At 42.5% G+C, this 214,249-nt stretch overlaps 2 protein-coding genes across 8 annotated transcripts; one reads left to right on the forward strand and one right to left on the reverse strand.

Annotated features, from left to right (window-relative positions):
* Nucleotides 1-7,501: 7,501 nt before the first annotated feature.
* Nucleotides 7,502-161,948, forward strand: cadm1b (cell adhesion molecule 1b). Of its 5 annotated transcripts, XM_031790890.1 has the most exons (11): nucleotides 7,502-7,614; nucleotides 110,546-110,566; nucleotides 115,511-115,657; nucleotides 120,396-120,548; nucleotides 126,168-126,305; nucleotides 129,073-129,231; nucleotides 130,495-130,591; nucleotides 130,928-131,100; nucleotides 139,228-139,281; nucleotides 156,659-156,787; nucleotides 156,962-161,948. In XM_031790890.1, the coding sequence occupies exons 1-11, from the start codon at nucleotides 7,539-7,541 to the stop codon at nucleotides 157,078-157,080; spliced, it is 1,266 nt and encodes a 421-aa protein (XP_031646750.1). In that variant the 5' UTR covers nucleotides 7,502-7,538; the 3' UTR covers nucleotides 157,081-161,948. The 5 variants fall into 5 exon arrangements, with proteins under 5 accessions (XP_031646750.1, XP_031646752.1, XP_020358905.2 ...); XM_031790892.1 differs by lacking the exon at nucleotides 139,228-139,281; XM_020503316.2 differs by lacking the exon at nucleotides 110,546-110,566.
* Nucleotides 161,949-182,807: 20,859 nt separating this feature from the next.
* On the reverse strand, nucleotides 182,808-211,764 carry arhgap32a (Rho GTPase activating protein 32a). 3 transcript variants are annotated; one of them, XM_020503282.2, is made up of 22 exons: nucleotides 211,493-211,764; nucleotides 203,588-203,701; nucleotides 202,421-202,520; nucleotides 202,083-202,180; nucleotides 201,678-201,762; nucleotides 193,915-194,001; nucleotides 193,405-193,548; nucleotides 193,058-193,150; nucleotides 192,792-192,914; nucleotides 192,533-192,610; nucleotides 192,265-192,346; nucleotides 190,729-190,878; nucleotides 190,496-190,598; nucleotides 190,192-190,336; nucleotides 189,819-189,901; nucleotides 189,475-189,582; nucleotides 189,213-189,358; nucleotides 188,912-189,125; nucleotides 187,532-187,680; nucleotides 187,246-187,320; nucleotides 186,365-187,081; nucleotides 182,808-186,159 (listed from the first exon to the last, which is right to left on the reverse strand). In XM_020503282.2, the coding sequence occupies exons 2-22, from the start codon at nucleotides 203,677-203,679 to the stop codon at nucleotides 183,872-183,874; spliced, it is 5,160 nt and encodes a 1,719-aa protein (XP_020358871.1). In that variant the 5' UTR covers nucleotides 203,680-203,701; nucleotides 211,493-211,764; the 3' UTR covers nucleotides 182,808-183,871. The 3 variants fall into 3 exon arrangements, with proteins under 3 accessions (XP_020358871.1, XP_031646754.1, XP_031646755.1); XM_031790894.1 differs by having other exon boundaries at nucleotides 190,729-190,902; XM_031790895.1 differs by having other exon boundaries at nucleotides 182,814-186,212; nucleotides 190,729-190,902.
* Nucleotides 211,765-214,249: the final 2,485 nt, after the last annotated feature.

Below are 214,249 nucleotides of genomic sequence, written 5' to 3' on the forward strand. Positions count from 1 at the left end.
TTGAAGTAAATCCTAATATGAATCATTGTTTACTGTCAGCGCGATGGAGAGGTTCCAACCAACTCAATGCACCATAGTACACATGTCAATCAGGAGCTCTGCTTGGGAAGTCCAGCAGTTGTCTTATATACGGCTATACACAGACAAGTAATGTTTGCATGATTTAGTTAAATCAGTTACTTGCATGAATACAGAAATTGGTTATTAGAACAACACATGAATAGAACACAGAAATGAATTATAAGAAAAGCGCATTTTCATCACAGGTTTTTTATGTTGTTGAAATGTTGAACTTGAAATGGTGCTGGAAGAGTGGAGGCAGCTCCTGTTTTCTTTGCGACTTGCAGTAAATCTATGTCGTTTTTAATCAAGAGTTATTTAGTCGTCCCAAAATGTCAGAAACAACTTGCTTGACTATGCTGTAACTGCGGTAACTGTTTGTTAAACGCAATATGCTTTGTGGACTTCACTGGACAAAGAGGTTGCTTTCCAGTTCCGTTGAATATATTCTGACACTGTCTCTTCTTATTGTCTCTGCTTTAGGCATATTTATCACGGTCGCAAGACATATGAACTAACAGGTTATAGAGCAATTATCACACATAGGTTGTAATATGGCTTTCTTTTTCAGGATTGGCTTCCCCAGCGATTTTACCCACACACCACTACTGGTTCTTGTATTTGTTTTATAAGTGTCTGTTTTAATAAACCCTGTGTGATTGATATGTATCAAGTCTGGTAAGACTTTTGCCATTCTATTGCTTATGAGCTTTGTTATTATTTTAATAGAACAATTTATTCAATTTCTGGGTCTATAATCAATCAGGGGACTCTAAGAGTCTAAGCCTCTACTAAGCTAACATGAAACTGTTTTAAAACGGTCATAGCATGGATCATTTAGCTATTTGATTTAGAATTTTACGACCCCTGTAGGTATCACCCAAAAAATATTTAGAAATTATTTGATGCAACATTGAATTTGCTTGGCCTTACTGTTATTAGCCCATAGCAACATATTGAATAACACATTCATACATGGCAAAACAGACGGTTAAAAATAAATCAAAAGGAAGTATGGCTTGAGGTGTCTAAAATGCATCTAAGAGATATTGGAAAGCTATAGGAAAAAGTATCAGGAACTTCAGATGAGACTTTTGTAACTCAAACCATTCGGAATTGACAGATCTTTTTGTGAGAAGACTGATTTTTTGGGGATGTCTCCTTGTCTGACAAACAAAGCTGTAGCACAGAGTTTGGAAACTCAGAGGCGCGACATCGCGAAACTTCCTGGAACGCTTGTGAAACAGACCGAGAAGACCAGGCCGAGGTTTGAGGTTTGAGAAGTCAATGAGAGTTGTGTCAAAATCTTCTTTAGTTGTTCATTTTCTCGATATCTAAAGGCACAACCTAGATTCGAGCCAATGTCGTAAGTAGTTGAACATGTTATTACTCCAACCTCGTGAAAGTGAAAAACTGACGGGTTTTAATTTTTGTCTTAAACAACTTTATATCGGAGGGGTGCCTTTGATTTGACTGCCTGCACATAAGCATAGCTAGCCAACATTGACATGACACCGCTTAGAAGTGTGATCAGAAATTTCTATTGGAGAAGCATTTTTGGTCCATCATCATAGTTCCAGTCGTTATTAGATTAGAATGTTGAGGCCCTGCCCGCCTGTGGCGAAAACCACCTGTTGTTACCTAGGTTACCCCATTGGCTCACAGCAAAAAACGTAACCTTTTTCAAACACAATTTTCTTATTGTCTGTTTATTTTAGTCAACTCCAAAACTACATTTAACAAAAGTACATGTCTAAAGATGACTTTTCCACATTACCTGGGGCCGGATTCACAAAATATTACTTAAGAAAAAAATTAAGAAGCCGCTTAAGACAAAAAATGAGAAGTTCATAAGATAGTTCGTAAATGCCATTCCTCAAAATGTTCTTAGGAATTCGTAGTTATCTTAGGAACTTTGTAAATATCTTTCTTAAGAACTTTGTAAATATCTTCTTATGTGGCATTGACATTAGTGACGTGCTTGAAACTAATAAATAAGCCTATGTGACAGGATGATAGGATTTGGCCCACTATAATAAAGTGTTGATATTCACATTTTATTACATTTATTTTTTTGCTTTATGTCTAGAGGATAAACATGTTTTAGTTGGCTCCCTCCACAGGAGTCGCTAGTGCGCACTGCAATTTTACTGGATGTTGTCAAATCAATCCCGTTAACAGGATCCGAGCGGAAATGGTGGTGAAGGGATCCCTAAGAGGTGTTTAAACGAGAAATTTCAAGAAGGTTTTGTGAATCCGGCCCCAAGTCCCCACATTTCCCACTCTCCCACGCTGAATAGCCTGAAGCCAAAGGGTTCTTCTCGCAGGCTCTATTTCCCTACGTGGGAGCATTGCGAACTGTAGGTCAGAATTTTTTACCTGGTCACACGTACCTTGAACAATACAGCAGCTTTTCGGCATGTTTTGTTATTTCTATATAACATAAAATCTACGATGAAGTTGGCTCTTTTACCCTGGGGCTCAGTGGGAAAGAATGTTTGTTTTCCCCAATTTGTGGACGTGGTTGAGGGGAATTCCTTATTATTCCGTGAATATCGACTCGGAAGGCCGACATCGGTAGATGAGGTGGATTGAGACGTAGCCCAAGCGGAAGTCTCTAGTTTAAATTTGTCGCCAAACCCACTGGCTCCAGGTCATCTATAAGTCTTTGCTATGTATAGCTCTGCCTTATCTCAGCTCACTGGTCTCCATAGCAACACCCACCCGTTGCACACGCTCCAGCAGGTTTATTTCACTGGTCATCCCCAAAGCCAACACCTCCTTTGGCTGCCTTCCCGTCCAGTTCTCTGCTGCCATTGACTGGAACGAATTGCAAAAATCACTGAAGATGGAGACTTTATATCTCCCTCACTAACTTTAAGTGTTAGCTGTCATAGCAGCTTATCGATTGCTACAGCTGTACAAAGCCCATCTGTAAATAGCGCATCCAACCAACTACCTACCTCATCCCCATATTTGTTTTAGTTTTTCTGCTCTTTTGCACACCATTATTTCTACTTGCACATCCTCATCTGCACATATATCACGCCAGTGTAAATTGCTAAATTGTAATTACTTTGCAACTATTTGCCTATTTATTGCCTTACCTCCTTACTTCCTTTGCACACACTGTATACAGATGTTTCTATTGTGTTATTGACTATACGTTTGTTTATTCCATGTGTAACTCTGTGTTGTTGTTTTTGTCGCACTGCTTTGCTTTATCTTGGCCAGGTCGCAGTTGTAAATGAGTACTTGTTGTCAACTGTCCTACCTGGTTAAATAAAGGCGGAAAAAAAAAAAAAAAAAAAAGAGAAGTAAAAAACAGAGAGATTTTGATGGTGATGTTTGATTATGCTAATTCGATTTCAGTGTACATGCAGACATCTACTCTAGGAGAAACATTGCTTTTTGCCTTGAAATTCCGTTACAAAAATCTATTTTCTCTCCCTCATGTGGAGGGAGGATAATGAAAGTAAACAAAAGTAACAATAAAGGGAGACCTGTTAATTAGCTATAGTGTTTTTACTGATATCAATTTTGTTTATGAATTATTGAGTGATTAAAACTCTAAATTCCGTTACCAATCCGTAAAAGAATTTCTGAAAAATCTGTAACGGAGTTTCTGCAACTGGTCATAAAACCAGACTATGGAAAAGTCTGAAGGGATTTCCTCTCCTATCCTAACTTTATAGAATGATTTCATCAATTAGTATGTGAAAATGTGGCAGTGAATATGACAGAACACTAAAGTAATTATAGTTTATGATACTTCATTATACATAGAGCTAATGTTCTTATGCAAATTAAACAAATGAATAAATGCCCGGGAGTTGTTTGACCTTTCTATCAATCATACTTTTATATAAAAAATGTATGCAGAGTTTTCAGGAATAATCAGCTACATTTGGGGGAAACAGTAGTGGAAAATGTGGGAGATTATTTATATGTGTTCAGGCTTTGAGCTAATCTAACATGATTGACAACTGTCAAGTAGAAGGGTAACCTAAGGTAGGTAATCAAATCCAGCTGAATGTTGTTGTATAGCAGTTGGTCAACTAGAATTGATTTAACTATTTATTTATTAAATTATATTTAATGAATGTATTAGGTCAGAGATAGGATGCTACATGTCACTCTCTCTCTCTTTTACTCTCTCTCCCTCCCCTTTTCTCTCTCTCTCTCTCTCTCTCTCTCTCTCTCTCTCTCTCTCTCTCTCTCTCTCTCTCTCTCTCTCTCTCTCTCTCTCTCTCTCTCACACATACACACACACACACACACACACACACACACACACACACACACACACACACACACACACACACACACACACACACACACACACACACACACACACACACACATACACACAGATTCCTTTTTCAGGTACAATTGTTATATTCCCACAAGACAAACTCAATATGTCTTTCACAACAAAGGGAACTAACAAAGAAAATTACTTTGACAACCAAAACAAAACAGAAAGATGTTTGAAAGGGGTTCTGAAAGGCACCCATGTGGGTGTCCACTGAAAGTTGTCAAAGCCACTAGTAAGGGGTTCTAAAGGACACCCAACACCAAGACACTAAACCCACTAGGTTTGCAACTAAAAGGAAAACTCACAACACTGGAATATGGTGCAAAACAAACAAGGGAAACAACAAAAAATCCGGCGTCTTTCAAACTTAAATAGGTTGAGCTCGAAATCGCATCTCCGCTGACGTGAAGTGTAGCTCCCCCAACATTTCTCAAGCTCTCAAGCACTGGGCCAGACACTAAATATCACCTGGGCTAGCACAGGTGAAACACCTTCTGACTAATGAAATGGACAAGCCAGCACAGGTGTAACACATATTTACTAAAGCGGTGACATCAATCGTTGCAAATTGAATTTATCATATGCACCTCCAACCTACTTACATGGTTTAAGCAAGATAAAATGTGCATTTCATTTCTATAAGCCCTGTTCTCTCTCATGCTATTGGGGTTGTCTTAAAGGTCTGATTGAATCATTTTTTCAGAAGTAACTTGTTTTCATGGTAAAACTGTTTGACTAGCTAAAAAGATTACCAACTCAAATAATTCAAGTCATGTTTGCTGATTGATTTCAAGAAAAACAACAGAAAATTTTTATTTTAAAATGCATTGCATTTCTTATCAAATGTTTATTGGAGGGGTGGGTCAGATTAATTTTTAACTAGAATGTTTTCAATCAACTATTTTAGCTCCTATCCAAATGAACATGGCACTTACTGCACTGCATAGATAACATTGATAGAGATTATCTGATAAATAAAACCTTTACAATAATGTCTAGCCATAGACACAAGGTATTTGTGAATCAAAAAACAAACTCTGAACCAATTCTGTTGGTATGCATTGTTGGTCCTTTTCTCTCCAGAGAACCCAATGACACCATGGGCACCTTCTACCACACACACACACACACACACACACACACACACACACACACACACACACACACACACACACACACACACACACACACACACACACACACACACACACACACACACACACACACACACACACACACACACACACACACACACACACACACACACACACACACACACACAGAGTAGACTGAGGCTGGTCATTACTACAGAGGACCCACATGAAGAGAGTCAGTCATCTGATCCAGTCCCATCCATTATTCATCTTGCTGGGGGAAAGATGGTCGGTCGGCACCTCAGAGAGACCCAGGAACCTCATCTATCCTCATGAGCGCAGGAAAGACACACACAAGTGGCAGGAGCCTGCAAAACTGCAAAAGAGAGAAGCCGGTACAACATACGTTTGGATGTATGTGTGAGTTTTGGGAGTGCAATAACAAATAAATAGTTCTGTCCAAAACTTGCCTTTTGTTGTAAAATATTTTATCTAGGACTCTGCAAGGTTATATATGAAAGATCATTTAAAATCATGTTGGATTCTCATCAGAAGTAGGCAACAGACTCTGACATACATTAAACCCTATGGTTTGTTTTAGGGCATATAACAAAGTCCCTTGTTTATGTCCAAGCTCACAAAACTGTCTCAGAATAACTCTACCAGAAATATTCTAATAAATCCAATAATGTAAATGCAGGGTTATTACAGAATAATGTGTGCAATACAATCCCTGACAGCTGCCTATCATCTCATTTCCTAGTAAACAAAGTAGCAGCAGGAAAATACCTTGTGTATATATCTGAGTGACAGGCAGGGCTGGCAAACTGCCAGGAATAATGACATCAGAAATGAATTTTATGGGAGGGAATTCAATCTGTAGCGATAGAAACGGCTCAGACATTAGAGTGAAGTTCTAAAATGGTATCTGCTCATCCCCTGAAATGAGGACTGACACAAACTCTCAGAGAATAGATTAGCTGTCCTGGCTTCTTTTTGACACCATAAAAGATAAATGATATTCAACATTATCATGCAGACTCCTTCATGCACACTTCCTTGTGACACTATTTCACCCAGGTCTATTTGTTGAAGATAAGACTGATAAGTGTAGTTATTGCAGAGAGAGAAGAGAGAGAGCAAGGAAGCGAGAGCGAGAGTGAGAGAGAGTGAGAGAGCGCGAGAGAGAGAGAGAGAGATGCAAAGGCACTGTGTAGAATATTCTATCAGCTATTTTTAGAGAGCAAACTGGTGAACTAGATTGTTTATTGCCTAGCTATTAGCAAAACTATTGTTTGAGATTAACCCTCTAGATAGACATGTGCTTGAAATACATTAATTACCTGTTTTGTACTGAACAAGGTTTCCTGGTGATGCTCTTACACATTTAAAACTGAATCCCATATAGTGTAGCCTATAGGGATACTGCCTACTACAAACTGCTTCGCTCAGGGTATAGCGTAGGGGGCGCTCTTTGAGTAACGAAGGTTAAAGTCAAACTGTGAAGGTAGCCTACTACCCGATAAAACAAACTGTAACTGCACGATGTTTTCTGAATCGTGATCTATGATCGTGATAGACATTCTGACAGCTAATGAAACAGCTCAATTAAACACTGTTATTGACACATTACTGCTCGTATCATAGGGAAACAAGTAATAAACTCATTTGAATAAGGGGTTTAGCATAGACAGCAAATTCAATCAGTATTAGGTATAAAGACATAACAGAAAATAACAGCGTACTATATAATACGTATTTTTAATAACCGATTAAATGTTAATTGAACTACGAATAATTCACAACATAGATCATTCATGCATATAGGCTATACAGTTTATAAGCATGTTTTAATATGTATTTTAGCCTAAACTTGACATTTGCCACAAATCACACATCCCAAATACTGAACTATGGGTGGAATTATGCAAAACATAATGTAAGTAACTCTAAAAATCACGCAGTGTTATTTGATAGATGAGTCCCTATTTGCGCCCTCCCTCCTCTCGCATCCGATGGCTGTCTCTAGGTGATTTAGTGCCGCCAGTCTCGAGCAGCTGTCCAACATGGCGATCACGGGAAACGGATCTCTCACTATTTCTCTCTCTGTTTTCGTGATTTCAGCAGCGTTTCTTCTAAAAGGTAGGATTACTTACTCATGATGCATGTGTATCAAAAATGTTTGAGCTCATGGAGTGAAAGAACATACCTAAAACTTGAAATGGTTGGTGCGCGATGCGCGATGAGCTTCTCCTAAATCTCAGCATCTTCACTTAGCTTCTTTTGATCTTACTTCAACTTGCACCGTTTTCTATGTAGTCTCTGCTGTAACCCGTGTCCCTATATACAAAACAACATGCCATTGTTTTTGGGGGACCTTTGGATAGCATGTCAGTCCTTTTTATATTCTGAAAGTAGCCTGTTATGTAGGCTATGTTGCACCTCAAAGTGGTAAAATTAGTAAATGAGATTATCAACAAATAGCCTACTATTTTCATTCATAAAAAATAACATAGGCTACAGTGTAACGTCAAGCTACCACTGTAACTTCTATGTTCCACATAATTGCCAGTGGAAGTTTCCTCGGTGTAACATAAACAGAGTGGTCAGGGTAAATGTATTGCAAATGCTCACAGTGGCTAATATTTATGTTCAATAACTCGAATGCCTATTATACTCTAGTACTTTAGTGCGCTGAAAAACACGCAATGCAGCTACATACAGTAAACTACACTCATGTCACCGCTGCGGTGAATAGGTTTCGGCGCATTGGCTCCTACCCACAACATACCTCCTTACTATTATCCTATTATACAGGTTCACAGTTAGAGCTTGTCTACGTATTATTTCCGGCGAATAGGACACTGATGGACCCAGAAATCTCTTGAGTTGTTGGATTGCAAGGAATGTATGACCTGCCTGACTGTTCCTGTTAGTTGTAGGCTACATAGACTGATATGCTGATACGGTGCATGCACTAGTCTACAAGGTAAATGACGTCCAGAACCACGCCAGTATAATTTCATATAATCAGCCTCAGACACTGTAGCCAAAGATATTTTCATAATCATTTAATTTACGCTAGTGTTGTAGTGTGGACAGTAGCCTAAAATGTAGTTTTTTCGCCTCATGGTTTGTCGCTAATAAGCAGTCAATTTGTAAGATACATAATTTTTTAAATGATGAGCATAACATTCTTTACAGGTCTGTTATGTTGCTCATAGGTAGCCTTTAAATCTCGCAATGCAAAATCAACAGGTCTCTCTGTGTGTGTGTGTGTGTGTGTGTGTGTGTGTCTGTCTGTGTGTGTGTGTGTGTGTGTGTGTGTGTGTGTGTGTGTGTGTGTGTGTGTGTGTGTGTGTGTGTGTGTGTGTGTGTGTGTGTGTGTGTGTGTGTGTGTGGATGGATGTTTGTGGGGTGGGGGGGTCTATACAGGATTACACCGTTTGTTGCTCAGAAGCCTATCAAAAATAAAGCGAAATGTCTAAAGCAATACAGTGCCTACAGAAATGATTCATACTTATTCCACATTTTGTTGTGGTACAGCCTGTGTTCTCACCCATCTACACACAATACCTCATAATGACAAAGCGAAAACATGTTTTTGACATTTTTGGCAAATGTATTGAAAATTACATACAGAAATATCTAATTTACAGAGGTATTCACACCCCTGAGTCAACACTTTGTGGAAACAGCTTTAGCAGCGATTACAGCTGTGTTTCTGGGTACGTCTCTAAGAGCTTTCCACACCTGAATTGTGCAACATTTGCACAATTATAGGGTATTGTGTTTAGGCCAGTGAAAACAAATCTAAATGTAATACATTTTAAATTCAGGCTATAACACAACAAAATGTGGAAAAAGTCAAGGAGTGTGAGTACTTTCTGAAGGTACTGTACATGTGTACTGAGGTAACATGGTAAACTACAGGTTTTCAATGGAGGACTGTTGAATGGAGTGTAGTCTGCATTGAGTAGTGGTTGATCACCATTCACCGTATTTTAGAGCTTCACTCTCTTGTCACCGTTAATTGAATTAATCTCTCTCTGGGTTAAATGCCAGAATGCATGCAGAATACCCAATAGCTTCCAATTTATATTTTTGTATTTTACCTTTATTTAACTAGGCAAGTCAGTTAAGAAAAAAATATTATTTTCAATGACAGCCTAGGAACAGTGGGTAACTGCCTGTTCAGGGGCAGAATGACAGATTTGTACCTTGTCAGCTCGGGGATTTGAACTTGCAACCTTTCGGTTACCACTTGGCTACCCTGCCAATACAATATCCTAAGTGGTGCAAGATTAGAAGATTATAGCATTTTTTGTGGGGAAGAAAAATTCCAAGCCAAGAAAGACCTATGGATGCAGATCTTTCATTTATTTGATTTTTGTTGCATAAATAAATGCAGGGAGAGGAGAACAAGAGATTTGCTGACCTAGAAACACTGTACAGCTGTAACAACTCCCACATATTGTTAGGAACAAAGTTGACCAGGCTTGGTAGGATACCATTTAGATACAGTGCCTTAGGAAAGTGTTCAGACCCCTTGACCACATTTTGTTGCCACATTTTGTACGTTACAGCATTATTCTAAAATTGATAGAAAAAAACCTCAGCAATCTACACAACATACCCCATAATGACAAATCAAAAACAGTTTTTTTGAAATTGTTGCTAATTTATTAAAAAAAGTATTCATACCGTTTACTCAGTGCTTTGGTGAAGCACCTTTGGCAGCGACTACAGTATAAAATCTTCTTGGGTATGACGCTACAAGCTTGGCACACCTGTGTTTGGAGAGTTTCTTCTCTGGAGATCATCTCAAACTCTGTCAGGTTGGATGGGAGCGTTGCTGCACAGCTATTTTCAGGTCTCTCCAGAGATGTTTGATCGAGTTCAAGTCCGGGCTCTGGCTGGGTCACTCAAGGACATTCAGAGACTTGTCCTGAAATCACCCCTGCATTGTTTTGCCTATATGCTTAGGGTCGTTGTCCTGTTGGAAGGTGAACCTTCACCCGAGTCTGAGATCCTGAGCGCTCTGGGGCAGGTTTTCATCAAGGATCTCTCTGTACTTTGCTCCGCTCATCTTTGCCTCGATTCAGACTAGTCTCCCAGTCCTTGCTTCTGAACGACATCCCCACAGCATGATGCTGCCACCACCATGCTTCACTGTAGGGATGGTGCCAAGTTTCCTCCAGACGTGATGCTTGGAATTCAGGCCAAAGAGTTCAATCTTGGTTTCATCAGACCAGAGAATCTTGTTTCTTGTGTTCTGAGAGTCTTTGTGTGCCTTTGGCAAACTCCAGAGGGCTGTCATATGCCTTTTACTGAGGAGTGGCTTCTGTCTGGACACTCTCCCTGTCCAAGGCCCTTCTCCTCCGATTGGTCAGTTTGGCCGAGGCTGTTGTATTCCTGGGGACCTTCAATGCTGCAGAATTTCTTTGGTACCCTTCCTCAGATCTGTGCCTCGACACAATCCTGTCTCGGAGCTCTTTGGACAATTCCTTGGACCTCATGGCTTGGGTTTTGCTCTGACATGCACTGTAAACTGTGGGACCTTTTATAGACAGGGGTGTGCCTTTCCAAATCATGTCCAATCAATTGAATTTACCACAGGTGGACTCCAATCAAGTTTTAGAAACATTTCAAGGATGATCAAATTTGAGTCTCATACCAAAGGGTCTGAATACTTATGTAAATAAGGTATTTCTGTTTTTATTTGTCATACATTTTCAAAAATTGTTAAACCTGTTTTTGCTTTGTCTTTATGGGGCATTGTGTGTAGATTGCTGAGAAAAAAACGATATTTAATCCACTTTAGAATGAAGCTGTAACATAACAAAATGTGGGAAAAGTCAAGGGGTCTGAATACTTTTTGAAGGAACTGTATGCCTTTATAGTGAGAGTAGAGCACCAAAGAGAAGGGCGAAGTGTAAGGTCGTCTGTGTGTAGCTGGTGAGATGAGTCAGGCGCAGGACAGCAGATATGAGTAATAGCAACACTTTTACTAAAAAATCAAAGTATATACACGTAATATACACGGCCACACAATACGGATCACAATACAACAAACAATCACTCACAAAAACCATGTGGGGAACAGAGGGTTAAATAATGAACAGGTGTGTGAAACAAAGACAAAACAAATGGAAAATGAAAAGTGGATCGGTGGTAGCAAGAAAGCCGGTGACGTCGAACGCCGCCCGAACAAGGAGAGGGACCGACTTCGGCGGAAGTCGTGACACAAAGTCTAACAAGATCTTGCTTAGCTGGACTAGGCTTGGCAGGCATTTATTTGACATCAAGCCTGGTTGGTTAATATCTGAAAGGAAAGATTTTTATAAAAAAAAAAAAATAGATATTTCACCTTTATTTAATTAACCAGGTAGGTCAGTTGAGAACAAGTTCTCATTTACAACTGCGACCTGACCTAGATAAAGCCAAGCAATGTGACAAACAACAACACAGAGTTACGCATGGGATAAACAAAAGTGCAGTCAATAACACAATAGAAAAATATATATACAGTGTGTGCAAATGGAGTAAGGAGGTAAGGAAATAAATAGGCCATGGTAGCGAAGTAATTACAATTTAGCAAATTAACACTGGAGTGATAGATGTGCAGATGATGATGTCCAAGTAGAAATACTGGTGTGCAAAAGAGCTACTTCACCCCCAAAAAACAATATGGGGATGAGGTAGGTAGTTGGATGGGCTATTTACAGATGGGCTGTGTACAGCTGCAGCGATTGGTAAGCTGCTCAGATAGCTGATATGGAGCGATACAAAAATAAAGATTTAAAATCATTTTGAAAGCATCTTGTAAATAGTGTATCTCTCCAGGGGGTTCCTTTATCTCTCTCCAGGGAGTTCCTCTGTCTCTCCAGGGTGTCCCTCTATCTCTCCAGGATGTTCCTCTGTCTCTCCAGGGAGTTCCTCTGTCTCTCCAGGGGGTTCCTTTATCTCTCTCCAGGGAGTTCATCTGTCTCTCCAGGGGGTTCCTCTGTCTCTCCAGGGTGTCCCTCTATCTCTCCAGGGAGTTCCTCTATCTCTCCATGGGGTTCCTCTATCTCTCCAGGGTGTCCCTCTATCTCTCCAGGGTGTCCCTCTATCTCTCCAGGGAGTTCCTCTATCTCTCCAGGATGTTCCTCTATCTCTCCAGGGGTTCCTCTGTCTCTCAAGGGGTACCTCTATCTCTCCAGGGGTTTCCTATATCTCTCCAGGGGGTTCCTCTATCACTCCAGGGGGTCCCTCTGTCTCTCCAGGAGTTTCATATTTCTCTCCAGGGGGTTCCTCTGTCTCTCCAGGGGGTTCCTCTATCTCTCCAGGGGATACCTCTATCTCCAGGGGGACCCTCTATCTCCAGGGGGTTCCTTTATCTCTCTCCAGGGAGTTCCTCTGTCTCTCCAGGGGGTTCCTCTGTCTCTCCAGGGTGTCCCTCTATCTCTCCAGGGTGTCCCTCTATCTCTCCAGGGGGTTCCTTTATCTCTCTCCAGGGAGTTCCTCTGTCTCTCCAGGGTGTCCCTCTATCTCTCCAGGGAGTTCCTCTATCTCTCCAGGGAGTTCCTCTGTCTCTCCATGGGGTTCCTCTATCTCTCCAGGGTGTCCCTCTATCTCTCCAGGGAGTTCCTCTATCTCTCCAGGGAGTTCCTCTGTCTCTCCATGGGGTTCCTCTATCTCTCCAGGGTGTCCCTCTATCTCTCCAGGGAGTTCCTCTATCTCTCCAGGGAGTTCCTCTGTCTCTCCATGGGGTTCCTCTATCTCTCCTGGATGTCCCTCTATCTCTCCAGGGTGTCCCTCTATCTCTCCAGGGAGTTCCTCTGTCTCTCCATGGGGTTCCTCTATCTCTCCAGGGTGTCCCTCTATCTCTCCAGGGAGTTCCTCTGTCTCTCCAGGGAGTTCCTCTGTCTCTCCAGGGTGTCACTCTATCTCTCCAGGGTGTCCCTCTATCTCTCCAGGGGTCATTTATCTCCATGGGGTTCCTCTATCTCAAGGGTTCCTCTATCTCTCCAGGGGTTTCCTATATCTCTCCATGGTTTTCCTCTATCTCTCCAGGAGTTTCCTGTGTCTCTCCAGGGTGTTCCTCTATCTCTCCATGGGATCCTCTATCTCCAGGGGTTCTGCTGTCTATCCAGGGGGTCCCTCTATCTCCCCAGGAGTTTCCTGTGTCTCTCCAGGGGGTACCTCTGTCTCTCCAGGGGGTTCCTCTATCTCTCCATGGGGTCCTCTATCTCCAGGGGTCCTCTATCTCCAAGGGGTCCCTCTATCTCTCCAGGAGGTTCTTCTATTATAATACATATCAGCTGTGATCTGATCATGGTATTTCAGACGGTTGCATAATGCTTCTTTATTGTCAGCTCCACCTCATTCATCAGTGCTGAATGATGGTGAAATGGATCAATAGAAGCGGTCATGGAGCCTTAAGTAGGCCTGTACTGCTTTTGGTGTGTTTCTCTGATAAACAAAGTAAACGTATGCTTGTTATTGTGCTTATGTTTGTCATACAGTTTTCTATGTGTGAAATGGATGGTGATTGAAGATGCTGTTGAAGGGTTTGGCTTTGAAACAGAGTATTCTGTCTCTGTACGGAGTCATCACACTCATCCTTCACAGGCCTTGGTAACTGAACTGGCATCTACTAGAATATCTTGTCCTGTGTTATTCACGTATACTGTATACAACGCTTTAACAGTGTTGTTGACTGTAGGGCCAGGATACTGATCCTGTCCACTTCACTTGTTCTGTATGCTCATAGCAGATTTGAATGATAAGTAGTAAATACAGGACCATTGATATCATGTGGGCACTGTGGTTGGAAAATTGCACAGTTCTCACAACCTGCGGTGAAATGCAGTTATCCTGTTTCAAGTTACATTTGACACCGAAGGTAATGGCCCATTGATATGTGCCAGCTCGTGAAATATTTCACTGCCTGTACATTTGGCTCACTACATCATTTGTAACAATAATATACTCGTCTATTTAAAGAAATTGAATTTATAGCTCATTAAATTTACATTAGATTCTGCTTAATAAACCTCCCCCTAATTGCTAGATAATGCAGGGCATTACTTTATGTGGTGGCAGCAACTGATGTTACTCTTAGTTAGGGAAGGGAAGGCTGAGACGTTGTAGTTCTTCTCAGTACAACTTTAGAAAGAGAGAAGATCCGGTAGCCACTGTTGACATCCATAAGAAAATCAGCTACTGCAGTTTTGCTAGTCACTACTGTCTGATGTAAGACAGTACATTTCAAGCTGTGTGGGTAGCTCTTCAGACAGAGCTACCCAGTGTCCACACACATGTTTTTCAGTGAGCTCTTTCTGACTGCTCCTCTGTACATGGTGGCAGGTAGCCTAGTGGTTAAGAGCCCAAAGCTCTTAACCGAAAGGTTGCTGGTTTGATATCCCGGGCCGACTAGGTGAAAAATCTGTTGATGTGCCCTTAAGCAAGGCACTTAACATTAGTTGCTCTGGATAAACCCGTCTGTTAAAATGTGAAGGGAAGCAGGGAATCTAGCTGCAGTGTAATTAGCAGTCTCGTTGAGGTTCCACTGTTGTATTGGTCTTGAAGTCATACTGGGTGAAGGCATGCAGCTATAGAGGGGTGAGAGATCATTTGGTCAGAAGGGATGGCCATTGGCTACGCCTGGTGGTGCCTACAGAATGTCTCTCCATCACTGACCTTGCATAGCCTTTCAAGGCTCCTAGGATGCATCCCAAATGGCACCCTATTCCCTTTATATTGCACTACTTTTCAAAAGTAGTGCGCTGTATAGTGAATAGGGGGCCAAAAGTAATGCACAATATAGAGAATAGTGTTCCATTTGGGAGGCATCCTAGGAGTCATTTCAGACTAATACATAGTCCATCCTTCAAGCCTTCGGCAGGGGAACACAATACAACTATTTTCTGTCTCTGTAAAATAGCTTTTTGCTAAATAAACGTGTAATGCCAAGGTCAAAGGGCAGGGAGAGGGGAATTGTTGACATCCTATTCACTTTAGAGTTATTTTTGGATGGAATACAAATCAGACATCCCACCTTTTTGTCAACGGAATTTTCACTATAAAGTACAGTGAATTGTCAGTGAATGAATGCTGAAAATAGTATTGAAACAACAACATTGGCTGTTGAACTAAAGTGTAATAAACAGTCAAATAGCAGTAAAGGACTGGTGGCGGGCCCTTTGATGAGTGAGTGGACAAAGTGCTTCATTTATGCCAGTGCTGTGATAATGAGGAGGAGGAGTGGTTTCTGCTGGTATGAATATGACATTGTTCTCTCTGGGCCCTGGATCTGAGGGTCCTCACTGCATTGTCTACATTGCCTGGCTGTGGCTGTGCGAATCATTTCCGCAATGAGAAAATTAAGAAGCAATGTTGTTGTTTTGGAGGGCATAGAGTGCACATTAGTATGCCTCATGGAGCAGTCACAGCATGCCATTAAGAGAGACTGTGGACCAGTCACTGGCTCACAGCACAGCACCTCGTAAATGGAAACATGGGACAGTTTTACTGCAGAACAGAACATACTCTATCAACAGACATCGCACAGACGTACAGTCCCTAGCATATACAGAACTAGGACCCCAATTATTCGACTAGTCGATTGTTTGGTCGATAGGCTGTTGGTCGACCAAGATTTCCTTTGTCAAGCAGTAGCAAAAATATATATAGTACGAGTGAAAAGTTTGGACACCTACTCATTCCAGGGCTTTCATTTTTTTGTACTATTTTCTACATTGTAGAATAATAGTGAAGACATCAAAACTATGAAATAACACATGGAATCATGTAGTAACCAAAAAGTGTTATATAATATATTTTATATGGGAGATTCTTCAAAGTAGCCACGCTTTGCCTTGATGACAGCTTTGCACACTCTTGGCATTCTCTCAACCAGCTTCATGTGCCTTTTGGCTGGTACTGTACAGTATATATACAGCTGAAGTAAGAAGTTTACATGCACCTCAGCAAAATACATTTAAACTCAGTTTTTCACAATTCCTGACATTTAATCCAAGGAAAAATTCCCTGTTTTAGGTCAGTTAGGATCACCACTTTATTTTAAGAATGTGAAATGTCAGAATAATAGTTGGGATAATTATTTATTTAAGCTTTTATTTCTTTCATCACATTCCCAGTGGGTCAGAAGTTTACATACACTCAATTAGTATTTGGTACCATTGCCTTTAAATTGTTTATCTCGGGTCAAACGTTTCAGATAGCCTTCCACAAGCTTCCCACAATAAGTTGGGTAAATTTTGGCCCATTTCTTCTGACAGAGCTGGTGTAACTGAGTCAGGTTTGTAGGCCTCCTTGCTCGCACACTTTCAGTTCTGCCCACAAACTTTCTATTGGATTGAGGTCAGGGCTTTGTGATGGCCACTCCAATACCATGACTTTGTTGTACTTAAGACATTTTGCCACAACTTTGGAAGTATGCTTGGGATCATTGTCCATTTGGAAGACCCATTTGCGACTAAGCTTTAACTTCCTGACGGATGTCTTGAGATGTTGCTTCAATGTATCCACATAATTTTCCTCCCTCATGATGCCATCTATTTTGTGAAGTGCACCAGTCCCACCTGCAGCAAAGCACCCCCACAACATGATGCTGCCACCCCCGTGCTTCATGGTTGGGATGGTGTTCTTCGGCTTGCAACCTCCCCCTTTTTCCTCCAAACATAACGATAGTCATTATGGCCAAACAGTTCTATTTTTGTTTCATCAGACCAGAGGACATTTCTCCAAAAAGTACGATCTTTGTCCCCATGTGCAGTTGCAAACCGTAGTCTGGCTTTTTATTGGCGGTTTTGGAGCAGTGGCTTCTTCCTTGCTGAGCGGCCTTTCAGGTTATGTCAATATAGGACTCGTTTAACTGTGGATATAGATACTGTTGTACCTGTTTCCTCCAGTATCTTCACAAGATCCTTTTCTGTTGTTCTGGGATTGATTTGCACTTTTCACACCAAAGTACGTTCATCTGTGGGAGACAGAACGCGTCTCCTTCCTCAGTGGTATGACGGCTGTGCGGTCCCATGGGGTTTATACTTGCGTACTATTGTTTGTACAGATGAACGTGGTACCTTCAGGCGTTTGGAAATAGCTCCCAAGGATGAACCAGACTTGTGGAGGTCTACAATTATTTTCTGAAGTCTTTGCTGGTTTATTTCGATTTTCCCATGATTTCAAGCAAAGAGGCACTGAGTTTGAAGGTAGGCCTTGAAATACATCCACAGGACCACCTCCAATTGACTCAAATGGTGTCAATTAGCCTATCAGAAGTCTGGTGGTTAATTTTACATAGCAGACAGCAACTGCTGTGTCAACAGTTTTCATTGTAAAGACCAGTGTCTGGTCCTCCTACTCCAAACTGGAACCGTTTCACCCTGGTACGGTGTAGCACAAAAACATTACCTCATGTTATCTGGAATACTCTTTAGGTTTTATCACCCAAAGACATCGTAAATCTCCTCTGTCAGTGCTATCTCATAGAGGCCCTCCTCAGTAGAACACACAAGCAATAGTTAACTGAATATTCTATTCTGTCGAATAAAACAAACATTATAATGCAATACAAGCATTATAACATAAAGCACAAAGTGGATGTCCTAACCGACTTGCCAAAACTATAGTTTGTTAATAAGAAATGTGTGGAGTGGTTGAAAAACAAGTTTTAATGATTCCAACCTAAGTGTATGTAAACTTCCGACTTCAACTGTATATATTTTTTATGGCACACAAGACACCTGTGTTATTCACGTTCCATCTAAGTGAACTAATCCATTGTGGAGGCCGAGACTAATCCATTGCGGAGGCCGCTGGGATGGCACAGTCCAAGCAGAATGGGAGTGTGGCTAAGATGTACAATGCACATCTCTCTCCAAAATGTGCTCTCTCCCCCTAATTTGTGCACAATCATTGTTTCATAACTTCATTGTGTGAATTGTTTGCATTTGATTGTTAGTCTCTATCAATTCCCCATTACATATATCACCAGTAGTATATTTACTGTTAATTCTTATATTTTAGAATCTACAATGTTTGTTTGGTTACGGTAATGTCTATTAATGCATTCAATATATTATTATTCCAGTCTTTTACCGTTCTCAATGTTGGAGTGGACACGTTGTTTGGAGAGCGCACAAGCTATGCTACAATTGTGGGAAACAAGTTTGTTTTATTTCATTCCATTTATGAGTTTTGTCAATTTAGTCATTGGATTTTGTTTGGAGCGCTCCTGTCAATATTGAGTAAGGACGCATACCTGATTACGTATGGAAGTAGAACTATATACTACCTGGCCTGCGTGTAAATGTAGCCTTATAAATGTGCCCATTTGAGGATCTGATAATATTTCTGATTGGCTTAATGCACCACCACTAATGAGCTGGAGCTTCTCAAAGTAATGTTTTCTTCACCTCAAACAGCAAACGAACAAAGTCTGTTTTTACGTCCATTGAGAAGGACAATAATTCCTCAATGTATTTTAAAAATCTTTCTAGCTCTCTCCCTTTCGATAACCACTCACCGTGAAAGGAAGAAATGTCATGCTCTGATCCAGTGGAAACAACATAAAATAGGCGTACCTGATTACTTCTTATCCCTTGCTCAAATAGCCTACAGCTGTGTCTGTCCCGAGCTCACTGGCAGGGCCCAAAATATTTTCTACAATGTTGCAAGGAGCTTCAGGCTAGACCCAAGTTAATAGTTGATACAATGTTTCAACTTCATTGTAGACAGGCCATGCGTAGCCAATGTGATTTATAGGATATTTATTTTTATTAGGATATTTTCTACCTGCAGGCTGTAATGTTTTTATTTGTTGCCTTTAAAGGCTATTTTTACATAGTTGGTAATGGCAATAGAAGTTAGGTTTATGTTTGTATAATTTTCATTTAGATTTGGATAGAATTTTGATTAACCACATGATTTTGAGATATGAAGACGTTATTCTAATTGAAATGAAACTGTTCCACGTAAATGTGCATATGAAAACCATAACTGGCACGCAGATTGGTAGAAATTGTAAGATAAATTGACATTCCACATGAGAAAGTTTGCCGACTCCTCATGTAGCCTATTACTGGCAACTTCAGGAGAGTAACGGCAGAATCTACGAAAGCCAGTAGGAGTGGGAAGAGGATGGAGAGGACAGGTTAAGGTTTTTTTCTTCTGGTTATCTTGATGTCTGGTTCCCTCTTGAGTTATTTGTGTCTTATTTCATCAAACATTGAGCGTAAAGCCTCAAACAAGCTCAATGCATATATAGTTGATTTTATTAAAACACATAGGGAGAGTTTTCAGACCCCTTGACTTTTTCCACATTTTGTTACGTTACAACCTTATTTCAGTCGACCAAGATTTTTTTTTGTCGGGGACAGCCCTATATAGAACAGAGCTTATCAAGAGACATGTATCTGCCCACCATCCACTGTCCACGTATCACCAGTGTCCTTTGGATTTTTTGTCTTAGAGGGATGTAGTCATTCAGAAGTTAACAGAGTCATGTCCAGAGTTTCCGAAAAGGTAAATAGTAGCTAGTTGCAGGCGTAAATGTTTATATTTTAACAAGAACAAATGTTCTTGGAAACTTCACAGCTTGCATGCAGTTTATTTAACTAGCCTCACAGAGAGTAGGTGGAACTATTCAGAAACCATGACAACAACTGAGAAGCATCCTCAGCTCTAAGACTAGATAACTGTTGATCAATGTGGAGGACAGAAGGCCCTCAGCTTTCTGTGAGGGAGAGAATTACTAATCGATAATCTGTACAGATCCAGCTTTCTGAACGAGAGACTCAGCCGATCAATAGATGTACAGATGCTGCCAGAGGAGAGGAGAGTAGGGCTGGCTGGGTAAGTGGGAATACCGTATTCAACTGATCTGATAAATACTCAAGAATGCCAGGTCGTCAGATTGGCTCATAACTTATCTCATTGGAGCAAGTAAATGGCTGAGACTCTGTTTGCTCTGCCCTCCATGCATCAACAGTCATGCTGCAGTCACTCCCCATCAGCCATGGTTAAGTGATGTGGTTCCATGGTTAAGTGATGTGGTTCCATGGTTAAGTGATGTGGTTCCATGGTTAAGTGATGTGGTCCATGGTTAAGTGATGTGGTTCCATGGTTAAGTGATGTGGTTCCATGGTTAAGTGATGTGGTTCCATGGTTAAGTGATGTGGTTCCATGGTTAAGTTATGTGGTTTGCTTTGCAGATACTTTCATCCAGATTGAGTCAAATGGCAGCCACATAATCCACTTTCACAGCTGGATGTGACTGGACTTTTTGGAGGGCAACGGTGGGATGTCCCACCTGCCATCAGAATCAGTTGTCCTCTGAAACCCTGCCCAGTTCACTAAACTAGTCTACTGGAGGAGTCAGTGAGACAAAGGGGTTTAGTAATGACTGCTTGTTGCCTACTGACTTCATCATCCAACATCTGCATGTTGTAATGGTGTTACTTCACCTTATAGACAGTCATTTAGCAACTGTCTGTTAGCAACTTAGTCAGTCAAACACCCGATTCTCTGGTCCATGACCTACTACTCACCGTTTTACTCAGACATTTATAACATCCTTTATGTTCTAGCATGATCAGTGAGCAATGAATTGGTCAATGAAAATGAAAAAAAAGAAGTTATGTCGAAGAATATAAAAAGCCTCTCACGAAAGCCTTTTCAGGTAAATGGTATCTGAAGTAGCATTGCCACCGGTCTAAAGAATACTTTGAAGAATGTTGTCAATAAAATGTCACAAGCAGTTATTGTCCCTCTTGTTATTAGAATATATTATATAAAGTATTTGAACACATTATGTGCTGTCAATAGTAAACGTTTACTTGCTGTAGGCCTATGCCAGAACACTATTCCTTTTAATTGTTTTCCAGTGGTAAAGGGCTTAAACACTAGCTAGTCCACTAGCTAGTCCAAGAAAAAACATTTATTTGGAATATTATGTATTTCAAATGCATTTCGTAGAATTGCCCTCAAGAGTTGTCACTCACAACAGCATGGGGCCTTGTATGACGTCAATGCAGCAATCATGATGTGCCTGTATGAAATCTTATTAAGATAGGGTCATATAGGACCACGTCAACAGTGTACGCAACTAGAAGTTGTTATCATTTCTCAAGGTTGTTTACTGTGTGGTATAAGATCATATTTCTGATGTTTACATGAGAAAGGGTTTGCAGTCTGACAGTAGTGTGCTGCAAGCCTGAGGCGTCAGCCTCTTTGAGTTATCAGCCTGACTTAAGAACCATCTTAATTACTCTCCCTCACACACCTCTAATCCGTCATTGTCAGTTGAATCAGGACTGTGCAACCCAAGCAATAATATTAATTCACCCAAACCAGCAGCCCATTGATTACTTCTCATTCTTGGTCCAGTGCTCTGTCTGTCGAGGGACGGCGAGACAGGAAGGCAATATAGTTAATGGAAGGCGAAAACTCAAAGTCACATTGCTACCCTTTAAGATGACAGGTATTAGAGAGGAAATATGGGCTTCATCCATGGGCTGCCAAATGGCAGACTGTTTGTACTTAACATGGAAAGCGAGCCCACTGCAAACTATCTAGTCTGTTCAGTGGTACAGGTGTCATATTCCTACCGCTTTATTGACACTCCATACCACAACCTTACTAGTCCTCTTATAATTCATTATTCTCCCATCCTCCTTGGTGGTTTTCCTACTGCAGCTCAGTCTACCACCTTATTCTCACTCATTGCAATTTTCGATTGGCTAACAAACTCATTTGGCCACAGTATAGGCTATCTAAAAGACATGGTTAGTCTTTATTTGAAGGTTGCATCATGCTGAGTGTTTATAGCAACTTATAATATAGACCCGCCACTTGCACTGTCAGTAAATAAAATTGTTTCTGTACATTTTATTCTGTCACATTGAACCACATTTGAATGTAATTAAAAGGTATTGATACATTTTTTTTAAATTACAATTTAATCACAGGATATATTTTTGCTGTACAGGAGCAATTAGCTTTGTCTGCAGTGGGGGTTTAATTGTATACATCAAAACAATCATACTGTAGAAGTTGCTGCAATCTCTCCCTGCTCATATCACCATTCCTTTTGATGTTTGTCCCTCTGTAACTATTGTCCCAGGTAATAAGCACTCTCCATCCTCCTTTCCTCCTCCTCTCCTCCATCTTCCTCTCCTCTATCCTCCTCTTATCCAGACTTGACTTGTCCTTTATTCATCCTGAACACTGAGGCCTCTCCACAATGTTAATTTAATTTCACCAAGTCATGCCCATTGATTTCTCTTCACATAGGCCTAAAACAGAATGAATGGGAAATAGTTTTCACCAACAGGGCTATTTGGAGTCATTTGTTGTCTCATTGATGACAGTGACTGTCATTTGACATTTAGGACATTTTGGAATGGTAGGCAGTCCAAGGCCAGTGTGGGACATCTCTGGGATCTGAAAACACACCTTACATACTATGTGTTAACTAAAAACACCTTACAAAAAGTCGCAAGTGATGTACAGTAAGGTCAGAGAGTTTGTGTTTGTGTAATATTTACATGATGCATTATGTTTGTTTACGCTCAGTGGTCCGACAAGGACACATCCCAACGTGTCTATGTCTGCTCCTTGTGCAGTCAGTCTACACTTCAAATGAGAATTTACTCTCCTTCACCTCAAAAGCCTGATCCTCTGATTCATGTGTATACAGCATGCCTCAGAGGAAGGCTAACTCTGCTGGTGTTTAAATAGATATCAATAAAGGAAAATAGGACAGGCTTTTGGGATGGTGTTGAAAAGAATAGCATGTCTAGACCTAATAACATCACAACACAGTTTTATTAGAAAGCAGCATGAGTTATGACCTGTGAGCACTAAAATGACATCCATCAATTTAGAAGTTTTATTGGAAAATGTAGATAAGCTGTGCTGCTGCAGTGGGAGATGTAAATGGTTATTTAGCATAAAGTAGTTGAGCAGGCAGGAGAGGGGAGGAGGATAGTTGAGATAGGAAGGGAAAGGATGGGCCTGTTTGAAAAAGGCTCTGTTGGAGGAGCTATGGCTAATTTCCCCAGCTTGAGAGCAGGCCTGTCTTAACTCTGGTAATTGGGTTGGTATTGGGAAAGTTGGATTATCTTGTTCACATCTTATTAGTTCTCAGGTGGACAAGCAGACAGTCACAAGTTATGTTACAAGAGTTCAGTTGAAAGAGGACGGAGTCTATTGAGTTGAGAGAGGAATGTTTTTTCCTGTGGACTTGTTTGGTCATATTGTTGAAGTTTGATGTGAATTGTTATTACTTTGAAACTGTGAGTGATTTGTGGTGCCTTGTGGTCATGAATCGATTAGCTTGACTAAACTTTTTAAGTAGCATTTAAATTCAAGGGGGGTATTTAAAAATATATTTTCTTTTTCTACATGTTTTAATTGGCTGCCCTCTAGGCCAAATAATTTGAGCCACTTCACATTTAGGCTTTTATTTTTTGTTCTGAGTTTTCTTCTCCAATAAATGTTTGGTGATATGGTGACAAACAAACATGATTGTACGTCTTATCACAGCGTCACATATTCCCTTAAAAACAACAACAGGATCTGAACATTCCCATTAGTATTTAAGTAGATGGTTTCATATTTTTCCACATATGCTATAACTTTCTAATTGGACTTTTTTTCTGAGTGATTTTCAACAAACTTTTGAAAGCTTTGCATAACCTAAATAGGCTGAAGTAGTGTGGAAGGAATGGTTCAGAAACCATATCATGGATCCAAGCAAATCACTCTGTTCCTTCAAGCCTGACTCTTAAATGGTCAAATATATCGTAGTCCCTAGTACATTTCACATTAAACAATATAAAAGCGACAAAACACCTGGAAAACCTTTGAAATACATTTGAAGCAGATCAGTTTCTGAAGTTTCACCAAGCCACTATTTGTTTTACTCCAAAGTTGGGAAATACTGATCATTTGAATGTAGTTGTGAATCACTTTGGCAGACACATTGGTGTCATCTTAAATCCCACATCTGCATTTATTTAAATGTATTCAGTGCTGTGAGGGTTGTCACTGTATAATACATCAGGATGTGCAGGTTTCATGTATTAGACTACTCTTACTGTCTGCTGCCTCCCTCCCTCTCTGTTTGCAAAAAGGCTCTTCCAGTTTTTAGCGGGTGCAGCCAAAATGCCTGGCAAACTTCCCAATCTGGCCTCATCAAATATATAGTATCTAGGCCACCTTATCACCCAGCAGTTAAATCAACTCAGAAAATTCTTTGTTCCAAATTGACCTTCGTCCTCTTTCTTTCCCACGCTATCTCAGCACAGCAGAAAGGAAACCAAGATTTCAACAGTTGATTTTATTCATGAAGTTTAAAAAAAGATGCTCCAACACAAAGGATCTTTGAAAGGACAAAGTTGCTTTGGTTGTAAAACGAATAATCTTTTTTATTTCATTTCATGTCTGCCGTCTGGTTGATAAAAATGATAATTTAAAAATTATCTGTAATGCCATTTTGTTTGATATTTTTTGTTGAGAGACCTGAGAGACCGTCATTTAGCCTTTAATGTGCTACATATGTGCCACGTTCCAGCTCCCTACCAATGTGCATTGTCTGATAATGAGGGCTTAAGACACAGAGTCATCCCCAGACTTGTAATTAAATAATTTCATTACACATAACAGGCTGTGGGCTAGAATGGCTGGCTCGCCATACAGAGGTGATGACTTGTGAGAGAGGACAAGGCTATAGTGTTGTGGGTTCTGGTGTCAGATAATGTCCCTGACTCTGACACGTACCAGAGAGACAGGCTCCATTTATCCGCTCCGACATCAATCAACATGTCTTGTTGTTTTCATTGATTCTTCAATTATTTCACTGACATCACATGCTAGATTAGATATGTGCCTTTCTGTCACTTAAACCAGATGAAAGCAGTTAACTATGCTGCCTGGTTTTGTATGTCCTTTCAGAGCATTCCATGTCACTTCTAACTCGAGTAGTTCTAGGTTTGTCCAGAACCTACCACTGTGGAGATTGAGGTCTGCTATCACCAGAGTAGTCGACTCCCAAAGATACTGGTAACTAACCCAAGATAGTTCACCTGCATCATATACAATGGGAGCAAATAAGCACAGTGGGCAGAACAAGCAAGGAGGTGGGCAGAGCCAAGCACGAGCTCGCAAGGTCTAATTGGCTTGTTTAGCATGTATTTGCATAGTTCCATTAGGGAATGGCTACTCTGTGAGGTGCGCGTGTGCAATAACTCTATTCGCCCTTACACTGCTTCTAAACAATGCCATTTTTTTGCAACTTTGGCAAAGGGCCAACTTTACAAAATTTTGTGCACTCTGTTTGTGACAGATTCTATTTTATTCTATCTATTAACTATCTGGTTTTCCCCTTTTATCTGTGCTAGTACTTTCATAACTTATTGTGACAGATTTGATTTAAAAACAAAAATGATGGTTTAAGGCTTCAGTACTAGGTTTAAGGCAGATCTTCAGCTCCAGGTGGGCTTAATTAGGCAGAGACTATATTATGTTCACTTCACTATTTCACTCACAGCCCTTTATGGTTGAACATCTGCAGGTGGAACATTTCTGTTACAGTTCTGAGGAAAACATGTGACTTGAAGAGGGATTCATTGAACACACCCACTACACCCCAGTCGGTTAGGATCCATGGTTATGATCAGCTACAGGGAGAAAAGTCCTAGCTAAGGTAACTGGTAGAATGAATGGTTGACTGGCTGTCATTTGCAGAGACTTAAGCCTGTCATAGAACTTCTCTATGGCATATGAAGGGCTTTGTGTCACGTACTGTAGACCAGGTTTGGAGACATTTCTTGAATTCACTCATGAAGTGAAGAATTTACATTGAATTCAATTTTAATTTCAACAATCTTTAAGTTATGGTATTGGAATTTAATTGGAATTGTAAAAACATTTAATCTGTGTAATTTAATTTAATTGGAATTCAATAGTTTTACATTTCTCAGTTAATGGAATTAATGCAGTCAGTACAGAAATTGACTGCGGGATTAGTTTTAAATCATTTCAATTTATATTTCTATATTTCCAGTATATAGTCTGTCTGAATAGTGACATTATCAACCTGAAAGATTAATGGAATTGAATTGGGATTGGAATTTTTGGGGGATAATATTGAATTTGGAATGTAATTATTAGAATTGACCTAACTTTGGAATTGAGAGGGATTTAAATATCTCTGAATTCAAAGATTGACCTGGAATTGGAATAGAATTAGAATTGAATTTGTGGAATTAACCCCAACCCTGCTGTAGACTTGGTTGCTTGTTAAATTAAGTTAAATGGAGCTGTAATAATGCCCAAAAGAATGGCTGACTGCCTGTTGATGACTGACTGCCTGTTTAATGACACCCTGCATCTCCGGGGAAGCCACCCTCTGCCCGTCAGTCAGTCAGTCAGTCCATCCATCTCTATCTATCTAACTGACATAATTATGCAAACACTCTAACCTTGATCGTATGTACAGTCGTGGCCAAAAGCTTTGAGAATAACACAAATATTAATTTCCACAAAGTTTACTGCTTCAGTGTCTTTAGATATTTTTGTCAAATGTTACTATGGAATACTGAAGTATAATTACAAGCATTTCATAATTGTCAAAGGCATTTATTGACAATTACATGAAGATGATGCAAAGAGTCAATATTTGCAGTGTTGACCCTCTTTTTCAAGACCTCTGCAATCCGGCCTGGCATGCTGTCAATTAACTTCTGGGCCACATCCTGACTGATGGCAGCCCATTCTTGCATAATTAATATTTGGAGTTTGTCAGAATTTGTGGGTTTTTGTTTGTCCACCCGCCTCTTGAGGATTGACCACTAGTTCTCAATGGGATTAAGGTCTGGGGAGTTTCCTGGCCATGGACCCATTATATCGATGTTTTGTTCCCCGAGCCACTTAGTTATCACTTTTCCCTTATGGCAAGGTGCTCCATCATGCTGGAAAAGGCATTGTTTGTCACCAAACTGTTCCTGGATGGTTGGGAGAAGTTGCTCCCGGAGGATGTGTTGGTACCATTCTTTATTCATGGCTGTGTTCTTAGGCAAAATTGTGAGTGAGCCCACTCCCTTGGCTGAGAAGCAACCCCACACATGAATGGTCTCAAGATGCTTTACTGTTGGCATGACACAGGACTACTGATGGTAGCGCTCACCTTGTCTTCTCCGGACAAGCTTTTTTACGGCTGCCCCAAACAATCGGAAAGGGGATTCATCAGAGAAATGACTTTACCCCAGTCCTCAGCAGTCCAATCCCTGTACCTTTTGCAGAATATCAGTCTGTCCCAGATGTTGCTTCTTTGCTGCTGCTATGCCAGATTAAGTGATATGACATGCTATTCTATAAAATAATTTCTCCGTAATTAATATTACCTGATTGAGCTAATCATGTAAATGTAAATAACTAGATAGTCAGGCACCACGAAATAATATTTATAGAGCTGTTATCTTCCGAATAAACTCTTAAAGATCTTGTAATATTTGACATCAATAGCAGTCAATATTAATCGTCATCTTAATTCAGTCTCATCTGAAAGTTGTACATTCTTGGTTATCTGCACGAACCCTGGCTCACAAGTTGAATCAGCAATACAAAATTGGGTTTAATTATTTATTTACTAAATACCTAACTAATCACACAGAATTACACATACACGTAATTAGATCATAACTTGATTACAAATGACGTCATAAAGGAAAACGTCCCTAGCGGGCAGAACAGATATGACAGCTTGTTACACAAAAGAAAAGGGTCTGGGTTTGAGTGAAAGAGCGGGAAAACTGAGGAACAAAGGGAAGAAGCTTTGCTATCGTCAATACAGTATCTTATACATTCGAAATTAGTGCCCATTTGGAAAAGGAAAATGCAACAAATATTTACTCTGAGCTGCGCTTCGGTAGGTTGGTGGTAGATGGAAGGCCGTGTTGCCCAACCGAGTCCTTTGAAGAATGTCTCTGGTGGTCAATTGGATACGTTGTAGTAACGTCGTTGAGTGATAGACGGGATACTCTGTCTGCTCCTTCCTAACCCTCGTTTGCATCTGCTGTTGCTAACTCAACGGCTAGGAGGTATCACTTCTGTAGTGAATAAGAGTTCAAAGTTCATACCATTCGCAACCAAAGCTCACGCTGATGTTGGCTTCGTTCTGTAGTTATTTTCTGAACCATTCTGACATAGGACTGTCGTCCTCACGTCCTCGGAACAGGAGGTTATATTGTCATCAAGGGCTTATATAGGAAGGGAGAGGAGGGCGTGTTTGAAAAGTGTTATACCCCATGTACCTTCACAGGGGCGGGCCACTGATTGAGCAGAGCCCTATCTTATGAAAACCCAAATCTCACATTTTAGAAGCTAAATTCACATTTCATCCCATCATGAATAATTTCATATTCAAACATTTAAATTGAACAACAATTCCATGTGCATCCGATAACTCTGATGTGTAGACTTTCCACTGTAGAGTTTATGTCATCTTATCATTGATGAGAATGTCTCAGATGACAACCGAACTGACGGTTGTCATCTGAACTGACGGTCATATTCATTAAGTACCACCGCATATGTTCCATTGGTCGGATTACCAGAATATAGTTCATCCCCCCCCCCCCACCCACCTTCTGATGTTCCCAGAATCTCTATGTTAACCAAGGGTTTTGCAAATGTATCCTCAGTAGGGTAGAGAGAGGAAAAAGGGGGGAAGAGGTATTTAGGACTGTCATAAACCTACCTCCCCAGGCCAACGTCATGACACTGCCCTTCTTGAAGCCAGGCCATCCTCCAAAAGTCTTCGCCTCAATGTGCATACAGATGCACTCACACCTGCCTGCTGCCATTCCTGAGCAAACTCTGTACTGGTGGTGCCCCGATCCTGCAGCTGTATCAACTTTAGGAGACGGTCCTGGCGCTTGCTGGACTTTCTTTGGTGCCCTGAAGCCTTCTTCACAACAATTGAACCGCTGTCCTTGAAGTTCTTGATGATCCGATAAATGGTTGATTTAGGTGCAATCTTACTGGCAGCAATATCCTTGCCTATGAAGCCCCTTTTGTGCAAAACATTGATGACGGTACGTGTTTCCTTGCAGGTAACCATGGTTGACAGAGGAAGAACAATTCCAAGCACCAACCTCCTTTTGAAGCTTCCAGTCTGTTATTCGAACTCAATCAGCATGACAGAGTGATCTCCAGCCTTGTCCTCGTCGACACTCACACCTAACAAGAGAATCACTGACATGATGTCAGCTGGTCCTTTTGTGGCAGGGCTGAAATGCAGTGTAAATGTTTTTTGGGGGATTCAGTTCATTTGCATGGCAAAGAGGGACTCTGTAATTAATTGCAATTCATCTGATCACTCTTCATAACATTCTGGAGTATATTGTATATTGCAAATTGGCATCATACAAACTGAGGCAGCTGACTTTGTGAAAATTAATATTTGTGTCATTCTCCAAAATATTTTGGCCACGACTGTACATTAGGATAGTTGAGTTAGGAAGGGAAAGGCTCTGTTGGAGGAGCTATGGCTAATTTCCCCAGTTTGAGAGCAGGCCTGTCTTAACTCTGGTAATTGGGTTGGTATTAGGAAAGTTGGATCTTCTTCACATCTTATTAGTTCTCAGGTGGACAAGTAGACAGTCACATGTTATGTTATAAGAGTTCAGTTGAAAGAGGACGGAGTCTATTGAGTTGAGAGAGGATTTTTTTTTCTATGGACTTGTTTGGTCATATTGTTGAAATTTGATGTAAATAGTTATTACTTTGAAACTGTGAGTGATTTGTGTTGCCCAGCTGTCATGAATCAATTAGCTAATCAATAACTTTTAAGTAGCATTCAAATTCAAGGGTGGGTTTTAAAAAATATTTTCTTTCTCTACATGTTTTAATTGGCTGCCCTCTAGGCCAAATAATTTGAACCACTTCACATTTAGGCTTTTCTTTCTCCAATAAATGTTTGGTGATATGGTGACAAACAAACATGACTAAAGGTCTTATCACAGCATCACATATTCCATTAAAAACAAAATACTGGGTTATTTTACACTATGTATGTACAGATTCAAATGAGGAATTATGTATAAACACACTATTAGTGTGATGGATGGCATGGATGGTATTCCTTGTCCAGCCATTATGCATAATTATGTCTAATGATTCCCCAGATTGGGGCAGACACCAGACACAGACAAAATGCATGTTTGTTTTTTGTCTCCTGCCATCGTTCTTTGTGTGGGTAAGTCACCTCTGAATATTCATCACTTCTCATGTCATCAACACCGACTCTGCAATCTGCAGCAATACATCTCAGACGGTCATCCTCTTCAGACGCTACACATTACAGTACATTCTCAGCCCCAGGCCAGCCCAGCTATCAGACATTTACAATGTCATAATTATGGAGCATTAAGCCATCATTCTGACATATCAGCCAGACACGATATGCATAACGGCTGCGAAGGCCTGGTTCATTTACTCTGTCTTCAGATTGTCAGAATGGCCTTTAAGAGAAGGTTGTGTTTCTCTTTGGATGTAATTAGAATCTGTATTTATGGAACCAATCAAGCTTTCAGTCAGAAGAAGAGGGGCCCATTTGAAGGTGACACCAGGAAACATCAGGCCCATATTGCAGACATTTAGTGTCAGCAGCCTTTTAGATGGGCCATCTCCTTCTCTCACAGCCTTTTAAATCATCATCAATCCAGCCAATTGCCTGTTAGTTCATATGACATGTAGCCTTTATGGATCCCACTAATACAGCAGCACTCACAGGCCCCTAGAGTGACATTGACTCTGCCAGGGTGTCGGTGGTTTCTTCTACACCCAGAGCAGAGCAGTGACGTTCATGTCTGTGGTGCTGCTTGTTATATTGACTTGTACTCTTGAGTGTTAGCTTGGTCGTGATGCTGCCTATTGCTTACTGTGTTACATTTTGGGATGTTTCCTGTTCAACCTGTCAGAGGTACTCTCTGTTACCTGCTAGTTGATTGGTCTTTGAGTCTTTGTCAGCCTGTCTGAGTGGCTGCTTGTTAGCCTCTGTTTTCCGCTGCTCTCTGGCTGCTCCCCTTCTCATTGTGATTGTTCACTCCTCTTGAATCTCTCTGTCAGTGGAGTGTATTCATGGATGCCAATGGAAGCCAGGCTTCCCAAAAAAATGGACAGAGAAAAAAACATAAAATAATTCATATGTCTGTGTTTTATCATTTTTCTTCAATTCGCAAGAGGCTGAATGTATTTCACCGGAGAAAGCATCTGAGCAAGCAAAACAGCACCCCCCCGTCTCTCTACTTGTAGGCCATCTATCTAATGCTGTCTGGTCCAAAAGAGTGTAACATTGTTGCCTTCCATAGCATTGAATGCAAGGGAAGCCAGTGAGCATTTGGTCTCCCTTGATAAAAAGTATAAAATAATAGCCAAATAACTAAACTGAGTGAGCTTAACTGTGAGTGGTCCGGGCGCAAGAAGAAAAGTGTCAAGGGAAGCCAGTTTGGATTTGGCTTCACTCCTATCACATTGCATCAAGAGAAATACCAAATTGACAGACACAACTTGAATTATTGCATCTCATTGTGTTGTTGTCCTTCAGTGGCTAGCTAGCTAGCTAAAATGGTCCCTTTCATAAATTAGCCATGGATGGAGATAGAGATTTGGACTTGGTGGTTTTACTTAATTCTCTGTACTGGCCAATGATTATAACGGTGATTCTGATCCAACCATTAATTCATACATTTGTCCCTGGATTGAGAGGATTGAGGTTCAATATGTAGCTAGATGTAGAAGGCTAATGTTAACCAGCTAATGTTGCCCATGACAGGAACTTAGGCTAGCAAGCAAGCGTTTTAGCCAGGTAGCCTAGGACAACAAAAAATAAAAGAGTGTACTGTATGACAGAGTCATAGACCGTTTTGTCAACATGAAAGAGAGGAGGATGGCATTGACATTTCTCTACAAGTAGGGTGAGTCAACAAGTTTCTATCTACTTGCACAAATGCACAAATGCACGCACACACACACACACACACACACACGCACAAATACACAAATCTGAACCATGGACAGCCACATCATGTTTAGCTTACGTTGAATGGACTAAATCGTTTTGGGTATCTTTTAGTTGTCACTGTATTAGACTAAGCAGAGGTGATTTGATGATGTTGAAGTGTTGAAGTTGAAATGATGCTGGAATAGTGGAGGCAGCATCTGTTTTCTTTGCCGCAGGCGATAACTCTGTTGTTCTGAATCAATAGTGGTTTAGAAGTCTGAAAATGACAGAAACATTAAATTAACTTGCTTTGTTACACGCAATATGCTATGTGGACTTCACCAGACAGAGGTTGCTCTCCGGTTTTGTGATGAAATGAAGGTGTGGTTTCATTTATTCTGCCACTGTGTCTTCTTATTGTCTCGACCTTAAGCCTATATATCATGGTCACAAGGCATATGATCTAACAGGTTATAAAGCAAACAACTCAATTATCACAACACATAGGTTGTAATATGGCTTTTGTTTCTGGCTTCCCCAGTGATTTTACCCATGCACCGCTACTGCTCTATGGGTGGTGCCCTGCCATGCCACAGGGAACAGAGAGGGTGACTGGTCTACTATAACCTCTAATTATACACTCTTCTAATTCACTGGAAATGGATGAACAGAAACCCTCTTATCCCCTTCTCTCTCCTTCACTCCACTTCCTGGTGTTGCTTGGCCAGGGCCAATGTGGCTCCTATGGGGCAGATGTGGGTCTGGTCCCAGTAGGTCTTATATCATGCCTGGGCTGGATTGTCCTGGATTGTCCTGAATTGCCCCCCCCCCCCCCTCCGCCAAAAGCACAGACCAACCCCATGTATCATTCACAGGCTATTCTTAAAGCCCATCTCTTTCTAATGATTAATCCACTTCAGTTTGATTTAGAAATGATCAAAGGCAAGGCATCAAAGCACTTTATGAAGGTAATTACTCACTCATTAGCCATATGTTTGACAAGTAAACCCTCCCTGGCATTGGATAGCACTCTATTAATCAGAAAGAGATCTGACAAAAGGAGAGGGGAGCTATGATGAAATATACATCCTGTCCTTTCTGCCTGTCAGAGAATCTGTGAAATTATATAACTGATGAATTATTGAGCGAGCTGTCATAAAATAGCATGATTTTCACTTGATGTATGATGTACTTGGACTATGTTTTGGGTCAACTTCAGACTGGTTAAAATCTTTGTCACCATATTTCATCCATAGCCTCTGTTCTGTGTTGGGGTCTTCAGAATCAATCTAGGACATGCTAAGGGGAATATTTTTCCCGGTGAAAGTCCCCTGGTGTCAACATCTACAGCTTGTTATCACCAAATAACAACCTAAATAGATGATGTTAGCCGGCATCTAAACATGAACATGATATCCTCCGTGTTATGAAGACAGCCAGTCCCCCTCTCCGACACCACCACCCCATATTGCAGGCAGATCTCCCCAGGCAGTGAGGACAAGACAGGACAGAGGAGGATAAATTACACCCACAAAGCCCAGCCTCTCTCCCATGCCTTCATTTTCACCAGCAATTAATCAGCCATCACTAGAGAGATCCTATGTCAGGCCCAGGATTGTATTAGGGATGTCCTTTATGGGCCTTAATGAGACTTATGTCTTCCTTGAGTATTTCATTTGCAGCACACTGGCTGGCTGCTGTAACCTTGAGGTGAAGAGCTTTTCCACTAAAGTAAAGCAGCTCAGCCTTCTCCTTCAGGATATTCCTTTCAAGATGTTCTGACTGCATGGCTGGTTGGGTGTTTTAATTAGATAAAGTCTTGTGTCTCTGAGGTGGCTAATTATAGCTGCAATTAATCAGACCCTCATTTCATTTAGTTTATTTCCACATTCGTCCACATTTCAATTAAATCTAAGATTTAAACTTTGCCCCGTAATTATTTTGTACGCTTAGAAAATCTCAGAAATAAACTGTCATGTACAGTATGTTTAATGCTAATTGAGTATGTGGAGGGGTGGAATCAGTCAGAGATGACAGCTGTGCTGCTCGCCTGTCAAATCTTGAGGTTTCTGAACTAAACTGCTCAAGGCCCCATACAGAACAGACTTAAAACCTTGTATGAAAGCTGAATAACAGATGAGCAGGTATCATATCGCTGCTCACAGCTCATTTCTCTCTGTAGAACAGATCTGCTAGCTCTCTTTAATTACTTCTAGCTCCTAGCGTCTCCTATTAACTCACAGACAGACCAGACCGGACACCAGACAATTTTTTAAGAAAACCCTCATAGAGGAAATTAAAATATTTTTTCCCTCGCTGGCTATTTTCTTCTTATTTTATGAACTTCTGTTTATTACCGTTTGTATATTATTACACGATTCCTAAAACCTGTATAGTCTATTTTTTTTCTCTGGCCCCTGAGCAGTACCAATTACAATGGCAGTAAAGATACTTTGTGAAGGAGGGGTCTCTAACCCGTTACCACAGGGCTCTCTAGGGAGAGGGGAAAGGGCTGGGAGGCCATCTGTTTGCATTTTTAAATTATGGTGCAGCACTTTGCCCATATGTGCAACAGACAGGGTCATATGATGGTCAAAACAAGGACGGTATAGGCAGTTCTATAGGGAATACTGTAGATGTAGAGAATAGATGACCAGGTTGCATTGATTCAAGGTCATATTGTTTGCTAACAAAGTCAGTAACGAGGTCAGTCGAAAGGCATTCTGTGGCCGATAGGTGAGGAACACCCACAATAGTTTACCATACCATGCCATACCATTCATTTACCATACCATGCCATACCATTCATTTACCATACCATGCCATACCATTCATTTACCATACCATGCCATACCATTCATTTACCATACCATGCCATTCATTTACCATACCATTCCATACCATTCATTTACCATACCATGCCATACCATTCATTTACCATACCATGCCATACCATTCATTTACCATACCATGCCATTCATTTACCATACCATTCCATACTATTAATTTACCATACCATGCCATACCATTCATTTACCATACCATGCCATACCATTAATTTACCATGCCATGCCATTAATTTACCATGCCATACCATGTATTTACCATCCATGCCATACCATTCATTTACCATACCATTCATTTACCATACCATACCATACCATTCATTTACCATACCATGCCATACCATTAATTTACCAGACCATGCCATTCATTTACCATACCATGCCATACCATTCATTTACCATACCATGCCATACCATTCATTTACCATGCCATGCCATTAATTTACCATACCATGCCATACCATTTATTTACCATCCATGCCATACCATTCATTTACCATACCATGCCATACCATTCATTTACCATGCCATGCCATTAATTACCATGCCATACCATTTATTTACCATCCATGCCATACCATTCATTTACATTTACCATACCATTAATTTACCATACCATGTCATACCATTAATTTATCATACCATGCCATACCATTCATTTTACCATACCATTCACCATGAAATGCCATTAATTGACCATACCATGCCATACCATTCATTTGCCATACCATACCATTCATTTACCATACCATGCCATGCCATTAATTTACCATACCATGCTATACCAATCATTTACCATGCCATACCATTTATTTACCATACCATGCCATACCATTCATTTACCATACCATGCCATACCATTCATTTACCATACCATTCATTTACCATACCATTATTTTGGTGATGTATGTAGTAGAGTTTCAGTTATGTCATAGGTGAAATTGTAACAAGACATAAAATGCTTGAAATACAGACATTTTTATAAGCACCTGCTAATACACTGGATCAGTCTTCAATTTCAGAAGTAAAACCATTTCTGATCATACGCTGGCTTTCTCTTCAATTTACAAAGTATAACACTTTCTTAGAATTATTGTAAACCATTAAACCACCCTACGGTACCTCTTCAAGCCACACTAATGTTTGAAAAATGGTCACTCTTTTTTTCTCCCACTTAATTCTTCTCACTCTAGACTTGAGTCTCCCCTGATCATTAAACACAAGTCTCACTGTAGACATGTTACTGACTTTATTCTGGGCAGCTAGTGAGTGTTTTGCTTCAACAATTAACACAACACTCTCTGGAATCCTATGGTCTACAGACTGTTGTTCATTCACAACTTAACGTTTGAGTTTCAAAGTCAACACTTAAAACCTTTAAAGCCATTTACAACTTATATAACACAGGCAACCTTAAAACTGAAACATACAATGTGTTGCAAGATTCGGGGAGAACAAGTATGTTTGCAGCAGAGCAGCCCACCAGCTGCCCGAGTAGAAATAGCAGGCTATCATTATGGTTGTGCTAAGGGGAACCACCCTGTGTTTTAGTTCACAGTGGAGGTCATGTGGTGATCAGTGGGTGTGGTGATCAGTGGGTGTGGTGATCAGTGGGTGTGTCTTTATGGCTTTTCGTTAGAAAAACAGACTAAATTAGGCCTTTATGATACAACCATACAAACCCTTCTGAAATCTGCTACTTCATACAAGAAAATCTTAATGTTTTTTTGCTTTTTAAAATCTGTCTCAGAGAAAATCTCGTTTTTTGACACTGTTAATTGCATTGACATAACATGATGACATTCACAGGCAAATACATTTGCTTTGTACATTGTTCATGTGTTTCTAGTTAATTTTGGGGACAAGATCTGTTAAAAGAGGTGATAGTAGTTAACAAGATCAATGGAGCTGAAACCTTTGTTGTCTCTCAGCTTTATGCTCAGATGTAGGTTTGTCTGGAACGGGTTCCACAGCAGATGATTCAGTAGTGTCCTTACATGATGCAATGCTCTGCAATTCAATATTCCTTTGAACTTGGCCTTTTATGTCAGTCTACCAAATGCTCCTTTTTTTGTTATTGTTGTAATACAGCTCTTTGGTTCATTACTAGTGATGGTCGTCATCAAAGCTATTGACGGGCAGTTCAGAGGAAGAGGAAAATAGGTCATTTTTTCACTTTTGTTTCAAATCCATCATTATATTTAGCCAATAACACAAGTTATGGTGAAAGCTTTCAGTATAATTGCCTCATGTTCCACAAGCTGAATGGTCTCCGAATGGTCAAAAATTATGATTTGTTTTGCTGCCTGTCAAAAACCATCCGTTATATCATATGGCTTCTCGTATGATTTACTCTCCCTTCTATAAAACCTGATCCCAATCGCCAATACATCATCCAGTGAATCATCCCCAGAGTTTGGTCTCTGCTTTAACAGTGCGAGCGTGATCCTCATCCCCACAGAGGGAAACTTGGCTGCCATATTCTCTGATAGAGTGCTGATGAATTTCTGGAATGAGTTCCACAAGTGCCTCGTTTCCCAATGTGGGAGCAATAGTGAAATTTTTATAGCTGTGATAAATGAAAACCCTTATCAGAGGAAATGATGAAATCTCTGTGAAGGAGTTCCTTGTGCTTTTGGGTCTGTTAGGGTTACTGGAATGAGCCCTGACCCCCTCTAACCTATCTTGTCTCATGTCTGTTAACGGCCTGCTCTTCATTCATGTGTTGTATCAGTGCTATAGAGGGGAAGCTCCCAGAGGATAACCCACATTGAGATGGGGTGATATCATCTCCTGCTTCCTTAGGGCTGTCTATGTGTTAGACATTGGCCGTGTTTATCTATGGACTTGTTGATGAGCCTCCATAGAGCTCTTGAGTGTTCATCTGTAAGAGTCCTTAGAGGTCTGGTTGGACTAGACTAGCCAACAGTGTGGCTCCCTTAACCCCAGTCAGTCAGTCTGGGTCCAGCCAGGTTATTTACTTCCTCATTCTTCTCCCCTGGTTGTATCCAGCCATCCCCTTTAACAGCCCTGGCCCTTTAATAGCCTATAGGGCCCCACAAGGCCTTACATCTGACTGCTGTCCACTACAGCTTCATATCGACCCCACTGGACCTGGAATGAGCATGTTCTTAGTATGTGCTTTATCACCACTGGCTTTATGTTTAAACCAATTCGCTTCTTGAGTCCTGTCTCATGGTGGGCATTCTATTTACCACATGTTAGGAGGTTATCACTGGGCTAATGTGACAAGGACTAGTTTCAGTTATGATGATGATTCTCATTTGAAGAATGGGCTGCATTTCTTCAGAGATGCTGTCTGATTAGCAGAACCTTTGGAGGGGAGAGGGGGTGGAGATGGTAAATGATTAGGCTAGTGCTGTGAAGCGAGATTTGAAAAACACCAGACATTTTTATTAAAGCTGCCATCGGTAGTCTCCTGTCTGCTTTCCTCCCCATTGGTGGCTTTAGTTGAATTGCATACAAAACCGCGCCTGATACAGCACGAGCATACAAAATCTAACAACTGTCGTGTGATCACTGTAATGCCAAAAATGCTGAGGGCCTGTCTTCTTTTTGTTCATTTTGCACTTGTAAATCCTGCTTCCATCATAAAGAATTCCTCTAAATTGCTTTTGCAAACACTTACATTTTGATGCTAAAACATTTTCAGTTCACACTTTTACTCGAGGCAGAGTTCACACATCCACTGCTTTTATAATTTCTTTATAAATGTACACTCTGAACAGAACACACGTCTCAATTCCCACTCCTTTCACACCTCCTTGGATATGTCTTGTATTATAGCACAGGATGCCCATAGCTTTGTAAAGTATTCCCTTACGCTCCACACCTCCTTGGATATGTCTTGTATTATAGCACAGGATGCCCATAGCTTTGTAAAGTATTCCCTTACGCTCCACACCTCCTTGGATATGTCTTGTATTATAGCACAGGATGCCCATAGCTTTGTAAAGTTTTCCCTTACGCTCCACTCCTTCTGAATCATCTCATGTCATATTCAGCCTGCGCCTTCCTTTGGATTCTAAATAAAAGAATCACATCGTTTGCACAATGAAATTTCTACCTCACTTCTCACTGCCAATGATTATCTTGTTTAAGGTATATCATCTGGAAAATATACTGCCCTATTTGAATAGTAATGATTCCACCAAATATGTTTTGCAGCGACAGAATTTTATATTATTTTATAGTTTTTTTATCTTTTGAAATACACTCCCGTATTAGATTGTATTAAATGAACCCTCCACCTGTGAATATGACCTTTATTATGAATATAAATTGTGACTGTGTGTATGTACATGTCACATCATTGTCCTCTGATGTTCATGTGTATTTCAATGTGTGTGTGTGTGTGTGTGTGTGTGTGTGTGTGTGTGTGTGTGTGTGTGTGTGTGTGTGTGTGTGTGTGTGTGTGTGGGTGTGGGTGTGTGTGTGTGTGTGTGTGAGAGAGAGAGAGAGAGAGAGAGAGAGAGAGAGAGAGAGAGAGAGAGAGAGAGAGAGAGAGAGAGAGAGACAGAGAGACAGAGAGAGAGAGAGAGAGAGAGAATAGAATGGCTCTGCGGGTTAGCCCTCTCCTGCAACTATAATGGCCTGTAGCTCCTGTTACTCTCTCCCAGGCTGTGATGAAGATGGCCAAGTGGAGGTCAGTCACCCCTCTCTTCTGTTACCACAAAAAGCTTTCCACAGCCATTGTGTTCCTCTAGGGCTCTTAGTAAAGCACAACCTGATGTGTGTGTCGTCCCTTTTGCAAAGTGAAATGAAATGTACTTCTTAGTGAGTTTTAAAGCCTCCAACTCTGGCCTCCCCTGCTAATGCTTGCCTAACTATGATGCTGGTTCAGTCTTGGACCACAGACAAAGTTAACCAGGATTTTTATATAACTCAAATCACTGCATATCAGTGCAAGAGACATCAGTGCAATCCCTGGTTTGAATCTAGGGTAGGCCGTCATTGTAAATAACAATTTGTTCTTAACTGACTTGCCTGGTTAAATATATATCTATATTTATAATACACCCATTATGGGAGAGTGGTTAAAGTAGTCACGAACAGAAATGCACTACCACCAACACTGTGTTGACTGATCTCCACTGACAGGCTAATTAGGTGATATTAATATGCAATTAAGATTATTTTGCCGTGCATGCCGCCTTACTGCTCCAAAGATAAGTGGTACCGCCGCCATCCTCCTCAGTGATGTGTCAAAATAAATAATATATTCCCTCCCCGCTCTCTGTATCTTTTTCTGCTGGCTCGAATTGCCTGAGCGCGTCAGACAGATGGTTATCGCTCGGTTTCAAAGTCGGGGAGTAAAACTAGCTATTGCTGCCGCCAACTCCAGTCTTTTGTCCCACTGAGTCGTGCTGTTTCGAAAGCAGTCCCATGTTAATTGCCTTAATGAAAGAGTACAACAAAAGGGATGTGCTTACTGCTTACTGCTCAGCGCATCAGGCTGCCTCAGCGCTGCTCCTCTCCATATCCTCTCCGGCCCCAGCCTTCTGCACTCCACTGCTGCTGCCTGCAGGCTGCTAGAGACCAGAGTCCTAAGAGGTAGAGGGATGAATAAGGCCTTTATGGAGATGAAGAAGTGTAATGGCACACTCTCCTCTGGAACAGTAGCTCTCTCTTAGTCTTTTATCAGAGACATGAAAGGCAGACAATAAGCCTCTCTGCTATCAACAATATGGTGCCATTTGAAGCAGATTATCCCTCTGTTTAAAGTGGAGAAAACAAAAGACAAAAAGACAAAGGATGCGGCTGAGAGTTGAGAGCCAAGGTTTCTACTCCCCTGAGGAAATCCTCCCATGCTGTTTTATCTTATTTCCTGACTCTCATCTGCCAAAGTGCCCGCTCATATTTATCTGAGGGTACATTTAGCGCTCATCCTCATCCCAATTATAGCTATTTCAAGGCCTTCTAACGAGTACCTTAATGCGCACTCCTAATGTAGTTACCCTACCTAAATGTCCACTAATGGTTACCTTAATGTACTCCAAAAGTTATCATAATGCCCACTGATACGGATCTGAGGTCCCACTCAAAGTACTCTCAGTAAAGAGGCCTCTCCTGTTGCTCAACTGCTGGTGGAATTGAATGTATGTTGTCAGAGACAGAGAGTCAGTGGCATGGTGCCATGCTGATGTTACAGTGGGACAAAAAAGTATTTAGTCAGCCACCAATTGTGTAAGTTCTCCCACTTAAAAAGATGAGAGAGGCCTGTCATTTTCATTATAGGTACACTTCAACTGTGACAGACAAAATGAGAAAAAAAATCCAGAAAATCACATTGTAAGATTTTTTATGAATTTATTTGCAAATTATGGTGGAAAATAAGTATTTGGTCAATAACAAAAGTTTATCTCAATACTTTGTTATATACCCTTTGTTGGCAATGACAGAGGTCAAACGTTTTCTGTAAGTCTTCACAAGGTTTTCACACACTGTTGCTGGTATTTTGGCCCATTCCTCCATGCAGATCTCCTCTAGAGCAGTGATGTTTTGGGGCTGTTGCTGGGCAACACGGACTTTCAACTCCCTCCAAAGATTTTCTATGGGGTTGAGATCTGGAGACTGGCTAGGCCACTCCAGGACCTTGAAATGCTTCTTACGAAGCCACTCCTTTGTTGCCCAGGCGGTGTGTTTTGGATCATTGTCATGCTGAAAGACCCAGCCACATTTCATCTTCAATCCCCTTGCTGATGGAAGGAGGTTTTCACTCAAAATCTCACGATACATGGCCCCATTCATTCTTTCCTTTACACGGATCAGTCGTCCTGGTCCCTTTGCAGAAAAACAGCCCCAAAGCATGATCTTTCCACCCCCATGCTTCACAGTAGGTATGGTGTTCTTTGGATGCAACTCAGCATTCTTTGTCCTCCAAACACGACGAGTTGAGTTTTTACCAAAAAGTTATATTTTGGTTTCATCTGACCATATGACATTCTCCCAATCTTCTTCTGGATCATCCTAATGCTCTCTAGCAAACTTCAGACGGGCCTGGACATGTACTGGCTTAAGCAGGGGGACACGTCTGGCACTGCAGGATTTGTGTCCCTGGCGGCATAGTGTGTTACTGATGGTAGGCTTTGTTACTTTGGTCCCAGCTCTCTGCAGGTCATTCACTAGGTCCCCCCGTGTGGTTCTGGGATTTTTCCTCACCGTTCTTGTGATCATTTTGACCCCACGGGGTGAGATCTTGCGTGGAGCCCCAGATCGAGTAAGATTATCAGTGGTCTTGAAAGGTCTTCCATTTCCTAATAATTGCTCCCACAGTTGATTTCTTCAAACCAAGCTGCTTACCTATTGCAGATTCAGTCTTCCCAGCCTGGTGCAGGTCTACAATTTTGTTTCTGGTGTCCTTTGACAGCTCTTTGGTCTTGGCCATAGTGGAGTTTGGAGTGTGACTGTTTGAGGTTGTGGACAGGTGTCTTTTATACTGATAACAAGTTCAAACAGGTGCCATTAATACAGGTAACGAGTGGAGGACAGAGGAGCCTCTTAAGAAGTTACAGGTCTATGAGAGCCAGAAATCTTGCTTGTTTGTAGGTGACCAAATACTTATTTTCCATCATAATTTGCTAATAAATTCATTACAAATCCTACAATGTGATTTTCTGGATGTTTTTTTCTCATTTTGTCTGTCATAGTTGAAGTGTACTTATGGTGAAAATTACAGGCCTCTCTCATCTTTTTAAGTAGGAGAACTTGCACAATTGGTGGCTGACTAAATACTTTTTTGCCCCACTGTATATAGAAGCTTAGTGTGTAGCAGATAGGGCTTATGCTAGAGAACATGGAGAGTAGTGCCAGGGTGTTCTATGGTACAGACAAAATGGGGGAAACAACAGAGGACAATAGAGAGAACATACTGTACACACACACACAGAAAGAGAACAGTCAAATTATGTGGTGATGTGGCATGAGAAGTGGAGGGATGATGATGATTATTATGATGATGATGATGATGATGATGATGTTAGTAATATGACATAACATCATTTGTTTGTCAATGAATCATGTGTTCAGTTGGCATGATTGAGCACTGTTGCATGACAGAGAGGGAGAGAGAAAGAGGGGATATAGCCAGACACAAAATACTGGGCTACAGCCAGACACAAACTACTGGGATACAGTCAGACACAAACTACTGGGATACAGCCAGACACAAACTACTGGGATACAGCCAGACACAAACTACTGGGATACAGCCAGACACAAACTACTGGGATACAGCCAGACACAAACTACTGGGATACAGCCAGACACAAACTACTGGGATACAGTCAGACACAAACTACTGGGATACAGCCAGACACAAACTACTGGGATACAGCCAGACACAAACTACTGGGATACAGCCAGACACAAACTACTGGGATACAGTCAGACACAAACTACTGGGAAACAGCCAGACACATACTACTGGGATACAGCCAGACACAAACTACTGGGATACAGCCAGACACAAACTACTGGGATACAGCCAGACACAAACTACTGGGAAACAGCCAGACACAAACTACTGGGCTACAGCCAGACACAAACTACTGGGCTACAGCCAGACACAAACTACTGGGACCCAGTTCAGGTCTCCATAGTAACAACCTACACTTCTTCTCTATTTTTCTACAATTTCTTTATTTCTTTATTTGGTTGTCAACAGTTGCAGAATAAGTTCATTAAAGCTGTGACAGGCTAACATGCTGTGTGAGATGACAGGAGGCCTGAGATGATTTGTGATGGATTGCTGCACTTTCTCTTCTCTTTAGTTACTCTGTCAAAAGGCACTAGAGCTTGATGTAATGCCTAAATGAATGTGCACTAATCAGTGCTTTTGCATTTTGTCATAATGACTTAACAACAGTGCTTTTGTATATTGTCATAATGACTTAACAACAGTGCTTTTGTATATTGTCATAATGACTTAACAACAGTGCTTTTGTATATTGTCATAATGACTTAACAACAGTGCTTTTGTATATTGTCATAATGACTTAACAACAGTGCTTTTGTATATTGTCATAATGACTTAACAACAGTGCTTTTGTATATTGTCATAATGACTTAACAACAGTGCTTTTGTATATTGTCATAATGACTTAACAACAGTGCTTTTGTATATTGTCATAATGACTTAACAACAGTGCTTTTGTATATTGTCATAATGACTTAACAACAGTGCTTTTGTATATTGTCATAATGACTTAACAACAGTGCTTTTGTATATTGTCATAATGACTTAACAACAGTGCTTTTGTATATTGTCATAATGACTTAACAACAGTGCTTTTGTATATTGTCATAATGACTTAACAACAGTGCTTTTGTATATTGTCATAATGACTTAACAACAGTGCTTTTGTATATTGTCATAATGACTTAACAACAGTGCTTTTGTATATTGTCATAATGACTTAACAACAGTGCTTTTGTATATTGTCATAATGACTTAACAACAGTGTATCTGAATTTATTTTGAATAGGGCTTATTTTTTAATGAATATAAATGCAACATTTTTGTTTTGAACCCGGCTTCAATGTGCTCTCTCACCGGGCAGGAGTGGTCTGAGCAACAGTGTGTACCTGTTAAAGGCTTACTGCAGCGTGCCACTGACAAACAACACATAATGGGGACATTATGGAGGGTGTGAAAAACACATCAGTTACAGATGAATCCATCTAACCCAAAATGTGTTCATCTGTTTACTCTCAAACTAACACACATGTTGTGTTTAAGGTCATTGATGTGTGGTATAACAGAATACATACACATGTTAAGTACATGGTTATTCCATCCATCGATAACACTGTGGTATATCTGACCTGTAGTCGTCCAGACCCATCTGTTTAGGAGCACCCAAGCATCTCATACTAGGCTATGTGTTTTAGCTCTTCCTCAGGGGAGCAGAAGGGGCTGGTGATTGTTCTGTCTTCAGGTCAGTAATGAACCACTCAGTAGAGAGTCATCCTGTGTGAGTGGGCATTTAGTCCAGAGCTGGAGCTCTATGCAGCCCTTATCTCCAAGCCTAGGACTATCTCAGGCCATGTGGACTACTGAATGGTTAACAGGAGTGGACCTTTGTTCCAAACATTGGCTTTTCTTTGGGAATGTAGTATACAGAGCTGCCAGGTAGCCAGCTCCTCAGTAAAGCACTTTGGACAGTGTAGCTAGCGGTAGCTACAGCTAGGTAGGCAGGGCTTGGGCTATGTGGTTTTCTCTCTCTCTCTCCTAATGGACTGTCCTCAGGCAGGGGTGCTATCCATCACATGTACTACCTGAGGTCTGGATCCTCCATAAAGATTAGGACTGTTAAGACAAGACGGATGGCCCTTGTCATTGCTAAGCATCATCCCCAAATGCCTAAATTAATTCTAGGAATCCTCGCAGGGGGTTTAAATTACCACATTAATAACAGCAGCTAACAGCAACGCGGCAGGGCCGACACTCTGTTCAAGGATGGTTAGTATGGCGTATCCTCAAGTATTTATGAAAATGGTAAACATAGAAGCTGTTTTAGTGGTATTTTAGATGGACAAGGAGAGGCACTTAGTGGTGTGAGAGTGATTTTCCTTGCTAAACTCTTAATGGTTACTTTGTGGTGTGTGGAGTTAATTTTGATAAGGATCCCAAAGCATTGGAGACTGGGCTAACACTAGCAGTACTGACTATCCCCTACTCCCCTTGTCCCCTCCCCTGACCTCTGGGAATTAGTAAGAGAGGAAAGCAATCGTTAAAGGAGTCCATATTTGATTGACCTTTGTTTCTCAGGTTTACACTCCTTCTGGTCTTTTAAAAGGTCCTATTTCACAGTGGCCTTTTAAAGGCAGTGGTAATGGATCTGTTTCCCCTCATTGACACGGGTGGACTCCGGTCACAGCTTTTACTCCCAGTTGGAAACCATTCATAAAATATGTGTTTCTATTGTGTTTTTCTGAACCACTGCATTTCCATCAGAAAGTGCTGTGAGAAATGACCACCACACACTCTGTTTGGTTTGTTTACTGTGCAATGATGAGTCATCTTGGTTTGAAATGTCATTGATGTACCTCCTGTTATTGATAGCTATGAATATACATTACAGCTTACCTCAGTAAACAACAGCACTGGTGGAAGTACTGTACAGTCATTAACACCTATGCTATCACTGCCAAGTTTGTAGTACCCAAAGATTTCAATATCTTCACAGACAAAACCCTCAGATCCAAACCTATCCACATCATCTAGATCTCAACATGGGATAGCCTTAACGGTATATTGGGCTGTCACGGATCTTTTTAAAAATAGGATCAAGACTTAGGTCATGGAGTCCTCCGCTCATGTTTTTGACATAATGCTAGGGTTGTTAGGTCTCACTCTGTCACTCACGCTGTAAAATACTTAAGTTTTCCCTCCTTCGGTTGACCCCAGGGGAGACTGGCTGTCAATCAGCTATATTAAGTTGGAAATACTCTGCACTGCCAGGCAGCAAGACTCCCTCTCCTCAGTAACTTATACACCACTCATATCTAGCATCAAGGATGCCCCACTGTTTTCGCATCAGGCAGTAAGTGCCTTTGCTCTAATGTCAATGTATCATGCATGGTTTTATAGTTTTATCTGGGCTAGCTGTTAGACCCTTGTGTGTCATATGTCTGAGCGCTGCGAGGAAGAAAAGAGGAGCTCTCAGTCTCCTTCTCTCATCTTATCTGGCTCTTTTGTAACTGAAACACATTACCACATTGAAAGGCCTAGGATGTCACGTTCGTTTGTATAGACGGACCAAGGCACAGCGTATGTTGAAGTCCACATCATATTTAATAGTGAAACTTAGCAAAAACAAACAATAAACAAACAAACGAAACAAACTGTGACCAAAGTGGTGCTACATACACTTACTCAAAACAATATCCCAAAACACACAAGTGGAATTATGCTACTTATAGCCAGCTGCCTCTAATTGGGAGTCACACCAAGACCCCAACATAGAAAAAACAAACTAGAACCCCACATAGAAAATATAAACTAGACTAAATCGCTAGTCACGCCCTGACCTACTCTACCATAGAAAATAAAGGTTTCCTATGGTGAGGACGTGAAAGTACCCCCCCCCCCCCCAAAGGTGCGGACTTCACCGCAAAACCTGAAACAAAAAGGGAGGGTTAGGGGGGGTGTCTAGTGTCGGTGGCGGCTCTGGCATGGGGCGAAGTACCCTCTCATCCGCCCGCATCGGGGGCGGCTCTGGTGCGGGACGAAGAACCCGCTCAGCTCTCGGATCCACCATCTTTGGTGGTGGCTCTGGTGCGGGCCGAAGAACCCACTCATCCCGCGGATCCAGCCATGGACCCAGACTGAACACTGTACCTGGATTGGACTTCGGTGCAGAAGAAGGCTCCTGTCTTGGAGCTGGATTGGATGCCGTGCTCGGACTGGGCATCGGTGCAGGGGAAGGCGCTGGCCATGGAGCTGGACTGGACGGCGTGTTCGACTGGACATCGGCACAGGGGAAGGCTCCTGCCATGGAGCGGGACTGGACGCCGTGCCTGGACTGGGCACCTGCGCAGAGAAACACTCCGGCCTTGGAGTTGGAGGTTCTGGACCGTTGACCGTCTCATGAGGTTCCGGACCGTGGACCGTCTCAGGAGGTTCCGGACCCATGGACCATCTCAGGAGGTTCCGGACCCATGGACCATCTCAGGAGGTTCCGGACCGTGGACCATCTCAGGAGGTTCCGGACCGTGGACCGTCTCAGGAGGTTCCGGACCGTGGACCGTCTCAGGAGGTTCCGGACTGTGGACCGTCTCAGGAAGTTCCAGACTGTGGACCGTCTCACGAGATTCTGGACTGGTGACATGCACTTCAGGGCGAGTGCGGGGAGCAGGCACAGGACGTACCGGACTGAGAAGGCGCACTTGAGGGAGAGTGCGAGGAGCAGGCACAGGACGTACCTGACTGGGGCACCTGGTGCGTATAGCCGGCATCACTTGTACCGGAACACACTTCTCAGGATGATTACGGAGAGCTGACTCAGGTGGCTTTAAATCGATAACACGCTCCTTAGGGCAAATGTTGTGCATCCTCCAACAATTCAATAACTCTCTCATTTCTCTCTCCTCCACATTCTCCCTCAACTAACTGAAAGTCTCTGATTCACTCCTCGGCTCGGCCGACCACCCCGTGTGCCCCCTCCCCCCAAAAACATTTTTGGTCTGTCTTTTGGGCTTACTCTGTGGCCGCGAACCCCGGCGTCGTCACTGTTCTCCCTTCTCTCCTTGCGTCTGCTGTGACTCCTGCCACGGAAGGATCTCCTGTCCCTCCATTATTTCCTCCCAGTTCCAACTTATTTTCTCCCTGATCTTCTCCAAAGACCAGGATTCCAATTCCTCCTGGGCATGCTGCTTGGTCCTGGTGTGATGGGATATTCTGTCCCGTTCGTTTATATAAACGGACCAAGGCGCAGCGTATGTTGAGTTCCACATCATATTTAATAGTGAAACTTAGGAAAAACAAACAATAAACAAACTAACAAAACAACAAACCGTGACAACAGAGGTGCTACATACACTTACTCAAAACAATATCCCATAACACACAGGTGGAAAAATGCTACTTAAGTATGATCCCCAATTAGAGACAACAATGGCCAGCTGCTTCTAATTGGGAATCACACCAAAACATAGAAAAAACAAACTAGAACCCCACATAGAAAATATAAACTAGACTAGGCTTCCTATGGTCGGGACGTGACATAGGGAGAGGTACTGAACCTTAAAGCATCCTACCCTTCTTGCCTCTGCCTTAGTGAGAGGTGGCCCTAGCCACTGCAGGTGTCTGCTATTAGCTGTGTTGGCTAGCTGTATGCTAAAGCAGAAATATTATATCTGCTCATTAGAATTCCTGTTTGGCCTTTTTTTTTACCTAGCTAGTTAGATCCTGATGAATGTTGTTAGTCCCATTAACAGGAGGCCTGGACACATTGTGTGTTAATCCCATATCTGTCAGTGGTTATTTAGATATCTGAGACTCAAATGCGTAAACCAAGCCCTTTCAGTGTTTATACTGGACAGCCTAGCAGGCTGGTATGTGGGCATTGATGCCTGAGCTAACAAATAAAGCTAGCTGCGGTAATGCCAGCTTAGGTGGGCATGCAGTGCCAATTGGGGGTAGCAGGCCAAGACGTGTCACAGCGGCAGACTGTTATTATCTCAGATGAAAATCTGTGCTAACCTGACGGCTACAATTAGTGTCAGCTGGTTATTGAGTCTTTAAAGAGGACTCCTGGCCTTTTGGCTCCCAGCCTGTCTGGCTATAGAAGTCTCTAATGAGTCATTAGCCGCATGGCCTCTCCTCTCAGGAGTCCACCCCATAATGGCACACCTTTCATCTATTTTACAGAGAGGCTGTCCTTGGTTATTAGCAGTGCTCTGAAGTCCTATTACATTTACGTCTCTGATAAATGGATGAAATACGGTTGCCAAGTGCACTGTCCCTCCCTTTCTATCTTCTGGTCAGTCTCTCCAATCTCGTTTTTCATTGGCATTTCTCTCCTATCTTTGAGCATAATTGGTCATTTATGTACCTTTACTTCAATATTTGATCTGTTTCATAATTTGTAGTTATTGAAGTTTATGATTGATAGCATTTATGACAATATATTGATGGCCTTTCCATATCATCTTGCGGGTACTTAAACCGTGTCTTTAGAAACTGAACACTTGACCACTATTTGAACAAGGCAACAGATCTCTGTGTTTTTGCTATTTGTTATCAAGCTACAGTAAGTAAGTTATCAAGGTACAGAGTTTGTATGTGGTGATGAAGATAGCAATCATTATGATTATACAATAAGCATCACCCTGAGCTGAATGGCCAGGTTTGAGTGCTATTGAAGCAAATTACTAATAGTTGCAGAGTTAAATAAAACAGAAGTTTCCCACAGTGACTTCAAGAAATCACAGCTCTTAAAGTTGATTTATTTTATTTTATTTCACCTTTATTTAACCAGGTAGGTCAGTTGAAAACAAGTTCTTATTTACAACTGCGACCTGGCCAAGATAAAGCAAAGCAGTGCGACACAAACAACACAGAGTTGCACATGGAACAAACGTACAGTCAATAACACAATATAATAATCTATATACAGTGTGTGCAAATGGAGTAAGATTAGGGAGGTAAGGCAATAAATAGGCCATAGTGGCAAAATAATTACAATTCAACATTAACATTAGAGTGATAGATGTGCAGACGATGATGTGCAAGTAGAGATACTGGGGTGCAAAGGAGCAAAAGAATGAATATCAATATGGGGATGAGGTAGTTGGGTGGGCTTTTTACAAATGGGCTGTGTACAGGTGCAATGATCGGTAAGCTGCTCTGACAGATGATGCTTAAAGTTAGAGAGGGAGATATAAGACTCCAGCTTCAGTGATTTTTGCAATTCGTTCCAGTCATTGGCAGCAGAGAACTGGAATGAGAGGTAAGCTAGTATCGTGTAGAATCATTGCACCATCTAAACCGCTGTGAAATATATTTTCCATAACCAAAATGATTGATGTTTCAGCTGTTTGAAGCTGGAGTACAAAACCGAAAGTAAAAGACTCAAAAACAAAACTTAAGAATGGGAAGCAGATAGAACAGATCTACCGCTTCTTACGTTTTCTTTCAAGTAGAATGATAGATCTATAACTCAAATGTCTATGTGAATTTGGTTGGGTTGCCCAAAAGTTACATATTACCACGGTAAAGAGAAACCTCTAAGAAGTTTCTGAGTGGTTTGAAATGTCACATTTTCTAGTCCAAATTTAGAATTTAATTTAACTTTTCTTTAAGCTGTGCCTCCCACCTTTGTTGCTTTGCTGAAATTATTCAATATCTTCTAGCTGTCCCCTCTCTGTCTCTTTGTATGTGTCACAGGTATCTCTGTTACAGTATGCAGGGGAGCGACATCCCTTGGCAAGGAAAGAGCCTCTTGTTGAAAGCGGAGGGCAGATGCGATAGAGGGGGTTCAAAGGCATGCTTTGCATATTGTAGGGGGATACATCTAAACAAGCTTTCTTGAACCAGACTGGAGTCTGTCTGAACTCAGCCCTCTGTGTCCCCTGGTCTCTTCCATTTGGCTCGTTTGTGTTATTTCACAAGATATCAGCATACAGAACAGGAATTGGAATAAGAGTAGGCGCATGTATTGGCTAAGCAGTTAATAAACAATTATCAGAGGAAATATGTATTTTTAAGAATCTGGCCAAGCTTAACTGTACAGTAACTTCTCTGTCTGTATTATGTTTAAAGACTATTGACAACACCCCAGCTCACTCCCTGTAGCTCCCTATTGTATAACCCCCATATAATGCACTACAACCTTCCATAATGCTTACTCTTTGACAATCTCGATCTCTCACTGAAGCAGAGATTTGTTCCACAGAGGCACAGCGCCCAACCTCTCTCTCCCTCTCCCCCACCTTCCTCCCTCCCTCTCCCACACTCTCTTCATCTCCCCCACATCTCTCTGTCCCTCTCCTGCTTCTCTCTCCTCACCTCTCTCTCTTTCTCTGTCTCTCCCCACCTCTCTCTCTTTCTCTGTCTCTCCCCACCTCTCTCTCTTTCTCTGTCTCTCCCCACCTCTCTCTCTTTCTCTGTCTCTCCCCACCTCTCTCTCTTTCTCTGTCTCTCCCCACCTCTCTCTCTTTCTCTGTCTCTCCTCACCTCTCTCTCTTTCTCTGTCTCTCCCCCTTTCTCTTTTTCTTCCCTCTCTTAGTCCTCCCCTCTCATCTCCCCTCTCATACACACTTTCTCCCTCCCTCCCTCCCTCCCTCCCTCCCTCCCTCCCTCCCTCCCTCCCTCCCTCCCTCCCTCCCTCCCTCCCTCCCTCCCTCCCTCCCTCCCTCCCTCTCTGTGGAAGTCTTTGTGTGGGCTGGTCTGTTTGGGTTTTCTCCCCTGACTGTCACAGCTCAGCTCATTTTTGATTAAACGGCCTGCAGCACTACTGGGGTTCATTCATTCTAATGAGAGGAGGAGTGGAGGCCTGTCCAATGATGAACCTGTATCACTGGACTGTGAGACGCCACAGGATATTCTTCTTCTTCTGGACCCTGTTCTTACTTACACCCTAGCTTACAGCTATGTTTTACTCATTTACTTTGATTGTCTATGCTCCTGGAATAGTATGCCCCTGCCCTTTGCTTATTATGATTATGGTGGATTCTCTTCATCTTCCTCCCTGTGTAGTAGGGCTATGTTGATGGCTCATTGTTTCACCCTTGAATTCAGTAATTTATTCGCTTCGGCACCCCAGTGTCAACGTCATGAATAATTTGTGAAATCAGATGCGTAAATCTTGTTCCACATCCTCTGTTGTCTGGTAAGCGCACTAGAAACTCATAGATTAGACTTAACATAGTAAATGTAAATCCGGGACACTCAAATTAGTATGATATGTTACGTTTGGTATGGTTACATAAAACAGATGGTTACTTAAGACAAAAAAATGAAAGTAGGGTGGTTATTCGGGGTGGATGGGTAGGCGTATAATGCGAACGTCTAGCAATCCAAATGTTGCAAGTTCGAATCTCATTACGGACAATTTTTGCATTTTCAAATACTTAGTACTTTTTAGCTACTTTGCAACTACTTAGCATGTCAGCTAACCCTTCCCCTAACCCTAACCTTATCCCTTTAACCTAACTCCTAAACTTAAACTTAACCCTAACTCCTAACCACTAACCTTAACTCCTAACTCTAAAGCCTAGATAGAATTCATAACATATTATACGTTTTGCAAATTCGTAACATATAGTACATTTAGCATATTTGTAACACTATACGAAATGGGTGATGGACATCCACAAATTAATACATACCATACGAAACGTAACATATCATACTAAATCGAGTGTCTCGGATTTACGTACAGAATAACACGAAGTGCACTGAGACCAGGTTGAGAAACTGGATACTTTTTTTCTGCCTTTGTCAGTGTCTGAAGTTTTCTATGTATTTTATACTGAATAAAAATATAAACGCAATATGCAACAATTTCTAAGACTTTACTGAGTTATGTATATGGAAATCAGTCAATTGAAATAAATTCATTAGGCCCTAATCTATGGATTTCACATGCCTGGGAATACAGATATGCATCTGTTGGTCACAGATATATTTTTTTAAAGGTAGGGGCGTGGATCAGAAAACCAGTCAGCATCTTGTGTGACCAACATTTCTGTCATGCAGCGCAACACATCTCCTTCGCATAGTTCATCAGGCTGTTGATTGTGGCCTGTGGAATGTTGTCCCACTCAATGGCTGTGCGAAGTTGCTGGATATTGGCGGGAACTGTACACGTCGATCCAGGGTATTCCAAACATGCTTAATGGTCTGGTGAGTATGCAGGCCATGGAAGAACTGGGACATTTTCAGTTTCCAGTAATTGTGAACAGATGCTTGCGACATTATTAATGCTGAAACATGGCAGCGGATGAATGGCACAACAATGGACCTCAGGATCTCGTCACGGTATCTATTCATTAAAATTGTCATTGACAAAATGTCATTGTCATTAGCTAATGCACCCCACCGCCACCATGGGGCACTCTGTTCCCCACGTTGACATCAGCAAACCGCTCACCTACACAACGCCATATGGTCTGTGGTTGTGAGGCCGGTTGTACATACTACCAAATTCTCTAAAACAACATTGGAGGTGGCTTATGGTAGAGAAATTACCATAGAATGATCTGGCAACAGCTCTGGTGGACATTCCTGCAGTCAGTGGGCCAATTGAACGCTCCCTCAAAACTTGAGACATCTGTGGCATTGTGTTGTGTGACAAAACTGCACATTTTAGAGTGGCCTTTTATTGTCCCCAGCACAAAGTGCACCTGTGTAATGATCATGCTGTTTAATTAGCTTCTGAATCCATCAGGTGGATGGATTATCTTGGCTATGGAGAAATGCTCACTAACAGGGAAGTAAACTAATTTGTGCACAAAATGTGAGAGAAATAAGTTGTTTGTGCATATGGAATATTTCTAGGATCCTTGATTTCAGCTCATGAAACATGGGACCAACACTTTACATATTGCATTTATATTTTTGTTCAGTGTAGTATGACAAAAGATGGTATTTTTTTACTGGCTAGGTAACTAAATACTTCATACATGCATGGGTGTATTCATACGTTCTCAGGTTGTGGCAGGGTATTCTTTCTTTTCCACATTGACCTAGTTTTTGTGTCTGCCTTCATGGCCTCTTGGTTTGAGCCTGAAAGGCTCTTGGGGCATTGAGAAAGTAGAGAATGGCCTCAGAAATGACAGATAGAGAGAGGTAGTCAGAACCAAGCTGTGTTGAGGTAATGGCCTGGCTGGAAGACGTCCTTGTTTTTTGATGGAACCACTCTCATTGAGCCGAGCGCAAAACACACTTCACACATAGCTTGAGTCTGAATGCAGTGTAGTCTCTCACTCTGCAGGGTAGCTTTCAGGCAAGGCTGAAGGACAGAGCCCACCTCTCAGCCAGTTCAACCCTGTTGTCCTCTTCCCGCCAGTTAGGTTGTTGGGCGGACTAACACTATCTAGTCTATTCTGAAGAGCGAGACAACTGAAGTATGAGAATAATTTTGCCAACGTATTCCTAAAAAAGGAAGCTTTACCTCGCACTGCAGTAGACTATGTTCTCCCTCCAGAGAACATGTGCCGAATACAACAGGTAAACCTTACAGTGAGATGCTTACTTACAAGCCCTTAACCAAGAAAGCAGTTTTTTAGTAAGTAAGAAAATATGTCAATTTTCTTTTAAACATATACAGTTGAAGTCGGACGTTTACATACACCTTAGCCAAATACATTTAAACTCAGTTTTTCACACTTCCTGACATTTAATCCTAGTAAAAAACCCTGTCTTAGGTAAGTTAGGATCACCACTTTATTTCAAGAATGTGAAATGTCAGAATAATAGTAGAAAGAATAATTTATTTCAGCTTTTATTTCTTTCATCACATTCCCAGTGGGTCAGAAGTTTACATACACTCAATTGGTATTTGGTAACATTGCCTTTAAATTGTTTAAATTGGGTCAAACGTTTTGGGTAGCCTTCCACAAGCTTCCCACAATAAGTTGGGTGAATTTTGGCCCATTCCTCCTGGCAGAGCTGGTGTAACTGAGTCAGATACGTAGGTCTCCTTGCTCGCACACACTTTTTCTGTTCTGCCCACAAATTTTCTACAGGATTGAGGTCAGTGCTTTGTGATGGCCACTCCAATACCTTGACTTTGTTGTCCTTAAGCCATTTTGCCACAACTTTGGAAGTATTCTTGAGGGTCATGTGTCTTTGGAAATGGGTCTTCCAAAGACACATGACCCTCAAGAATACTTCCAAAGTTGCGACCAAGCTTTAACCTGACTGATGTCTTGAGATGTTGCCTCAAAATATCCACATGATTTTTTTTCCTCATGATGACATCTATTTTGTGAAGTGCACTAGTCCCTCCTGCAGCAAAGCACCCCCACACATGATGCTGCCACCCCTGTGCCTCACGGTTGGGATGGTGTTCTTCGGCTTGCAAACCTCACCCTTTTTCCTCCAAACATAACGGTGGTCATTATGGCCAAACAGTTCTATTTTTGTTTCATCAGACCAGAGGACATTTCTCCAAAAAGTACGATCTTTGTCCCCATGTGCAGTTGCAAACCGTAGTCTGGCTTTTTTTTGGCGGTTTTGGAGCAGTGGCTTCTTCCTTGCTGAGCGACCTTTCAGGTTATGTCGATATGGGACTCGTTTTACTGTGGATATAGATACTTTTGTAGCTGTTCCTCCAGCTGTTGTTCTGGGATTGATTTGCATTTCTCACACCAAAGTACGTTCATCTTTAGGAGAGGGAACACTTTTCTGAGCGGTATGACGGCTGCGTGGTCCCATGGTGTTTATACAGTGCCTTGCGAAAGTATTCGGCCCCCTTGAACTTTGCAACCTTTTGCCACATTTCAGGCTTCAAACATAAAGATATAAAACTGTATTTTTTTGTGAAGAATCAACAACAAGTGGGACACAATCATGAAGTGGAACGACATTTATTGGATATTTCAAACTTTTTTAACAAATCAAAAACTGAAAAATTGGGCGTGCAAAATTATTCAGCCCCTTTACTTTCAGTGCAGCAAACTCTCTCCAGAAGTTCAGTGAGGATCTCTGAATGATCCAATGTTGACCTAAATGACTAATGATGAGAAATACAATCCACCTTTGTGTAATCAAGTCTCCGTATAAATGCACCTGCACTGTGATAGTCTCAGAGGTCCGTTAAAAGCGCAGAGAGCATCATGAAGAACAAGGAACACACCAGGCAGGTCCGAGATACTGTTGTGAAGAAGTTTAAAGCCGGATTTGGATACAAAAAGATTTCCCAAGCTTTAAACATCCCAAGGAGCACTGTGCAAGCGATAATATTGAAATGGAAGGAGTATCAGACCACTGCAAATCTACCAAGACCTGGCCGTCCCTCTAAACTTTCAGCTCATACAAGGAGAAGACTGATCAGAGATGCAGCCAAGAGGCCCATGATCACTCTGGATGAACTGCAGAGATCTACAGCTGAGGTGAGAGACTCTGTCCATAGGACAACAATCAGTCGTATATTGCACAAATCTGGCCTTTATGGAAGAGTGGCAAGAAGAAAGCCATTTCTTAAAGATATCCATAAAAAGTGTTGTTTAAAGTTTGCCACAAGCCACCTGGGAGACACAACAAACATGTGGAAGAAGGTGCTCTGGTCAGATGAAACCAAAATTGAACTTTCTGGCAACAATGCAAAACGTTATGTTTGGCGTAAAAGCAACACAGCTCATCACTCTGAACACACCATCCCCACTGTCAAACATGGTGGTGGCAGCATCATGGTTTGGGCCTACTTTTCTTCAGCAGGGACAGGGAGATGGTTAAAATTGATGGGAAGATGGATGGAGCCAAATACAGGACCATTCTGGAAGAAAACCTGATGGAGTCTGAGACTGGGACAGAGATTTGTCTTCCAACAAGACAATGATCCAAAACATAAAGCAAACTCTACAATGGAATGGTTCAAAAATAAACATATCCAGGTGTTAGAATGGCCAAGTCAAAGTCCAGACCTGAATCCAATCGAGAATCTGTGGAAAGAACTGAAAACTGCTGTTCACAAATGCTCTCCATCCAACCTCACTGAGCTCGAGCTGTTTTGCAAGGAGGAATGGGAAAAAATGTCAGTCTCTCGATGTGCAAAACTGATAGAGACATACCCCAAGCGACTTACAGCTGTAATCGCAGCAAAAGGTGGCGCTACAAAGTATTAACTTAAGGGGGCTGAATAATTTTGCACGCCCAATTTTTCAGTTTTTGATTTGTTAAAAAAGTTTGAAATATCCAATAAATGTCGTTCCACTTCATGATTGTGTCCCACTTGTTGTTGATTCTTCACAAAAAAATACAGTTTTATATCTTTATGTTTGAAGCCTGAAATGTGGCAAAAGGTCGCAAAGTTCAAGGGGGCCGAATACTTTCGCAAGGCACTGTACTTGTGTACTATTGTTTGTACAGATGAATGTGGTACCTTCAGGCGTTTGGAAATTGCTCCCAAACAAAATTGCTCACCTGAACCAGACTTGTGCAGGTCTACAATTTTTGGCTGATTTATTTTGATTTTCCCATGATGTCAAGCAATGAGGCACTGAATTTGAAGGTAGGCCTTGAAATACATCCACACCTCCAATTGACCCAAATTATGTCAATTAGCCTATCAGAAGCTTCTAAAGCCAAGGACATTATTTTCTGGAAATTTACAAGCTGTTTAAAGGCACAGTCAATTTAGTGTATGTAAACTTCTGGCCCACTGGAATTGTGATACAGTGAATAATATGTGAAATAATATGTCTGTAAACAATGTTGGAAAAATTACTTGTGTCATGCACAAAGTAGATGTCCTAACCAACTTACCAAAACTATAGTTTGTTAACAAGAAATATGTTGAGTGGTTGAAAAACAAGTTTTAATGACTCCAATCTAAGTGTGTGTAAACTTCCGACTTTAACTGTACAATAAAAAATAAAATGTAAATTAACACAGTAAAATAACAATAACAAGGCTATTTCACGGGCTTGACTGGTACCAAGTCAATGTGTGGGGATACAGGTTAGTAATTGAGGTAATATGTACATGTAGGTAGGGGCCAACTGACTTTGCATAGATAATAAACAGCGAGTAGCAGCAGCGTAAAACAGGGGGTCAATGCAAATAGTCCGGGTAGCCATTTGATTAATTGTTCAGCAGTCTTATGGCTTGGGGGTAGAAGCTGTTAAGGAGCCTTTTGGACCAACACCATAACTGTATTATCCGGTACTGCTTGACATGCCGTAGCAGAGAGAGCAGCCTATGACTTGGGTGGCTGAAGTCTTGATCATTTTTAGGGCCTTCCTCTTACACCGCCTGGTATAGAGGTCCTGGATGTCAGGAAGCTTGGCCCTGGTGATGTACTGTGCCGTACGCACTACCCTTTGTAGCGCCTTGCGGTCGGAAGCCGCGCATTTGCCATACCAAGTGGTGATGCAACAAGTCAGGATGCTCTCCATGGTGTGGCTATAGAAGCTTTTGAGAATCTGAGGACCCATTACAAATCTTTTCAGTCTCCTGAGAGGCAATAGGCGTTGTCGTGCCCTCTTCATGACTGTCTTGGTGTGTTTGGACCATGATAGTTTGTTCGTGATTTGGACACCAAGGAACATGAAGCTCTCGACCTGCTCCACTACAGCTCCGTCGATGTTAATGGGGTCGTGCTCGGCCCTCCTTTTCCTGTAGTCCACGATCAGTTACTTTGTCTTGCTCACGTGGTGGGAGAGGTTCTTGTCCTGGCACCGCACGGCCATGTCTCTGACCTCCTCCCTAAAGGCTGTCTCATCGTTGATCATGATGAGGCCTAAAACCATTGTGTTGTTTGCAAACTTAATGATGTTGTTGGAGTTGTGCGTGGCCACGCTGTCGTGGGTGAACAGGGAGTATAGGAGGGGACTAAGCACACATCTCTGAGGGGCCCCGGTGTTGAGGGTCCTTAGCTTAGTGATGAGCTTTGAGGGCACTATGGGGGCACTATGGTGTTGCACGCTGAGCTGTAGTTAACAAAATATGTTATTGTGGTTCACAGAAGTCTGTGAAAGGATTTTTTTGTGTAACAGAGTATCCCATACAATACTTTGTCATTAGGCTCTCAATTCACTCTGTTACTGTGAGATGCTCTGTTGCGCATTAACTTTGCACATTTTCTGTAGTTAGTCACATTAGAAAATGCTGAGCACCGGAATGTATGGGATAATCTACTCTCTCTCCATTTCAATTCAAGCAGTATGCTGTGTTGAAGAGAGATTGGCTAATCTGTGAAAACGAGTCTGGCGCTCACTGGAATATTATGCTCACTGATTTAATGCCCTCTCTGTATTTTTCTCTTAGGTAAGCACTTTCTGGCCTCACTGTCGAGGATGGGGGTATGTGCACTAGTGGGGATCACTCCCTATGAGGGGTTGGACGACTGATTGAGGTGATGTACTGCAGCATGGCTCTGCCCATTCACAGCAGATGGGCTTGTAGCCCTGCTGTTTCAATACACAGACAAGCATAGAGTCACTGCAGCAATGGCACACTGTTACTATAGAAATTTAATATTCTAGTACTGCTGTGTACAGAAAAAGGCCTATGTATTATTGCAACCATGCCATATTGATATATAGGAATACCCTAGTCTTGCAGCATTAATACTTAAATAGGCCTTCAGTATTAATGCATAGCAGATAGTAATATAACCATGCCATATGATTACATACCTGTAGCCTTGCAGTATTAATACTAAGATCAACCTACAGTAATACTATTAATGCTTATAGGAGTATTACTGCTCAGCTGATAGTCAGGTAGCTGTAACTCCTGCTGACTCTGTCTTCATTATGCATGAGTCCTGACAACCCATCACCAGTTGTCACAGAGCTGACCACTGAATGACATCTGACCAGCCATCATCAGCTGTCACAGAGCTGACCACTGAATGGCATCTGACCACCCATCACCAGCTGTCACAGAGCTGACCACTGAATGACATCTGACCACCCATCATCAGCTGTCACAGAGCTGACCAATGAATGACATCTGACCACCCATCACCAGCTGTCACAGAGCTGACCACTGAATCATGTCTCTATTGTTTAATTTTTTTATTTAACCTTTATTTAACCAGGTAGGCTAGTTGAGAACAAGTTCTCATTTACAACTGCGACCTGGCCAAGATAAAGCAAAGCAGTTCGACACAAACAACAACACAGAGTTACACATGGAATAAACAAACATACAGTCAATAAAACAGTAGAAAAAGTCTAAATACAGTGTGTGCAAATGAGGTAAGATAAGGCAGGTAAGACAATAAATAGGCCATGGTGGCAAAGTAATTACAATATAGCAATTAAACACTGGAATGGTAGATGTGCAGAAGATGAATGTGCATGTAGAGATACTGGTGCAAAGGAGCAAGATAAATAAATACAGTATGGGGATGAGGTAGTTGGATGGGCTATTTACAGATGGGCTATGTACAGGTGCAGTGATCTGTGAGCTGCTCTGACAGCTGGTGCTTAAAGCTAGTGAGGGAGATATGTGTCTCCAGCTTCAGTGATTTTTGCAGTTCGTTCCAGTCATTGCAGAAGAGAACTGGAAGGAAAGTCGGCCAAAGCAGGAATTGGCTTTGGGGGTGACCAGTGAGATATATCTGCTAGAACGCGTGCTACGAGTGGGTGCTGCTATGGTGAGCTGAGATAAGGCGGGGCTTTACCTAGCAAAGACTTGTAGATGACCTGGGGCCAGTGGGTCTGGCGACGAATATGAGGCGAGGGCCAGCCAACGAGAGTGTACAGGTCGCAGTGGTGGGTTGTATATGGGGCTTTGATGACAAAGCGGATGGCACTGTGATAGACTGCATCCAATTTGTTGAGTAGAGTGTTGGAGGCTATTTTATAAATGACATCGCCGAAGTCGAGGATAGATAGGATGGTCAGTTTTACGAGGGTATGTTTGGCAGCATGAGTGAAGGATGCTTTGTTGTGAAATATGAAGCCAATTCTAGATTTAATTTTGGATTGGAGATGTTTAATATGAGTCTGGAAGGAGAGTTTAGAGTCTAGCCCAACACCTAGGTATTTGTAGTTGTCCACATACTCTAAGTCAGAAAACTAGAATGATCCAAACACACCAAGAAATTCATGAAGAGGGCACGACAAAGCCTATTCCCCCTCAGGAAACTAAAAAGATTTGGCATGGTTCCTCAGATCCTCAAAAAGTTCTTAATTTAATTTTGCATTAGAGATGCTTAATGTGAGTCTGGAAGGTGAGTTTACAGTCTTACCAGACACCTAGGTATTTGTAGTTGTCCACAAGTCAGAACCATCCAAAGTAGTGATGCTGGACGGCCGGGCAGGTGCGGGCAGCGATCGGTTGAATTTTAGTTTTAGTTGCAGTTTGAGGCCATGGAAGGAGAGTTGTATGGCATTGAAGCTCGTCTGGAGGTTAGTTAACACAGTGTCCAAAGAAGGACCAGGAGTATACAGAATGGTGTCGTCTGCGTAGAGGTGGATCAGAGAATCACCAGCAGCAAGAGCGACATCATTGATGTATACAGAGAAGAGAGTCGGCCCGAGAGTTGAACCCTGTGGCACCCCCATAGAGACTGCCAGAGGTCCGATCAACAGGCCCTCCGATTTGACACACTGAATTCTATCAGAGAAGTAGTTGGTGAACCAGGCGTGGCAATCATTTGAGAAACCAAGTCTGTTGAGTCTGCCGATAAGAATGTGGTGATTGACAGAGTCGAAAGCCTTGGCCAAGTCGATGAATACGGCTGCACAGTATTGTCTCTTATCGATAGCGGTTATGATATCGTTTAGGACCTTGAGTGTGGCTGAGGTGCACCCATGACCAGCTCTGAAACCAGATTGCATAGCGGAGAAGGTACGGTGGGATTCGAAATGGTCGGTAATCTGTTTGTTAACTGACCGCCCAGGGAGAGGAGGAGAGGGGAGTGGGAGAACAGGAGAGGAGAGGTGAGGAGAGGGGAGGGGGGGGGGAAGAGAGGAGAGGAGAGGAGAAGAGGACAAGAAAGTAGAGGAGAAGAATAAAGGAGGACAGAGGAGTGTAGAGAAGTAGAGAGGAGGGGAGGGGATAGGAGGGTGGAGAAGGGGAGTGGAGTGGAGGGGATAGGAGGGGGGAATGAGGAGGGTAGAGAAGGGGAGGGGATGGGAGGGTATAGGAGGGGGAATGAGTAGGGTAGAGAAGGGGAGGGGATGGGATGGGAGGGTATAGGAGGGGAGAGAAGGGGAGAGGACAGGACGGTAGAGGAGAGAGGAAGGAGATGAGGAGAGGATAGGATAGGAGAAGAGGGGATATGAAAAGAGAAGAGAGGCGAGCATTCCATCAGGGTGGCTTTAAGATGAGCCCACTGACATAGAAACATTCTCCTCAACTTTACTTCTGGCTGCTTCCTTTCCTGTGCCTCCATGGTCCAAAGGGATCAGTCATCTCAGTCACAGGCACACCTTGATATTACCTTCAATTACACGTCTTGAAATGGAACCTATGCTATCGTTTGGGGAAATCAAAGTTTGTACCAATGTGCATACATTGCATTCACAGTAATAATTAGTCTGAAATGATAGAGATGAGTGATTGATCTGTTATAATAATACACTGTTTAAATGTACCTTCAAGGGGTTCATCCCCTCTCTCTCTCTCTCTCTCTCTCTCTCTCTCTCTCTCTCTCTCTCTCTCTCTCTCTCTCTCTCTCTCTTTCTCGCTCTCTCTCTCTCTCTCTCTCTCTCTCTCTCTCTCTCTCTCTCTCTCTCTCTCTCTTTCTCGCTCTCTCTCTCTCTGCATTGATGATGCAATGGAGCTGATAGTCACAAAGTGTATCTACATTACTGTCTATTCAGCATGTCTAAAAGCAGCCCTCTGGAGCAGATGGTACTGGAGGCATGAGACTCAACCCTCATCTCACCCCAATCTGGAGAGCAGGCCTCAATAGACAGTCACTGCCTGAATGGGATGTGAAAGAGTTGACTCAGAGCAAACTAAAGGCAAACTAAAGGCTGGCTAGCATACTGGTACAAGAAATTTAACGTAATATTATGATAGTGAGAAAAAGCTCCCATGCGTTCATATACACAAAGCCCTCTGCAGTAAGGTTGAATGGTGGGAACCGGATTACCGAGATTCACTGCCAAAACCCACTCCCTTTTCCCGGGATAAATAACTGCAAGAAACCGGTAAATTATAGTAAATTATATCTATGAACAGCATGACATGAAATAAAACTGTCAAATGATATGCGATGTCTAAATCTGTCTTCTCTACCGTCTTCTCTCTGTTATTTGCATGATCAATCATCAACGCTCAGGCTGGGGACAAACAGTGCATCCCAGTAGGCTATGGAGCGCAGTTCACAATGCATGTACAGTATCATCTTATCATGACTTTTTTTCTTGTGACAGTACATTGGTTGCAGCATAGCCTATGCTACAGTAGGGTAATATAAGGACTGAATGAGTCCATACTTTTTAATGGTCATTTATTAAACATTTTTGCAGCTGAGTTTTAAAACATCTATCACTCGAATATCATTACTTTAAATCAGAGCGCACCTCAGCACTCTCTGTCCTTTTCTCTCTCCATCAATTCCATTCAAATGGAATCAAAAATAGATGATCCTGTTCAAGATGGACATACAGTACCAGTCAGAAGTTTGGACACACACTCATTCCAGCGTTTTACTACATTGTAGAATAATAGTGAAGACATCAACACTATGAAATAAAACATATGGAATCATGTAATAACCCTAAAAGTATTAAACAAATCTAAATATATTTTATATTTCAGATTATTCAATGTAGCCACCCTTTGCCTTGACAAATCAAACCAAATCAAAAAAGTTGATTTGTCACGTGCACCGAATACAACAGGTTATACATACAACAGAATACAACAGAATACAACAGGCTCTAACCAATAGTGCAAAAAATGTATTAGTTGAACAATAGGTAAGTAAAGAAATAAAACAACAGTAAAAAGACAGGCTATATACAGTAGCGAGCCTATAAAAGTAGCGAGGCTACATGCAGACACCGGTTAGTCAGGCTGATTGAGGTGGTATGTACATGTAGATATGGTTAAAGTGACTATGCATATATGATGAACAGAGAGTAGCAGTAGCGTAAAAGAGGGGTTGGCGGGTGGTGGGTGGGACACAATGCAGATAGCCCGGGTAGCCAATGGGTGGGAGCACTGGTTGGTTGGCCCAATTGAGGTAGTATGTACATGAATGTATAGTTAAAGTGACTATGCATAAAGTCTATGACTGGGGTGGCTGGGGTCTTTGACAATTTGTAGGGCCTTCCTCTGACACCGCCTGGCGTAGAGGTCATGGATGGCAGGCAGCTTAACCCCAGTGATGTACTGGGCCATACGCACTCCCCTCTGTAGTGCCTTGCGGTCAGAGGTCGAGCAATTACCATACCAGGCAGTGATGCAACCAGTCAGGATGTTCTCGATGTTGCAGCTGTAGAACCTTTTGAGGATCTCAGGACCCATGCCAAATCGTTTTAGTTTCCTGAGGGGGAATAGGCTTTGTCATGCCCTCTTCACGACTGTCTTGATGTGCTTTGACCATTCTAGTTTGATGTTGATGTGGACACCAAGAAACTCTCAACCTGCTCCACTACAGCCCCGTCGATGAGAATGGGGGTGGGCTCGGTCCTCCTTTTCCTGTAGTCCACAACCATGTCCTTAGTCTTGGTTACGTTGCGGGATAGGTTGTTCATCTGGCACCATCCGGCCAGGTCTCTAACCTCCTCCCTATAGGCTGTCTCGTTGTTGTCTGTGATCAGGCCTACCACTGTTGTGTGGTCTGCAAACAGCTTTGCACACTCTTGGAATTCAATTAACAGTAGTGCCTTGTTAAAAGGGAATTTGTAGAATTTCTTTCCTTCTTAATGCATTTGAGCCAATCAGTTGTGTTGTGACAAGGTAGGGGGGGTTTACAGAAGATAACCCTATTTGGTAAAATACCAAGTCCATATTATGGCAAAGAAAAATTACAGTCTTTCAATACTTTAAGACATGAAGGTCAGTCAATCCAGAACATTTCAAGAACTTTGAAAGTTTCTTTAAGTGCAGTCGCAATAACCATCAAGCGCTATGATGAAACTGGCTCTCATGAGGACCGCCACAGGATAGGCAGCCCAAATAAATGCTTCACAGAGTTCAAGTAACACACACATCTCAACATCAACTGTTCAGAGGAGACTGCGTGAATCAGGCCTTCATGGTCGAATTGCTGCAAAGAAACCCCTACTAAAGGACACCAATAAGAAGAAGAGAATTGCATGGGCCAAGAAACAAGATCAATGGACATTAGACCGGTGGAAATCTGTCCTTTGTTCTGATGACTCCAAATGTCAGATTTTTGGTTCCAACCGCTGTGTCTTTGTGAGACGCAGAATAGGTGAACGGATGATCTCTGCATGTGTGGTTCCCACCGTGAAGCATGGAGGAGGAGGTGTACTTTGCTCGTGACACTGTCAGTGATTTATTTAGAATTCAAGGCACACTTTATCAGCATGGCTACAAAAGCATTCTGCAGCGATACACCATCACATCTGGTTTGCACTTTAGTGGGACTCTCATATGGGTTTTTTCTATCTTTATTTAATCAGGGAGTCTCTGTAGGCTAAGTATTGGATGACAACACAATCATTTGGGCTTCTTTGGGCTTGGGCTAATAAAATGTATTTAATGTAGTGTGGTTCATCAAGCTCAGGTAGCATCAGGCTTGAATTTTCATTCCAATCAATGCTCACAACGCTCAAATCAAATCCAGACATATTTATATGCTTTATATGATTTAGAATGACACGTTTTGGTGGTAAATTCCAGGTTACCTGGGAGAAAAGGGATTTATTCTCAGGATGGAACATTTGTACCTGGAAAATATTCAATCCTAGTCTGCAGGAACTGTTTTCACTGCGATAACTGTAATGTCATAAGGCTTTAGTCCTGGCGTTCCCAAACTGTTTTGGCCCACAACCCTATTTTGATATCTGAAAATTCTTGTGACCCCAACTATGTGAAAATAATTATGTAATTAACAGCCAATATTAGCTTTTTCATTTTGGGCTATGGCAGTCAACTGAAAAACATTCTAACAGTATTCCTTATTGTCTTCTCAACTCCCCATCACAGACTTTTAATGTGGGGCTATGACAGTTAATTGCAAATTATTCTGACATAATGTCTCTTATCTCACCACCAGTTATGACATGGGTGCGCTTGATGGTGAGTTGAGAGATGTGTGTGCTCAGAGCTTCTCAAACTCAGGTGGCGTGGTCGACAGTACAACCGCCGTGTCTTTGTGAGATGCAGAGTAGGTGAGCGATATTTGTTTTAATGCAGACGAGCGCACTGAATCCAGCTTCACACAGATATGAGCTGGCGAAGGGTACCGTGAGTTTTAATGCTCAGAGGGAGGGTATTCACTTTGAGTCAGGAACCAAAACTCCTCTGTGGTGACCCGTGAATGCTTTGTCTACAGCATTTGGTCACATAATAGCTCGATCAGCTGTTCAATTTAATTTCCCAGCATGTCATCTGAGCCAGGATCACATTTAAACGGATTGGGAATTAGGTCCCAAAGTGCTCTTCCAAGCATTGGAGGTGAGCAGTCATCAGTCGTTTGGGACACATACTGATGCTGTTTTCTGTTAGAAACATGCACAGCTGAGGGAAGGAGGCATAGCTTGCTTTTGAAAGACTCTCTCTCTTAATAAGAGTTCTTTCCTCTAAATGCATCTGTAGAATGTTTTTGTATTTCCCCTCCATACTTGTGTTCAGTTCGTTCAGTTTCCCAAATTCATTGCATTTGGATAGTATTCAGACCCCTTGACTTTTTCCACATTTTGTTACGTTACAGCCTTATTCTAAAATGTATCATTTTTCACCCTCATCAATTTACACACAATATTCCACAATGACAAAGCAAAGCAAATTTTTTTTGCAGACGTATAAAAAAACAACAACTGAAATATCACATTTACGTAAGTATTCAGACCCTTTACTCAGTACTTTGTTTAAACTGTCGGGTTGGATGTGTCACTGCACACATATTTGCATGTCTCTCCAGAAATGTTTGATCGGGTTCAAGTCCGGGCTCTCAAGGACATTCAGAGACTTGTCCGAAGCCACTCCTGCGTTGTCTTGGCTGTGTGCTCAGGGTCGTCGTCCTGTTGGAAGGTGAACCAGTCTGAGCTTCCTGAGCAGGACCTCTGTGTACTTTGATCCGTTCGATCCTGACTAGTCCCCCAGTCCCTGCTGGTGAAAAACATCCCCACAGCATGATGCTGCCACCACCATGCTTCACTGTAGGGATGGTGCCAGGTTTCCTCCAGACTTGAAGCTTGGCAGTCAAGCCAAAGAGTTCAATCTTAGTTTAATCAGACCAGAGAATCTTGTTTCTCATGGTCTGAGAGTCCTTTGGGTGCCTTTTGGCAAACTCCAAGCGGGCTGTCATGTGCCTTTTACTGTGGAGTGGCTTCCATCTGGCTGCAGAGATGGTTGTCCTTCTGGAAGGTTCTCCCATCTCCACAGATAAACTCTGGAGCTCAGTCAGAGTGACCATTGGGTTCTTGGTCACCTCCCTGACCAAGTTTGGCCGGGTGGCCAGCTCTAGGAAGTCTTAGTGGTTCCAAACTTCTTCCATTTAAGAATGATGGAGGACACTGTGTTCTTGGGGACCTTCAATGCTGCAGACCTTTTTTGTTACCCTTCCCCAGATTTGTGCGTCGACACAATCGTCACAATCGTCACAGTCTCGGAGCTCTACGGACAATTCCTCTGACCTCTGACAAGCACTGTCAACTATGGGACCTTATATTTACCACATGTGGACTCCAATTAAGTTGGAGAAACATCTCAAGGATGATCAATGGAAACAGGATGCACCTGAGTTCAATTTCGAGTCTCATAGTAAAGGGTCTGAATTCTTATTTAAATAAGTTATTTCTGTTTTTATTTTTTATCCATTTGCAAAAATTTCCCCAAAACTGTTTTCGCTTTGTCACTATGGGGTATTGTGTGTAGATTGAAGAGGGAAAAATATATTTTATCCATTTTAGAATCAGGCTGTAACTGAAAAAGTCAAGGTCTGAATAAATCAAATCAAATGTTATTAGTCACATGAGTCTAATACAACAGGTGTAGGTAGACCTTTCAGTGAAAGGCTTACTTAGGAGCTCTTAACAGACAGTGCAGTTTCATAAAATACTTTCTGAATCCACTGTATGTCTGTTACATAAGCAAGGATATAAATGTTCTTTTCATTACACAGAAAGTCAACTAAGTCTGTATTTTTCTTTTACATCCATTGTTTATGTCAACAGTTCCTCTCTCAATGCGAAAAATCTTTTCAACACTCCACCTTGATAACCACCAAGCCTCGGTGTGAAATAGGCCATTGTCATGCTCAGATCCCATGTCTCAACATAGTTTTGCGCACAGTTGTGCACGCAGTGGATGTGGTTTGATGTATTTACGATCAGTTACCTGCTGGAGTATATCTCAGAGTTCTGTGCTCAGCTCTTTTACCGCCAGTTGCTCTCTGTGTATCATATAATGCGTTCATATGGCAGAGGGAGACACAGTCATAACTAGAGTGCAGAGGCCTGCCATCCCGTCATAGATGGAGCCCCATCTGTGCAAAAGGCCACCATTCAATCTCATGGAATCTGTTTTTTTGTCAATATAGCCACGCAGCACACTGAACATCCCCCCCTTTCATGCTCGGGAGTTGTGAGGCAGAACAATATGTCCTTGTGAATAGCATCCCCGGATAGCATCCCCGCATCCCCGTATAGTGAACAAAAGTCAATGCATGGCCATCTCAGCCCTCAAAGCTAACTTCCATTTGGAGAGCATAAGCTGGGGAATTTTTGAGTCGTTCAGTCAGAGGTTCCTTTTGATTACTAGCAATAGCATAAATTATTTGTTTAACAGTGTTATCTGACAAATGTATTGATATGAGTTTCATTGTCTCTGCCTCCCCACACATTGTTTACACCATATCAATTGGGCCAGTAATATCAAAGTCTCTGCAATAGTGTGTGGTTTCATAGCGTAGCGAGCCTAGCCATTCACTGTGAAAATGATTTAAGTGCATTCAATGCTCAAGTGCGGCCTTTTCCCATGATCTAACGGCGCTCTCTGGTTGAATTTAATCTTTTAGATTTTAATCATTTTGATTTAGATGTTTTATTTTAACCAAATTACAATGATTTTGAGATACAAAGACGATATTATAATATACAGTATATATATATTTTTTCTTCAGGATTTTGGAAATTCTCCCGCATCCCCATTTTCATATCAGGCAATCACACAAGTGGTTGCGACCCCTAGTTTGGGAACCGCTGCTTTAGGCTGTGGGCCTGGTTATCCAGAAAACAGGTTATTTTAGAATGAATTGAATTACTCTCAGGGTTGTGGTTGTACTGTGCAATATGTTTCAAGTCATGGGCCTATTTGATGTGTATTTAGACTACACTGCAGGCAGGGAGTATTATTGTCATTAATAGGTTAGGATGGTATGACACTCTTGCATGGCTTAATTATACCAATACCATTACCACTGAGTGAGATGCAGGGTTGCCTGATACGATTACTATACCAGTAATATTGCCATGGGCCTTATTTTGTGTGTGTGTTCACGTGTGTGTGAGCTTGCATGTGTGTGCATGTAGCTAGCATTTGTATCCTCGCTACACGGAGGGAATAGTCTTGTGAATGTATTACACTGTGGACAGTATCTGTTAGAGAGACATGATTGACAGTACACTGTCTGTCGAGTGTGTGTAAATTCAGGTGAGTGATTGTGTTTTTAGGTAAGGAACAGAGTTAAGTGTGCGTGTTCATGTGAGAGAAAGTGTGTATTGTATGGAACAGAGCTATGGAGTCAGAGTGATGATGTGTGTAACAGAGTTATCCCTTATCTCAGGCCTACATAACATAGAACTCGCACACTACTAACGTCCTGTCATCTCCCATTGTCTTATTGAGGATAGCTCTTATCAGTGGCTGGGAGTTCCACTGTCTGATAAAGGAAATTGAAGGCATTTTTATCAGTGTTCATTTGTATCGCTGAGCTCTCTTCAGCTAATTGGATATGTGACACATTTTCCTCATGGCCAGAGTCTATGTTGCATTTCATTTTAGGTTATTGACACACACAAAAAATATTTTTTGAGTTCTTGTGGAATCCTTTCAGGTTGTAAAGGCCAGGGTCAATGTCCAGTTAATGTTTTCAATGTCATTCTACTACAATTCAGAATTGGAATTTAACCAGAGAAATTACCATTATGCATGAATAAACTAGAAAAATATCTGTCTCACATCATCAAAGCAGTCAAATCCTTGTGCTGACAGCATTATCAACCCAATACAATGTTTGACTAGCGTTGTTACATTCACTGACATGTTTGTATTTTACAACACTAAACCAGTCTCTTCAATGAATCTACACCGACATTGCTGTAGGTCCCTGTCAAATGAGCAAATGTGTTTCATGCCTGACAGCTATTGAATTCCAAACTCATTCAAAATGTTGTTTTTTATGTTAAAGGTCACATTAGCATTTGTGTTGATAAGTAATTTGTATTCTGGCCCAATTGCAGGCAGGGCTATGGTGCTGTTGTTGCTGCTGGGTGGGAGAGGAAAGGAGGTGCTCTAGAGTGGTTGTATTCTCAGGAAATTATACACAATTACAATACAATTATGAATCATAAGAATTGCCAAATGTTTTGTTATATGGGTGGATGCTTCCATAGATCCTTAATCCAGATAGCAGATGTTCTGAAAGAGCTGTAATACCTGGACCTGTACAAATCAGCTGGGCTAGACAATCTGGACCTTCTCTTTCTAAAATTATCCGCCGCCATTGTTGCAACCGCTATTACCAGTCTGTTCAAACTCTCTTTTGTATTGTCCGAGATCCCTAAAGATTGAAAAGCTTCCGCGGTCATCCCCCTCTTCAAAGGGGGTGACACTCGAGACCCAAACTGTTATAGACCTATATCCATCCTGCCCTGTCTTTCTAAAGTCTGCGAAAGCCAAGTTAATAAACAGATCACTGATCATTTGAAATCCCACCGTACCTTCTCCACTGTTCAATCCGGTTTTCGAGCTGGTCACGGGTGCACCTCAGCCACGCTCAAGGTACTAAATGATATCATAACCGCCATCGATAAAAGACAGTACTGTGCAGCCATCTTCATTGACCTGGCCAAGGCTTTCGACTCTGTCAATCACCACATTCTTGTGTTTCTGTGTCTGTGTGCCTGTGTGTGTGTATACATTGCATATGTGTGCATAATTTCAGTGTTTTCTCCACCAACCGATCAGTTGTCAACAGCGCTAACACCACTGTCAGCAGCCGTTGATGGAGCTCCACTCTGCTGTGGGCCTCTCTCTCTCTGATCTATCAGCTGTGACGTAATGCTCTCCTCAATCAACAGCACTGCCTTGGCTGGAGAACACTAAATCACAGCTAGCCTAGCAAGGGCTGCCTGCTACTCTGCATGTTACACCGCTCCCTTCCCCTCCCTGTTCCCCTCCCCGGGCCACTCTGCTCTCCCTGCGCTTCTTCCACTCAGCTCATCTACAGTCCAAACACTCAGAGAGCACAGGGATGATAGCTGGAGATTGTAATCATTGCTAATGACCTCACTAATCAATACCACATTAAAAACACTTACAGTCAAGCCCTGCTAAAACAGAACTGATGCTTTGAGAGAGGTTTGTGTGGAAGATGTTCTTAGATTTGTCTCTTATCCGTCCTAGTTTTTTAATGTTTCACATATCTCTGATCCTATATGAGATTCTTCTTTTATAATTCAGAAGACAGTGGACACCACAGCTCAAATATACAGGCAAGTAAAGCTAAGACATACTGTATATCATTAAAAAAACAAGCCAAAGTTTGGACCTCACTACTATGGTCTGTTATGTCTAGATGAATCCATCATAGAAGGTACCATACTATTACAGAATAGAACTATCCAGCAAAGCTGCAAAAAAAGACATTTCATCATCAATCGTTGCCATCTAACGTTACCATAATTGTCCTGTCAGGTCCAAACCTGTATTTTACTTCTATATCAACACAACATTTCCTCAAGGCCAACAGGTCAAGTCTATTCCTTCTTCACAACTCAAAGGACTGGATCAATTTGCCACACACCACATAGTTCTGGGCAAAACCCTCTGTCATCCACATAAACACCGGTTTTCAGCCTAAAACACAGGGTGCTGGAAGCATGTCTGGAACTTGTCACAACAGAAAGGCCCCTAAGCAAAGAGATGCTTTGACATGATCAATAGAGGCAGAGAGGAAAACTAGCTGAGATCCTCATGCTTAAAATAGCAGAGAAAATGTATGTTTGTAGAGTCATATTTGCATGTGTGTATTTAAATTAGTTTATAAAGGTTAACATAATTATTTTGATATCATATGCATTTGTGACTATTCTTAATGATATCCATGTGCTTCTAGGTAGTGAAATGCTGTTTATAAGAGATATGTTTGCATTCACCGGATGGTTTGACTTCTACATACACTTCCACATCAAAGAACAACTTAAAAGGGGGGATATTATATAGCTTCATTTTCTCACAGTGGTTCTAAAAGGATATTGGCAGGTGAATACTCCCCATGTGTCTGCATCCATTTGAGTTGTTATTACAACAAGTGTCTCTGACTGATAAAATGTGGAGTCCGAAAAAGGATTTCAGGTGAAGGATAGGCATTTCTTATCTCAGAAAACCACTTTACTCCTGTCATAACTCTCTCCCTCTGAGTTGAGCAGTGTGTATGTGTGTGTGCGTGTGTGTGTACTGTATCCGTTGATGTGTGTGTGTTTACTGTATATGTTCATACTAAATAATCTGGCCATGTTCGAGACATACTCTTCAGAACTTTAATCGTTGAGCATAAGGGAAACTATTATGCCTCACAGTAGGACCCTCCCTTGGGACCTGGTGTTTTAAAGTTTAAATCTTATGACATTACTCATTACAAATACGTAGCTATCCATTTGGTCTGGAATGAAGAAGTACACACAATACTACCTTATGTGTTTCTTGTGTGTTGCTTTTGAATGTACATTTAAAGCATTTATCAGGGTCATGGATATATTTTGGGAGCTGAGATTGATAATCATTTTTATCATGTACTGTAAATTAAACTGTTAGGATAGTTTTAATCCTTAGGCATCCCAAACCCTCTTTGCCCTCCTAACCAGTGACCGTCCTAACCAGTAGCCCTCCTAACCAGTAGCCCTCCTAACCAGTAGCCCTCCTAGCCAGTAAACCATCCTAACCAGTAGCCCTCCTAACCAGTAAACCTCCTAACCAGTAGCCCTCCAGCCATGCTAAGGTCCTCTAGTTAAGCAGTAGCAGAGATGAAATTACCTTTCAGCCAGGCAGTTAGAACAGCATTGTTCTACAGGCTGTAGCCATCATCGGTCTGTTGGTGCTCCTTATTTGCAGAGTTTTGGCAGCTCTCCCCTTCTGTTTATTAGGCTGGCAGGCTGGGAACAGGGGGTGGGGACTATGGAGAGCTCTGATATTTGGCCAAGTAAACAGTGCTTACTGGAAGACTCTTCATCATGGTCACAGTCCCTGTCAGATACCTGAGCCACTGCCAGCTTTTCCATTTCTCCTCGCCTCCCATGTAATTTGCCAAGCGGAGAAATTGCAATCGTATTGCAATCTATGTGTAATATTATTTTTTTAACACGGTCGAAGGAGTGACCTGAATGAGACTGAAGGACACCTGGGCCGGGAGGAATCACAAATGAATTGAGACGCTATCACACAGGGCTGCTCTGGGGAAAAAATGGCCATGTCTCATTTAAGAGGTCACCAGATGGCAGGAAAGTCACCAGTCTTTTTACATGCCAAATGAAACCCTCTTTAGCCTGAGCTGGTGTTAGTTTTGTACATTATATTAGCAGGTCTAACCATGCAGCTAGTAACCAGATACCATTCTGTTACCTGTGTCTGTGTCATATTGTGTCAATAATATGTCAGTTTGGAGGCTCTGTAGCTACAGTAACTGGAGCTAATTTTGAACATTACTACATCTATAAATTATATATATAACATGACTTGTATATCAAGACATTCTCCTTTAATAGAAATATGTTTATTTTCTCCATATTCCATCCATTTTTGTGGCCGCTTACTTGGTCATTCCCAGTTTGTTAGCTCCATGCCACCGCGGGCCGGCCTCATCCTCAGATGGCATTGTGTCAGGATGAGTGCAGTTCTCTTGGAGCATGTCAAAAGGCAGCTTTGGGCTAATGGATTTCCTGTGTAACCATTGGGATGTGTCACTGTTGATAGGAGAGTGGCAGAAGTCCTGCCTGCCATTTACAGACTGGGGAATAGATAACACAGGGACAGACAGACAGACAGACAGACAGACAGACAGACAGACAGACAGACAGACAGACAGACAGACAGACAGACAGACAGACAGACAGACAGACAGACAGACAGACAGACAGACAGACAGACAGACAGACAGACAGACAGACAGACAGACAGACAGACAGACAGACAGACAGACAGACAGACAGACAGACAGACAGACAGACAGACAGACAGACAGACAGACAGATTAAACAGCAACACACCTCAACTGTCTCTCAGAAGCGCCACTTCCCAACACAGCCTGTTGATTTAGCCGATTGGAGACGGGCCCACTTAAACAAAACACACACAGAGTACAGGAACCCTTGTGGAGTGTGTGGCCAGACAGGAGGTGTTAGTGGCAGTGTTATTGTTAGTGTAACAGGACTCTGTTGGCTTCAGCATGGCAGACGTGACCTTTTGAGAACCATTGGAATAACCGTTGGGATAAGTGCAGTAGGTGGGCTGGGAGATGAGTGGAAACAAGCTGACATTACTGACCATCTGCTTCAGTGGGCAGAGAGGGTCATGGCAATGCCCACTGCCTGTATAGCATCAGGCAGCCTCAACAGTGCGCTAGTCCGGTTGACCTGGGGACCCATCATACAGTAGCAATGCCATAGACCAACCTGGCATGATATTCACCAGACCACGCTGCAGCAGTTGATCCATAGCAAACACAAGGTTGTTGTGTTGACCTCTAAGCAAAGGACATCTTTGAAGCTGCTTCGGATTTCCTTTGAGTTCCCTTGAAATGTCACTGCACAATTAAACTGTTGGCCTATAGCAAGTTCAGGTATTGCATTAAATCTGTCCTTGGGAGATGTCAATGTTCAGCCACCTATTTGCAGTGTATGCATAGAGAGCACATTGTGTTTGTATCCTTCATGGTTGTGTTGTGATTAGTAATGGCTGTGCTTTAACCTGGTGCTAGGCTACAATACTGTATCAGCATGGCCCTGTTCCAGCATGTCATTTGGCCAGAGACCCTGAACCATCCAGCAGCAGAATGAATGACTGCATATCCCATTTCCTCCAGTGCTGGGGTTAGCATTTTGTCCTCTCACAGCAAGGAAAGATGGAGGGCTGCTGTAGTCTCAAGACTCTAGCTAACTGCTTTATTGGACAGGATAAGCAAACAATACAAGAGCTTGTTGTGTACTGTATGTTGCCATCCTCAGATAAGAATGAAGCTTCATAAAAAGACTGGTAAGTGCCTGTCTGTTCCACAGTAACAGGGATAAGAAGCTAACGGTATGTTTTGATGCTGAGTTGTCCAGCCAGCGCTGACCAGCAGAGTGTTAGCAGCGTGACCTCAGCTGAGTGTTGCTAAGTCTCAGCTCTACTCCATCTGCTGGTTTCAGTGCCCTTGGCAACCCAATGCTGGTCGCTGATGTTGGTGAGTTAATGAGGACTCTGGAAAGGTTAAGTAAACAGGAAGAGTCTGGCTAACGGGAAAATTATCCCATCATTATCTTGGCTGAGAAGAGAAGTGCTACGGCTGCTTCTCTTATCCTTATGACAGTTCTAAGCAATTCCTGTAATGACACATGGGTAATACAGAAAACCAAGAAGCAATCATGGGGCCATGTCTGGGTAGAAGTTTAACATCAGTCCTTCTCCTTTTTCGAAGCACTGGGAAACTACAACCGAAGACATAATAGATCATTTTCTTTCATAAAACTTTTTTTCTGGATGTGAAGCTGAAGCAGGACATATTATTGCCTAATGCAAGATATCCAAAAGCCTGCATCAATCCATTTTCTTTCGTAGATAACTTTATCCAACTGAGCATTAGAGGGGAAAAACACATTAAGACATGAGGCCATGTGCCGTTTTTTTATTTCTACCCACTTTGGCACTGTGTTTCCTCTGGATTTTATACTGGTTGTTCTCCTTCCATCCATCTCTTCCTCTGTCTCTCTCTCTCCCTCCCTCTCTTCATCTCTGATGGCCTCTGCCTTTCCTTTCATCAGCCCTCTGACTGAACACCTCCTCGCCATGACCTCACGAGTCGATTGTTTCTTTTGAAACCCTCCCACTATTTGAGGTGGTGTGGCAGAGAGACGCCATTTTGAATCTTCCCACTCTTTGTGGTGGTGAGCTAGCCTCCTCCTCCTCCTCCTCCTCCTCGAACCTTCTCCCCAGGGCAACTCCATGATGGATGGTGGAATTGTTATTCAGCATTCCTGCGCTCCGCTCTGCTGCCAAACTCCTGTCTTGTCCGATGGCCATTGTTCTCCGGACGACTGAAAGAGTCACCTTTAGCCGATTGAAATAAATGAGAGATAACCAAACTGAGACATTAATTACAAAGTTTATCTCCCGGCTGAAGTACACCAATAAAGGACTCTAATAAGGCATCCGTCATAGCACCCATTCTGTATGTGGCTAAGGGCAGCGGCCAGGGGTCAGGCCATGTGATGAATGAAAGTCAGTGCAGAAACCAGAGAAAGTTAGAGAGGGTTAGCAGAGATGCTGCTGTATACAAGCCTCCCAAGGCCACTCTCTGCCTCCAAGGGCCACTTTCTGTTACAGCCTCCAAATTTTAAGAGTACAATTTGGAGGCTGTGACAGCAGAATAAAATGTATTTTGTTGTTGTATCTCTGGGGCTGATAATCTGTTTCCCCTGGAGCAGTGCAGAGTATATCGGCTTTACCTCATTTCTACCAGCATGTCACGTGTGCAACCAGAGGAAAAAAAACTCTAGACCACCTTTACTCCACACACAGAGATGTAAACAAAGCTCTCCCCCGCCCTCCATTTGGCAAATCTGACCATAATTCTATCCTCCTGATTCTTGCTTACAAGCAAAAACTAAAGTAGGAAGTACCAGTGGCTCTATCAATACGGAAGTGGTCAGATGACGCAGATGCTACGCTACAGGACTGTTTTGCTAGCACAGATATGTTCCGGGATTCTTCCAATGGCATTGAGGAGTATACCACCTCAGTCATCGGCTTCATCAATAAGTGCAACGACTACGTTGTCTTCACAGTGACCGTACGTACATATCCCAACCAGAAGCCATGGATTACAGACAACATCCGAATCGAGCTAAAGGCTAGAGCTGCTGCTTTCAAGGAGCAGGACACTAATCCAGACTATGCCCTCAGACGAACCATCAAACAAGCAAAGCGTCAATACAGGATTAAGATTGAATCCTACTACATGGGCTCTGACGCTTGTCGGATGTGGCAGGACTGAAAACTATTACAGAGTAAAAAGGGAAACCCAGACGCGGGCTGCCCAGTGACGCGAGCCAACCAGACTAGCTAAATACCTTTTATGCTCGCTTCGAGGCAAACAAAACTGAAGCATGCGCGAGAGCTCCAGCTGCTCTGGACCAGCTGCTCTGGACCACTGTGTGATTTTTCCATGGGCGCCGAAGACGTGGATGTCGATTATGGCAGCCCCCGCACCTCTCTGATTCAGAGGGGTTGGGTTAAATGCAGAAGACACACTTCAGTTGAATGCATTCAGTTGTACAACTGACTAGGTATCCTCCTTTCCCTTTCCCTGATAACGCTCTCGGTAGCCTTTAAACAGGTCAACATTCACAAAGCCGCTGGGCCAGCCGGATTACCAGGACGTGTACTTAAAGCATGCGCGAACCAACTGGCAAGTGTCTTCACTGACATTTTCAACCTCTCCCTGACCAAGTCTGTCATACCTACATGTTTCAAGCAGACCACCATAGTCCCTGTGCCCAAGGAAGTGAAGGTAACCTGCCTAAATGATTACCATCCCGTAGCACTCACATCAGTAGCCATGAAGTGCTTTGAAAGGCTGGATCACATCAACAGCATCCTCCCAGATAACCTAGACCCACTCCAATTCACATACCGCCCCAACAGATCCACAGATGATGCAATCTCAATTGCACTCCACACTGCCCTTTCCCACCTGGACAATAGGAACACCTATGTGAGAATGCTGTTCACTGACTACAACTCAGCGTTCAACACCATAGTACCCACGAAGCTCATCACTAAACTAAGGACCCTGGGACTAAACACCTCCAACTGGATCCTGGACTTCCTGACGGGGCGCCCCCAGGTGGTAAGGGTAGGCAACAACACGTCTGCCACTCTTATCCACAACACTGGGGCCACTCAGGGGAGTGTTCGTTGGTCCACATCACCAACAAACTATCATGGTCCAAACACACAAAGACAGTCGTGAAGAGAACTTGACAACACCTTTTCACTCTCAGGAGACTGAAAAGATTTGGCATTGGTCCCCAGATCCTCAAACGGTTCTACAGCTGCACCATCGAGAGCATCCTGACCGGTTGCATCACTGCCTGGTATGGCAACTGCTCGGCATCTGACCTTAAAGCGCTACAGAGGGTAGTGCGTATGGGGCCAAGCTTCTGCAATTCAGGACCTATATAATAGGCAGTGTCAGAAGAAAGCACAAGAAATTGTCAGAGACTCCAGTCACCCAAGTCATAGACTGTTTTCTCTGCTACCACACGGCAAGCTGTACCAGCGCCAAGTCTAGGACCAAAAGGCTCCTTAACAGCTTCTACCCCCAAGCCATAAGACTGCTGAACAATTCATCAAATGGCCACCGGACTATTTGCATTGACCCCCCTCCATTTGTTTTGTACACTGCTGCTACTCACTGTGTATTATCTATGCATAGTCACTTCACCCCTACCTACAAGAAAAAATTACCTCGACTAACCTGTACCCCCACACATTGACTCGGTAGTGGCTATATACCCCTGTATATAGCCTCGTTATTGTTATTTTATTGTGTTATTTCAATTCAAATCAAACTTTATTTGTCACATGCACCGAATACAACTAGTGTAGACCTTGCCGTGGAAAGCTTACCTACAAGCCCTTAACCAACAGTGCAGTTCAAGAAGAGTTAAGGAAATATTTACCAAATAAACTAAAGTGAAAAATAATAAAAAAGTAACACAATAAAATAATAATACACTTGTTGTATTCATGTGACAGATAAAGTTTGATTTGATTTGTCTTACAATCGCTATCGCTTGAAAAATAGAACACCCCTGGTTGTCATTTGCAAATTGTGAGTCATTGTGCCATGTACATACTTGCATGTACTGTGCTGTCAGGTGTGTATTAGGTTAGTTTTCATTCAGAAGTTGTGTGAAGCATGTGACCTGTGTTAGCGTTCTAGAATGCATCTAGTTCTATAATTTTCATATTCTGATCAGGTGTTAAGACCCAGTGGTTCATGTCTCTCTCCATGCCTGGTTGGCTCAGCTAAACTGAGCTCAGGAGTATCCAGGTCCGACAAGTTCAGTAAAGCTCAATAAAATCCTCTATGCTCCTAAAATGTCTCCATAAAGTCAGAAAGGAGCTCACTTCACCCAAATAAATGTTGGTTCCGAAGATGCTGCAATTAGCTAATAGTCCGTGTTTTATTTAGTTTCTTTATTGGTTTGAGCTACTGACACATTTTCAGTTGTTTTCGTATTGGCTCACTGGTAGTACAAGCACTTCTCTTTGAAAGTCTAAGAAGGAAGGTGATTACTGTACATGTATTGAACTCTGCTTTGTAGTTGTCCTGAAGGACAAGCCTGAAGACCCAACTGTGTCTCTGTTCGGTGATGTTTTCTTTTGACAGAATAGCAGAATAGCCAGTGTAATGCCAGTGATCTTTTAGTGACCATATTGTAGCTTTTGGCAGCGACTCAGAATGACTGTCTGATATATCCTCTGCTGCACCAGTAAGATTGCACCAGCTGTCTCCCATTTGCTTTCTAATGTCTTCTTTCTTTGTTAACATTTTATCATCTGTCTGATTGCAGCGTAACCTGAGGCCATGCTCTGAGCTCTGAGTCCAGCCGTGGAGGCACTATTGGCCTATGCTGCCAGCCACAGAGAGATTTGGGAGTACTTTAACATTACGGGAATCATTTTTGGATGTTGCCAGATGATAAATGCAGTAACTTTATTTATGAGAAATGAATACCATAGGAAGAATATAGAAGTACTCTGCTTTATTAGACTCTTGCTAAGAGTGTATTAAGTGGAACTTATTGAGTGTTGTTTGAGCTGAGGAGTTTAAGAGGATAGCTAGAGTAGCTCATCTTTTCTTCAGGCTCTCCAACACTCAATAACCTGCTGAATACCATGGTTTTATTTGTGAAATATGAGAGCTTTGTTTTGATTGTAATTCTATCTGAAAATAAAACGTATATATTGTGATCACTCTCTGGTTGGGGGCTGATTAAATGGATGAGGAAGGAATCTGTGCCATACAGAGCTGCTGAAGTTAAAGGGATACTTTGGGATTTTGGCAATGAGGCCCTTTATCTACTTTCCCAGAGATAGATTTGTTTGTGGTCTCTGCAGTTTAAAGGAAGTTTCTAACTAGCGCTAGTACAATTGCTAACTGGCATTAGCAGAATGACTGGAAGTCTATGGGTATCTGCTAGCATGGTAGCAGCGCCCTTAAACTTCCAGTCATTGTGCTAATGCTAGTTAGCATTGGCTCGCAAAACTACCTTCAACTTCCTTCATACTGGACACAGAGACATAAAAATGGTATCCACAAATTCATCTGACTCTGGGGAAGTAGATAAAGGGCACTGTTGCCAAAATCCCAAAGTATCCCTTTAAGTCAAGGCTATGGGCCGTGGAGAAGAATAAAAGGCAATCCCATTAGAGCTGATTAAAGCAAATGTTTCTGGTATAAAACTGCTCCTTTTAATCACAGACGGGTGTGTTCTCATCCACGTTGTGTATCACACAAGCATGAAAACACATTTATCAGTTAATAAAATGACCACCACACTCAGAGGAATCACTTGCATTATGCAAAACAGCAGCCTTCCCCCCTCATATGCAAAACAGGCTTTTTACTCATAAAGAGCCATTATTCACTTGCTTGCCTGCATATCCAATTACAAAATTCCCTTCCCTCATTCGAACAATCATAGGCCCAAATGAAAAATCTCATAGGTAGAAATTAGTAACAGCAGAGGGTAACTTAACTTATCTTTTCATGTTAATTTCATGTTTGTCATTGTTGACTTTCTGTGTAGTAGACCGCGTCTGATAACTTCCTGTGGTCTGAGATACATGTGGTGATCACTTCCTGTATTGTGCTCTGCCAACTGACTCCGTACTGCGATTTATCTGGGATCAGCTGCTACCTGTCCCTGGGCCTGGCGCCAAGGGCATCATGTATCTACACACCGAGATGTCAGCGATAACTTTCTGGGGAGTGAGCTATGTCTGTGACTACTTCCTGTGGAGTGAGATATGTCTGTGACAACTTCCTGTAGTGTGACTACGTCTGTGAATGTGATACAGTAACAGATGCCAGCGTTGGTCTTCCCTGGCTCTCACCTTTATATGGCTCTTTTCGGAGCACTGGCAAAAAAGAAAGATACATTTGTAATGTTAATCAAATCAAATCAAATCAAATTTATTTATATAGCCCTTCGTACATCAGCTGATATCTCAAAGTGCTGTACAGAAACCCAGCCTAAAACCCCAAACAGCAAGCAATGCAGGTGTAGAAGCACGGTGGCTAGGAAAAACTCCCTAGAAAGGCCAATACCTAGGAAGAAACCTAGAGAGGAACCAGGCTATGTGGGGTGGCCAGTCCTCTTCTGGCTGTGCCGGGTGGAGATTATAACAGAACATGGCCAAGATGTTCAAATGTTCATAAATGACCAGCATGGTCGAATAATAATAAGGCAGAACAGTTGAAACTGGAGCAGCAGCACAGTCAGGTGGAAGTTGAAACTGGAGCAGCAGCATGGCCAGGTGGACTGGGGACAGCAAGGAGTCATCATGTCAGGTAGTCCTGGGGCATGGTCCTAGGGCTCAGGTCAGTTGAAACTGGAACAGCAGCATGGCCAGGTGGACTGGGGACAGCAAGGAGTCATCATGTCAGGTAGTCCTGGGGCATGGTCCTAGGGCTCAGGTCCTCCGAGAGAGAGAAAGAAAGAGAGAAGGAGAGAATTAGAGAACGCACACTTAGATTCACACAGGACACCGAATAGGACAGGAGAAGTACTCCAGATATAACAAACTGACCCCAGCCCCCCGACACATAAACTACTGCAGCATAAATACTGGAGGCTGAGACAGGAGGGGTCAGGAGACACTGTGGCCCCATCCGAGGACACCCCCGGACAGGGCCAAACAGGAAGGATATAACCCCACCCACTTTGCCAAAGCACAGCCCCCACACCACTAGAGGGATATCTTCAACCACCAACTTACCATCCGGAGACAAGGCTGAGTATAGCCCACAAAGATCTCCGCCACGGCACAACCCAAAGGGGGGGCGCCAACCCAGACAGGATGACCACAACAGTGAATCAACCCACTCAGGTGACGCACCCCCTCCAGGGACGGCATGAGAGAGCCCCAGCAAGCCAGTGACTCAGCCCCTGTAATAGGGTTAGAGGCAGAGAATCCCAGTGTAAAGAGGGGAACAGGCCAGGCAGGATAACATGAGCTTAGAGTGGAGCTTTCTGACTTGACTACACTATCAGAAGAGCTCAAATCTCTTCAGCAATGCACACTGCTAAGGTTCCATACTACCCTTCCATGTATTAATGTTTGCATTGATGGAAACTTGAATAGTGGTAGGCCCTACATGTTAGGATGTAAATCAAAGTCGGCCGTCCTTCCCTCCCGGTGCAGTGGTACTGTATGTAACACTGTGGCCGAGCCTAGACTCTGTGTCTGTCTGCCCAGGGCAAGCTGTCATGTTGTAGCCTTAGCTGAGGAAACTTCCCCAGCTCATCAGTCATGGAGCAGAGTTAAAGCTAAAGCTCTGAATTTTTGCCGGAAGATTTTGAGAACGCTCAGGTGAAAGGGCATACGTTGAGTCAGAAAGCCTGTGGGGAAAATCTCTTTGGATTTTGATTTAAACTCAGAGTAAGACTGAGTGTGTTCCTTTGGAAACAGTGCCTGAAGCATTGGTTTCCTGCCAGTTTGAACCTGGCATTACATGTGCTCTCAGTGTGCAGTTAATTTCCAGGGTAGCAGATTTAAATATCCACCTCAAGTTCACACTTCACTCAGCTGTGATGGCTTTCTTTTATGGGGATTAGAAGTTACAATTTGGCTGTGCATTTCATTTGGTTTAATGTTTCATACATTTCTTTGGGATGATGCCAAAAAATGAATGCAGAATTTACTGCTCTGGTATTTTCCAAAGTAATGGACTGTGTACACTTTTGCATGTGTATGTGATTTTCCGTTTGTTGAATGATGCATATTGGAATGACTGTGAGACATGAAAAATTGCATTCAGTTAAAATTCTAAACAGGATTGCAATCATGAGGAAGTATTTGATGGTGGAGATGTTGACAAGACAAATGTTTGTTCATTGGGTTGTAATAATCTGTAATCAGAGCACAGTAAATGTGTTTTCCATCAGTCTGTTTTCTAGCGCAGATAGATTTGAAAAATTGCTCCAGGACTCCGATCAAACACCAGACTCAATTGTATTAGCACAGTTTGTAAACAGTGTTTACCTGTGTAATCACAATCCTTTTCAGACACAATAAAAGCAAAACATGTTATTCTGTTTGCATTTGGGGGTAATGTGGCTTGTAGCTTTGAGCCACATCACAGCTACACCTGCAGGTTTATATGTACTATACTGTATGTCCACTCACATCCAGTGGTGGAATTGTGTTACAAGGACAGCTCAGGAGTTCACGCTGCTTGCTGTTGTCCTTTAATGGTCTTAGAAAAAGGGTCGACCTGAGGGACACGTTGTCATGTTGTAGATGAAATGCTGGGTTGCGTCCCAAATGCTACTCTATTCTCTAGTGGACAACGTGGTGCACATAGTAGACACAGACCAAAGGTAGTGCACTATATAGGGAACAGGGTCCCATTTGGGATGCAGCCCTGCTCTAGGCCCTGAAGAGTCTTAACTCGTAGTATCCACTCAAACAATATAGGTCATCTTTGGCAGTGTAGAGGGTAATAGAGCCAATTCAAGCCAACATGCCTAAAACAGAAAGTCACAGTCTACAATCCAGCTCTCATATTCAGGGAACAAATTAGAACATGAAGTCAGTTTGCTACTGTTTCAATCCTACTGTATAGCCTATCTACTACAGAGTACAGACATGTATCAGACATCAATGGAAGTATCAATTAATAAGGTACTTTATGTGTACACCTACACATTCCATTCAAGCTCTTGTACTGCAGTGTAATAATGCTCTACAAAATCCGTAGAGCACGACCCTACCTCACACAGTAAGTGGCGCAGGTCCTAATCCAGGCACTTGTCTGCAACTCGCTGTTGGCTGGGCTCCCCCCCTGCAACTTATCCAGAAGGCTGCAGTCCCCCTGTTGTTCAACCTACCCAAGTTCTCCCATGTCACCCCGCTCCTCTGCACACTCCACTGACTTCCAGGCGAAGCTTGCATCCACTACAAGACCATGGTACTTGCCAACTAAGCACCAAGAGGAACTACCCCTTCCCACCTTCAGGCTCAAACCCTACACCCCAACCTGTGTACTTCATTCTTCGTTCTGTCACCTCTGGTCTCATGGCCCTTCCAACCCTACAGGAGGGCAGCTCCCACTCAGCCTAGTCAAGGCTCTTCTCTGTCCTGGCACCTCAATGGCAGAACCAGCTTCCTCCTGAAGCTAGGACAGCAGAGTCCCTGCCCATCTTCTGAAAACATCTAAAACCTAAATCTTCATAGAGTATTTTAAATAAGTATTTCGTGAACTAACACTCTCACTCAACTTTGCTGATATTGAGGAAAAATGTGCTTACTTTATGACTGAGATATGTGGTTGTCTCACCTATCTTAAGATAAATGCACTAACTATAAGTCGCTCTGGATTAATGTCTGCTAAATTACTAAAATGTAAATGTAAACCTTTGGTTAGGAAGTAGAGAGGGCTGTTGTATCTGGCGGGATGAGAGTTCACTCTCTGTCTAATCAGAGGATTATAGAAGACTTCACTCTGGACCAGCACATCAGTTGTAAACCCAGAGCTATGTCTGTGTCCCGAATGGTACCCTATTCCCTTTATAGTGCACTACTTTTGACCAGGGAGCTGGTCAAAGTAATGCAATTTATAGGGAATAGGGTGCCATTTGGGACACAGAGATGTTCTTCTCACTCACAGATAGTCCTGAAGAGAATATTAATACTGAGGCAGGACTTTTCTCTGTGGGTTTCTGGTGCATGGGGGCTATTACAGTTAGACAAGGCTAGATGAGTAGAATTGTTTTAATTGGGCACTGTACTAATACTGTAAGAACTATCAGACACGTTTACATATGTGTCTGTGGAATGTGGAATGACAACTTCCAATTGAATTAAATGCCAAAGATCTGCAAATGTTTCATATTAGAGTCATTGCTAATGCATTGTAAGAGCCATTTGTTGTGGCGAACCAGTGCACTTGAACTTTCCATGGAGAGTGTTTTATTTACACAGAAGCGTGATGGCCTCTCTGCAAGCACACCAGCTCTACTGAGAGGAGAGAGTACATTACATTAATCTGACTAATGAGCTATCACATCGAATAAGTAAATCTACAAGAACAATAATGTATTTTAATAAGAAATGCTAAATGCCATGGAATGAAAAATTACCTCTCAGAAGCCCTACACAATAAAATCAATCTGAAGTTGATTTTAATAATTGATCAGTGAGAAAGTGCTAGGAGAGAAGAGAGCTTTGCTGATATGCAGAAGAATAGGTTTTTAGGGTTTGAATTGCAAAATCCTATTGATCGTCTTTGAATAACGCTTAGTGGAAGAGTCTCAGACTTAGGGATTGTTTATGGATCGCTGTTGACCTTAGAATTTCCCTTGGAGATTGTGTTTAAGACTGAAATTGGCTGCCAAATCTGCACATGATAAATCCAAAGTGACAACAATATATAGAGTATAGAGATTTAGCTGCTCTCAGCTTTATTTTTTGCCAACAAACACATACATCATCATCAGGAACAAGTAGTGTACCACTAGGCAGCTTCACCCTCACTCACACCTCCTCATGTTCTCATTCATCAATGTTGATTGAACATGAATGCTTCAAATCACATGAGAGAGAAAATGAAAGTGAGAATTCAGCTGAAAGATTTGGTGAATGGAGTGTGTGTCAACAAATAACGTATCTATTTTAGAAATAATGTTTTAGATGGTATTTGACCCCCCTATGAGGTCTGGAATGCTCAGACTCAATCTCCTTGCCATTATGCTCTCATATGTTGATGCAGAAGAGATCTGCCAGCAAAATTATAAAGGATTGGATTTAAAAAAATGAAAGCCTACCAATTACTGAACAGCTGTGGCTCTTGAACACAGCACATGGAATAATCAATGCCCTCCCCTCCCCATTAACCCCCAGGGAGAACTTCTGTTATGGTACAGACATCATCAAGCAGTCATCTCTCCTTTAGTTACTATGCTGCTTTCTGTTTATTTGCTGAGGACAGGAGACATTTCCAGACAGCCAGAATGCTTTATGAAGTGGACTCTTTTCACTCCCATGCCAAACTGACATACAACAGTTTGAGAGGCCAATCAAACAGAAATTGAAATTTGAATCCCCCCCCCCCAAGAGCTTGTTAGTGCTCTGCCAAATTAGTGTTTCTAATTTCCATTGCAACTGCGACATGGGTATACTATCATACGATTAGTGTCACTGCAATATAGTGTCACTGAGTAGTTTCACTCCAACAATATATACTTTAAAATTGTTAAAACTGTCTGTTTTAACAATTTAACATAGATGCTGACACAAGTGACTCATCACAATAAGTTCCATCTTGCATTTTGAAAGCAATTTGCCTCTATTTATTGATGTGTTTCCATCCTCAGACACGTTGCTTTTCTTTCTACTGCACCTGGAAGACTAATGGAGATTTTACCTCCACTGCAGTCAATAGTTTTTGATGCAGCAGTTTATTTATGGGTAAAACAGTCACTGTCAGATAGATGCACCTTTCAGCACCCGCTGTGAGAAGATATTCAAAGAGTTTGAAAGCAAAGACAAAGAAGGGAAGTGATAAAAGAGTGAGACATTCAGTGGAACAGCTAAAAACAACAACAAGGTAGACAACATGGTAGATATCAGTTTACAGAACAGTTGTCACTTTAAAACGGCTTCTGCCGATGCTTAATGACAATAATATATTCATGAGCAGTATTCATGAGTTCTTCCTTCCTCCTCTTGGTTTAGGCTATATTAACACATAGCTGCGCTCTATACACAGTACATATCAGTATTTAATCAGTGTGCAGTACACACATGTTCAGTGTGACTAAAACGTTATGCAGTCAGTGTATAGGTGAACAATGTGTCCCCAAGTACTCACCAGTTCTTGGGTGAGTGTGCATGCATTTTAATGTGTGATTTAAGGGACCTAGAATGAACAGTGGATTACAGGTGATTAGGAGGCTTGTGTGAATCTCTTCCCTGTGTCCCTCTTTGGGTCTGCAGCACACACACTGCCTTTGAAGTGGTGTCACTTTCAAATGATCTCAGTTCTCATGTTTAACTATGGCGTTTAGAGTCGTTCCGGGACTTGGGAAACATGTTACGAGATGAAAGCTAACACAATGTCAGCACCCCTTTGGAAAGAGTCTTCCAAATAATGAACCATGACTTGTAAAATAAGAGATGAACAGCGGTTCTAAACTGTAAGGACTGATCTCAGTTCAGTCTCTGTATGAGGTAAAGAACTGAATGAGAGGCAGAGCAAGATAGATCCTGCTCTCTCTTTACTGTATAGTACCACAGTGCTCGCTAAATCAAATCAAATCAAATTTATTTATATAGCCCTTCGTACATCAGCTGATATCTCAAAGTGCTGTACAGAAACCCAGCCTAAAACCCCAAACAGCAAGCAATGCAGGTGTAGGAGCACGGTGGCTAGGAAAAACTCCCTAGAAAGGCCAAAACCTAGGAAGAAACCTAGGATGGAACCAGGCTATGTGGGGTGGCCAGTCCTCTTCTGGCTGTGCCGGGTGGAGATTATAACAGAACATGGCCAAGATGTTCAAATGTTCATAAATGACCAGCATGGTTGAATAATAATAAGGCAGAACAGTTGAAACTGGAGCAGCAGCACGGCCAGGTGGACTGGAGACAGCAAGGAGTCATCATGTCAGGTAGTCCTGGGGCATGGTCCTAGGGCTCAGGTCCTCAGAGAGAGAGAAAAAAAGAGAGAAAGAGAGAATTAGAGAAAGCACATGTGGGGTGGCCAGTCCTCTTCTGGCTGTGCCGGGTGGAGATTATAACAGAACATGGCCAAGATGTTAAAATGTTCATAAATGACCAGCATGGTCTAATAATAATAAGGCAGAACAGTTGAAACTGGAGCAGCAGCACGGCCAGGTGGACTGGGGACAGCAAGGAGTCATCATGTCAGGTAGTCCTGGGGCATGGTCCTAGGGCTCAGGTCCTCCGAGAGAGAGAAAGAAAGAGAGAAAGAGAGAATTAGAGAAAGCATACTTAAATTCACACAGGACACCGAATAGGACAGGAGAAGTACTCCAGATATATCAAACTGACCCTAGCCCCCCGACACATAAACTACTGCAGCATAAATACTGGAGGCTGAGACAGGTGGGGTCAGGAGACACTGTGGCCCCATCCGAGGACACCCCCTGACAGGGCCAAACAGGAAGGATATAACCCCACCCACTTTGCCAAAGCACAGCCCCCACACCACTAGAGGGATATCTTCAACCACCAACTTACCATCCTGAGACAAGGCTGAGTATAGCCCACAAAGATCTCCGTCACGGCACAACCCAAGGGGGGGGGCGCCAACCCAGACAGGATGACCACATCAGTGAATCAACCCACTCAGGTGACGCACCCCTTCCAGGGACGCCATGAGAGAGCCCCAGTAAAAGCGAGTGACTCAGCCCCTGTAATAGGGTTAGAGACAGAGAATCCCAGTGGAAAGACGGGAACCGGCCAGGCAGAGACAGCAAGGGCGGTTCGTTGCTCCAGAGCCTTTCCGTTCACCTTCCCACTCCTGGGCCAGACTACACTCAATCATATGACCCACTGAAGAGATGAGTCTTCAGTAAAGACGTAAAGGTTGAGACTGAGTCTGCGTCTCTCACATGGGTAGGCAGACCGTTCCATAAAAATTGAGCTCTAAAGGAGAAAGCCCTGCCTCCAGCTGTTTGCTTAGAAATTCTAGGGACAATTAGGAGGCCTGCGTCTTGTGACCGTAGCGTACGTGTAGGTATGTACGGCAGGACCAAATCAGAGAGATAGGTAGGGGCAAGCCCATGTAATGCTTTGTAGGTTAGCAGTAAAACCTTGAAATCAGCCCTTGCTTTGACAGGAAGCCAGTGTAGGGAGGCTAGCACTGGAGTAATATGATACATTTTTGGGGTTCTAGTCAAGATTCTAGCAGCCGTATTTAGCACTAACTGAAGTTTATTTAGTGCTTTATCCGGGTAGCCGGAAAGTAGAGCATTGCAGTAGTCTAACCTAGAAGTGACAAAAGCATGGATTAACTTTTCTGCATCATTTTTGGACAGAAAGTTTCTGATTTTTCCAATGTTACGTAGATGGAAAAAAGCTGTCCTTGAAATGGTCTTGATATGTTCTTCAAAAGAGAGATCAGGGTCCAGAGTAACGCCGAGGTCCTTCACAGTTTTATTTGAGACGACTGTACAACCATTAAGATTAATTGTCAGATTCAACAGAAGATCTCTTGGTTTCTTGGGATCTAGAACAAGCATCTCTGTTTTGTCCGAATTTAAAAGTAGAAAGTTTACAATCTCTCCAAAAGAATGTGGTGATCGATGGTATCAAATGCAGCACTAAGGTCTAGGAGCGTAGGAGCCTCGGTCCGATGCCATTAAAATGTAATTTACCACCTTCACAAGTGCAGTCTCAGTGCTATGATGGGGTCTAAAACCAGACTGAAGCATTTCGTATACATTGTTTGTCTTCAGGAAGGCAGTGAGTTGCTGCGCAACAGCCTTTTCTAAAAAAAAATTAGAGGAATGCGGAAAGCTGCGGGGACTGTGCCAGGGGATTTATACTACTCTCTGTACTTACTGGTGGCACAGACGCTGTTTCATCCTTTCCTATACTGAAATTACCCTTGCCTAACGATTGCGTCTGAAGCTGGGCTTGTAACACAGCTATCCTCGCCGTAAGGCGATCGTTCTCCTGTATATTATGAGTACAGCGACTGCAATTAGAAGGCATCATGTTAATGTTACTACTTAGCTTCGGCTGTTGGAGATCCTGACGAACAGTGTCCAGATAAAGCGTCCGGAGTGAAAAAGTTGAACGGTAAAAAAAAAATATATATAAACGGTAAAAACCGTAAAGTTGTCAGGTAGCAAAATAGGTTGGCAACAAAACGCACAGCAACTCACAGCAACTCGTAAACAAGTCTGCAAGTTGTGACTGGAAATGACGTCCAAACCTCCCCCAGGTGTCCACAGGAAGAGTTTGGAAGGTATGGTATGTTGAACCCTACACTAGATTGACTGACTGTATTGTACCACAGTACTAGCTACTGGAGATTGACTGACTGTATAGTATCACAGTGCTAGCTACACTAGATTGACTGACTGTATTGTACCACAGTGCTAGCTACAGGAGATTAACTGACTGTATAGTACCACAGTGCTCGCCACAGTAGATTGACTGACTGTGTGCTTTTCTGCCTTAAAGAGGTTTACAGTATGTGAGTAATGTTGCTTTGTCTGATTCTGTATTCTGGATGAGCTGTCTAATTGTGCACAGTTCACATTCCCCCAATCCCTTGGCTCCAGTGATGGGGATTCATTTAGCCTTTATTTTACCTCATTATACGGCCCTGTGTTATTGCCAGGCCGTATGTGGGGTATTTTGCATCGTTGAAATTGACTCTGGTAATCTCATTAGATAATGAAGGCTGTTACTCTACACCTCATTCATAGGAGAGAGAGAGAGAGCACAGCATAAACTGGTTAATTTGGAACAATGTAATTAGTTATTGTTATTGTTTTTGCAAGTGTTTATTATATGCAAGTCTAGGTCTGTGTGTGATAGAAGTTCATTGACATTATGACACAGTATTTTGCAGATATAGCACAACATTAAAGTTGATTAATTTTGCTGTCATAACCCCTTTCACCTATTTCTTTATAAAAGAGCAACTCTTACAAAACAAATGCAAATGTGACACAGAAAAATATGACCTATTTGGTCACCATAGCAACTATATGGGTCATATTGAGGAGGGGGGTGGGAGTAGGGCAACATACAGACCTGTAGCTCAGAGAGTAATATTACCTGCTGTACATATCTGTACCTCTGTCATACCCCATTCAGTCTCTATTGTCTTCACGCAACGTTTGGTTTAACCTTGTGCACAAATCAAAGGTGAGCAATGGCTCCTGGTGAAGTGGTTACATTGTTGGGGTTGACTCACTGACTCACAGCCCAGCGAGCAGCACACAGAGAGGAGAAGCACAGAGAGCCACCTCTCTGCCAGGAGCCAGGCAGGGCTTTCCAATACTGACTGTGGAGGTTGTGATGGGTCCAACGCTCCAATACAGAGCACTGATATAGCACCACTGGCTGTTCTCACTCTCATTCCCATGCCAGCCTCTTGTCTGGTGCAAACAAACTGTGTCCTCCTAACCGTGACCTTGGTCCTCCTATCATAGTCCATCTTCACTCTGAGATTCTAGGAACAGTACAACACAGCCTCTCCCAACCCTAAAATAGAACGACAGATTAAACAACATTAGTCTCTATTTATCCTTTGTTCCAAGAAAATAGAAGATGTAACTGCCCAGTGCACAGTGAATTAGCCCTCTGGTTAGTGAGTCCTGCTGTAAATGAATGGCCTTTCAGTGTGGTCAGGAAGAAGCCCTTCACTGGTGATTCACGGTGGCTGTAGTTTCCTCTACTGCTTCAGCCACGTTCCCTGAAGACCCTCTCTAATCCCCTTATTCTAGCCAACTCAGTGTGTGTGTGTGTGTGTGTGCGTGTGTGTGTGTGTGCGTGCGTGCGTGCGTGCATGTGTGCCCTCCCTTTCACTGTGTGGGCATGGTGTCCTCGGGTGACACCCCAAAATGTGGATAATGGCACTGGGGATGCAGATAGACAACAAGCTAATGCTTATAAGTTGATACGCTGCACTTACTCTGCCCATACATACCTGATGCTGCGCCATACATTTGAAATCGGAAGTTTACATACACCTTAGCCAAATACATTTAAACTCAGTTTCACAATTCTTGACATTTACTCCTAGTAAAAATTCCTGTTTTAGGTCAGTTAAGATCACCACTTTATTTTAAGAATGTGAAATGTCAGAATAATAGTAGAGAGAAAGATTTATTTCAGATTTGATTTCTTTCATCACATTCCCAGTGGGTTAGAAGTTTACATACACTCAATTAGTATTTGGAAACGTTTAACTTGGGTCAAACGTTTCGAGTGGCCTTCAACAAGCTTCCCACAATAAGTTGGGTGAATGTTGCCCCATTCCTCCTGACAGAACTGGTGTAACTGAGTCAGGTTTGTGGGCCTCCTTGCTCGGACATGCTTTTTCAGTTCTGCCCACAAATGTTCTATAGGATTGAGGTTAGGGCTTTGTGATGGCCACTCCAATAACTTGACTTTGTTGTCCTTAAGATATTTTGCCACAACTTTGGAAGTATGCTTGGGGTCATTGTCCATTTGGAAGACCCATTTGCGACCAAGCTTTAACCTCCTGACTGATGTCTTGAGATGTTGCTTCAATATATTCACATAATTTTCCTCCCTCATGATGTAATCTATTTTGTGAAATGAACCAGTCCCTCCTGCAGCAAAGCACCCCCACAACATGATGCTGCCACCCCCGTGCTTCACGGTTGGGATGGTGTTCTTCGGCTTGCAAGCATCCCCCTTTTTCCTCCAAACATAACAATGGTCATTATGGCCAAACAGGTATATTTTTGTTTCATCAGACCAGAGGACAGAGGACAGACCAGAGACCAGAGGACAGGTTATGTCAATATAGGACTCATTTTACGTTGGCTACTTTTGTAGCTATTTACTCCAGCATCTTCACAAGGTCCTTTGCTGTTGTTTTGGGATTGATTTGTACTTGTTGCACCAAAGTACATTAATCTCTAGGAGACAGAATGCTTCTCCTTCCTGAGCGGTATGACGGCTGCGTGGTCCCATGGTGTTTATACTTGCGTACTATTGTTTGTACAGATGAACGTGGTACCTTCAGGAAATTGTCCCAAGGATGAACCAGACTTGTGGAGGTCTACAATTTATTTTCTGAGATCTTGGCTGATTTCTTTTGATTTTCCCATGATGTCAAGCAAAGAGGCACTGAGTTTGAAGGTAGGCCTTGAAATACATCCACAGGTTCACCTCAAATTGACTCAAATGTTCACCTCCAATTGACTCAACAATAGATGCTGTCATCAGGCAGCATGGCTGTAAAGACAAAATAGGTTTCAATGAGGGAATGTTGAGCTAACAGGCTCAGAGTCACAGAGGAGCGTCTGTCTTGTCTATCTCCGCCGATGCTGTTTGTTTGATGATGTGTGTCTGATGGCTAATGCTGGGAGTCTGATAAAGTCTGCGTGATGCATTCTATATCTCTGCTGGAAGAGCTATGTGATGGCTTCAGAGTCTATTTCACAAATGACCTCTCTGAGCAAACAATAAAATGAGTTCACCTGAACCCCAGTCAGTGCCTTGTTCAGTTGTGCCAATAACCTGCAGCTCTCATATCAGCCATCCCATCAACAGAGCAAACACAGTTTGTGGCTGGGCCTCACCTCATCTGGTACAGCTTGTTGGAGCCAAACCACATCATAGAGATAGACAATAGAGATGACATGACATGGTTGGTGGCACCTTAATTGGGGAGAACGGGTTCGAGGCAATGGCTGGAGAGGAATAGCTTGAATGATATCACATATATCAAACTCATGGTTTCCATGGGTTTGATGCCATTCCATTTACTCCATTTCAGACATTATTATGAGTTGTTTTCCCCTCAGCTGTTTTCACTGCCAGTCTGCACAGAGCTATATCAACCCAGATCACATCGGACTGCTCTCTCTACCATATCACCGGATTTCTGCCGCTCTGGATCATTACACCGGATCATTATTCCGGATCATCACAGCTAGCTAGCTGCAAACGAGTGGCTACTGTTAGCTAACGCCTCTGTCCCAAAGGTAGCACTAGCTAGCCTTGAGCTAGGCCCATATACCAGCTAATTCTAGGGCTACAATACCTCCTTTGCCAATTGGTCTGGACCCTTTATTGTCGACACGGAGCACTGCCGATCCATCATGACTGGACTGCCGACGTGATCGCCCGATGTGGTCTCAACTGGCTATTCTGTTACGATATCGCCGCAGAATCATCTACTAGCCCCGGCCTGCTAACTTTTCTGAACGCTGTGTCCCCTGCTCACCTAACGTAGTAGTGACAACCTCACGGCACCCTGACTCACTTATTGCTGCTCTTTTGACCCTATGATCACTCGGCTACACAGCGGATGCCCCCTGGACTGTTTCAATAACACGGTACCTCATTTTGTTTACCTGTCGTTCCCAGCCTCGAACTCAGGTCCTTTATGTACCTAACTGACCAGCTCTGCCCATTCATCGCAATTTACCCGTTGTTGTCTTAGCTCTCCTGATCAACACCTGTGATTGCTTTATGCCTCTCTCTAATGCCAATATGCCTTGTCTACTGCTGTCTTGGCTTTTAATTCTTTTATTTCAATGTAGAGCCCTCATTCCCACTCAAAATGCCTTAGATAGCTCTTTTGTCCCACCCCAGACATGCAGAGGAGAACTCACCTAGGTTAACTGATGCCTCCAGAGATGAAACCTCTCTCATCGTTACGCAACGCATAGGTTTACCTCCACTGTTCTCACATCTTACCATACCCTTGTCTGTACATTATTCCTTAAATCTATTCTTCCTCACCCAGAAATCTGGTCCTTTATTCTCTGTCCCCAACGCACTAGAAGACCAGTTCTTATAGCCTCTAGCAATACCCTTATCCTACTCCTCCTCTATTCCTCTGGTGATGTAGAGGTTAACCCAGGCCCTGTAGCCCCCAGTTCCACTCCTATTCCCCAGGCACTATCATTTGTTGACTTCTGTAACCGTAAAAGCCTTAGTTTCATGCATGTTAATATCAGAAGCCTCCTCCCTAAGTTTGTCTTTTTCACTGCTTTAGCACACTCTGCCAACCCCGATGTCCTAGCTGTGTCTGAATCCTTGCTTAGGAAGGCCACCAAAAATTCTGAAATTTCCATCCCCAACTACAACATTTTCCTCCAAAATAGAACTGCCAAAGGGGGTGGAGTTGCAATCTACTGCAGAGACAGCCTGCAGAGTTCTGTCATGCTATCCAGGTCTGTGCCCAAACAGTTCTTCTACTTCTACGAGCTTCTACTTTTAAAAATCCACCTTTCCAGAAATAAGTCTATCACTGTAGCTACTACAGACCCCCCTCAGCCGCCAGCTGTGCCCTGGACACCATATGTGAATGAATTGCCCCCCCATTTATCAGAGTTTGTACTGTTAGGGGACCTAAACTGGGATATGCTTAACTTCTTGCGTTGAGCAATCCCGTATCTGGGAGCGTAATCATAGCCTCAAGCTCATTACCATAACGCAACGTTAACTATTCATGAAAATCGCAAATGAAATGAAAGAAATATATTCACTCACAAGCTTAGCCTTTTGTTAACAACACTGTCATCTCAGATTTTCAAAATATGCTTTTCAACCATAGCTGCACAAGCATTTGTGTAAGAGTATAGATAGCTAGCATAGCATTAAGCCTAGCATTCAGCAGGCAACATTTTCACAAAAACAATAAATAAATAAATAAAATCATTTACCTTTGAAGAACTTTGGATGTTTTCAATGAGGAGACTCTCAGTTAGATAGCAAATGTTCAGTTTTTCCAAAAATATTATTTGTGTAGGAGAAATCGCTCCATTTTGTTCATCACGTTTGGCTAAGAAAAAACAACATTACAACGCTGAACATTTTTCCAAATTAACTCCATAATATCGACAGAAACATGGCAAACGTTGTTTAGAATCAATCCTCAAGGTGTTTTTCACATATCTATTCGATGATAAATCATTCGTGGCAGTTTGGTTTCTCCTCTGAAGCAAATGGAAAAATACACGCAGCTGGAGATTACGCAATAATTTCGACGGAGGACACCAAGCGAGCACCTGGTAAATGTAGTCTCTTATGGTCAATCTTCCAATGATATGCCTACAAATACATCACAATGCTGCAAACACCTTGGGGAAACGACAGAATGTGTAAGCTCATTCCTGGCGCATTCACAGCCATATCAGGAGACATTGGAACACAGCGCCTTCAAAATCTGGGGCATTTCCTGTTTGAAATTTCATCTTGGTTTCGCCTGTAGCATCAGTTCTGTGGCACTCACAGATAATATCTTTGCAGTTTTGGAAACGTCAGGGGGTGTTTTCTTTCCAAAGCTGTCAATTATATGCATAGTCGAGCATCTTTTCGTGACAAAATATCTTGTTTAAAACGGGAACGTTTTTTATCCAAAAATGAAAAGAGCGCCCCCTATATCGAAGAAGTTAACACACCGTCCATCCTACAATCTAAGCTAGATGCCCTCAATCTCACCCAAATTATCATGGAACCTACCAGGTACAACCCCAAATCCGTAAACACGGGAACCCTCAAAGATAAAATCCTGACCAACCTGCCCTCTAAATACACCTCTGCTTCATTGCCTGCATCCGTAATGGGTCCGCGGTCAAACGACCACCCCTCATCACTGTCAAAAGCTCCCTAAAACACTTCAGCGAGCAGGCCTTTCTAAATGACCTGGCCCGGGTATCCTGGAAGGATATTGACCTCATTCTGTCAGTATAGGATGCCTAGTTATTCTTTAAAAGTGCTTTCCTAGGGCCTCCCGGGTGGCGCAGTGGTTAAGGGCGCTGTACTGCAGCGCCAGCTGTGTCACTAGAGACTCTGGGTTTGTGCCCAGGCTCTGTCGTAACTGGCCGCGGCCGGGAGGTCCGTGGGGCGACGCACAATTGGCCTAGCGTCGTCCGGGTTAGGGAGGCTTTGACCGGTAGGGATATCCTTGTATCATTGAGCACCAGCGACTCCTGTGGCGGGCCGGGCGCAGTGCATGCTAACCAAGGTTGCCAGCATTTTGCTACGGCTGGCCATACTTTCCACCTGGCTACCCCTACCCCGGTCAACAGCTCTGCACCCCCCACAGCAAGCAACCTGCCCAAGCCTCCCCCATTTCTCCTTCACCCAAATCCAGATAGCTGATGTTCTGAAAGAGCTGCAAAATCTGGACACCTATAAATCAGCCGGGCTAGATAATCTGGACTCTCTCTTTCTAAAATTATCCTCCGCAATTGTTGCAACCCCTATTACTAGCTTGTTCAACCTGCCTGTTGTCCAGACCTCTGGCAGACTCTATGGGGGTGCCACAGGGTTCAATTCTCGGGCCGACTCTTTTCTCTGTATACAGTACATCAATGATGTTGCTCTTGCTGCTGGTGATTCTCTGATCCACCTCTACGCAGAAGACACCATTTTGTATACTTCTGGCCCTTCTTTGGACACTGTGTTAACAAACCTCCAGACAAGCTTCAATGCCATAGAACTCTCCTTCCGTGGCCTCCAACTGCTCTTAAATGCAAGTAAAACTAAATGCATGCTCTTCAACCGATCGCTGCCAGCACCTGCCTGCCCGTCTAGCATCACTACTCTGGACGGTTCTGACTTAGAATATGTGGACAACTACAAATCCCTAGGTGTCTGGTTAGACTGTAAACTCTCCTTCCAGACTCACATCAAGCATCTCTAATCCAAAGTTAAATCTAGAATCGGCTTCCTATTTCGCAAACAAAGCATCCTTCACTCATGCTGCCAAACATACCTTCGTAAAACTGACTATCCTACCGATCCTTGACTTCAGCGATGTCATTTACAAAATAGCCTCCAACACTCTACTCAGTAAAATTGATGCAGTCTATGACAGTGCCATCCGTTTTGTCACCAAAGCCCCATATACAACCCACCACTGCGACCTGTATGCTCTCGTTGGCCCTCACTTCATATTCGTAGCTAAACCCACTGGCTCCAGGTCATCTATAAGTCTTATCTAGGTAAAGCCCAGCCTTATCTCAGCTTACTGGTCACCATAGCAGCACCTACCCATAGCATGCGCTCCAGCAGGTATATTTCACTGGTCACCCCCAAAGCCAATTCCTCATTTGGTCGCCTTTCCTTCCAATTCTCTGCTGCCAATGACTGGAACAAACTGCAAAAATCACTGAAGCTGTAGACTCATATCTCCCTCACTAACTTTAAGCATCAGCTGTCAGAGCAGCTTACAGATCATAGCCCATCTGTAAATAGCCCACCCAACTACCTCATCCCCATATATTTTATCTTCTTTGCACCCCAGTATCTCTACTTGCACATTCATCTTCTGCACATCTATCACTCCAGTGTTTAATTGCTAAATTGACATTTTCTTGCCACTATGTGTCACATTCTGACCTTAGTTCCTTTGTTATGTCTTTGTTTTAGGTTGGTCAGGGTGTGAGTTGAGGTGGGTAGTCCATGTGTTTGGCCTAGTATGGTTCTCAATCAGAGGCAGGTGTCGTTCGTTGTCTCTGATTGAGAATCAAACTTAGGTAGCCTGTTTCCCCCATTTTAGTTGTGGGTGATTATTTTCTGTTTAGGTTGTTTCCCTGACAGAACTGTGCGCTTTCGTTTTCTCCGTTTCTCCGTTTTCTCATTTTGTTTGAGTGTTTTTTGTGAACATTAAATATGAACAACGTTACACTATGGCCTATTTATTTCCTTACCTCCCTAATCTTACTTCATTTGCACATACTGTATGTATACTTTTCTATTGTGTTATTGACTGTACGTTTGTTTATCCCATGTGTAGCTCTGTGGTGTTGTTTGTGCCGCACTGCTTTGCTTTATCTTGGCCAGGCTGCAGTTGTAAATGAGAACTTGTTCTCAACTGGCCTACCTGGTTAAATAAAGGTGGGAAAAAAACAACTGCTGTCAGCTAATGAGACTCACATAGTAATCTGTGAGTGACATGTTTTCCAGTTACCCCATGTCACCCTATAGCTGAGAAGATAAGTGAGAAGTGCTTCTATACTGGCTGTGTACCAGGTAGAGCGCCCTCTAAACAGATACAAAAATGGAGTAGCTTACATACTGTATACCCACCAAAGCAATCAATACCTGTAAATGCATTCATCTCAACCCCATTGCCATATGGCTATTCTATATGTGTCTTTGGGGGACAGGTTTAACTGACGACAACACTAGCTTGAGTGATAGTTGTTGTGAATGTGAGTAGTGCTGTGTGTGTGTGTGTGTGTGTGTGTGTGTGTGTGTGTGTGTGTGTGTGTGTGTGTGTGTGTGTGTGTGTGTGTGTGTGTGTGTGTGTGTGTGTGTGTGTGTGTGTGTGTGTGTGTGTGATTTTATAGCCTGTCAGAGCAGCACATCAGCAGTGGTAATGGGCGGTCCCTGTGGAGGGCAGACTGGCAGGCAGGTAATGATCAAAGAGTCTGTTTCCTGTGCCTCATGTTGGGGTGCATCTGTCCCCCTGTGCCTTCACTTTTTAATGGGCTCAGTCTGACTGCACCTAGCGCTAACTCATCACACGTACACACACAAACACACATACACACACGCACACATACAAACACACCTTAACTTACCCACATGCCAGACATGCACCCACACAATAAATCACTGAACTCTTCCCGCCTGTACACTCTCTCACTCCATCTCAACCTCTCCATGTCATCTGAACCACATCGTACACCATAAAATATCAATCTGGTGGGGGAGTGAACAGTTATAGTCAGTCCCATGCATCTCTTTCTTTGTCTCTCTCTATGTGTCGCTTTCTCTCCCTCCCTGCCAGTCTGTGAGCATGCAGCCTATCTCTCTAACTCGAAAGCCAAGCCAATCAGTGTTCTCTCTCCCTCAATCATGTGTCTGCTGTTTTCCAATGGATATCCATATGGAAGAGCACCTGCTTTGCTCAGCTTAGCATATTTAAAATAAAATAAAATGCATTTAACCTTTATTTAACTAGGCAAGTCAGTTAAGAACAAATTCTTATTTACAATGACAGCCTAGGAACATTAAATATGGAGAAGATTTTAGCTGCAGGGCTGTAGTATGTGCGTAGTACATGCATGTGTCCGTGTGTATGCATACTCTCTGAGCAAGTCCCCATGTGCACCGTGTGTAAACCGCTGATTGGCAGACTTGTCGTGAGCTGGATGTGCTCGCCATCAGGGGCAAATTAACAAGCAATTAACCAGCGTTCAGGTAATTACCCAGCCAATCAAATGAAACCAACTCAATGCAGGTAGTAGTGGGAGCATGATGAGCAGATTGAATCATTCATTGGCAACGCTACCTTTATGCACACTCAGATGGCATCGCTGCGATCTACTTTTTAGCTCAGGCAGAAATCCTAAAAAAGTAATTTAATTCTATGTTTCATTTATTTTAAATCACACCATGTTCATAGTTGGATTATCTTTTCTCTTTATCTCAATCCATTAGTATGCTCTTACAGCAGTTGGTGTTACTTAAGATACATTTCCTAACTGAACTAGAGGGTTCAACTCCAGGTTAGAGCATACTATTGTGTCTATTGAAAGTTAATGCATTACAATAATGCCAATATTCACTTTTTATTTTATTTACCTTTATTTAACTAGGCAAGTCAGTTAATAAGAACAAATTCTTATTTTCAACGACAGCCTAGGAACAGTGGGTTGGTCCGGTTGCTAGTCCACCACTCTAACCACTAGGCTACCCTGCCGGCCCAGATGTCAACTGACACCCTCTTTGGTAACCCATATTTTATACTAACCAATATTTAGCTTTCACTTTCAGAGTAGGTTTGTCTAATAGTGAAATCGAAGCTGACCTGTTCTGCAGAGAGCAGGCTTTGATTTGATTTGCTTTGGCAGCTGATTCAGCAGAAAACCCCAGAAAGGGAATTTCAGAAATGGGAGGGATTAAGCATATAACTGCTGTCAACATAAGATGATTGATAGTCATTTGTTTTGCCCTTTTAATACAACATAAACTATTTGACCATTCATCAAAGGGGGAATTTCCAGGGTGTCTCTACAAAGCTCACTAAAAATAATACATTTCTTGATGCCATGAGCCAGCTAAGCGCTAATATGAAATATTCATGTGGGTCCAGAGTAAATCATATGGCCATTGGCACACAGTTAGAGACCGCTCTGTGTGGAGGGGAGGAAATGTCAGGCTGTGAAGTCCTATATTAGCCTGCCATTGTGAATTTACTATAGTTGCCATTTGGCTCAGTCACTTCAAATAGATCTTTGTTTCAATCAATACACTCTGTAAAACACTGGTGCACATTGCAGTATCTGCATAATCCTAGAGTTAGTCCCTACTAGCAGTCTTTCCCATACATATACTGTACATGCCACATGATGTTAAGATTTTTTTATTCTACGTTGGAGTGCTGTCAGTCACAATTGTCTTCCTCTTTTCACTGCTGCCACTATGCGTCTGCTGCCACATGCTATCGCTTTTGTGTTAGATTGCAATGTGCCTATGGTATGAACGTGTAGGTGTTTGACTTGATATGTACCATTACGTGAACCAGTTATTTTATTCACTGTAGTGTATTTGCATTGGTCATTGGGTTTACGACACAAGACATACGTTTTTATCTGTATGCCTAGCTATTCAGGTGTAGGATCTTAATTAAATCACCCTTTTGCAGGAGAACTTCCCTGCAATGAAAGACATGTAAAAGGTGTAGTGTATTTGAGATTTAAAAAGGTTTCTGAAGTTTGTAATTTCCACTGAAATTTCAGTCTTGATTTTTTTACCTCAAGAAAAATGTACCCCTACAAAAATGTCCATTAATTATAATCCACATAATACTTCACATTTCCTGTTGCTGCAGGATTATTTTCCTGATGTAGCAAACTGTCTCAAATTAAGATCCTATATCTGTATACATACATTGTATAATATGTTATACTGTGTTATAATGTGTTATCAGTAGTTACAGCAACACCAGACAGGAAACCTGAGTATTGCATCAGCTGATATTGCACCAATTAGATTCACTCTACCTTAATATTGCGGTGTATTTAGTCAACCAGGTGTTGCACCTTCATTTGGCTGCCACATGCACGCTATGCGCGGGTGTTCTTGGTGACATGTTATTGCTGTAGCATGCATTACATGCCATGTATGTCTGTTTTCTGCTACCCCACCACCCACCCCAGCCTCCACAGTTTGGAGTGTGATTTTGCTTCGGTCAGGGGGATTGGTATAACATACCTTGCTCACTGTCTGTTACTATAGTTATCTTGTCATTATGCATGCTCTGGCAGTGAGCTATCCCAAAGGAGCAGAGCCTGACGCCAAGAGTATCGTATTGCATGTATTGTAATCTTTTCTAATAAATGGTTAAACAAATATGTGGCTTTTCCTGTCGGTACCACTGTAAAAGGACAGTGTGCAGAATAGATCCATTTACTCAAATAGAGAGGGCAAATTCAACGGTGTACATTGTGAATCATTTGGAGCCGGGCAGGGAGACAGCCTTGCATTGGCAGCCATGTATAATCGTATTCATTTTCACACCACCACACACACACATATTTCCCTCCAATCTCTGACTAATGGAGCTGGGGTTGGAGATGGTTCCATCAAGGTACACGGCCTCAGTTTACCTCCTTCACGCACACACACACATACACACACACACACACACACACACACACACACACACACACACACACACACACACACACACACACACACACACACACACACACACACACACACACCTGATTGATAGCTGTGATTTGACTGTGAAAAAGGCATAGGAAATTGAAAAATGGAGGAAGAAGATTGGAAACAGTGTGCTCATTATAAACTCGCAGAAGAAACAAAAGGCCTTCTCTCCTCTTTTTTATTTTCTTTAGCTCCACACACATTGACAGCAGGTGTGTGTGACAGGTGTCTGATTGAGGCACACAAAATAAATGACACCTGAAAACAAATGGATGTATTTAGCGGTCCTGGATGCAGTTAGAGCTGTGGGCTGATGGATGTGATTATGAGAGTATGAGCACCGGGGCCAGGCACAGACAGAATGGGCACAGGTGCAACACAGAGAGAGAGAGGGGGGGAGCAGCAGACATGTTATTGTGGGGATAAATAATCATCCATACGTAGAATTAATGATATGCCATAACCAAGGTCACCAGAAATGCCCACCGATGGAGATTGTATTTAATGTACTGTATCTGTCTCTTTGTAATACAGATCCTCAATTTCATAGCATGCTCAGTGGTTAAGCTCACAACAGCTAACTGGATTTGTCATTATGTCATAACGAGGGAATTTTTAGATAACAGTTAGATAGCACATTTTGTCACGTTGTCTCAAAACTCAAATCTCACGGCTCATAGCCATACTCCATCACAATGCACATTTGTTGAGTTATCAAATAGTAATACCCTGTGTGATGGCTTTGTGTTTTCCATAATTGAGGTGAGGGAGTGTCTTGCCTGAGGTCCCAGTGGTTTAATATTCTGTGAGAGATTCCAGACAGTGAGTGGTGGTGTAGCAGCTGCCTCCTGACCCATCTCCAGCCCCTCTTACCCCCTCTGACCCCTGTCTCCTTGCTGGACAGGCTGTGGAGATGACAGGCCTGTCAGAGGCTTCTACTGATGTCCTAATTACCCCCCGACACACAATCACAAACACATGCATGTACACAAATGAACCCACACAAGCATATGCACGCGTACATGTACATACAAACACATGCATACACACAGAGACACATGCACGCAAGCACACACACACATACACACACACATCCCAATCTGTCCCGTCAGGCATCAGCACAGCGCTTGTATGCCCCTTGCATGGCACCACATTAGATAAAGTGGAACAATGTCGCCATAACGAAAAGAAAATAACATTTCAAAATGTATGTAAAACATCACAGCTATATTGAAAAAGATATGGCACATGGAAACCAAACGAGGGTGTTCTATGGTGATAGGTGGGATGGGCTGAGAGTGGCTGAGGGGTGGGATTAAAGAGCTGAGGTCTATGGTGATAGGTGGGATGGGCTGAGAATGACTGAGGGGTGGGATTAAAGAGTTTATGTTCGGTAATGTATTATTGTTACTGTATGTTATTGCTGTATATAAAAGTACCATGTATGTAAAATGTGTATGTAAAATGTATGTATATGTAGCAGAAAAGCTGTAAAAACAAAAAAAAGATATGTGTCCTCCCCGAAGATAAAAATAAAATAGAAATAGAAAAGAGGCAGTTATTACACCTGTATAAGACTCTTTCTAAGCTTTGATTTAAAAAAAAAAAGCTGCATGGGAGTACAATGCAATCAGAGGCGAGCATTGAGTCAGAGCTTTGTGTGCTCTCCAGCGGCATTAACACTAACGCTCCTGCTGCCTCGCCTCCACCTGAGACCGGGTTGAAAAGAAGCAGGGCTCTGTGTGATCGCTCCCTCTTGAGCCAGATGGAAGACAGGGCTTTAGCTGAACAGACATGGTGAATAAGATGTGGTGTGTCTCACAGCCGGGGGGTTAAGCATTCACTATGATCTGTTTCTCTATAAAGCCATGTGGTGTGTGGATGCATACATTGCGTATTGTAACGGCAGCCTTGAAGTCAGTGCTTACCCAACCATTCGCGCCAAACATTCGTGCTAGCATAACACAATGCAGAATCATGCTTATACTGATATTGGTTGTTTTTTCAAGACCTTTGAACCATTTAAAATCTATTTTGGATGACTGTAGTTGGATAATGGCTTTGGTTCCTTCTCCTTGTTGGATTGTTTTCTTGGGGGGAAAATGGTGTTCTGTGGTAATTTATATTTTGCTATGTCAAACACCAGAGTGACTTTGAAGTGTCATGGTGACATAGCGATAGTTTGTTGCTTTGTTGGTTTCTACGTTAATGTTTTATTAATAAAGGATCCCCCTATTCTGTACAGATATACAGTACAGGCCTGTACAACATGCAGAGAAAGCTTTGTATGTGTGACATGTTTTAGAGTGAGAGATGGCAGTTGGCGGGGCTGCTAGGCATCCAGTCGGAGGCGTGTATCTCTAACACAACCACAACCTGAGACAGGCAATGGCAGAGTTCTCTTTCAGCTTCTATATTTTCTGTTATTTCTGCTCTCAGAATGAAGACATTACTTTTCTGTTACAGAGAGGACTTGAAGTTCTGATTGAAGAGCTTATTAACACGTATTGCTTTCAGACAAACATGATACAATATTCAGATCCTCACATACTTTACATTCCTTACCAACTAGCCCTTGAATACCAGAAACTCACACTGTGAACTCACCATGGGAGAATACTGTTCAATCCCTCTGAATTGTTAGTTAGTTATCTGTGAATTTGTTAGTTAGTTATCTCTAACATGCCAGGCTTCAACTGTGTGTGTGTGTGTGTGTGTGTGTGTGTGTGTGTGTGTACGTGCGTGCAAACATGTGTGTGAGTGTGTGTGTGCATGCATACGTGTGTGTGTGCTTATGTGCTTGTGCTCAGGGGTTTGCTAAAGGCCCATATTAATATTCAGAGCATGAAATCAGGCATATCCAGTGAGAGGTTGTCACGGCTGAGCTCCAGTGTCTTTTTGTATGTTCCATGAATAAGGTGCAGTTAAACCTCCTCTGGCCATCGGGAAACTGTTTATGTGGGGATACATACATAATCCCCTTTGACTGCAGTATGACGGAACAGCCTGTAGATGTGTTCCTGGTAAGCCCACTTGATTAACATGTTACTGTCTGCCATGGAGACGAATTAGCCTGAGCATTCCCTGTGGTGCTATAGGTAAGTGTTTTCACAGATATTCCACAGGCAACCAGATACCTGCATTAAGCCATATCTGACAAAACGGTGGGAGTACAGAGTAGCTCTCTCTGTTGAGCTGTAGCTGCTCTTGACACCTCCCTCTAAAGCGCTCTGCTGCAGGCAACTATACAGATAGCTGGGGTGTCACATTTTGTCCAGTGTTTGCACAGTGGACTACACTGAGTGTACAAAACATTAAGAACATCTTCCTCATATTGAGTTGCACACCCCCCTTTTGCCCTCAGAACAGCCTCAATTCATCAGGGCATGGACTCTATAAGGTGTCGAAAGCGTTCCACAGGGATGCTGGCTCATGTTGACTCCAATGCTTCCCGCAGTTGTATCAAGTTGGCTGTATGTCCTTTGGATGGTGGACCATTCTTGATACACATTGGAAACTGCAGTGTTGTAGTTCTTGACACAAACCGGTGCGCCTGGTACCTGCTACCATAACCTGTTCAAAAGCACCTAAATATTTGTCTTGCCCATTCACCCTCTGAATGGCACACATACACAATCCATGTCTCAATTGTCTCAAGGCTTAAAAAATATTTTTTACCTGTCTCCTCCCCTTCATCTACACTGATTGCAGGGATCATAGATTTCGCCTGGATTTACCTGGTCAGTCTATGTCATGGAAAGAGCAGGTGTCCATAATGTTTTGTACACTCAGTGTGTATTATGGTATTTGACTTGAGTCTGAGACAAAGATTAAATGAACTCAGCAGGAGTGTGAGTGATTAGTACAGTAATGGCTTTCAAATCCCAGGTTTAATGTACAGTATTTCAATTGTTTCTAGCTGTTTATTTGTAGAACGTCCACCCCTGGTAGTAAACACAGGAGTAAACACAGGAGCGTGTGAGCATTTGTTGTGGTTAGACACTGGCTAGGACACCAATCCTAGAGGTCACAGAAGGTATCTGGACAGTGTTCAGACTTCTGAGAAAAGGTCTTAAACCATCTAATGGCTTGCTGTTTGGAAAATGATGACCACAGCAGCCAATCTGTGTTCCTTGGGTCTACTCAGCAGGTACAGGCTTTCCATCAAATTTATTTTAAGAAAAAGGTCTGCATCCCTCCACCCAACCTTTTAATTAAATGAAAGCACAGTGGGACACACACTCACTCACACACACACACACACACACACACACACACACACACACACACACACACACACACACACACACACACACACACACACACACACACACACACTAGAGGAGAGGAGACTGCCTGGGCCTCACAGCACCCCAGCATCCTCCTCCTGCTGTCACCACACATGCGTTGTGAACACACACACTGATAACATGCGATAAGCTGCTGATCATGGCTGGAAATAAGAAGGAAAAATGTTTCCTCAAAGGAGGCCCATACATTTAATGACACCATGCCAGCATAGAGAGGGTATGTTACCTTTCCCCAACTGCTATTACCCAGCAGCCTGGAAAGAGAGGTTGCTCTCCTCCACACTCACAGAGAGAGACTGTCTGCAGAGATATCAGTCTGGCTCACAGAGTGTACTGCAGCTCTGTGGATTCACCCAGATGACAGTCCGCTGTACACTGCTAGTATTGTCTAAAAGCATGAACATATTATCTAATGATCAGATAGTTTGTAGATTCTACTATCTGTCAGGTAATACACTACAAAGAACACTCGTTGACTGTCATTCTTATTCATACACTGATATATCAGACATTTGCAGATTCTGTCGAAGTACAATAAAATACAGAAGTCTAAGGAATATGGGTTAGGAGAGTAGGAGAGCAGACCCAGACAAGGACAGGCTTTATTTGGAGGACGGTGGGCCTGTCTGGCCTCATCCTCTATGATTGACAGATTACAGTGGAGGCTGCCACTTGCAGGGAATAGCATCACACGCATTTCCCCTGATATCTGTCTATCAGTGCTGTCTAAGCAGAGCGACAGCCATGACATCTAATCACAGCCTGGCTGGCACCTCATAACTCCTGCCTAATGTGCTCCAGGTACAGGGGAGTACAGGGGAGGGTAGGGGGGTAGCAGGGGCGCGCTGGGGACAAGAGACAAGACCAGCGGCTATTTATAATAGTCCTATCTGTGGCTGTACACTTTTCCCTATTAATACAGTTCTGAACTAGGCTGAGAAAACTGATATATATATATTACATCCTCACTCCTCATACTATAACAGAAATACAGACTTTCTATATGATTTATAATCTGAGAGGTACCTATATTATTATGTGCTGGTTTGTGATTTGTCTCCTGTGAGGATTCATACAAGGCTGAGAAAGCATAACAAACAAGGACATGCCTTCCATTCAGGTTAGGTCAAAGATGATAACTCAGGCAAGAAGACTAGTGTGTGCCTGCTTGCTCTTCACGTGGTGGTCCAATTAGATGTTAGCCTGCGTAATAGGCTTACCACTTAGAGCGGTGCTGTGAGTCCAGGATGCCCAGGGTGGTGCCGTAGGGAAAATGCCAGTCTCCCATGACCAGCTGGTGTGAGATGCCAGTCTCGGGCGACTGGCCACTGTTCCAAGCGGGCAAATTCTGGTGTGCCCCAGGGCTCTCAGGGGACCTTCATTCGGCAGAGGCTGCTCCAGCCCTGGGCTGGCAGGAATCTCAAACAGAGAGAGGCTGGGAAAAACAAAGTCCACAGATAGCTAACTATCTACCCCCGAGCTGCTCCATATTAATAGCCCCCAAATTGACTGAAACTTTACAGTGGTTATAAAAAATACGGGGTTGTAAAGCTATACACTCTCAAATACTCAATCACTTTCAGGAAAGTATATTGGAATCTTCGGTATTGGAATTTTCGGTCGACACACTTTTAGGATTTATGCCAGCCTCTAAAATATAAGTGAGGAAGCAATAAAACCAATGGATTATGACTCATCCAAAATGAGATGAGTTTTGACAGAGTTACCTTCTGTGTGAATTATAAATGAATATGGGCCTCTGCTTACAATGTGTCCGTCTTGTCATGAATATGGGCCTCTGCTTACAATGTGTCCGTCTTATCATGAATATGGGCCTCTGCTTACAATGTATCCGTCTTGTCATGAATATGGGCCTCTGCTTACAATGTATCCGTCTTGTCATGAATATGGGCCTCTGCTTACAATGTGTCCGTCTTATCATGAATATGGGCCTCTGCTTACAATGTGTCCGTCTTGTCATGAATATGGGCCTCTGCTTACAATGTGTCCGTCTTGTCATGAATGTGGGCCTCTGCTTACAATGTATCCGTCTTATCATGAATATGGGCCTCTGCTTACAATGTATCCATCTTATCATGAATATGGGCCTCTGCTTACAATGTGTCCGTCTTGTCATGAATATGGGCCTCTGCTTACAATGTGTCCATCTTATCATGAATATGGGCCTCTGCTTACAATGTGTCCGTCTTATCATGAATATGGGCCTCTGCTTACAATGTGTCCGTCTTATCATGAATATGGGCCTCTGCTTACAATGTGTCCGTCTTATCATGAATATGGGGCTCTGCTTACAATGTGTCTGTCTTATCATGAATATGGGCCTCTGCTTACAATGTGTCCGTCTTATCATGAATATGGGCCTCTGCTTACAATGTGTCCGTCTTATCATGAATATGGGCCTCTGCTTACAATGTGTCCGTCTTATCATGAATATGGGCCTCTGCTTACAATTATTCTGTCTTCCTTCTTTCCTTCTCTACTGCTGCAAAAGGAACCGCTGAGACCTTGTCAGGTACTTTTGATTTTCCTCTAATGTTCGTCTGACAATGTCTGATGCATTTGCTCACCCTGCTCTTTATTGATCTGTGTAAAGCATCGAGTTATGTGTTCATGTGCTGTGCAATGTCTACAATCATATGTCAATCTACTGCCAATTTTATTGTATTTGTATAGCACAGCTACAGTCGTGTGAATAGAAACCGTTTCAAATAAGACTATGTCAGATGGTGGCAGAGTACATTCTACATTCCCTGTTGTTATTGGCTACTGTCATTATGTTTACTATATGTGCATTATATTGTTGTCTACATGTAGTTTTCTTTTGGTTGACACATGACTAGTATGTACAAAGTGACTCTGGTAGCCTACACTAAACCGAAGGTGAACATTCTGTATTGTGAAAGCCCATGTCTAACACTACTACTACTAGGCTAGAAGCTCCCCTTGTCTCTCTATCACACTTAGGAAGACACATCAAGCACAAAGAGCCTCTAACCTGCCAGTACAGTGGAACATGAGATTGAGCAGTCCCCAACATTGATCTGCAGTGAACATGGCACAATCTGCATAAGATAATAGAGTACAGGAGAGATGCTTTTCTCTGTACATCTCTATTCAGACAAAGCCTTGTCAAAGCAGCATCAGACATCTGACATCACATCAGAAACATGATGAAACTTGAGTGAGAGATTGTTTTCAGAGATAAAAGAGATTACATTAGAAGGCCTAAAACATTAGAAATCCTGCTACGATGCAGAGAAGCCTTGAAACAGTGAAGGTCTAATAATGTCCAATGATATTATGGCTTTTTACTCACAGATGTCCTTGAAAGAGCTTCCCTTCTTAGAGAGCAGGGCTTAATTACTGAGCTGGAGATGTATGTATCTCAAGGGGCAGAGAATAGGAGCGTGAGAAAGAGAGCCATTTTCAGTCATTCTTAATGCGGTAAGATAGATCCGGTCGGCCAGTTGGCTAGATAGCTAGGTCCGGCCCGGCCAGATACACTACATACCAAAAGTATGTGGACACTTGCTCGTTGTACATCTCATTCCTAAATCATGGGAATTTATGGAATTGGTCCCACCGTAGCTGCTAAAAAGCCTCCACTCTTCTGGGAAGGCATACCACTAGATGTTGAAACATTGCTGCGGGGTCTTGCTTGCATTCAGCCACAAGAGCATTAGTGAGGTCGGGGATTGAGGCTGGGAGATTAGACCTGGCTCACAGTCAGCGTTACAATTAATACCAAAGGTGTTCGATGGGGTTGAGGCCAGTCAAGTTCTTCCACACCGATCTCGACACACCATTTCTTTATGGACCTCGCTTTGTGCACGGGGACATTGTCATGCTGATACAGGAAAGAGTCTTCCCCCAAACTGTTGCCACAAAGTTGGAAGCACAGAATCATCTGGAATGTCATTGTATTCTGTAGCATTAAGATTTCCCTTCACTGGAACTAAGGGTCCTAGCCTGAACCATGAAAAACAGCCCCAGACCATTATTCCTCCTCCACCAAACCCTACAGTTGGCACTATGCATTGTGGCAGATAGCGTTCTCCTAGCATCCCCCAAACCCAGATTAGTCTGTCGGACTGCTAGATGGTGAAGTGTGATTCATCACTCCAGAGAATGCGTTTCCACTGCTCCAGAGTCCAATGGCGGCGAGCTTTACACCACTCCAGCCGATGTTTGGCATTGCACATGGTGATCTTAGGCTTGTGTGCAGCTGGTCGGTCATGGAAACCCATTTCATGAATCTCCCGATGAACAGTTCTTGTGCTGACGTTGCTGCCAAAGACAGTTTGGAACTCAGTAGTGTTGCAATTGAGGGCAGAAGAATTTTACACGCTACGCGCTTCAGCACTCGGTTGTCCCATTCTGTGCGTTTGTGTGGCCAGTCACTTCGCGGCTGAGTCATTGTTGCTCCTAGAGGTTTCCACTTCACAATAACAGCACTTACAGTTGACCGGGGTAGCTCTAGCGGGGCATAAATTTAACAAACTGTCTTGTTGGAAAGGTGGCCTCCTATGACGGTGCCACGTTGAAAGTCAATGAGCTTTTCAGTAAGTCCATTATACTGTCAATGTTTGTCTATGGAGATTGCATGGCTGTGTGCTCGATTTTATAAACCTGTTAGCAACGGGGGTTAGCAACGGGGGTGGCTGAAATAGCCAAATACACTCATACACTCATCATGTCCACATACTTCTGTATATATTGTGTAGGTTTGGCCAGATAGTTCTGTTCGGCCGACTGGCCAGATAGCGTTCAGCCGGCCAGATATCTAGGTAGTTCCGGCCGGTCTGATAGGTCCGGCCAGCCGGCCAGATAGCTTGGTAGCTCCACCCAGCCAGATGGCTAATTGCAGGGCCTTCAAAGGTCTATGAACTTAACCTAGCTATCTGGCCGGCCGCACCTAGCTATGTCTGGCTGAAAAGATAGCTTGGTCCGACCGGCCTGTCAGATAAGTAGCTCCGGCTGGATAGCTGGTTCTTCTTTGAAAAGGACAAGGCCGCTCCAGACATCGGTGACTCAGTGGAGAGGAATCAGGGGCCTGGCGCTGTCCTGCTTTCCACTGCCCCTTTCATGTCTTTTGATGAAAAAATTCAAAGAGAGAGAAGTTCAAAGAAAAAAGGAATTTGAATCAAAAGGTGCCTTTTCTTAACATCTGGGAAGGAATGAAGAGAGGAACTTCATTTCTCCCAACTTCTGAAAGTTAGCGTCAGGGTTTCTTCTCGGTGTCTTGCATTATGAGCTGCTTGTTGATGAGGCCCATGTTAGACCGCTGATGTAACATCCCAGCTTTGAGTTCACAGACCTTTGAAGGCCGTGTAATTAATTATCTTTGACTGTGTCATTCAGTGTGTTCTGATAGAGGAACAGGAGGGCGGCCATGTGTGGCAATACTGGAGCGTCGCACTCCAAGACAGCTGCTGGAAGGAGTGTGAATTTATCAACCAGTCATCTGCGCCCTGCCTTGTCTCAGCCCACCTCTCTCTCTCTCTCCCGCCACCAGGAATTAATGACTGCCTCTCCTCATTTGTACCCAATCATGACCAGGATGCTGAGGCAATTGAAAATGTTTACTAGAATTGCAAAAACCCCTCCATGTTCCGTAAAGTGGCCTGTTTTCCCTTTGATGGGATTGCTAATCACAGCGCCGTTATTTATGTGTGTTTTGAATTGGAGATGAGCCAGGGATATTGGACAGGACCCAACCCTGCTAAGGGCTGCTGAAACCTTATGGATATTTTCACTAGCAGTCATGTTCCAGAATAACCTAGCTTTGAGGCTTCTTCATGTTGCTGTTTTGACTGCCAGCTATATTACTTTAACAAAACTGAAATCAAAACAGACTTCAAAACATACTGTGGGCTCCTCTGCTGGGGTAGGCCTGCTTACTATACGTATGTCAGAGCTGCCTTTCAGGTTTCAGTCAGACACCCTCAAATTAATTACACACTTCCATATTCCAACATTGGAGCACACTTAATAAACATGAATTTGATTGTGTTATAAGGAGTTAATTATCAACCAAGTATTTTGCTATGCTCTAGTAGTCCACTATACATTCACACTTCAGAGGTAGTTGAAAACAGAGGCTTTTCTAATGATAAAACAGATGGATTCCTCAAACATCACAGATACTCAATTAAGACAGTTTAAAAACAGCACATTTCAATTAAAACAAGTCTTTCCTTACGATAAGATAACACTCAAATACCTCAAGATACTACCTATTTAGTACAGAATGTACTGTACTCTGCTCAATATCTGCTCAATATCAATGTCCATTTTCAGTCATCACTTGATGAACCAATATCTGGGATGTGGAATGAAATGGAAAGTTCATTGCTACATACAGGTCTGAGGTGTATTTCACCACAGGAAGTTCATTTCTTGCTGCTCGCTGCATTCTCTCAGCTCATTTGAATCCTGTTAGTTTGGCTGTCTATTCCCATTATCACTATCTGAAAAGGCAGGTGCTTTTTTCCACTTTGTAAATGTCAGCCCAGTTTGGAGGTGTCTGACAACTCAGGCATGCAAATGTGCTATGGATGTTTCTTTGGGCTATTGCTGGGAGTCTTGTTCCTCTCCTGGTGCTAATCCAAGGCGTTTAAAAGCATTCTCCATTCTTCTTTTTATGCCTTTTGGCTCCTGCCGGATAAATATAGCACAAGGTGACTTTTGATTTACCCCCTCTCTCACCTGGAAGGCTGAAAACAAACCTTTTTTCTTTGTCAAACAAAAATGGATGCTTGGTTTCAGGCTTTAATGATGAGGGCAGAGTTCTGTGAAAATAATGACCAGGTAGGCAGCCACAGGTGTGGATATACTCAGTCAGCGGCTGACTCAGTGGCTGACAAGGCTGTGATTCCTAAGAGATGGAGACTAAAGCCCTGTGCTCACAGACTCAAATGGAGAGCTATAATTCAGCTCTGTCTGTCTGTCTCTCTCTCTCTTTCTCTCTCTCTCTATCTCTCTCCTGGCTTCCCTCTCTCTCTTCCACCTTCCCTCTCTTCCCTACCTCTCTCTCTCTCTTTCTCTCTCTCTCTCCCTCCATTTTTCTCTGTGTGTGAGAGGTAGTGCTTACAACCCATCTGGCAGAGAGTCACTGGACCCACTCTGAGCTGAGAGATCAATAACGCCAACCAGTGCACTGGGCCCTTCTATTGTATTAGGAGGATTAGGAATGTGACTGCAAGTACAGTCAACATACGCCTATAGCGGTCAGGCTGTGTTCACATCTCTGTGGGTGTGATGTAGTATTATGGTGTTCAATGTCGTGGTCTGTTATGGTACCTATGCTGTTACATGTTTTTGTGTGTCTCAATCCCAAAATAATCAACACTAGACAATAATACATTTAAAAAACACTAGGAGATAAAAGCAGAATGGCAGTAATTCTAGAACTTTCATGGGTTTCACTCCTCCTCTTGTCCATCTGTCTGTCCAGTTGAAGGTCAAAACCTGGGGACTGATAATGTATCAGTGATTGAGGGGGAGATGGCGACCATCAGCTGCAGGGTGAAGAACAATGATGACTCAGTCATCCAGCTCCTCAACCCCAACAGGCAGACCATCTACTTCAGAGACGTCAGACGTAAGTGCTTCTCATAGAGTTCCTATTAAATTATTAGAGGGGTTATGTCATAAACCCTCAAAGTTCCATAATGGGGTATAAAATGGTAGCCATCTTAGTCAGTGAGAAACCCAAAAACAGTTTATTTGGAATGAATTGCAGTAGAGGCATAGGTGATGCAAACTTCTCATTTAATTTGAAAAATGGAATCATTCCTTTAAAACTGTCTTGCTAGCTAATTAACACAAATGCATTCCAGAGTTCTAAGTCCTAATTCTATGGTGCTGCTTCACTGGACAATCTACCATTATACGGACTATCTCATTAGACACGTTCTCAACAGAGGACATACAGGTTATCTCACTCATGAACCATATCTCAGGGACTCATTTCAAGTACCATACAGGGCCTCTTCTAGTAAAAGGAATCACTCTTTAAGGTTTTGGCAGTTTATGGCAACTCATCAGATTGGTGATGGCATCATATTTCAAGGGCTAGATTATAATACTGATATACAGTTGAAGTTGGAAGTTTACATACACTTAGGTTGGAGTCATTACAACTTGTTTTTCAACCACTCCACAAATATCTTGTTAACAAACTATAGTTTTGGCAAGTCGGTTAGAACATCTACTTTGTGCATGACACAAGTCATTTTTCCAACATTGTTTACAGACACATTATTTCATTTATAATCCACTGTATCACAATTCCAGTGTGTCAGAAGTTTACATGCACTAAGTTGACTGTCCCTTTAAACAGCTTGGAAAATTCCAGAAAATTATGTCATGGCTTTAGAAGCTTCTGATAGGCTAATTGACATCATGTATTTCAAGGCCTGTATTTCAAGGCCTACCTCCAAACCCAGTGCTTCTTTGCTTGACATCATGGGAAAATCAAAAGAAATCAGCCAAGACCTCAGAAAATAAATTGTAGACCTCCACAAGTCTGGTTCATCCTTCGGAGCAATTTCCAAAAACCTGAAGGTACCACGTTCATCTGTACAAACAATAGTATGCAAGTATTAACACCATGGGACCACACGGCCATCATTCCGCTCAGGAAGGAGACGCGTTCTGTCTCCTAGAGATGAACGTACTTTGGTGTGAAAAGTGAAAATCAATCCCAGAACAACAGCAAAGGACCTTGTGAAGATGCTTGAGGAAACAGGTACAAAAGTATCTATACCCACAGTAAACTAGTCCTATATCGACACAACCTGAAAGGCTGCTCAGCAAGGAAAAAGCCACTACTCCAAAACCGGCATAAAAATTCAGACTACGGTTTGCAACTGCACATGGGGACAAAGATCGTACTTTTTGGAGAAATGTCCTCTGATCTGATGAAACAAAAATAGAACTGCTTGGCCATAATGACTATCGTTATGTTTGGAGGAAAAAAGGCGAGGCTTGCAAGCCAAAGAACTCCATTCCAACTGTGAAGCACGGGGGTTGTAGCATCATGTTGTGGGGGTTATTTTCTGCAGGAGGGACTTGGTGCACTTCACAAAATAGATGGCTGCATGAGGGAGGAAAATTATGTTGCTTCAGTATATCCACATCTCAAGACATTGAGATTAAAAAGTTAAAGCTTGGTCGCAAATGGGTCTTCCAAATGGACAATGACACCAAGCATACTTCCAAAGTTTTGGCAAAATGGCTTAAGGACAACAAAGTCAAGGTATTGGAGTGGTCATCACAATGCCCTGACCTCAATCGTATGGAAAATATGTGGGGAGAACTGAAAAAGTGTGTGCGAGCAAGGAGGCCTTACAGACCTGACTCAGTTACACCAGCTCTGTCAGGAGGAATGGGCCAAAATTCACCCAACTTGTGGGAAGCTTGTTGAAGGCTGGGGCGGCAGGGTAGCCTAGTGGTTAGAGTGTTGGACTAGTAACTGAAAAGTTGCAAGTTCGAATCCCCAAGTTGACAAGGTACAACTGTCGTTCTGCCCCTGAACAGGCAGTTAACCCACTGTTCCTAGGCCGTCATTGAAAATAAGAATTTGTTCTTAACTGACTTGCCTAATAAAATAAAATAAAAAGGCTACCCAAAACATTTCACCCAAGTTAAAGAATTTAAATACTAATTGAGTGTGTGTAAACTTCTAACCCACTGGGAATGTGATGAATGAAATATAAGCTGAAATAAATCATTCTCTCTACTATTATTCTGACATTTGACATTCTTACAATAAAGTGGTGATCCTAACTGACCTAAAACAGGGTACTCGGATTAAATGTCAGGAATTGTGAAAAACTGAGTTTAAATGTATTTGGCTAAGTTGTATGTAAACTTCCGACAACTGTATATGGGATGCTTTCTGTCCTTGACTTTATGGTCCATTGGCCATTGAGTTGATTTATTGCTCGTTTTTATTCAAGCAATTTCCAGATAATCTCTGTCTTGCTAATGTAATTTATGCGTTTTACCGTAAATATCGTAAAAGAGAGGTTCAAATAAAGATAACACAATGACACTTGTGACAGCCTTGAACGCAACACAAATAGAAGGATGTGTGGTCTACCAAATCATTTTTTTAAAGAGCTCCTCCTGTAACATTATCACACTGGCCTCACATTTTTTCGGTATTTTCTCTATTTAGTCTCATATTCCACACAACCTCTTGAACAGTTCGCCCTTTGAACAGTTCACTTATCACATTTCAAAACCAACTCACACTGGCAGCAAGGAAAATGGCTGAAGTGCGATAGTCAAGTGTTATTACAGAAGCAGTCGGGTATCAGTAAATTGGCTGGAGTTAGTATCAGAAAAGAGTCAGAGCTCTGATCATGTCTAACTGCTGCTCCTGGTTGAACCTTACCCCTGCAGACGGAGCCTGGTAAGTCCCAGGGCAGCAGATCTATTCTGGGCTGGGCTCCCAGAAGGCTGTGTTCTGTGGGGACCCCCCTCTGACTGGTGGCATTGTTACCTGTCACCAGGGCCTCTTTCTACAGAGTCATTCCTTTGTGTATGAGGAGGAAAACAACCGTGACACAGTCACACAGGGAAAACAACAGACACAAACACAGATACAGACACTTACACAAAACACTCTACCAGGAAAATAATACTGAACATTTACCGTAGGGCTACACATCCCCCAACAAATTGCAAACACACTAGCTTTCCTTCTCTGCTTCTTTTGGTTTAAATACCATAGAAGTGCTCAACAGAGCTATCAAATCTACTTACAGTCAACCACTTGGGAAGTTACAGTTCCAGCAATACTAACACAGTAACACTGTCCTTGAACCTGACGCTAGAGACCCAATATCAAGGTTTTTTCTGCTTTATATACTTGGTCCAGCGCGCCAATGCTTAGGGATTGAAGAAACAAACCACTAACTAGTCGATTTTAAAGGGGACGTAATAACGAGAAGGCACTTATTTGTGACCAACTATCAATTCATGTTGGTGTCATCATCAACCTTTATAGGTCACATACAGTACATTACACCTTCAGCTGATGTAGAGGGTAATGATTCAACATTACTTATTGATTGTATGATTGTATTTTCCCTCTGTTTTACAGTGCAACCCTGATGTTGGCTACAGCCTAATTATCATCTCAACACACTTGAGTAATAACTTGTCAATAAACAAGCTGCTTCATGTCAACTAAATTCACTGGTTCTTGGAATGAGCCGTTTTTCTTTCCTAGCAGGGCCTTTGGCTCTCAAAGCTATAACGAGGCTCATTGCTGTCCTTTGAGGAGAGACTTCCAAAGAGTCCTCAAATTATGAGACAGGATTGGGAATGAGGTCTCGTATAGGAAGATGCTCAAAGGCCTCTGTAATGATCAATGTGTTGCCTGACATGTAGCTCTGACAGGAACGAACACCCATGTTTTAAAGATATGCTGAATAGATTGAGTTCTTTAGCTCTGCGCTTATAGAAGACCTGATAAGGAATGAGTAGGTCAAAACATCATTACAGTGGAACCATCTGGAGTAGGTCAAAACATCATCACATGGAACCATCTGGGGGCATTTATGTAGAACAGTGTTCAAGTGGGGGGTTAACTGAAATGGAAAATCCTCTGAAAATATAGCTAAATGTAAGATGTAGGATGTTAAGCTAGGTTGCCACACTCAAAGCTAACTCGACTAACACTACTCTTCTATGGCAACCAGTCCGAACTACAGATTTTAGTTCAAAACAGCTACTTTTTTTATTAGTATAGACCTCTAGTTCTTGCTATCCCAGAACCGTGATTTAATTGATTATGTATGTTACAGTACTTTTCCTTTTCCAGAATATGTGAGGTCGATTTGTTCATTCGTGACCAACAGCAGACCATTTTGACTTCCCATCTTGTTAGAGTCTTCATGAGCACTTCTCCTATTTTCCTGCCCTGGGAGTGCTCTGTAGACTGGAGAGATGAAATTGTTAATAAATCAACTTTTATGAATCATTCTGAAACTCTATTTTCTTTTTAGGACCTGGGTTGTAATGCTGAAGCTTTTTACCATTTAGGAGGCTTTTTACAGCATAACTACTAGCTATATAAATACAGACCAAATAATTATACTGTACTATTTCAATATTTCTCTCTGCTCTCTCTGTTTGTTCTCTCTCTCTCTCTCTCTCTCTCTCTCTCTCTCTCGCTCTCTGTTTCTTGCTCTGTTTCTTTCTCTCTACTTCTCTCTCTTTCTGTTTCTCTCTCTCACACACATACCACACACTCACACATACACAAACACACACGTGTGTATCTCCTCATCCTGACTGTCTGTCTGGTGTCTGTATCTCCTCAGCCCTGAAGGACAGCCGGTTCCAGCTGGTGAATTTCTCCGACAACGAGCTGCGGGTGTCTCTGTCCAACGTGTCACTGTCAGATGAGGGACGCTATGTGTGCCAGCTCTACACAGACCCTCCTCAGGAGGCCTATGCAGACATCACTGTGCTGGGTAGGTTTTACACACACTTGCCTAAACTCACATGCATGAATGTACACCTGCATGTACATACAAATAACGTACACACACAAGTGACTATGTATGTACACAAAATATTATGTATGCACATTACATGGTGCCTTATCGGTGGAGGATGAAGGGGAGGACCATCCTTCTCAGTGAATTTAATTTATTATTATTTTATGTGAAACATTAAAAAAGTTATCCTTTTTAGATAAAACTATACTAAATATGTGTCACCAAATAATTGATTAAAATGCACTGTTTTGCAATGAAGGTCTACAGTAGCTTCAGAAGCACTCTGTAGGGTAGCACCATGGTGTAGCCAGAGGACAGTTAGCTTATGTCCTCGTCTGGTACATTGACTTCAATACAAAAACTAGGAGGCTCATGGTTTTCACCCCTTTCCATAGACTTTCACAGTAATTATGACAACTTCCGGAGGACGTCCTCCAACCTATCAGAGCTCTTGCAGCATGAACTGACATGTTGTCCACCCAATCAAATGATCAGAGAATGAATCTAGTACTGAAAGCATAAGCTTCAGCTAGATAGCACTGAAGTGCATACAATGTGGTGAGTAGTTGACTCAAAGAGAGAGAAAGACAATAGCTGAACATCTTTTTACAAATACATTTTTCCAAAATGAATGTGAAGCAAGAGAGAGAGAGAGAGAGAGAGAGAGAGAGAGAGAGAGAGAGGAAGAGAGAGAGAGAGAGAGGGAGATAGCTATATCTATATAACCCGTTTTTAATAGCAATAAGGCACCTCCGGGGTTTGTGATATATGGCCAATATACCACGGCTGAGGGCTGTGTCCAGGCACTCCGCGTTGCATCATGCATAAGAACAGCCCTTAGCCGTGGTATGTTGGCCATATACCACACCCCCTCGGGCCTTATTGCTTAAGTATGTACTGTATATATGTTTTTTTTTCAACTTTCACTTACTTAGCTAGCGAATGCAGCTAGCTAGTTTAGCCTACTTAAGCCTCTAGTGACTCCCCATCCCGCATGTGGGAGCGTAATCATCGCCTGACACTAATTAGCATAACGCAACGGACATACATATTCCTAGAAAATATTCCTATTCATGAAAATCACAAATGAAATATATTGAGACACATCTTAGCCTTTTGTTAATCACCCTGTCATCTCAGATTTTCTAAATATGCTTTACAGCCAAAGCTAGACAAGCATTTGTGTACGTTTATCGATAGCCTAGCATAGCATTTTGTCCAGCTAGCAGCAGGTAACTTGGTCACGAAAATCAGAAAAGCAATCAAATTAAATTGTTTACCTTTGATGAGCTTCGGATGTTTTCACTCATGAGACTCCCAGTTAGATAGCAAATGTTCCTTTTTTCCAAAAATATTATTTTTGTAGGCGAAATAGCTCCATTTGTTCTTCACGTTTGGCTGAGAAATAGCCCGGAAATTGCAGTCACGAAAACGGCCAAAAATATTCCAAATTAGCTCCATAATATCGACAGAAACATGGCAAACGTTGTTTATAATCAATCCTCAAGGTGTTTTTCAAATATCTATTCGATAATATATCCATCGGGACAATTCGTTTTTCAGTAGGACCGATTGGAGTAATGGCTACCTCTGTATTTTACGCGAGAATCTCTCTGGGAGCATCAGGTGACCACTTGCGCCACTCTTACAGGTATTCTTCAACATAAATGCGTAAAACTACTTCACATTGCTGTAGACACCTTCGGGAATAAGGAGAAAGAGTAATCTGGTTGATAGCCCATTCACTGCTCAATAGGGACGCATTGGAACGCAGCGCTTTCAAAACATGAGGCACTTCTGGATTGAATTTTTCTCAGGCTTTCGCCTGCAACATCAGTTCTGTTATACAATATTTTTACAGTTTTGGAAACTTTAGAGTGTTTTCTATCCTAAGCTGTCAATTATATGCATATTCTAGCATCTTGTCCTGACAAAATATCCTGTTTGCTACGGGAACGTTTTTTTTCTTCCAAAAATGAAAATACTGCCCCCTAGTCACAACAGGTTTTAAACACCCGGTTCAAGAGAGAGGAATTCAATGTTAGCAAACTGACTGTGGCTATCCAACACTGGAACTCTTCCATATCAAGGTAAGTGCTAAACTGTTTGCTGTACTTGCATGATGGTAGCAGGTTTACTAATAGTTATTTCTAGTACACTACCGTTAAAATAACATCAAATTTATCAGGAATACAGTGTAGACATTGTTAATGTTGTAAATGACTATTGTAGCTGGAAACGGCAGATTTTATATGGAATATCTACATAGGCATACAGAGGCCTGTTATCAGCACCCATCACTCCTGTGTTCCAATGGCATGTTGTGTTAGCTAATCCAAGTTTATAATTTTAAAAGGCTAATTGATCATTAGAAAATCATTTTGCAATTATGTTAACACAGCTGAAAACTGTTGTTCTGATAAAAAAAATCTATAAAACGGGCTTTCATTAGACATGTTGAGTATCTGGAGCATCAGCATTTGTGGGTTTGATTACAGGCTCAAAATGGCCAGAAACAAAGAACTTTCTTCTGAAACTCGTCAGTCTATTCTTGTTCTGAGAAATGAAGGCTATTCCATGCGAGAAATTGCCAAGAAACTGAAGATCTCGTACAGCGCTGTGTACTACTCCCTTCACAGAACAGAGCAAACTGTCTCTAACCAGAATAGAAAGAGGAGTGGGAGGCCCCGGCGCACAACTGAACAAGAGGACAAGTACATTAGAGTGTCTAGTTTGAGAAACAGACACCTCACAAGTCCTTAACTGGCAGCTTGTCATGCTGAAACAGGAAAGGGCCTTCCCCAAACTGGTGCCTCAAAGTTGGAAGCACAGAATCGTCTAGAATGTCATTGTATGCTAATATTTCCCTTCACTGGAACTAAGGGGCCTTGAGATGAAAAACAGCTCCAGACCATTATTCCTCCTCCACCAAACGTTACAGTTGGCACTAGCATTCGGGCAGGTAGCGTTCTCCTGGCATCCGCCAAATCTAGATTCGCTCGTCGGACTGCCAAATGGTGAAGCGTCATTCATCACTCCAGAGAGCGCATTTTCACTGCTCCAGAGTCCAATGGCGGCGAGCTTTAAACCACTCTAGCTGATGCTTGGCATTGCGCATGGTGATCTTAGGCTTGTGTGCGTCTACTCAGCCATTTTCATGAAGCTCCCGACGAACAGTTATTGTGCTGACGTTGCTTCCAGAAGCAGTTTGGAACTCGGTAGTGAGTGTTGCAACTGAGGACAGACGATTTTTACACATCTACCACTTGTGTGGCCTACCACTTCGCGGCTGAGCCGTTGTTGCTCCTAGACGTTTCCACTTCACTATAACAGCACTTAGAGGGAGCTCTAGCAGGGCAGAAATGTGACTTTTTGGAAAGGTGGCATCTTATGACGTTGCCAAGTTGAAAGTCACTGAGCTCTTCAGTAAGTCCATTCTACTGCCAATGTTTGTCTATGGAGATTGCATGACTGTGTGCTCGATTTAAACACCTGTCAGCAACGGGTGTGGCTGAAATAGCCAAATCCACTCATTTGAAGGGGTGTCTACATACTTTCGTATATAATGTGTGTGGCTGCTGGTTCTGTGTTTGCATGTGATCAGGGGTGTACTGATTAGTTCGATTCTGCTGAAAAACGTTTCTTGAACGGACGCAAGTGGAACGAAGGGGATAAACATACCTGCATTTGTCCAATAGAAACTCTTGTTTGCAGCTGTTGGACTAATGATTACAACCTACAGTAGATCAACTAGATGAAGGCAAGAGTGTGCAAGGCGGTATTGAGTATGTTACTGTCTGTCACCTTGATTACTCTAATTTCTCTCAACATGTGCACCTATGTTGTAAACTTTCATTCATAGGCTAGGTTGTAGCAACCTCATGATGGGTACAGGGAACATTTGAGTATCATGTAGTAGTCTAAACCTATCGATGTTACAATGAGCTGGGTGAATGGAATATGAATGACAGTCATCTGATATGCTGTAATAGAAAGAGGGCCATGCTCATAAAAACAAATGATCGTCCTCCCTCATCTTAAACAGCATCAACCACCACTGTGCCATATTCATAAGTTAGACATTGCATTCTACCACACTCTCACACATCCTATATAAACTGTGAATATACAATTGTTTTAATTTATGTATTTTCTTGATTCATCTTGTTATATTGAGTCCCACTGTAACAAAATGTCAGCCAATTAGGCTCTTACAGTGCTCAATAGCATGGTAATGAATAGGAACAGATGCTGCTATGGATAACAGAATAGATCTATCTCAGACTGGCTTGTTTTTGGCAGCTGTGTTGACTTCTGACTGTTGACTGTGTGAATCCTACTGAATGTTAACTTGGCTGCTCTAAATAGTTCCCTATTGAGAGTCAGCTGTGACAAACAGTGGAGCTACGGCGTGAAATTACACTAACACTAGAGCTGTATTATACATGCAGACATCCTGGGGGATTGAAAATGAATTAAGTACACTTCAAAGTAATTACTCTAGTTTTAGAAATGAAATCTAGAAGCAAAAAGTGTGAACTAACGGTGATATTTAATAGCTCTTGAAACAACATATATTTTTGAGTTTTCTCCAAGCGTCTCAGGCAGGCAGTTTCTCTATGTGAAAGACAGTGGAGGTTCTTGTACTTCAATGAGAAATGTAGATCAGCGGAGGAAATAATCAAGGTTGGACATGCTTAGCTTGTGTTCATTGGTCATGCTAATATATATGTTTTGTTTCCGTCCTGGGAACAGGACATTATAGCCTATAGCATAGTGAAACAGAACATAATAGCCTATAGCATAGTGGAACAGAACATTATAGCCTATAGCATAGTGGAACACAACATTATAGCCTATAGCATAGTGGAACAGGACATTATAGCCTATAGCATAGTGGAACAGGACATTATAGCCTATAGCATAGTGGAACAGGACATTATAGCCTATAGCATAGTGAAACAGGACATTATAGCCTATAGCATAGTGGAACAGGACATTATAGCCTATAGCATAGTGGAACAGGACATCATAGCCTATAGCATAGTGAAACAGGACATTATAGCCTATAGCATAGTGGAACAGAACATCATAGCCTATAGCATAGTGAAACAGGACATAATAGCCTATAGCATAGTGAAACAGGACATTATAGCCTATAGCATAGTGGAACAGGACATTATAGCCTATAGCATAGTGGAACAGGACATTATAGCCTATAGCATAGTGGAACAGGACATTATAGCCTATAGCATAGTGGAACAGAACATTATAGCCTATAGCATAGTGGAACAGGACATTATAGCCTATAGCATAGTGGAACAGGACATTATAGCCTATAGCATAGTGGAACAGGACATTATAGCCTATAGCATAGTGGAACAGGACATTATAGCCTATAGCATAGTGAAACAGGACATTATGTGTTGCCGTGCGTGCAATTGAGGGAGAGGGCATGCATGTTTGTGTGTGCATTCCTTTGTGCATACATACGTGTGTGTGTTTGTGTGTACATGTGTACATGTGTGCTTCTGTATATATGTGTGTCCGTCTGTACATATATATCTGAAGCTCTTGATGTGTGTCTGTCAGTCCCACCAGGCAGTCCAATCATGGATTCCCAAGAGGATGTGGTCAGTGAGGGGAACGAGACAGAGCTCACCTGTACAGCCATGGGCAGCAAGCCTGCCGCCTCCATCAGATGGATGAAAGGAGAGCAGGAGCTGACAGGTCAGAGGAATATCAGACTCCTCCACTTTCCCTCAGATATCATTCAGATATAACCCCAGCCAGGCAGCTTTAACTCTCCACAGCATCGTACTGGAAACTGCAGACTACAAAGGCTCCTTTTACATTCAGGACTTGGTTTCACACTCATCACAATATGCTATATCTACTGATCTGTTCAGGGACTAAAGAGTGAGTATAGACATCAATATTTCAGTTCTTCAAATTGAACTAGGTATAGCATTGACATTGAGTATTACCTATTCATAAAGCACTGTGTTAACTTAACTTAGCCACATTACAACAGTTACCAAAGAAGCAGAGCATTTTAGTGCTGGGCTGAACTTGTAGGGTGCCTTTTGCAGTGACCAGATAAATGGCATCAAATGAACTCCCAACTGTTCACCACCCACTCACTACAGCCTCCCCCATGGCCCAGCCAGCAGCCTAGCTGTAACAGAACAGTGTGTAGGCTACAGTACATCCCTATAGTACATAACTGAGGCGCCCAATGTCTCTACTGGTTTAATACACTCATAAACCTCATCGCCAGATAGCAGGGAGTTGCTATGGAATCCGCCCGGCAACAGCCTGTAAATCTGGTCCCTGCCTACTGAGAGCATCCGCTACCTGCTGCTGAAGGACCACAGCTCACACACCAGCAACACGTTTGCTTCTGTTGATCACGTCTTTTGGTTGATCAGACTTCTGATTCAACGGTTTGAAAGCCTTGCTTTGACAACTAGAATGTACTCTCCACACTAAAAACACTCATGAACCTCGCTTATTATATTTGACACTATTAATTGCTAAATGAATTGCTAAGTACTTTTGTGAAAATACTTTATTTGAATGCCTCAAGCCTGCTGTAGGCTCCTGGAGAGAGGTGCAGTAGTGTATGGTACTATGGTGTGGTGCCTTATTGCTTCACATTTGTTCAAGAAGATCCATCTATTATTCAGCCTATCCATACAGCAAGAGGGACAATTCATTTCAGCCTGATCCTATCTGCATAGGGACTGGATATCTCTGTTGTCAAATTATATACATGTATGTATTAGAATAGAGAGGACTCATTTGGCTTGCTGAGCATACTCAATATTTAGACTGAGCGAATATAAGATAAATCTGCACCTCCAGTGTTACAGAAGTGGAAGTCAATTTGTGTTTTTGAGATCTTGCATCCTCTGTGGTAGGCTGGGCTGGTGTGGTTACGTTAGGCAGGCAGGTAGACAGGCTCATTAGATTAGTGAAATGCCACCATGTTGAACAGAAGCTAATCCAGACTGCCAGAGGACGGACGTGGGCGTACCAGGAAGTCACGTCCTGTCACGTATACTCCCTCCCCGGCCTCTAGGTCATCAGGCTGCTGATTATCCCGCACACCTGTCACCATCATCTCGCGCACCTGCGCCTCATGACACTCACCTGGACTCCATCACCTCCTTGATTATCTTCCCTATATCTGTCACTCCCCTTGGTTCTTTCCTCAGGTATTATTTACTCTGTTTCATGTCGGTGCGTTGTTTGTGTTTCGTGTTTATTTTTGATGTATTTATTTATTAAAACACTCACTCCCTGTACTTGCTTCCCGACATGCAGCACACTCGTTACACATCCTTTAGCACCTATGGAAACACAGCTCACTTCTCATTATGACTCTCATAAGCAAATACTCTCATAAGCAATTCATTTGCTTATGAAGCTCCCCACTTGGCACACACTGAATCAATGTTGTTTCCATGTCATATTAATGAAATGACGTTGAACCAACGTGGAATAGACGTTGAATTGACGTCTGTTCCAAGTGGATCAGGTTTACATTGAAATCCAAGTCACAAGTTGCTGATATACTTTGAATTGAATTGAATTGAATTGTCAACAACTAAGGATAGATCATCTGAATTGAATTGAATTGAATTGAATTGTCAACAACTAAGGATAGATCATCTGAAAACACATAAAAACAGGGGCCTAAATCAATGTTTTTTTTGGGCTACGATTATTACTGAATATTTGCAGAGCAAACCCCTAGAAAGAACCTTTCTCTAGGGTTGTTTTTCAGCAACCATCTCTCAGGAGTTTTCCCTATCTAAGTGTCATGGGGTTAATAGCTATATAGCAATGTGCATGTTAGTGTATGTGGTCAGTGTGTGTTGGAGCAGCAGTGTGATGCCCTATCTGAGCCCTAGACGTGCTCCCCTGTGACTGGCTGGTCGGCTGGCGGAGATGGAAGTGTGCTGCAGGTCACAGAAGGCCCTGTAATTATATTCTCACTTCATTAAGTGCGAGTAAACCATCACACTCAGCACTATGGCTAACGCGCTGCCCCTGTGGCATTGTAATGCTCTCTAAATGAATGCCCCTCTGACAGCCAGACACATGTAGGAGCCTGGTGGGCAGCTGATTACTGCAGGGGTTAGCCTAGACACCACAGAACAGAACCCCACTCAGTCTCCAGGCTGCTGCATAGACACACACTCATTATCAAACCACAACCACATAATTCCTACCTCACTCTGGATTCAATGAGAATCTTTGGGTTTTTAAACTACATCAAGTAGGCTTGTAAATGTAATGATTTTAAGGTGTAAAAGTTGGTCAAAGTCACCTTGTGTTTAGCTCGACTGCACACATAATGCAGTGTGAAATTAAATATTTTTGTTGTGGTAGATGTGTCAATGTGAATAATCTGATCATCTGTTGTGAGTTAAGACATCTCTATAGACGTTGGTTCCCCTCACACCTGTGTGTATTTTATTGTTCCTAGGCAAGATGACGGTGGATGAGACCTACGACGGGATGTTCACAGTCACCAGTAGGCTGAGACTCACCGTGTCCAAGGAGGACGACGGAGCGCCAGTCAGCTGCATCATCGACCACCCAGCCGTGAAGGACCTCCGGGCACAGAGATACCTGGAAGTGCTATGTGAGTGACCCGGAAGTGAAGCAGACATGGCCTGGAAATAGAATGTTATTGACTCTCGCAGTCCCGAAGGCTATCACAGAGGGGGGAGACAGTGCCTTCAGAAAGTATTCATACCCTTTGACTTATTCCACATTTTGTTGTGTTTACAGCCCTTTTCTCACCCATCTACACACAATACCCCATAATGTCAAACTGAAAACATGTTTTTAGATTTGTTTAGCAAATGTTTCTACAATTATCATGCTGTAATGCAACAAAATGAGGAATAAGTCAAGGGGTATGAATACCTTATGAAGGCACTCCATATGAATTAATTCGATCATCAATTCTGTATCTAGTTAAAATACCTGGCAGTCCAGAGTTAGAGAATGGCTTTACAATACATCTCCTGGAATATAATATAATCACCTCCAGGTAAAAGTTACTTTTGCTCTAGTCTCGTGTCAAATGTGATTTTCTATTTACTCAAACGATTTATTGGTTGAAGAGGTAGAACAGCCATCCTTACACAGTGTAGATCATCAGAGAAAGGTTACACTAACCTTTGGTAGTCTATGTAGAATATTCATTTATTAAAAGAGACGAGTGCCTTGCTTAACCTTTCTAGGCTAAAGGGAAAGCTCAACTAGAACCGCTTGACATTTTGGCAATCTTCTGCTAACATAGATAAGAGAAAGAAAAAATATCTATTTTACTTTAAGGTTAGATAGATTGTCTGAACACATAGCCCTTTTCTCTGTTTAACCATGGGGCTATGTTCCTTTGATAGCTAGGATTATGTAGTCCTATTCCACTCAAAGCCTTAGTCGGTGGAGTTGAGCTGAAAATATACTGGTCATACAAGAGTAATAATATAAGTAATGGTGTAATGACACTATCGTAGCCAGCCAAAGCACTCCTCTAAACTCCCCAATGCATTATAGCATGGTCCTTTGTAGCTCAGTTGGTAGAGCTTGGTGCTAGTAATGCCCAGCTAGTGGGTTCAATTCCCGCGACCACCTACATGTATCCGTGCATGACCAGAAGTTGCTTTTGAGAAACCTGTCTGTATATGTTATATTTATTATTATATTATAGCTCACTGACAAATGTCTCTTTCCCTGGTTTGAATATACACTATACAGCCTTTTTATAGAGTGACTAAAAGCATGAATCAGGTTGAGATAGGTTGACATTGCTATAGCTGTGAGTATGATATGAATTAGAAAGTGTGTACTGCTTGTAGACAATGTGTATATGAAAATACCATCTGTCTACTTTCAGATCAACCAGAAGTGAAGATTGTTCAGGCATTCCCTGAAGGTTTAACAAGAGAGGGAGAGAATCTGGAGCTGACGTGCATAGCAAAAGGCAAACCACAGTGAGTATCCATCCATCCATCCACACATATCATGTAATACTAGTTAACAGTACAGCACTCTGTCCTTAAAAATACCAACATAGACAGCTACATGACACTTCCAGGCGTCCTATATCCCCTTTCTGTCAGCCAAAGCACTCCCCTAACCTTTCCAATGCATTGTAGCATTTAAATGTTACCAATTGGTAGTGTGTTCTGTGTATAATACATCATTAGATGGAACCTGCCAATGGCTCTCCCACACTGATCTGAGTTCTGACCTTTAGAGTGAAATTTTGTCTATTGACGGGGGTCGTGCAGGGTCTTTCTGATGTGGTTGGTATTTGTGTCCTCCAGGCCCCATCAGATCAGCTGGCTCAGAGTGGATGATGATGTGCCGTCTCACACCGTGATCACCGGCTCTGACCTCTTCATCGAAAACCTCAACAAGTCGTACAACGGCACGTACCGCTGTGTTGCCTCCAACGCCGTGGGAGAGGCCTACGATGACTACATCCTCTTTGTATACGGTACGTACTGTTATACGGGGCGTCGTGGCTACTGTCGCCTGTAGTTTGTTCTGTGATTCTATCTATATTTGGAGATGAGTCCAGGCAAGGTGGTCTGTATTGCTGATACAGGTTTTCATGTTCACAGCGTGTACAGATGTGTCTAGTAGATTTGTTGCCATTAGGTCATCTTAACCACTCATTGGAATTTGCTAAATTTTCCATTGAAGCTTCTCATGAGTCAGTTCACTGATTACAGGTTTCTCTAGGTGAATACGTCACAGAAACCATATCACTGACACACTGTAACATAGTAACAGATGGCTCTGACTAACAGATTTATTCTGACTAACACTGACAGAAAATCCTCACTCTAAAATGTATGGCTCTCTGACTTAGGTTACTATGGCACTTATAGCAATGCCACCCTGAGATTGTATTTCTGTAAGTGCTCTTAGGCAGATGGTGACGTCTGTTTGTCCCTCTTAGTCCCCTAGTAATGATCTCCCATCAAAAGGATGGCACGTGCTATTAAATAACAGTCTAGGCCTATTAAGGGTTTCATCCTATGACTGAACTCGTAATTGGCGCACTATCCACTCTCATCCATTAGAGGCATGATTCAAACTCCCTCTCTAATGTCACTGTCATACAGTTACAGTGCCTTTGGAAAGTATTCAGACCCCTTGACTTTTCTACATTTTGTTACGTTACAGCCTTATTATAAAATGTATTCAAAAATTTTTCCCCCTCATCAATCTACACACAATACCCCATGATCACAATGCAAAAACAGTTTTTTATATATTTTTGGAAATGTATTAAAAATTAAGCGCTACAAGCTTGGCACACCTGTATTTGGGGAGTTTCTCCCATTCTTCTCTGCAGATCCACTCAAACTCTGTCAGGTTGGATGGGGAGCGTCGTTGCACAATTATCTTCAGAGATAATTGTGAGATGTTCTCCAGAGATGTTCGATCAGGTTCAAGTCTGGGCTCTGGCTAGGCCACACAAGGACATTCAGAGACTTGTCCGAAGCCACTCCTGCGTTGTCTTGGCTGTGTGCTTAGGGGCGTTGTCCTGTTGGAAGGTGAACCTTCGCCCCAGTCTGAGGTCCTGAACACTTTGGACCTCAGCACTCTCATCAGTTATAGTCACAGCTGTGTACATCCCCCACCCACTCAAGCGAACACCAAGACGGCCCTCAAGGAACTTCACTGGACTCTATATAAACTGGAAACTATATACCCGGAGGCTGCATTTAATATAGCTGGGGAATTTAACAAAGCTAATTTGAGATCAATGTTACCTACATTTTATCAGCATATTGATTGCACGACAGGTAGGGCTAATACTCTCGCTCACTGCTACTCTAACTTCTGCGATGCATACAAAGCCCTCCCCCGCCCTCCCTTCGGCAAATCCGACCACGACGCCATCTTGCTTGTCCCGGCTTATAGGCAGAAACAAACAGGATGTACCAGTGACGAGAAACATTCAACGCTGGTCTGACCAATCGGAAGCCATGCTTCAAAATTGTTTTGATCACGCGGACTGGAATATGTTCTGGTCAACCTCAGGGAACAACATTGATCTATACGCTGACTCGGTGAGTATGTTTATAAATAAGTGCATTGGCGATGTCATACCCACTGGGACAATGTAAACCTACCCTAACCAGAAACCGTGGATGGATGGTGGCATTCAAGAAAAACTGAAAGTGCGATCCACCGCATTTAACCATGGAAAGAGGTCTGGTGATATGGCTGAATATAAACAGTGTAGTTATTCCCTCCGCAAGGCAATCAAACCAGCGAAATGCCAGTACATGGAGAAGGTGGAGTCGCAATTCAACAGCCCAGACACGAGACGTATGTGGCAGGGTCTACAGGAAATCACGGACTACAAAAACAAAAACAGCCACGTCACGGATAGCGATGTCACGCTTCCAGGCAAACTAAACACTTTCTTTGCACGCTTTGAGGATAATACAGTTCCACTGATGTGACCCGCTAAGAAAGACTGCGTCCCCCCCTCTCCTTCTCAGTGGCTGACACGAGTAAAACATTTAAACATGTTAACCCTCGCAAGCCTGCTGGCCCAGACGGCATCCCTCTCCGCTTCCTCAGAGCATGCGGAGACCAGCTGGCTGGTGTGTTTACGGACATATTCAATCGCTCCCTATCCCAGTCTGTTGTCCCCATATGCTTCAAAATGGCGACCCATTGTTCCAGTACCCAAGAAGGCAAAGATAACTGAACTAAATGACTACCGCCCCGCAGCACTCACTTCTGTCATCATGTAGTGCTTTGAGAGACTAGTCAAGGATCATATCACCACCACCTTACCGGCCACCCTAGACCCACTTCAGTTTGCATAATGCCTCAACAGGTCCACAGATGACGCAACCGCCATCGCACTGCACACTGCCCTATCCCATCTGGACAAAAATAATACGAATGCTGTTCATTGACTACAGCTCAGCATTCAACACCATAATACCCTACAAGCTCATCATCAAGCTGGAGGCCCTGGGTCTCAACCCCTCCCTGTGCAACTGGGTCCTGAACTTTCTGACGGACCGCCCCCAGGTCACTTCGCTGACCCTCAACACTGGGGTGTGTGCTCAGGGGTGTGGGCTCAACCCTCTCCTGTACTCCCTGTTCACCCACGACTGCGCCATGCACGCCTCCAACTCAATCATCAAGTTTGCAGACGACACAACAGTAGTTGGCTTGATCACCAACAGCGATGAGACAGCCTACAGGGAGGAGGTGAGGGCACTCAGAGTGTGGTGTCAGGAAAACAACCTCTCACTCAATGTCAACAAAACAAAGGAGATGATCGTGGACTTCAGGAAACAGCAGAGGGAGCACCCCCTATCCACATCGAAGGGACAGCAGTGGAGAAGGTGGAAAGTTTTAAGTTCCTCGACGTACACATCACAGACAAACTGAAATTGTCCACCCACACAGACAGCAACACAGCCTCTTCAACCTCAGGAGGCTGAAAAAATGTGGCTTGTCACCTGAAACCCTGACAAACTTTTACAGATGCACAATCGAGAGCATCCTGTCAGGCTGTATCACAGCCTGGTACGGCAACTGCACTGCCCTCAACCGCAAGGCTCTCCAGAGGGTGATGCGGTATGCATAATGCATCACTGGGGGCAAACTACCTGCCATCCAGGACACCTACAGTACCCGATGTCACAGGAAGGCCAAAAAGAACATCAATGACAACCCCCCAAGCCACTGCCTGTTCACACCGCTATCATCCAGAAGGCGAGGTCAGTACAGATGCATCAAAGCTGGGACCGAGAGATTGAGAAACAGCTTCTATCTCAAGGCCATCAGACTGCTAAACAGCAATCACTAACTCAGAGAGGCTGCTGCTATATTGAGACCCAATCACTGGACACTTTAATAAATAGATCACTAGTCACTTTAAACAATGCCACTCTAAATAATGCCACCTTAATAATGTCTACATACTGTATCTTACATCACTCATATCTCATGTACATACTGTATTGAGACCCAATCATTGGACACTTTAATAAATGGATCACTAGTCACTTTAAACAATGCCACTTTAAATATTGCCACTTTAATAATGTTTACATATCTTACATTACTCATATCATATCATGTATATACTGTATGTTATACCATCTACTCCACCTTGCCTATGCCGCGCGGCCATCGCTCATCCATATACTTATATGTACATATTCTCATTCCCCCCTTTAGATTTGTGTGTATTTGATAGTTGTTGGTCATTTTTAGATTACTTGTTAGATATTACTGCACTGTTGGAACTAGAAGCACAAGCATTTTGCTACACTCACATTAACATCTGCTAACCATGTATAGGTGACCAATACAATTTGATTTGAGAAGTTTTTCATCAAGTATCTCTCTGTGATTTGCTACGTTCAGATTTCCCTCGATCCTGACTAGTCTCCCAGTCCCTGCCGCTGAAAAACATCCCCACTGCATGATGCAGCCACCACCATGCTTCACCGGAGGGATGGTGCCAGGTTTCCTCCAGACGTGAAGCTTGGCATTCAGGACAAAGAGTTCAATCTTGGTTTCATCAGGCCAGATAATCTTTTTTTCTCATGGTTTGAGAGTCATTAGGTGCCTTTTGGCAAACTCCAAACAGGCTGTCATGTGTTTTTTACTGAGGAGGTGCTTCCATCTGGCCACTCTACCATAAAGGCCTGATTGGTGGAGTGCTGCAGAGATGGTGGTCCTTCTGGAAGGTTCTCCCATCTCCACAGAGGCCCTTCTGAGTCTTGGTGGTTCCAAACTTCTTCCATTTAAGAATGATGGAGTCCACTGTGTTCTTGAAGACCTTCAATGCTGCAGAAATATTTTTGGTACCCTTTCCCAGATCTGTGCCTCGACACAATTCTGTCTCAGAGCTCAGCGGACAGTTCCTTCAACCTCATGGCTTGATTTTTGCTCTGACATGCACTGTCAACTGTGGGACCTTATATAGACAGGTGTGTGACTTTCCAAATCATGTCCAATCAATTGAATTGACCACAGGTGGACATCAATCAAGTTGTAGAAACATCTCAAGGATGACAGGATGCACCTGAGCTCAATTTCGATTCTCATAGCAAAAGGTCTGAATACTTATGTATTAAATAAATGTGCCAAATGTTTCTAAAAACCCGTTTTTGCTTTGTCATTATGGGGTATTGTTTGTAGATTGATGAGAAAAAAAGATATTCAATACATTTTAGAATAAGGCTATAACGTAACAAAATATGGAAAAGGTAAACGGGTCTGAAAACTTTTCCCGAATGCACAGTACAGTATCTACAGGAAAATATTTGAGGTTTGGGAATCAGGCTGTAGCCTGGCTTCTAGATGGATCCTTTGTTTGGAATATGATTATTTGGGGTTTTGAACAACACACATCTAGCAGTTCCAAATAGATTTAGCTTCAGTTTGGAGCTTGTGAGAAAGTGAAACAGTCAGGATAGAAAACATTTTCCATACACACCATCTTTTGATATATGTTGTTTTGTCTTTTACGTTCATACTTGTTGTAGCACGTTGGTTTGATGGGGAATGTGAGCTGACCATTTGTTTTGGAGATTTACATGCATAATCAAGTTCTATAGTAGGTGTCTCTTCATCTAGACTCTCCTCATGTCTCCATATTGCATTTTCCTATATTTCTTTGAAGGAACAACCTGCTCCTTACTCAACAGAGATAAACTGGACGAACTGCGGTACACGCAAAGAAGACTTTTCACATGGTGAAAATGTGTGTTTTCTGGTGTAGCAAACACATGTGTGAGCTGTACATGCTTTGTAGAATAATTCACTATTTGTATGCCTTTTGCACAGTGAAATATCCCATTTTACATTTGAAGTGCAGCTTTGCAATCTTTTACCACCTCAACATTAGAAACAGCATATCTCTGGTGTTATCAGAGCTATCAGTGCAGTATCTATTCTTCTAGTTAGAGCATTAATGAGACACGGGAGATTTGAAAAAGGTGCTAATAATGCTGTTTAATTATGTTTGAGATTCCCAGTTCTATTATTCCACAGGATTAGATGCCAAACAAAATAAGCCATGCTGTTGGTCCATAAGAGGATTGTTTTGCCTGACTAATCATGCTAGCTACTGTACACTAGCTTAACGAGTGTGTGTTTCTGAGCATGGCTACGTCTAGAGGTAAGCATGATGAGAACCACAGATGTGTCAGTTTAGCAGGTGTGTCTCTAGGTGAAGAGACTGCTGGGTGGCTTTTTCTGTGTACAATATCCTGTTTTCTACTTGTATTAGGCCCTGGAGGAGCCCATTAGTGTCTAGTGTTGGAATCCACAGCTGCTCTTAGTATGTCCCTGATGTTCATTAACGTGGATCTGTCTGAGGACTATGTACAGTAGTTGTACCATGTCAAAGCTAGATGACCAGGAACACTCCTAACTACTGAAGGGCAACAGGAGAGTACAGTATGTGAATCAATGTGAGTGCTATTCTAGACATATTAGATATTCATGTATGCTACTTTCTGAGCATGGGAATGTACCATTTTCTACTCTCATCTTCCCTCAGCCTAGCACTGCACTAAGAAACACTCCATCCCTAACAGAAATATTGTGACCTCTCTGTGTACTCTGGCACTAGAAGGGCAAGTCTACAATAAATAACAGACCCTGTTTAGTTGTCAGTTGTTTTCTGGTCTAAGGGTGAGAGAGAAGGTAGATAGGCTTGTTGGCCTCTGAGTTGTTTTCAGTAGGCTGTGAATGCTGCTCCATGGTTGGTTTAAGTCCAGTTTGGGAGAAAGCAGGTCCAAAACAGGCTCCCAGCTAGTCTCCCACCAAACTCTATTCATTGTACAAAGCTGACCTGGTGCTATAACTCACACATACTGGCTGTTGGCAGGAGATCAATTATGTATTTTGCTCAAGGGTTTGTAATGCAGTTGACTCCCTGACCCAAAGATTTCCTACACGACCATGAGGTCAAAGATTCCCACGCAGCCATCTGTGTGTCAAGCCTAGTCAGAAAGCATGCTCAAATATGGCTCTGTTGACCCTGAGTTGGATGAAGGGCTGCTGTGAAAACAAACGTGTTGAATTACACAGATTCTGGCCATCACCCATCTCTGCACCATAGAACAGAATAACAGATGAAACATCAGGCTACAAATCAATAACCCAGTCATACAGTGTCAAGAGAAAAATCCATCTGAGGACATGGTTGTACTGTAGTACTTTACGGAGTATTTGTTTGAGTCAGAAATCTCCTTTGCCCAATGATGAAGCAACTGTGCATATAAAGCAATGTATATAGAATTGCTAAAAGGTGAAGAAAAATAATGTTTATTAGCTGCCAGGTTTAAGATGGCATAGTTAAACAATTTCTCCCATGTTGTTTCAGTTTTTTTACAAATAGAAATGCACCCTGAAAATATGCCCCCTTCAAATATATTCATATTTCAGCAATCATAATGTGGAGCCAAGTCATCCAGCCTGCAAATTGCCCATGGAGAATACTTGTTTGCTAGACTATTATATGTGCCACATCCCATCCAGGCCTTTGTGGCAGCCTCTTATCCCTGGCCTGCATACCCTATTTCTCAGACGCTGACATTTCAGCTATCAGACCGCCTTCGGTCACAGAGAAAGAAGAAATCCCCCATAAATATTGTTTGCGGAGAATCTGTTCCTGATATCCCCTTCCTCACCTCTCCTCCCCTTTCCCCCTCCTTCCCCAGCAGCGACATTATGCCGCCCTTGATGTTTTATCATTAGTTTGGAAGTGTGTGGTCCCCTACTGTGGACTTCTGATGGGCACAGACAGTAAAGGCATGGAGACAGCCAGCCAATTTCTCCCGCTGTGACTTGTCCCCAGCAAGGGGCCGGCGCTATCTCTCTCTGTGCCAAAAGCAGGCAGATATTCCCTGTGGCAGGGAAGCTTTCAAACCTCTTAGCACCGCTGCATACCTGTATTGGCCTCCATTTTGTCATTCTCATTATTTTGTTTGTGGTGTTATGAAAGGCCTCATCAGTACACTATCAGTCTGTTACTGTTGCAAGGGGTAGAAAGAACTGCAGGGGATTGTGCCAGAGTTGCTTAATGCACTGCTTAACTTAATTACTGGAAATAATCACTTAATATGTTCATTTATGACTTCCCAACTACCCATTGAATGTTTATGAGCAATATTGGACACATTAAGTTTGTTTTTCAAACTACGGTATGGGTATACAAAATCTTTAATTTGATGTGTTCATGCCAATGTTTTGGCCTATTGTTGATGAGTAGAGGTTTAAGTAAGGTTGGAATGACCTGATATCACGCACTGTGCATTATTTATGCTATGATATTGCCTTCACTATCACTAGAAAAGCCATCAATGATGCGTTGACACAGTTTAAAGATGAAGAAGGCAATTCTGGAAAAGCAACATCCTTCCTGAGGGAAAAACATACACAGCATACAATACAGAACCTAAATCATTATCTCTATAGTGGTACTACAGTAGTTACTTAGAGATTTGACACTTTCCCAATCCTGCTACTTCCATACTTGCATGACCCCATCCTTAATGGCTTCTCACACTTTCTTTATTTCTTATTCATGTCTTTATTTTGTATGTTTTCCATCTAGATGCTCCTACCACGATCCCCGCACCCACCACCTTGAACCTAGACAACACCCAAGGTACTGTATGTCCACGCTTTGTTCACTCTCACCCCTCGCCTGTGTGTACGCGTGTGCATGCTTGCTTGTGTGGGTCTGCAGTAGTGTTGTACAACGAGAAAGAGAGAGTGGGTGAGAGAGTTTGGGAGAGAGGAAGAGAGAGGGAGAGACTGCGGGCAGGCAGTCTTAATCAGATTGTCCTGCTGATAGGTGAAATGGCGGACGACCTACACTGTGCTTTCAGTGACACCTGTCACATGTTTGATCTGTGAGGATGGAGGAGACATGTTGGTCGCTTGGCTCTCTGCTATCTTATCAGCATCGCCATGCAGCCTTATATCAACCTGCGCACGCTGTCATCACATTCACATTATAATGCCCTTTACATCTCCCCCATCAAATCACAATCACATCCATCTTTGTAGGCCTGGAAACATTGACCGTTTCATATATATATATATATGGCGATTCTAGCATGTAAATCTTGGTTTGGCAAACTCTATATATATTTTTTTAGATGCATGCCAGCAAAGCAACTACACAACACAACACTAAACACTACATTAATTGCACTATAACGGTGACAAATGGTGCCCACAAACTGTTAGGGCCAAGACAATTGTCCCAACTGCAGAGCTTTCTTTTCAGCACCATGGAGTGAATTCTTACCACGGCTACACCTGGCTGTCAGCGGAAAGGAAGCAATCCAATGTTATTTGTTGCCTAGACTTTACTGCAAATGACACTCAAGTCTTGAGAAAAAAACAATACACTGATATTGCAGTTATCATGACAGCCTTTATAATAGGATGCTTGTGACCACACACGTCTAAATATTGCACTTGAGGAAAAAACATCTTAAAGTAGAAATAGAATGAAACAACCATGCATTCTATTTTTGCTCTATTATAGTGGCAACTGTAGTACTGTAGACATCGATCAAGTGTGTGCAAAAATAACTTTCACTGAGTAAAAAATGAAATAAACCCTCCTCACTCACACAAGTGTTGCTGTCAAGTTCAACACCACAAAAACAATATTTTGGGCCTAAACTGCACATTATTACATTGTACACTTTTTGCACTTTTTACCCTCTGTTGGCAGAGAGTACACCTGGCATAACCCTTTTTATCCACTGTATTGAACAAGTGAGAAAGAGAGAATGTGTGTGGTGTTCCTTTCAACTCTATGGTGGCATCCAGCTTAAACCAGGCCCAGCTCCAGCTACACTTAATCCCTGAATCCACTTGTTTAACAAACAACTCCTCATTTTCACCTAATTCTCTCATTCTGAAAATTAACCACATACTGTAAAGGGAAAACATTAGTTCACAGATTGTGGTTAGTTCGTTAACTAGTTAACATTTCACACAGATTGCCAGGGTCCAGTAAGCAACTAATGCGTTATAACTTGAGTAACGGCAAGGAGTCGTGTACCAGTTAATACTATAGAGAATTGGTTAGGTTACTAATGCTAGCTCATCTGATGTTGTCGTTAGCTGTCTGACTTTGTGTAATGTCCAATGAGCACCGATACGTTTTATCTATAATTTCTCTTCATATGACAATGATTGAAAAGGATTTGCCAGTAGATTGTCAATGTGATTCATGATGATGACTACTTGTCTAGCTTGCTAGCTAAGATGTTGAAAGTATGATCAGTCCAATCAAAGCTACGGTAGATATAATTTGATTTGACATCATTTTATCTGTGGCCAATGACCTTGAGCCTTCATGGATGGGCACTTCTAATGTAAATATATGGCAGCACCCAAGGGGCTTGAATTGTTTTGCCCTCCCTTACATTTTGTGTGTCCCCATGAGTGAAAGCAACAAAAAAATTGTATGTGGCTTTATTAGCTCAATACTTTAAAAAAAATGTTTGCAAACTGATATGTGACACATATTAATGCCAAAATATCATGCAAAACAGGCAACAAAAAATATAATAATAATAACTGCCCACCTGGCCTGAATGATGGGTCGCCACTGCTTATGATATGGATGGAGGTCAGTTTATTTACAGTGTCAGCTGGCCCACCTTTGTACATACCTTTTAGTGCTGGATCTTCTACAGTACTGTATGTAGCTCAGTTCCTATTCTTTTCACTTTTATGGGAGAAGTGTGTTGCTATTGGTAAAAAAAATGGTGTATAATATGGTTGTTCAAATAAACTCAAAAACAAAACAAAAATCTGTCTCTCCTGCATTGTAGATAGCTCAGGTTTGTTCATATAAGGACACATGGAGACAATGTACTAGGATCGCCAAATTAATTCATCAGTGAGAGAAAGTCCATTTAGAAGATAATACATTTCTGATAAACTGGCAGTGAGAGAAATAGGATGGGACTTCTGGGATGGGTTGGGGCTTTTAAAATGTCTATTGAAGCCTAATGTTGGCCAAAAGTACTTGGCAGCATCGGGAGGTGACATTTAGAGATAACTAAATATGGTATTTATATTGCAGAATAACTGCAGGATTGACAACTGCCATTCATTATTTATTTATTTTTTTGGACTGTTGTTTGCCAGCTAAACCCAGACCTCATAATAGATTTCTATCAATATTTGCAAGCATAGTTCCCTCAAACGTTTGAATGAAAATCTACTCTATTGAAGTACTCCATAGGTCCTGCTTTCATTATGTACTAACACACAGGGAAGGGGGAAATGCACTTGCATAGCTGACAATGTACTTCCAGAGCTAATATGAAGTCACCCGAGTCATTCAAAGCCAGCCCATCAAGATGTACCATACGTACAGTACATGTCCCATGGCATGTCACACTGCAGGCTCCTACAGTGGAGGAGGTGGTGGTGGGTGGTGGTACAGTATGGGCTGTTTGATTTCCACTCAGGCACTAGAGAAGTAATCAGGTCCCTTTCATGCTGGTGCTGGAAAGCTCCGGAGGCCATTTTGTGTGTCTGAGTAGAGGGAGTAGAGAGTCTGAGTGTCTCATCAACTGCACAATCAGGTCTACAAGGTGAGTGAGTGGTCTGTGATATGAAGGAGGTCTAGCCCCTATTTCTACGTTTTTTTTATTGTCCATTTGGAATATTTCACACCACAGAAGAGGGGGGAACTTTTCTGTATAGGATCTTCTGTATCAATGACATGCTACTATACTGTGTCCCACTATTTGTACTTTTATACAGATGTAGGATCTTAATTTCATCACCCTGTTGCAGGAGAACTTTCATGCAATGCAGGACATTTTCATCCTGTAGTGTATTTCGAAATTTAAAAAGGCTTCAGAAGTTTGTAATTGTTTCATTTTTTCATTAATTATAATCTATATATTAATTCACATGTCCTGTTGCTGCAGGATTATTTTCCTGCTGTAGCAAACTGGCGCAAAAATATCCTACATGTGTATGTCTGATGTTTTATGATTGTCCTTGCATTAGGACAAAACTCTAAGGAGACTGTTGAATGATCTTATATGGTCTCTACAGAGAATCACAGATGATACTGTAGTTATAGTATTGGAGTTCAACTCCCATGGGTGTCAGCCAACTTACAGTGAGAATGCAATTTGTAAAAACAGGTGGTTGTTAAAATGGTGTGTTGTGTTTTTCATTGTATACCAATTATTCTTCACTTACAGCTTACTGCATGCGGCAGCAGAGACGTTTTCATAACTCCTCAGTGATTTCCGAGAGACAGGTCTTAAACGGGGGTTTGACATGATTTCTGCAGTGCATGCTGGTAGGATGTAATAGAGCTTTCTTGCTGTTCACTACTCTTCTAAATACCATGTCACAGGGGCCTTGTTAACCTGGCCTGCAAAGCGTCACATTGCATTACACTAAGCTGCAGAACCGCACCTTCTGTTGGCATTTTACTCTGTTCAAGTATAAAACGTATATTCGCAACAGAGGGTAACATGAGTGTCATGACCAGAATATCCTTGTATGCCTGAGGCTCATGGAGATTGAAATATAATGTTATGTACCATAGCTTTACATTGTACTTAGAGAACTCTTCATTGGACTTCACAGGGATTCCTGTTAGGAACAAATCGAGGACTACTTAAGCTAGTTCCTCCCTGCCCTGAGCACCACACAGTGCGCTCCTGTGATGTGTGTGAATGGTGTTATCCAAATGAATGTGTAAACATACAGCTCTCAAGCTGCCATTTTCCATTGATCCACACAAGCAGCCATCCCTCCATGTGGCCTCTCCACTTCCCTTTATGAAGCTAAGGGAAACATTCTGTGGGGTTCCATTCTGAACAAGTTGTTTATGCACCGTTTCCTCTTTGTGTGGCTCCCAGTTCATGTAGAATGTAGCTTTTCATTTCCACAGTGTAATGCTTTCATGCCCTGCTAGATTTTTCTCTCCTTGATAAGTGTTTTCTTTTTTTCTTTGCATTTCCTTGGTGTAGCCTAGCAACAGGCGATAGAGCCAGTGGTTCAAGGCCTAAATATGGTTTTGTGTTGAGGAGGAGCAAATGCCATGGTAAAGCATGAAACCACAGAGTCGTTTGTACATCTCTGGTGTAGAGCTGGCCATTCCTCCACGTTTTGTATCTACTGCTCTATCTCAGAGAAAGAAAGAAAGAAAGAAAGAAAGAAAGAAAGAAAGAAAGAAAGAAAGAAACAAACAAACAAACAAACAAACAAACAAACAAACAAACAAACAAACAAAGAGAAAAAGAAAGGGGGTGCTTGGAGAGTTCACATTGTCAACCTTTTCAGTGTTCTTATATAAAAGATGTAGGACTAAGGGACTTTAAGTCCCTGCAGAGTTCAGGGGAGAGATGAGCCACAATCTATGAAAGCATTGTGTCATGGGGGTGATAAAGCCTAACCTCTTTTCAGTGCTATACTGTCAACTATAGGTACACCAACATTTACTTAACCGAAGGTTATTGTGAAGTGCATTAAAAAGTAGGTTTTAAAGCAGCTGTATTAACCTTTTTAAAGTAAAGAGACTGAGAGTGCAGGGGTTACCCCATCGTCTTTTTCCTGAAGGTCTTCCACCTCACAAATGTATGGGGAATTTATTTTAAAATATTTTTTACTATTATAAAATGGCACACAAACAAGTACAGTGCCCATCCTAATTCATAAGTGCTGCCTCTCTGATTGGTTTGCTAACCTAATGCAATGCTCCAGGCACCAGGCTTTTATGGAGGAGCTGGTGTGAATAGATTTCAGCCAGCATTATTAAACAGAGTGGTTTCTGGTATTGTGCTGGCAGGCTGGATCATATTGGTGAGGGGGTAGTAGTCATTCTGATTCTACATCTCAAGGGGTATAAAGGCAGTCTGCTGAGGTAAAGCCCTCACTCGTCAAACATTCAGAGATGATCCCAGGGAGGGACATCATATCCTGGGTAATCTCCTGCTAACCCCCTCCTTACCTCGCCTTGGCTGGAGAGAGTAGAGAGTAGAGAAGCATCTGGACAGAAACACTTCTCACCATTCACAATGATCTCTATTGAAAACTCAAACCACTTGACAGGGCTCCTGCACTGTACATTGTGCCGGTGTGCATGTTGAATAAATGAACTGTAAGAAGTAAATGTTGAGTATCCTGTTCAGTTAAATGAGATCTCCAGAACCCTGTGGTTTAACAACTGATCCAGATGTACAGGCTGAGTGGCTGGAGGAGCACTAAGTCCTCCTCCGCATGCAGGGTATCCACAGTTCCCCGTTCAGCTGCAGGCTCTATATTGTCTTAATGTATATTATGTATACAGCGCCAAAGATAGGCCACTAGTCATGCTGCCTGCTACCACACAGATCTCCGTCAAGCCTGTGTTTGTATGCTGCAAGGATGCTAGCCCACCACAGCGTATCCACTATCATCCAGCTAAATTGATCCTACTCCAGGGAAGGACCTTTCATCAACAATGAATGAGTCAATCTGAGTTTAGCTGGCACTAAGAATAAGGAATGAATGGAACACTTGACCTTGACTTTTCTCTCCCCTGCTTTGTTTTGTGAGGCAATTTCATTGTTATTGACTATAGCTGAAATGTATTGGAGTGAAACTAGAGAAAGTATGCTGTCTTACTGTAAGTGGACGTTGATACTTTCACAGTTGTTTGTGTGTGTTCTCATATGTTTCATCACTGTCTTATGGAGTATGGCTTCTTCATCTTCCAAAAGTACGTGGGTGTGCCTTCAAGCTGTGCATGTAATCTTCAGTGCAAACATTAGCAAATGTTCTACAAAATGTTGAACTGTCTTTACTGTCATAACAATGCGTAACAATATTGTAAACAGTAATACATGTTATTGGTTAACAGAATGGTTAACAGTATCTTACTGTATGAGCTAAGTCCTATCTGTTAGAAAATATAGCCATGTTAAGTGTTACCAACCACACCAAGGCAAGGCTACATGGTGTCACTAAATAGTGTTGAAGCCTGAATATGTCACTGAGTTAATGGGCTACAGTGGAAGTGAGAAGTCTTCCACGTTCTGACGTTGAAACTCTACCGTGCCTAACTTCGGCACACCTCATTGTGCTGCTGAAGCACTGCCAAAGATAGCTCTGCAGACAGACAGACAGACAAGCAGACAGACAGGCAGACGGACAAGCAGACAGGCAGGCAGACCAGAGTGTGACTTTATTATGCTGATTCTCCTGGTGCTGAGACAGAAGCAAGAAGACATGTGAATGATTCAGCTGTTCACGGCTTTGACTGAGTGAATCCTTTGGATACATATACCCACATGGTTTAGCACCTTTGAAATCAGATGGCACCTTATCATAATGTACTGATTTAGGGCTGAAGTAAAGTCATACTAGTGTATTATGAAATATACTGTATGTGAAAGAGAGGTGAATGGTAGAGGCAATAGGTCAGTTTCCACTGCATAGGGATTAACAATAAATTAACTGTCTGAGTCAATAGTGTTAGAGCCAGGCTTGAATCAGAATGCACATCAAGCCTGGCTTTAACACTACTGATTCAGACAGTTAGTTAGTGTGCGTTAATTCATTGTTTATAAAACATTTAGTCATTTGTCAAACATTTAATGCAAACACTTAACACTTGTATATCATTAGCCTTTGAGGCTTAACATTAAATGCTTATTTGATATGCAAATGATGTTGACTCATATTAGCAGATTGGTTCCCTTTGTAATGGGTGTGCTTTGCTTTCTTGATTTAGCAACAAAAAGTAAATCCATTTATGTGAGGAGAAAATTAGCCACTAGCTCCAATTTAGTCTGTACAATAGTCCACTCTAATTGGTCCCCAGGGGTGTATAGGTTGTATTGTGCAAGGATGAGGATGTTCAAAGAGTGTCATACTAAATGAAGATGGTTTTCTCATATAGGCCTGATTTTAACTTGAAATATGGATATTTAACTTGGAAACTTTACAACTTTTTCTCAGATCTTGAGCAGCTAATGTTAGAAGATCATGTTTGGGAATATTTGAGGTAAAAAAGGAAAACAGGCACAGATGGATTCAATATTCCTCAAAACCCATTATGAACCCTTTCAACATTCTTAGGTTGACATGCACAGCAGGAGAATGTCTAACCAGAAGTGGTGTGTTAGTTTGTCTACCTGCTGACCCTACAAAGGGTAGCAATATACGGCATTGGAAGTTCAGAGAACTCAGTTCCTCTAATATTCTTTCTGAGGAGGTTAGAGTCTTGGGTACGTTGTCCACCGGAACATGTGGTACAGCTGCTACTGTGAGAGCAGGGTAAAGCACTGGAATATATTTTCCATTAGCTAGTCAATCACTTTCCTTAGCCATGACCTTCCCCAGAAAAACACTTTAAAGGAACACGGTAGAAGCAGGCAGCATTCAGTATCCTTTTGTGTGTAGTTGAGAAGCTTGTTTTGTCAAACCAAAGTTTCCCAAACTACATTTTTGCTAACATCCCATGGTCCAGAGTTCACAGTCAACTCTCCATTCAGAGATTTTATGTGTTGCCATCAGTCTTTCACCTGTATTTACGCACCTCCATAAAATGTCATGGTTGAGTCTTCGAATCTTCACTGCTTTGTTCAGAATCTCTAGCAGGCTGTTTGATTAAATAATTAAATCACACAAATTACTCAAGAGGGAATCAGAGATCAAGATAGCCTAACCAGAAGAAAATAACTTTCTCCCGCTGCTGCTGGTCTTCACAGAATTACGCTCCTGAAGTTGTCGGTAATAGGCTACACCAGCAGTTAGGAACCTTTGACATTTGGAGCAACAATTTTTCCTACCAGTTCTACCAATCTTCATGCCAGTTTAGATTTTCATATGCACATTTTCGTGGAACAGTTTCATTTCAATTTGAAGTATTTGTATCTCATAATCATTACCTGTGGTAAATCTACATTCTATCTAAATCGAAATGAAAATTATACAAATCTAAATGTAACTTTTATTGCCATTGCCAACTATGTAAAAATAGCCTACATACAGCCAATACATAACAACATTGCAGCCTGCAGGTAGAAAATATCCTGATTTTTAAAAAATCCTATGAATCACATTGGCTACACATGGCCTGTCTGCAACGAACTTGAAACATTGTATCAACTATCAACTGGGTCACCCAGAAACTCGTGCTAGCAAACTTGAAGCATTGTATAAAATATTCTGGGCCCGACCTCCCGAGTGGCACAGCGTTCTGCATCGCACTAACAACTAAATATTCCGCGCCGATGAGCTCGGGACAGACACAGCTGTAGGCTATTAGTGCAAGGGATTAGAAGTAATCAGGTATTTTATGACGTTTCCACTGGATCAGAGCTTTACATTTTTCACATTCTTGCCGAGTGGTTATCGAAAGGGAGAGAGCTGGAAATATTCTTCAAATACTTTGAGGAACTTTTGTCATTCTCAATGGATTCTAAAAACTGATTTCATTTATGTGCTGTTTGAGGTGAAGAAAGATTACATTGAGAAGCTCCACAGCTCATTAGTGGTGGTGAGAATCAGAAATATTATCAGACATCCCCAAATGGGCACATTTATAGGCCTACATTTGTGTGCAGGCCAGGTAGACTAGTCCAACTGCTATATTTGTAATCAACATTGACCGGAGCGTTTCAAACAAAGACGCTGAATAAATTGACAAAACTCGAAATTGAAAGAAATAAACCAAAACTTTTTTTCAAAAGTGTAGCATAGGTTGTGAGTTCTACAAAACACATGTCCACTCCAACAATGAGGAAGTTAAATGACTGTAATAATAATATATTCAATGCATTAACAGAAATGACCGTAATCTAACAAACATTGCAGATTAGAAATTATGGGAATTAATGGTAAATGTAGGTTACTACTAGTGATATACAGTACCAGTCAAATGTTTGGACACACCTACTCATTCAAGGTTTTTTACATTATTTTTACTATTTCTACATTGTAGAATAACAACTATGAAATAACATATATGGAATCATGTAGTAACCAAAAAAAGTGTTTAAACAAATCAAAATATATTTATATTTTTGATTCTTCAAAGGAGCCACCCTTTGCCTTGATGACAGATTTGCACACTCTTGGTATTCTCTCAACCAGCTTCACCTGGAATGCTTTTCCAAAAGTCTTGAAGGAGTTCTCACATATGCTGAGCAATTGTTGGATGATTTTCCTTCACTCTGCAGTCATCAACTTATCCCAAACCATCTCAATTGGGTTGAGGTTGGGTTATTGTGGAGGCCAGGTCATCTGATGCAGCACTCCATCACTCTCCTTCTTGGTCAAATAGCCCTTACACAGACTGGAGGTACGTTTTGGGTAATTGTCCTGTTGAAAAACAAATGACAGTCCCACTAAGTGCAAACCAGGTGGGATGGCGTATCGCTGCAGAATGCTGTGGTAGCCTCGCTTGTTAAGTGTGCCTTGAATTCTAAATAAATCACAGACAGTGTCACCAGCAAAGCACCATTACATCTCCTTCTCCATGCTTAATGGTGGGAAAGTCACATGCGGAGATCATCTGTTCACCTACTCTGCTTCTCACAAAGACATGGCGGTTGGAACCAAAAATGTACAATTTAAAAAATAAAAAACATCTCAGATTTCCACCAGTCTAATGTCCATCGCTCTTGTTCCTTGGCCCAAGTAAGTCTCTTCTTCATATTGGTGTCCTTTGGTAGTGGTTTCTTTGCAGCAATTCCACCATGGCCTGATTCACAGTCTCCTCTGAACAGTTGATGTTGAGATGTGTCTGTTACTTAAAGTCCTTGAAGCATTTATTTGCGCTGCAATATGAGGTGCAGTTAACTCTAATGAACTTATCCTCTGCAGCAGAGGTAACTCTGGGTCTTCCTTTCCTGTGGCGGTCCTCATGAGAGCCAGTTTCATCATAGTGCTTGATGGTGTTTGTCACTGCACTCAAAGAAATGTTCAAGGTTCTTGAAATGATGGACTGTCGTTTCTGTTTGCTTTTTTTAGCTGTTCTTGCCATAATATGGACTTGGTCTTTAACCAAATTGGGCTATCTTCTGTATACCACCCCTACCTTGTCACAACACAACTGACTGGCTCAATTAAGAAGGAAAGAAATTCCACAAATGTGCTTTTAACAAGGCCCACCTGTTAATTGAAATACATTCCAGGTGACTACCTCATGAAGCTGGTTGAGAGAATGCCAACAGTGTACAAAGCTGTAATCAAGGCTACTTTGAAGAATCTCAAATATAAGATATATTTGGATTTGTTTAACATGTTTTTGGTTACTACATGATTCCATATATGTTATTTCATAGACACAGCAAACAATGTACACAATGAAGTTAAGAAACAATGAATGTCCATGAAATGGCGGGAGAGAGCGCATTCTGGAGAGAGCTGTGCCTTGTGCATCTGAGTCACAATCCCCATATTCTTGGACCGTGGAATCCCCACGGCCTCCTCAATGGATTAGGCCACTCAGACAGGCGCAAATCAGACAGTTGTCTCGTGTGCCATGAAAAAATATATATATATGCAACAGACCCCTTTTGTCATACAGTATTTCATATAAGGCACCCAGACGTTCTGAATGTTTCACAGTATTTACCCTTAATCTTGTAATAAATGAAATCTAATGATGCATAACTTTCTGCCATCCATTGTGACATTCTGGGAGGATAACCAACCTTCCAATTAATAGCAATGCTTTTCTTAGCCACCATAAATGCTAGGTTACACAGTTTCTTCTGATAACAGACTCCAGTATCAACATTTCCAAGCAAACAAAAACAGGGAGAAGCCTGAATTCAGCCAGCCTTGACAAGATCATAACATATGCAAATATATCTCATTTTGTGTTTTACACCTCCAGCAGAGGATTTTCATTTCTGAGTGCATGATATTCATTTTCACTGGTATGTTCTATGGATGGTCTTAACTTGCAATAATTTATGTCTGAACATGACTGCACATTTATATGAACATGACTGCACATTCAAACATATCTGTATGCTTTCATCTTCATCAATAGTGTTACCCAGGTCTTCTTCACATTTTTGTCTGTCATGTTTTGTGTCATCGGGAAAAGCCTCTATAAACCCTTGATAACGCCGGGAATTCAACTTTAGAGGTTTGTCAGACTTTCTTAAAATAGTTCAAATCTTTGAAGCTTCTTGCTTGTCCATTGTTTGCTGCAAAGAGAATACAGTGTTGTATCTGCAAAGTACACCTCAGAGCCGTCACAGACTGGTCTTCGCTGGATGTATGACCCTGATGAAACCCCTGTCACCATCTGATCCTGCTCAAATGAGGCATGACAAAGAATGACCTGTGTGTAGATATATACATTATATTATCCAATAGTAGAATCAATGGTTCAATAATTGAAATTACCATTATTCCCAGATCCCAGACTGTAACCTAGCTATCAACTCAAGATGGAACTTTGTATCCATTCACTGATTACCATTCAAAGTTAATTTACTTCTGTTAAAACATTTCCATACACACACCAGCTGTTAGATGCTGCTACCTGACAGATAGCTAGAGGCTAGAGCTGAACAGGCTGTGGTAGCTACTAGCTAGCTCTAGTTCATTCTCTTCAGACAGAACTTCAGTCGAGGGGGGATGAGACATTAGCTAACGTTCCATGTCAGTTACACTACTAGCTCAGCACTGAGAATACATTTTTTTTTCTGTTAAGTCAAACAGCTGTTACCTTGTTAGCTACATCAGTCAAATAAAGAGTAGCCCCCGTCCCCAGTGAAAGTTGCACCCGTTCTAAACAACACATAAAGGATTGACCTCACAGCCCTAAAAGACACTTTCAAATCTAAGGCTCAATTCAAATCAGTCCAGCCTGCCATATTTATCCTGTACAGTGGATTATAATCAATTAACATTTTTGTAGGGGTTGATAAATCAAGTCTGAAATTTAAAAGTGGAAATTACAAGCTTGGCACATCTGTATTTGGGGAGTTTCTCTCATTCCTCTCTGCTGATTCTCTCAAGCTCTGTCAGGCTGGATGGGGAGCATTGCTGCACAGCTACTTTCAGGTCTCTCCAGAGATGTTTCATCTGGTTCAAGTCCGGGCTGTTTTTTAAATGAGCCAATCGTAAACTGGGGATTATTAGGTGACCGTGATGGTTTGAGGGCCAGATTTGGGAATTTAGCCAGGACACCGGGGTTAACACCCCTACTCTTACGATAAGTGCCATGGGATCTTTTGCAGGAACACTCAAGGACATTCAGAGACTTGTCCCGAAGTCACTGCTGCATTGTCTTGGCTGTGTGCTTAGAGTCATTGTCCTGTTGGAAGGTGAACCTTTGCCCCATTCTGAGGTCCTGAGCGCTCTGGATCAGGTTTCCTTTAAGGATCTCTCAGTACTTTGCTCCGTTCATCTTTGCCTCGATCCTGACTAGTCTCCCAGTCCCTGCCGCTGAAAAACATCCCCAGAGCATGATGCTGCCACCACCATGCTTCCCCATAGGGATGGTGCCAGATTTCCTCCAGATGTGACCGTTGGCATTCAGGACAAATAGTTCAATCTTGGTTTCATCAGAACAGAGAATCTTGTTTCTCATGGTCTGAGAGTCTTTAGATGCCTTTTGGCAAACTCCAAGCGGGCTGTCATATGCCTTTTACTGAGGAGTGGCTTCCATCTCTACCATAAAGGCCTGATTGGTGGAGTGCTGCAGAGATGGTTGTCCTTCTGGAAGGTTCTCCCATCTCCATAGAGGAACTCTAGAGCTCTGTCAGAGTGACCATCGGGTTCTTGGTCACCTCCCTGACCAAGGCCCTTCTCCTCCGATTGCTCAGTTTGGCCGGGCGGTCAGCTCTCGGAAGAGTCTTGGTGGTTCCAAACTTCTTCCATTTAAGAATGATGGAGGCCACTGTGTTCTTGGGTACCTTCAATGCTGCAGAAATGTTTTGATACTCTTCCCCAGATCTGTGCCTCGATACGATCCTGTCCTGAGCTACAACTTCATGGCTTGGTTTTTGCTCTGACATGCACTGTCAACTATCAGACCTTATCTAGACAGGTGTGTGCCTTTCCAAATCATGTCCAATCAATTGAATTTACTGCAGGTTGTAGAAACATCTCAAGGATGATCAATGGAAACAGGATGCACCTTAGCTCAATTTTGAGTCTAATAGTCTAAGGTTCTGAATACTTACTGTACCTAAATAAGGTATATCTGTTTTTTATTTCTCCATAAATTTGCAAAAATGTCAAATAACCTTATTTCACTTTGTTATTATGGGGTATTGTGTGTAGATTGCTGAGGATTTGTATTGATTTAATCCATTTTAGAATAAGGCTGTAACCTAACAAAATGTGGAAATAATCAAGGGATCTGAATACTTTCCAAATGCACTGTATTTCTATTGAGGGTGAGATTGAATTTTCCCCCTTGCCTAATATATCATGAGCTTTTTCCATCAATTCACAAGAGTCAGCATTGCAATTAAATGTGTGTAATTACATCTGTAAATCCACAGTGGGCATACAAACCGCCTGCCTGTTTTCACAAGAGGGTGTTCCAGTATGACTAATGAAATCAATATTCCATGTAATCAGCCAAGGGACAGAGATACACACAACTGATCCCCAGTTACAATTCAGTCACCAAATCAGTCAATCGGTCAATAAGTCAGGCAGTCAGTCACAAAGTCAGTCTGTCAATCACCAAGTCAGTCATTCAGTCAATAAGTCAGGCAGTCACTCAGTCAGTCAAACAGTCAATAAGTTAGGCAGTCACTCACTCAGTCAGTCAGTCACTAAGCCAGTCAGCCAGTCAGCCAGTCACTAAGCCAGTCAGCTAGTCAGCTAGTCAGTTAGTCAGTCAGTGCGAGGCTGCTAGGGTATTCCACCAGTGACCTGGTTATGTGTAATTAGTCATTCCAGAACAGACACAGAGAGAGAGGGAACCATAAAGCATTTGGCCCCTCCACTCCAGCAGAGCACATTTCAGTGCTGCGCCGACCGACGTGGGCATCGGCCACAAATCCTCTTTATTCCCTCATAAATTCACCTGGTCCTGTCAGGACTGAGGTGTGGGCATGTCACAGCTCCCCAGCCACATCCTGTCAGGACCGGGGTGTGGGCATGTCACAGCTCCCCAGCCACATCCTGTCAGGACCGAGGTGTGGGCATGTCATAGCTCCCCAGCCACATCCTGTCAGGACCGAGGTGTGGGCATGTAACAGCTCCCCAGTCACATCCTGTCAGGACCGAGGTGTAGGCATGTCACAGCTCCCCAGCCATATCCTGTCAGGACCGAGGTGTGGGCATGTCACAGCTCCCCAGCCACATCCTGTCAGGACCGAGGTGTAGGCATGTCACAGCTCCCCAGCCTCATCTTGTCAGGACCAAGGTGTGGGCATGTCATAGCTCCCCCAGCCACATCCTGTCAGGACCGAGGTGTGGGCATGTCACAGCTCCCCAGCCACATCCTGTCAAGACCAAGGTGTGGGCATGTCATAGCTCCCCAGCCACATCCTGTCAGGACCGAGGTGTGGGCATGTCATAGCTCCCCAGCCACATCCTGTCAGGACCGAGGTGTGGGCATGTCATAGCTCCCCAGCCAATTCCTGTCAGGACCGAGGTGTGGGCATGTAACAGCTCCCCAGCCACATCCTGTCAGGACCGAGGTGTGGGCATGTCATAGCTCCCCAGCCACATCCTGTCAGGACCGAGGTGTAGGCATGTCATAGCTCCCCAGCCACATCCTGTCAGGACCGAGGTGTGGGCATGTAACAGCTCCCCAGCCACATCCTGTCAGGACCGAGGTGTGGGCATGTCATAGCTCCCCAGCCACATCCTGTCAGGACCGAGGTGTGGGCATGTCATAGCTCCCCAGCCAATTCCTGTCAGGACCGAGGTGTGGGCATGTAACAGCTCCCCAGCCACATCCTGTCAGGACCGAGGTGTGGGCATGTCACAGCTCCCCAGCCACATCCTGTCAGGACCGAGGTGTGGGCATGTCATAGCTCCCCAGCCACATCCTGTCAGGACCGAGGTGTGGGCATGTCACAGCTCTCCAGCCAATAGCAGGACTATGTGGGAGGTAAAGGCTGAATATTAGAGCAAATCCATATTTAGTTTACAAAATTAAATTTAGTTTACGTGTAAGGCCATAAAGGGCCGCTAATGTGGTTCTGAACTAAAAGGCAGAACCATTGAATGACTCCAGACAGGGGGGGGGGCAGGGCGATGGAGGGAGGGGACATGACAAGGCTCCTCGGCTCAGTCCATTTAGCGTGTTGATGTTCATTAGCATGGAGCATGGGCCCTTCCCTCTCCTCAGGGAGCATGCTGTGCTGTGCTGTGCTACCAGATGTCCCTGATACTGGAAACAAACAGCTATGCTCTGCTCAGCTCAGCTCATCCTGCCTGAGATACAACTAGCAGCAGCCAATAACACTCTAGTCTGTGTCTACAGTATGTGAGCTCTGCCTCTGTTTGGTGGATGTAAGTCCATTTTGAAGAGGAAATGCCAATGAAGCGTGTCTTTACTCTCTATTCAAGTTAAGGATGTGTCAGACATTTTAGGCTTTTATCATTCACATTCAGAAAGAAAGTCCTTTCTTCTAATCATAATCTTTATTCAAAACCATCCAATTTCAGTTCATGATTGGAGGGGACTGATGGGAAATGGAGTCTCTCCTTCAGGCAGTAAAGTAACACCCTTCTCTCATCTCTCCTCTTCACTCCTCCATCAGTCTCAACTGACACAGATCCCCACACTTAATCTGTAGACCTCAAGTGCCAAAAATTCGGAAAGTTTGGAGATTTAATGCCTTGCCGTTTTCTTTCGTAGCTAGCAGATGTATAAATCTCACTAAACAGTAAACAGTGGACTAAACAGTGGACAACGATCCACTGTGGGTTCCTGGGAGGGAAATGTATTTCTGCGAGAGGGGACAGCACACCGGGCCAGATTTATTACGTGCTTGTGTCTACTCTCTATGATTGAGGTCTATAACTTCCTGATATTACCGCTTAAATCAGAGTATATTTTACAGTTCCCTGGAATGTTTCTGTTTAAATTGTGGGGTATGTCAAGTATATCATTTTTATGTAACAGTCTCGGAACATTTTACACAACCACTTTTTGGAGAGGAGAAGCTCTAGCCTCCCAGAATAAGGAGGTATTTGGAATTATGATACAGTGTCATGGAGTTCGCCAGATTTCATTCTATTTTAAAGCGGAGAGAACAAATGCATTGACATGGTACATATCCTGCTGTGAATGTCCATTGCCACACACAGACAATGACACTTATAAATGACATAGATAAAGATAGGCAAAGATTGAGGCCTCATTCACGGCAGTGCAGTATCAGGTTGAATGGCCATGGGGTCTGAAGTGGTCATTATGTCACACATACATATATACATTAAACTTGCATTTGGTAGTTTGAATCATATCATTCAGAAGTGCAATTCAACTGTATGCAGAAAAAGTAATGAAACTGCAATGAAGTGGGCTATTCTGTTCTGTTCTGTTCTACAGCCCATACAGCCACAGTAGGAAGGGAAGAGAAGGTGTGACTGAGTGGGAGGAGGTTAATCATAGATTTGAATGTTGATTTGAACTGAAAACACTCCACTGCTTCACGTTGTACAATGCATTGTTGTCCTTCATTGTTGAACAAGACACCTTCAACAGAATAGCTCTAATGGAATTGTATTGAATACGACAGTTGTCACTCTGTATTGAGTCACAGCCACCTCCCTGAGTGGGTCACTCTTTGACCATGGACATCTATAGTAGGTTCTATGTAGAAGTTGACAAATGTAGTCTTGCTTCATCACTATATTTCTGTCTGCAAATGTTACCCGATTTCTAAAAGTGTTTGTGACTTTGAGTACACTGTACATTACTATGCTACTGCCCGTCTCCTGCTCTGTGATTTAATCAGAAGGCAGTCACTGCTCTGATAGCTCTGATTGGCTCAAAGAAGGGGTCTGGGGATCATTGTTTTAAGAAGCTGTGATTGGCTTGTTTCCAGACTCCAGAGCTGGTGAGGGGGCGCCACAGAAGATAGACCACGCTGTCATCGGAGGCGTGGTTGCCGTGGTGATGTTCGCTATCCTCTGTGCACTCATCGTCCTGGGGCGCTACTTCGCCAGACACAAAGGTATAACGGCTCACCTGGGTCCCCTGGCTGTTACAATGCTTCCACTGGCTTGAGATGAACTGGTGTACACTATCATTGATCATTCATAGACCTAGAGGTGGACTAGCTGTAGAGATTCATTATCATCCATTTAAGTCCAACAGGGGTGTTCATGAATGTGTTTATTCGTTGCAGGCACCTACTTCACACATGAAGCCAAAGGGGCAGACGACGCAGCAGATGCAGACACGGCCATCATTAATGCAGAGGGGGGACACAACAACACGGAAGAGAAGAAGGAGTACTACATCTAATGATGAGAGGCCAGGGGGGTGTTATGGTGGGGGGTCCTGTAGGAGCACTATATCTAACTCTGAATGGGCCGGAGGGGTGGGGGAGAGGTGGAGGACGAAAGGTGCAGCTGAGGAGGAAAGAGAGGTGGGGTAAGGAGAAGAGAAAAGGAGAGGAGTGATGAGAATTGAAGAGGAGAGGAAGATTGGAGTGGATGAGTAGTGGGAGGCTTCATTGCTTCGTCGTGGATTCTCCCATCCAACCTCTCCTGGACTGCTGGGTCCCATTCTGTACAGTTCAATTATTTTACAGACAATTTTGTGCCTTGTTCTATTTCTTTCGTAATTGTTGTCCCCCCAAACCTGTTGACTCCACCAGTTCCTTTTTGCTGCAGTTATCTTTTAGAGGAGATGACACAGCACTTCTTCTCTTGTTGTCCTGCCGATCCATCTTAGCTTGTGTACCAGGCTTTTAGAAGCACCCTCTCTCTCGCTCTCTGTGTCTCTCTCTCTCTATGCTGTGTACTGTAGAAGCACCCTCTCACTCGCTCTCTGTGTCTCTCTCTCTCTATGCTGTGAACTGTAGAAGCACCCTCTCTCTCGCTCTCTGTGTCTCTCTCTCTCTATGCTGTGTACTGTAGAAACAGCCAACAATACATTTGAGTCATTTCCAGCTGAAACCTATTGTAAACAACTCTTATCAATATCAAACTATACTGTCCCTCTTAACTCAATCATAAATATGACCTCTCCTGCTGTATCAGACATCCTGAAACATCACTTTTATTTTTATTCTGTGGTTAAAAGACTGAAGTTGCTGCCATGGTCATAAGACTTGTTGAGTTGTGTTGTCTTAACTGTTACGCTAAGAGGTTCAAACCTCTTAATGAGGTCACTAGGTGTGGGGTTACGGTCACAATATGGTTTACTCTGGGTCATCATACTCATACCCTTAATGATCAGTAAATGACCAATGTAATAGTAATGCTTGTACATGTGTGTAAATACACTGCATATATTACCCAGTATTTTCAACACAGGTTCAATTCTAGTTGAAAGAATACTCTTCTACAGATAAAACAAGTTCAATTGTGTTATTATATACTGAATTTAATATATTGAATGTATATTTAGAAACCTTACAAGGACCTTCAAACCCTATTTTATTGCTGTCTTAGGCCAGGGATCATCATCTAGATTCAGCCCCGGGCCAATTTCTTCTTGAGCGGATAGTTGGGGGGGCGGAACATAATTTCAAAAAAATACTTTTAGACTGAAAATAAATAATAATAATAATATTTCACTAAAACATAATCATTTCAAACTTTGTTTACATATGGGGACATTGCTCTGCATAGGGGGCCGTCTTTTGGATGGGACGTTAAAACGGGTCTCCTGCCTCTGTGGTCATTCAAAATCCCATGGCATTTATTGTAAGAGTAGGGGTGTTCACCTCAGTGTCATGGTTAAATTCCCAACCCGGCCACATTCCATCATGACCACCTAATCATCCCCCGCATTGCTAATTGGGATCCAATTTTCTAAATTAAAATCACTTGAAGCTGATTTCCCGGAATTTTTATAGTCAGTGTTATGTCCAAAATGAACCCCCCCCACCTCCCCGAAAATATATATATTTTAATTATTTTTAATTTTATGCTCAGAAAACTTGGGGGGCCAAATAACACCACCCGCGGGCCAAATTCGGGCCACAGGCTGCCAGCTGGCGAACCAATCCTTCCTTTAACTAGTCTGTTGGCTAAGGTAGCTATTGAGAGGAATATACTGTATCTCAGTATGAAAAGGGAAGAAAATATGTTACTTATACTTTAGATTGAAGATGTTTTAATTGTAATGATGTCTAATTAAAAACTCTTCTGTCTCTATTTTTCAAACATTAGCTAGTACACAATTCTGTATGTATTATTTGGACTGCCGTTGTATATTTTATGGATATTAGGACACACTTTTATATAATTGTCGCATTACTTAATGTTTTGTTTTCAAATTAGAAATGTAACAGAACACTAATGGTTATTGCTCAATGAGCATTCCTAATGGTGTCTGTGAGTCCTGAGTTATTGAAGATCCCCTAGAAGTTGTGAATGGGGAATGAGTAGCATGGTTTCCATTTCTGCCATGTTTCCGCTTTTAAAGTAATTGTACAGATTGCTGTGGAATCCCTGTAATGCATACTGAAGTTCCTGCTTTTATCTTTCCACGGTACATTAGTCAGTGGATTTATTGGATATAGCGGTGTGACTTGCAAAACAACTCCAAATACATTCATAAAAAACGGACAGCCACTGCCTTACTTTGCTTTTAAATATGTCATAATGGTGATGGAAAAAAAGAGTGAAGGACTACATTCAGTGCCTTCCTTTATTTAAAGGGTATACAGTACGGTGTCAACAGTGTCATAATATATCTTAGTATATGAATCTCGTGCTACCTTACACCAGTAGTGGTGGTCTTACTCTCTACTCACATGTAACTCATAAATCAGACAGTACTAAGAACTGGAATAACAAGCTGGAGTTATTTTCAGGTTGGATAAATAATTGGAATCGTAACTGAATGATATGGCAGCTTCTATTGAAAAACAGCTCCCCATAACAAACAAGCTAAGTAGTATTAATTATTTTATTTACGGGTGATCTATTTCTGTCCGTTGACAATTTATAAGGTAGCCGAAATAGTTGATTTAATTTATTTACAAGGTACATTTTGGTTGTATTTGTATCGTTATTGTATTAGGTATGTACTGTAGTTGTGGTCAAGGCTCACCACACTTTTAGGAAAGGTAAAACAAGCGAAACAGTCCTGGAAATCTGATGTTTATTTAATTGAATTGCTTGAGTGTGATGCAGAACATAACCGATACCAGTATAACACATAGAAATGTGCAAATCAATATTCATCTCATAGCTTATCGATTAGTTCTGAACTCGCTTTTGTTTTGTTAATCATCAATGTTTATTCTGGATACAATTGAAGTGATCGCTGTAGAGATTCATATGAAGTGTTGTTTTTGTTTTCAGTATACACTCAGTGGCCAGTTTATTGGGTACGCCACCCGTTCACGAAAATGGTTTTGCTCCTACATATAGTGAGTCACGTGGCCGTGGCTTGCTATATAAAGCAGGCAGACAGGCATCGAGACATTCAGTTACTGTTCGATTGAACGTTAGAAGGAGAAAAACGACTGACCTAAGCCACTTTGAGCGTGGTATGTATTTCAGAAACGGCTGGCCTCCTGGGCGTTTCACGCATGTCTAGGGTTTACAGAGAATGGTGAGACAAACAAAAAACATTCAGTCAGCGGCAGTCCTGTCGACAAAAACAGCTTGTTGATGAGAGGTCGAAGGAGAATGGCATGAATCATGCAAGCTATAACAGGGGAGATACAAACAGGAAAATAGCGGTGCAGTACAACAGTGGTAGGCCGTCTTTGTAAATAAGAATTTGTTCTTAACTGACTTGCCTAGTTAAATAAAGGTTTTTTAAAAAGTGGTTTGCAGAACGGCATCTCAGAATGCACAACTTGTCGGTCCTTGTCACGGATGGGCTATTGCAGTAGACGACCAGTAGACGACCACAACGATTTCCACTCCTGTCAGCTAAAAACAAGAGGAAGTGGCTCCAGTGGGCACTCGATCAACAACACTAGACAATTGAGGAGTAGAAAAACATTGCATATCCAGGTTCCTAATAGCAAAGTCAGTATTTGGTGTAAGCAGCATGAGTCCACGGCCCGACCTGCCTGGTGTCAATGGTACAGCTGGTGGCGGGGGTGTAATGGTGTGCAGAATGCTTTCCTGGCACACGTTCAGTCCCTTGATACCAATTGAACAACGTTTCCATGCCCCGAAGAATTCAGGCTGATATGAATGCAAAGGGGGGTCCGACCCAGTACTAGAAGACTGTACCTAATAAACTGGCCACTGAGTGTATTTGATATGTAGTCCATGTGTTTCCACTTTCTCAGGTTCATGTTGAATCTTGTGTTTTGCATCTCAGGTGAAATGCAAAGCGAATGCCCCCCCAAGAATACTACACATTTCAGAAAGTTATAAAATCACAAGATATATCTTTTTTTCTCAGTTGTATATGTTGTGTTCTTAATATATGGTGCACTGTTAAATGTTACGTATTATTTTGTATAGACCTAGTTCACAATGAAAGAACTAGAGTTGTTAATCAGACAATATCACTTGTACAGTCGGTGTCCACTAAAATACAAGGGTTGTTATTTATAAAACCTTATATCCACAGTAAAATGTATCGTCTGTTTTTTCCCCAGACATAAAGAACAAGTAATCACCAAACAAAATGGAGACTACGGGCTCTATTCAATCTGTATTGTTACAGATTGTGCAATATTAATGTAAAGGTCATTTCCGATTGAGTTGACATATACATCGTTTACAGTGAATGCAGTCTCCGCTAAACGCAGGAACGTTCCCTTTCAATTTCAATCATGCTGTAACGCTGAACTTCTGCAATACAGATTGAATAGAGCCTTAGCTAGCATTAGATACTCTCTAATGGTGTATTAACATCCTGAGTAGGATGCGTGTCAGTCACATTTTCAGATGTTTTCAAACAATAGGTCGTATATTTGCAGTGGTTAAGTTTTCTGATTAACCCCCAACATTTCTTTGATGTTTGGATGGAGAACATTTTTGATGCCTAGAACGTTTTGGTTGTTCATTGCCCCAGTTAGTTGTTTTGAGGTCAAATCTTTAGTCTCTCTGTACCTGGGCAACATTTCTGTGTAGTAAAGAAAGGTTTCCTCATGTTCCCATACATATTTTGTATTGGTTCATAAAACATTTTTACAAAAAAAATCTGAAGAGTACTTGTCTTAATAAAAATATATCAATGTTAAATGGGCTGTATCGTCTTTTACCTGATATTTCTGTTGTCAAGAACTTTTAACACGGTTCAACCCATAAAGGTGGCTACCATCCTTTCCCTACTCTGTGCTGTGACTGTAGCCATTCCCTTGGCCCTGCACTGTTACTTCTGGTGTGAATATAGTTTTTCTATTTGTACTTCAACTTTGCTTCAAAATCCTCTATTCAACTCAGCTTCTAGATCCAGAGCTTTTGATATTTCTTAAATATTGTACCCCCCTTGGTCTCTCAATTTAAGCTGAGCAGTGTATTTAATCGAAATTAGCTGTGATGTGGTGGTGAGTGATGTACTGTAGTTGTTAGTGATCCTGATTGAATTAGTATTTTTTTCATAGCTCAACTCCACACATGTTAAGATATCAGACACAGCCTTTAGATGTTGACATTGATTTGAGAAATTGATAGGCATGTTCAAGAACAGGACCTAATTTATTAGCATGTAGCATTCTGTCTTTATAATCCTGTCACAGCAGCCTTTTCCCATTATTTGAAGTGATCCCAGCTAAAGGTCAGCAGCATTATTCAAGCTTTAATGGAAATGTTTTAACCTCAGACATTTCTCTCCATTAGCCACAGGATCATGAAAATGTAACACCCCGTCTTGTGTTAAATGTCTGATCATTTAATATGTTATAAATGTGTTTTATCATCTCTACACTACACTCTACATCTCTATGTTCTCTACACTACACTCTACATCTCTATGTTCTCTACACTACACTCTACACTACACTCTACATCTCTATGTTCTCTACACTATCCTCTACATCTCTAAGGTCTCTACACTACACTCTACACTACACTCTACATCTCTATGTTCTCTACACTATCCTCTACATCTCTAAGGTCTCTACACTATCCTCTACATCTCTATGTTCTCTACACTACACATCTCTAAGTTCTCTACACTATACTCTACATCTCTAAGGTCTCTACACTATACTCTACATCTCTAAGTTCTCTACGCTCTACATCTCTAGGTTCTCTACACTACACTCTACATCTCTAGGTTCTCTACACTCTACATCTCTAAGTTCTCTACACTCTACATCTCTAGGTTCTCTACACTACACTCTACATCTCTATGTTCTCTACACTACACTCTACATCTCTAGGTTCTCTACACTACACTCTACATCTCTATGTTCTCTACACTACACTCTACATCTCTAGGTTCTCTACACTACACTCTACATCTCTAAGTTCTCTACACTCTACATCTCTAAGTTCTCTACACTACATCTCTAAGTTCTCTACACTACATCTCTAAGTTCTCTACACTACATCTCTAAGTACTCTACACTACACATCTCTAAGTCATTGGCAGCAGAGAACTGGAAGGAAATGCGGGCAAAGGAAGTGTTGGCTTTGAGGATGACCAGTGAAATATACCTGCTGGAGTGCGTGCTACAGGTGGGTGTTGCTATGGTGACCAGTGAACTGAGATAAGGCGGGGCTTTACCTAGCAAAGACTTATAGATGACCTGGAGTGGGTTTGGCAACGGATATGTAGTGAGGGCCAGCCAACGAGGGCATACAGGTCACAGTGGTGGGTAGTATATGGGGCTTTGCTGATAAATTGGATGGCACTGTGATAGACAACATCCAGTTTGCTGAGTACAGTGTTGGGGGCTATTTTGTAAATGGCATCGCCGAAGTCAAGGATCGGTAGGATAGTCAGTTTTTCAAGGGTATGTTTGGCGGCATGAGTGAAGGAGGCTTTGTTGTGAAATAGGAAGCCGATTCAAAATGTAATTTTGGATTGGAGATGCTTAATGTGATTCTGGAAGGAGAGTTTACAGTCTAACCAGACACCTAGGTATTTGTAGTTGTCCACATATTAAGATGCTGTTAGTTCTTTTTAAACGTTCCATTTTCATTTGCAATGCCATGTTTAAGTGTAATTAGCACAGTGTGGAAATGGATAGTGAATGAGTGTCAGTGCATGGCTTGTTTAGTTGGCTAATTTATTGATTAAGATTGATGGCATGTATCACTTTGCTTGGCTGCGGCCTAATTAAATGATGTAAGTATAAATAGGTGCATGTGTGTGATTAGAGACAGCTAGGGGCGACAGGTTCTGACTGCTAGCGTAATTCCAGGTATTGTGTAACCATACATGTACAGCCAGTGGAGGCTGCTGAGGGGAGGACGGCTCATAATAATTTCTGGAACGGAGCAAATTGAATGGCATTAAACACATGGAACTCATGTGTCTGATGTACTTGATACCATTCCACCTATTCTGCTCCAGCCATTACCACAAGCCTGTCCTCCCCAATTAAGGTGCTACCAACCTCCTGTGATGCACACGCCCCCCCCCATGGCTGATTCATCAGTGGGCAATGACTGAAAGGACAAACTAATCTTTACTCCAGTTACCCAGCAGCCTCCTGTACAAAGCTTTAATTCTCAGTGTTCATAAGAGGATGTCCTCTAGTTTTTCCACACAGGAGAGATGCTTTTGTTACCATATATTCAGTGGGAATACACACAACAGCCAAGAAGAAAACACATAATTATTTCAGGGACTTGCTTTGTACAAGAGATCTACACTACCAACAGTGGAGATAATTGATTGTTGAGGGACAGCAGCTTCCTCACTAGAATAAGAATATCATTCTGACCAGAAGTGCTGTGGAGGGTGTTGTCAGGGTTTGGTTATAAGCAAAGGGACACATTGGAAAACATTGAGTGCAAAAATGGTACCCATTTCAAATGGGGATCAAATGCTCAAAACAGACCTCATTAAAAAGTTGAAAATTACAAACCAAACCCCCATATTTAAACAAACAAAATAGCCACAACTTTAAAACGTTATAGTTTTACAAATAAAACTAAATCCTGAATCTCAATGACAAACACCTGAATCGTCTAATCAGTCAGAAAGACAGCACATTATCTCAGCCTCCTATGAAGAAGAGAGATGTTGGTTAATTAAAACACATAGCCAAGCCCTGCTAATCCTGTGTGTGAGTGGCAGACAGAAAAGTCTTGTGTTTGGGAGGTGATTAACTCTAAGCCTAAAAGATGCTGTGAACAGCACTACGGGCTCATAAGTCAGAGATGCTATTGCTTGATGTTCGGGTTAATACTCATTGCCTAGTACTTAATCAGACACTGATGTTTACCAGAGGGAAAATGTGCTGGATTTTGATATTCAGTTTGCATGTGGCTGATAATACAAAAACAGCACAATTATAATAATACCTTGCTCCTCTTACTTCTCTATGAAAATAGACTCAATTAAAGAATGTCACAGAAAACAACAATTTCCTCAGATTGAGTTCTCTACAATGTTCTGTTTTAGCACTCTGAGATATTTCCATCAAGTGTTCCTCAAGCAAATTTTCAAGGTGACTCCTTTCTCTCTAAAAAGTGATATTGTTACACAGTTACAGCTAGACACAATCGAAACTTGAGAACAAATTAGCTCAAACTCCTAACTGTATTTAAATCTTCCCAGTCCTGGTACCTTATCTACTCCTGTTTTGATGCATATCAGTCCTGCATCTTATTTTGTTTTGTTCAGATATAATTCGTTTTCTAAACTTTTAATTTGAATGTAGTGGTTAGATAGCAGTTCATATTTATCTCTATGGCCTTGAATAGCTTAAAGATACCATTGTTGCAGTTGCAGTAAGAAATGTGTTGTTTCTTACCTGCTTCAACTACTTGCAGTATTTATGTACTTTCTGTCTTTGTGTGCAATTAGATATATTCTTACCTTGTCAGCTGACATGTTTCATTTGTTTTCCTTTGGAACTCGTCCTATTAGGCGACCACAAGACACAGTACTTATTAGTGTCAGTTAAAAAAAATGTCTAACTGAAGTCTAAGGAAATACTTGTCGAATTTTTCTGTGGCAGGTTTATTTAATTGAAAGTTGTTTTTCTGTGCCAGTCTAACAGGTTTATTTCTAATTACTCTGTTGACTGAGTGAGCGATATGTTAATGTTAGACAGACAGACAGACAGACAGACAGACAGACAGACAGACAGACAGACAGACAGACAGACAGACAGACAGACAGACAGACAGACAGACAGACAGACAGACAGACAGACAGACAGACAGACAGACAGACATCTACCTAACCTCAATATAGTGAACATCTCATCTGCTGCCTGAACTCACATCTCTCCCACTAGTGCCCTCTAGCTCCTCTGGGGTCCTGGAGAAAAACACAGAGAAAACATGACTTCAAGTCTTCCTGCTTCATCTACCATGAGGAGAGCCGCAGATCAGCAACACTACAAATGACTGTGTAAACTGTCAACCTTCAACACTGTTTGTCCAGTCAACCTCATAAAGGGCTGTCTACATTACTTAACAGTGTGTAAAGTATCATTTCTTTTGTCGATCTACCAGTGAGTGAAATAACAGTAAACTAGAAGATAAATCAGGCTTATTGATGACACTAGTAGAAGCCATTAGAAATAGGCTTTGTTGATGCAGGGAGGGAGTTGCTAAAGACGAACACTGCCTACTTCCTCCCCAATCATTTATCATTGTGACACATTTGCCTTGCTAAATTAATTAGTTTGGTAATTAAGTGTGACATGAATTAATTAAATAGACATGAATTCAAACACTATAGGACTCCATCAGAAACAAAAGGTTAGTGGCACATTATTCATTAGCGTTTAAACTTAAATTACATTTCCTTTGTGTGGGTGTGGAAAAGCATCTTAGAAAGACATCATCTTGTGCTTGTATGTAAGCAGCTGCCAATGGCTATATGTCAAATCGACTGTCAGAAGAAGTTTCTTTATGTATTTAAAGAGTCAATATGGATTACCAGACTGTGAAGTGTAATGTAGCATGTAGTACATCAAGTCGTACATTCAATGCTCTTGAATGCCAAAATGTTGCATAGCTCATCGACACCGTATTATTGTTGAGTTTCTTGCAGAATCTTGTTATAACACATGTATAACACACATATAATACAGTTCAGCATATCGCCTGTGACACATCATGTCTCCATACGATGGAACACTCAGACAGAGAGGTGGGCTATGGAATACGACCTCACTCTGGGTGGATGAGCAAAGTCATCACCAAGAGCAGAATTCAACGGCTATCAAAGGCTATTCATTCTCCAAAGGCATGAAAGGCAGAGCAGAGCATAGCTAAGTATCTGAAGTTAGAGAGTAGAACTCACACTATCTCTCTGAGCAGATTATCAATAGGCTGTGTCCATCAGTAGAACCACTGATGTGAACAGTGGAAAATTGGCTTTGCATAAAAGAGGAGAAAATGTATTGTATGAAAGAGAGACCAAATGGGCCTATCTTCTGATGCCAAAGGGTAAAGTTACTCCGAAAATGTTCCTGCAAAAGTTCATCAATTCAGGAAAATACCGCTTATCAAGATGGACAAAGTAATATTTTTCCCATTATGTCTCATTTTGAATGTAAAACGATTAGAGCCAAGCCCAATCTGACATGCAGCTAGTTGCAGGACAAGGCAGCAGTAATTGCTCTTTATATTGTTTGCTTCCTTATTTGTGTTTCAATTTGTTTGTGCCGGATTAATGAGTGTGCCAATCAACTGAATTATAATAATGACACATTATTAAAGCACGTTCATGAAATCCATATAAAATTATTCTAATAGCGACAACAAACTACCTGTTTGTTATTGAGTATGTGTGGGGAGGTTGCTGAGGTGCACACATGGCTGCCTCTGGAGATGACTGGAGTCCAGACAACAAACCATCTGACACTAGTGGCCAGTGGCTTGCCTCAGAAGCTAGCTAAACTAGATTAATTTTCTTTCCTGCACAGTCATCGGCTTCCTTTTTAAGACATAGGTGGCAAGATTAACCTGCAGTTATCATCATATTATCATCAGATGACGTCTTAATTATGCTCCCCTGAGCTCCGACTCCGAGAGGTAATGAATTTCAGATCTATTTACCATCTTATCGTGACTCGACGGTGTGTGGCTTCTCAAGGGGAGAACTATAAACCATGTGATTCAATACACCCAGGTTTTCTCTGCATCAAAGTATACAATGACAGAATAGGCCTTGATACTGTACTGCACCTTCACTCAGTCATGGAAGAGTGGCATCCGTTGAGTGTTTTGCCTATTAGCACAGTAACTGTGTGTGTGTGTGTGTGTGTGTGTGTGTGTGTGTGTGTGTGTGTGTGTGTGTGTGTGTGTGTGTGTGTGTGTGTGAGTGAGTGAGTGAGTGAGTGAGTGAGTGAGTGAGTGAGTGAGTGAGTGAGTGAGTGCGTGTGTTTTGGTCTCTCATTTGACGGGGAACAAGTGACGCAGGCACCTAACATTTATGACTGATCCATAAAAGTTAAGTGATCCGAAGGGAGGAAGAAAACAAACAATAATTTGTTTAACACTTACACCTTATAAAGACAATAAACCCTTTAACACTCCCCTTACACCTTATAAAGACAATAAACCCCTTTAACACTCCCCTTACACCTTATAAAGACAATAAACCCTTTAACACTCCCCTTACACCTTATAAAGACAATAAACCCCTTAACACTCCCCTTACACCTTATAAAGACAATAAACCCTTTAACCCTCTCCTCACGTCTTAAAGACAATAAACCCTTCAACACTCCCCTTACACCTTATAAAGACAATAAACCCCTTAACACTCCCCTTACACCTTATAAAGACAATAACCCCTTTAACACTCCCCTTACACCTTATAAAAGACAATAAACCCTTTAACACTCCCCTTACACCTTATAAAGACAATAAACCCTTTAACACTCCCCTTACACCTTATAAAGACAATAACCCCTTTAACACTCCCCTTACACCTTATAAAGACAATAAACCCTTTAACACTCCCCTTACACCTTATAAAGACAATAAACCCTTTAACCCTCTCCTCACGTCTTAAAGACAATAAACCCCTTAACACTCCCCTTACACCTTATAAAGACAATAACCCCTTTAACACTCCCCTTACACCTTATAAAGACAATAACCCCTTTAACACTCCCCTTACACCTTATAAAGACAATAAACCCTTTAACACTCCCCTTACACCTTATAAAGACAATAAACCCTTTAACCCTCTCCTCACGTCTTAAAGACAATAAACCCTTAACACTCCCCTTACACCTTATAAAGACAATAAACCCCTTAACACTCCCCTTACACCTTATAAAGACAATAAACCCTTCAACACTCCCCTTACACCTTATAAAGACAATAAACCCCTTAACACTCCCCTTACACCTTATAAAGACAATAACCCCTTAACACTCCCCTTACACCTTATAAAGACAATAAACCCTTTAACACTCCCCTTACACCTTATAAAGACAATAAACCCCTTAACACTCCCCTTACACCTTATAAAGACAATAAACCCTTTAACCCTCTCCTCACGTCTTAAAGACAATAAACCCTTCAACACTCCCCTTACACCTTATAAAGACAATAAACCCCTTAACACTCCCCTTACACCTTATAAAGACAATAACCCCTTTAACACTCCCCTTACACCTTATAAAAGACAATAACCCCTTTAACACTCCCCTTACACCTTATAAAAGACAATAAACCCTTTAACACTCCCCTTACACCTTATAAAGACAATAAACCCTTTAACACTCCCCTTACACCTTATAAAGACAATAACCCCTTTAACACTCCCCTTACACCTTATAAAGACAATAAACCCTTTAACACTCCCCTTACACCTTATAAAGACAATAAACCCTTTAACCCTCTCCTCACGTCTTAAAGACAATAAACCCTTAACACTCCCCTTACACCTTATAAAGACAATAAACCCCTTAACACTCCCCTTACACCTTATAAAGACAATAAACCCTTCAACACTCCCCTTACACCTTATAAAGACAATAAACCCCTTAACACTCCCCTTACACCTTATAAAGACAATAACCCCTTAACACTCCCCTTACACCTTATAAAGACAATAAACCCTTTAACACTCCCCTTACACCTTATAAAGACAATAAACCCTTTAACACTCCCCTTACACCTTATAAAGACAATAAACCCTTTAACACTCCCCTTACACCTTATAAAGACAATAAACCCTTTAACACTCCCCTTACACCTTATAAAGACAATAAACCCCTTAACACTCCCCTTACACCTTATAAAGACAATAAACCCTTTAACACTCCCCTTACACCTTATAAAGACAATAAACCCTTTAACACTCCCCTTACACCTTATAAAGACAATAAACCCCTTAACACTTCTCTTACACCTTATAAAGACAATAAACCCTTCAACACTCCCCTTACACCTTATAAAGACAATAAACCCCTTAACACTCCCCTTACACCTTATAAAGACAATAAACCCCTTAACACTCCCCTTACACCTTATAAAGACAATAAACCCTTTAACCCTCTCCTTACGTCTTATAAAGACAAACCCCTTAACACTCCCCTTACACCTTATAAAGACAATAAACCCTTCAACACTCCCCTTACACCTTATAAAGACAATAAACCCTTCAACACTCCCCTTACACCTTATAAAGACAATAAACCCTTCAACACCCCTCTTACACCTTATAATGACAGTAAACCCTTTAAACCTCCCCTTATACCTTATATAGACAACCCAATACCAGCTGTATTATAAGGCACTTACTAATCTCGTCAGTTGGCTCTCTAGCACTTGAGCCTGGGGACGAGGTTAGGTACTGACTAGTGTCACGTACAGCAGATAATTAGTGGTACACAACTAATTAATATCAAAAGTCTAACAATTACCCTTTGTACCCACAGTATTTTCCTGAATAATTGCCTACCTTGCTAGGGTGACAGGTAGGGCATTATCATTTAGGATCGGTCACCTACAGAGAAGGGTCAAGAGCTTCATCATCAGCTGTGACAGTGACACCTGGGATTTGGCATCAGTCCACAGTCCAACTACACCTTCTTCTCAACCACAATCAACTCCACTAGAATAGAATACAGAATCCACATGAGAATATCAGAATAGAAGAGAGGCCGTGTAAGGGTTGATGCTCAGTCAAGAGATGTTGCCTAATGCAATTGTGAGGTCTAATCAGCCACTTAATCAGCCCAGTATTGTTTCTCTGCCCTCCTCTATCCCATCAACCCCTATCCCTCCAATCCATCACCAAGAAGGTGAAAGCCACTGATTGCCTCCTCTATTCCATCTGTATCCAAGGTTACAGCATTAGGAACCTCAAGCACTACTAAGGCTCTGTTGATTGGGGTTGTCGCTAATTCATTTAGCACCCTATTGTTGAGGTGATTATGAGGGATGAAAATATTTTAAGGTTTATATTTGCCTTGGTAATGGCAACTACCCCTTTGACAGAACAAGCAATTGAAGGGATTCCAATAGTGTCAACCTTCAGGTGCTGAAAAGCAGGATATGCCAATCAGATTCAAATGTGCATAACAGCATGGCCTTTTTCCTTAGCGTCTGTGTGACATCCCATAAACCTACTTTCCCCCTGGTATTATCCCCAAGGACAGAGTGTCTCTGTACAGGTGTCTATAGTGCTGAGCCACCCACACTCTTTCCCAGACAGCAGCCACACCCATAGGGCAGATTACAGATCACAACCCCCTGAGAGGGGTCCTACCGCCAGGCACCTGCTGTCTCCACCAAAAGGGACAGCAACGGGCACAGCTTGGCACCAAACTTCCCACACAGCACATTTCTGCTCTCTCTGCATCTGGACAGGCACAGCTGTTCAGGAATAATTCTCGAAGCAAGTAGGTGAAGAGGATTCAGACTTCCCCTTCACAGTTTAACTCAACTCAACCCTCTCTGCCCCTTAACTTAAACTCTACTTTGGTTAGGGGAAAAGGGCGGCCAACTTTGAGAAAATGACATTGGGCATTATTACAGGAAACCATTACCCCTTCATTTCATTTTCCCCACTGAACGATGAGGCGTAAACCTGAAGCTGAAAGGCAGCGTGTCCCAAATACATCACAATGTCCGCCGAGCAGATGGCCGTCTAGCTGTGGCCCAGACCCACCACAGTAAAGCTGAATAATGCATGCACACCTCGCTGTGATCCAGCACATTCAATACACAAACGGATCGCTCTGCGCCTGGATGCAGCGCAAAACGCTTTTCTAAAAGCTCACTTTACCCAAGTCGTCTCCCATAAATAATATCCCCTCCAACGTTCACATGCATAGAAATTGCAACTTGTTGGTTATAAGAGGGTGCGGTACGGGTGCACATTGAATGTCAATGCAGCGATGAATAAACAATGAATCTATGGGATGGCTGCTCCCGGAGCAACGCTGAGCTGACAAGAGGGGTGTCTCGACCTCCTCAGGTCTCAGTAATTGTTTCTGCCACAGTGCAGGAAACCTCCCTGTCAGCTGTGATTTGATGGAGGCTAGTTTTCTCTTCATTTACAACAAAACACCCAGCAAACCTGTAACGGTTTTCATGTGGTGAAGGAGAGTCGGACCAAAATGGAGCGTGTAGATTGCGATCCATGTTTAATGAACAAACGTAAAACACGAATCAATATTAAACACTACAAAACAAAGAACGTAACGAAAACCGAAACAGCCTATACTAGTGTAAACTAACACAGAGACAGGAACAAGGACACTAAGGACAATCACCCACAAAACACTCAAAGAATATGGCTGCCTAAATATGGTTCCCAATCAGAGACAACGATAAACACCTGCCTCTGATTGAGAACCACTTCAGACAGCCATAGACTTAACTAGAATACCCCAATAAGCTACAATCCCAATACATACACACCACATACAAAAACCCATGCCACACCCTGGCCTGACCAAATAAATTAAGATAAACACAAAATACTTCGACCAGGGCGTGACAGAACCCCCCCCCTAAGGTGCGGACTCCCGAACGCACCTCAAAACAATAGGGAGGGTCCGGGTGGGCGTCTGTCCATGGGGGCGGCTCCGGCGCGGGACGTGGACCCCACTCAATCAATGTCTTAGTCCCCTCTCCTCACGTCCTTGGATAGTCCACCCTCGCTGCCGACCATGGCCTAGTAGTCCTCACCCAGAACCCCACTGGACTGAGGAGCAGATCGGGACTGAGGGGCAGCTCGGGACTGAGGCAGCTCGGGACTGAGGGGAAGCTCGGGAGTGAGAGGAAGCTCGGGAGTGAGAGGAAGCTCGGGAGTGAGAGGAAGCTCGGGAGTGAGAGGAAGCTCGGGAGTGAGAGGAAGCTCGGGAGTGAGAGGAAGCTCGGGAGTGAGAGGAAGCTCGGGAGTGAGAGGAAGCTCGGGAGTGAGAGGAAGCTCAGGAGTGAGAGGAAGCTCAGGAGTGAGAGGAAGCTCAGGAGTGAGAGGAAGCTCAGGCAGGTTGATGGATCTACCAGATCCTGGCTGGCTGGTGGTTTCGGCAGATCCTGGCTGACTGGCAAATCATGGCTGACTGGCGGATCCTGGCTGACTGGCAGATCCTGGCTGACTGGCGGATCCTGGCTGACTGGCAGATCCTGGCTGACTGGCAGTTCTGGCAGATCCCGGCTGACTGGCGGATCTGGAAGAGTCTGGTTGACTGGCGGATCGGGAAGAGTCTGGTTGACTGGCGGATCTGGAAGAGTCTGGTTGACTGGTGGATCTGGAATAGTCTGGTTGACTGGCGGATCTGGAAGAGTCTGGTTGACTAGCAGATCTGGAAGAGTCTGGTTGACTAGCAGATCTGGAAGAGTCTGGTTGACTGGCAGATCTGGAAGAGTCTGGCTGACTGGGGGATCCTGGCTGACTGGCGGATCTGGAAGAGTCTGGTTGACTAGCAGATCTGGAAGAGTCTGGTTGACTGGCAGATCTGGAAGAGTCTGGCTGACTGGCAGATCTGGAAGAATCTGGCTGACTGGCAGATCTGGAAGAGTTTGGCAGATCTGGAATAGTCTGGCTGACTGGCGGTTCCTGGCAGACTGACGGATCTGGCTGCTCCATGCTGACTGGCGGCTCTGGCTGCTCCACGCTGACTGGCGGCTCTGGCTGCTCCATATAGGCTGACAGCTCTGGCGGCTTCTTACAGACTGGCAGCTCTGGCGGTTCCGTGCAGACTGGCAGCTCCTTGCAGACTGGCAGCTCCTTACAGACTGGCAGCTCCTTGCAGACTGACAGCTCCCTGCAGACTGGCAGCTCCGTGCAGACTGGCAGCTCCTTACAGACTGGCAGCTCCTTACAGACTGACAGCTCCTTACAGACTGACAGCTCCTTGCAGACTGGCAGCTCCTTACAGACTGGCAGCTCCTTACAGACTGACAGCTCCTTGCAGACTGGCAGCTCCGTGCAGACTGGCAGCTCCTTGCAGACTGGCAGCTCCTTGCAGACTGGCAGCTCCTTGCAGACTGACATCTCTGGCTGCTCCATGCAGACTGACATCTCTGGCTGCTCCATGCAGACTGACAGCTCTGGCTGTTCCTTGCAGACTGACAGCTCTGGCTGTTCCATGCAGACTGACATCTCTGGCAGCCTCATGCAGACTGACAGCTCTGGCTGCGCTGAACAGGCAGGAGACTCCAGCAGCGCTATCGAGGAGGAAGGCTCTAGCAGCGCTGAACAGGCGGGAGACTCTGGCAGCGCAGGAGAGGAGAAAAGGTCCGGCAGCGCTGAACAGGCGGGAGACTCCGGCTGCGCTGGAGATGAGGAAAGCTCTGACAGCGCTAGATAGGTGGGAGACTCCGACAGCGTTGGAGAGGCGAGGCGCACTGTAGGTCTGATGCGTGGTGCTGGCACTGGTGGTACTAGACCGAGAACACGCACAGGAAGCCTGGTGCGGGGAGCTGCCACCGGAGGGCTGGTGTGTGAAGGTGGTACTGAATAGACCGGACCGTGCAGGCGCACTGGAGCTCTTGAGCACCGAGCCTGCCCAACCTTACCTGGCTCGATGCCCACTCTAGCCCGGCCGATACGCGGAGCTGGAATATACCGCACCGGGCTATGCAACCGCACTGGGGACACCGTGCGCACCACTGCATAACACGGTGCCTGCCCGGTCTCTCACAGGGAGTTTGTGCAGGTCTCCTACCTGGCGTAGCCCTACTCCATGTGAGCCCCCCCCCCCCAATACATTTTTGGGGCTGACTCTCGGGCTTCCGTCCGCGCCGCCGTGCTTGCTTCGCCAACTCCATTCTCCGATAACCTTCCGCGCACTGCTCCATCGAATCCCAGGCGGGCACCGGCACTCTCCCTGGGTCGACCGCCCACCTGTCTATCTCCTCCCAAGAAGTATAGTCCATACTGTACTCCTCTTTGGGCTGCTCCTGTTGCCTCTTCTCCTGCTGCACCTTGGGGCGGCTACACTCCCCTGGTTTAGCCCAGGGTCCTCTCCCGTCGAGGATTTCCTCCCATGTCCAGAAATCCTTATTACGTATCTCCTCTTTGGGCTGCTCCTGCCTGTTGACACACTGCTTGGTCCTGTTAGGGTGGGTGATTCTGTAACGGTTTTCATGTGGTGAAGGAGAGTCGGACCAAAATGGAGCGTGTAGATTGCGATCCATGTTTAATGAACAAACGTAAAACACGAATCAATATTAAACACTACAAAACAAAGAACGTAGCGAAAACCGAAACAGCCTATACTAGTGTAAACTAACACAGAGACAGGAACAAGGACACTAAGGACAATCACCCACAAAACACTCAAAGAATATGGCTGCCTAAATATGGTTCCCAATCAGAGACAACGATAAACACCTGCCTCTGATTGAGAACCACTTCGGACAGCCATAGACTTAACTAGAACACCCCACTAAGCTACAATCCCAATACATACACACCACATACAAAAACCCATGCCACACCCTGGCCTGACCAAATAAATGAAGATAAACACAAAATACTTCGACCAGGGCGTGACAAAACCAAAATTGGTTCTGTTAAATTTCCCAGAATATTCGTTAGATTGTGGCTAATGTTCTCAGAACACAAAAACTGTCCAGTTGTTCAGTCGTATAAAACATTTGCCTGACGTTACAAGAACGTTCCCAGAAAACATTAAAGATCCCCAGATTGTTTCATTAAGTTATAGGAACAGTGTGGTGGTAACATTGTGGGGACATCACAAAGGATATCTTCCCAAAACACAAAAACCGTCCAGTTGTGTTGACGATAACAATGTTTCTAGTAGGTTGAAAAAACATTTGCCTGATGTTGTAAGAATGTTCCCAGAACATATTTACTATGTTCTTTAAAAGTTCCTAAAACATGTATTTAGTTTATGGGGATATGACAAGAAATAGCTTCCCAAAACACGAAATCTTTCCGCTTCTAATGAAATTTTTACAATGTTTGTATTAGGGTGCACAAAACGTTCCCTCAAAGTTGGAATCTTATTCCTATCTTCCCAGAATGATCAAATTGATTTTATAAACGGGGTGGTTTGAGCCCTGAATGCTGTGTCGTGACGTTGTATTAGTTAATGTGACGACTGTTGTTCATCAAATGATTAAAGTTTCTAATTGCGTGATTAACTGAATCAAGAGCAATGGAAAAACCATGGAGTTTCTATTTCCCAAATTAACTCAAAGAATATTAGAATAGCGATTTTACAACAGCCGCTAATTAACCAGTTTCCTATACCAATCTCATTTAGAACGTTGTATAGCCCATGAATCTGCACGGACCCGGGTCTCACCAATGAGTTCGTACCACACCAATCTTAGTTGAATATTTATTTACTAAAAAGCTAACATGATGATAAAAGATACACATAGACAAAACACATTATAGGCTATTGATTACAACTTAGTATAACAGGCCAACACACTATGGCGCATGTTATCCAAAAGGGGAATTTCAAAGAGAGAGAGAGAAAAAAGAAAGTACACGAGAGAAATATACATTTGGGTGAATTTGTCAGCTATGCTATTCTAACCTTAGCCTTGCCCCAAACTGCCCGCTCTTGTGGGTCAGAATATAATTATGTAATTACGTGGGGATGATCTCCGAGGATTCTCTGGGTGGACTGTCCAGACTGCTTGATGACTCACTACTCCGGCGCACCTACCTGATCGTCCTCCCGAGGTCAGTGTCCTTTTGGCTTAGGAGGCTGTTCCCTCACCCATTGCTCTGGAAGGGGTCTTCTGAGGACAGACAGCTCTGTAGCTCAGAGCTCACAGAATAGGAATGAAACAGTTTAGATACCACGATTCTATGGAAGATGGAGGCTAGGTGGTTTGACTTGAATTCACCCGCTTAGACACAGCTACTCATCCGTAGCTTGGGTAGAAAAGGATTTCTTTGTCTTCAAACTTGCGTTGCGTTCTGGGTTCGTTGACTTTTTAGACCTTGGGTCACGTAGTCTCCCTGTAAATTTTATACTCACAGGTTTTATACCCTTGGGTCAGAAGTGGGCGTAACCGCCTTTAGGGCAATTCTCTGGGCGTACGTACCAAGTTAATGAGGCAAGGTCGAGATTTTATTCAAATCCAATTTTAGACAACTAACTTAACATTTAATCTTCCCCAAAAGATTCTCTTTGATTTGGATATTTTCCATACAACGTACAATGTATAAACATCAAACATATACTAGGAAAACTCTTCACATTAAAATGTTTTCGTAATTACGTCATCTATTAACCTTTAATAACAAAACAAAAATGACGTACATTTTCATATTCCATCTATCGTCATGACCACCATTGTGGCTGACGGAAACCATTGTTCCAAAGTCCCTTTATTTCATGTTTAATGTTCTGAGGCTGGTTCTCCATAGTAACAGGACAAAGGAATTTGTCTGTGGCCTGAGATTTACCAGGGGCGTGAGGGGCCATAAAACCCCCCACATCTTCAGACACATAGATCTCTCCTCCTCTGTTGTGGTTGAGAGATAATCTGTAGGGTTGTGGTCTCCTGTAACCTGACCTGGTCAGGACAGTCATGACAGCTGATTGGTTGAAAGCCAAAGACCACAACCTGGAAGTCAGAGTAAAGGTGTGAACAACTTTATATTTGACTTGGTCCCATCTCAGTGGCGCATTGGATTGAGTCCAGGGATAACACTCCAAGCTCCCAGGTTCACTCACTGCTTGTGACTATCAACAAAATACTGTAAAACTATGTTTTCAATAAATGTCTAATAAATGATGTGATTCCAAATAATTGCCATACTGTATGTGCAGAACATAGATTTTTAAAATGTATTGTTGAAATATGTTTTTAGAACAATTCTGGATCATCATTTCATAATAACCTTGTTTCTTGTCTGTTGTTATAGGTGTTAGTAGTTTTACAGTAGCTCCATCAACAAGTGAATATTCCAGGAAGGTTTTTTTCGAACAACTTCAAGTGCTCCAGCATTTTAGTGCTGAAGTACAGTACCATGGCCTCCCGGGTGGCGCAGTGGTTAAGGGTGCAGCGTCAGCTGTGCCACCAGAGACTCTGGGTTCGCGCCCAGGCTCTGTTGTAACCGGGAGGTCCGTGGGGCGATGCACAATTGGCCTAGTGTCGTCTGGGTTTGGCCGGTAGGGATATCCTTGTCTCGTCGCGCACCAGCGACTCCTGTGGCGGGCCGTGTGCAGTGCACGCTAACCAAGGTTGCCAGGTGCGCGGTGTTTCCTCTGACACATAGGTGCGGCTAGCTTCTGGGTTGGATGCGCGTGTTAAGAAGCAGTGCGGCTTGGTTGGGTTGTGTATTGGAGGACGCATGACTTTCAACCTTCGTCTCTCCCGAGCCCATACGGGAGTTGTAGCAATGAGACAAGATAGTAGCTACTAACAATTGGATACCATGAAATTGGGGAGAAAAGGGGGTAAAATAAAAAAATAAAAAAATTGAATATACCAGACAAAGTTTTGAATAATAGTGAAGACATCCAAACTATGAAATAACACAAATGGAATCATGTAACCAAAAAAGTGCTAAACAAATCTAAATAGATATTATATTTGAGACTTCAAAGTAGCACAAAGTAGCACTTGATGACAGGTTTGCACACTATTGGCATTCCCTCAACCAGCTTCATGAAGTAGTCACCTGGAATGCATTTAAATTAACAGGTGTGCCTTGATAAAAGTAAATGTTATGTGTTTGAGCCATTCAGTTATGTTGTGACAAGGTAGGGGTGGTATACAGAAGACAGCCCTATTTGGTAAAAGTCCATATTATGGAAAGAACAGCTCAAATCAGCAAAGAGAAACTTTGAAAGTTTCTTCAAATGCAGTCGCAAAAAAAAAGTGCTATGATGAAACTGGCTCTCATGAGGACCGCCACGGAAAAGGAAGACCCAGAGTTACCACTGCTGCAGAGGATAAGTTCATTAGAGTTTCCAGCCTGAGAAATTATAAATGTTTCACAGAGTTCAAGTAACAGACATATCTCAACATCAACTGTTCAGTGAATGCATGAATCATGCCTTCGTGTTCGATTGCTGCAAAGAAACCGACACCGATAATAAGAAGAAACTTGCTTGGGCCAAGAAACACGAGCTGCCTCCTCCATGCTTCCCACCATGAAGCATGGAAGAGGTGGTGTTTTTTATTTTATCTTTATTTAACTAGGCAAGTCAGTTAATAACAAATTCTTATTTTCAATGACGGCATAGGAACAGTGGGTTAACTGCCTGTTCAGGGGCAGACCGACAGATTTGTACCTTGTCAGCTCGGGGATTCAAACTTGCAACCTTTCGGTTACTAGTCCAAAGCTCTAAGCACTAGGCTACCATGCCACCCCAATTTGGGGGTGCTTTGCTGGTGACACTGTCAGTGGTTTATTTAGAATTCAAGACACACTTAACCAGCATGGCTACCTCAGCATTCTGCAGCGATACGCCATCACATCTGGTTTGTGCTTAGTGGGACTATCATTTGCTTTTCAACAGGATAATGACACAACACACCTCCAGGCTGTCTAAGGGCTATTTGACCAAGAAGCAGAGTGATGGAGTGCTGCATCAGATGACCTGGCCTCCACAATCCCCCGACCTCAACCAAATTGAGATGATTTAGGATGAGTGGGACCATGAAGGAAAAGCAGCCAACAAGTGCTCAGCATATGTGGTAACTACTTCAAGACTGTTGGAAAAGCATTCCAGGAGAAGCTGGTTGAGAGAATGCCAAGAGTGTGCAAAGCTGTCATCAAGCCAAAGGGTGGCTACTTTGAAGAATCTCAAATACTAAATATATTTTGATTTAACACATTTTTGGTTACTACATGATTCCACATGTGTTATTTCATAGTTTTGATGTCTTCACTATTATTCTACAATGTAGAAAATAGTTTAAAAAATAAAGAAAAAACGAAAGAAAAACCCTTGAATGAGTAGTTGCGTCCAAACTTTTGACTGGCACTAGATGTTAAGGGGGCATTTGTACAATCCTCATGTCAATGTCAGACTATAACTTCACGAGACCATTGTAGGAATATTAATTGCTGTTATTGGTGTTTTGAATAACATCCAGCAATATTAGCAGAACGTTCCTATACTGTTTCCTCAGAACCACTTCTATTGCTCCCACATTTGTTGCGGCAGTATGTTTTATTAGGAACATTGTGTTATTACATTCCCTGGCAAAAAAATCTACCTCAGGGGAATCTTCTGTGGTAGTTTTTACAGATTGAGAACACTTGAGTGGATGTTAACACATTCCAAGGGTATTTCATTTTAAACTTTTTTCTTAGAAGTTGAAGTCGGAAGTTTACATACACTTTGGTTGGAGTCTTTAAAACTCATTTTTCAACCATTCCACAAATGTCTTGTTAACAAACTAGTTTTGGCAAGTCGGTTAGGACATCTACTTAGGACATCTGCATGAAACAAGTAATTTTTCCAACAATTGTTTACAGATTATTTCACTTATAAATCATTGTATCACAATTCCAGTGGGTCAACGTTTACATACACTAAGTTGACTGCCTTTAAACAGCTTGTAAAATTCCAGAAAATGTCATGGCTTTAGAAGCTTCTGATAGGCTAATTGTCATAATTTGAGTCAATTGGAGGTGTACTTGTGGATGTATTTCAAGGCCTACCTTCAAACTCAGTGCCTCTTTGCTTGACATCATGGGAAAAACAAAAGAAATCAGCCAAGAAATTGTAGACCTTCACAAGTCTGGTTCATCCTTGGGAGCAATTTCCAAGCGCCTGAGGGTACCACATTCATCTGTACAAACAATAGTATGCAAGTATAAACACCATGGGACCACGCAGCCATCATACCGCTCAGGAAGGAAACGCATTCTGTCTCCTAGAGATGAACGTACTTTGGGGCTAAATGTGCAAATCAATCCCAGAACAACAGCAAAGGACCTTGTGAAGATTGCCGGAGGAAACAGGTACAAATGTATCTATATCCACAGTAAAATGAGTCCTATATCAACATAACCAGAAAGGCCTCTCAACAAGAAAGAAGCCACTGCTCCAAAACCGTCATAAAAAAGCCAGACTACGGTTTGCAACTGCACATGGGGACAAAGACCATACTTTTTGGAGAAATGTCCTCTGGTCTGATGAAACAAAAATAGAACTGTTTGGCCATAATGACCATCGTTATGTTTGGAGGAAAAATGGGGATGCTTGCAAGCTGAAGAACACCATCCCAACCGTGAAGTACGGGAGTGGCAGCGTCATGTTGTGGGGGTGCTTTGCTGCAAGAGGGACTGGTGCACATCACAAAATAGATCAGCATCATGAGGGAGGAAAATTATGTGGATATATTGAAGCAACATCTCAAGACATTTAAGCTTGGTCGCAAATGGGTCTTCCAAATGGACAATGACCCCCAAGCATACTTCCAAAGTTGTGGCAAAATGGCTTAAGGACAACAAAGTCAAGTTATTGGAGTGGCCATCACAAAGTCCTGACCACAATCCTATAGAACATTTGTGGGCAGAACTGAAAAAGCGTGTGTGAGCAAGGAGGCCTACAAACCTGACTCAGTTACACCAACTCTGTCAGGATGAATGGGCCAAAATTCACCCAACTTATTGTGGGAAGCTTGTGGAAACAATTGACCCAAGTTAAACAATTTAAATGCTACCAAATACCAATTGAGTGTATGTAAACTTCTGACCCACTGGGAATGTGATGAAATAAATAAAAGCTTAAATAAATCACTCTACTGTTATTCTGATATTTCACATTCTTAAAATAAAGTGGTGATCCTAACTGACCTCTAACACAGGGAATTTTTACTAGGATTAAATGTCAGGAATTGTGTAAAACTGAGTTTAAATGTATTTGGCTAAGGTGTATGTAAACTTCCGACTTCAACCGTATATGCCTTATCTGGTCATAACGCTTGCAGAGTTGGTGAATGGTAACTTGAATGGTAGCTTTCTGAGCAGAGAAGATCTCGTCATATTCATTGTCTCCTCTGCCCAGATACTGGCTCAGCTCAAACCCTAACTAAACTTAGTTTGAGTGTTCGCTAATGTTCTGAGAATGTTCCCGGTTTGCTGAATGATTTATTCCTAATTTTGCACTAGCAGTTTCCTTGGATATGGATGACAGATCAAGGGGAGAGGATGCATTTACATCTTTTCAGAAGTTGTCAGTTTTGTCTATGCTAAATAGATCATGTTTGGGAAAGAAATTGTCACTGTTGTGTGTATAGTAATACCACTACACATTTAAGGAATGAGAGATTTTATGAAAAACTGATTTAAAGTGATTATAAAAAATTTAAAAACTTGTCCTATCTCCACTAGAGATTCAGAGAAACATTATAAGGGAACCACTTTCTCTGCGATACTGCAGTGCCCTCTGCTGTCTAATGCCTAAACTTCTCTGAATCTGCAAGATAACAAATTCCCAGTGAGTATGCATTTTTGCTCCAACCAATAACTTAATTAAATGTGCATTCCCATGAACAAAATGGTAAAAAAAAAAAAGTAATAAATTCTGACAATTTTTCATAGTATGCTATAGATATTATTTATTTTTTATTTATATTCTAATGAAAAAACAACATTAAAATGTCTTAGCAATATCTCCTCATTTACAGAGGGTTGGGTTTGAAATAACATATTTAATGAATACAAAACTATAACAAAAGAACAAAGCAACAGTTAAAACATGACATACCATTAAAATATCCCTACAAAGAGAGAAACGTATGTCCTCTCATAATACATCACAATATCATGAAGCATCACAGCTTCCTGTTAATGTGAGAAGTGCATTGACATACACTTTCACATTTGCAGCACATGTACACATTTGGAAGTTATTTATTCTGGTAAGATGACAGATGGACCCTAACTGTGGTCACAGTCCTCCTTGCTCCTTAATCTTTCCATGTCTGAGTGTTTTGTGAAGGTGAGAGCCTTTGAAGAAATGTCCTCTGTGTCTTCCACTATTGTATGAACTAAATAACACCAAAAGTGCTAATGTTACTAAACACCTTCAGTGGAGAATCAGTGGAATTGCAAAACATAAAGGTCAAGGAGCTCTACGCATGGTTCTCATTTACTATAATTCTTAAAAAGTGCATATTTAGGATGATCTAAATAAACTAGGCAAACAATATCACGTTGGCAGTAGGCCAAATAAGACATTATATCTTAGAATATTATTGCTCATAAGATTAACAATATTTGGCAGATATTTAAAATGGTATTTTCTGTTTGTTGGACAATATTATCCCATGGACATGAAATTATAATTAACCTTTGGGCATAAAAATGATAAAAAAAACCTTCATAAACCATTGCACAAAACAAGCTTTCAAAACCTCCGTTACCAGTCCCATTGTATTTAATGAGAAAATAATGTACCTCTTTCTTTGCTATCTACACGTTACCAACAGTATGACCCCACCCATTTGTGTCAACTCAACATTTTCTTAAAAACAGTTTATGAAGGTTTATATCTGTATGTATTTTTTCCATTTTTTAAACATCAACATTAATCTGTTGAGTTGGCGATCTATGCCAAACTGGCCTCAGCTTCTGGTGTGATTAGAGGACTGAATCACTCAGCGTAGACTCCAGCTTGCGGCTTGAGGCCTGACTGCAGGAAGGCCCCGTGGCCCCCTAGGGCCTGGGACAGCAGTCTGTGGCTGTGTGGGGGCATGCAGCCGTGGCCAGGGAACGGCCCTGGCATGGCCTTACTAGACCCTGAGGGTTTGGGCTTGGGAGCTGGGTAGTACCCCTCCAGGTTATCATAGTGAGAGGGCATGGCCTTCGTGCTCTGAGTTCTCCTGTGGGGCTGGGTGGAAAAGGGCCCAGGGTGATCTGGTTCCACAGGTGATTTGACATGGTGGTAGTATCGAGGCTCTTTGATGCTCTGTGATCGTTGTCTCCTGGGGATGCTTGGTTTTAATCGGGCAGAGTAGTTATTAGCAGCATTACCCATCATTACTTTGTCCTGGTCACAACCTCTATTAGGACCACCCTCACCCTGCTCCACGTTCTTAACATCTAGGAGCATGGGGACGTTGCAATGCTGTGGTTGATGTCGTTGAGAGGTGCCCTGCTTGGACTGGGTTCTCCTGGAGACACTCTCTCTCCTGGGAGGGACTGGTTCCTCACCTGGCCAATGACCCCTCTGGTGCCTGATGTAATCACTAGGGTCTGAAAGCTGCTGGCCAGGGGAGATTGGGGACATGGCAGGTACTTCACGTTGGCTGTCCACTCTGTCGATGGCCAGCAGGCAGGCATTACCTGGGTCTGACCTGCTTCTGGTGTGACTGATATCTCTGCCCCTGATGTCACTCTGTGGGAGGGGACGATCCAGGTTCTCATAAGGAGACATGATAGGGCCTTGGGTTCTCTGCCTGGCTCTATTCTCTTGTCTGATTGGATGATAGACTAGTCTGTCACAACCTTCTGGGTGGTCCCAGGACTCGTAAATGACTCGCTCTAGATCCCTACTCTCCAAGAAGAGTTCTCTTTTTGCAGGTGGGATGTTGTTTGAAGGGCGATAGTGGTAGCCAGGATGTCCACTATCCCTAGTAGAGCGCATGGTGTATGACTGACTGTGTCGGATACGGCTCGTCCTGTAAGGGTCCACATAGTAGTAAGACTCCTCTAGAGGCGCTGCGTCTGAATAGGAGCTGTAGCGGTACTGAACGCGTCCATTCTCAAAGTACGGCTGCAGGGGTTGGACACCTGACTGGACTAGCCTCTGGCACTCCTTTTCTTGGACAGCTGGATGTTGGACATAGAACAGGATGTCTGGGGGTAGGACTTCAGTTTCTGCCGGTTGAACACAACTAGGTTGCTGGGCGTGGAAGGAGCGTGCCCTGCGGATGACCGGGTACCCCGGGGCTCTCTCCTCAGTCCTCTGCCATTGTCCCCTGGATCTGTGGTGGCCGCTGGAGCTGTGCTCCTCCCTGGGTTGGGGTTGACCTCTGTACTGGGGGGAGGAAGATGGGTGGTGCCGGAGGCCTAAAGTGCTGTAGCAGCTGTCAGACGTGGGTTTGTACATGCTTTTGGGCCCTGCCAGGTGAGGAGGGAGACAGCCAGGCCGAAGATGGTGAGGTCCAGATACCTGTCCTGCTGGATTGACCCGATGATGTCTGTACAAATCTTCAGCCTCCCTCATAGCTCTCTCTTCATCAGAGCTGTACTGATGGACTAAGGACGGCAGAGGAGGACATGAAGGGATCTCCTCCACAGACCCTGGCATGGACGCCTCAGCCAGAACAGTCCGATAGTTATAGGCATTGACAGAGTCAGTGTTAGCGAGGACAGCGGCGGCTAACGGGCTCTGAATGGAGCAGACTGATTGAAAGGGAGGGGAGACCCTACCACTGAGATACAAGGAGGAAACCGTCTGAGGGTGAACAGGTCTCACAGCTCCCAGGGGCCTGTCTCTCCCTCCTCTCTGGTCCCTCACCTCTGTGCTGCCTTGCAGTAGAGCTCCAGCTTCTAAGGGACTGACAGTGGGAGTGAAGTTACTCATAGCCACTTGTCCCTCAGGGGCCTGTTTTCTCGCATGGCTAGGGAAACGGCCACAAGGACTCTCAACTGATGTACCAGCCAAGGGTAAGAGGGGGGATGGAGAAGAGACCTTGAGGTCGCAGTAATCCTTAGAGCAGGGTTGGAGGTGGAGAACAGAGGGCCGTGGGGGTCTGTCCAGGGGATGGGGGGTGTCCTGTCTCTGGAGAGGGTAGGGGGGCTGGGTGCTCCTCCTCTGGGAGGTCAGAGTGGCCTTCTGGGCAGACTCAGCCAGGGCCAGGGCCAGCCTGCGGGCAGCCATCGTCAACGGAGGGTGAGGAGGGAGGACAGACACTGAATTCACAAGCCTATCTGTTCCTGGGGAGGCATAAGACAAACAATGCTGCTACAGTATGACAGGACAAACAACGCTGTGATCAGACATGAGGGGACAACACATAGAATAATACCATAAGAACTTCAGCTAACAACGGAACACAATAAGAACTGTACACATTAGTGATAAACTGTAGATTTAAAAAGGCTTTGCAAAAATGTAATTTGTTTTTAATGTGCCACTGACCTGGATCCTGAGGGTTTTGTGAAGCCAGGCTGTCTGTGAAAGTTGATGTGAAGCTTGGAGGGCTGGGGAGCCGGCAGGGAGCGCTGGCCTCACTCCCCTCCCCACTCACTAGTTGGGCCTCACACGGATCCAGAGGTGGAGGGGAGGAGGACTCACCACCCTGGGTGTCTGAGACACAGCGTGGGGCAGAGATACACACAGTGTGCACATCTGTTTCAACCACAGGGGGGGACGTAGAGGACCTCCGTCTGAGTTTGGGGGAGACGACCTGAGCCACTTTCTTTTTCTCCCCTCTTTTCCTATGGACTGGGGTGACGTCAGGGGACTGGGAGTTACTGAGGACTTTGAGGGATGAAGAGATGGGCTCTGATTCACTGGAACCCCTGACATTCTTCCTCCAGTTGACGCTTGCTTTGCGTTGAGGAGCGGATTTAGCTGTTGGTGGGCTCAGTGGGCTGCACTGGAAGGACATGGGGTCAAAGTCCAGAAAGGCCATGCCAGGGGCTGGAAGACAGAGGTCAAGGTCATCCTCCTGATGTGGAGAGGACACACCAGCTGGGTCATAGACAGGACCATCAGCACCATTATGGCCATCCTTGGCCTGTTTGTGGTAGCGGTCGCCTTTGTCCCTGGCATCACACAGGTCATCCCTGAATGCGGTGGAGAGGGCATCGCTGGTAGAGCGTGGTCTAGGGGGGCGGTACATCTGGGGCTCCCCTAGAACAAATAGACAAATAGTATTCATTACTGTTCAGAGGCAGACTTAAACAGACAACATAAAAATAAAGGTAACAAACAAATGATTACTCTAAATCTGTTTATCAAGTATTATGAAACACGGGTACTGACAGGATTGAAAGTGTGACTGGGGGCATATTGACCTTCCACATTGTGCAAAGAGGTGAGAGATTCTTCACTTTTGGTGGAGCGCAGTGTCCCACTATCACCTCTTCCACCTGAATAATATGGAAGTACAAACTGAAGTTGAAAATAGACTTCTTTAAAAAAAAAACATGACTTCGTCACATCACCCAAGTGGAAAAAACAGCCATACATTTAACCACAGAGACATGACTGGGAGGTATTTTATAACATGGCTGTGAAGAAAGTCCTTATGGTTGTTTACAGTACTGGATGGTGACAGTGTAGTGCTGGTTGAGGCCTGACCTGGCAGCGCGATGCTCTTTATCTCATTGGGTTCGCTGGGGTGACGCTTCAGCTTGCGTTTGGAAGTCATGGAAGAGGACTTGCCCAGGTGGAAGAATGAACGCCAGCTTCCCACTGGGGACTTCTTCACCTTCCCAGGAGCCCTCTTACTATAACACAACATGCCCCGTGACTAAAGCGGAATGTACAGGGTGATCAGAGACATACAGTACCAGTCAAATGTTTGGACACCCCTACTCATTCCAGGGTATACTTTAATTTTACTATTTTCTACAACAAAACTACGAAATAACACATATGGAATCATGTAGTAACCAAACAAAGTGTTAAACAAATCTTAATATGTTATATTTGAGATTCTTCAAAGTAGCCATCCTTTGCGTTGATGACAGCTTTGCACTCTTGGCATTCTCTCAACCAGCTTCACCTGGAATGCTTTTCTAACAGTCTTGAAGGAGTTCCCACATATACTGAGCATTTGTTGGCTGCTTTTCCTTCACTCTGTGGTCCAACTCATCTCAACTGGGTTGAGGTCAGGTGATTGTGGAAGCCAGATCATCTGATACAGCATTCAATCAGTCTCCTTGGTCAAATAGCCCTTACACAGCCTGGAAGTGTGGTTTGGGTCATTGCCCTGTTGAAAAACAAATGATTGTCCCACTAAGCGCAAACCAAATGGGATCGTGTATGGCTGCAGAATGCTGTGGTAGCCATGCTGGTAAAGTGTGCCTTGAATTCTAAATAAATCACTGACAGTGTCACCAGCAAAGCACCCACACACCATCACACCGCCATGCTTCACGGTGGGAACCACACATGGAGATCATCCGTTCAGCTACTCTGCATCTCACAAAGCCACAGCGGTTAGAACCAATAATCTGAAATTTGGACTCAGACCAAACGATTTCCACCAGTCTAATGTCCGTTACTCGTGTTTCTTGGCCCAAGCAAGTCTCTTCTTATTATTGGTGTCCTTTAGTAGTGGTTTCTTTACAGCAATTCGACCATGAAGGCCTGATTCACGCAGTCTCCTCTGAACAGTTCATGTTGAGATGTGTCTGTTACTTGAACTCTGAAACATTTATTTGGGCTGCAATTTCTGAGGCTGATCATTAATCATCAAGGCAAATGGTGGCTACTTTGAAGAATCTCAAATATAAAATATATTAATATTTTTTGGTTATTGGTTAACACTTTTTTGGTTATTACATGATTCCATATGTGTTATTTCATAGTTGAAGTCTTCACTATTATTCTAAAAATTAAGATAACCCTGGAATGAGTAGGTGTGTCCAAACTTTTGACTGGTACTGTACATGGTTTATACAACTACAATGTACTGTAGGCTACTAGTTTCTAGAAGCACCAACAACAACCTACCTCTCAGTGGGGAGCTCAATGACTGTGTGGAACTTGCCCATCAGTGCCCCGGGTCCCTCCCCCACCTCGATGTACTCGCTGTGGGACAGAATTGGAGTAGTAACAGGGGAGCCCAGCTGGGCCTGGGTACGGGCCTGGGCTTCCTCCAGAGATAGGAGCTTAGTGGAGGGAGAGCACACCAGCAGAGACTTGGGCCTGGATAGGGTACTGGTACCTGGAAGCAAAGGGAGCAATGTTTTTGAACTTCACATAATGTCCTCACAACTTCCCTATGACTGCCTAAGCCAGGGTAATGCTGTACCTGTGCTCTCCCGGATGAGGGCGTTGAGTTTGGAGCTGAAGAGTGCCTCTGTGTTGTTCAGTATGAACTCCACCACCACTGACTGGATACGCACCTCCATGAAGGCTGCTGTTCCACTAAAACAGGCCGACTCAATCTGCTTGGATCTGAAACACAGTTATATCCTATTAAACTTCATGGCCAGTCATAACCAGTTACAAAACAGTGTATATTTGCAGTAAATACTAATGACAGTGTTGGTGGTTGGAATGTTACAATATACCTAAGCAGGTTGGGAGCCCAGACGATGGCCAGGTTCTTGGTGTGCATGTTGGTAATAGGGCTGAAGGTGGCTAGTTGGGACAAATGTCTCATGAGGAATTCCAGAGTCCTACAACACAGACCAGAGAGTATTACAGATCAGGTAGAACACAGACATGTGGAATACACCCTTCTTTACTGTCAGCTTACAATACCAAGTCTTTGACTGGTCAATACTCTCTGTTAGCCAACAGATGGCGCTTTAGCACCTACAGTTCAGTGGTGACTTTATATACCGTTGTAGTGAATACAGAAGATGCAGTATTGCAGAAGCCATTTGGGTTTGCTGTGAGTTCTCCAACTGACCTGTAGTGAGGAGGAGGAAGCTGCTGGATGACGTTGTGGATCTTCACCAGCCTCTCCTCATCAGTAGCTGCAGACACAGCCTCCTGTGGAGGGAGGGAGGTCCACACAGAGAGAGCCTCATAACTAGGCCAGCAGGAGCATTCTGTCCTTAACTGTTGTTTCCCCCGTTAATGGTAATCTTCAATACACCCCACTGAGCTAAAAGGATTTTTTCTGATTAAGAATGCTACCCCTTATGTATTAGTACACTATGTCCCTTGGTTTATTACAAGATGACTATATTATTAAGAATATCTCCTCCACTATTTTTTCCCCAATCAGCCCCCCATCTCTCCCCTAAGTACCAGTCCCAATCCAGTATTCTGCTACTTACTGAGAATCTCTCATAGAGCTGGTAGGTGAGCAGAGGGTTGGGCAGCTCTCTGAAGTACAGTTTACACAGAGACCCTACGGAGTGGATATCCTGCTTGAAGACATCTCTACTGAGGTCTGGTATCTGCTCCGAGTCAAACTCATGTCTGGGGAAACAGAGAAGACAATGGTTAACGCTCAACATCAGACCATCACGTATGGTCAACATGCTAAAAGTTTGTAAGCAGTACTGACATGATGATTGAATCTCAATATTTTTCAAAGACGTTGTACATTATGTAATGCTAAGTGAAGCAAGGGTTTACCTCAGTTTCTGGATGTTGGAGGAGATCCCAGAGAGTCTGTACATCCCATCCACGACACCATGTCTCTCAATGAACTCAGTACAGCATTTGATCACCTGGGGGACTGGAGAAAAGAGAGGAGAAAGGGCCATCAACACAGTAACATCCAAAAGATTTGAACGACAAAGACTGAGAAGACTACCATTCTCTATACCGTGCTAACTATAGAGAGAGAAGGCTGCTGGGAGACTGACCATCGTGTCCTGAGTTGAGGAGGTGCTCCCCCAGGTCACAGCCAAACACCCTCTCCCTGAGGATCCCACGCTGCCTCAGCCTCTGGGGAGGTGGACGGGACTTCATGAAGCTCCTCAGGAATGTAACCAGCTTTCCGTGCTTCTTACAGACTGAGGGACCAAATCTGAATGAATCTAATGTAGTTTTTGGGTTGTAAATAAAACAATAACTGTTTATTTGAATCCCAGTGGATAACACTTGAAAGTATGAATAAAAACACTTAAGCCCAAAGTGGTCCTCTCTTCAGAGTCAACCCATATAACACTTACACACACATACAGTGCATTCGGAAAGTATTCAGACACCTTCACTTTTTCCACATTTTGTTATGTTACAGCCTTTTTCTAAAATTGATTACATTGTCGTCGTCCCCCCTCAATCTACACACAAAACCCCATAATGACAAAGCAAAAAAAGATTTAGACACACCTACTCATTCAAGGATTTTTCTTTATTTATACTATTTTCTACATTGTAGAATAATAGTGAAGACATCAAAACTATGAAATAACACATATGAGTTCAATCTGGTTCCATCAGATGAGAAAATCTTGTTTCTCATGATCAGAGTCTTTAGGTGCCTTTTGGCAAACTCCAAGCTGGCTGTCACTCCTTTTACTGAGGTGTAGCTTCCGCATGGCCACTCTACCATAAAGGCCTGATTGGTGGAGTGCTGCAGAGATGGGATAACCTTCCAGAAGGACAACCATCTCCACAGAGGAACTCTGGAGCTTGTCAGAGTGACCATCGGGTTCTTGGTCACCTCCCTGACCAAGGCCCTTCTCTCCCGATTGCTCAGTTTGGCCATGCGGCCAGCTCTAGGAAGTCTTGGTGGTTCTAAACTTCTTCTATTTAAAATTTATGGAGATCACTTTGTTCTCGGGACCTTGAATGCTGCAGACATTTTTTGGTACCCTTCCCCAGATCTGTGCCTTGACACAATCCTGTCTCGGAGCTCTACAGAAAATTCCTTCGACCTCATGTCTTGGTTTCTGCTCTGACACACACTGTCAACTGTGAGAACTTATCTAGACAGGTGTGTGACTTTCCAAATCATGTCCAATCAATTGATTTTTTACCACAGTTGGACTCCAATCCAGTTGTAGAAACATCAAGGATGATCAATGGATACAGGATGTACCTGAGTCTCATAGCAAAAGGTCTGAATACTTATGTAAATAAGGTATCATTAAAAAAATATATACATTAAAAAATATATATGTTTTCACTTTGTCATTATGGGGTATTGTGTGTAGGTTGATGAGGAAAACATTTAATTTAATCCATTTTAGAATAAGACTAATGTAACAAAATGTGGAAAAAGTGAAGGTCTGAACACTTCTCAAATGCACTGTATACACACACACATACGCACACACACACACACGAACCTCATTGATTCAGACACGCTTTAAGAGTCACCTCCAGTCAGTTATACATGCATCATGGAGAAGAGAGAGAACAACGTATTGTTGCTGTAAAACAGGCCACAGTACCTGGTTTTGGCACAGAGCTGGACACACAGGGGGGAACCCTGTCACTGATCAGCTCCACACAGTCACAGGGGAAGAAGCCTACCTGCACAGAGAGAAACAGAAGGAGGAATCGTAACTCTCCCACGCTGTTTATGCACCAGATACGATTTAAGGAAGAGTAAGTGATAGTAACCTCCATGTACAGTAGGGAGTGGGATGCAGAAAATGGGTCACTATTATGAAGGGACAGACAAAGCTGTTTAAGTCAGACTTATTTGAGGGGTTTTACCTGAAAACCATGTTTCCCTCTCCACCAGCCAGTGTCCTCTTTAGGGGGCATGTCAATAACTGACACAATGTCCCCTACCTAGAACAGGGACGATACAGAAAAGACAACAGAGAGTATAGTAGTTTGAGTGGGTTTAAAAACATCAACAACCACGGCAGAATGTGTACAAATACCCTAGTGAATGTATCCCCATATCTTCCCACTGTTCCCTAAACCTCTCCCCTTTCCTGTCCTATCCCAAGATGCCCAGACGGGTCACCTCAAAGGTCAGCTCGTCTGTGGCCTGGGCAATGTAGCGTTTGATGACGTGGGCCGCGGCGATGGCAGGAACATTGATGGAGGACTCCTCAGCTACCAGCATGTGGTTGCCCTTGTTATCAATCTGAGAGACAAAAACACAGGCTGATGGAGTACAAAATGACATAACGCAGTTTAGCAAAGACAGCAAATGGATCTATTACGATCTATGGAAAATGTCATTCTGCAAGAAGTCTAATTGAATAAAGAGAAACATGAGTAGCTCACCTCCATCCATGTCAGCACTGGACCACAGTTGATCTTGTTGTCAGCGATGGCTGAGAGACGGGACAGGTAGGCCGCCAACATCTTGGTTATTTCCTGAGGAGAATAGAGCCGCAGGGAATGAGTTAGGTTGAATGCAAAGCCAGGGGAGATACCTGATGTAATGTAACTATGACTGTGGAAGTGTCCCTAATGGCACTCGATTCCCCAATTAGTCAACTAGTTTCCTGTGCACTGTTCAAAAGTAGTACACTATTTAGGGAATGGGGTGTCATTTGGGATACAACCGGTCTCATTCACAGCAGATAGTATAATATTGCTAGTAGTAAGATTAAGTCCTGTTGACTGACCTCTACCTCTACTGTGTCCTTCAGAGAGTCAATGCGGGGCAGCTCAGTTAGTTTAGAAAAGCGTCTGTCATAGATACAAAGGTGGAGGTGTTTGTCCAGCACACGGAAGTCTTCATAGGAGCGCTTCACCAGCCAGCTCAGACTCTGAGACACAAACAGAGACAGTGAGCCTGAAATGAGTGAAGGAATCTCGGATAAAGCTACTGTACAAAGGCACAAAATGGATTATCCCAGCCTGTCTCAAACCTCTCCTCCTGGATGCGTAGCCATTCCATGTATTTGATCTAGTCCAGCGCTAGCAAACCTTGTTCAACTAATCATCAAGCCCTCGACTACTTGAATCAGGTGTGCTAGTTCATGGCTACAACTAAATTGTGAAACGTCTGGGGGTCCCAAGGAGAGGGTTGAGAAGCACTGGATTATCCTACACCCTTAGATATGAGTATCATGCTTCAGATAAAATGTTCTATGGGTCAGAAACTAGGGCCTAGCCCTCAAGCTCCATTATACCTGGCAGCAGATCTGAACCACGAAGAGTGGCTCCTTGGAGTCCAGACCAGCCTTCTTCCCCTCAGCCTGCTCCTCTGCAAAGGACAGCTGCAGGGGAATGGGTACAGAGAGATTTAAATAGTGAGGGACACCACACTCTAAATAATGCAGGAGTTTAATACAGCAACCTCTTTCTGTTTCTGAACTAGTGTGAAAGTAAAACACACATTCATGTTCGGTCACTTAGCTCACTCTCCAAACTCTATCAGTAATGGACAGTAGAGCCAACTGGGTAACACTATCATGGTTAGAAATTGGTTAGTTTGTCATGACCAGAAACATCTCAAATCTAATTGTATTATCTACATAATATATCAAAAAGAAGAGGCCCCTTTAAAAAATGTGTTGAGGTCCTTTGGACTTGAGAGCTGCTGACTTCATGTACAATAAGAAAGAACTCTTAACTTCACTAGGGTAGGGGACAGCATTTGGAATTTTGGATGAAAAGCATGCCCAAATTAAACTGCCTGCTACTCAGGCCCAGGATCTAGGATATGCATATAATTAGTAGATTTGGATAGAAAACACTCTAAAACTGTTAACATAATCTCTGTGAGTATAACAGAACTGATATGGCAGGGGAAAACAATAAGGAAAATCCAACCAGGAAGTACTATTATTTTGAAAGGCTGTTTTTCCATTGAAAGCCTATCCACCATACAAAGACTTAGGACCCAGTTCACAAGATCTATGGCTTCCTCTACATGTGACCAGTCTTTAGGCATTGTTTCAGGCTTTTACTCTGAAAAATGCGGGAGATACAGCACTTTCAATGAGAGGCTTTTGTCCGGTTGAAATATTATTGAATATTTATGACAAAAACAACCTGATGATTGATTTTAAACATTGTTTGACATGTTTATACCAACTTTTATTGTACTTTTTTGACTTTTCGTCTTGATGTTGAGAGCGCGCATTGTGCCTTTGGATTTCTGAACTAAACGCACTAAAGAGGGACATTATCGAACAAAACAAACATTTATTGTCTAACATGGAGACCTGGGAGTGCCACCAGATGAAGATCAACAAAGGTAAGTTATTAATTTTAACGCTATTTCTGACTTTTGTGACACCTCTCCTTGGTTGGAAAATGGCTGTATGGTTTTTGTGGCTAGGCGCTGACCTAACATAATCGCGTCGTGTGCATTCGCCGTAAATCCTTTTAAAAATCGGACACAGCGGTTGCATTAAGGAGAAGTTTATCTTTAAATGTATGTTAAAAACTTGTATCTTTCATCAATGTTTATGATGAGTATTTCTGTACTTTGATGTGGCTCTCTGCACTTTCACCGGATGTTTGTTTGAGACAATGATTACTGTACATAAACGCGCCAATTTCAACTGAGGTTTTTGGACATAAAGATTAGCTTTATCGAACAAAACACACATTTCTTGTGTAACATGAAGTCATGTGAGTGCCACCTGATGAAGATCATCAAAGGTTAGTGATTAATTTAATCGCTATTTCTGACTTTTGTGAGCCCTCTCCTTGGCTGGAAAATGGCTGTATGGTTTTCTGTGGGCGCTTTCTCTGTAAAGCCTTTTTGAAATTGGACACTGTGATTGGATTTACAAGACGTTTATCTTTAAAATGGTTTATAATACTTGTATGTTTGAGGAATTGTAATGATGGGATTTCTGTTTTGAATTTGGCGCTCTGCAATTTGACTGGCTGTTGTGAGAGGTTAAGAAAGTACGAATGTGCATTTTCAACACCGGGACACTGAGCCCATGACATATGTTTTTCAACCCAAAAAATAATGCAGTATATTAATAATATTTAAGCAATTGAGAACCCCTTCAGCGTTTGAGAGGCTATGGAAATGTACCAAGAACCCCCCCCCCCCCCCCCTCCGTCCCATATAACTCCATAAACTCCTATACCAAGAGGAGATCAAAGCCTCAGGAATAGTAAGGGGAATACAATAATATCAAATACAGGCATAACTTCAAAGGCCTGCGAGGCAGAGGAGGTTTTGGTTATTTAGAAGAGTGAACAGCTAATCTAGATACTCGAGTTACCCAACACAATATGACCTAGTTACCCATCACTGCTCAATAACATGGTAAACCACAGCTCCTTCATACACGTAGCTATGCAGAGAGTAACAAATCAATGCAAAATACCTTATCACAAAGCAAACATTTGAAATAGAAAAGAAAATAATCAATATTGTTTGGAGGATGTCAACTATTAATACAGGCTGGAAGAATAATCATTAGTCAATGAGTGAATTAAACAACATTAACTACGGTCATGTAGATGGAAATATGGACGGTTAGCATGATAAGACAACAAACATGAATCAATGATGATTAACAATATGTCAAGAGGATGTCTGGACAGGGAAACACAGTCATATGGAGCGGAGTCATTTAACACTGCAAACTAAACTGAGTAAATGTAGTGCATGTCTTACTTCTGTTTTGTTTACGCTCTTTCTATCCCCCAACTCTTTTTACCAACGCATTTTAGCCAAGCAACTAAAACTGACAACCTCACACGGCGCAGCACAAATCCCTAAATAGAAACATGCCTGCAGTCATTAACTATTAATACACACATCTGGACCCAGAAACAGAAATGAATACACAATCGCATACTGGTACCTGCCAGTGCAGGCTTTTAACTGGTCCTCAGCTTTTAAGTCAGGTTACAACACAGCTGGATGTCTCCCAGACAGCGTTCAACTGCAGTCCTGTGTCTCCAGATAGAAGTCACTAAGCTGAACCCGTAGTTTCCTACCACCGGCTGGTGGATTTAGGACAGAAGAGTGGAGTTGCCTCTGGATTGAGCAGCGTTAAACAGATGCTGGTTGCTTTCATCTGTCCCTTAGGTTAAATCAAAATGCTCCCCTTCAGTCTGTCCTTCGCCATGAGGTGGATCCACAACATGCTTTCACTGTTTAATTACACCTTAATAGCAGAGAATAGAAATAGGGGAAGCATCCATACGTTTCTCTCTCCCTTGGTCCCTCCCATTCCCTCCTCATCTCAATCTCCCTCCCACTCTCCTTCCTTCCCTCCCTCTAACTTTCCTCATCCTCTCGTGACAAAGGAGCTCTACAGTATATAGGCTAAACCAAAGCAGTTAGTGCATAACCATACGTAAGCCTGACACAGAGAGAGGTACAGGAGGAAACAGACCACCCAGGCATTTCCATTTCAAATGATGCTTCTGTAGAGATGGAAGTAATCTCGGGCAGAATCGACCCAGTCCTCTGTATTTGTTTCAGAGGCTGCTGTCCACATGTTGTCATTCTGCCTGAGACCTGATCTGTCATATCCCTTCTGGTCCTGTGTGTGATTTCTAGGATGAGGACATGAGTCATGAGACCCACCACAGGGACAATGTTTTGACACTCCCTCTAATCTGTCAGACCACCCTCTTAGGGTGAAGTCAGCATGTAACTTATAACACTATAACAGCAGTTAAAGGTCCAATGCTGCTGTTTTTATCTCAATATCAAATCATTTTTGAGTAACAATTAAGCAGTGTTGTAGTACTCGAGTCCAGGACTGGAACTTGACTCCCAATTTTCATGACTTGTGACTTGAATTCTACTCGACCATTGGTGACTTGGACACACCTTCCTGTATTTGCACCTTGACTGGATTGGCTACTAAAATAAGCAGAATATTTGCAGCACTGGGTGCGCAGAGCAGTGAAGGTTCTGTCCTCTAGCTAGCCATGGGAATGGCGCACCACACTGGCGCACGCAGCCTACATCAGCTGGTGAGCTGCGGGGTAGCAAGCGATGAGTGTGGGCAGGCTCCACTCTGGCTTCACCTCCAATCATACACATCGCGCAAGCGACTCTTTCTTCCCCGTATTCACCAGTCGCCAGCCTACTATTTAGCTTTTCATCGTTAAGAAACACAAACTGCTTTACGAAATTGAAAACAATTCTATTGAGTTTAAAAGTAAAAAAACAGTACAGCTATTGTCTTCCTCTCTCCCTTTGAGTATTGAAAAGTAGTTTGTATTTGAATTTGTCATCTCACTCTACCCTCCCACTGTCACCAGTCTCCCTTTAGTTTTCACTTTGGAATAACACAACATACATAAATATTAGTGCCCGATTACAAAAAAAGTTGCAAATAATAATCTGGTCAATCTGACAGGAGCCATAGCCAATTCCGTCAAGAGACCATTCATCCCTTTAAAACATTACTGATTTGACATAACTATTGAACATTATATACAATAAAATGTGTGTGAGACTATATGAAGGACTATTTGTTTCATAGGCTATAGTATATTGCAGGCAATTATGACCATTGTGCAACAGGAGGAAAATCTTTGCTCTACTTCAACAATCCCATGAAAATCTTTCCACCAGCCTGCCACTAGCTGTTGTTGGGCAGATTTCTTCTACTAAATACGAGCCAAATCAATAGAGCAACAGACGGGCGTCAAGCCACCAATAGAAGCGAGCAGAAAAACAACAGTAACTAAAATACCAAATATGTCAAAAAAACTCATTAATTTGGCTTTCAAAAGCTATATATTTTTTTCTATGTGCACATAAACCAATATTAATGTAGTATTTTTTGTTCAACTCAGACTTGAGCACTTGGACCAGGACTCGAGCACTGGGACTCAGCCATAGGGACTGGTGACTAGACTCGGACTCAAGGACAGGGGACTGGTGACTCGACTTGGACTCAAGGTTTAGTGACTCAACTGCAATTAAGTACCTTAATTAAAATCATCAAAAATAAACTAAATTTGCTTCTTAGCAAAGAGCAAATTCTCAAGGAAGAATTTAGCTAGGACTGTCTGGAAGTGGTCTGAGTGAAGATGGGAACACTGAAAACTATCTGTTATTGGCAAATAGCCCAATAAGAAAGAGTTCCAAACCAATTAACTAATTAACCACATGGTGATGTCACCCTGGAAAGGCCAAAACTCCATCCCACCAAAACAGACTGAAATTTCAGGCAGTCTTTTCAAACAGCTGTTACACTAAAAGGGAATTATCATTGTTTTTTTTTTTTTACAGTATTATTCCAACCTCATTGTAACGGCTTTCTTCCTGGGAAGGAGAGGCGGACCAAAACGCAGCGTGGTTATAGTTCATAGTAATTTAATAAGGTAACTCAAACATGAACAGGATACAAAATAATAACCGTGAAAACCGAAACAGCCCTATCTGGTGCAGAAAACATAAAGACAGGAAACAACAACCCACAAAACCTAACACAAAACAGGCTACCTAAATATGGTTCCCAATCAGAGATAGGTATATCAGCAGCAGGTATATCTCTCTAGTCACCCCCAAAACCAATTATTTCTTTGGCCGCCTCTCCTTCCAGTTCTCTGCTGCCAATGACTGGAACGAACTACAAAAATCTCTGAAACTGGAAACACTTATCTCCCTCACTAGCTTTAAGCACCAACTGTCAGAGCAGCTCACAGATTACTGCACCTGTACATAGCCCACCTATAATTTTAGCCCAAACAACTACCTCTTTCCCAACTGTATTTAATTAATTTATTTATTTTGCTCCTTTGCACCCCATTATTTTTATTTCTACTTTGCACATTCTTCCATTGCAAAACTACCATTCCAGTGTTTTACTTGCTATATTGTATTTACTTTGCCACCATGGCCTTTTTTGCCTTAACCTCCCTTCTCACCTCATTTGCTCACATTGTATATAGACTTGTTTATACTGTATTATTGACTGTATGTTTGTTTTACTCCATGTGTAACTCTGTGTCGTTGTATCTGTTGAACTGCTTTGCTTTATCTTGGCCAGGTCGCAATTGTAAATGAGAACTTGTTCTCAACTTGCCTACCTGGTTAAATAAAGGTTAAATAAATAAAATAAAATAAAATAAAAGAGACAATGACTAACACCTGCCTCTGATTGAGAACCATATCAGGCCAAACATAGAAATAGACAAACCAGACACACAACATAGAATGCACACCCAGCTCACGTCCTGACCAACACTAAAACAAGGAAAACACAAAAGAACTATGGTCAGAACGTGACACTCATAGTGTGGAAATATATATAAAACACCAGAAAACAGAGCTTTTGACTGCACTGGGCCTTTAAGAAAACAGTTAAGCGTGTGAAGTCTAAGTGTCAGAGTGAGGCATTGCTGGTCTCTCGCTAGAGTGATATTTCTCTCCTAGCTCAGCTCATCTTCCCCTGTAGGAAGATCTCAAGGTCACAGACAGACACTTCTGTTCAGTAGCTACGCTCCAGCCACACATCTAATGTATCACAGTTGCCACAGCTACAGTAGGTCAGCTATTCTATAGTTACAATGCACAGTGTTTGAGCTTGCATCAGCTCACACACATACATGTAATAGGTCATGTTATACCACCCTACGAACATGGCGCTTCAGTGAGGCGCTCTCAACGGTAAAAGCAAAGATGGTTTAGTATGACGATATGCAAAAAATGCTTCTCCAAGGGAAGAATTTTTCACTTCTCTCATTGACTTCTCAAACCCCGGTCTGGTTTGTCTGCTTCGCAAGCGTTCCCGGAAGTCTCACGATGTTGGGCCTCTGGGTTTAGAAACTGGTAAAAGCATCAGTGTGCAAAAGAGTAGATGACTACTGCTCTCTGCTGTCAAGCCCACAGAATTACACAGGAATTATCCAGGCAAGGAACAGCCACTTTCACAAATGAGTGAGCAGCCGCTTCCGCCTGACTGATTCAAATTATCACCACAGGCAAAACAAATTCTCACTCTCAACCCTCTGGAATCTGTGCTGACTAATAGCAATGAATCTATAGTTAAAGTGTCATCAAAAATGACCAATAGGGCCATCCTAAATGACCACCTGATGAGGCTATGGGTTGATATCACAGGTGCAAGGTAAGCAAACAAAACAAAATCTTATACAGTTAAATGTTCTGTTACATTCTACAGTATTAAACATAACTCCCTGCACATAACTGCTCTCTCCTGCCACCTCCTGGAATCTGAAAGATGCTACAGTTCACTCTCTCAACTACAATGGTACTGATGCCTGTGGATGCTCCTACAGTAATGCTGTGTACCCAGAAAAATCAGACTATTTCTCTGGCTGATACCATCAGCTTCATCCAACAAGTGCTGAGGATTGCAGGTTTAACCTGAGCTGATCAGACAGGAATGAATGCTACTTAGTGGATTAATGCACACACTGGATTAAATATTCATGAACAACATTTTAAATATACTGATATATTGGATTTCATGTTGCTATTGCCTTATCACATATCCAATTTTATATTTAAATTAAAGGGATACTTCGGGATTTTGGCAATGAGGCCCTTTATCTAATTCCCCAGAGATAGATTAACTAATGGATACCATTTTTATGTTGCCATGTCCATTATGTAGGAAGTTAGATTTAATTTCGTGAGCCAATGCTAACTAACGTTAATGCAATGACTGGAAGTCTATGGGTATCCCGAAGTATCACTTTAAGTACATAATGAATGAGATTATTTATATTCCATCTGTATTTTTTCAATATGGGAAATTGGAGAGTGGAATGTGGGTCGGGCGGGGACAGGATGATCTAAAATAATTAGGACAGACTGCTCTCTTCCATTAAGGGAATGAGGTATTTTGTGGAACAATTCACCATGATATCTACTGAGCTACATATGAAATTGAGTCAAAGACACAATTACCAAAATACCAGCAACAAATGACTTCTGTTCTCCATAGAATGTATGTGTGTTCAGTTCCGGGCCGGGCCTCACCTGCACAGTGCCAAAGTCAACGGTCTCATAGTGGAAGTGGGCACATTCAGCCAGCCTGGGAAAATGACCTCTGGGGAACGTCAGCCTGAAATACAACAGCATCACCTCATCAGTATTCTACTGGCTGTTACACTGAGGCAGAAAGAGCTAAGAGGGAGTGAGGAGAGAGTGAGCATGAGAGAGAGAGCAGAGAGAAAGAGAGAAGGAGAGCAGAGGAAGAGGGCAGGGAAAGAGAGAAGGGGGAGATGGTAGTGTGAGAGTGAGACAGCAGAGACAGCAAGTTGACCAGTCAGTCTCTGCCAGGCCCCAGCCCATCCTTTTACTGCACTTTATTTTACTGCCCTGGTTTAGAGGCCCATTTTACAGCCCATAATAGACAGTTTCCGTGGGGACGGGAGCACCTACTTCTTCATGTTTTTGACCTTCATGCTGGCTGTGCTGACGCAGGAACGCAGGGTGGGCTCAGGCTCAACAGGAAGCTCTGTGACCTCATCACTCTGTACCTGCCAATCAACAACACACAATATCTGCCAATCAACACATACAATACTCAACATTCCTGACATGTAAACCAATTACAAGACAGTCAGTACTTTACATTTGCTTGTTCAATAATACTTAAAAGAAACCCATACTAGCAGCATATATATATAAGACTACATTGTAGTAGAGTTCAGAGACTGCTATTCCAAGGTTATAGAGTGCTTGTATCAGACCTCAACTAGTGATTATAGACAGTGTACCATGTCAGTTGTGCTCTCTTTTGGAGATTTCTCTGTTGGAGTAGTGCTCTTGTGTGGATCAGGCTGGGTCTCTTCTTTATCTGGTGTAATACACATGGCCCTACACAGGGAGAGGGAGGGAAGGACAGAGATAAACAGGGAGAGAAAGATGAAGAATCTGAATCCATAAATACATTACATTTGAAATACTTGAAATTAAAATAGAAACATTCCATAGAAGCCACCAGAGGGAGCCAGTGAGAGACCAATATATTTACATCATGTTTCTGGTGCTCAAATCATGACACTGCACCAGTGGCCCAGAAAACATAATGTACCCTGTGGTATTTACATCCGTGTTACTCTGGTGATAGCACATAACTGCACACGGTCTCAAATGGCTCCTGACCGGTACAGAAAGCTCCAGAGAGGAGTATAGCCTAGCCTACATACAGTAAACACATCATGGAGAAAGAACATACTTAGCCTGACAAAAGAAGCATCTCACACTTGGTAGGACCAAAACAAAGCTATAATGGCTTTTGTGTATGTTCGGGTAAGCAAAGCCTTTCCTTTGAGTAAGTCACGAATGCAATCCGCCCACAAGGGAGCGCCTCACAAAACCTGCAGCTGAAATCTGAGTCAGTGTGCTAGGCAGAGGGAGAAAAGTCCTTTCAGACCAACTTTTCTCAGGGACAATGAAGAAGTGTGGATGCCTTCGATTTGTCCTTCCTTCCAGGGCTCAGACACAGACTGAGTGATGCAGTGATACAGTCTCATAGACCACTGCTCCTGAGATCTGCTAAAAAGGACAAGAACACTGGCACTGATCGAATGAGCTCATCTCATCTGCTGGAGAGCTGTGATTAAATGAGAGGCATCCTATCAAGGCCTGGTTGTTTTCCAGCATACTTACAGTAGATAGAGAAGAGATCATTTGTCTGTCATCGATATAATGTAGCCATCACTAATGTCTTTTAGAATTCCTCTCTTTCCATCACGCTTCCTCCCCGTCAATCTCTCACGTACACATAATACACACACATGCCTGTAAGAGCACACACACATCCTCAACTGATCCTGTATACGTCTCCTTTACATTTCTGGGTGTGATATCTGCAGAGTCCTGGTCAGCTGACATAGCAGCAGTACGGTACAGTGCAGCGTGAGTGTGAGAGAGTAACTCACCCCTCAAGGACGTCACCACTTCCTGGTTCTCCCTGATGTCCTGAGCCAGCATTCCCGATCACCGCGGCAACCCCACAGCCAGCCTCCATCATACTGCCTTACTGAAGCAGTCGACTGACGAGATGGAGGAGAGAGAGAGATGGAGGAGAGAGGGGGAGAGGAGAGTCAACCTTAGCTGGGAAGCTGCCAGACATTAACCCACTCTTAGCTGCAGCTTGCGTTGTTCAGAATAATTTCACGCCTTTTAAAAGATGAATGGTTAATGTGTCTATAGTAAGACAGGCATTCAGTGAACAAGTAAATACACACTTCGTCAAATTGTTTCATTCAAAACAGGCATTTTTAAACATTTATTTTTAAAACAATCTGGAATACATCCATACTGCAGGTGAAGTACTGGGACATGAATGTGTGGCTGGGTTTGGAGTGGTCCTGAGAGGCAGAAACGAACCCTTCATGGTGAGTGTTGTTGGGAAGAGACCCCAGAAGGGATAACAAAAAGTACATACTGACCTCTTAAACATTACAGTTAGAGAACACCCATTTTCAAAACTATTAAAACAGGTCTAGGAGGAGCACTACATGGGAGCTTTGGGACTCTCCTTCCGCCAACATGTGTCTATGACTATGTTTGGCACCATCCTGAGAGGCAGAAACCAACCCCACCAGCATGGGAGTGTTGTGACAGTCCCCATGAGGACATAGGTCTGGTGTCAAGGACTCTGAGCCATCATCCCTAATACAGCGCTTTATAGCCTGTCAACAAATAAAAGGAATGCTCTGACAGAGCGAAACAAACATAACACAGCCTTCTAATCTTTCCATAACTAGGCCTCATGAAAGGCAGTGCTGGGATCTGAACTCCCATCTTAGATATTGGGCAAACACAGTGCAGTGGTAACCAACCAACCCTGGTCCTGGAGTGCTACAGTATGTGCATTGTGCACACAAAGTACATCAGTTGTACACCTCAGCACTAAAACTCCCCAGCCAATCAATACCGAGGTAGTAAAGCAGGAGTTTTCTCTTCTCCAATCAGAAGCTGTAATGATGACCATAGAGATGTTTGTAAGGAGTAGTAGATAGATACATCAGGCCAGCCATTACAGTACAGGGTAGCAATTTCCCCAAGAGAGCAGGCAGAGGGAGGCAGCCCATTGGCCCGTAGCCACAGAGTGGTGTTCACTGCTGACAGAGTTCCACACACCCTCTGACTCAGCACAATGTGACCAGCCAGAGACACTGGGCAAACCAGACCCACTCCACATGCACAGATCTACTATATTCTACTGTACTCTCACCTCTCTCCAATGGCAGATGAAGCCTATCTATAGGATATCCTATCAAACATTAATACAACAAATATTTGAGAGGATAGCATGACGACACAAAAAACAAGCAACGATTTATCTGAAGTCCCAAATGTGTCCTGAGTTTCTCCAGGGATAGGCTACATTACTTTGAAGATGAACAAAGTAACACACTAGTTTGTATGTACAGAATGTTTTTGCCATTCAGTATAGTCTGGCAATCTGTCAACCATCAGAATGTTTGGTCCAACTTTGTTTGTCCAGTAATATTTTCACTGCATTGCATTTATTCCATTATAAAATGCAACATGCCCAACCTTGATTGTTCAGAATGGAGAATGTTTCTTCTCAGATAAGGACATCCTGTGCAGGACATTGCTGTATAGCAGACACTCTGCACCGCCTTATGGCTGCATGACAAGGTACATCCATTCATTTAGGATATCGATAACATGGCATTGCATTTCAATTTAATGAGGACAGATTATTTTTGCCACGTTAACTTAACCCATATCAAATGTGAGGCATTGGTAATATCCCAAATGGCACACTATGCCCTACATAGTGCATTTCCTTTGACCAGAGCCCTATGAGTCCTGATCAAAAAGTAGTGCGCTATATGGGGAATAGTCTGTCATTTGGGATATTATCTTTCCCCTGCTTATCTGTCAGTCATACCAGACTGGTCATAGTAAAACCATCATCCATGCACAGTAGCGGTAGCTACAAGACATCTTGTTCACCACTTGAAGGAAGCTCTCCATTTCTGCTGCCTAGAGACAGAAACAGCTCTGATCTGGCTTTGACGACTCTGGCCTAAATGGTACTCCAGGAAATCTAGGGCAGCCTACGCAATTCTGCATGCCGTTTATGAAACCTGTATTACAATTCATGGGCTGGAGTGAGGAATTGATGCCCACACATTATCTCTAAGAGAAGAATTTCATGACACGATCCTCTGAAGCTCCATATTAGGCACAATCACATGTTAACCTAATGCATTTTCTACAGTGCTGTGCTGTATGCAAGTAGGCCAAAGGCTTTAAGAGATGTGGTGTAATATATCTCAGGGAGCCGCTGGGAAGAGAGAAATGACTGTTGTTTCACCTCATACTGTTATGTTGTTCAGTGTCTCTGGGGTCACTGAGCAGCCCCCACCCAGACAGCTGAGCTCACAGTACTGTATTCGTCAACAACATCTCCATGGGTTTTGATAGAGGCGCTCCCTAGTGTATGTTTCCATCTGGCTGTTGAGGGGAAAGTTTTGCACTCTCATTCGGAGCTCTGGAATGCGGTCATAAAGTTAGACGCAGTGGAGGCCTGGGGTTGCTATGGTAACCTGCCGGTTGTGAGCTGCTCCTCTTCTCGACTGATGAGGTAGCCGGAAGAGGAAATGAAACTATGAACACAATACCGTATACAGTACAGAGGTGATTGTGTTTATGGGCTTAAAAACCTGATTAATGCTATTCCTCTCAGGGAGGAGAATCACACGATTCTATAATCTGATTTACATCTACTACAGTGGGATTCGTTATGTTTCATCTCATGATGAATTTAATAGCTGTATAAATCATTCTTTGTCCCATTCCAGACACACACAATGAGGATTAGAAATATAGTATAAAGGTCATAGACTATACTCTGTCCAGAAATACAGGCAGCTGCAGTAGACGAAAATAAACTGAAATTCATTTATTTTACACACAGTTTCTTACCATTGAGAAAAGCAATTCAACAAAGGAAGCCTATTTGCATGTTGTTCAAATTGAATCAGTTAGGTATGTGAGAGGAATTGTTTAAGCTTAGCTGACATAGGTTTGGTGCTGGTAGTAACGTTTAAACACCCACACCTGTAGAAATACACTTTTTCGAGCAGAAAGACGATGGCCAGAGCTTACCCATGATACAGCACAGCGATTTCAGTCAATAAGACCTCGTTTTAGTCAAAGTATAATATACAGTATTTGGGCTTGAAGTGACAAATCCGAACTGCCCACTTCACGCAAATCTGTGAGAATGTGGTGTCTTTTCCTATCAAGTTAAGTTGTATTAGTCATATGTACGGGATACACATGGTATACACAGTCCAATGAAATGCTTACTTGCAGGTTGCTTCTCGACAATAAGAAATAAGAAATGCAGTGTCTGTTCCTATGATATGACAAACTCTATTCAGCCTATGTTTCGTTTCATGGCTGGGTTTTATTAGGATTTAAACCACCCACCATGTTTATTCATCAGAACCTGCTGTATACCTCTTCGTGACTGAGATGAGCCAAACAGCCTTGTGTCTACTTGGCTGCCTGAGTCATGGAGCAAATTCAAATATGGGGTGCAAACGTGTGTTTCAGCACCTCCACTTTCTTCTACCTGAAAATTATCATAATCCATTGGATGTCAATTTTCAAAACTATTTTGATAGTCTGTATTAAAAAATATATGACCATTTTTATAAATTCTAAAATGACGTAATATGGTAGCCCCCCCATCGCCCCAAGTTTTGCTTCACTACACGCTCCACTGCTTTTGATTCGTTTGCTACACCCTCATTTCACTTCCCGGTGAGAACCATGAGCACGGGCTGACTTGGCTTTGCTGTACTGCAGCCGAAGGTTGCACAATGTCCATTAACATGTAGAAAATCGCATATCAGTAGTCATCATCTATTACCGGAGCTTTATCTTATTCTCTCAAACTATTTCGATGGCGGATTCGCGGCCACAATTTATGGAAGATACCAAAACTTTGGAAATAACGAAGTTAAAGATGCTGGCAGAGTTACTCCACCTCAAGACTTCCATTTGGTGAAAGGCTTGGCACACGCATACTCCGACTGGCTCGCTTTCGGGCAAGTGAGAAATAAGTGCACTCAGGCTATCTGGAAGGCCAAAGTTAGTAACTTAAAAGAGCAGTTCTCTCTCTGGGTCTAACCCCAAGAAGTTATGGAAAACAGGTAAAGACCTGGAGAATAAACCCTCCTCCTCACATCTGCCCATGTTCCTTAATGTTGATGATGTGGTTGTTACTAAAAAGGAGCACATTGCTGAGCTTTTTAAAATCACCACTTCATTAAGTCAAGATTCCTATTTGACTCATTACCTGTCCAACATTTCCTCATCTCCCACCACTTCTAATGTGACTAGCCCCGATGCTCCTCCCTCTTTCCCCCCTGCCCTGCTACAAAGTTTCTCCCTGCAGGCAGTCACTGAGTCTGAGGTCCTAAAGGAGCTTCTTAAACTTGACCCCCAAAAAACATCTGGGTCAGATGGTTTAGATCCTTCAAGGTTGCAGGCCCTATCATCGCCAAGCCAGTCTCTCCTATCTGGGGAGGTTCACATCGCATCCTTTAATTAAAGGGGGAGATCAAGCTGATCCTAACAGTTATAGGCCAATTTCTATTTTGCCCTGTTTATCAAAAGTGTTGGAAAAACTTGGCAAAAATCAGCCCTTGATTCTAAGCAATGTTGTGTGTGCTGCTATTTTTATGGACTTGGCAAAAGCTTTTGATACGGTAGACCGTTCCATTCTTGTGGGCCGGCTAAGGAGTATTGGTGTCTCTGAGGGGTCTTCAGCCTGGTTTGTTAACTACCTCTCTCAAAGAAGGCAGTGTATAAAGTCAGAATATCTGCTGTCTCAGTCAGTGCCTGTCACCAAGGGACACCAATTTTTCATCAACATAGCTCAGGCAGTAGGAAGCTCTCTCATCCATTTATATGCACATGATACAGTCTTATACTCAGCTGGCCCCTCCCCGGATGTTGTGTTAAACTCTCTACAACAAAGCTTTCTTAGGAGTATGGGAGTATGGCTAGACGGTACACTGTCCTTCTCTCAGCACATATCAAAGCTGCAGGCTAAGGTTAAATCTAGACTTGGTTTCCTCTATCGTAATCACTCCTCTTTCACCCCAGTTGCCAAACAAACCCTGCTTCAGATGACCATCCTACACATGCTAGATTACGGAGACGTAATTTATAGATCGACAGGTAAGGGTGCTCTCAAGCGGCTAGATGTACTTTACCATTCGGCCATCAGATTTGCCACCAATGCTCCTTATAGGACACATCACTGCACTCTATACCCCTCCGTAAACTGGTCATCCCTGGGTTGCTCCTCTTTTCAGTTCGCTGCAGTTAGCGACTGGAACGAGCTGCAAAAAAACATTCAAACTGGATAGTTATCTCAATCTCTTCATTCAAAGAGTCAATCATGGATACTCTTACTGACAGTTGTGGCTGCTTAGCATATAGTATTGTTCTCTCTACCTTCTTGCCTTTGTCTGTGCCCAATAATGTTTGTACCATGTTTTGTGCTGCCACCATGCTGTGCTGTCACATGTTGCTGCCATGCTATGTTGTTGTCTTAGGTCCCTCTTTATGTGTGTTGTCATGATGTATGTTTTGTCCTATATTGTTTATCCCAGCTCCCGTCCCCGCAGCAGGCCTTTTGAAAAGCCGTCCTTGTTACATAAGAATTTGTTCTTAACTGACTTACCTAGTTAAATAAAGGTTAAATAAAATAAATATAATAAGACAGGCCAGTGGTTTCCAGCTAGCTAAGGTTAGCATGCTAGCTAGCAACACTGACAGATGTCAGTCCCTTATTTGTTGATGTTTATCAACTCCACGTGGAGATTCCCATACCCAATTAGCGAATATGTACAAGTAGCCTTCTCCATTCTTTGGGGGCGGAACCTAAAAGTGCATTTCCTCTCTAGGACAGGAAATTACATCTAAATAGCGGTGGAAACTTCCTCTGGAGGGTCCTTTAATATAACTCCCAATACCTCTGCCCTTTTCTAATGAGCCTGCCTGTGGATATAGGCTTATCTTCAATATTGTTTTACTCATGAGAGATACAACCGTTTTGCAATTATGATAGCACAGCTAAAAACTGTTGTGTGGATTAAAGAAGCAATAGAACTGGCTTTCATTAGACTAGTTGAGTATCTGGAGCATCAGCATTTGTGGGTTCAATTACAGGCTCAAAATGGCCAGAAACAACAAACTTTCTTCTGAAACTCGTCAGTCTATTCTTGCACTGGGAAATGATGGCTATTCCATGCGAGAATATGCCAAGAATCTGAAGATCTCGTACAATGCTGTGTACTACTCCCTTCACAGAGCAGCACAAACTGGCCCTAACCAGAATAGAAAGAAGAGTGGGACACCCCGGTGCACAACTGAGCATGAGGACAAGTACATTAGAGTGTCTAGTTTTGAGAAACAAACGTCTCACAAGTCCTCAACTGGCAGCTTCATTAAATAGTACCCGCAAAACACCAGTCTCAACGTCAACAGTGAAGAGGCGACTCCGGGATGCTGGCCTTCAAAGAGGCCTTGAAAGACATCCACAACTACACCTCCAAGTGACTCAAATTATGTCAATTATCAGAAGCTTCTAAAGCCATGACATAATTTTCTGGAATATTCCAAGCTGTTTAAAGGCACAGTCAACTTAGTGTATGTAAACTTCTGACCCACTGGAATTGTGATACAGTGAATTATAAGTTCAATAATCTGTCTGTAAACAAAGTAGATGTCCTAACCGACTTGCCAAAACTATAGTTTGTTAACAAGAAATTTGTGGAGTGGTTGAAAAACAAGTTTTAATGACTCTTGACTTTAACTTCCGACTTCAACTGTAAATACAATACCCAACATCTAATTTGGACCCAACTTTTTTTCTAACAATGGGTTAAACATGAGGAATCCAAAGGAATGGTCAAAAGCCACATACGGACCCCCCACCAATCATACCCCAACAACATTATAGTATCAGTTCTCTGTGTCTGACAAGTAGTATGGAGCTGCGGCTTGGAGTATTGTTTCTTCATCCTATGTAATGTTTTTTTCTCCTGTTCAGAGAAATTAGTAATCGAATTTGTTAGTTTTATGTCTCATCCCACATCCTGATATTACCAAGTTCTAACAACTAGATGAAAGCTTTCACCACCTTGTGAAGTTCATAACTTATTTCATCCATAGTCTAATTAGCTGCATGGTTTCCCGAGTTGTAGAGTGAGGACCACACCAATTTAACGTGACTCCAAGTTTACTTCGATATGATGGTTATTATATCAATATCTCCGCATAAAGGCATTTCCACCACAATTTTTCACATAATACATTTACTGTCTGAGATGGTGGGTGTCATGGCTTGCTGAAATGACATGGAACAACCCTGTATTTATAATTACATGACAATATTTTAGGTTGACTATAATTACATTACACAACTGATGATACATCACATGGCTCACTTTTATGTTCCTGCATAAGTAAAAACAGAAAATGCATCACCTATGCCATTCATTCCAATTAGACTTTTGGGGGAATTTCTCCCTAACCAAGATGGCTGCCATTTTCGCCCCATTATGAAACTTTGAGGGTTTATAACCCCTCTAGTATTTTAATATGATCTCTATGTAGTTAACATGTCATTACATACAACATACTTATCTCATAACCTTCAAAAGCCACAACATTCATTCACACCTTAACTTTCTCACTCACCTAAAACCAATACACAGCACAACACAAGTACACTATGACGACGATAGTAACACTTTGAGATGGTCTTTTAAACATACCTGTAACCGTAGGACAAACCACCACGCGTCTCCTCTATCTTCTCCGAGTCGCAGTGTGCCGCGCAATTCACCACTGTTGAGGGTTTCGAAAGCAATGACTTTGATTTTTCAGCATCGCACTACGAAGCCCAGTTCACACTGCTTGAGTAAAAATGTGTAAAAAGTCAGGGATTCGTCGATGAACATGTCCTATAAAAGAGACCATCGCACTGAAACCGTAGACTCCTATGCTCTGCACCCGACGCTGTGAGCGCGCAAAACCAGGCTGGGCGCGTACTCGCAGGCAAATTCAATGATTCCTTAAATTATTCTAATCCTAGTGCCCTCAACTGTCCTAGTAGGCCTACATCAGAGATCAGGTTTCAATCGCTCTTCCACTCCTAACAAAGAAACAAAAGTATGTGTACTATGTTGTGGGTGATTTATTAGAAGAAAGATATTTGCTATTGGCAAACAAAAAGGAGCCTTGTCAACTATTTCATCAGTGGATTTCAGTATATAGGTTATGTTCACACACTAGCACCCATGTTGCAACCTGTACTCAGGAGTAGACGTAATATAGTAAGGATAAATCAGGGACGCTCCAATGGGTATGATATGTTAAGTATGGTATGTATTAATTTGTGGATGTCTATCATCCATTTCGTATGATATGTTATAGATAACAATGTGTATGATACTGTTTGTTACAAATAACAATTTGTACAATATGAGGGCAAAACTAAAAGCGCAAACCATTTAACTATGGCAAGGTCACTGGGAATATGGCCGAACACAAACAGTGTAAGGCAATCGAACAGGCAAAACGTCAGGTTAGAGACAAAGTGGAGTCACAATTCCAAGGCTCAGACACAAGACGTATGTGGCATGGTCTACAGACAATCACTACAAAGGGAAAACCAGCCATGTCGCGGACACCGACATCTTGCTTCCGGACAAGCTAAACACCTTCTTTGCCCGCTTTGAGGATAACACAGTGCCACCGACGCGGGTTGCTACCAAGGACTGTGGGCTCTCCTTCTCCATGGCCAACATGAGTAAGACAGTTAACCGTGTTAACTCTCGCAAGGCTGCCGGCCCAGACGGCATCCCTGGCCGCGTCCTCAGAGCGTGCGCAGAGCAGTTGGCTGGAGTGTTTAAGGACATATTCAATCTTTCCCTATCCCAGTCTGCTGTCCCCACATGCTTCAAGATGTCCATCAATGTTCCTACACCCAAGAAAGCTAAGGTTACTGAACTAAATGACTATCACTTCTGTCATCATGAAGTGCTTTGAGAGACTAGTCAAGGATCATATCACCTCTACCTTACCTGGCACCCGAGACCCACTTCAATTTGCTTACCACCCCAATAGATCTGACGATGCAATCACCATTGCACTGCACACTGCCCTATCCCATCTGGACAAGAGGAATACCTATGTAAGAATGCTGTTCATTGACTACAGTTCAGCATTCAACACGATAGTACCCTCCAAACTCATCATTAAGCTTGGGGCCTTGGGTCTGAACTCCGCCCTGTGCAACTTGGTCCTGGACTTCCTGACGGGCCACCCCCAGGTGGTGAAGGTAGGAAACAACACCTCCATGTCGCTGATCCTCAACACAGGAGAACCACAATGGTGCGTGCTCAGCCCCCTCCTGTACTCCCTGTTCACCCATGACTACATGGCCACTCATGCCTCCAACTCAATCATCAAGTTTGCAGACAACACAACAGTAGTAGAACTGATTACCAACAATGATGAGACAGCCTACAGGGAGGAGGTGAGGGCTCTGGGAGTGTGGTGCCAGGAAAATAACCTCTCAGTCAACGTCAACAAAACAAAGGAGCTGATTAGGGATTTCAGGTAACAGCAGAGGGAGCACCCCCCTATCCACATCGACGGGACCGCAGTGGAGAAGGTGGAAAGCTTCAAGTTCCTACCATTGTTGTGAAATTGTTAGATATTACTTGTTAGATGTTACTGCACTGTTGGAGCTAGAAACACAAGCGTTTCACTACACCCACAATAACATCTGCTAAACACGTGTATGTCACCAATACAATTTGATTTGATTTATTAAAATGTGCAATTATATGATATGTTACGAATTCCAATTTGGCATGTCTAACGTTGGCTAGGTGGATAATGCTAACATTAGCTAGGTGGCTAGGTTAGGGGTTAGGGTTAGGCATTTGGTTAAAGGATCAAGTTTAGGGGTTAGGGGAAGGGTTAATTAACATGTTAAGTAGCTGAAAAGTAGTAAGTAGTTTCTAATTAGCAAAACATTTCCATGATGATATTCAAACATGGAACCTTTTTGTTGCTAGATGTTCACGTTATACGCCTACCCATCCACCCCATTCACTCTACTTTTGTTTTTGCCTTACAATTAAGTAACCATCTGTCTCATGTAACCATACCAAACATACCTAATAATACTAATTTGGCATCACTGATTTACATTTAGTATGTTACGTCTACTCTGAAACCAGGCTGCATAAACACAAACACATATCTGTTCTACTACATGCCACTACCCACTTCATATTAGTAAATACAGTCAATTTTTACTATGCATACTAGCTTTTTTTTCTTTCTATTCTTGCTATTTTTGACTTGACTCTTTTATTGTTGTTATTGAAATTGATGAATGTACTGCGTTGTTGAGGGAGCTAGCACATAAGCATTTCATTGCACCTTTTATACCTGCTGTAAAGTGTGTATGTGACAAATAACATTTGATATGAATTGTATTTGTTTTATGACATTGA

Source organism: Oncorhynchus kisutch, linkage group LG15 (assembly GCF_002021735.2).
Source record: "Oncorhynchus kisutch isolate 150728-3 linkage group LG15, Okis_V2, whole genome shotgun sequence".
Lineage (NCBI taxonomy): Eukaryota > Metazoa > Chordata > Actinopteri > Salmoniformes > Salmonidae > Oncorhynchus > Oncorhynchus kisutch.

Bases quoted from the DNA above. Each gene is read 5' to 3' on its own strand.
- cadm1b (XM_031790890.1), top strand. From the start codon at position 7,539: ATGGCGATCACGGGAAACGGATCTCTCACTATTTCTCTCTCTGTTTTC. The intron at 110,567-115,510 runs GTACTTTTGATT...CTGTCTGTCCAG, and splicing joins AACCGCTGAGACCTTGTCAG to TTGAAGGTCAAAACCTGGGG. The intron at 131,101-139,227 runs GTACGTACTGTT...TTTTCCATCTAG, and splicing joins CTACATCCTCTTTGTATACG to ATGCTCCTACCACGATCCCC.
- arhgap32a (XM_031790894.1), bottom strand. From the start codon at position 203,679: ATGATGGAGGCTGGCTGTGGGGTTGCCGCGGTGATCGGGAATGCTGGC. The intron at 202,521-203,587 runs GTGAGTTACTCT...CTCCCTGTGTAG, and splicing joins AGTGGTGACGTCCTTGAGGG to GGCCATGTGTATTACACCAG. The intron at 186,160-186,364 runs GTCAGTGGCACA...ATGCCTCCCCAG, and splicing joins ACAAAACCCTCAGGATCCAG to GAACAGATAGGCTTGTGAAT.